A 288,358-nucleotide genomic window follows, 5' to 3' on the forward strand; every position below is an offset into this window, starting at 1 on the left:
AAGAAGCCTGTCTGCCCCTGTGCAGTCTCTAATAAAGATTTCAAAGCTCCTTACACAGCACACATCAGATTGCAGTGAGTTTTAACATCTGTGCTCCATTAGTAGAGCCTGCCAAAGCAGTCAACAGCAGAGGGTCGGCAGCCACAAAAGCCTAGGAAAGGGCTCTAGCTGCCATGGCAACAGGTCAGCTTCCCGCGGTTGCGACACAGAGGGCTGACCTGTACCACTGCGCCACTGAGGGCTGGATTAACGTAAGGGCAGATGTCGCTTCAGCTCCAGGCCCCTACATTAAAATAGGCCTGTGACAGCTACATTTGCAGAAAAAGAGGGCCAGCCCTGCGATGTCCCAGGCCGGCCCTGTTTCCTTACCTAGGCCCTGGGTGGTGACGTGGGCTACGTAACCTCCTGACCTGCGTGCCCCACGTGATGTCAGGGTAGCGTAGGAGGCTCCCCCCCTAAAATATTAACCCACATTGTGGCTGCTGCCTGTCTGAGGTGCCACTGGCGGTCTCTGCCTCTGAAGGTACCAGGCATGAATTGGTGAGCTGAGCTATTATAAGAAGACATGCCATTAAGAAGCATGGAAAAGCTAGGTGAGAAATTGTAACCTAGCTTTTCTGGGCTCCTGAATGGCATATCTGCTTGTCATAGCTCAGCTATTATAGACAGATTTGACTAAAAGTTATAGGCAAATCTATCTATAATAGCTGAGCTATGATAAGCAGATATGCCATTCAGGAGCAGAAAAGCTAGGTGACAATTTCTCACCTAGCGTTTTCATGCTACTGAATGGCATATCTGGTTATAAAAGCTCAGCTATTATAGACATGCACAGGATGTCAACATGTAGCTGACAAGCAAGCCCTACGTGTTAACCAAAGAAGCTGCGGGTGTGATAGGTGTTACAGTCTTGGGGGCATAGCACACCCTCTACCACACCTCTTTGACACTCTGGGCCCCCATAAAAGTGAGATGTTTCTTTTTTTTACCCCTTGGGGACCGAGCCCATTTTGACCATAAGGACCAGAGCGTTTTTTGCAATTCTGACCACTGTCACTTTAAGCATTAATAACTCTGGGATGCTTTTACTTATGAATTTGATTCAGAGATCGCTTTTTTTTTTGTGACATATTCTACTTTATGTTAGTGGTAAATTTTCATCGATACTAGCATCATTTCTTGGAATTTTCTTTGGAATTTCAAATTCCAAAATTTTATGAAAAATTAGAAAATTTAGCATTTTTATAACTTTGAAGCTCTCTGCTTGCAAGGAAAATAAACATTCCAAATAAATTATATATTGATTCACATATACAATATGTCTACTTTATGTTTGCATTATACAGTTGACATTTTTTTTACTTTTTGAAGACATCAGAGGGCTTCAAACTATAGCAGCAATTTTCCAATTTTTCAAAATCTGAAATTTTCAGAGACCAGTTCCGTTTCGAAGTGAATTTGAGGGTCTTTATGTAAGAAATACCCCATAATGGACCCCATTATGAAAACTGCACCCCTCAACGTATAAAAAATGACATTCATAACGTTTGTTAACCCTTTAGGTGTTTCACAGGAATAGCAGCAAAGTGGGGGCGAAAATTCTAAATCTTCATTTTTTACACTAACATGTTCTTGTAGACCCATATTATTTATTTTTACAAGGGGTAAAAGGAGAAAAAGCCCCCCAAAATATGTAACCCAATTTCTCTCGAGTACGGAAATACCTCATATGTGGATGTACAGTGCTCTGTGGGTGCACTAGATGGCTCAGAAGGGAAGGAGCGACAATGGGATTTTGGAGAGTGAATTTTGCTGAAATGGTTTTTGGGGGGCATGTCGCATTTAGGAAGCACCTATGGTGCCAGAACAGCGAAAAAACACCCCACATGGTACACTATTTTGGAAACTACACCCCTCAAGGAACATAACAAGTGGTACAGTGAGCCTTAACACCCCACAGGTGTTTGATGACTTTGCGTTGAAGTTGGACGTAAAAATTTAATTTTTTTTTAACTAAAATGCTGATGTTACCCCAAAGTTTTCATTTTCACAAGGGGTAATAGGGGAAAATGTCCCCCAAAATTTTTAACCCCATTTCTCTCAAGTAAGGAAATACCTCATATGTGTATGTAAAGTAATCTGCGGGTGCACTACACAGCTCAGAAGGGAAGTAGCAACATTGGGCTTTTGGAAAGCAAATTTTGCGGAAATGGTTTTTGGGGGCTTGTCACATTTAGGAAGCCCTCATTGTGCCAGAACAGCGAAAAACACCCCACATGACACACTATTTGGGAAACTACACCCCTCAAGGAACGTAACAAGGGGTGCAGTGAGCATTCACACTTCACTGGCGTTTGAACGATCTTTGTAACAGTGGGCTGTGCAAATGAAAAACTACATTCTTCATTCTCACGGACCACTGTTTAAAAAAATCTGTCAGTCACCTGTGGGGTATAAATGCTCACTGTACCCCTTGTTACGTTCCGTGAGGGGTGTAGTTTCCAAAATGGGGTCACATGTGGGTATTTATTTATTTTGAGTTTGTCAGAACCGCTGTAACCAGCAGCCACCCCTGTGGAAATCACCAGTTTAGGCCTCAAATGTACATGGTGCACTCTCACTCCTGAGCCTTGTTGTGCACCCGCAGAGCATTTTACGCCCACATATGGGGTATTTCCGTTCTTGAGAGAAAGTGTGTTACAAATTTTGGTGGTCTTTATTTACTTTCACCTCTTATGAAAATGAAAAGTATGGGGCAACACCAGCATATTAGTGTAAAGAAAATAAAAAATAAATTGCACTAACAGGCTGGTGTAGACCCCAACTTTACCTTTTCATAAGGGGTAAAAGGAGAAAAAGCCCCACATAATTTGTAGTGCAATTTCTCCCAAGTACAGAGATACCCCATATGTGGCCCTAAACTGCTGCCTTGAAATAAGACAGGGCTATGAAGTGAGAGAGCGCCATGCGCATTTGAGGTCTAAATGAGGGATTTTCATAGGGGTGTACCCGGATGCAAGCGTTTCACTTGCCTCCTCCTCCAAAAATTCTGTACGTCAGTTTTCCCCACAGGGTGCCTCCAGCTGTTTCAAAACTCACCACATGCCTGGACAGTCAATGGCTGTCCGGCAATACTGGGAGATGTTATTTTGCAACAGCTAAAGGCTCCATTTTGGAAAAACTGACGTACAAGACGTTTTAAATTTTTATTGGGGGGGGGGCGACAATGTAAGGGTGTAGTGTATATGTAGTGTTTTACTCTTTATTTAGGGTTATTGTAGTGTAGCGTAGTGTTTTTAGGGTACATTCACACGGACCGGGGTTTACAGTGAGTTTCAGTGGAAAATTTGCCACATCTCAGTCTTGAAGCGGGAAGATTGCCGTAAACCCGCCCGCATGAATGTACCCTGTACATTCACAGGGGGGGTCAAAACTGCAACTCCCAGCATGCACTGACAGACCGTGCATGCTGGGAGTTGTAGTTATACAACAGCTGGAGGCACACTGGTTGGGATTGGGAAACACTGAGTTAGGTAACAGGCTACCGCAGTGTTTCCGCACCACTGTCTGTTTCGAAGTTGTAGTTTTGAAACTCCTAGATACTGCAGTGAATAGCAGATGGCAATCTTCACTGCTGCATCTGGGAAACCGCCGCCGCTGCCTCCACTAACGTGCCGCCTCCTGTCAGCTGCCGGTCCCTGGTCACTGCGTGAGTCCAGGTAACCGGCACCGGAAGTCTCCGCCGCATCTATCGCCCGCACATCTCCGCCATCTTCCCCCGCTCTGTCGCGACATGCAGGGGCGGGCAGAGTGGGGGAAATGAATGTTGATTTCAGCAGGCATCCCGTTCTGATCCCCGTCCAGCTTGCGGCAGGGATTCGAAATTCCCACGGGCGTACAGGTACGCCCTTGGTCCTTAAGTACCAGGATGCAAGGGCGTATCCATACACCCGTGGTCCCCAACAGGTTAAGCTAAAGAACAGATTCTATAAAGATATGCAAAGTTTCCATACATTAACATATATATATTCAGCTATCTTGGTAATTTATTGTGCATAAAACATGTGACAGATGCTCTTTATTTGTGTTAAACAAAAAATTTTCATTTTATATACCTCGATAAAAAGGCCCATAAAAATCTTCAGCACCAGGCCCATGATGCTCCTAATCCGGCCCTTGCACCACTAATGACACATAGAATGGCCATTTAGATGCCGCTGTCAACTTTGAGCAGCGGCCCCTGGCTTTACCAGGTATGGAGCAGGAACACATTAGAATCTTGCTTAATACCCTCTTTATGGCACCATGACAGATCCGTCATGTGTCGGTAAGGGGTTAAAAGGGGTTACCCACATGAACAAATCTAAGCTAGCTTCTTTTAAAACTGCACCACACTTGTCCTCAGGTTGTGTGGGGTACTACAGCAGTTTTTATTAATTCTGAATAACCCATTTACTCCTACTTAGTTCAAACATCCTTTGCCTGCGATACAGTGTTTCTCAGACTCCAGTCCACTGTTGTTCTAAATGTCCTGAGTACAGAACAGCTGCCAACATCAGCTTTGACCCCACTCTTTTGTTTGGCACATACAAGGTGCCTGTCACACAATGATAATTGGTTAAATTAGGTGAGAGTGCCAAATGATTCCTTCAGTCTTCCATTTACTGACATTAAGAGTACAATACTGTACCTGTTTATTTTATTACATACATTAAATGGAATCTGTCAGCAGTTTTTAGCCATCATTATGCTTCAGTGGAATGATTTTATATATTATGTTCCACTGGTCGGATTTTACAATAAATTTTTATCTAGCTACATTTTATTCTCTTTGTATTGCGGTAATCTTTTCCAATAAGAGGATTCTGACATTTTTCAATGTTCTATAAATGTAAAAAATAAATCTGGCTTTGTTTCTTTAAATGGGCAAAATGTCCTAGCATTTAAAGGGGTACTTCTGTGGAAACCTTTTTTTTTTTTTTTTTCTTTTTTTTTTTATCAACTGGTGCCAGAAAGTTGAACAGATTTGTAAATCACTTCTATAAAAAAAATCTTAATCCTTCCAGTACTTTTTAGGGGCTGTATACTAAAGAGAAGTCCAAAAAAGAAATGCATTTCCTCTGATGTCATGACCACAGTGCTCTCTGCTGACCTCTGCTGTCCATTTTAGGAACTGTCCAGAGCAGCATATGTTTGCTATGGGGATTTTCTCCTGCTCTGCACAGTTCCTAAAATGGACAGCAGAGGTCAGGTCGATTTTTTTAATAGAAGTGATTTACAAATCTGTTTAACTTTCTGGCACCAGGTGATTTAAAAAAAAGTTTTCCACGGGAGTACCCCTTTAAAGGAAATGGAACATGAATGTAAAATGAGGTGTGAACGAAGCAAAGTTTAAAGGGGTATTCCAGTAATTTATTTTATTTGACTGTGCTACAGGGACTGTAAAGTTAGTGTAGTTCATAAAATAGTATATGTACCTGTGTGTGATGGTTTTCTAGCAATTCTTTTGTGATTTTCGCCCCAATATTTATTTTTAACAGCATGCAAGGTTTTTCCAGGTTACCGTGTGTCAAGACGTGACATCACTAGTCAGGTGTGCAAAGGGAGTCTGTCCCGCTTCAATGGGTGGAGCAATTTATGGGTGGGAGAGAGATCTTTTTGTAACAGCTGTAGGCACCCTGGATTGAAAACACTGATCTTTTGAATGGATGCAGCTCATTTGTGTTTCAACGGGTGGGGTGGCTGATGTGTGTGAGGGAGGAAAGTGACTCCACATTTACAAAAATGGAATTATGGCATGTGTAGTTTAAAAAACCGAACTTCAACAGGAAATAAGTGTATGGTGGATGGATGGCTCAGATGGAAAGAAATATGCTTTCTATTTCTTTCCATCTAAGCCATCCATCCACCATACACTTTTTTGAGTGTTATAGCTGAGGACTATATTTTCTCCTATATTTTTCCTTTAAAGCGCAACTGTCATGAAATTTTGGTGCAATAACCTGCACACAGCCTTTGTACTGTGTGCAGGTGGTGTGTATAGCAATATTTTTGCCTGAAATTTGCAGGCTTTCATGATGGCAAAAAAGACTTTTATTCAAAGCCACTGACGGTTGGATAGGCGTGGCACAAGGTACATGATGCCCCGCCGACGCCATCCCCACCCCCACGCCTACCCAGTATGTCTGCGCTGGGACCTCTGTGTGATTGACACACAGGTACCAGCACATGCGCCCTTCAGCTAATCTAACTTGCACGCCACTGTGTGTCATCCAGCCGCCGCCGCCGCCGCCTTCCTACTCAGTGCACCTGCGCAGAGCAGCGCACAATCAGGTTAGTTCTCGATACTAGGTGCAGAGAGGAAGCGCGCTCTCTGCCCCTAGCACTGCGCAGGCGCACTGAGGAGGAAGACGGCTCCGGGAGCGAGCGCTTGCTGGATGGCACACAGTGGCGTGCAGGTTAGATTAGCTGAAGGGCGCATGCGCTGGGACCTGTGTGTCAATCACACAGAGGTCCCGCGCGGACATATGGGGTAGGCGTGGGGGTGGGCGTGGCAGTGGCGGGGCATCGCGTACTTGCGCCACACTTATCCAACCGTCAGTGGCTTTGAATAAAAGCCTTTTTTGCAGTCATGAAAGCCGTCAAATTTCAGGTAAAAACATTGCTATAACCACCACCTGCACACAGTACAAAGGCTGTGTACAGGTTATTGCACCAAAATTTCATGACAGTTGCGCTTTAAAGGGGTATTCCAGGAAAAAACAATTTTTTTATATATCAGCTGGCACCAGAAAGTTAAACAGATTTGTAAATTACTTCTATTAAAAAATCTTAATCCTTTCAGTACTTATGAGCTTCTCAAGTTAAGGTTGTTCTTTTCTGTCTAAGTGATCTCTGATGACACGTGTCTCGGGAAATGCCCAGTTTAGAAGATATTTGCTATGGGGATTTGCTTCTAAACTGGGCGTTTCCCGAGACACGTGTCATCAGAGATCACTTAGACAAAAAAGAACAACCTTAACTTCAGAAGCTCATAAGTACTGAAAGGATTAAGATTTTTTTAATAGAAGTAATTTACAAATCTGTTTAACTTTCTGAAGCCAGTTTATATATATATATAAAAAAAAGTTTTTTTCCTGGATAACCCCTTTAACTCTCATTAGGGTGTGAGAGTCTCTCAGTTAACCTTGCATATTATTTCTGTGAGCTGCACAAACTCCATTATCCCTATTTCAACAGGAAATATTCAGTTCACAAATGTCCATTACTGTCTGGCAGGTACGTACTAAAATCTCCTTATGGTGGATAACCCCTTTTATTTAGAGTTTTCCTGTCTATGGTACCCAACTGAAAACAAACAGAAATCCAAACAAAAATACACATTGTTATAATTTATTATGGTCCAGAAATTCAAAAACATGTTAAAAGTTTACTCGACAACCATGTAACATGGTATGTGACACCAAATGATAAAAGGACTGTTTAGTGAGGAAAGTACAAAAATTCCCCCTACAAAAAGTAATGTGCCTGTTGAAGTACAACGCAAAACATGTGCTGTGGTCTTTGCATCACGGTCTGTAAGGTATTTAATTCCTTTTAATAATTTTTCTATTCTCCTGTTTTCTGATTTGTTTGTTGCCCTTTTTTATTTAAAGTACTTGATTTTGTATACTGTTACACTATGCGCTCCGGCCTCACACGCTGGCCGTGAGTGCATGGTCCCCTTACCTTCTGCTGCCGACGGGGCTGGGACTCGCATCGCGGGACGCGCCCGCATGTGAGCCCAGTCCGTCACTCTCCAGGTGTTTCTACTGCCTCTGCCTCCACTTCTCTGCTCCGGCGCGTGTGTCCCCATCCCTTAGGGCGTGCGCGCCCCGGAGCTTTAAGATTGAAAGGGCCAGTACGCTCATTAGTGCAACCACCTTTGGCTTTTTTATAAATTCCTCCACCCTCCTCAGTTCTCTGCCGGATCTTTGTTGCCTTGTGCCCTAGAGAAACCATTCCTTTGTACTGCCTTGCTGTGTACCAGATCTCCTGCTCTTGTGACTTGACCTTGCTCCTCTGCCGCCTGCCTATTGAACTCCTGCTATGTCCTGACTACTCTACTGTGCCGCCTGCCCTGACCTACTGCTATCCAGACTATGAGTTGCCTCCTCCCTCCTGTGCCTCACATCTCCTCAGTCGCCTGTGTGGTCGAGCCGTGCCAGGGGTAGCGACCTGGGTGTCGCCTGCAGCTGCAATCCTATCCTGCTTTGCGGCGGGCTCTGGTGAAGACCAGCTGCACCTTAGACTTCGCTCCTTGGTACGGTCTGAGTCATCTGCCACACAGGTTCAGCGGATCCACATACACCGGAGTCCTGTCTTCAGAAACGTGAGTGTTACAGTAAGATCCGGCCATGGATCCCGCTGAGGTACCCCTGCCTGAAGTTGCGGATCTTTCCTCCAATGTTATACATCAGTCACAGCAGTTGGCCCCACAGGCGCAGCAATTTTCTCAACTTGCAGCCATGATGCAACAGCGTTTGGCCTTGCAACAGCAGCAGGTACCTCAATCTGGCCCACTCCCACCTCCAGCTCCTGCAGTGTCTTCTGGCTCCCAGTGGCACCTGCCTTTGCCTTCCAAGTATGATGGGGATTCCAAGTCGTGCAGAGGCTTTGTTACACAGTGCTCCATGCATTTGGAGCTCATGTCTGAACTGTTTCTGATGGAATATAGTAAGGTGGCCTTTGTCATTAGTCTACTTTCCAGAAAAGCCCTGGCTTAGGCTACACCCCTTTGGGACCGTGGTGATCCAGTATTCTCCAATTTGTCGGCATTCTTGGCAGAATTTCGCAGTGTCTTTGGGAACCCACACGTGCCTCTTCAGCTGAGACAGCGTTGCTGAACCTCTGTCTAGGGAATTCTACTGTTGGTGACTACGCAGTTCAATTCCGCATTCTAGCCTCTGAACTTGCCTGGAATGAAGAGGCCTTATGTGCCACATTCAAAAAAGGACTGTCAAGCAGGATTAAAGATGCCCTTGCCGCACGAGATCCTCCATCTTCTTTGACTGAACTTATCCACTTGGCCACACGCATTGATGTGCGTTTTGCCGAAAGACAGGAGGAATTGCGCTTTGAGAGGGAATCTGCCCACCTGACACCTGTGTTCCAACGTCCACCCCTTCTGTCTCTTGCGCCTCTTGCCGAAGAGGTTATACAAGGAGATCGTTCTCGTCTTACGCAACAGGAGAGGTCACGACAACGCAATGAGAATTTGTATTTGTACTGTGCTAGCCCGGAGCACTTTCTTAAAGACTGTACAGTTTGCCTGCACCTAGGGTACGTGATAAAGGTGTTCCTGGGTGTGAATACTACCTCTCCACGCTTAACTATTCCTGTACAAGTCTTCACTTCAGCCAAGTCTTCCTTCCGCGCTACAGCATTTTTGGATTCTGGATCAGTAGGTGACTTTATTGATGCAGCTTTAGTCCACAAGTATCTTTCATCTAGCATTGTTCAACTCCTCTGTTAATGGACAAAATCTGGACGGTAAGGTTCACTTCCGTACTGAATCTCTCTGTACTGGAGTATCGCATAAAGAAAAGATTGAATTATATGTTCTGCCACACTGTACTTCTGAGATTCTTCTTGGTCTTCCTTGGCTGCAACGCCATTCCCCGCAACTGGATTGGAGAACTGGAGAAATAATTCGCTGGGGACAATGTTTGCCTCCAACCTGTTCTGCGTAAAGTTGTTTCTCGTCTTTCACCTTTACCTGGCCTGCCGCCACCTTACCAAGATTTCTCGGACATCTTCTGCAAGAAACAGACTGAATCTCTGCCTCCACATGATCCTTATGACTGCCCTATTGATCTTCTGCCAGGTACCACTCCTCCTGGTGGGAGGATATACTCTCTTTCAGTTCCTGAGGCCAAAGCCATGGCTGAGTATATCCAGGAGAATCTCCAAAAGGGTTTTATCCATAAGTCCTCTTCTCCTGCTGGAGCAGGTTTCTTCTTTGTAGGGAAGAAGGATGGCTCACTCCGTCCATGCATTGACTACAGTCAAGAACTGTTACCCACTACCTCTTATCTCAGAACTTTTTGACCGCCTACATGGTGCCAAGGTCTTCTCCAAGTTGGACTTACGCGGTGCGTATAACCTCATTCGTATCCGCAAGGGAGATGAATGGAAAATGGCCTTCAATACTCGTGACGGACATTTTGAGTATCTTGCAATGCCTTTTGGTCTCTGCAATGCTCCAGCCGTTTTCCAGGAGTTTGTCAACGATATCTTCCGTGATCTTCTCTACACCTGTGTTTTCGTATGCCTAGATGACATCCCGATCTTCTCTTCCAACTTAGAGGAGCATCGTACTCATGTTTGTCTGGTTCTTCAGCGAATATGGAAGAATCCTCTTTACGCCAAACTGGAGAAATGCCTGTTCGAGAAATCTAGTCTTCCGTTTCTTGGCTACATTGTCTCTCATCACAGCCTGCAGATGGATCCAGATAAGTTGTCTGCAGTATTGGATTGGCCTCGTCCCTCGGGCCTACGTGCGATTCAACGCTTTCTGGGATTCGCTAACTATTATCGTCAGTTTATCCCACATTTTTCATCCTTGGTTGCTCCTATTGTGGCTCTCTCTAAAAAGGCATCTAATCCTAAATCTTGGCCTTGAGAGGCTGAAGAGGCCTTCTCCCGTTTAAAGTCTGCGTTTGCCTCTGCTCCCGTGCTTACAAGACCTGATCCAGAGAGACCCTTTGCTTTGGAGGTTGATGCCTCATCTATCTGAGTGGGTGCCTTTCTCACTCAGAAAAACACCAAGGGCAAGAGTGTAACTTGTGGGTTCTTCTCCAAGACTTTCTCTCCTGCTGAGAGGAATTACTCCATTGGAGATCGTGAACTCCTTGCTATCAAGCTAGCTTTGGAGGAATGGCAACATTTATTGGAAGGTTCTTCTCATCCGGTCAGCCACTACTCCGATCATAAGAATCTTCTATACCTTCAGTCTGCTCAGTGTTTGAACCCCCGCCAGGCAAGATGGTCACTGTTCTTTTCCAGGTTCAACTTCTTCATTCACTTCCGTCCAGCAGACATGAACATCAGGGCTGATGCTCTCTCCAGGTCCTCTGACGTCATTGGTTTGGACTCCACGCCTAGGCATATTATTCCTCCTGACCGTTTGATTCCTGCCACTCCTGCCGAGATTCAGCAAGTTCCTCCGGGAAAATCCTTTGTGCCCATCAGATTGAGACGCAAGGTACTGAAATGGGGTCATTCTTCCTTGACAGCAGGACATCCTGGAATACGCAAGACCCTACTTCTTATTTCCCGGCACTACTGGTGGCCCCATCTTGAACGTGATGCTTCTGATTTTGTTTGGTCCAGTGTAACTTGTGCCCGAGACAAAACTCCTTGGAAAGACCTGCAGGACTCTTACAGCCTTTACCCATTCCAGAGACTCCCTGGTCCCATATTGCCATGGATTTCATCACCGATTTGCCACCTTCTCATATTAATACTGTCATCTGGGTCGTGGTAGATCGGTTTTCCAAGATGGCTCATTTCATTCCTCTACCAGGTCTTCCTTCTGTTGCATGTCTTTCGTTTACATGGTCTTTCACAGCATATAGTTTCAGATCGAGGGGTGCAGTTTGTCTCTAAGTTCTGGCGAGCCCTTTCTAACCGTCTGGACACCAATCTGGACTCCCCCCTCCCGGCCTACCACCCTCAGTCCAACGGTCAGGTGGAGAGGGTTAATCAAATCCTTGAGACTTATCTTCGGCATTTTGTTTCAGCTCGCCAAGATGATTGGGTCGACCTTCTCCCCTGGGCTGAATTCTCATATAATCTTAAATATTCCGAGTCCACGAGTCTCCCTTTTTTGTTGTCTATGGACTCCATCTCCGTCCTCCTCTTCCTCTCCCAGTCTCCTCCAGTGTGTCTGCTGTTGATGAGCTGGTCCGTGACTTCTCCACCATCTGGCAACAGACCCGTTAGTCATTGTTCCAAGCTTCTTCAAGCATGAAGGCACAAGCTGATAAAAGTAGAAGACCTCCTCCGTCTTTCTCTCCTGGTGACATGGTGTGGCTTTCATCCAAATACATCCGCTTCAAGATCCCCTGTTACAAGCTCGGTCCCCACTACCTTGGTCCCTTCCAGATTCTACAAAAGATCAATCCAGTCTCCTACAAACTCCGTCTACCTGCTACGTTACGTATTCCCGAATCCTTCCACGTCTCTCTCCTCAAGCCTCTTGTCGTAAACCGGTTCTCTCAGAAGAATCCCGTCCCAACACCTGTCTCCGGCTCATCTGACGTCTGCAAAGTTAAACAGATTCTTGCTGCAAAAACTGTGAGAGGTAAAAAAATTTTTTGGTCGACTGGGAGGGTTACGGTCCTGAGGAGAGATCTTGGGAACCTGAGGAGAATATCCTGGACCGTGACCTTCTCAGGAGTTTTCTCTCTCGTAAAAGGAGAGGGAGGCCAAAGGGGGGGGGGGGCTACTGTTACACTATGCGCTCCGGCCTCACACGCAGGCCGTGAGCGCATGGTCCCCTTACCTTCTGCTGCCGACGGGGCTGGGACTCGCATCATAGGACGCACCCGCATGCGAGTCCCAGTCCGTCACTCTCCGGGTGTTTCTCCTGCCTCTGCCTCCACCTCTCTGCTCCGGCGCGTGTGTCCCAGTCTCTTAGGGGGTGCGCGCATCGGAGTTTTAAAATTTAAAGGGCCAGTATGCTCATTAGTGTAACCACCTGTGGCTTGTTTATAAATTCCTCCACCCTCCTCAGTTCTCTGCCGGATCTTTGTTGCCTTGTGCCCTAGAGAAAGCGTTCCTTTGTACTGCCTTGCCGTGTACCAGATCTCCTGCTCTTGTGACTTGACCTTGCTCCTCTGCCGCCTGCCTACTGAACTCCTGCTACGTCCTAACTACGCTACTGTGCCACCTGCCCTGACCTACTGCTATCCAGACTATGAGTTGCCTCATCCCTCCTGTGCCTCGCATCTCCTCCTGTGTGGTCGAGCCGTGCCAGGGGTAGCGACCTGGGTGTCGCCTGCAGCTGCAAGCCCATCCTGCTTTGCGGCGGGCTCTGGTGAAGACCAGCGGTACCTTAGACTCCACTCCCTGGTACGGTCCGAGTCATCTGCCACACAGGTCCAGTGGATCCACATACCTAGGTCAGGCACCTGAAGCAATGTTTACCTGACAGGATACACTCTGGTACTGGGACACCACAATATTATTACCATACATATTACCATCATCCTGTTACTGACCAAATCCGGTATACTGACACTAATATTACTAATAATACCAGTATACAAGGAGGATATATCCCCCACACACATAATGACCATATATTGGTAGATATCAGCTCTACACAGGATCTGCAGACCATATAAGTGATTATGTCATGACTGATGGAGTGGACAGGGAGAGTGAGCCCTAAGCTGTCCCTAGAAACACTCTCCCTGCCCCCTTGCCCATCTGCCCTAAACGGATTGAAAACCTGGAGCCGGTCCCTCCCTGCGCTATAGTGCAATGGACATAAAGGTACACAAATAATACTGTACGTAGTCGGGGACAGGTCAAGAATGTAACACGAATAACCAACAACAAGATAAACCAGACAAGAAATAAATATACAAACAGGGCAGGATATAGCATACTAATATACAGTTCAGAAACCGGAATCAAGATTAACATCAGATATGAATAAATGAACAAGACTAGATATGGAATAAGTATACAGTGACCCCTCAACTTATGATGGCCTCGACATATGATCATTTCAACATATGATGGCCTCTCAGAGCCCATCGTATGTTGAAGGCAGCCTCGACATATGATGCTGCTGTGTATCGGGGCCATCATACAAACAGCTATCTGACAGCGCTGACAACTTCAGCAACTGACAGATAGTTGTTTAATGTGCCCCGTGTGCCCTGTTCTGCCTCCTGTTACTCACATGCTGTCCTGCTAACTCATACAGGCTTCCACTGTGAGCTTCGTGTAAGCCCCCCCCCCCCGTGCAGCCATAGCCAATAGCCTGCAGCATCTTGCTGCAGGCATCCAATGAGCTGCTGGCTGCCCTCCCCTTCCTTTCCTATAGAGCTGTAGTCGGCAGGATCGTAATGGAGGACATTCTGTCTCCCCTGAAGGTATTTAAAGAACTGTACAGTACTGTATGCGATGTCACACATCACATACAATACACATACACACTATACACCCCATACATCAATGTTTTCCTATCAGTGTGCCTCCAGCTGTTGCAAAACTATAACTCTCAGCATGCCCAGACAGTCAATGGCTGTACATGCATGCTGGAAGTTGTAGTTGTGCAACAGCTGGAGGCACCCTGGTTTGTTAAACACTCCCCATACACTCCACTTGCAATGGTCATCCCAGAACCAATTAGCAGTTTCCCCATAGAGATATGTATTCAACATACAATGGTTCCGAGGCCCCAGAACCAATTACCATTTTTACATAGACATATGTACTCGACATATGATGGTTTCAACATATGATGGTTCTCCTGGAACCAATTAATATCATATGTTGAGGGACCACTGTACAGCAAAAACCAGGAGGTGCAGGATATGAACAGATAAACTGAATGTACAGCACTAAACAGGTAAGGAAATATTGAAACTGTTCACACTGGACACTGAACAAAGATCAAACTAGACTCCCCACTCCAAACATGGAGGGACATCAATACTAAAGTCAAAAAGACTACTAGCCAGCAGGCAAAACATGGAGGAATACAGGTCAGGATACAAAACAGGAAAATACAAAACCAGACTCCACAACAAGGAGGAATACGGGTCAGGACTCTAAACAGGAGTACTTAATACAGAGCACGGGTACAAGCAAAACTCACAGTGTGAACACAGACCAAGATATAAGAAGGTACTAAAAACCGACAAACGTACATAAAACCAAGCAGACTAAAATTGATATCATAAACAGGAATCAATCATGGTTAAAACTCAGATATGAAAAGACAGACTAAAACAGTCATACTAAAGGTACATTTAATAACATAGTCAGAGTAGATCTAATAACCAGCACAGAGTGTAGCAGAGTCTGGGTTTAAATAGCCCCACCCAGTTCTCATTGGCTAATAACCTTAAAGGAGAACTCCAGAGTCTAAAAATTATCGCCCATACTGCCAGCAATAAAAAAAATAAAGATGTAAATCCCTTCCTCCACTCCCCGGGCCTCCGGTAACCGGCTCCGGTCTCCGCCGTGATCCTCTTCCTGGTTGCCGGTGGCCAGAGAGTCTTACTGCGCTTGGCCAATCACCAGCCGCAGTGAAGTCCCGACTCGGCCGGCGATAGGCTGAGCGGCAGTGTGACGTTTTCGGCCCCGGCTGCAGGTGCCGGTGTAGTGAAGAATTTTGTGTTCTGAAGCGTTCTCACACTGCCGCTCAGCCTATCGCCAGCCGAGTGGGACTTCACTACGGCTGGTGATTGGCTGAGCGCAGTATGATTCTCCGACCACCGACAGGAAGTGGATTGCGGCGGAGACCGGAGCCGGTTACCGGAGGCCCCGGGGGAGCAGAGGAAGGCATGTACATCTTTATTTTTTTTACTGCCGGCAGTATGGGCGACAATTTTTACTCTGGAGTTCTCCGTTAACTATTCCGTAGCACAGAAAACAGCTAATACATAAAAACAAAGTCTGAACAGGGCCTAAAACGGAAAAATGCAATAACACAAACGGACATTACAGTACCCCCTCTCTTTAAAGAGGGGCCACCGGACCCTCTAAAAAACACAAAACAAGCAAAACATAAATCAGAAAAAAATATGTGGAAAAAATACCTGGGCGCCCAGGTGGCTCCACAATTGTCACCTGGACGCAGATGCTTGGCTCCAACCAGCTTCCAACAGGCCGAATAGGTCCACTTTAAAAAAAGGAATCCAAGAACAAAGAAAGTGGCAGCCGAGCAAGTAGGTGGGCTGGTGATTCTGTCATGACCGACAGGGTGGACAGGGAGAGTGATCCCTAAACTGTCCATAGAAACACTCTCCCTGCCTACTTGCCCATCCACCCTAAACGTCAGATCGACAACCTGGAGTCGGTCCCTCCCTGCACTAAACTGCAATGGGCGTAAAGGTACACAAATAATATTGTACATATTCGGGGACAGGTAAAAAACGTAACAGGAATAACCAACAACAAGATAAACCAGGCAAGATATAAATATACAAACAGGGCAGGATATCGTGTACTAACATACAGTTCAGAATCAAGATTAATGGCAGATATGAATAAATATGACTAGATATGGAATAAGTATACAGCAGAAACCAGGGGATGAATAGATGAACTGAATGAAAAACACTAAACAGGTCAGGAAACATAGAACACTAGACCAAAACGAAGAGAAAAAAAATGTGCCAAGCACTGCACCTGGGGCACATACAACACCTAGCGGAGGCTGGATATAGCACAATCACAGTTCATGTGTAACTCCTAGACAAAACGAGGGGGTGCCAGCTTTAAATAAAAGTAGACAGGGCAACAGGGTGATTTGCAATGTAGTGTTGAGCGGCATAGGCCATATTCGAATTCGCGAATATTCGCGAATATATGGACGAATATTCGTCATATATTCGCGAATATTCGCATATTAGTTATCTCGTTTTATTTTCGCATATGCGAACATTCGCGTACGCGAAAATTAACATGTGAAAATTTGCATATACAAAATTAGTATACGCGAAACTTCGCATATGCGAAAATTAGCATGTGCTAATATTCGCATATGCGAATTTTCACACGGCAGTCTCACACAGTAGTATTACAGCCTTCTTTACACCACACAAGCTGGAAGCAGAGAGGGGTGATCACTGTGATGTGTACTGTGAAGAAACAAATAAAAAAAAAAAAAAAAAAATGAATATTCGTAATTACGAATATATAGCGCTATATTCGCGAAATACGCGAATTCGCGAATATGCGATATTCACGAATAATATTCGAATTGCGAATATTCGCGAGCAACACTATTGCAATGAAGAAAATCAAAAGAAATCTGCACTCACGGTTAGGTAGCCAAAAAGTATGAGATTCTTTATTGTGGTAACTTGTAAATAAGGCAATAGTAGCTTGATGTGCGGGGAGCCGGAGACCTGAGTCTCAAGGAGCGGGGGCATACCACTGGATGACAACTAGTTTCACGTCATATCAGACGCTTCTTCCGGTCAGCAGTATGTCAGTCTGTAGTGGTGGAGGTGCTTATATACAGGTAAGGGATTAGCATATACATACATAGAAATGCATTGATGCTTATTACATTAACCCCTTAACGACGCAGGACGTATATTTACGTCCTGTGCCGGCTCCCGCGATATGAAGCGGGATCACGCCACGATCCCGCATCATATCGCGTCGGTCCCGGCGCTCATCAACGGCGATGTGCGGTATTAGCCCTTTAGAAGCGGCGGTCAAAGCTGACCGCCGCTTCTAAAGTGAAAGTGAAAGTGACCCGACTGCTCAGTCGGGCTGTTCGGGACCGCCGCGGTGAAATCGCCGAACAGCCCTTACCTGCTTCCTCGGTGTCCGATCGGCGAATGACTGCTCCGTGCCTGAGATCCAGGCAGGAGCAGTCAAGCGCCGATAACACTGATCACAGGCGTGTTAATACACGCCTGTGATCAGCATAGGAGATCAGTGTGTGCAGTGTTATAGGTCCCTATGGGACCTATAACACTGCAAAAAAAAAGTGTTAATAAAGGTCATTTAACCCCTTCCCTAATAAAAGTTTGAATCACCCCCCTTTTCCCATAAAAAAAATAAAACAGTGTAAAAAAAATAAAAATAAACATATGTGGTATCACCGCGTGCGTAAATGTCCGAACTATAAAAATATATCATTAATTAAACCGCACGGTCAATGGCGTACGTGCAAAAAAAATTCCAAAGTCAAAAAAAGCGCATTTTTGGTAACTTTTTATACCATTAAAAAATGAATAAAAAGTGATCAAAAAGTCCAATCAAAACAAAAATCATACTGATAAAAACTTCAGATCACGGCGCAGAAAATGAGTCCTCATACCGCCCTGTACGTGGAAAAATAAAAAAGTTATAGGGGTCAGAAGATGACATTTTTAAACGTATACATTTTCCTGTATGCAGTTATGATTTTTTCCAGAAGTGCGACAAAATCAAACCTATATAAGTAGGGTATCATTTTAACCGTATGGACCTACAGAATAATGATAAGGTGTAATTTTTACCGAAATATGCACTGCGTAGAAACGGAAGCCCCCAAAAGTTACAAAATGGCGTTTTTCTTCGATTTTGTCGCACAATGATTTTTTTCCCATATCGCCGTGTATTTTTGGGTAAAATGACTAATGTCACTGCAAAGTAGAATTGGCGACGCAAAAAATAAGCCATAATATGGATTTTTAGGTGGAACATTGAAAGGGTTATGATTTTTAAAATGTAAGGAGGAAAAAACGAAAGTGCAAAAACTGAAAAACCCTGAGTCCTTAAGGGGTTAAAAACATATAGATCAACCACACCTAGTTGCTAGAAAAAAACAACTAAAAAACAGACGGACTGTGAAATCAAAGAAAAGCAAAGAGATTGTTTCTCTCATTTAACCCCAACGAGCCCAATGCTTGCAGATACATAATCCAGAATGCCTCTCTTCGAAGCAAGTGGGTATGATGATCTTCTCCCAAAGGGGGCACCTCTATTCGTTCAAGACCGGAAATTTTCAAAACATTTATATTAGCATGGTGCTCTTTCATATGTATTATAAAGCGAGTAGCACCCTTTCCGGTCTGGAGTGAGAAGAGGTGTTTTTGTTTTCCCTACGTAATAAAATTACAGGAGCAGACTACATACTAGTGTTGAGCGGCATAGGCAATACTCGAATTCGCGAATATTCGCAAATATATGGACGAATATTCGTCATATATTCGCGAATAATCGCATATTCATAATATTCTCGTTTTATTTTCGCATATGCAAACATTCGCGTATGCGAAAATTAACGTATGCGAAAATTAACATAGTAAAATTAGTATGCGCGAAAATTCGCATATGCGAAAAATAGTATATGTTAATTTTCGCATATGCGAATTGTCGTCCGACAGTCTCACACAGTAGTATTAGAGCCTTCTTTACACCACACAAGCTGGAAGCAGAGAGGGGTGATCACTGTGATGTGTGCTGTGAAGAAAAAAAAAACAAAAAAAAACCGAATATTCGTAATTACGAATGTTTAGCGCTATATTCGCGGAATTCGCGAATATGCGATATTCGCGAATAATATTCGAATTGCGAATATTCGCGAGCAACACTACTACATACGTGGTTTGGCAAATAAAATGGTTTATAAAAATGTTTCTACCTCCTAGTATAAAATTGTGCCTTGCTATATTTAATTTGCAGTATTTACAATTTTTACAAGGGTAATTCCCTTTTAGGTTAGACGTAATAAGCCAATTTTCTTTTTTCTCCTGAGCTTGACGTTTACCTTTTTTAATTGTGTCACCTATTGTTTTTGTGCGCCAAAATGTGACGACAGGTTTTTACCTGTATATAAGCACCTCCACCACTACAGACTGACGTACTGCTGACCAGAAGAAGCTGAAGTTTTTATCAGTATGATTTTTGTTTTGATTGGACTTTTTGATCACTTTTTATTCATTTTTTAATGGTATAAAAAGTGACCAAAAATGCGCTTTTTTTGACTTTGGAATTTTTTTTTCACGTACGCCATTGACCGTGCGGTTTAATTAATGATATATTTTTATAGTTCGGACATTTACGCACGCGGTGATACCACATATGTTTATTTTTATTTTTTTTACACTGTTTTATTTTTTTTATGGGAAAAGGGGGGTGATTCAAACTTTTATTAGGGAAGGGGTTAAATGACCTTTATTAACACTATTTTTTTGCAGTGTTATAGGTCCCATAGGGACCTATAACACTGCACACACTGATCTCCTATGCTGATCACAGGCGTGTATTAACACGCCTGTGATCAGTGTTATCGGCGCTTGACTGCTCCTGCCTGGATCTCAGGCATGGAGCAGTCATTCGCCGATCGGACACCGAGGAAGCAGGTAAGGGCCCTCCCGGTGTCCTGTAAGCTGTTCGGGACGCCGCGATTTCACCGCGGCGGTCCCGAACAGCCCGACTGAGCAGCCGGGTCACTTTTCACCGCCGCTTCTAAAGGGCTAATACCGCACATCGCCGTTGATGAGCGCCGGGACCGACGCGATATGATGCGGGATCGTGGCGCGATCCCGCTTCATATCGCGGGAGCCGGCACAGGACGTAAATATACGTCCTGCGTCGTTAAGGGGTTAATGTAATAAGCATCAATGCATTTCTATGTATGTATATGCTAATCCCTTACCTGTATATAAGCACCTCCACCACTACAGACTGACATACTGCTGACAGGAAGAAGTGTCTGATATGACGTGAAACTAGTTGTCATCCAGTGGTATGCCCCCGCTCCATGAGACTCAGGTCTCCGGCTCCCCGCACATCAAGCTACTATTGCCTTATTTACAAGTTACCACAATAAAGAATCTCATACTTTTTGGCTACCTAACCGTGAGTGCAGATTTCTTTTGATTTTCTTCATTGCAAATAAACATAGAACATTGTTCACACTGGACACTGAACAAAGAACAAACTAGATTCCCCACTCCAAACATGGAGGGACATCAATACTAAAGCCAAATAGACTACTAGCCAGCGGGCACACTTTGAGATCAGGATACTGGCCTAGAAGGAAACATAAATAAAATACACGAAACACTAAACTGAGAACTAAATGAGTCTGAACAGACTCCACAAAAGCCAAACTCCAAAACATGGAGGAATACAGTTCAGGATAAAAAAACAGGAAAATACAAAACCAAACTCCACAACATGGAGGAATATGGGTCCAGACTCTAAACAGGAATACTAAATATAGAGCACGAGCACAAGCAAGACTCACAGTGTGAACACAGACAAAGATAAAATCAATATCAAAAACAGAAATCAACCATGGTTAAAACTCAGATATTAACATACAGACTGAAACAGTCATAGGAAAGGTAAAACTAATAGCATAGTCAGAGTAGATCTAATAACCAGCACAGAGTGTAGCAGAGCTCGGGTTTAAATAGCCCCACCCCAGTTCTCATTGACTAATACCATTAACTATTCCCTAGCCAGGAAGAATAGCACAGAAAACAGATAATACATAAAAACAAAGTCTGAACAGGGCCTAACACCGAAAAATGCAAAAAATACAAAAACGGACTCTACAGATTACATACAGTTACATCAGGCGATGTCTTCTCTTATCAGAGTCATTCACTTTTTTTTTCCTTAGCCAGTAGCTCCCTTAGGTAGTTATCAGCGGCCGCCTTAGGAAGTAATAGCAGTAGCCCCCTTTGGTAGTAATAGCCAGCAGCCTCCTTAGGTAACAATAGATTAAAAAACAAAACATATTTACCTGGATCCAGCACGGTCCATCGCCTCTTCTCTCCTGTCTTCTCCTCCGGTCTGTGCTCCGGCACATGATTATGACATCATTCATGTGCCGGAGCGCAGAGAAAGGACACCCGGGCCTCTTCACAAGAGTCATTGACAGGGCAAGCAGCAAATGGCTCTTCCCTCTGTCAATCAATCGAGCCCAAGTGCCGCCTTGAATGCCCTGTATAGGTTCATCTGTAAGACACGCTTATAGTTTAATGCGTTGTGGATGGGCTGGCCCGAAAAGCAGGGGACCGCTGTTTAAACAGCGGTCCACTGCTTCTGTGCTGCGGCTGCTGCAGGGGGGGGGGGGGTGCAGTGGCAGCCCAGGCCCCCTGTATGCCTGGGCCACTTACTGGAGTACTGGCTGTACCTCCCTGACAGTGTCCCTGCATATACTATATCTAGTTCTGGTGCAGATTTTGCACAATTAAGGTCCGCTGCCTGAAGACGTAACGTGGTACTACACCATTATTGCCCTATGTAAACCCACCCATCTTTAGCTTTTTAGACAGTAAATCTGGGATAGTTTGATTCTAGTAATAAGTGTCCTGAATCAGATAAATTGAAAATTAGCTTTGAATTAAAAACAACAACAACAAAAGCCCAATAACAATATTTAGGGTCTGTCCTTTTAATTTTGGACAAGGAAAGGTGCATTCTTTTTCCATGCAACATTTCAATGCTGTACCATCTGTTCTTCCCTTGCTTCTCAATATGATGCAGGTAATATTTATCAAGGAGTGCTTTGTTGAAAACTACCTGACATGTTATGTCTCTATAACTTAGCACATTCTCAGAATTGGTTCTCCTAAAAGTAGAAAGTACACATTGCATGCCTCAATTGCAAAGAACAGTACAAAACCCATAGGGTAAAGATACCTTTGAAGCCCTAATTCTACTCGAACTGCTGTGTCTAACTTCAAACATCACCTTGTTCTTTGAAAGTAAAGTATTTATTTCAGAGGTGACTTTAGGGAGAAAAAAAAGAAAATGAATTAAATAGATGGAGTTTGCAGTAGGCCTCAGTAAGTACAATGTTATTGGAGCAAAACGTTTTCAAAATTAAAGCTGTTTTGAAGGCAAAGGATGGTCAAACCAAATATTGATTTGTTTTACATTAGTTACATTTTTAATTATTGCCTGTTATATTACCTATTGAGAAGGCACCATTCAAACCTGAGACAACTGGAGCAGCATCTTATGAGGAGTGGGCCAAGATACCTGTAGACAAGCGCAAAAGTCTCATTGAGAGTTACAGAAATCGCTTAAGAATTAAAAATAGCCACCAACACCTCCTCCTCGGAATGAAGGTACCTGAAGAAGAAGGAGCCGCATTGTGATTTTAAAGTGTACCTGTCATAGTGCAAAAAAAAAGAAAAAAAGCGATATGTTACTCAGGACCCAATCCTGATCATGTGCATATAATTTTTATGTGTCTCGGACCTATATATTCAGAGATATAAGCATTTATCTGCTGGTGAGTTACTTTTTCATTGTGCAGGCTGGAGGGGGCGTGTCAGTCTGTCTCCCTCACAGGAGCAAGCCTGTGCAGTCAGCCAATCAGTACTCTCTACTCTGTAACCCTTTCCTATCTGGTTTTATGCTGTGTCATGTGTCAGAGGAAGATCCTTGGAGCTTGCCTGCAGTAATCAGAAGACATTATGGTGAATTCATAACAGGATAAAATGTATAAATATAAGAATAGATCTTTATAAAATGAGTGCAAGGATTTTTTAGATCAAAGTACAGCATTTTTATGAATACATGCTCTATCTGTTTTATCTTCTCCTAGTAAAGCTGGATGCTAATCAGCATAGCTGTCACTATGTGTGTCATTCATCTTTCACAGACTCCTGAATGTCTGATCAACTTCTTTGTCATTCAGGAGTCCGAGAAAGCTTTGGCTATTTCAGCATGCTGGGAGTTGTAGTTTAGTAACAACTGAAGCTGCTGAATTGTTTGTAAATTACTGTGTTAGAGCAGTGTTGCCTCCAGCTGTTGTAAAACTACAGCTCCCAGCATGTCCACACATCCTTTATCTGTAGTTTTGCATACACAATAGAAATCTCCTATACTGGATACCGGTATGCTTTACGGATGGTATCCAGTATGCTGTAAAATCTAGACTAGTCTGTATGGCTAAAAGACAGGCGACCCCTAGTGGTGGCTATTTTGAGCTTGAATTTCAGGTGAAAATGTAATTTTTTTTTAACAGGTGTATATTGTGAAATGTCATATTATAATGAGTCCTGCAATATATAAAAAGTTTTTAACAATGACAGTGCCTCTTTAAATACATTTATTTTTATTTGAAATTATAGATTCATTTTGAATTGTCCAGGTCAGCACCCGTTTATTCTGAGGAGCAAGTGTTGGTGGCTATTTTCTATTGTCTTTGTGCCAGGAGAGTGTTTAGGGAGGAGCTGTAGCCCTACTATGATTCGATTGGGAACCTTTTGCATGCTATTATACGAGTTGTGCCGCCTTTTGCACAACTCTTTCAGGTGAGTGGTTCTTTGTCATTATGTTCCAATCACTGTCACAAAGGATCCTACAAGAAGCGCTTTGTGTTTGCTGTGTGTTTGCATAGAAATCACTGGATTGCAGTGACTGCCTCAAAAGATTGTGCAACCAAATATTAAGTTCAGGTACCATCATTTTTTTTTCGACGACAGTTTCATTATTTCTTTTCATGATTCTATTGAACCATAATTCCAAAGCAATGTCTGATTTTAATCAGTTAAAGGGGTACTCCGCCCCTAGACATCTTATCCCCTATCCAAAGGATAGGGGATAAGATGTCAGATCGCCGGGGTCCTGCTCACTCTGTGCGTAATGACCGGCGATACAGGGGCAGGAGCATCGTGACATCATGGCTCAGTTCCCTCGTGACGTCACGGCCTGCCCCCTTAGTGCAAGTCTATGTGTGAGTGTGCAAGTGTGATGGCCACCACGCCCCCTCCCATAGACTTGTATTGAGGGGGCGGGCCGTGACATCATGAGGGGGCGGAGCCGTGATGTAACAATGCTCCGTTACATAGTTGATGCAGAGTCTGGTTTTAATCCATAAAGGGCATAAATCACCTATTATTGCTAAATTCTTTGGAATAACATGCTTTAGCCCCCTTTAGGGAGCACATAGAGCCCCCCTTTAGGAATCACATAGTTAGATCCCCCCTTTAGGCAGCACATAGATTCCCCCATATTAGGCAGCACATAGTTAGAGCCCCCCTTTAGGCAGCACATAGGTAGAGCCTCCCTTTAGGCAGCACATAGAGCTCCCTTTAGGCAGCACATAGTTAGATTCCCCCTTTAGGCATCACAGTTAGATCCCCCCCTTTAGGAAGCACATAGATTCCTCCATGTTAGGCAGCACATAGTTAGAGCCTCCCTTTAGACAGCACATAGAGGCCCCCTTTAGGCAGCACATAGATTCCTCCATGTTAGGCAGCACATAGTTAGAGCCCCCTTTAGGCAGCACATAGAGCCCCCCTTTAGGCAGCAAATAGATTCCCCCATATTAGTCACCACATAGTTAGAGCCTCCCTTTAGGCAGCACATAGAGCCCCCTTTAGGCAGCACATATTTAGATCCCCCCTTTAGGCACCACATAGATTCCCCCATATTAGGCAGCACATAGTTAGAGCCCCCCTTTAGGCAGCACTGGTTTTATTTCACAGCCAAAAAAGGATTTTTTTTATTTGAACAACTGTCACACCAAATGTGATTTGCACTAGTGTGACAATGAGCAATGAGCAAAAAAGGTTGCAAGTGGAGTTCCCCTTTTAAGCAGAGGTCCCCAACCAGGGTGCCTCCAGCAGTTGCAAGACACATGGACTGAACTCATAGCCCTTTTAATACTGTAGTTAGTTGCTTGAAGGAAATTAAGTTTTACACTGGAGTACCCCTTTTAACCAGTGGTTCCCTCCCAACCAGGGTGCCTCCAGCTGTTGCAAGACACACGGACTGATATTTGAGCCCTAAAAAGGGCTTTTTTGGGTGCAGATGTTAGACTAGTGCTTTAGGAGTAAAGTGGACCCTGAATACACCACCTAGCAACAACCTAGCTATCGCTTTCCCTATTACAGTAGGAGCAGCTTCTCTGTCCCTCCACTTTCTAAGCCTGCAGCATGCCGAATGAAGGTAAAATGGCGTCCGTGCTGGAGGTAGGAGGGTCTGGAAGGGAGGGACTGCTGCTGATTGGTTGTAATGTGTCTGCTGACTCTGACTCACAGGGTCAAAGTTTACCGCAATGTTAAAGTATAGGGGGGAATCGAACTTCACATATGTTCACCCGGCGATGCGAACACCAACATGCTAAGTTCGCCGGCGAACAATTCGCGACATCTCTAGTCATGTATACGCTCCCATAGTTACGTCATGTATACGCTCCCATAGTTATGTCATGTATATGTTCCCATAGTTATGTCATGTATACGTTCCCATAGTTATGTCATGTATACGTTCCCATAGTTATGTCATGTATACGTTCCCATAGTTATGTCATGCATACACCGCATAATGGTCATTTCATGTATACACCCGCATAGGGGTCATTTCATGTATACACACGCATAGTGGTCATTTCAGGTATACACCCGCATAGTGGTCATTTCAGGTATACCCCCACATAGCGGTCATTTCAGGTATTCACCTGCATAGTGCTAATTTCATGCATACATCCGCATAGTGGTCATTCAGGTATGCGTTCACTTAGTGGTCATTTCAGGTAAACGCTCACATACTGGTCACTCATGTATACACTTGCATAGTGGTCATTTAATGTATACACCTGCATAGTGGTCATTTCATGTATATACCTGCATAGTGGTCATTTCGTGTATACACTAGCATAGTGGTCAGTTCATGTATACACCTGCATAGTGGCATTCATGTATACACCTGCATAGTGGTCATTTCAGGTATACGCTCACATGCTGGTCACTCATGAATACACTCGCTTAGTGGTCATTTCATGTGTACACCTGCATAGTTGTCATTTCTCGAATACACCTGCATAGTGGTCATTCAGGTATACGTTCACTTAGTGGTCATTTCAGGTATACGCTCGCATACTGGTCACTCATATATACACTCGCGTGGTGGTCATTTCAGGTATACGCTCGTATAGTGGTCATGCAGATATATGTTTGCATAGTGCTCGTTTCATGTACACACCTGCAGTGGTCATTTCGGGTACACACCTGCATAGTGGTCATGGCATGCTTACGTTCGCATAGTGGTCGTTCCATGCATACATCCACATAGTGGTCATTTCATGTACACTTCCGCATAGTGGTCTACGCTCCCATGATGGTCATTTCATTTATACGCTCCCGATGCAGACATTTCACGTATACGATCTCATTGTGGTCCTTTCGTGTATACGCTCGCATACTGGTCATTTCATGTATATGCTTGCATAGTGGTCATTTCATGTATATGTTCCCTTAATGGTCAATTCATTTATACGTTCACATAGGGGTCTTTCATATATATGTTCGCTTAGTGGTCATTTTATACGTTGGCATAATGGTCATCTAGGGGTACATTTGCATAATTGTTAATTTATGTAGACGTTCGCATATTGGTTATTTAATGTTTACATTCACATATTGGTCATTTAACACACATGATCACACAGTGGTTATCTCATGTATATATTCACATAGTGGTCATTTCAGGTATATGTTAGCATAGTGCTCATTTCACATATGTTAGCAGGCCCGGACTGGCCTACCGGGATACCGGGAATTATCCCGGTTGGCCGCTGGGCCTGGATTAACGTAGGGCTATTTGTCCAGCGGGCTCAGGGCCGGTTTTGCCTGTAGGCAGAGTAGGTGGCCGCCTATAGCACCCTCTTGAGGTGGGCGTCGCTCTGCCTGTAGCCGCAACCGCCCAGCAAAGCCCATATAATATCCCCGTCCCATGTTTGAGGAGCGCGGCAAGCGAAAAGCCGCACGCCCCAGCTCAAAACATGCCCTGTCCGTCCCGCATGTTAATACAGGAGCGGAGCAGGGCTGAGAAACCGCCCATCCCCCCCCCCGTATCACCCTACCGTTGCGCTCACCATTCTAATTGGCCTGCGGTGGGCCGGCACTGGAGGACGAGTGACGCCCCTGATGCTGCGCATCAGTTAATTAAATCGTACAGGGGTGGGGGTGGAGGGGTTAATTAAATCGTACAGGGGTGGGAAGGAGGGGGTGGGGGGTCAATTAAATCATACAGGGGTGGGGTGGAAGGGTCAATTAAATCGTACAGGGGTGGGGAGGAGGGGGAGTGTGTTAATGAAATTGTACTGTAACAAACCTCCTCCTCATGTAATCTCCTTACTACTGGGGTGACACACTGTAAAAACCTCCTCCTCATGTAATCTCCTTACTACTGGGGTGACACACTGTAACAAACCTCCTCCTCATGTAATCTCCTTACTACTGGGGTGACACACTGTAAAAACCTCCTCCTCATGTAATCTCCTTACTACTGGGGTGACACACTGTAACAAACCTCCTCCTCATGTAATCTCCTTACTACTGGGGTGACACACTGTAACAGACCCCCTCCTCATGTTATTTCCTTACTACTGGGGTGACACACTGTAACAAACCTCCTCCTCATGTAATCTCCTTACTACTGGGGTGACACACTGTAACAAACCCCCTCCTCATCTGATCACCTTACTATTAGGATGACACACTGTAACAAACCCACTCCTCATGTAATCACCTTACTACTGGGGTGACACACTGTAACAAACCCACTCCTCATGTAATCACCTTACTATTGAGGTGACACACTGTAACAAACCCCCTCCTCATCATGTAATCTCCTTACTACTGGGGTGACACACTGTAACAGACCCCCTCCTCATGTAATCTCCTTACTACTGGGGTGACACACTGTAACACACCCCCTCCTCATGTAATTTCCTTACTACTGGGGTTACACACTGTAACAAACCTCCTCCTCATGTAATCACCTTACTACTGGGATGACACACTGTAACAAACCTCCTCATGTAAGGGAGAGGAGGGGGGAGTTAATGAAATCGCACAGGGAGGCAGGAGGGGGGATCGGCAAGAGAGAGCGCTGGAAAAATGCAGGGTCTAACATGTTTGTCCTGCATATGCTGAAGAGATTAAGTTTTGGCTGAAAGAAGATGCCGTGGCCGTCTGAGCCGGATGGAGAAGAAAAGGAAAGAGGACGACGCTGATCAGAAGAGATGTAATTGTGAGTCCCAAAATGTAACTGTAATCACTTATATGGTATGCAGATCTGTATACAGCTGGTATATACCTCTATATGTTCCTGTATATAATCACTTATATGGTATACAGATCTGTATACAGCTGGTATATACCTCTATATGTTCCTGTATATAATCACGTATATGGTATACAGATCTGTATACAGCTGGTATATACCTCTATATGTTCCTGTATATAATCACTTATATGGTATACATATCTGTATACAGCTGGTATATACCTCTATATGTTCCTGTATATAATCACTTATATGGTATACAGATCTGTATACAGCTGGTATATACCTCTATATGTTCCTGTATATAATCACTTATATGGTATACATATCTGTATACAGCTGGTATATACCTCTATATGTTCCTGTATATAATCACTTATATGGTATACAGATCTGTATACAGCTGGTATATACCTCTATATTAGTTTTTGCCAACCAGGGTGCCTCCAGATGTTGCGGCCTTTGGCTGTCCGGGCATGCTGGGAATTGTAGTTTTGCAACAGCTGGAGGCACCCTGGTTGGGAAACACTTATCTAATCGCTCTATGTGTGATATTGTCTGCGGAGCTGTGTATCTAATCCCCCTATAGATACACAGATGCTGGTTGTTGAGTCCCTGTATCTAATGCTATAATGTGTGATACTGTATGCTATACTTGTGTAAGGAGATTACATGAGGAGGAGGTTTGTTACAGTGTGTCACTCCAGTAGTAAGGAGATTACATGAGGAGGGGGTTTGTCACAGTGTGTCACTCCAGTAGTAAGGAGATTACATGAGGAGGAGGTTGTTACAGTGTGTCACCCCAGTTCTAAGGAGATTACACAGAGGAGGAGGTTTGCTACAGTATGTCACCCGAGTAGTAAGGAGATTACATGAGGAGGAGGTTTGTTACAGTGTGTCACTCCAGTAGTAAGGAGATTACATGAGGAGGGGGTTTGTCACAGTGTGTCACTCCAGTAGTAAGGAGATTTCATGAGGAGGAGGTTTGTTGCTGTGTGTCACCCCAGTAGTAAGAAGATTACATGAGGAGTGGGTTTTTTACAGTGTGTGCCAACAGTAGTAAAGAGATTATGCATGATTTTACCTTTTATGAGCAAGAAAATGACGACGTGCTGGTATAATGACGCAACACTATGGGGCTGGTATGTAATTTTTTCCAGGGCTGGTTTTCACACCCAGTCCGGCCCTGTATGTTAGCATAGTAGTCATTCATGTATACGTTGGCATAGTGGACATTTCATGTATACGTTAGCATAGCGGTAATTTCAGGTATACGTTACCATAATGGTCATCTCATGTATACGTTCACATAGTGGTCATTTCAGGTATACGTTTGCATAGTGCTCATCTCATATATATCTTCACATAGGGGTCATTTCATGTAAACGATCGCATACGGGTCAGTCATGGGTGTCTTTATGGCAGTCATTTCATTGTATAGTCATTACATATACGGCTCATAGCAGTCCTCTCACTTGTCTTCATAGTTGTTGTTAAAGTTATCAGGTGGCTTGCTGTTAGATCAGGATTCGGGATTTATTGATACAGGAGGTCACATCGTGTCACTATAGACTGGTGGCATAGGTTGCTGTGGTCAATTTCTCGGTCAATCAAGTGTGGCCGACAGTTGCTGGGAGTAAATATATATTTATTGCATTGTTACCTATGGTAGCTGACACGTTGTCAGGGGCATGGACTATTGGTAGTTGTCAGGTCACTTACCGGACGCAGCTTCAGGTGGAGTTATTGTACCTGAAATGTTTGTCAGGGTAATAATACAGCAAACCAGGTGGTTACATCCCCACAGTACCTGACACGTTTTTCAGGTGGGAGTTATCTCACACACTTATTGTTACTGACACGTCTTCAGAGCAATAACACCTTGTCATGTAGGTGGTTATCCCCACGGTACCTGATTTGCATTCAGGTGGGATTTGATTTATATTTCACTTCACATCGGCACAGCAACGATTGACGTTTAGGTGGTGGTAGTGTCATGGTATCTGATGTCTTTAGGTGGGAGGCACGGTGTGAGGTAAGCGCATACGGGTTACTATAGAATATAAAAAGGCACACTTTTATCATAGCATAGGTTATGCAGTTGGTTATGGCGTGCATTCCACGCATGTGTTTGTGATGGCAGGTACGTTATGCATGCGCATGTGATGGGATGTATGCATATGGTTCACTGTGGCACGATGCAGTCGTTGTTGCAGGGTATTAACGTGGCATTAGGTTATCAGCATATCAGGCTGTCGTCATAGATTAAGGTCTCTTTCACATTTTAGTTTGTCACTTTCTTTAGGCTGCCACATTGGTATTTCCTTGGTTTTCGTACTTAACAATTTTGTTGTTTCATGATAGCTGTGCTCTGTTTCTCACGTTTTCAGTTGTTACGTCTAGGCTGTATGTGAGGAGTTGTTCCTAATGCTGGGTTGAGGGTTTCAGACAGTGGCAGCAGCGTCTCTGTGCGTTTTATATTGTGAGTGTTCAGGACTTTTCTTAATTTCACTATTCTTCACACGTTTCATAGGGATCACAACTCTGCTTTCTTTCAGGTCCTGTGTCTTCAGGCGGACTGTCAGGTTCTCATTTCGTCACTGTTCTTCTCACGGCCGGCATGTTAGGTTGTTAAGGGTTTAATATTGGTTCAGGGGTGTTGGTTGTGTGATGCATGCGGTTTTAGCATTCAGTTGGGAGTCGGTATTAGCATGTGGTTGTTACGCCGAGCGCTCCGGGTCCCTGCTCCTCCCCGGAGCGCTTGCGGCGTTCGTCTCCGTGCAGCACCTCGGTCAGACCCGCTGACCGGGAGCGCTGCACTAGTGTCAAGGGCGGGGATGCGACCCGCGTAGCTGGACGCGCCCGCCCGCGGCTCGCATCCCAATCTCCTCACCTGCCCCGTCCTCCGTCTACTCAGTCTTGGCGCGCGCGGCCCCGCTCCCTAGGGCGCGCACGCCTGGCCCAATCAGTCCTGCACCTGTGCCCTCCTTATAAAAACCCACTTCCCCTTCCTGTCATGGCCGGATCTTGTTGCCTTGTGCCTAGTGAAAGCATTTTGTGTTTGCCCTTACCAGTGTTTCCAGACCTTCTGCCGTTGCCTTCGACTACGAACCTTGCCGCCTGCCCTGACCTTCCGCTACGTCTAACCTCGCCTATGTCTAGTCCTCCTGTACCACGCCAGTCTCAGCAGTCAGTGAGGTTGAGCCGCTACCGGTGGACACGACCTGGTTGCTACTGCCGCAGCAAGACCATCCCGCTTTGCGGCAGGCTCTGGTGAAAACCAGTAGCAACTTAGAACCGGTCCTTCAGTACGGTCCACACCAATCCCTCACTGACACAGAGGATCCACCACCAGTCTGCCGAATCCTGACAGTAGATCCGGCCATGGATCCCACTGAGGTGCCGCTGCCAAGTCTCGCTGACCTAACCACGGTGGTCGCCCAGCAATCCCAACAGATCGCCCAACAAGGACAGCAGCTGTCGCAGTTGACCGCCATGCTACAGCAGCTTCTGCCTCTACAGCAGCAACCATCTCCTCCGCCAGCTCCTGCTTCTCCTCCGCAGCAAGTTTCCACTTCCAGACTCCGCTTGTCCCTACCTGACAAGTTCGATGGGAACTCTAAGTTGTGCCGTGGCTTCTTGTCCCAGTGTTCCTTGCACTTGGAGATGATGTCGGACCTATTCCCCACTGAACAGTCTAAGGTGGCTTTCGTGATCAGTCTCCTGTCTGGAAAGGCCTTGTCATGGGCCACACCGCTCTGGGACTACAACGATCCTGCCACTGCTACTATCCAGTCCTTCTTCGCTGAAGTTTGTAGTGTCTTTGAGGAGCCAGCCTGGGCCTCCTCAGCAGAGACTGCTTTGCTGAACCTCGTCCAAGGGAGTTCTTCCGTAGGCGAATACGCCATCCAGTTTCGTACCCTCCCCTCAGAGCTATCCTGGAACAATGAGGCCCTCTGCGCGACCTTCAAGAAAGGCTTATCCAGCAACATCAAAGATGTACTGGCCGCAAGAGAAATTCCTGCTAACCTGTCTGAACTTATCCATTTGGCCACCCGCATTCTACAATTGGGTAGGCCCTCGTTAGGCAAGCCCACGGTCGCGGTTTTGGGCACACTTCTAACAGCTGTTAGTATATTATTATTACATAGTATGGTCATTGGTTAACCCCTTCACGACAAGCGACGTACATGTACGGCGTCGCGAAGTGTCACTTGGCGCGCGGCGATGTACATGTACGTCGCAGGGTTCCTGGAGCGCCGCGTCACCGGTAGCGGTGATCGGGCCGGGATGACTGCTGTTATCTAACAGCAGGCATCCCGGCACATCGCCGAGGGGGGTCCTGAGACCCCCCATGACCGCGATGGGCACAAATCGCAGGTCAATTCAGACCTGCGATCTGCGAGATTCCGGGTCATACGGGTCACTGGTGACCCGGTGACCCGGATTCCGGGTCATACGGGTCACTGGTGACCCGGTGACCCGGAAAATAAGAGGGATCGGGGGTGTCCGAGACACCCGCGATCCCCCTGAAGGGATAGGAGTTTGGTGGCAGGGGTGCCACCTCTCCTATCCCTGCTATTGCTCGGCCGAGCGACCGACCGATAGCAGACCGGGGAAGGGGGGTTAAAGTTCGGTTCCCCCGCTTTGCCCACCTATCGGTGTCCGGGCAAAACGGGGGAACTGTCCAGGGAAGGTCGGCGCCGAAGGTCCCTTACCTGGATCCCGGAGCGCGATCCCCCATGCAGGGATCCCCCTCGTGCGGCGGCGGCAGCAATACATCCGGGTCCTGTTAGGAGAGTTGTTGCCTAGCAACATCCGGAGGGCCACAGTTTACAGTGGTCTCTAAACCATGGCCCTCCAGATGTTGCAAAACTACAACTCCCAGCATGCCCAGACAGCTGTTTGCTGTGTGGGCATGCTGGGACTTGTAGTTTTGCAATATTTAGAGGGGTTCAGGTTGTAGATCACTAAGTGGTCTCAAACTGTAGCCCTCCAGATGTTGCAAAACTACAACTCTCAGCATGCCCAGACAGCAGTTTGCTGTCTGGGCATGCTGCGAGTTGTAGTTTTGCAACATCTCGAGGGCCACAGTTTTGAGACCACTGGACAGTGATTTACAACCTGAACCCCTCTAAATCTTGCAAAACTACAACTCCCAGCATTCAGAACAGCATAAGGCTGTCTTGGCATGCTGGGAGTTGTACTTGCGTGCCTCCAGCCGTTGGATAACTACATCTCCCAGCATGCCCTTCCGCACTCAGTACATGCTGGGAGTTGTAGTTTTGCAACAGCTGGAGGCAAACTGGTTGGAAAATACTGAGTTAGGTCATAGAACCTAACTCAAGGTTTTCCAACCAGTGTGCCTCCAGCTGTTGCAAAACTACAACTCCCAACATGCATGGTCTGTCAGTGCATGCTGGGAGTTGTAGTTTTGACCCCCCCCCCTCCCATGTGAATGTACAGGCTACATTCACACTGGCGGCAGATTACAGTGAGTTCCCCGCTGCAAATTTGAGCTGCGGCAAATTTTCTGCCGCAGCTCAAACTCCTAGCGGGAGACTCAGTGTAATCTGCCTCCAGTGTGAATGTAACCTAAAAACACTACACTACACTAACATAAAATAAAGAGTAAAACACTACATATACACATGTACACTGCCCCCCTACCACCCCCCTTCCCCAATAAAAGTGAAAAGCGTATTGTACGGCAGTGTTTCTAAGATGGAGCCTCCAGCTGTTGCAAAACAAAAACTCCCAGCATTTCTGGACAGCAATTGACTGTCCAAGCATCCTGGGAGTTTTACAACAACTGGAGGCACCCTGTTTGGGAATCACTGGTGTAGAATACCCCTATGTCCACCCCTATGCAAGTCCCTAATTCAAGCCTTAAATGTGCATGACGCTCTCCCTTTGGAGCCCTGTCGTATTTCAAGGCAACAGTATAGGGTCACATATGGGGTATCGCCGTACTCGGGAGAAATTGCCTAACAAATTTTGGGGGGCTTTTTCTCTTTTTACCCCTTATGAAAAGGAACAGTTGGGGTCTACACCAGCATGTTAGTGTAAAAAAATGAAAAATTTTACACTAACATGCTGGTGTTGCCCTATATTTTTCATTTTCACAAGAGGTAAAAGGGGAAAACGCCCCCCAAAATTTGTAACACAATTTCTACCGAGTACGGAGATACCCCATATGTGGGCGCAAAGTGCTCTGGGGGGGCCCACAACAAGGCCCAGAAGGTAGAGTGCGCCATGTACATTTGAGGTGATTTGCACAGGGGTGGCTGATTGTTACAGCGGTTCTGACAAACTCAAAAAAAAAAACACACCCACATGTGACCCCATTTTGACGGAATGTAATAAGGGGTGCAGTGAGAATTTACACCCCACAGGTGTCTGACGGATCTTTGGAACAGTGGTCCGTGAAAATGAAAAATTTTGCACAACCCACTGTTCCAAAGATCTGTCAGACACCAGTGGGGGGTAAATGCTCACTGTACCCCTCATTACATTCTGTGAGGGGTATAGTTTCCAAAATGGTATGCCATGTGTTTTTTTTTTGCTGTCCTGGCACCATAGGGGCTTCCTAAATGCGACATGCCCCCCGAGCAAAATTTGCTCTCAAAAAGCCAAATATGACGCCTTCTCTTCTGAACATTGTAGTTCGCCCGCAGTGCACTTCAGGTCCACTTATGGGGTACCTCCATACTCAGAAGAGAAGGGGTTACAAATTTTGGGGGGTCTTTTCTGCTGTTAACCCTTGCAATAATGTGAAATTTGGGGGGAAACCCACATTTTAGTGAAAAAATATATATATTTTTTTACATATGCAAAAGTCGTGAAACACCTGTGGGGTATTAAGGCTCACTTTATTCCTTGTTATGTTCCTCAAGGGGTCTAGTTTCCAAAATGATATGCCATGTGTTTTCTTTTTTGCTGTTCTGGCACCATAGGGGCTTCCTAAATGCGACATGCCCCCCAAAAACCATTTCAGAAAAACGTACTCTCCAAAATCCCCTTGTCGCTCCTTCGCTTCTGAGCCATCTACTGCGCCCGCCGAACACTTTACATAGACATATGCGGTATGTCCTTACTCGAGAGAAATTGGGCTACAAATACAAGTATAAATTTTCTCCTTTTACCCCTTGTAAAAATTCAAAAATTGGGTCTACAAGAACATGCGAGTGTAAAAAATTAAGATTTTGAATTTTCTCCTTCACTTTGCTGCTTTTCCTGTGAAACACCTAAAGGGTTAAAACACTTACTGAATGTCATTTTGAATACTTTGGGGGGTGCAGTTTTTATAATGGGGTCATTTATGGGGTATTTCTAATATGAAGACCCTTCAAATCCACTTCAAACCTGAACTGGTCCCTGAAAAATTGTGAGTTTGAAAATTTTGTGATTTTTTTTTTATTTTTTCATCAAATTTTGGGATTTTTCACCAAGAAAGGATGCAAGTTACCACAAAAATTTACCACTATGTTAAAGTAGAATATGTCACGAAAAAACTATCTCAGAATCAGAATGATAAGTAAAAGCATTCCAGAGTTATCAATCTTTTAAGTGACAGTGGTCAGATTTGCAAAAAAGGGCTTCGTTCTACAGGTGAATATGGGCTACGTCCTTAAGGGGTTAACAAGTATTGGTAGTAGGGTTATTTTGTGGGTGTTGGTTAGTGTTATTATTATAAGCATTATGTCAGTAATATTGTAGTTATTACGATTACGGTCAGTATTATTATCATTAGTATTTTATTGTTAGTGCTATTGATATCACTAGTTTATTATTACTAACATCATCATTATCAGCTCGGTCACGTTTGCAGCCCTGACCACAAGTGTAAGCCTGTTAAGGCAGTGTTTGTGGGAGGGGCGAGAGAGTACTTAAACACCCCCCGAATACAGGTAGGGCGTGACGGACGTTCGGCGACACCCGCCCAACCCTCCCAAATTTATATTATCATTCTACAATTGGGTAGGCCCTCTTTAGGCAAGCCCACGGTCGCGGTTTTGGGCACACTTCTAACCGCTGTTAGTATATTATTATTACTTAGTATGGTCATTGGTTAACAAGTATTGGTAGTATAATTATTTTGTGGGTGTTGGTTAGTGTTATTATTATAAGCATTATGTCAGTAATATTGTAGTTATTACTATTATGGTCAGTATTATTATCATTAGTATTTTATTGTTAGTGCTATTGATATCACTAGTTTATTATTACTAACATCTTCCTTATCAGCTCAGTCACATTTGCAGCCCTGACCACAATGAGCAGTTGAGAGAACAATTGCTATCGCTGGAAGATACAGTCACGGACTTAACAGAGTTGCTAGACAGTGAGAGAACGAACTCGGCTGAGCTCAAGAGTGAGCAGCGGAAATATTTAAAGATGGAAAAGAACATGAAGGTCCTAAAAGAGAGCGGACACCAAGCTATTGAGGAATTGGCTAAAGAATGGCTTGTGGGGCAAAAGCTACTGGATATAGGGATGCTTTCTCTAAAAGTAGCGGAGTCTTAACGCCATGAGAAAAAGACATGTGAGAAGTCTTCTGAAGCTGAGATTGAGGTAAAACTATGTGAGAAGTGCTCTGAAGCTAAGACTGAGGTGAAACCATATGGGAAATCCTCTGAAGCTGAGACAGAGGTGAAACCATGTGGGAGGTCCTCTGAAGGTGCAGAGATAAGGACGGTGGTTAGTTAAGTTACTGAGGCCGGAAGATTCTCTGAAGCAGAGGCTAGAACTAACGCAACTGCAGAAGTCCGGCATGCCGAGGACAGAAGAAGACAAAGGTTGGGAGCATCTATCTTCTCTGTACTTTGTCTCAAGAGCCCTGCGCACACCAGGGTGAAGAACCTGGTGTTGGAGAGGTGTGACCGGAGTGGAACCCCTGGCAGGGAATTGGTCAAAGGTGACCGAGAGACCTTTACTTGGTGGCTGATGAGAGTGCGGAAGAAGGAGGTCAAGGACCTCAGAATATGTTGGACAAAAGATGTCCAGGAAAAAGGAAAGGCAGTTGGATTCTGCCTTTCAAATGCAATTGCTCCTTCTCGGTGGTCTGTGGAAAGGGGGGGGGGAGGAAGATATGGGATACTGTGGGTATAGGGTATATTTCCTTGGCTTACCCTGGAGAAATCTCCACCTATGGCCTAATGAATGAGGTAGCAGAGAGGGGAGGTGTTTATAAGGAAGAAATTCAGTGTAATCTTGGCTCTCCCTAGGAAACAGCAGGCTAGCTCTAAGGGGGAGACATGGGCCCTGTTGAGGAAACACACAGCTGGAGCTGTCAGTGGTCCAAGAAGTGGTGTGAACTGTGAATAGAAGGTGGAAGGGGGCATATGTTTAACTGGCTGAGGGTAGCTCACCAGTTAGTAGTCAGGGCATGCTGATATGTGTAGTCAGTGACCAGACGGTCTAGGATTTTATTTTGTTCCTGCGTTGTTTGTTTTTTCCTGCAACCTGTCTAAATGAAGCTGGCAAGGTGCCATACTTTCATGAATAACCATTGTCTGCCGATTTATTGAGAGGAAACATGTCCCATGGCAGTGTCCAGGACGATCCCAGAGCTATCCTCAAGGAGTAATCCTTACATTTGGTGGAGGATGCGGGCATCACATTGCTAAGGGCAACCAACAGACGAGTTGCAGTTGAGCCATTGCTAGGAGCAACCCCCTGTATGTTGCAAGTCGGATGAGCCCAGCTGATGTGTACAAGTACAGGATTAAGCCTGTGGTGGAAAGTTGCTAGGAGCAACGGATCGCATCAAGGAAATGGGTCGACATCAGAAGGCCATTGCTGGGAGCAACCGAAGTGGGCCACAACCGGTGGTCGCCAAGATGGAGGAGAGGACCCGTGAGTTATTGGTGGGTGGAATCCCACTGCTTGTGGACTTGGATTGTTACCAGACTGTTTCTCGATTTATGCCAGATATAATTGCTTTTGTGAAGTCCCGACGAGAGCCAAGTAAGACTATTCAAATTGACTTTGAAACATGTTTTTGGGCAGTGAGCAATATGATGGAGGTATGTGCCAAACTTACAGTTGAAATTGTACTGGGCAGAGACTTTCCGTATTTCTGGCAGTTGTGGGATGCCGAGAGTGCACCAGAGAATCGGCACACAAAGGTTCCGGAGTTAGTGAAGACTGGGTGTCGCTACTGGACTGTGTGAATGGTGCTGTAAATGGGAAACCCATGCAGGCTGATAATGTTTTTGTTGAAAAACGTGTGCTGATGTGTTCGGATGTAAAGAGTACTGTTGCCACCTCTGACAGGACAAAAGAAAACCTGTGCAAGCTGGCAATAGAAGGTAAAAAGATGATGGCTTTGTTAGAACCTAGATGTCTAATAAGTCTTGTAAAGACCAGCTACAGAAAGCCAGTCCCCATCATAGTGTCTATGCAGGCTGGTATTTGGGGTTATAAAACGGTTAATGTCTGTGTTTCTACTCCCTATGGTACTATAGGTCACAAGGTTGCAATAGAGCCTTCCTTGGAGTATGATGTAGTACTGGGGAAGGATTTTCCATTTTGTCAACATTTGTGGGAAGCTTGTCAGGTAACTAGAGCAGGAACACCTGATAGTCTCAAAACACTTGACTTGCACCACACAGCAGTTGAAAGTAACTCAGCAGAGGCTAAGGATGGGGAGTGTCAGCAGACCCTAGGTATATGTCAGATGGGAGTGTGCCAGACCACTAGGGGAGCTGAAGAACAGTCCGCGAGTCAAGTAAAAGAGGTGACTGGAAAAGAAGTCACGGAGATGTCTGTGGAAAAACCAAAACTACAGAAGAGAGTACAGGTGGAGCTGGGTGCTGTGCTTACGGTCACAGACAGAGTCCTAAGTGAAGGCGATGTGGCATCTGGACTAGAGAGGGGTCATAACCAGGAAGGTCGAACCACTGGACAAGATGTTGTTGCAGACCCAGGAGCCCTAGCCGTTTCTGCAGGGCCGTGAAGAGACTGTATCAAGGCAAAAAAAAAGTCTGCCAAGGAGCAGAGAGACAGTTCAGAGAAACTGTTCGGGAACCACCTGGAGACCCAAGGGGCCACGACATCAGAAAAGGGGGAGACTTCACCCATAGATGGAGAAGATTAAGGTCAAGTGACTGACTGAGGACAAGAAAATGTCTCAAGGTTCAACAGGGAAAGCGAAGAGACCGTTGTGAGTAAGAAGTCTCAGAAACAATGAGCTGGCCTTGGGAAGAAACTGGAGCAGATCTAGAGTCTGGAAGAATGGTTTCTGCAAAACTGACGGAAAAAGAAGGTGGTACAGAGCTTGACAGAGGAGAGGGACGAAATGCTTGCAGACTTTAAGAAAGAGCAGGAAGCGAAGCTTCAGCTGGAAGAAGTCATGAAGCACCACAAAAATGAGTTTGTGGCTCTGCAGGATGAACTGTCCTTCTCCCAGGGTCTGGTGACCAGCAAGAAGAAGGAAGTGGAGTGTCTGACCAAGCAGATCTCCTTCCAGGCGGAAGAAATGAGTATTCTGCATGGTGCATATCAGGCTCTAAGAAGTGTCCGCAAGGATAGGCTGGTAGCCATGGAAGAGCTGGAGAGAGAGAAAATGATGATGGCTCATAAGATGCAGAGCCTGGAGGCACAGAATGAAAAGCGCAGTAGGTCCTACGCGGCTGCCTTGGATTTGCTGGGAACGCAACTCTACAAACAAGAGGCTCTGCTAGCAGACAACAAGCAGTTGAGAGAACAATTGCTATCTCTGGAAGATACTAGGGACTTGACAGAGTTGCTAGACAGTGAGAGAATGAACTCAGCTAAGCTCAAGAGTGAGCAGCAGAAATATTTAAAGATGGAAGAGGACATGAAGGTCCTAAAAGAGAGCGGACACCAAGCTATTGTAGAATTGGCTAAAGAATGGCTTGTGGGGCAAAAGCTACTGGATACAGTGATGCTTTCTCTAAAAGTAGTGGAGTCTGAACGCCATGAGCAAAAAACATGTGAGAAGTCCTCTGAACCTGAGACTGAGGTAAAACTGTATGAGAAGTCCTCTGAAGCCAAGACTGAGGTGGAGCCATATGGGAAATCCTCTGAAGCTGAGACAGAGGTGAAACCGTGCGGGAGGTCCTCTGAAGCTGCAGAGATAAGGACGGTGTTTAGTGAAGTCACTGAGGCCGGAAGATTCTTTGCAGCAGAGGCTAGAACTAACGCAACTGCAGAAGTACGGCATGCCGAGGACTGAAGAATGCAAAGGTTGGGAGTATCTGTCTTCTCTGTACTTAGTCTCAAGAGCCCTGCACACACCAGGGTGAAGAGCCTGGTGTTGGAGAGGTGTGACCGAAGTGGAACCCCTGGCAGGGAATCGGTCAAAGGTGACCGAAAGACTTGAACTTGGTCGCTGGTGAGACTGCAGAAGAAGGAGGTCAAGGACCTCAGAACATGTTGGACAAAAGTTGTCCAGGAAAAAGGAAAGGCAATTGGATTCTGCCTTTCAAATGCAAGTGCTCCTTCCCGGTGGTCTGAGCAAAGGGGGGGAGGGGGGGATATGTGCTACTGTGGCAAGGAAAGGGTATATTTCCTTGGCTCACCCTGGAGAAACCTCCACCTGTGGCCTAATGAATGAAGCAGCAGAGAGAGGAGGTGTTTATAAGGAAGAGATTCAGTGTAATCTTGGCTCTCCCTAGGAAACAGCAGGCTATCTCTAAGGGGGGACACAGGCCCTGTTGAGGAAACACACAGCCGGAGCTGTAAGTGATCCAAGAAGTGGTGTGAACTGTGAGTAGCAGATTGCAGGAGGCACATGTTTAACTGGCTGAGAGTAACTCACCAGTTAGTAGTTAGGGCATGCTGATATGTGTAGTCAGTGACCAGACAGTCTAGGATTTTATTTTGTTCCTTCTTTATGTTTGTTTTTTCCTGCAACCTGTCTAAATAAAGCTGGCAAGGTGCCAGACTTGCATGAATGACCATTGTCTGCCGATTTATTTAGAGGAAACGTGTCCCGTGGCAGTGTCCAGGCTGATACCTGGCTATCCCCAAGGAGAAGAAAAGGGGGGGATTCAGCTCACCACTGTGCGGTATTGGATGCAGGAGCTCCGTAGTTGCAGGAGAGCAAGGCAGGCAGGACGCGGGCCGTGTCCCGGAGAACAATGGAAGAAAAAAGCACACGTGCAGGGGTGGGCCTCCAGCTGCTCCAAAAAGTCCAATTAGAAAGTTAAAACTTCACCTTTAATGTAGCATGTTAAAAACAGAGGATATCCATGGTGGAAAATAAAAAGAAGGAAGGGAAACCGACGCGTTTCGAGCCTGTACTGGCTCTTAGTCGTGGCACATAGTATATCGGGCAAGTGCCCCCTTATATAGTGTAACTCCAAATGACCCCAGACGGAAACCCGGAGGCCCGGGTTCCGGAAGGGTGATGACGTAGGTCAATGATAAGAACAAGTATAAGACCTGGACTGGATGGATGGTCATGTGTTGGGTAAGTGCATAATATTTAACACTATGTGTGCGGAGGCCATGTCAAATTCATGAGTACCAACCCTGGCAGCATAGCGTAGCCCGTGTATGGGCATGATTACTCAAACCTAGTTTAGGTTGTCGACCGGTTGTACATATGTGGAGAGGTCTTATATGGGACATCAGCAGAAACCGCATCCATAAAGCGCGTAGTGTGAATACTCTGTAATGTGTGTACACACCGTTTGGTCCAGAATTAAAGTATTTTTGGAACCATGCTCTGTCCTCATAGATCTATAGAGATAATAATGATTAACGTATATTCATATGCACGTGGACCATGTGCATCAAGAGCAAATACCACAAGTATCCAATATAATAGTATATGTAGCAATGTGCGCACATATATATCTACGGGCCATACTGTGCCTTTGAGTCATAAAAAACATGAAAAACATATATTGTAGAGAAACCGCAACGGTAAACGGTTCACATGCTGCCATTATAATTGGGTATAGATGCAACTTTTCCATACTACAATACTATGTATGCTATATGGGACTAGATATGCATACCATTATTACTATTTCTACTAGGCTGGGATTGGTACTGTGCCTTTGTAGGCTTATGACAGGTTTTTCATGTTCTGTCCAAGTAGAAAGAATTATCCCTCTTTTTGGGAACCGTTTACCGTTGCGGTTTCTCTACAATATATGTTTTTCATGTTTTTTATGACTAAAAAGGCACAGTATGGCCCGTAGATATATATGTGCGCACATTGCTACATATACTATTATATTGGATACTTGTGGTATTTGCTCTTGATGCACATGGTCCACGTGCATATGAATATACGTTAATCATTATTATCTCTATAGATCTATGAGGACAGAGCATGGTTCCAAAAATACTTTAATTCTGGACCAAACGGTGTGTACACACATTACAGAGTATTCACACTACGCGCTTTATGGATGCGGTTTCTGCTGATGTCCCATATAAGACCTCTCCACATATGTACAACCGGTTGGCAACCTAAACTAGGTTTGAGTAATCATGCCCATACACGGGCTACGCTATGCTGCCAGGGTTGGTACTCATGAATTTGACATGGCCTCCGCACACATAGTGTTAAATATTATGCACTTACCCAACACATGACCATCCATCCAGTCCAGGTCTTATACTTGTTCTTATCATTGACCTACGTCATCACCCTTCCGGAACCCGGGCCTCCGGGTTTCCGTCTGGGGTCATTTGGAGTTACACTATATAAGGGGGCACTTGCCCGATATACTATGTGCCACGACTAAGAGCCAGTACAGGCTCGAAACGCGTCGGTTTCCCTTCCTTCTTTTTATTTTCCACCATGGATATCCTCTGTTTTTAACATGCTACATTAAAGGTGAAGTTTTAACTTTCTAATTGGACTTTTTGGAGCAGCTGGAGGCCCACCCCTGCACGTGTGCTTTTTTCTTCCATATCCCCAAGGAGAAATCCTTACTATATATATATATATATATATATATATATATATATATATATATATATATATATGTATGTATATATATATATATATATATATATATGTATATATATTTTATATATTTATTTTCGGGGCTTTACACTCGTGTTCGTGATTACAACAATACATACATACCTGTATGGAAGACATTAAACTAAACAAAGCGGTCAGATTGGTGCTCATAACCGCGACGGAGGGCACGCCTTTAGTGGGCATACCCTGTAATGGATGAATTGAAAAAAGGGGAGGGTTGGGAGGGTCCACAAAACATCACGTATGCCCCACTAGTAGGTGCAGGGAAGTTATATACCCCCGCCCCCATCCTAAATGCCCCGCCTAGAAGTTCAGGGGAAGAAAAAACTTACGCCTCTCACACAAATACAGCCTATTAGGCTAACACTTGTGCCCGGGGCTTCACACTCATGCTTGTGATTACAACAATATATACATGGAAGACATTAAACTAAACAAAGCGGTTAGATTTGTGCCCATCACCGCGACTGACGGCACGCCTTTAGTGGGCAAAAAGTCAACCTAGTAGGAAATAACAGAATTTATAAACATGAAACCAATACCACAACCCTAACACAAACCCCAATTTTAGCCTCTAATTTGAGGCAGAAAATAGAGAATCTGCGAAACTAGCTGGCCTAGTAATCGATGTTTGGTACCGGAGAGCTGTGGTAGTCCTTTCCACTATGTAATAAACGAGCAGGCACTGAAATAAGATCAAACTGACATAGAAGTAAATATATGCCTCTTTAACATACTTGCCTATTACATCATGGTAAGAGGGAAACCGATAGCTACCTGTCAGGCATATTATGAAACTATCCAGTCGCTGCTATTAGGTGGCAAAAATAGACTGTTAAGAAAATGACACACAACAAGAGCTACCTGACAGACTTTGGTGATAATAACCTTGTGGCGCCTGTAAATCAAACTACGAATAAGCACCTTGCCTGAAGACTAAACCATACCTAAAACTGACAAGCTACCCACTCAAACTGATCACAGGAGTGACATCCCGCTCTGAGTGACCGATCCTTTCATCGCCAGAATGCCTGTAGACATGACAGGTTTTTGTGTAACAAACATACCTGTAGACGTGACAGTTCTTTACGTGAATCATCATGCCTGTATAATAGGCAGATCTTGCGTACCATCGTGCCTATAGATGTGCCAGGTCTTTGCGTAACCATTGTGGCTATAGACGTGAGAGGCTTTTTTTTTTTTGCATAACCATCGTTCTTTGCAACCACCTGTGTGTCATGAAATTATTGCTCTGAAATGTTTCTGTAAAAATAACGCAGGATACGCAGTGTATTCTACTGCAGATGTGGGAGGTATGAAGGTTATACAACCACCTGTGTGTCATGATGTTGTTGCTCTGAATGCGTGTCAGTAACAACAAGTGCGCAGTGTATCCCCCTGCAGACGTGGCAGGTATAATGGGTATACAACCGCCTATTTGTTGTGATGTTGTTGCTATGAAAACGTATCAGTAACAGCAACTGTGCAGTGCATCCCCCTGCAGACGTGGCAGGTATGAAAGGTATACAACCGCCAATGTGTAGTGACATTGTTGCTATGAAGACGTGTCAGTAACAACAACTGTGCAGTTCATCCCCCTGCAGAAGTGGCAGGTATGAAGGGTATACAACCACCTATGTGTTGTGATGTTGTTGCTCTGAAGACATGTCAGTAACAACAACTGTGAAGTGCACCACCCTGCAGACGTGGCAGGTATGAAGGCTATACAACTGCCTATGAGTCATGATGTTGTTGCTCTGAAGACTTGTCAGTAACAACAATTGTGCAGTCCATTCCCCTGCAGGCGTGGCAGGTATAATGGGTATACAACCACCTGTGTGTCGTGATGTTGTTGCTCTGAAGACGTGTCAGAAGCAACAAATACGCAGAGCATCCCCCTGCAGACATGGCAGGTATAACAGGTATACAACTGCTTAAGTGACATGATGTTGATATTAAGACGAGTCAATAACAGTAAGTACACAGATTGTGCACCTGTAGCCATGACGAGTACAATCATATCCACAACTACTAATGTCGTGTAGATCATTGTAAAAATGGTAAGGTAGATGCTGAGTGTAACATGAGAAGTTGATCCAAATGCTGACAAAAATGTCTATAAAATGTTATGAACCTAACAAGAGTATGCATGTAAATTTAACACCAGTAAATGGTCATGTATGCACGACTGATATAGCTGAAGTGTTACGTATGACTGAACAGTGTAAAAGAACACAAAATTATATCAATGCTCCCAATATGGCAATATAACCCGATAAATGCATTCCCGGAATAAATGCTATGTGATTTATATACTGTAAACACTATGAGCCTATGACCAGCATGGATGCTAGGAGCATATGTACCCTGTAACGCAATGAGCGTATGTACCGATAAAGCGTGAAAGTGACGTGAAAGATATCTAGCAAGTGTACTGTATAAAGGATGTGAGCAAATATCGTATGCAATGATTGTATGTACAGAATACTAGTATAAGTGCATGCACAGTGTAAAACTATAAATGTGTGCTCCGTAAAATGCGTAAATATGTGTACCGTATGCATGATATGAAAGTATGCACAGCACAGATGCCGAACACTATGTGCCGAATACTATGGCGAATTCACTGCACAAATGCCACTGGTGCACATACAACACAAACACTGTGGGTGCATAAAACTCAAATGCCACGAGCGCCTGTGCAGCACGAAAGCCACGAGTGCCCATGCAGCTTTATGCTATGAATGAATGCACCGCGAGAGCGTATGACAAGTGTAAATACCATGAGTGTATAACAGTATGAAGGCTTATGGGCGTTAGAACCGCAATCAATGCCAGAAAAGTATGAGCAATATAATGTCATGAGCACATGGAACAATGTAAGCACCATGAACAGGTTAACAATATGAATGTCAAGAGCGTCAGAACAGTATCAATGCCATGAGGGTAAGAAACTTCATCAATGCCATGAGCGCGTGAAACAGCATCAATGCCATGAGCGTGTGAAACAGCATCAATGCCACGAGCGTGTGAAACAGCATCAATGCCATGAGCGTGTGAAACAGCATCAATGCCATGAGCACATGAAACAGCATCAATGCCATGAGCGTATGAAACAGCATCAATGCTATGCGTGTTTGAAACAGTATAAAAGCTATGAGCGTCTGAACAGTATAAATGTTATGAGCATAATACGAACGCCCTGAGCGTATGGGCAGCATGAATGCCATGAGCATATGAACAGTATAAACTTATGAGCGTATGACAGTATAGAAGCCGTGAGCTTATAAAACAGCATCAATGCCATGAAATGTGTGAACAGTATAAGTTCAATGAGCGTATAGCAGTGTAAATAATCATGAGCGAAAGAACAGTATAAAATACCATGAGCGTATGAAATAGTATCAATGCCTTGAGCGTATGTGGATGCCATAAATGTAACACCATAGTGTGGATGCCATGAACGTAAAACCGTATACAGTGAGCATATGAAAAATGGAAACGCCATGAACATGTGAACAGCATGAATGCCATGAGTGTGTGGACAGTATAAGACACTATGGGGGGGATTCATCAATTTATATAGAGCATTTTTAAGTGTATTTTCTCACGCAAAATCTTGATATTTTCTGCGTTCTTTTTGTGCATTTCTTTTGGTGGAACTTTTTCTAACGATATCACTTTGGGTGTACCGTAGAGCCATTTTTCCCGTAGACATCGATTTACTAACTGCGTTTTTTTTTTCAATGCGTCTTGTTTTTTATAATTGAATTTTCAGGGTTAGTAGTGGAAGCTGTCTTATAGACGGAATCCATTACTAAGCCGGGGCTTAGCGTTAGCCCCAAAATCAGCTAGCACTAACCTCTAATTATTACCCCGGTACCCACAGGGGTGCCAGGAAGAGCCGGTACCAACAGGCCCGGAGCATCAAAAATGGTGCTTCTGGGCCTAGGCGGTAACAAGCTAACGTTATTTAAGCTGGGGAGGGCCAGTAACAATGGTTGCCCACCCTGGTAACATCAGGCTGTTGCTGCTTGGTTGGCATCTGGCTGATACTGAAAATAGGGGGAACCCTATGCGTTTTTTTTTTATATATATATAAAAAAAGTGTGTGGTTCCTTATTTTTTTCAGTATCAGCCAGATGCCAACCAAGCAGCAACAGACTGATGTTACCAGGGTGGGCAAGGACCATTGTTACTGGCCCTTCCCAGCCTAAAAAGCTCCAGCCTGTTATTGCCTAGGCCCAGAAGCACCATTTTTGATGCTCCGGGCCTATTGGTACCAGCTCTTCCCGGAACCCATGTGGCAGTGGGTACCAGGGTAATAATTGGGGGTTAGCGCTAGCTGTTTTGGGGGCTAACGCTAAGCCCCGGCCTAGTAATAGATTATGCCTACAGGACGCCTTCCACTACTAAGCCTGAAAATTCAATTATAAAAGACACAACACATTGAAAAAAAATTTTATTTAAAAAAACACTCCCCCCACAGCCCTCGTTAACCCTTTTATTGACATTTTTTTTAAAACGTTGTTCATCGTCGCAATCCACAAAATCTGACATAGTCCTCCCTATTCATGTATCTAAATTTCAAAGAAAAAATTAAGTTAAGTACATTTTTTTGTTTCCACACACCAGTAAAAATGTAAGAAAAAAAACGCAAGAAAAACTGACAAAATGCAGGAAAAAGCTGGGACAGTTTTTCTGGCATTTTTATGATGGACAAAAAACCTCAATGGAATCCTGGCATCAAAGCAATAGAACAAAATCCCTATGTCCACTTATCCTGTGAGGTAGAAAAGGAGTGTACGGTAGAGCGAGGGGGGGGGGGCGTTTCTATATTTGCACAAGATTCATCAAAAGGAGTGCACAACCTTAGTAAATTCTGAGCAAGAGTGTACAATAGACAAGAAGTGTTAAGGGGTAGAACTGTGTCTACAATAGACACTTAATGATATATCTCCACCTATGAGCGTATAACAGTATAAATACCATGAGGTGAACAGAATAAAAGCAATGAGCTTGCATAGTATAAATGCCATGAGCGTATGGACAGATAAATACTGTGAGCGTATGTACAGTATAAATGCTATAAGCGTATGAACCGTATAGATACTATGGGGGATATTTATCAAAGTTGTCTATGTCCCGCATCAATATAGACCAAACTACAGAGGGTTAGTCTGGTCTATTGTGCACCTAATTTATCAAATGGCGCACAGCTCTTGATAAATTCTGTGCACAGACTGCATGTTCTATGCTTTAGTCTATATTTAAACCTGCTCCAACATGGTCTGACATTTCGGCGTACTTTCAGCCTATGCGACTTGTCGCTGAAAAGTCGCTTTTGATAAATTCAGCACCAATGCATTTTTCAATGCATTTCAGTCTAAAATAGACTTGCATGCATCATGTTCTAAAAATCCTCTAGAGCAAAAGTCGCAGAAAAGTCGCACAGATTTAGACTGCGACTTTCTGTGCGACAAATTTAGACAAGAAAAAACAGTCTAAATCCTTTGATAAATCTCCCCCTATGAGCGTACGAACAGTATGCCATGAGCGTGTGAAAAGTAAAAAAGCCATGAGCGTGTGGACAATATGCAAGTCATGAAGGTACAAACAAGGAAGATGCCCTTCACGTGTAAACAGTATAAAGCTTATGCATGTATGACCAGTATAAATGCCATGAACATATGAATAGTATGGATGCCATGATTGTACAAACAATAAATATTATGAGCATATGAACCGTGTAAACGCCATGAGCGTATGAATAGTATGAAGTGCCATAAGCGTATGAACAGTATGCCTATGAGCGTATGTGCAGTATAAATACTATGAGTGTATGTACAATGTAAATGCTAAGAGCGTATTTGCAGTATGAATGTTAAGAGTGTACGCGCTGTATAATGCTATGAGCGTGCGTGCAGTGTGACTGCTATGAGCGTGCGCGCAGCATAAATGTTATGAGCCTGCGTGCAGTATAAATGCTATGGGTGTGCGTGCAGTATAATAGCTGTTAGCGTGTGTGCAGTATGAAATGCTAAGAGCGTGCGTGCAGTAAAAATGCTATGAGCGTATAAGCAGTGTAAGTGCTGTGAGCGTACGATAAATGCATTGAATGTACGTCCAGTATAAATGCAATGAGAGAAACGTGCAGTGTAAATGCAACAAGTGTATGTGCAGTATAAATACTTAAGAGTGTATGTGTACTACATAGGTTATGAAAACATATGTGCAATGCAAGGTTGAAAGCTAAGACTGTATAAGCAGTACAAAGGCTATGATCATTGTAGAGGCTATGAGTGTATTTACAGAATAAACGCTACGAGCGTATGTACCAAGTGAATTTTTTTTCATTATGCAGCTTACAAAAAAAGGGGAAGAACAGTCCTCCCATCCAAAATTCATCATTATACATAGACTAAAAGCCCCCCCCCCCCCCCCCCGACAATCTCCAGTCCTACATACAAAACTCATTATGAGGGCAGGGAGTCAGGAGGACCGTTGACGGCCAGATAACATTCAATTCCCCCCCCCCATGTAAATCCTATTTGTTTATTCAACCATCTAGTTGTTCCTTTTAATAACTTATCTTCCAATAACTCCTATTGAACTCCCTCGCTCTTATTCCACCTTTCCCCCTAACTCCGTGCCCCCTCACAAACAATGATACGCAAAAAAAAAAAACTCTATCTCTCCTCCTCCCCTACAATATAACCTTCTATCCTTCTCATGTTATTATACCAATCAATTCAATCAAATTCTTAACAATTAATAAACAAGAATAGCATTCTTAAATATTTTTGTTTTACCTATTGTCTGGCTTTTATGCTTTAATCGTCACCCAGAACGGCCAGCAAGGGGGTGTACTCCATATATTTACCAGTTATCTTCTCGATTCTACAATATATTTCTCGCCAATACTTAACGATCTCGGGACGGCTCCATGATATATGTACCAAATGAAAATTGAACGAGTATACAGTATGATACTGTAAAAATACATAATGAAGTAACAAAATGGGTACTATGAAAATGCATGAAAACTATAAAATGTTATGCAAAGCGTAAATGCAACCCATGTAACCACCACATGTAGCTGCAGCTAAGTGAATTATACCTGCGCGCGGTGTCCGCCCACGTTACTCTGGAGACAGCCCGATTCCACCAATCATGCGCTAAGAGGCTCCAGTAACCTGCAAAATGACAAGACAGCCCACATACAGACTGCCAGCGACTTCCCACAAGACATAGAGATTTCATTGTACTGGAGGTAGAACCGACTATGCCACCGCGGATGACATGCAGCCCAGAATCCAACGCTGAGGCAGCTCACGGGGCTGCGCCAGGAGCCAGGGCTGTGTCACCCGCTGTAGGCACAGTAACCGCTGAGTGCGGCAGAAACCCCGCAGGACTCAGGCCACGAAAGAAAAGCCGGTGCGCTCGGCAGGCAGAGGTGTCCTGATAACACTGCAACCCCCGGCTGCATCCCCGAGTACCGGATATACACATGAGCGGCATATCCAGATCAAAACTCAGCCCCTACTTACCAGTCCTCTTCTGTACCTGACTCTAGCTACCGCCGGTTCTATACCCCGGCACCTGGAAATACTTTACCCCCGTGAGTGGTGAGCTGTCATGCATGCCGTGTGAGACAGCTGGTATTATGCAGAGACCACGCCGCCTGTAGTGGGATTCCAAATCAGTGAGTCTCCACTAGACTGAGCGCCGCCGGAGTTCCGCAAAAGTGGCAGGAAATTGAAAACCCCAGAACTTCCACAAAACGTCACGCATGCCCCACAAGTAGGTGCAGGAGAGTTATATACCCCCGTCCCCGTCCTTAAAGGGGTACTCCGGTGCTTACACATCTTATCCCCAATCCAAAGGATCCGTGATCTTGCACGCGGCACCCCGTTTGTAATCAGTCCCCGTAGCGTGTTCGCTCCGGGTCTGATTACGGGCGATCACAGGGCGTGCAGCGTGTGACGTCACGCCTGCGCCCCCGTGTGATGTCACGCTTCGCCCCTCAATGCAAGCCTATGGGAGGGGGCGTGACAGCTATCACGCCCCCTCCAATAGGCTTGCATTGAGGGGCGGAGCGTGAGGTCACACGGGGGCGCAGGCGTGACATCACACGCCCCCCGCCCTGTGATCGCCCGTAATCAGACCCGGAGCGAACACGCTTCGGGGACTGATTACAAATGGGGTGCCGCGTGCAAGATCACAGGGGTCTCCAGTGGCGGGACTCCCGCGGTCAGGCATCTTATCCCCTATCCTTTGGAAAGGGGATAAGATGTCTAAGCACCGGAGTACCCCTTTAACTCCCTGTCTAGAAGTGCAGGGGTGGAAAAAACTTACACCCCTAACACAAATACAGCCTGATAGGCTTACACATATTCTGCGTGTATGTATATATATATATATATATATATATATATATATATATTGTGATGACTCGCTATTGCAAATAGGTGCAGTTGCAGTATAGAGGCAAGGAAGCAGTATTTTCAAAATCAAAGTTCAGTGTTTTATTCACACAGCAAACAGTCTTTAAATGCAGAACAAAGGGAAACTTAACAAAAGTCCACCTGTATTCCTAAGGTGTTTGTTCACACCTCAGTCCATGCCATGCGGCATCAAGCAAGTCTTTTCCAAGCCTCCAGGCAAACTGTTCACCTGCTTCCAACCTTGGAGCAAACACAGGGAAGAACTCCACATTCAGCTCTCTCTGGCAGTGTGAGCTGCAATTAGCAAATCCCCCTCAGCTGGTGAAACAGGCTGCCTTTAAGGCCAACAAAAGGCGGCATGGATTGTTGGGAATGACCCCCACGCTGCACTTGGTAATTTCCAGTAAGAGCCATCCCGGATTGGCCTTCCAGCTATACTATGGCCACAGTGTCAGACTGCATCACAGCACAGACACTGAATAATACCTGCTCCTAATTCACCAAAGCCAGGAGCCTTGGTGACACATATCGCCCATCAACCACCATGCCTTTCACCTCCTATAAAAAAAGAGGCAATAAATTAGATTCTGTGAAAATCTACCCCATAGTGGAAAAAAGGATGGATAAGGGCCAAGATTCAGAGCCCACAAACACTACAATACAGAAAGTGATAGAGGCTGGTGAAGTCTTTGGTAAAGAAGGGTTTAGAAATAATAATAATAAAAATGTAATGAATACCAAGGAAGCAATCCCAGAAATGGACAATATGGGATCGAATGAGGCATGCAAACCTGGAACTCCTCCCGCTAACACAGGAGTGAGTGAGAAAAATAAATCTGGAACCTCTCCTGCCCAAATGAAACAGAGGGACATGCCATGTGTGCCAAAGGAAGGAATTTTCCAAACCCCCGAGAGAGGATCAACAAGTAACAGACAGACAGTACCCCCAAATCGCTTTTTTTGCAAGCCAGTCATAATCTTTCCAAAAAAATATGAAAATGTCAATAAGGAAGTGAAAAAAGTATTGAAAGAAAGAGAGGATCTAGTAGTGAAATCTCCTTCCACTCAGGAATTAACACCGATTAAAAAAATATGGGCATCTCAGATCTAATAGATCTCAACTTATCTGTGCATGAGGCAATCTCACCCACAGGAGCCACATTATTACGATCATCCCCTATGAATGATGATGTAATCGTCATAGATAATACGGAGTAAAAAAAGCTCAATAGCCCTTTATTTGAAGGATAGATGCCATGCACAAGAAGAAAACATTGATACAAGCAATGATAACAGTGGTTTACCCATGGAGTCTTTTTTTTAGAAATAAGCAAGACCAAGCAGTCGAATATTCCAATCATTTTTCAGAAGAGAAAAAACAAAAGGAAAATAGAAGACGTAGAGGAAAACAAGGAGGGAAAAGTGTGGTAGCCCTTGGGGGGTGTATGGTAGTGGTGGTATGGTATAGGTATAGAAGGGGTTAATGTTAACCCTAGAGTTCGTGATGCCAGACTGAGGGCTGGTATGCTGAATCAATGTTCCGGCCTATCGCCGCCCTTCCCAGTAACGATAGGTGCATAAAATAACTGAAGGTCCACAAAGAGATTGAACTTGAACTTGAATAGTTACATAGTTACATAGTTAGTACGGTCAAAAAAAGACATATGTCCATCAAGTTCAATCAGGAAATTGAAGGGTAGGGGTGTGGCGCGATATTGGGAAAGGGATGGGATTTTATATTTCTTCATAAGCATTAATGTTATTTTGTTCCAGGAATGTATCTAATCCTGTTTTAAAGCTGTTAATTTTTCCTGCTGTGACCAGTTCCTGAGGTAGACTGTTACATAAGTTCACAGTTCTCATAGTAAAAAAGGCGTGTCGCCCCTTGAGACTAAACTTTTTCTTCTCCAGAAGTGCCCCCTCGTCCTTTGGGGGGTTTAACCTGGAACAGTTTTTCTCCATATTTTTTGTATGGGCCATTAATATACTTATATACATTTATCATATCCCCCCTTAAACGTCTCTTCTCAAGACTAAACAATTGTAACTCCTTTAATCGCTCCTCATAGCTAAGATGTTCCATGCCCCATATTAGTTTAGTCTCGCGTCTCTGCACCCTTTCCAGCTCCACAGTGTCCCTTTTATGGACTGGTGCCCAAAACTGAACAGCATATTCCAGGTGAGGCTGTACCAATGCTTTATAAAGGGGGAGTATTATGTCTCTGTCCCTTGAGTCCATGCCTCTTTTTATACATGACAATACCCTGCCGGCCTTGGAAGCAGCAGCCTGACATTGCATGCTATTCTGTAGTCTATAGAATAACTTTTTACTGAAGTGCTTGCAAAATCCACGGCACAGTAACAGTCTCCTACAAACAGTCCTTAGATTGCTTAGTGACTGAGAGTTGTAACGGACCTTGAGCTAGATATACAGTCTCTGAATTTAGGGAGAGATTTGCAGATCTGTCCGGATTTAGGGGAATTATTAGGTCGGGTGATGCTGCAGAGTGTCTGGGAATTGATACACTCTATAATTAGATTGTTCAGCCGTCGCCGCAAGGCTCAGGCCTAATTCACTGCGATAATTGCTGCCCAGGTCTCGCTTGCCCAGGAACAAGAGAGAGAAAAGATGTCCGCCGCTCCCTTATATGGGCAGGGGGCGGGGTGAATCTGATTGGTCCGAACATCTGCCATTCACCATTACATGGTGTAATGGGATTGCTTACGTCACAGGGCCTCCAAAGGTCCTTAAGCTTAATATCATAGAGTTCACCTAGTCACATGACGCTATGGAAACAAGTAATTAACCATTTATTTACAGATACATCACTATATTTACATTAACCTTATATAGACCACTGGTCTATTAGTAGAAATAGAGGCAGCAAGGGATTAAATGAGTGACAGGGATCCCTATGTCCTAGGGACTCTGGCTATGGGGACCCAAACATACATAGGTACCGTATATGATGCGGTACCGTGACACCACAAACCCCCTTACTAAAGATAAGTCGGCCTCGATGTCTGTCCCCTGAGACGGAGGGACTAGGACTAGAACATGATGCTATAGAACAGGATGATCTGTACTTTTGCTATACATCCTAAGTAGACTAAATACATTTACATTCTTTTGATATCTTTCTTAGTATCTTGATTAGGCAATTAGAAATCTATCTAGACATATAATGCTATCTAGACATTTAAAGCTATCTAGACATTTAAAGCTATCAAGACATTTAAATAAGCTATCTATACTTTAGTTTCTAGCTTCCTATACAACTCCATTAAACTTATTATACATTTTGAAGCTTACTAGACAATTAGGTCTCACTAGACAATTAAATAGCTACCTAAGACATTAGTACAGCTCTCTATACAGTTAGCTTCAAGCTGACTAGACATTTGTATTATCTCACACATCCTATGCGCCAACAATAAGTTACCTGTTAGTTAGTACACGAAAGGTATACTGGCTAGCCGGAAGCTAGGTCACAGTAAGGGTGGCTGCTAGGGTCTATCAACTACACGCTACTTACCCCTAGAGCACTTTCAAAACAAACTATCCAGGTTATTCTTAGAATTACGTGTTTAATTTTGTATTAGCAAGAGCACCTACTGGCCATGCAGAGCATCTCACACACGCAATGAAAGGAGAAAAGAAGTGTACCTAACAGTGGCAGGAATTGGGTATCAATATGCTACAATTCCTTAAGTGTTTTCTTAAGTGAGATACTTATTTGTTTTTGTGTATGTACTAGAGAAATTTTGAGGTAGTACATTAAGTGAGTAATCTAGAGTATTATGTGCAAGTACTATTTGAAAGGGAATTCTCCCTACAATTTTTGGTTGAGAGAGGTGCTAGCGACAACAATAATACTACCCTCGGAGGAGCCGAGGTGTCCCCTGCTGAGTTACCTACTAAACACCTTTAGTTTATTATACATTTGTATGTACAAGAATTAGTTATGTTTTTAGTGTTGAGTGTACACGTGCAGTACATTGATATTTTCCATGTACAACTCTAACTTACTTTTTACGTACATAGACATTAGACTATCTTTTCTATGTACAAACCGTACTTACTATTTATGTACACAGATACAAGGATATATTTCCGCGTACATAATCTTATACATATTTACTTTACATTTATCAACACTCCAACATGTTTCAGGTGCATTCACCCGATAAGTGCAACCTTTATCATAAGAGTCCTTATGAAGCTGATGGTATATACATGAAGCAGGCATGTAAGGATCAGCAGTCCACCTACACTAGGAGTCCATAGAAAATATACAAATTGGCGTGTAAGGATCAGCAGTCCACCTACACTAAGAGTTCAATTGAAAAGTGAACACGTCCTTAACCACAACTCAGCCGGGTACAGTTCTTGATGAATCTCCTACAGGCTAGGAGTCTCTTGACTTAATAGTCAGGCACAAGCTTGGTGGTTACGTTGCTGAACTTTAAACTGAATCAAACTTAGCTCAGTCCTGCTAGGCACTTTTCTTGAACTTGGTTACTGTAAGACAAAATGGTTAGAAAAAACAATAAGACATTACTTTAGAGTCTCTTTAGAAGATGTTCTTCTTCACTCTTGTAGTGCCTCTCTTGGTTCCTCTATATCTGCCAACGTCAGGGGCAGGATTAGACTTAACATAGCTTTGCCACACCACATTGGTGAGGATGGAGTTGTGGAAAGCAGCTTGTGAAGGGGTTATAGGCTTACTAGCCGGGATCACAGTGGGGCAATAGGGCTTGAGCACCATCTCCAAATTAGGAGCAACCCATGACCCTTTTGTTGGTACCCTGGAAGCAGGCAAACTCTCCATGTCAGAAGAGGGCCTTGGTTCATACGTTGGTACCTGTGCAGGAGGCAAACTCTCATTGCTCCGAGAGGGCCTAGGTACGGTCTTTGGTGCCCGCAATTTGGGCTTGATTTCTTGAACTTGAGCAGGACTTGACTCTCGACGATCTGTAGAAAATGAAGAACTTGACTCTTTACTGTGCATAGAAGATGTTGAACTTGACTGTTGGAGCTCCTCCTTCTTGGGTTCGCTGGTGGAGGCTTTAGGAGCAGACCTTGTCGGCCTCAAGTTGAAGGGATCGGACTCCCAATTCGTTGACGGGAAATATTTGAAAGGAAGCTGTGTTGGGGCTGTTGGTCTGGTGACCGCTGCAGCCCATTCTCCACGAAGGCTCTGGACAGGGGTGTACTCCACAATTTCACCCACCTCCAAGGTATTGAACTTCTTATGGAGATATGGCCTTTGCACTGCTCGCCGGTTTACGAGGATGGTCTGCCCAGTGTGGCAGTCAAGGAGTGTCCCATAACCTCTGACCTTGTCGAACTTGGCCACAGTTGCTCTTCTCCTTTCCAATGGCTTCTCCCCTTCTCGGGGGTGATCCCATTTACGGATGTACAATGCCTCCATTTCTTTGGTATTTTCTTGATACCGCACTCTTTCTTCATAAGGCAAATGTACATGCTTTGGAGCGTAGAGTTCTTTGTATTGGGCCTTTAGCTTTTCCATCAATTCAGCCAGCTCGGCATCTTGACGGGCCCTTTCCCTTTCTGCAGTTGGGATTGATGGGAGTCTCTTCCCAGGTAATGGTTGAAGTACTCGATCAGCTCCGGCTCATCTCCGAACACCCATTGCGGCAATTTTGGAGAGCATGGTCGTGCACTTGGCAAACTTGATCGAGGAATGACCTCAGGGCTGGAGGAGGAAGAATAGGCCACCTCTGTCGGGGTACTCACAGCAGACTCCTCCGACGGGATCTCGGCCCACGAGCCCCAGGTCCTGTGGTGAGGGGACAATCTCACTGGTGACGCACCTCCAGGTGTCCCTGCACTGTTCGCTGGAGGTGTCTCTGGCTTATCGTTGTCATCATCAGGCAGTGGGGGAAGATTGCAGGCCCCCTCTTCGTCCAATGACAACCGCTGCAGATGGTCAGCAAGCTCTTGAAAAAGTTGGGCTGCGACTGACACAACTTTCCGTGTTTCCGGCGCCATTTTGCCAACTTGACCATGTGGAACGCTGCTCTCCGCCATGTCCGTACTCTCCAGCTCTCTCTGCAGACTGGAGAGGTTGCTCTGTGTGGTGTCTTTTATAGTAGGCTTCTCTAAAATGGCACTGGGCAGGAAGGACACTATCGGTGCAGCCCCGACTTCCGGTCCCTTCAGAAACGATTCCTGCATCTCTGAGTTCCCTTTCGGCTGGGATACAGCAACTTGGCGTCCACGCCCAGGGGCGGGGCGTGGCGCAGCGCGGGCTTTCTTCACGCGCTTTTTCGGCAGCAGTTCAGCTCTGCCTGTGCTGATTGGACTAGAGGATCGCAGCATGAACTCATTGCGCAGTTTACACTTTTCAACTGTAGACAAATCTTCGCCTCCCCCCTTACTTTTCTCTTGGCCCCCTTGTATGGTGCACCACAAGCACCATTCTTGTACACAGCAACACATGAATAAAGTTCGCTTTCTGGGGGGGGGGGGGAGTACACTTTCACTAGTGGCACTGGTAGGCACACACCCGAATCCTGTTCGTGATGCCAAAAAGGCTTTGTGGTAGCCCTTGGGGGGTGTATGGTAGTGGTGGTATGGTATAGGTATAGAAGGGGTTAATGTTAACCCTAGAGTTCATGATGCCAGGCTGAGGGCTGGTATGCTGAATCAATGTCCCAGCCTATCGCAGCCCTTCCCAGTAACGATAGGTGCATAAAATAACTGAAGGTCCACAATGAGATTGAACTTGAACTTGAATAACTTTTTACTGAAGTGCTTGCAAAATCCACGGCACAGTAACAGTCTCCTACAAACAGTCCTTAGATTGTTTAGTGACTGACAGTTTTAACGGACCTTGAGTTAGATATACAGTCTCTGAATTTAGGGAGAGATTTGCAGATCTGTCCGGATTTAGGGGAATTATTAGGTCCGGTGATGCTGCAGAGTGTCTGGGAATTGATACACTCTATAATTAGATTGTTCAGCCGTCGCCGCAAGGCTCAGGCCTAACTCACTGTGATAATTGCTGCGCAGGCCTTGCTTGCTTGCTTGCCCAGGAACAAGAGAGAGAAAAGATGGCTGCTGCTCCCTTATATGGGCAGTGGGTGGGGCGAATCTGATTGGTCCGAACATCTGCCATTCACCATTACATGGTGTAATGGGATTGCTTACGTCACAGGGCCTCCAAAGGTCCTTAAGCTTAATACCATAGAGTTCCCCTAGTCACATGACCCGCAGGTCCTGCAACGCTATGGAAACAAGTAATTAACCATTTATTTACAGATATATCACTATATTTACATTAACCTTATATAGACCACTGGTCTATTAGTAGAAATAGAGGCCACAAGGGATTAAATAAGTGACAGGGATCCCTATGTCCTAGGGACTCTGGCTATGGGGACCCAAACATACATAGGTACCGTATATGATGCGGTACCGGGATACCACAAAAGAAAGAGAGAAAAAAGGAAAGAAGAATCCGATGAAGGAACCAGGAGTAAAAGTAGGGGAACAATAAACATCATCTTACCCCATATGAAACGTCTGTACTTGAAAAGGGGCTGTCCTTCTGTCCATCGAATAAAGGGGATGACTTTCAGCTCTTTTTAGACCTGAACAGATTCATTAGGAAATTGACCTTACAAAGGTTTTTTTTTCCATGAAAGAGAATCAGAAAGATTTGACCATCACAGAACCACTAATAAATACAAAGGGTCTGGATGAAGCAGTACATCAAGCAGTAAAACTTCCATCTACCTTTTATCCGACCCATGCCAAAGGTCCAAATATTGAAGTTTTTCATGATCTGGTGTCACAGGAGCTTATGAAAACCGCTAGAATTACTCATCATAATCTTACTAAGGAAGAGAATGCAGCAATTAAAATCTTACAAAAAAAAACAATAATATCGTGATTAGGTGTGCCGACAAAGGGGGAGGAGTAGTGGCTCTGGACTACGAATACTATGAGGAGGAATCATATAGAATATTGTCGGATAAAAATTCTAAGAAGAAATCTCATACAACCCTTTTCCGCAGGTTGAAAAAAACCTGCACCTTCTGATTGAAGAAGGAATAAAGAACAAAGTCTTAAATAAGGAAGAAAGCAAATATCTTAATATCAGTCTGGCTAATAAACCATATTTAAATTTTTTACTGAAAATACACAAATCCCTCAGTAACCCTCCTGGGCGGCCAATTATTTCAAACACCAATTCCCTGAGCAGTAATCTGGCACACTATATTGATCTTTTTTTACAACCATATGTTTTACAGCTACCCAGTTTTTTGAAAGACTCCACCCAACTCATTGAAATACTGTTTGACAGACCGTGGAAATCCGGGTATCGATTTATCACTTGTGATGTCACATCTCTTTATACGAATATATCACACCCTTTGGGCTTGCAATGTATAAAAGTTATCTAGACAGTGATGCTAAAATTCCTGAGGTGCAAAAAAACTTCTTGATGAAAGGTTTGGAATTTATTTTATATAATAATTTTTTCATGTATGATACCAAAATCTTGCAACAATGTATAGGGACCGCGATAGGATCGAAGGTCACACCGGCGTATGCTAATCTATTTATGGGTGCCTTTGAATCTCAGTTTATCTCAGGTAATAGAGACCTTACCCCTTACATTACAATATACAAAAGATATATTGATGATTTATTCTTCATATGTGATGGCCCAGAGGATGTATCTGATACACTTCTAAAAACACTGAATGCCAATGATTGGGGCCTCCAATTTACCATGGAACCCAGTGAAGAAAAAATTCATTTTCTAGATCTATGTATCTCCCATGACAACACTAATTTTATTACATCAACCTTCTTTAAAGCTGTTGATGTCAATAGTTATTTAGAATGTAATAGTGGGCACTATAAGCAGTGGCTCAGAAACGTTCCCGTCAGTCAGTTCCAGAGAATCCGTAAAAATTTTACGGAAGACGATATCTTCAACAAGGAAGCGAGGATTCTCGACACTAGATTTAAAGTAAAAAAGTATCTGAAGGGGATCATCAATCATGCCCGACAACAGGCACAGAGGAAAACGCAGAAGGAATGCCTGCACTCTACAACAACAGAGGATAAGGTTATTGATACGACAAAAATACAGAGACAAAAAACAAATTTCATCACAACCTTCAGTAGCTCTGCATTCAGAATACGGGAAGTCCTTAAGAAAAATTGGCATATTCTGGCCAATGATGTACATCTCAAAGGGAAGATACCGGATTGCCTGCAAATTACATTTAGGAGAGCTCCGACCCCTAAAAACCTGTTAGCCCCAAGCCAGAATCGGCAACATAAGAAGAAAAACAACAGTAAAACACAAGACTTAGCTCCGGGGAGCTACAAATGCGGAGCAAGACGGTGTATGTGCTGTAAAGAAATCAGACATAGAACTAATGTTATTACATCCTACCACACAAAAGAGACATTTCAGATCAAGTACAGACTCACTTGCCAGTCCTCATATGTTGTGTATTTCATTGACTGTGTATGTGGCCTCCAGTATGTAGGGAGAACGATCCAACCCCTACACAATAGGATTAATAAGCACCGTCAGAACATAAAAAAGCACTTTCTTCTGCATGGGCTATCACGCCACTGCACTACATATCATCCTGATGATATTAATCCCATAAAAGTGACCCCTATTGACTTTATTGGTGAGCACAATTCAAATTGCTTCGAGTTACTGAAGAAACGTGAAGTTTATTGGATATTTAAACTTAACACCATCTCTCCTCGGGGTCTTAATGAGATCACAGAAACCATCATTTAATACCCATTTTATCCAATAGTCCTGTTATTCTACCGACCTTCTTGCAATTATTTGCATGTGTATGTGCATATACATTGCATACATATGTATATATTCCCCCTTTTACCTTTGTTCAGGCCAGTATGTATTTTAATTCATGATTTTTCCCCTCTCTCCCCCCCCCTTTTTTTTACCCCCCCCCCTCTTATTTTCAATATTATGTATTTTTAATCCAAAAATCCTGACAATTTTATTTATTTCATTGCATACCTTGGATTTTATGCCTGATTCTTTACATGGCCCGATATATAAAGCATATGGGCACGAACTAATATTTCGCGATTCCGGCTATATGTAATATGGACAATTGAGGAACCTTAGCATTCTTACCATGCAAATGCCCGGAATGAACATTGAGCATTCGGTCTATTCATAGGACCATCAACTCCAGATAAGACATATGATCCCACATCAGGGACCTCCAGCGCTGCAAAAAGACGGGGATTACTGTGGAGATCACTTCATCATACCCCCCTTCAGTCGTCAGGAACCGATATCATCAGAAGCTAAAGCTAGGTACTCTGTGTACCAGCTACATTGCAACAAATTAATCTCTCTCTACACTGTAGCAAGTTACTGCAGTGACAAATCACCTGCACTCCGCTAGGTCCGCTGATTAAAAACCACTTGCATCCCGCTAGCTTAGTGAGGAATCCCAGCGTGTATAATGAGCCAACCCTGCCACTCCTGCTGCAAATCACTCACATCGAGGCAGTTTATATTGCCTATTCTCTTATGCAAGTGTCATTTATTATGTACATTAACCCTCTAGGGTAGTTTTTTTGATGCCCAGACCCAGAGGGGGCTCCATTCTGAGGGTCTCCAGCGCTTCAAAAGGAGGCGGGATGTAAAGCCCGGGTGCCGTAGAACTCAATCTAGTTCAATTTGCGATGCCGACAGCAGTATTACTTACTGTTAGGGGTCTTATGCTGGTCGGCTGAAATTTAGTATGTTAGGTTAGCTAGCGATCTTCCCGCAATACTGAAATTTAGTATATTAAGTTAAACTGCTTTCAGCTCTCCTGTTCAGTAACTACAGTGTTGACAGTAATACATTCAATTTAATCTGATTTTGTTATCTGGTTTGCAAACTGTATATTGTATTAGAACGTTCCTTCTATTCCCCTTCCCCCTGACCCTCTGACCCGGCGGCAGTTTCACTATGGGAACATTTAAAAACTGGCGCTTTTTTCCCTGTAACTCATACTGCCTGACGAAGAATCCGGTCCGGATTCGAAACTTTTAAGTTGCACCATTTTACCAATAAAAATGGCTTTTTTATATGTTTTGGCAATTTTCTTCAATTCCTAAGGAAGGCGCCGTCCATATTGTCCACATTTTTTATCCTAACCTCAATTTTTCAACCGGACTGAAGAGTCACGGGAAAAGGACGCCGAGGCTGCCACCTATCATCGGCTCAGCGAGTCTACATGCCATCAAAGGTGTTGCACTCTCAGTGCAACACCACACGGTAAGGTGTATTATTTTTATCCGCCTTACTGCTATACCCCGCAATATTTCACTAGGAGCGCACCTCTCTTTCTTCATTTCACTTCATGCCTTTCACCTTATCACAGTATATATATATATATATATATATATATATATATATTAACCAATAAAGAGCAGCACATCCAATATAAGAAATCCCAGGGTGCCAGCCAATTGGATCTCGGTGCTCCGATCCTTATTTTACATATAATTGATAGAAGGCAGCACACCAACTTGAGTGAAATCCAATGTTCTTTATTCCATGTAGGAGAGACAACGTTTCAGCGATCTCACACCGCCATTTTCAAGTGTTTAACAAGTGAACCAATGGAGTTTAAATACACCCCTTCATTAGTGACATCATCACAGTTTACATATCACGTGACTTGTACATACGTGTCAAAACAAAGTGTACAAACATCTAATTATACAATCGTATCCAAAAAAGCAAAGTACAGAGTGATCTAAAGTACTATTGGAATATACTCCAGTCGGATCCATTTTAGTGGTGGAAGTGTCTAAATGGGTCACTGATAGATCACCCTGTACTTTCCTTTTTAGGATATCATTGTATAATTAGATGTTTGTACACTTTGTTTTGACACGTATGTACAAGTCACGTGATATGTAAACTGTGATGATGTCACTAATGAAGGGGTGTATTTAAACTCCATTGGTTCACTTAAACACTTAAACACTTGAAAATGGCGGTGTGAGATCGCTGAAACGTTGTCTCTCCTACATGGAATAAAGAACATTGGATTTCACTCAAGTTGGTGTGCTGCCTTCTATCAATTATATGTAAAATAAGTATCGGAGCACCGAGATCCAATTGGCTGGAACCCTGGGATTTCTTATATTGGATGTGCTGCTCTTTATTGGTTTATACTTGTGGTGAACAAGCGTGCACTCCTCACGGACTATGGATATTTCTCATGACAACCAAGTTGGTTTGTCTTCTTCTATTACTCATTCCATGGATACTTTCTCTTATACTGCACTGGACGTGGACAGAATCATTGGTTATTCTACTAATGATGCAACATTTTTGCGCAATCCATCTAGTCTGGACTTAAAAAGGTTCTATGAGGCCGAAACCAAGAAAGCATTGGGGCTCCAACTACATATTACTACAATGTCTGAATATTATCGCACCCGCAGGATACCGAGAGGTATGCGTATACAACCTCGGGCAAACTCCCATATTAATGATCCAGAACACAGAGGTAAATACGAGGCAATCTCGAATAAATATGCATTGGACATGATACTATTAAATTTGGAATTTCTTCAACGTGATTTATTATCCTGTCAAACCAAAATTGCTGAGTTGGAAATTACTCTGAAAGATTCCCTTGAAACAGAGGAATTGAACAAATTGATGGAGAAACAACAAAATTTTCTGATAAAACAACGAGAAGCTATTGAGGAAACTAAGCGAAGGAAGTGGTTCAGAGATGATCAGGACTATATTAATGGCAGAGTGTATGCCTGGGATAATGTGGCCACGTCTGCGAGGAAATTCATGAAAAGGGGCAATATTGGCTCGGACGTTGATGGAGGGACCCAAGAAACAATATGAGAGAACAGTCCAACAAACAACAACCTTTTTTAGAGACGCAGTCATCCCAAGTAGACGGCGGAGGGGCGGTCGGAGGCACTTCCGTGCCCGCAAAAAAGACACAGCGGAACACCCGGAATCAGGGACAAGCCACAGGTGCACAGAAGAAGAAATAGTGAATATGGACATTTCTACTGTGGTAAATATTTCTTCATGTACTTTATCTAATGAACAATTGTCATTACTGTCAAAGGGACTCAATTTCTGTCCGAACAAATTCAATGACTGGTTCCAATTAGAACTAGATTTCATCCAGTTTGTTCGGAGATCAAAATTAAAGTGTGGTTTTTTCAGCATAAAAATGAAATGCATGTACCTTCTGTGAACACAGTAAATACTGATTTTGAGCTTAAAAAATTGGATTTGCATATACCTAGCAATTTTCAACCTATGATAGAATCACATGCAATTACTGCATTTATGGAATGTGTTAAGAGGGAGTTCATGTTGATTAAGCAGCAGCAACTGAGACTCAAACATCCTAATCTTACTCAAAGTGAACTGCTTGCCATACAAGAACTAGTCCATGACCACAACCTCATCATCAAACCAGCTGATAAGGATGGTGGGGTTGTGGTCATGGACCGTAGTACATATTTAAAGGAGGCCTATAGGGTCCTGGCTAGAGATCCCAAAAATGACATGTCTAGAGTATTGAAAAATATTGTTGAGAATGCTTTACAACAAGGATTGATTGATAAGAAATTAAGTCAGTTCCTTATAGTTGGATACCCGGTGACACCCCTTTTGTACCTCCTGCCGAAGATACACAAAAGCCTGCGAGATCCACCTGGCAGGCCTATAGTCTCCGGCAGGGGGTCACTTTCCAATAATGTGTCCATTTTTTTGGATAAAATCCTTAGACAATATGCACTGGAAGCGAGGTCATACCTAAGGGACACAAGAGACTTTTTGTCCAAGATTTCACAAATTACCATCCCCAACAATGCTTTAATTGCAAGCTTTGACATTGTCAGTCTTTATACTTCTATACAGCACAATAGGGGCATTGAAGCAGTAAGAAAAGTGTTGACTACAGCACAATTTGATAAGGAACAAATCGATTTTGTTTTAGAGTTGCTGTTGTTTGTTCTACAGAACAACTACTTCTATTTTGATGAACAGTACTATGTTCAGTTGCGTGGGACTGCCATGGGCAGTAACATGGCGCCCACGTACGCGAACATAGTGATGAGAGATTTTGAAGAGCAATATGTCTATGTAGCCCACCACTCCAGGAAGATCCTGGGGTGGTGGTGCTACATAGATGATATCTTTCTGATTTGGGAAGGGACTGGAGAAGAACTCTTGGAGTTCCAGACCTACCTAAATAGTATTGATGCAGACCTCCAATTCACTTTCACTTTTTCAACAGAAAAAATACAATTTCTGGATACAGAGGTACACATTATCAATAATAAACTATCCACAGATTTATTTTCAAAACCCACAGACAGCAATACATTACTAAGATTTGAGTCATGTCATCCGAGACCTATGGTCGAGGCTCTACTTTATAGCCAATTTTTAAGGGCCAGTAGAATTGTTGACAGCAGTGACAAATTGGATAGGGCAATAGAAAAAATGTCTTTACAATTTAGACAGAGGGGTTATCCCCGCCCTCTTATCAACAGACAAAAACAGCGTCTGTTAGAGGAACATAGGGGGATTAGAACTCCAAGATATAAAAAGGATCAAACATCTAGGATTCCATTTATCACTACTTATAACGAAATTTCGGGTAAAATATCACAGAAGGTTAAGAAACACTGGCATTTAATTAGGGATAATTTTCCAGGGATTCCAGAGTTTAAAGAAATGCCCCTGATGTCATACCGCAGAGGTAAAAACCTAAAAGATATACTCGTTAAAGCTGATGTATCTAGGCAAAGGATCTCTACACAAAAATATCTATCTGTACAAAGTAGGGGCTGTTTCCCCTGTCGGAGATGTGTGAACTGCAAATATGTGCAAAAGGGGAGTAGCTTCACACCCCCCCCGAACGGTAAAAACAGCCCCGATCAAGTATTACCTTACCTGTGATAGTGACCATGTGGTGTACATTTTATGGTGCCCATGCAATCTGATCTACATAGGGGAAACGAAATGTGACTTTAAAACGAGATTGAACCAGCACAGACATTCTATACGGAAAAACAGGACTGACTTACCAGTATCAAAACACTTCTTAGAAGCTGGACATCAAGAGAAGGAGTTAAAATGTATGATAGTTGACCATATCCCCCCACTCAAGAGGGGAGGAGACAGGGTCTCGATGTTGCAAAAGAGAGTTGAGGTGGATATATGACTTCAACTCCCTAAAGCCAAATAGACTTAACGTCGAATTTATTGTGTTACCAAAATTACTAACATAAGACATGTGGCCAATGTGTATGCTCATTTCCTAGTGCAGTATTTGAGTAACAAGTGATTAAATATTATATAATTTATTGATACCTATTTTCTCTCTTTTTTTTCAGTTATTCAAGATGATACATTCCGGTCTTGGAGTCCGCAAGATTTGGAAACAGAATTCCCAACTATAAACCGCAATTGTCATTTTTTTATTGTTTATTGAGTTCATAATGTAAAAAAATATTTTTTTCTTTTTTCTATTTTCTTCTAACCAATACAGTGATAGCGGTCACTTGTTATATCTATTACTTAATGATTTGGTGTCTAGACCCTTGGATGAGTGGTACTTGGATGTTGGGTAACCCATTTAGACACTTCCACCACTAAAATGGATCCGACTGGAGTATTTTCCAATAGTCCGGCAGGTGAATTATCACATCCGGTAATCTGGAGTAGCGCACTAATGGGTCCTATGGATCTAATTAGACGCACCCAGCGGAGTCCATTAAGGAGGAATGCTGTGTCTGGGTTCCCGTGTTTGTACTCCTAGTGTGCATGCAGGGTGACACAACAATATTCAAGGCACATATATAATATAATGTTTGCCTTCTGCTTTGTATTCATGACATACGAACTATATGCCAGTAACCTGCTATTACTTACTTTATGTTTTCCCACACTCAAAATGGCGCTGCCCTACACCCGAGAGGGCATTGGACATGCGCACGCGTATCCAGCGCTCTGAGTATGAGATCACGCAATTCTCCATGACTACCGTGACGCTCTCACTGTTATTGGTTAGAGGTCTGGAGCTACTGGAAACCAGTCCCGGCGTCCCACGTGGATGTTACGGGCGTGCGGTTGAATGGCGGTTTTATGCCTTGGGACCATTATCCAATCAGGACACCAGATCGGTAATGTTTTTAAACGTCACTATTAACACTTTAGCACTTGATTATTGTTTATTGTATATTCGCCTAACAATTATGTAAAGGCGATCTGATGTATACACTATATATAAGAGTGGTCACTGATAGATCACCCTGTACTTTGCTTTTTTGGATACGATTGTATAATTAGATGTTTGTACACTTTGTTTTGACACGTATGTACAAGTCACGTAATATGTAAACTGTGATGATGTCACTAATGAAGGGGTGTATTTAAACTCCATTGGTTGGTTCACTTGTTAAACACTTGAAAATGGCGGTGTGAGATCGCTGAAACGTTGTCTCTCCTACATGGAATAAAGAACATTGGATTTCACTCAAGTTGGTGTGCTGCCTTCTATCAATTATATATATATATATATATATATATATATATATACATATATATAATCAAAATAATCAATAACATACATTACATTAGCAATCTAAGACTTCTTGTTCCTTATAGTAAGTTGTCCATCAGGGCTCGGACCTAGGGTCCGTCATCCCTCTGGTATGCAGCCTGCAGATGATGGGCCATAGACGGAGCCCCAAATGGGGATAGATGAATTCAGACAGAACCAAAGATTCCATTCCTTCATTTAAACCTGTGGGAACCAAGCTTTCAAAATCAAATATTTTTCATGATTCTGCCCTGGACATAGCAGCAATATAATCATCCCCCCCCCCTCTATTTTTTTCTGACTGTTTCAAGGGCTGCAAAAGTAATCTTGGATCGGTCCATGTTGTGATATTTTCTGAAATGAACTAATAGTGGGTGTTTATCATTACCTTTCCTGGTGTTTTAAAAGTGTTCATCCAGGCGTTTTTTGAATTCCTGTTTGGTTCGACCAATGTATTGTTTATGGCATGGGCATTCTAAAATATAAATAACACCTTTGGAATGACATGTTAATAACTCCTTAATTTTCCATTCAAAGTCATTGGTTCTTGAGGATACTTTTGGTTGTTGTTTTGGGGGATTCTGCATTCTTGCAGTTTGAACAGGTCCCGCACCTAAAGAAACCATTTGCAGACAACCATGAGTTCTTTTGTATAAGCTGTGTTTTTTGTTTTACCGTAGGGACTACCTTTAAACCTAAATTAGCCGCTTTTTTAAAGATGATTGGAGTTTTTTGGGGGCCAGTTTTATCACTGCAAACCAGATGGCAGTTTATTTGGATAATTTTTTATATGGTTTTATGGTCTATGTTGAATGGTATTACAGTATAGACAAAACCTCTAAAATTATAATATCATTCAACAAAGACCATAAAACCATATAAAAAATTATCCAAAAAAAAAAAAAACTGCCATCTGGTTTGCAGTGATAAAACTCTGGCCCCATTACTCCTAAAAAAAAAAACTCCAATCATCTTTAAAAAAAAACACCTAATTTAGGTTTAAAGGTAGCTCCTATAGTAAAAGAAAAAACACAGCATATACAAAAGAACTCATGGTTGTCTGCAAATGGTTTCTTTAGGTGCGGGAGCTGTTCAAACAGCAAGAATACAGAATTCCCCAAAAAAACGACCGAAGTATCCTCAAGAACCAATGACTTTGAATGGGAAATTAAGGAGTTATTAACATGTCATTCCAAAGGTGTTGTTTATATTTTAGAATGCCCATGCCATAAACAGTACATTGGCCGAACCAAACGGGAATTCAAAACACGCCTGGTTGAGCACATATAAAAACAACAGGAAAGGTAATAATAAACACCCGCTATCAGTTCATTTCAGAAAATATCACAAAATGGACCCATCCAAGATTACTTGGATAAACTCAGAAAAAAACTGGAGGGGGGGGGGGGGGGGGGTGATTATATTGCTGCTATGTCCAGGGCAGAATCACGAAAAATCTTTGATTTTGAAAGCTTGGTTCCCACAGGTTTGAATGAAGAAATGGAATCTTTGGTTTTGTCTGAATCCATCTATCCCCATTTGGGCTCCCGTCTATGGCCTGTCATTTGCAGGCTGCATACCATGACGGACCCTTGATGGACAACTTACTATTAGGAACAAGAAGTCTTAGATTGCTAATGTAACGTATGTTTATTACGATTCGATTATTTATATATATATATATATATATATATATATATGTGTGTGTATGTATAATGTCTAACTCTGCCTTTGTGTATCTTCTATCGTTCCTCCTATTTCACTCTTATTTTTATTTGTATCTTTTTTATATATTTTTTTCCTTATCTTTATTATTTTTATAATTTTTAAAAAATTTTATTTACCGTATATACTCAAGTATTAGCCGTTCCGAATATAAGCCGAGGCCCCTAATTTCACCCCCAAAACCCAGGAAAACCTATTGACTCGAGTATAAGCCTAGGGTGGCAAATAAATCATCCCCCATCAACATTCACCCACACACCCCCCCCCCCTGTCTTCATCCTGTCATCCACTGTCATCATCCCGACTCCCACAGTCATCATCCAGATCCCCTCATCCCTCCTGTCATCATCCAGACCCCCCCTCATGCCCCCATCATACAGATCCCCCTTGCCCCCCATATCATTATCCAGATCCCCCTCATACCCCCCTGTCATCATCTAGACCCCCCTCTCTTGTTCTCTACTCACCTCCTCAGTTGCAGCTCTGTCAATCCTTCCCTAGCAGCCATCCAACGTTGGCTGCAGGGACCGTCCGACTTCTAGTGGGGAGGGTGAGCCGGTTCGGGCCATCCATCTTGATCGAGAGGCCCTCTTCTCCGCAACGGGCTGGCCCCGGACTAGTGACGCTGCATTGACGCCACCGCATAGGGACGTCCCTGCACGGCGGCATCAATGCAGCATCACTAGTCCAGGGCCAGCCCGGAGCGGAGAAGAGGGCCTCCTGGTCAAAATGGACAGCCTGGACTGGTTCACCCTCCCCACTGGAAGTCAGATGGTCCCTGCAGCATAGATGGGCGATGATGCCCGGGCCCATCCCCTGGCTACCCCTACTGGTTTGCCTGCGATTTTTATTTTTAGTTTTTTTCCCATCACTCGAGTATAAGCCGAGGGGGACGTTTTCGGCACTAAAAATGGTGCTGAAAAATTCGGCTGATACTCGAGTATATACGTTTTTTTTTTTTTTTATTTCCATTTATTTTCTTTATTTTTATTATTCATTCATTTTTTATCATTTATTATTCATCTATTTTTATTTATATTTTTTAACACGATATTCATCTCGATTGTTACATGTTAATTTTCACATTTATTTATCTATAGCCTTCCTTGGAATAAAAAGGAAATAATACTCTATTGGCCTCCTCATTTGCCACCTCATGAATAATCCATTATATTCTCTTTTACACTATCTCCCTTTTTTATACAGTGATCCCCCGACCTACGATGGCGCCGACATACGATCTTTTTAACATACGATGGCCTCTCAGAGGCCATCCTATGTTGAAGGCAGCATCAACATATGATGCTTTTGTATTTTGGGCTATCGCATAAACGGCTATCCGGCAGCGCAGACTGCTTCAGCTGCCACCGGATAGTCGTTTAATGTGCCCCATGTGCTCCGGTGAGTGCCACTCACTTGTCCCCACCGCTGCGGACCGTCCTCTTCATGCTCCGCTGCATAGCCTTCGCTCTCATCGTCCTTGACGGTGATGGAGAGTGATGATCCAGAGCAGCGGTAACAGTCCGGAGCGTGGGGACACGTGAGTATAACTTTTTATATTATTATTGCAGTGATCCCTCAATATTAGATAAATTCAAGTAACGATGGTTCATTTTGAATGAATTACCATTGTATGTTGAGGGATCACTGTACTGTCCTTTGCCACTTTTTATGGTCCATTCATCATAATTTTTATCTTCTCCATATTGTTTGACCAATTATAACATCCTATCTTATTTTAGAATGATTTTATATATTGAAAGTCATCAACTAAAAAATCCAGTACGGAGTTTACATACCACTGGTACCAAAATGCAACCACCTATCATATCCACCCTCTAATTATAAAAGGTGTAGAACCATGGTATTGTCATTATCACTTTTAAATCCATTTAAGGCTGCTGAGGAAAGGATTCTTATCCTGAAACGCATACAGCTAAGGGTTAATATCCCACTGATGTACTAAAGGGTACAAAAATGTTGCCCACGTCTGTGTATACTCTTTGACAACAAACAAGACTGGCCAAAACACACAACTCAGAAATGTTGTAGTAACTTACCAAAGTCTGTATTTGTATAACCACACCTTTTATTTTAATTCATTTTAGTTACCACACCCACTAGAATACAACTGGCTAATTGGTCAAAATCTGCTGCTAGCACTGCCTATGCAGACATAAATGCACATCCATAAAAAGGTTTCACTGCTTTGATCCAAAATGTTACTGATTTACTGATCTGCACTTGTCTTGGGGCTAAATGAGAGATTACCATAATTCTGTGGCTAGCTTTTTGTGAACTTGTATTTCCTGTTTGACTTTTCTTTTTTTTAACTACAAATCCCACAATTCCATTTACCTCCCTCCCACACATCAGCCACCCCACCCATTGAAACATAAATGAGCTGCATCCATTCAAGAGACCTGTGGTTTTCAATCAGGGTGCCTACAGCTGTGGCATTAGTTGCAGATTGATCTCTCCCCCACCAAGCGATCCCTCCACCCATTGAAGCAGACAGGCTCCCTGTCCTCAGCTGACTAGTGAGTCAGGACTCGGCTGCATTGCAACCTGGGAAAAATCTGATACAACAATAATTTTGTAGGCTGTTAAAAATAAATATTGGAGTTAAAATCACATAAGAATTGTGAGAAAAGCGTCACACACAGGTGCAGACACTATATTATGAACTACACTAACTTTACAGCCCCTGTAGCATAGTCAAATAAAAAAAAATCCTGGAATACCCCTTTAATATCTTTTCAGATTCACTGTACAGATTATATATTTAAATCAGACAAAGTTTAAAATGGCATAATCCTCCAACCATTAGGGTATATGCACACACAGAATCTGCAGCATTATTAAAGGGGTACTCCACTGGAAAAATTTTTTTTTTTTTTAAATCAACTGGTGCCAGAAAGTTAAACAGATTTGTAAATTACTTCTATTTAAAAATCTTAATCCTTCCAGTATTTATCAGGTGCTGTATACTACAGAGGACGTTCTTTTCTTTTTGAATTTCCTTTCTGTCTGACCACAGCACTTTCTGCTGACACCTCTGTCCATGTCAGGAACTGTCAAGAGCAGGAACAAATCCCCATAGCAAACCTCTCCTGCTCTGGACAGTTCCTGACATGGACAGAGGTGTCAGCAGAGAGCACTGTGGTCAGACAGAAAATACATTCAAAAAGAAAAGAATCTTCTATGGAGCATATAGCAGCTGATAAGTACTGGAAGAATTAAGATTTTTAAACAGAAGAAATTTACAAATCTATATAACTTTCTGGCAGCAGTTAATTAAAAAAAAAAAAATGTTTCCAGTGGAGTACCCCTTTAACCCCTTAACGACGCAGGACGTATATTTACGTCCTGCGCCGGCTCCCGCGATATGAAGCGGGATCGCGCCGCGATCCCGCATCATATCGCGTGGGTCCCGGCGCTAATCAACGGCCGGGACCCGCGGCTAATACCACACATCGCCGATCGCGGCGATGTGCGGTATTAACCCTTTAGAAGCGGCGGTCAAAGCTGACCGCCGCTTCTAAAGTGAAAGTGAAAGTGACCCGGCTGCTCAGTCGGGCTGTTCGGGACCGCCGCGGTGAAATCGCGGCGTCCCGAACAGCTGATCGGACACCGGGAGGGCTCTTACCTGCCTCCCCGGTGTCCGATCGACGAATGACTGCTCCGTGCCTGAGATCCAGGCAGGAGCAGTCAAGCGCCGATAATGCTGATCACAGGCGTGTTAATGCACGCCAGTGATCAGCATTAGAGATCAGTGTGTGCAGTGTTATAGGTCCCTATGGGACCTATAACACTGCAAAAAAAATGTAAAAAAAAGTGTTAATAAAGGTCATTTAACCCCTTCCCTAATAAAAGTTTGAATCACCCCCCTTTTCCCATAAAAAAAATAAAACAGTGTAAAAAAAATAAAAAATAAACATATGTGGTATCGCCGCGTGCGTAAATGTCCGAACTATAAAAATATATAATTAATTAAGCCGTACGGTCAATGGCGTACGCGCAAAAAAATTCCAAAGTCCAAAAAAGCGTATTTTGGTCACTTTTTATATCATTAAAAAATGAATAAAAAGTGATCAAAAAGTCCGATCAAAACAAAAATCATACCGATAAAAACTTCAGATCACGGCGCAAAAAATTAGTCCTCATACCACCCCATACATGGAAAAATAAAAAAGTTATAGGGGTCAGAAGATGACATTTTTAAACGTATAAATTTTCCTGCATGTAGTTATGATTTTTTCCAGAAGTGCGACAAAATCAAACCTATATAAGTAGGGTATCATTTTAACCGTATGGACCTACAGAATAATAATAAGGTGTAATTTTTACCGAAATATGCACTGCGTAGAAACGAAAGCCCCCAAAAGTTACAAAATGGCGTTTTTTTTTCGATTTTGTCGCACAATGATTTTTTTTTCCGTTTCGCCGTGCATTTTTGGGTAAAATGACTAATGTCACTGCAAAGTAGAATTGGCGATGCAAAAAATAAGCCATAATATGGATTTTTAGGTGGAAAATTGAAAGGGTTATGATTTTTAAAAGGTAAGGAGGAAAAAACGAAAGTGCAAAAACGGAAAAACCCTGAGTCCTTAAGGGGTTAAAGGAAAACTATCAGCTTGCTCTCCCCGCACTAACCAGCAGTACTGGCTGCGGGGGACGCTGATCAGTTTGATGTGTACTTTGTCCGTATCCGCCCGACCGTTCTGCCGTTATTCCGCCCTCCCTCCGCTTCTCCCTCTTCTTCCCGCTCTGTAATGAAGAGGGAGAGGCGGAAGGATGGGAGGAGTATTGATGAGCTGGACGGCGCTGAGGCGAGCGTGGGTGATGTCAGAGTGCCAGTTAACGCCACCTGTGTCAGTTAGTACTTCATTAGCATATAGGGAAAAAGGAAGATATCAGCAGAAGGCCGGGCAGTTCCGGACACAGTAATCAAACTGATCAGCGTCCCCCATCAGCCAGTACTGCTGGTTAGTGTGGGGGAGCAAGCTGACAGTTTTCCTTTAATGCTGTGTTCAATCATTAAGTATACAAAAAAAAAGGTCAAAAATTGGAGGCTCTTAGCGCACTTTTTGATCAAAACGTGTCCCCCATCCACCATGTGGAGGTAGCCTAATGCGCTCATTCCACTTACCTCTGCTGCGCATATAGCGCGGAGGGTACGAGCGCTGGAGCCCCCTGTGATCTCCTATATGGAGCCCCAGCTCTCCTCCACAGCGGTACGTCACGACTCCCCGAAATGGGGGCCCTCTATATAGCTCTATGGGAGAGCAGAAGATTGCCAAACGGCCATCCCATAGAACTATATGGAAGGGTCATGGCGGCCCCAGCTTCGGGCGGGGGTCGTGACGTGCCGCTGTGGAAGAGAGCCGGGGCTCCGTACAGGAGATCGCGGGGGCTTCAGTGCTCAGACCCCCCGCTATCTAAAACATATCCCCTATTCTTTTTTTTTTTTTTTTTCAAATGTGTTTTTATTAATTTTCATAAAACAAACATAGTAACAGTAGGCAAGAGACAATGGTATTACAGCATTCCGTCAAAACTACAAGTAAGGACGAGCATTATTTGCATAAAATTTCATAGCCATAGGGGGAGCGAGGAAGGGAGGGGGGGGGACGGACGTACTCATCCCCTATTCTGCAGATAGGGGATACGTTTTTGTACATGATACTTCACCTTTAATTTTACATTAAACTCTGCAGCATCAAATATGCAGCAGTTTCTGTACTTGTGAATACACCCTTAGGGTCACTGCATACTACAGAATCTCCATCCATATCAACTCCAGGCAGAGATTCTGAGGGTGACCAGCGGCAAATAAATAAGTCGGTGCTGGGACCGCACTGACATTGCCGGTCCCCATAGTCGGCAATGCATTCTGCTTGGTATTCCAAAGAATGAATGAGCATGTTAATTCTCTCGGGAGATTAATTTTTGCACCTTTCCCTCCTGAATTTCCATAGTGTGCACAGTGCAACAGAATTCCATTAACAGCAATGGGACTATGCTGCAATGGAATTTCTGGGCGGAATTTCTCAGAAATACAGGATGTAAAGGATGTGAAACAGATTTGAAGTTGCTTACACTGAAATCTGTAGCATAAAATCTGAAGCATCAAATATGCAGCAGATCCTGTACGTGTGAATGGATCCTTAGGGTGTATTCACATGTACAGTAATCTAGGGGTGGTCACAGGCAGACATAATTTTATTGTTTGAAATTTAAAAATGTATATTTTTCTTTGCAAAATTTAGCGCAGAATGAAATTCATAATATAGTGTATATATTTGCAAGGTTCTATGGTTCTATTTCTCTTTTACTAAGCTTAAGATCTAATATGTCTATCTATTACTACTGTCATATAGCCATACAACTGAACTTAATTCTGAAATTCCTTCCTGTAGCCACTAGATGAAGATATCTGTATACAGACATTTGTATAACTGTATACAAACAGCCCCAAGCTCCCCCTAGTGCCATCTGCAGGAAGCCAGAACTTTATCATTTCATTCCAAGACTATGTGATAGGTTAGCTGTAAATGTTATGTCTAGATTTATATGTGGTTACCCAGTACAGAATCATGTGTTCTCCTGCCCATCCTGTGTGGCAGATGCTTTTTCAATGTCCGTCTTGGGCCCACATTCCTCAGGACTCTGTTTAATTTCATAGTTTATTGCAACAGTTAATGTATTAGTATTTTCTATGTACTTGTTACTTTAAACCTTAAACCTGTTGTCAAGGACCTTGTTGTTAGGGGAGTATGCAGAGGTGAACCAGGTGACTTATCTGCCCAATGGGAATGCTCTAATTGCTCTCACATATAGTGTAATCAGAGTTCAGTTCTGCAGTTGTTGCTGAGGTACAGTTGAGAGAAGTGTGGAGTCTGTCTGTGAGGTGATTCTGAAGGAGGCCTGAGGCCTAGTCCAGCAACCACATGTCTTCTACTACCAGTTAACCCCTGTGCCTGGGTGAAAGTCAAAGCCTGGTGGTAAGCACTAAAGTCTGGGGATCAATTCGTCAAGTTAGTAAAGTCCAAGTAACCACAGTCTAGCATGGGTTGCATACAAGTCAAGTTATATACAGCACAATCAACTATAAGTTCCAACAAGCCGATAAGCTTCTCAAAGTTCACCATGCATCTCCTTCATGCTAATCTGAGCTGTAACGGATTGTACCATTTTTCCAAACTCAATAAAGCCAGTTAACTGGAACCTTGCGTCGGAATAATTATTTGCCCTGTGCCTGGAACAGGAGACGCTGGTCTACCTTGGGTGGTGCATAGGTCAACCACGCCCTGGCATCACGAAAAGGTTTATTACACACATTACCCTCACCCGACACCCCATATATATTCTGTGCATATTTTATGTACAGGATTTAAAGCTGCAGATTATAAACTACAGAGTTAAATGGAAACTAAATGACTGAACACCGCTTCAAAGCTACATATTCAAATTCTACACATCAAATATGCCCAGGATACTGTACATGTGAACAGACCATATTTGATGGTGCAGATTTGAAGCTGCAGATTTTAATGTAAACTAAATGACTGCACACAGCATCAAATCTAAAGCTTCAAATCCTGCGCATCAAAAATTCATAAGATACTGCACGTGTGAATACACCCTTAGGGTCTATTCACATGTAAAATATCCTGTGCATATTTAATGCTGCATATTTTAAGCTATGTTCAGTCATTTAGTTTACATTAAACTCTGCAGTATAAAACCCGCAGCTTCAAATCCTGCGCATCTAATATTCGCAGGATACTGCATGTGTAAACATATACCCTTGGGGTAGGGTCACACCTAACAGATCTACAGCGTATTTCACACTGCGGATCCGCCAGTGATCCCGTCCCGGCCGCTTTGCGATGTCTGTAAGTACACTGCGAGTGCGCGTGGCCACTCTCATGTCCATGTGGCTGCCTGTAGAAGCACACAAGGGGGGGGGCAGCTGGAGGCATACTATAGGGTCAGGTCAACGGCGAATACGTAGCATAAAATACGCTGTGGATCTGTTTCGTGTGACCCTACCCTTAAAGAGAATCTGACAGCTGGTTCACCCACACTAAACCCAAAACACAGAGCTATAGTGTGGGGAAACCTCAGTAAAACATTGTATCACTTACACCGATGTGTGGTCCTGTTGCAGAGCCCTGCTTGTCCACCCACACTTCCTGTATTTGGTCTCCTCACAGTTAAGCCCAGACAATAGCTGTAGGGACAAAAATATAAAAAAAAATGTAACCAATGTATATTACAAATAGGCATATAATGGTATTATCTACATTATATAAAGCTTTTTTGTTAATGAAAGGTACACCAAGGTTACAAAGTATAAACTCTGTGCAGTCTGATCCTGTAATAGTCATGTGGTGTTCTGCTTCTTTATGTCCCTTTCTCTTGCTAACAAACAGACAGTGTTTATGCGGGGTTGGGGGGGGGGGGTGTAGTTGTAGTGGAGGGAGGTGGCCATCTTTAGTTTCAAAGTTTCATTCAACATATTTCACTAGAATGCATCTTCCTCAGGGACATGTGAAATATACTGACTTCAACCAGTTACTTCTAACTATTATGTATTCCAACAACAATAATATGTAAATTAAAGTGAAATGGCTTTAATGTATTTTACTATTAGGGTTATGAATTTGAAAATAATAGATCTATTGCTATTCTTCTCTCAGAGTAAAATCCCATTTATCCACACAATTTACGTGAATTATATTGATTATGCTGAGCATAAATACTCTCACTGCAATACTTTATAGCTGTAAATTAGGATAAAATCTTATTAGACTGGCTTACATATCTCAATAGCAGTCAAACCAGAAGTGAATTATGGATTTTTATAGTATCTTCAGCTCTCCCTTGGTATGCTTAGTAAAGGAAGCAGAGAACATGAGGAATCACCTGAGGATACGCTCAAGTTCAGGTTTAACAAGCTTTATATTTACTATAATTAAAAAGAATAAATGGCAAACAGATTATTAAAATGAAAATAAATAGACACAATAAACGTATATTTTATAAGATTCCTTTATGGTGATATAAACAGAATAAAAAGTTAAATAATTATTAATTCTACTATACAGTGGGGCAAAAAAGTATTTAGTCAGCCACCAATTGTGCAAGTTCTCCCAATTAGAGAGGCCTGTAATTTTCATCATAGATATACCTCAACTATGAGAGACAGAATGAGAAAAAAAAATCCATAAAATTACATTGAATTTATTTGCAAATTATGGTGGAAAATAAGTATTTGGTCCCCTACAAACAAGAAAAATTTCTGGCTCTCACAGACCAGTAATTTCTTTTTCAACTCCTTAAGGACCAAGCCAAGTTTCACTGTAGGACCAGAGCGATTTTTTTGCACATCTGACCACAGTCACTTTAAGCATTAATAACTCTGGGATGCTTTTACTTATCATTCTGATTCCGAGATTATTTCTTCATGACATATTCTACTTTATGTTAGTGGTACATTTTTGTCGATTCTTGCATCATTTCTTGGTAAAAAAAATTCCAAAATTTGATGAAAAAATAGAAAATTTAGCATTTTTCTAACTTTGAAGCCCTCTCCTTGTAAGGAAAATAGACATTCCAAATAAATTATATATTGATTCACATATACAATATGTCTACTTTATGTTTGCATCATAAAGATGACATGTTTTTACTTTTTGAAGACATCAGAGGGCTTCAAAGTTCAGCAGCAATTTTCCAATTTTTCACAAAATTTTCAAAATCTGAATTTTTCAGGAACCAGTTCAGTTTTTAAGTGGATTTGAGGAGCCTTCATATTAGAAATACCCCACAAATAACCCCATTATAGAAACTGCAACCCTCAAAGTATTCAAAATGATGTTCAGTAAGTGTGTTAACCCTTAAGGTGTTTCGCTGGAATAGCAGCAAAGTGAAGGAGAAAATTCAAAATCTTCATTTTTTACACTTGCATGTTCTTGTAGACCCAGTTTTTGAATTTTTACAAGGGGTAACAGGAGAAAAAGACCCCCAAAATGTGTAACCCAATTTCTCTCGAGTAAGGAAATACCTCATATGTGTATGTCAAGTGTTCAGCGGGGGCAGTAGAGGGATCAGAAGGGTAGGAGCAACAATTGGATTTTGGAGAGTGAATTTTGCTGAAATGGTTTTTGGGGGCATGTCGCATTTAGGAAGTCCCTATGGTGCCAGAACAGCAGAAAAAAAACCCACATGGCATACCCTTTTGGAAACTACACCGCTCAAGGCATGTAACAAGGGGTCCAGTGAGCCTTAACACTAGTGTTGAGCGGCATAGGCCATATTCGAATTCGCGAATATTCGTGAATATATGGACGAATATTCGTCATATATTCGCGAATATTCGCATATTCGTAATATTCCTCGTTTTATTTTCGCATATGCGAAAATTTGCGTATGCGAAAATTAGCATATACGGAAATTAGCATATACAAAGATTAGCATAAGCGAAAATTCGCAAATACGAAAATTTGCATATGCAAATTTTCGCATATGCGAAAATTCGCACACCAGTATCACACAGTAGTATTAGAGCCTTCTTTACACCACACAAGCTGGAAGCAGAGAGGGATGATCACTGTGATGTGTACTGTGAGAAAAAAAAAAAAAAAAAGAATATTCGTAATTACGAATATATAGTGCTACATTCGCGAATATTCGCGAATTCGCGAATATGCGATATTCGCGAATAAAATTCGAATTGGGAATATTCGTGAGCAACACTACTTAACACCCCACAGGAGTTTGACGACTTTTTGTTATAGTCGGATGTGTAAATGAGAAAAAAATATTACTCACTAAAGTGCAGTTTTTTCCCCCAAATTTGCCATTTTTACAAAGGGTAATGGGAGAAAATGCCCCCCAAAATTTGTAACCCCATCTCTTCTGAGTATGGAAATACCCCATGTTAGGACGTAAAATGCTCTGCGGGCGAACTACAATGCTCAGAAGAGAAGGAGTCACATTTGGCTTTTGGAAAGCAAATTTTGCTGAAATGGTTTTTGGGGGGCATGTCGCATTTAGGAAGCCCCTATGGTGCCATAACAGCAAAAAAAAAAAAAAAAACACTTGGCATACTATCTTGGAAACTACACCCCTCAAGGAATGTAACAAGGGGTACAGGGAGCCTTAACACCTCACAGGTGTTTGACGACTTTTTGTTAAAACTGGATGTGTAAATAAAATGCTATTTTTCCCCAAATTTTACATTTTTACAAGGGGTAATAGGAGAAAATGACCCCCAGAATTTGTAACCCCATTTCTTCTGAGTATGGAAATACCCCATGGGGGACATGTATCATTTCCAGTGTATAATAGAAGTTTTTTTTACCCCTCTGCCTGTTGTCTAAATTTGGCGCAGCTGCGTTAAATTTATCATTCTTGTGCAGCTACTTTCTTGAATTGCGTTTACATTTAGAATTCTCCTCAGAGCATAAATTTACACTGCAGCTCTATTTAGTAGGAGCTTTGTCTGCAACGTTTCTGCACCTAAACAGTAAGTTTTGTCCTCGTTATTAGTTTTAGAATTTTTTTCTTCATTATGTAGAGTTTTAATCTCACAATAATATCACATCTCCCAATTATAACATCAATTCTACCAATGTCCTTATTCTTCATTTAACAACTGTGACACCCTTGTGTAAATCACCTCAAATGTACATGGTGCACTCTACCTTCTGGGCCTTGTTGTGCGCCCGCAGAGCACTTTGCGCCCACATATGTGGTATCTCCGTACTCTGGCTAAATTGTGTCCCAAAAAACGGGGATCTTTTTTTCCCATTTACCTCTTGTGAAAATGTAAAGTATGCGGCAACACCTGCATGTCAGTGTAAATAATTTTATTTTTATACACTAACATACTGGTGTAGACTCCAACTGTTCCTTTTCATAATGGGTAAAAGGAGAAAAAGCCCCCCAAAATCTGTAAGGCAATTTCTCCCGAGTACGACAATACCCCATATGTGACCCTAAAATGTTGCCTTGAAATACGACAGGGCTCCAAAGTGAGAGCGCCATGCGCATTTGAGGCCTAAATTAGGGTTTTGCATAGGGGTGGACATAGGGGTATTCTATGCCAGTGTTTCCCAAACAGGGTGCCTCCAGCTGTTGCAAAACTCCCAACATGCCTGGACAGTCAATGGCTGTCCGGCAATACTGGGAGTTGTTGGTTTGCAACAGCTGGAGGCTCCATTTTGGAAACAGTGCCGTACCAGACGTTGTTCATATTTATTGGGGAGGGGAGGGGGGCTGTGTAGCGGTATGTGTATATATAGTGTTTTTTTACTTATTTTATTTAAGTGTAGTGTAGTGTAGTGTTTTTAGGGTACGGTCACACGGGCGGGGGTTGACAGCGAGTTTGCTGCATCTCAATCTTGCAGCACTCCCTGTAAACCTCTGCCCATGTGAGTGTACCCTGTCCATTCACATTGGGGGGAGGGGGGGGGGGGGAACATCCAGCTGTTGCAAAACTACAACTCCGAGCATGCCCTTTGGCTGTCAGTGCATGCTGGGAGTTGTAGTTTTGCAACAGCTTGAGGCACACTGGTTGCGAAACACGGAAACAGACTCAGTGTTTCGCAACCAGTGTGCCTTCAGCTGTTGCAAAAACCTCAAATCTCAGCATGCAGTGACAGCAGAAGGACATGCTGGAACTTGTAGTTATGCAACAGCTGGAGGCATACTGCTACAACTCCCAGCATGCCCTTTGGCAGTTCGTGCGGTAGTTATGCAACAGCTGAAGGCACACTGGTTGCAAAACACTTGAAAGTTTTTTACTTAACTTAGTGTTTCCAAACCAGTGTGCCTTCAGCTGTTGCACAACTTCAATTCCCAGCATGCATGGTCTGTCAGTGCATGCTGGGCGTTATAGTTTTGAGACACAGCTGGAGGCACACGGGTTGGGAAAAAGAGTTAGGAAACGAACAATGTTTCCCAACTAGTGTGCCTCCAGCTGTTGCAAAACTATAATTCCCAGCATGGCCAAACATGCTGGAAGTTGTATTTCGGCAATATCTGAAGGGTCAGATGTTGACGAACTACAACTCCCAGCATGCTTGGGCAGTCTGGGCATGCTGGGAGTTGTAGTTTTGCAACAGCTGGAGGTCCACAGTTTGTAGACCACTGTATAATGGTCTCCAATCTGTGGTCTTCCAGTTGTTACAGAACTACAACTCCCAGCATGCCTCGACAGAGTGGGCATGCTGAGATTTGTAATTTTGGAACATCTGGAAGAGCACAGATTGGAGACCATTATACAGTGGTCTCCAAACTGTGGCCCTCCAGATGTTGCAAAACTACAACTCCCAGCATGCCCAGAAAGCCAAAGGCTGTCTGGGCATGCTGGGAGTTGCAGTTTTGAAACTCCCAGAGGAAGCAGTGATATCGCTTTACGGCGATCTCACTGCTGCCAATGAAGATGCCGCACTGCTGCTGCAAACTCACCGCGGGGACGCACCACCCCCGGGCCCGCCTAGAGGACGCCGCTCGCACTGGGACTGCTCAGGACACCGCATGGCCGGGTAAGTGACGCTGGGGGACGGGTCAGGGACACTTAGCAGAGCTGAAACGCTGCTATCAGCTAGTCAGATTTGACTAGCTGATAGCAGCAATCGCTTGGGGGGGGGCTGGATGAAACCCCCCGTGGTCACATGGTAAGATGGCTGGCTATCAGTGATAGCCACCATCTTACCGGGCGCTGGGGAAAAGTATAACGGAAAGCAGTCAATTGTAAAAATAAAAGGAGAATGATCTACAGTGTTAAGTGGATTACAAAGCTATTTTAATGTGACGGAGCTTGTTCAATGATAAGATATCAAACATTTCCTATGTAAATGTATTAAATTGTTGGATCATAAAATAACAAAACCAATATACAAGTGATCTAATGAATAACTGAACTGGAAACAAATATTCTATATGCAAATTATTTTAAAAGTGCTTTGGAATAACCAAGGAGTAAAAAGCAATATGTAGCAAACCAAATGAGGAATTGAGATAGGAAAGTAAAAACATTCTGGTGGTTCCTTAGTAGAACTTTCCTTCAGAAATAGAAAGGATTGCTACGTGCAGTTAAAGTTGGCTTATATTTACGGGGAAAAAGACGCACGTGCGTCAAAATTTTTGGTGCAAAGGAAAAGTACGCAGGTAATAAATCCATGTGTACTATAGATGTCACTCCAAGGTACCCTGATTCAGCCACATCTGGAGGACATGCTCTACCAAAACGTGTGCAAAAAAATGCGCAAAAAAAAGGGCTTGCGCAAAATTTTGCGCAAGAAAATACACACAAAACAGGGGTAAAATCTTTGATACATGTCCCCCCATGTGTGGATGTCAAGTGCTCTGCTGGCGCACTAGAATGCTCAGAAGAGGAAGAGCGCCATTGAGCTTTGGGAAAGAGAATTTGTTTGGAATGGAAGTCAGGGGCCATGTGCGTTTACAAAGCCCCCATGGTGCCAGAAGAGTGGACCCCCCCCCCACATGTGACCCCATTTTGGAAACTACACCCCTCACAGAATTTAATAAGGGGTGCAGTGAGTATTTACACCTCACTGGCATTTGACAGATCTTTGGAACAGTGGGCTGTGCAAATGAAAAATTAAAATAAAAAATTTAGGGTAACACCAGCATTTTCTGTTCTGTTACCTAACTCAGTATTTTCCAACCAGTGTGCCTCCAGCTGTTGCAAAACTACAACTCCCAGCATGTACTGATTGCTGAAGTGCATGCTGGGAGATGTAGTTATGCAACAGCTGGAGGTACGCAATTACAACTCCCAGCATACCCAGGCAGCTGTTTGCTGTTTGGGCATGCTAGGATTTGCAGTTTTGCAACATCTGGGGGCCTACAGGTTAGAGACCACTGCACAGTGATCTTCAAACTGTGGCCCTCCAGATGTTGCAAAACTACAAATTCCAGCATGCCCAGACAGCAAACTGCTGTGTGGGCATGCTAGGAGTTGTAGTTTTGCAAGATCTAGAGGGCTACAGTTTAGAGACCACTGTACAGTGATCTCCAAACTGTAGCCCTCCAGCTGTTGCAAAACTGCAAATCCCAGCATGCCCAAACAGCAAACAGCTGTCTGGGCATGCTGGGAGTTGTAGTTTTGCGCCATCTGGAGGGCTACAATTTAGAAACCACTGTATAGTGGTCTCAAACTGTAGCCCTCCAGATGTTGCTAGGCAACTCATCGGCTTCAGTAGGATTCAGGGAGCCACATCGCCATGGTCTTCTGCTGCCGCCGATCGCCACCCGCTGCCGCCGCCGATGGGTAAGTGGACTTCGTCGCTGGTCCTCGTCGGTTTCCCCGTTCTGCCCTGCCTACTGTGGGTGGGCAGAACAGGGGAACCGAACGTTACCCACCCACCCCAACCCCTGATATGCCATTGGACGTTGGTTGTGAACGGACAATAGCAGGGATAGGAGGGGTGGTACCCCTGCCACCTCCCTCCTATCCCTTCAGGGGGATCGTGGGTGTCTTGGACAACCACTTATTTTCTGGGTCACCGGATCACTGGTGATTTGCGTCGATCATCGACATGGGGAGGTCTTAGGACCCCCCTGGGCATTTGCATGGGGTGCCTGCTGATAGATATCAGCAGTCACCCCGGTCCCCACCCGGCTTGCGGTGGGGACCAAAATTCCCTGGGACATACGCGTACGTCCTTGGTCCTTAAGTACCAGAAAGCCAGGACGAATGCATATGTACATGGTCCTTAAGGGGTTAAGAGTCTCCTCTGTCCTACACTCGTTACCTGTATTAATGGCACCAGTTTGAACTTGTTATCAGTATGAAAGACACCTATCCACAACTTCAAACAGTCACACTCCAAAATCCACTATTGCTAGGGGTAGCTTGAAACCACAAAAAAATCACAAAAAAATTTCCTGCCCCCCCCCCCCTCGACGACCCCCAACCTCGAACAACCGCCTATCCCAACCACAAAAAAATAAATTGTGACTACAGCACTGATGGGACACAGCCAGAGGAATATACAATGATATAAGTGATTCACAGACAGTGCCGGACTGGGACCAATTTGAGCAGACCATTTTTTTTTGGTGGGAGTCCAACTTCTGGGAACCTCAGTGATCACCATGGTTCAGGTGGCTCTCCAGCTGTTGGAAAGCTACAACTCCCATCATGTCTGGAGAGCCTCAGGCATTATGGGAGTTGTAGTTTTGTAACAGCTGTAGAGCCTCAGATTGGGGTAAAGTTTTACCCATAATCCCTGCAGAATGTACAAGTGACTTCAGCAGCAATGGGACAGTCAGAAGAACACACAATGATATCCGTGACTTGAGTGTGGTCTTCGCTGTTGTCTTTCCCGCTCTTCTTCATCTGGTCCAGACGCCAGGACTACTTCTGCTACATCTTCTGGCACCCGGACATCATTGATTCCCCACTTTGTCAGCAGATCCTCATCCTTTATATGAAGACAATAATCATTACAACCTTGCCACACACTCCACCTGAAAATAACCCTGCCACACACTGCAATGCACCCTCTGAATATAATACTGCCACACACTGAACCCTCTGAATATAATACTGCCACACACTGTACCCTCTGAATATACTACCACACACTGTACCCTCTGAATATAATACTACCACACACTGTAACCTCTGAATATAATATTACAACACACTCTATCCTCTCACCCCAAACCACCCCCAAGACCCCTAAATCCTCCTCTATTCTCCTCTGCCCCCCTCCGTGGACCACTAAGTCCTCCTCCATGCTCCTCCGCCCCATCCATGGACCCCCTAAGTCCTCCTCTATGCTCCTGGCCCTCTTCCGTGGACCCCTAAGTCCTCCTCCATACTCCTCTGCCCCCCTACTCAGACCCCTAAGTCCTGCTCCAGAAAGCTGTCAGAAAATGGTTGGAGTTGTAGTTATGCAACAGCTGAAGAGCAATAGATTGGATAACACCAATCTAAACCAATATTCCCAAACCCATCAGTGGTATATTCCTGTTTTGTACTGCCCTAGGCCGACCCGTACCCCATCGCCCTCTAGCCTCCCATCCCTCCGCATTGATGTACAGTATATGTATGATAAATGTGTGTGTATGTATGATAGGCATGTATGTATGTAAGATAGGTGTGTATATGTATGACAGGTGTATATATGCTTGATTGATGTGTGTGTATGTATGTATGATAGATGTGTGTACATGTATGATAGATGTATGTATGATAGACGTGTGTATGTGTATGATAGACGTGTGTATGTATGATGGTTGTGTGTGCATATATATATATATATATATATATATATATGATAGATTTGTGCATGTATGATAGATGTATATATGTATGATAGATGTATGTATGATAGATTTGTGTATGTATGATAGCCACACATGATACATACACACATCCATCATATATACTCACACATCCATCATACATACACACAAATCAATCATACATACACATCCATCATACATACACACATCCATCCACAAAGCCATCAATCATTCATACACACACAAATCCATCATTCATACACACATAACCATCATATGTACACAAATCCATCATACACACATCCATCATACATATACACATGCTGCTACCACCCCATACACACATCCATCATACACATCAGCTGTGATGAACCCATCCAAACCTGCATCTCCATCCTCACTATAGATGCTATGATCAGCATTAATCATGGCATCTATAGAGTAAATGGGGACATCATGATCGCTGATTTCCGTCATCATGAGACGTCCTCCCTTGAGTTAACTAGAGGCCTGGTCGCAATAGCAACTGTTGTGACCTCTATAGCTACGACGTCACTGGGCTTTACACTTGACGCATTATCACTTCATGACTTCTCCAAACTGTGAACCTCCAGCTGTTGCAAAACTGCATCTCCCAGCATGCCCAGACAGGCTAGACAGCCAAAAGCTGTCCGGGAATGCTGATAGTTGTAGTTTTGCAATAGCTGAAGGGCCACAGTTTGGAGACCACTGCTTTATGGGAATAATACTTTAATCCATACAAGATGTTTTATCATAAATCATTTAATTGTGAGTTTAATTATCATTTAATTGTGAGTTTCCATAACTTTAAATTTTTTTCTATAAATTAATCTGTGGTACATATACAATAATGCAGTGTTTCCAAACAAGGGTGCCTCCGCAGGCTGGTCAGGGAAGAGGTCGCCTGGATGAAGTGTCGGCAGTATAGGACAGGTGGGAGGCTTTAATGCACTGCACACCACAATAAGGCTAAGTTTCCATTTGGGTTTTTTTCTGGCAGTTTTTGGAAGACTGCCACTGCAGTTTTTGAGCCAAAGCCAGAAATGTATTCAAAAGAAATAGGACATATAATGGAAGGACTTACACTTCTCCTGCCTTTTGGATCCACTTCTGACATTGGCTCAAAAACTCCAGTGGCAGTTTTCTAAAAACTGCCCAAAAAAAAAAAACCAAGTGGAAACTTAGCCTAAAGGAAGAAGAAGGGCAGTGCTTCCTGGATGGGACTCGTGCGTGCCCCGCCCCTCCTCCTCTCCACTCGCAAAGCGGCAAGGTAAGGGTGGGACAGTAGGGGCCAGGGCGTAATGATGCCTCTGCGCTGCCCCATCTATCCCGAGATATGTCAGGAGCCCAGAGCCCAGGCCCGGGCCCTCATCTGGACTCCACTGCTGAAGTATGGGCCCCCCTGGCGAAGTGGCCTGGTCGCTATAGCGACTGTTGCGACCTCTATAGCTATGCCACTGACTATGGCCAAGACCAAAGAGCTGTCGAAGGACACCAGAAACAAAATTGTAGATCTGCACTAGTCTGGGAAGACTGAATCTGCAAGCAGCTTGGTGTGAAGAAATCAACTGTGGGAGCAGTTATTAGAAAATGGAAGACAGAAAAGACCACTCATAATCTCCCTTGATCTGGGGCTCCACGCAAGATTTCACCCTGTGGTGTCAAAATTATCACAAGAATGGTGAGCAAAAATCTCAGAACCACACAGGGGGACCTAGTGAATGACCTGCAAAAAGCTGGGACCAAAGTAACAAAAGCTACCATCAGTAACACACTATGCTGCCAGGGACTCAATTCAAGCAGTGCCAAACATGTCCCCCTGCTTAAGCCAGTACATGTACGGGCTGTCTGAAGTTTGCTAGAGAGCATTTGGATGATCCAGAAGAGTATGGGGAGAATGTCACATGGTCAGATGAAACCAAAGTAGAACTTTTTGGTAAAAACTCAACTCATGTTTGGAGGAGAAAGAATGCTGAGAACACCATACCTACTGTGAAGCATGGGGGTGGAAACATCATGCTTTGGGGCAGTTTTTCTGCTAAGGGTCTTTCAGCATGACATTGATCCCAAACACACCGCCTGGGCAGCAATGTTAGAAGCATATCTATCTAGGTCCTGGAGTGGCCTAGCCAGTCTCCAGATCTCAACCCCATAGAAAACCTTTGTAGGGAGTTGAAAGTCCGTGTTGCCCAGCGACAGCCCCAAAACATCACTGCTCTAGAGGAGATCTGCATAGAAGAATGGGCCAAAATATCAGCAACAGTGTGTGAAAACTTTGTGAAGACTTACAGGAAATGTTTGACCTCTGTCATTGCCAACAAAGGGTATATAACAAAGTATTGAAATTTACTTTTGTTATTGATTAAATACTTATTTTCCACCATAATTTGCAAATATGTATGTATATATATATATATATATATATATATATATATATATAAAACTCTGGGGGAGATATATCAAAACCTGTGGAGAGGCAAAGTTGCCCAGTTGCCCATAGCAACCAATCAGATTGCTCCTTTCATTTTGCATAGGCTTTGTTAAGAATGAAAGAAGAGATCTGATTGGTTGCTATCTGCAACTGGGCAACTTTGCCTCTCCACAGGTGTGGATGTGTGTATGTGTGTATGTATGTGTGTATGTTCCAGCATTACGTCCAAACGGCTAAAGATATTAACATGAAACTTGGCACACATGTTACTTATATGTCAACAACAAACATAGGATAGGTAATTTAACCCTTTCTCACCCCCATTTGCCAGGGTTGGGGTTTTTGTTTAAAGTCCCATACAAGTCTATGGGAAATATATGTTACTGCATAACTTCCAAACAGCTGGAGATATTTCAATAATACTTGGTCACATGTTACTTATATGTCCACTAAAAATATAGGATAGTTAATTTAACCCTTAACTACCCCCATTTGTGAGGGTCTGCGTTTTTGTTTAAAGTCCCATGCAAATCAATGGGAAATGTATGTTCCCACATAACTTCCGTATGGCTGGAAATATTTTTATATTTTCTGGTACACATATTACTTATTTGTCAAATAAAAATATATAATAGTTAAATTAACCCTTACCTATACCCTTATATAAAAAATGGGTTTTTGTTTTAAGTTCCATGCAAGTATATGGGACTTTCAGTACCTTACTCCACAAGCTCCACTCTGCATCTCCTGAATGTGAATGTGTCACAAAGACCGGATGGGAAATGGGGTCGGGATATGGGGATGGGATATGTGTTCAGCTGTGAGGTTGGGCTATGAGGTCGGGCAATGAGGTCAGGATATGAGGTCGGGATATGAGGTCGGGATATGAGGCTGGGATTTGAGGTCAAGATAGGAGGACAGGATAGGAGGTAAGGATATGAGGATGGGATATGAGGTCGAGATAGGAGGTCGGGATATGAGGACGGGATATGAGGATGGGATATGAGGATTGGATATGAGGTCGAGATATGAGGATGGAATATGAGGACGGGATAGGAGGTCAGGATAGGAGGTTGGGACATGAGGTTGGGATATGAGGTCGGGATAGGAGGTCGAGATATGCGGATGGGATATAAGGTCGAGATAGGAGGATGGGATAGGAGGTTGGGATATGAGAACAGGATATGAGAACAGGATATGAGGTCGAGATATGAGGATGGGATATGAGGTCAGGATATGAGATCAGGATAGGTGGTCGAGATAGGAGTACGTGATAGGAGGTCGGGATATGAGGACAGGATATGAGGTCGAGATATGATGACGGGATATGAGGTCAGGCTATGAGATGGGATATGAGGTTGAGATATGAGGATGGGATATGGGGACGGGATATGAAAACAATATATGAGGATGGTATAGGAATTCAAAAGCTTCCTCCCCAAATGGGATTAGGAAGGAAAAACCGGGCAACGCCGTGTACTCAGCTAGTAAATTCTTTAAAAATCAGACAATGGGATTTTATGGATTCTTTTTTTCTCATTATGTCTCTCATAGTGGAGGTATACCTATAATGAAAATTACAGCCCTCTCTCATCTTTAAGTGGGAGAACTTGCACAATTGGTGGCTTACTAAATACTTTTTTTTTTTTTGCTCCACTATACATAAAATTTGAGCTTCATACATACTTTTACCTGGAAAAAAAATGCATTAAAGAAAAACCATCCTCCTGTTCACCTACACTAAACCCAATTTACTAGTTGGATGAACAGGAGACCAATGCAGGGTCTCTGACTAAGATACGTACCTGCATCCCAGAATGTTGTCCCTCTGAAGGTCTGCTCCTTTCTTTGGGGAATTGCGCATAGGAGGCGGGCCCGCGGGGGGAATTTGAATATTCATGGGCGCTGGTCATGTGAGCGCCCAGTAGGCACAAGCGCACACACTTGACCAGCGCCTGTGTTTGACCTTGTCTGCCTGATTCTGACTATGCATACATGCTGCCAGTACCCAAACACATGCTGGTAGTCTCAGTGCCTCCCACTGATGTCTCATGTCCTGATCGGCCAGTTGCCACCTCTACTGGGCCCACTCCCAGAGGAAGCAACCTGGTAGCCACCTGCAGCATAGACAAAATCCTAATAGGGCAGGGTTGAAGGATAAAAATTAGGGGGATACTTAGACAATGCAACTGGGGGTGGGTCAAAGTCAAAAGGTTTTTAGGTGACAAAGTAGGTCCACACATATCAAATATATCTAAACCATCCAATTATAATTAGGCAAGAAAGAGCCACATTAGTCTTCTATGCTACATCTAGTGGTGGTCACAGGCTGACATAATTTTATTGTTTAAAATGTATAAACTTTAATCTTTCTTGGCAAAATTTAGCGCTGAATAAAATTCATAATATAGCGTATATATTTGCAAGGTTCTATAGTTCTTTTTCTCTTTTACTAAGCTCAAGATCTACTACTTCTGTCTATTATTGTCATATAGCCATAGGACTAAACTTAATTCTGAAATTCCTTCCTCCAGCCAATAGATGAAGATAACTGTATAGAGATTTAAACAGCCCTAGGCTCCCCCTAGTGCCATCTGCAGGCAGCCAGAACTTTATCATTTCATTCCAAGACTATGTGATAGGTAAGCTGTAGATTTATATCTCTGTTTTAGAGCCTCATAAAAAGTTTTTGAGCCTTAAAAGAAACTGATGTTTAAAATTGAAGTCACTCCATTAATATGTTTTTGTAACTTAGGATTTGGAACTCTGTATTAGAAAATTGGAGCTTCAAAAACCATCATGATAAGATACCATAATGTAATGATCACTGGGGCCAGATTAAATTAATGTTTATATGTAGCTTTATTATTCTCCCTCTCCCCATTTAACTATGGGCTTTCCTCCATTTAAAGACAAAGATAATAGAATTACTTCTTACACATTTTAAAGAATTAGGCAAAGTTCCCACTTGTTTTTTTTCTGGCAGTTTTTGGAATACTGCCACTGCAGTTTTTGAGCCAAAGCCAGAAGTGTATTCAAAAGGAATGTGAAATATAAGAGAAGGACTTACACTTATCCTCCCTTATGGATCCACTTCTGACTTTGGCTCAAAAACTGCAGTGGCAGTATTCCAAAAACCAAGTGGAAACAATCTCAGAAAAACAGAGCTGATTTCTTCCAAAACAGCTCTACGTCTGTCTCCAGCTTATTTGTGTGGTACTACAACTTGGCTCCATTCACTTCAATGGGACTGAGCTGCAATACAACACATAACCTGAGGACAGACGTGGTGCTGTGTTGGAGGAAATCAGCTCTGTTTTTCTAATCCTGGATAACCCCTATCCTGGAATTAAAAAAGCAGACCTCATTTCATTCAAAGATCATTCCCTGTGTTTCTCCAAGTTGGGTGTGGTTCTGCAGCTCAGTTTTATTTAAGTGAATGAAGCCAAGTTGTAATACCACACACAACCTGGAGACAGACAGGGAGCGGTCTTTGAAATAAATTAGGTCTGTTTTTCGATTCCTGGATAACCCCCTTAAGCTACATGATTGGCAATACATAGATTGAAAACACCTGTACTTTACACAATAGAAACACCAATACCAAGATGTGGCGCTTTTGCAAGTGTTGCAGTTTCTTCAGTGTTTACATTTGCTGCAAGGCAGTTCATACTTGGAAACACTCAACTATTTGCCATGGAGGTGTTGTCCTATTCAAGAGAATATTATAATGTGGGTATAGATACTTCCTGAGCCTGCGCCATCCAAACATCTTAATTGTTTAGTAGGTCAAGTTGCAGCAGATGTCTTACATTGCTGTGCAAGAAGGGGTTAATGAATCTGTTATTAATCTAAAACACCAGGTAAAACCTGACATTCTTGTTCAACACTTCACATTAAAAAAGTGTCAAAAAATCTGGATGCAACTTTGAAGCCTTCCCACTTTACTGACACATACATATAATTAACAAGGTTTCATAAATATGGCCATTCATTTAATTGTAATTACACCAGAAATTATAATTCATCACTAAATCTTTGTTGGTATAAAACAAACTCGACAGACATCATCTAGATAGAAAATGTCTTTTAAAGGTAATAAGCAAAAAGCAACAAAATGCTAGCGAGTTGCTAAAGTCAAGTCTTGTAATGAAATAGACAGCCTTGATTTACTTCCTCTGTTTCCCAATAGCATCTAATTAAATATCACCCTTCACAAATTTCCCAATACAAGTCTTTTACATTAAAGGTCACGTCACTACTCATCCGAGCAAAGTTCTTCTTCATGAGCAGTATCTTCTTTCCACATTTTAGAGAAGCAAAATCTGTAGAAAGATTTAGCATGATGTGATTTTCTTTTTCTTAAAATGCCTTTTTCTATGTTTATAAACTAGAATTTTAACATACTGTACGGTACCGTGGTTTTCCAGGAGATGTACTTTTTTTTTAGGTTATTCTTCTCATTATAGGATGATCCTTGTATTGTACCTTTAAAGAGATTTCCTTTTCTACTACTGCCCTTTCTCCCTTTTAATATAACAATTTAGGAGAACTAAATGGGTAACAAACCTTTTAGATATAATTTACCTTAGGTTATGTTCACATTAGAAAACTGAGCTATATTATAAGCATCGGAATATTAGCAAAGAGTTTAAAAAACATTCAGTGCTGTTGAAAGGGCCCTACCACTAAGCAGTCAGATAGTAAAGCAGAGAGAGGCAGCTATGGGAATAATTCAGTGATCAGTCATATTGCTCTAAGGTGCAGGCTCTTTGCCCACAATAACCAAGGAATAGTAAAATACAATACCTTTTACTTAAAGGTTAACTGAGTTTTCAAAGTTTAAAAGCCAGCTCTGGGCTTCATTGTCTAAAGATTAGGTTTTTGCATTATTTGTATTTGCTGTACTTTCTCTTTCTGCTGCTCAGATCTTACGTTTTCTCTGCATAGCATGGAGGTGTCCCTTATTTGAAGATGGACAGTACTATAGACAAACAGGCTCATTCTTAATGCTCCCTAATTTATGTTAACATGCCTATTGTGGCACCAGAGGAGACCGGTATTCATCAAACTTGTAGCACATAACCTAGGGGTTAGTAAAAATGTTGCTTTTTGTTGAGAAGCCACAAAAATCTATGCTTTACCCCAGTGTCCTCTCCTAAATGTTCTAGCTATATCTACTGTATGTGTTCTAGGTGTTACAGCCACATGTGCCTTAGAGATGGTTTTATAGGGATTATAACAAAACAAATTCACAGTGCTGCCTAATAGGAAGTGTAGAGAAGCCTGAAAGATAAATTCAGTATACAGAAACAGGCAGATAGTAATTTAACTGATCACCTAGGCAAATGCTGGCTAGCAGAGGTAGAACAGCAGCAACCTGTGGCTGGTAGCAGAGGCAGGAGAGCAGCAATCCTATGGCTGGTAGCAGAGGTAGAAGAGCAGCAATCCTATGGCAAATGACAGATGCAGCTCTCTGTGTGCTCTGGACTTGGCCTGTGATATTAGTTCTGATCTCACTTCCTTTGTTCCATCTTTAATTTGAGTATTCAAGACATCTGCATTACATTTACTGTAACAAGCAACACACTGGAAATGATGTAGAAAGTTTCCTTGGAGATGGAAATTAAAATGTCTTTAAAATCTATGGACAAAAATGACTTTTGCAGATATCTAGTGACTTAAATATGTAAACCCCTTAGTTGCTTTATTTGAAGAATCAGTGTGGCTACTAGCTGAAGGCCCATTCAACTCCTCATAAAATGAGTTCAAATGAACAGGGAGCAAGAGAAGAAAAAAAAAAGTAAATGGGAAAAATAGTGGGGAAAGGATTTTATAGGGTCAGCCATTACTCTTGGTAATAATGTGCTCATTATAGTAGTAAAAACTATTAGCTGCATCACACCAAGGGCCATAAACTGGGAAATAGTCTTTAAAGATGAAGGAGCAACAATAAAACCCATTTTGTTAATTGCTCTATGCTGGATTTAAAGCAAAAACAGGAAAGAAAAGTGTTTTCAGACGATCTCAGAATTAATTACATCAGAAGTGAAGAAAGCCGCGCCGAGAAAACTTAGACAGCTCCCTCTTCATTCTGTAAAGCCTGACGCTAGTCTTTTCACTGCAAACATTGGCTATTGTTGTCCTGGTTATTTTAACAGCCTTCTTCAGTAATGCAGTCTATTAAATCTCGGTTTATTTTTCTTTGATTACATTCTGTAGGCTACGGAGAAGGAGAATTAGAATTAGTTTTTTTTTTAGGTGGCACTTTATTTAATTATAGTCAACTGTTGCATTTTGTGCTTCCAGAATGGGAAAAAAAGAGCCCTTCAAAGATGTAGAATATTATAACATGTCATGGAATTATAGGTACAGTAAACTTTTTGAGACCACCCAAAACTGCATTGAAGAGTGGTCTTTTATGAGGATGGACTTCTCAAAGATAATGGCTACTTAATCTTCTGGAAGAGGTGGTAAAAAACTAAAATACAAAAAAAAACTTATGCAGAAAAAGCTGCACATGTTGTATGTGAAATGTCTTAAATGTAAAAGTTCTGCCTTTGGTGTATTACATACCTTTAGGTAGTCTGTGTGCCATGGCATGATGCTTCTGTACAGCACCATATTCATACTAATAGCATAACAAGAAACAAATGCACACCTGCACTCACCGCAAGGGTACCGCAACTCCGGCCTCACTCGTCCTGTGCCTCCAAACTAACGACCGGGCATATCAGATGTGGAGTGTTCAGAAAAGGCGACTGCCGTCGATTTCACGCAATCACTATGTGCTTCATCCGGCCTTGCAACCCGGCCTTTTCTGAGCGCTCCACATCTGATATGCCCGGTCGTTAGTCCTCTAATGGATTTAACTGTGAATGAGACAGAGCTACCAGCACTCTACATGCAGTCTGCAGGATAAAATGGTGCAACATTTCTTATAAAGGCTTATGGGAAAGTGTTTTTTTAAATCCATTTCATACAATGCAATGTAAACAAGAAAATTACATTCAAAAGGTGCAAAACACATTGGGCCTTACTGGACCTCTGCACACTTATAATTTCATTAAGACCCTTACAGGAGAATATATCCCATATACAGTGATAACATACAGCCTATGATACTGATGTATGTTCCAATACAGTAATATGGAGCCAAGAGGATAGGAACTATTAGATAATTTCAATCATATGTTTGACCCATGACATATATTCTTTCAGAATATGTCTTGTAAACTTGTGAATAGTTATGTTTTTGTATTCTATCTGGAAATTCTAACAGTACAGAGTAGCTGAGATCCAACCAACAAAGAAAAAATATTTTCCACTCACACTACTCCAATAATCAATTGCAGTCCACTTTATTAAAGACGATGCAAGTGTCACGGTTCGGCTGGCTGGAGGTGGATCCTCTGTGCCAGAGAGGGATTGGCGTGGACCGTGTTGGTGGACCGGTTCTAAGTTGCTACTGGTATTCACCAGAGCCCGCCGCAAAGCGGGATGGTCTTGCAGCGGCGGTAGCAACCAGGTCGTATCCACCAGCAACGGCTCAACCTCTCTGACTGCTGAAGATAAGCGCGGTACAAGGGAGTAGACAAGAGCAAGGTCGGGCGTAGCAGAAGGTCAGGGCAGGCAGCAAGGATCGTAGTCTGGGGCAATGGCAGGAGGTCTGGAACACAGGCTAGGAACACACAAGGGAACGCTTTCACTGGCACAATGGCAACAAGATCCGGCGAGGGAGTGCAGGGGAAGTGAGGTATAAGTAGGGAGTGCACAGGTGAGAATACTGATTAGGCCTGCTGCGCCAATCAGTGGCGCAGCGGCCCTTTAAATCGCAGAGACCCGGCGCGCGCGCGCCCTAAGGAGCGGGGCCGCGCGCGCCGGGACAACACAGACGGGGAACGGGTCAGGTACGGGAGCCGAGATGCGCATCGCGAGCGGGCGCGTCCCGCATCGCGAATCGCATCCCGGCTGGGAGTAATATCGCAGCGCACCCGGTCAGCAGGTCTGACCGGGGCGCTGCGAATGAGAGAATGCTGCGAGCGCTCCGGGGAGGAGCGGGGACCCGGAGCGCTCGGCGTAACAGCAAGGAGGAGATACCATGTCAGTTGTGGATAAAAGGCTTCATTGTATTCTTGTATTACAGTAAATCCAACCCTTTTCATCTTTCAACATGACAGTCTTTAGACCCTTTCCCTTTTTTTCACATTTTGTTTTGTTGTTTGTGCTAAAATTTAAAAAAATAAAGTTTTCCCCAATAATTCTGACCTTAAGACTCATAATGCTAATTAATTGAAAAGGAAAACTAAAACTTTGCATTGACATAAGTATTCAGACCCTGTACTCGGTACTTACCAAGGCTTTCCTAATCCGATTGCTTAGTTTGGTGGGGTGGGGCAGCTCTGGCTGTTCCAAGCTTCTTTCATTAAAGAATTATGAAGGTCACTGTCCTCTTTGGACCATTCAGTGCAGTAGATTTTTTTGTGCCTTTCTCTAGATCTCTGGCTCCTCACAATTCGGTCCCTGAGCTGTACAAGCCGTTTTTCCCCCTCATGGCTTGGCTTGCATTGCCAGAAGTGTTAATTTAATCAATTCATCATTTTCGTAATAGTGTTTTTCACCACAAGTTTTTCAATGACTAATCCTATACTAAAACCAAATAAAAACTAAGTTATAACGACTATTACTAAAATCTATTGACATTTAAGTCAACTGACTAAAACTAGATGAAAATGCTGGGTATAGAAAATTTGGGAAGACATCCCATCAAAACTAATTTTTATTGTCTTTATTCAATTTTCCTAATTTTTACGTAATAAAAGGTTAGTAGGGATTTACTTCAGGAAAATATAATCCTTTTGCTCTATTTAAGCATTTCTCTAGAATTTGCATTTTACTTAACTAAACACATTAGATTTTATTTGACTATGTCTAATGTAGATTTAGCGGCCTCAAATCTTATGACAGTTGACTAAAACTAAAACATTTCAGATGACTAAAATCTGACTAAAACTAAATGTTAGTTTTTCTTTTTAATACATGTGCAAAAATATCTAATTCTATTTTAACATTATGGATTATTGAATTCAGAATGATGGGGGGAACTAGATGTTTGTGTTATTTTAGCACAAGGCAGCAACATAACAAAATACCATAAGAAAGTCAAAGGCTCTGAAAACTAGTCAAATGCTTTGTATGTTTCATATGTTTTAATGTCTATCATTCAATTACAATAGAGAAACAGCAAGTACATGTTATATCGAGGGCTGTATACATTGCTGGCCTTGGATGAAGAGCAATAGGTTTGATGATACTGGATGTATTGCTGCAGATTTGTATCATAGGAGAGAATTGGGCAGTAATTGGAACCTTAGTTTTATGCAAAGGTTTTGTAAAGTACAAACAGAAGTAAGGTACATTATACAGAAGACACCTTGCAAATGCCAAAGCAAATGCAATTACTTAACATTTGTCAAAAGATGTGAAGCATTAGCGTATTACCATTTGGTTTGAATACACTATTCTAATAACATCCAGCAGTGGATGTGACTACTCAGTTTCAACCAACAGAAGCTTATCTCAAGAATACATATGTTGAAGCTGCATGAAGTGTTTTATAAAGCTGAAGCAAGGTGTGAGAAAAAAAGATAAAGAGAAACAGAGAAAGAGAAAAAGAAAAAAAACATGTGGCAAGAATGTAAAGCAGAGAAAAAAACAATTATAAACATAATGGGGTAGATTTATTATTGCAAATGTGCCAGAATTTTGTAACTTTTTGGGTGAGGATTCATCATTAGTTAATATATTTGGGCAATGTGTAACCTGCTGTGTAATTGTTTGGGTTGACTTGTTTGTTTTTGTTTGGTGATTATGATTATGTACATAATATATAATGTTCTGCATTCCACTATATAAATTTGCACAAATTACAGGATGTTCCTGGATGGTGCAAAAAAAGAGTGCCCTACAATTGATAAATGAACCTCTTTATGCCAAAAATCTAGTGTACATGCCTTGAACCACATGTGTTATGAATTTTAGACACTTTTCACAGACCCTTGCACCGCACAACATTTTGGTTCACATTTTAGGTGTAAAGTAAGTCAACTTATAGTTGGTCTAAGCTTAGACTAGAAAGTCTAAATATGTGTCAGATTTATCAAACAGCATTAGTCACATTGATAAATTTGGCACATTTATAAACTTTAAAATAGAACAAATGCATAGAGAGAAGAAAAGAAAAGCACATGTTTGCATTGTATAAATGAGTGAATTAAGGAATCTGACCGGTATGTTTTGTGCTAATATAGGCACAACAGTGTTGCAGCATCATGTCAAAACAGGGTAGCCATCTGTGGTAATGGAGCAAAGGAAAACCGACAATCACCTTCAGTGTACATAGCACACTTGAGTCACAGTATAGAAACAGTTATTTCCAACATCTCCAAAAACATATTTCAGGGCTTAATCAACTCTTTTTACAGGAATATGTGTCAGCAGCTACAAACAAAATTGCACAGAACTAACACACAAAAGAAAAAAAATTATTTACAAATACAAGTAAATTAAGAAATACATTTACAAATAAATAATGTATTAAATACAAAGTACTCGTGCATTTACACCACATTTTTGCAAGATAACAGCTGGATCAGGCAGGAGAATTTAAAAACTGTCCGGTGCCATATCCATATGGCACCGTACCTGCGCCGCAACCCATTCATTTGAATGAGCCGGACTGAGTCAGATAGTGACTTTGGCTGGCTCATTTTTTAACCGTATCAGTTTTATTGCCGGACAAAAACCATGGCAGACCAACTTTATGCTTATTGAAGGTGAACAGTTACATGTATACATTTAGATGGGTGGAGAGGTCTCTCAATTTGAATTATCACCTTTAACTCAGGCTTTTGAGTTGTTAGCAGAAACATGGCAGGGAAACAACAGCACATTCTGTAACTTGGAAGCCAAGCTGCATGGAGAGATTTTCTTCAGCAGGTAAAAAATTGCTCTAACAGTGGCATTGGTTGGCAATACATGATAGCCTCCTTTACCACCAAGGGCAGCTCCCTTCTAAGATAGAACTCACCTTGGGAATAAAACTGACAAAAAAAAAATCAAAGGAAGAAGTAGCCTGAAGCTTAGTCTTGATAAAATCATAGATTCAGTGATTGAATGCCCAAGACTTAGGAAAATGGGTTGCATTTTCTGAACACCCAGCCCCTCTCTTGCGCTAAGGCAAAAGAGCAATAATCTCCAACATGAACTATTTAAACCACCTATACCCTATGGATGGTGTTGCCATATCACCCACAAGAGAGTGGTTCCTTCAAATGCTTAAATCACATGCAAAAGCAATTATTGCACATTCTGAATGCACACAAGGAAGAGAAATGGTTGAACTATGTGATGGTATGAGTAAGAGTGATGTGTAAAATATAAAGTAACATATCACACCAGGCATAGACCACCTTCGTCACTGCTGATACATCGCATTACATTTGCAATGATGGGAGCATTTTGGCAGCATTTTGGTCCAAAACTTCTGCAGTGCTGCACCTGGCCAGGCTTCCCATGCTACATTCTGGCCAGTCAGGAGCTGCAGGCACCAGGGCAATCAGTAGGGGTGGACGGTGTATTTAAACCTTGCAGTGTGCCCCAGCAGTTTCTCCTCACTCACTAGCATTTCTTTCTGCTGGCTTGTTTTGTGTATCTGACTTTTGCTAGCTTTAGCCTGCCATTCTGTGTCTTGTATTTCTCTCCTGGTTTTGATCTTGACTTGTCTGACCCAGCTTCTCTGTTTATGTTCTGTTTATGTCTTACTAGTTTTATTCCCTGTGTTTTGCTTCTAGTTCTATGCCTGTTAATCCATTGTGTCCTTACCTTTTTCCCTGACTTCTGCACAGAGTTTTTTTTATGTAATTTGCTATCCTCCTGATTCTGACTCTTTGGCTTGTCTCTGGTTTACCCCTTGTATGCTGTATTTTTACTGTTTTTCCCGTATGATACTTAATCAGACTGTCTGACACTTTTTACACCCCTGCACAGGGACATTCACCCAGTTGGAGGCCCCTGTTTAGGGCGGATCATCCAAGTAGGTAGGGACAAAGGGTGGGGCAAGTTCTAGGTCTGCTCTGATCCCTACCCCAGATGTTACATTACCTCTGGAGGGTCTGCTGTGATGATGGGAACCAATTAAGATATTTATGTTCTACTGTAAAGGTTAACTGACAATCAGTCCCCAAAGCCTGCAGTGTTGGAGGCCCAACTGGTGTCCCAAATATTTCTACTACACCGGGTGTATCATACTCCCGCCTTCCTGCATAGGATTGGGGTGCGGCCAGATTCCTGCTGTCCCCGTTGTTCCTTGCCCGATGCTCACTTGCTTCATGTAATGTGGGACTGTACTTATATTAACAGCTCTGCTGCACCCTTGAAACAGCTCTGCGGCACATACACAGAGCTCTGCTACATATACACAGCTCTGCTACACACACAAAACAACAAGTCCCTGCTGGAACTGCTCTGTTTAGTCAAACTCTGGCCACAGCAATGTACCTTCTTAGTCATTGATTGGCTGAGCAGGTATTTCAGGAACAGGAAGTAGCAGTGACTAGTCGGGACTGGAAGCATTGATGAGGCTGTTGCTGGGGCTCAGGGTAGGTGACTATTATTTTTATTATAATTTATAAAATGTATTATTATCTTTATTATTTTTACAGCACCCCAGGCATATATAATTTTTTCCCCCAGACAACCCTTTGCACTATAAGACACAGAAAAGCACAGTTAAATATACTTGCATGTAAATCTCTGTTTTCTTGAAACAATAATACAATTTGTTTTGCATGTAATCTGTAAACATTGAAGGTATTTAATATGAATTAAATTTTTTAAATGCTTGTTGTACTTGCACTATTGTTAACTCCTTGTCACACAATTCAGAAACAATCTAAATTATATTTTATACGTGTTGCTAACATTATTACACACACATATTCCTGCCAATGCATGCTGGACTTCCAGACTGTGTGCGGCACCCTCGCCTGCCAACGCTCATGTGTTAAGACCTGTTGGCAGACTTAACCATTGATCAGTGAACTTGTATTTTGTGAGATTATTTGGTAGATAAAGTTATCATTACATCTTTACTCTGGTACACTATATGGGAAACATCCATGAACAGTTTTAAAATATTCTTTTCATCTTTCTTTTGCTTTCATCACCCACTAATCCTTAACATCCCCAATTTTCCCCAAAACAACTGCTGCCCCCTGTATTGCCCACTTTAAGGCTAGTGAAATCTCCGGGCAGAAATCTTTGGCCAGTGCCCACTGAATCAATCAGCACTAGGACCGCGTGGACACTGCAGTCTCCAATAGACTGTAATGTTTTCCGCGAGTATTTCCGCCTGAAGAATGAGCAACACCATTCTTGAGGCGGAAATTTTAAAACAGATTTTCCATTCACAAATTTCACTTCACAAATTCTGAAGTGTGAATTTGTGAAGGGAAACCGTACTGAAGGACAGTACCTCTTTAATGTGCAGGGAGCAATCTGTCAATCATCAATGGGTGGGTGGGGCTAGGGATTTTCCCTGTGCTTTATTATGGGAACTTGAAATGAATAGGTCTCCTCAACTGCTTTACATTACAGTCTAAGTGACATACCACTGACATCATTAAGAACGTCACTATATTATGCTGCTCTCGTTGACAAATAGGCAGGTTAATGATCACGTAATGGTATTAGTGTGTTTTTCTGTTTTTGCATTGAGTGCTCCAGTTCAGAACTTCTCAATGTGGGACCATATGGGATACTTTCTAGTTTCAGTCCTCCATGGTGTATTTATGTTTTTTAAATGTATTTTATATATGCAATAAATAGTTGGAGATAGAATTGCTGCCCAATTGCTTTTTTAATTTGTGTTTGGATTATGTGCCTAAAACGAAAACTAAGATTGAAAGTAGCAAAAATAAAGTACTATTTAAAGATCAGTTCCTAAATAAAACAGAAATAATACAGGTTTTGACCCAGCATCAATTAGAATTGGAACATCTTTTATACCACCCTATTTATGTGGTTTTGTACCATATAAATACTATTTTTTAAGATATACATTTTCTTTATTAGCATAATTTGAAATGTCTTCATTATGTCCCCATTATAGAACTAGAGATTTAAATCCCCAGAGTAAATGCTAGATAGATATACAGTATGTAAGACATTGGAAGCCAGTCATCAATCAATTGGAGTCCATATAACAGTATGTGGCACTACTTGGTATTAGATGCTCTAGAACATAATGTCCAAGAGGTTATTAAACCCATTTAATGCCTTACTCATCCAGGAACTGCCTACATACTCTGGCCACATGAGGCTGGGCATTTTCCTGCACCAGGAGTAACCTAGGGCTCATTAGGTCTGACAAATGGATTTCCTCCCAGTAACAGCAGTCAGGGTACCCTTGGCTATCAAGTAGAAGTCATCCAAGGATATGCCTTTCAAGGCTATCACTGATCCACTATTAAACTGGTCATACTGGATGATGTTGCAGATAGCATAAGGTTTTCCATGTCTGTCACATGTGCTCATTGTAAACCAGGTACTCTTGTTATTCCTAGCACAGAGGAGAAAATACTAGTCATAATGCTGGACTGATGCCCGTATTGATTCCTGTTCAGCTTGTCTGGTGTAATGGCCCATGTCCTGGTATCAGTTATGTGTTATTGAGACTGTGCTTGGTAAAGAAGAAGCAAATGCTCCAAAACCAGGTTACAGTTTGCAAATACACATAGGGATCATTGGAATTAAAGGCAACCGGTATGTAAAACATAACTGCAGTGTTGTTGATGTTTAAAGCGTACCTATCATATCACAGAAAAAAAAAGTTATATGTTCTTCAGTACCTCATCCTGATCACGGACATATAACTTTTATGTGTCTAGCTTCTGTATTTCTTTTAAAATCAGCTTATATCAGATCACACTGAATTTCCATCCTCTCTCAGGCAGGGGGCGTGTCCCTCTCTTGCCCTCACTGTACATGACTAAACGTCCTCCCTCACTGTGTGTCACTGAGCTGTCAGCCAATCACTGCACTCTGTTCTGTAATCCTTTCCTCTCTGGTTTTAAGCTGCACATGTTACACAGAGAGGAAGAAGGATTACTGGAGTTTGGCTGCTGTTCTCCTTATACACTATGTAGTAGAGCCCCGCACGGCTTTTCAATCCTGCTCCAGCCCGATCCCGAATTTTTTTTGTCCAATCCTGTCCACTAACATAGGAATGTACAGATTCTAGGGTGCAATGCTCTGCACATACTCCCAATGTATAGTAGTATGTGTAGTACACACACTGCTATCTATACATGTGGGATATGTGCAGAGCATTGCACTCTAATGTATGTACAGATGTGAATAGCAGTGACTGCAGACTCAGAGGCCCTAGGTCACTGACTGATGCAATGCTCTGCACATACCCCACCTGTATAGGAATGTACATACACACACTGCTATACACATGACTGCAGAGCATTGCACCCCAGGGACTGTAGAAGATACTAGGGTGCAATGCTCTGCAGTGCACTTACCCCTATGTGAATAGCAGTGCAGACAGAGGCCCAGGGCCGCAGCACAGCTCGCTGTGTGTGTGAATTGTGAGTAACATTGGTGGCAACTCTGACCTACGAGGCTGGCAGGAAACGAAGGAGCAGTTTTCTAATCAATTTGGTGATAGTGGCCATTTAAAGGGATACTGTGGGAAAAAAAAATTTTAATCAACTGGTGCCAGAAAGTTAAACAGATTTGTAAATTACATTTGTAAATTACTTCTATTTAAAAATTCTTCCACTTATCAGCTGCTGTATGCTCCACAGGAATTGTGTAGTTTATTTTCAGTCTGACCACAGTGCACTCTATGTAAACTTATGACTTCAATTTTTTTTTAAGCAAAACAGTTTAAAATTATTCTTGAAATTTCAATACGTCAAAACTTGCCAAAAGCATAAATAGAGTTAAAAACCTATTACACTCCTTCCATGTTTTTAAGCATTGAATATCTGACCCCGACTGTTAAATTACATAAGGAACAGCATGCAAAGTTACAATTACTGTAATATGGCTTTTTTCTACTATATAAATGAATGGTATGTCTATAGAATTTGTTCTAATTTACATCTTAGTAATATTCTAACAAAAAAAGATTGTAAAATTGTTTCATTGTGTGGTCAAAATCTTATTACAGTTATAACAGCTACTGTAGACCTAATGATCAGATAGGTCAGTTATTGGTACTTTAAAGGGGTACTCCAGTGGGGAAAAAATGTTCAAATCAACTGGTTCCAGAAAGTTAAACAGATTTGTAAATTACTTCTGTATAAAAAATCTTAATCATTCCAGTACTTATCAGCTGCCGTATGCTCCAGAGGAAGTTAAGTTGTTCTTTTCAGTCTGACCACAGTACTCTCTGCTGACAATTCTGTTCCTGTCAAAAACTGTCCAGAGCAGGAGCAAATCCCCATAGCAAACCTCTCCTGCTCTGGACAGTTCTAGACATGTTCAGAGGTGTCAGCAGAGAGCACTGTGGTCAGACTGAAAAGAACAACTCAACTTCCCGTGGAGCATACAGCAGCTGATAAGTACTGGAAGGATTAAGATTGTTTAATAGAAGTAATTTACAAATCTGTTTAACTTTCTGGCACCAGTTGATTTGAATTTTTTTCCCTTCCATTGAAGTACCCCTTTAAGGGTGCATATATTTTCTCTCCATATCTACTGTGTGCAGACTCTTCCTGGTGTGAACATGCTTCTATGCGCAACACTCTGAGCCAATCAGAAGTGTCCCCACACTGCTTCCCTTTCCCTCTGCCCCTTATGTTGTCTCATTTAAACACTAAGAGACAGAAAAACTGCAGCTGTAATTTCCTCTTATTTCTGTCTAGTATTTATTGCATTACAACTAGGGGGACTTCAAGGGGTTTTATCATTAAATTAAATAGGTCTAAACGGATGCATTATGTGAAATAGAACTTTCAAAAGTAATTTTCAGAAATCAACCTTTTTTGAAAGGGTACCCTGCAAATATATGCTAGATGTTCACTTGTTTTATGGTTGTTTCCATGGGATATGTCCTGTTTGCAGTTTTCCTTTATGGTCAGGCATGCTCAGTTGCTTATTTCTCGTCACACATAGTGAATATATAGCCAAATAGACCATAGTACATACAGCTGTTACACTGACCTCTCAGAACCTTTTAGAAATACATCATGCACTGCAAATATGTATGAAGAGTCTAGCTGAATATTCACTGGCCATTATGTGGTAAATATGCATTATGTACTACTATAGCTGTCTATATTACAGGCTGTAACACTAAATTCACTTGGCAGGAATGGGAGGGGGGGAGGGGTGGAAGGCTATAATTCACTATAGTTAGGGTATGTACACACTACAGAATTAAACAAGGAAAATATCCTCCCTCAATTCCTCTAGTGACTCACACCTTTCTGCTCCATGATAAATGAATCAGAAATGATGCAGAATAGGCACTCATTTCCACAGCAATGTATAGCTGTTGACATAGTGATGAGTTGAGTAAGATGAACTAGCTGTATTGCGGCGGAGACTCATCTAAGAGAGCTTTGAACACATAGGTTGTGCTGTAGGCTGGAGGAACCCAAGCTGGGAGAGAGAGTAATATCACCTTATTACAGGTGTGGTAAAGATAGTTTCCAGTTGGAGACGTGTTTGGAGGTGGTCATGCTGCCCGCTCCTTCCATCCTGCTGCTACAAAACTCCAAGTGTCTGTGACATAGCCTGTAGAGCTGAGTATGGAGGACATATGGCTGTGTACTTAGGCATTCTGTAGAGTATAGTCATGCATTAATTACAGTGGAATACAGCACAGTTAAATCCACATGCATATGTGATGTTGTGTCTGACTGCAGTTGTTCATTTTTCTTTTTCTTTCCATCCAAGCCAAATTGCCATGATGACTTTTGGCCGCAACCTTTATGATGCCCCTTAGTTCCCCAACATAGTAAGGATGCCCCCTTAGTGCTCCACATGCAGAAAGGATGCCACCTTAGTGCTTTTACAATAATTATGACACCTTAGTTCCTTCACACAGGAAGGACCTCCCTTTTTACCTCACACATGGTATGGATGCCCCCTTAGTGCCCTCAGTAGTGATGTCTCTTAATACTTCCTCACACAGAAACAGTAAAACTCTTAAATTCATAAAATCAATAGTTACCAAGACTCATTCCCAATAAAGTTTTGCAACCTGCGCTTTTGTGCAGGGTGAAGTAATATTGTCACTACATTTTGCCGACATCATCTTGTCAGTTACAGGCTAGTTTAGGCAAGCGGCTTATAAGACTTCTTAATGGGACTCCAGTAGAGGACTGCAATGCAGTAATGTTACCACAGATGTGTGCACCAAGCCACCAATAGCAGGGATGACAGAAGAAATGGTGAAGTAGACTGTACATTTTTTATTTATTTGAAATTGTATACTGAGGATGCAGACTGGATCCAGGACATTACGGTTGTATGAGGACAATATTCCGAAGAAAAAAAAAATCTGCTTACCATAACAGTTATTGTAAGTCATGAAATGCAAAAGTGGTTTCTCAGTCTATCTGTAAGGAGTCCTGATTTTATTTCAAGTGCGTTATGTACATTCTTAATTAGTCACTACCAGCCATTAAGTGCAGTCCTTGGCAGATTGTGTGAATTAAGCTAAAATACTGGTTAAAAGAGCTAAATCTCAAGTTTTAGACAGAACTTTTCTGTTGCCTATCATGAAATTCAGTGTCAAATAATGGTAATTTAGAGCCTGGGGCGAAGTGAAAAAAGCAGAGTTATTTTTATGGGAAGCTTGTAGAGCTGTCCGCTGACTGACAGATAGTGCCATAAATACATTGCCTCCCTCATTCCCATTGTCCCTGGGGATGCTGTGTGCAGCTTATTGCTGTAATGCTCTAAGCTGCTTTTCCCAGTCTTTTCATCAAAATAAATGGTGGATTCCCGGGACCAGAATAACTTTTTTTTTTTTTTTACCGAAGCAAAGGTTTGCATTCATCGCCTATACATCTACTGTATGTATGTATAATATATTTATATATATATATATATATATATATATATATATATATATATATACACATATATACTTTTGTCATTTTGCCCAACCACAGGGATGGATTGGCTACAGCTTCAGGTTGATTTCTCAGCATTGTACAGAAATGTAAAGTTGAAAATATGGTTTGCCTCTAACATTATGGGTAGAGATGAGCGAATCGAATCTGACGCAACCGAATTCGTTTCAAATTTCAGGAAAAATTCCATTCACAACGAATGCGAATATCGCCACAATTCTATAGCGTGAATCGCTTTATTAAACTCCATTTAGTGCGGTCCAGGCTCCAGGGCATCTAAAATGGCTGATCCACATGTGAGGACATGGGGCAAGGAATCCTGGGAACAAGGGTAAGCAGGATTACCTGAATCACATGCAGCATGCAGCCTATCAGCAACCAGTCACCCCTGTGATGTCACAGCCCTATATAATCGGCAGCCATATTGTGGCCAGTCACTTCAGCCTTTCACTGCAGAGAGATGAATAGGGACAGACAGCGCTGTGTGTTGCACAGAAAAGCTTTTTTCCAGCAGCAATTCACCTCCTAGTCAAGTCAGCATTCTGTTGCACAGAGAGAGGGACAGAGAGCAGTGTGTGTTTCACCGAAAAGCATTCTTACTGCAGCAATTCACCTCCCAGTCACTGTCTACAGTGTTCTATTACAGAGAGGAAAAGAGAGCAGTGTGTTGCACAGAACAGCAGCGATTCACCTCAAGCACAAATCCTGCCTAGAAGCACTGATAGGGAAGGGAGTTAGATTGAGAGAGAAAGTGCAATTTTGGGTGTAGAACACAGCGACTGTGTGCTGCAGAACTGGTGTGTACTGCTGGTGTTGTGCACAAATACTTTTTCAAGCGTACTTTTAGCATATTTTTCTCCCCTCAAATGTGCATACCACATACGAACATCTAAGTGGTGTACTGTTTTGTTCCTGTTTAAGTCTCAAGGACCTAGATACTGTGAATGGCCAGGCAAAAGTACATACTGGCTGGTGTTTTACCCAAATGCCTTTTTAAGTGTACTGTAGCGCATTTTTCTCCCCTCATAAGTGCATACCACATACGTACATCTAAGTGGTGTACTATTTTGTTCCTGTTTAAGTCTTAAGGGCCTAGATACTGTGAAAGGTCAGGCAAAAGTACTCACTGGCTGGTGTCGTACACAAAAACTTTTTTACGCGTACCGCAGCGCCTTTTTCTCCCCTCATAAGTGCATACCACATACGTACATCTAAGTGGTGTACTGTTTTGTTCCTGTTAAAGTCTCAAGGGCCTAGATACTGTAAAAGGCCAGGCAAAAGTACTCACTGGCTGGTGTTGTACACAAATACTTTTTTTAAGGGTACTGTAGCACATTTTTCTCCCCTCATAAGTGCATACCACCTACATACATCTAAGTAGTGTACTATTTTGTTCCTGTTAAAGTCTCAAGGGCCTAGATACCGTGAAATGCCAGGCAAAAGTACACACTGGCTGGTATTCTACACAAATACTGTTTTAAGTGTAGTGGAGCCTATTGTACTCCCCTCATATATGCACTAAGTATGTCAGGCAGATAAGTACCAGGATGTGCACAAAGGAGTGGCAGAGGCCTAAATTCATCGGGCAGAGGTCGCAGCAGACTAGGGGCGAGTGGCAGCAGGAGTTTCAGCGAGAGGCTTGAGCTCCCGGTATCAGCTACCGGTCATGTCTCAACCAGCAGCCCATCTGCCATCATTAATGGTTAACTCAGTCATCCATTTCATTCCAAGGGACATCTGACACCCCCAGTCAACAGTCAATGGGTTGTATACCAATTATTTGTTTAAATTATATTAAATATTATTTAAAAAATGTACAAGTCACATGCAGATTACAGGCGTCGCTATTAGAATCACTGCTGCAGAGCATCTGGATGTGTAAGCAGGGCCAGGAGACCATATGGCGTCACAATTAAAGAGATTTTTTAAATAAAATTTTTATATAATTTTAATTTATTAAAAAAAAAATTTTTAATCCTTTTTTTTGAGGACCCATTGAAGGGCAAGTCTGGTGCCAGCAGCCGCGGTTATCCCAGCTCTATGTAGTGGAAGTGTTAAGATTTTTAAGTAAAAGAAAATGACAATTCTGGATAAAATTGTTTTGAAACCAACTGGTGGCAAAACATTAATCTCAGAGTTCCCCACATTCAGGTTTATGGAATGGACTGTTGCCAACATTTCTACAACTTAACCTCTTAAGGATGGAGGGCGTATCCATACACCCCCGTTTTAAAGTCCTTAAGGACTGAGGGCGTATGGATACATACATGGATGCATCTGGAGGGTCACAGTTTGGAGACCACTATAGAGTGGTGCCCAAACGGTAGCCCTCCAGATGTTGCAGAACTACAACTCTCAGCATGCCTAGACTGCCCAGGCATGCTGGGAGTTGTAGTTCTGTAACATCTGTCCATTCAGATTTTGAAATTTTCATGAACATTTTGAAAATTGCTGCTATATTTGAAGCCCTCTAATGTCTTCAAAAAGTAAAAATAGATTAATTTTATGATTCCAACATAAAGTAGACATATTGTATTTGGGAATCAATATAACATTTATTTGGAATATCAATTTTCCTTACAAGCAGAGAGTTTCAAAGTTAGAAAAATGCTCTATTTTCAAAATTTTCATGACATTTTTTGATTTTTCACCAAGAAAGGATGCAAGAAACGACAAAAGTTTAAAGCTATGTTAAAGTAGAATATGTCACGAAAAAACAATCTCGGAATCAGAATAATCGGTAAAAGTATCTTAGAGTTATTAATGCATAAAGTGACAGTGGTCAGAATTGCAAAAAAGGGCTCAGTCCTTAAGGTGAAAAAGGCCTCAATCCTTAAAGGGTTAAACTGCCCCCATTTTAAATCCACCCTTGATGACCTTGTCACATATAATACTACCTCTTTTTTGATAGCACTTTTATCACAGATTTTAGTGTTTTTTGAAGTTTGCATTTTTGCACTTGTATATTCTGTAATCAGGGCTGTTACTTCGGTGAGGCGAGTGAGGTGATTGCCTCAGGTGCGCTATTGCAAGGGGGCGCAAGGGGGGTCCAGCACACATTACACTGAGGCATTGATTCCCAACCAGGGTGTCAGGACACTCTGGTGGGAAATATGGTGCTAACATTTTTAGATTTTTCTGCCCAGGCCTGCGCACCTGTGAGTCACAGGCGTGCAGGCCAGGCGGGAGGGAAGTCTGTGTGCAGTGTTGGGACGGGTGATGCTGCAGCTCCAATCCTCGTGTATCCTCCCTCTCCTGCTGAGCAGCTCTGGACTCTTGATGCTCCCTGGTCCCTCAGCAGAATGATGTGGATGGAGGGAAGGAGCAGGAGCTGCACTGACAGAGGCCTACTCAGCTTCAGGTAGTGCACCTTCATCCTTCTTTCAATCCTCTACACCTCTCTGTAACCCCTAGTAAACCTCTCTGTAACCCCTGGACACCCCTCTGTTATCCCATACACCCCGCTGTCACCACTCTACACCTTTCTGTGACCCCTCTAAACCCCTCTGCCACCCCTGTACACCCCACGGTTACCCTCTACACCCCTCTGTCACCCCTCTACACCCCTCTGTCACCCCTGTATGCCCCTCCATCACCCATGTACACCCCTCTGTCACTGTGTGGGGTAATGCAGGAGGCATTGTGTGTGCTTGTGGGGGGGAGGGGGGCTGGAGGCATTTGAGTGAGGCTGAAAACATTGGGGGAGATTTATCAAAACCTGTGCAAAGGAAAAGTTGCCCATAGCAACCAATCAGATCAAATTTCAGGGCAACTTTTCCTCTGCACAGGTTTTGATAAATCTCCCCCTTGTGCGTTGTGGGAAGGCTGGTGGCATTATGTTTGGAGGAGTCATTTGTACAGAAAAGGGGAGGATAATGCTGGAGAAGTGCAGAGCCTAATACTAATATGTTTGTGTTGCAGGTCCCATGATGTCCTGTGCCAGATGGGGAAACAAAAAAAAAAATAGATTGACTCTGATTATTCAGTAAGGGTGTCCTGCTAATTTTTTCCCCCCAAATGGAGCCCCAAGCCAAAATGGGGGGTTTCTGTCCTCAGGAGCAAAAATAGCTAGCTACAGCTCTGTCTATAATGCGCATCACATCATGTAACAATGTTTAGCACTTATCTGATCTCTCTTATAATCCTAATTTATTAGGCTAAGTGGGAAGGCTGGTGGCATTATGTTTGGAGGAGGCTGGAGTCATTTGTAGGGAAAAGGGGAGGATAATGCTGGAGAAGTGCAGAACCTAATACCAATTAGACTTGTGCAATTTGTTTCGGCACGAATGTCTAATTTACCGAATGTTACCGTTTTCGGGCATTTGGACCGATCCGAATGCACGGAAACATATTTTGAACATTCCCGAATAGCGAATAGCCACGATGATACGAACAGCAAAATAACGAATGCATTCGTTATTTACCGAATGCCTTCGTTATCCGTAAACGAAAGTAAAGAATTCATTCAAATTTTTTTATTGGTCCTTGCGCTAACACTGTTGCACTACACACTTTTTCTGTTACTGTTACCAGGGTGCCTCCAGTTGTTGCAAAACTACAACACCCCCCCTAGCATGCCCTGGGCATGCTGGGAGTTGCAGTTTTGCAACAGCTGGAGGCACACTTGGTATGTTGGCACACATGGGCTAAGCTTTTTCTTTCATTTTTAACTTACGCTAGCTTTTTTCAGAAATGGGTTATAGTAGGTCAATGACATGCATAGTAATTGCCGTGGGAACATTTTTCATTCATAAAACCGTAGACTTAATTGGATAATTGCCATTTAGAACGTTTGGGGTCCCAACGTTCTAAACGGCAATTATCCAATTAAGGCTGTGGTTTTATGAATGAAAAATGTTCCCACGGCAATTACTATGCATGTCATTGACCTACTAATCCATTTCTGAAAAAAGTGAGAGGAATTTGAAAATGAATTAAAAGCTTTGCGCATGTTTGCCAAAGAGTGCCTCCAGCTGTTGCAAAACTGCAACTCCCAGCATGCCCAGACAGCCTTTGTCAGGGCATGCTGGGTGGGTGTTGCATGCTGGGTGGGTGTTGTAGTTTTGCAACAGCTGGAGGCACCCTGGTAACAGTAACAGTGTGTTAGAGCAAGTGACATGACATGTTATACATAAATCCCCCATGACAATCAAACACATCGATCAAACACATCAATCATTCATACAGCATTCATTTATTCATTTACTCATTCATTCAACATTACATTATGTATCAATACTAAATCACATAAAATTATATTATCTTACCTGTCTTCCAATGTTCCGATCTATGCGGCTGCCCTCTTTTCCTGCACACACACGCTCCCAATAATGGTCCCCTGCTTAAAAAAGATTTACCCGAATGTACCCGAATACCAAATATATCCGAAAGAAAATAAAAACCCGAATACCGAATGTATCCGAAAAATCAAAACCGAAAATATTACCGAACCGAAAATTTTATCCAAAACGAAAAAACGAAACAAAACAAAAATGTGCACAAGCCTAATACCAATATATTTGTGTTGCAGGTTCTGCCCAAGAGTTTTGACTGGAACAGATTATCATGATGTCCTTTGCCAGATGGGGAAGAAGAAAAAAAGAGAATGACTCTGATCAGTCAACATGTCATTTGTGAGTCTCTGCATAAAACTGTACTGTGATCTACTAAAGGAACATATTAAAAAAATTATTTGGTAAGGGTGTCCCGCTAATTTTTTTTTCCAACGGGTACCCCAATTCAAAGTACGGATGGGGGGGGGGCACAATTTTCTGTTTTCGCCTCAGGAGCAAAAAGAGCTAGCTACAGCTGTGTCTGTAATGCACATCACATCATGTAACAATGTTTAGCACTTATCTGGTCGCTCCTATAATCCTAATTTATTGGGTGTTGTGGGAAGGCTGGTGGCATTATGTTTGGAGGAGGCTGGAGTCATTTGTAGGGAAAAGGGGAGGATAATGCTGGCGAAGTGCAGAGCCTAATACTAATATCTTTGTGTTGCAGGTTCTGTCCAAGAGTTTTGGCTGGAACAGATTATCATGATGTCCTGTGCCAGATGGGGAAGAAGAAAAGAAGAGAATGATCAGTGAATATGTCATTTGTGAGTCGCTGCATTAAACCGTACTGTAATCTACATTAAGAAACATATTAAAAAAATTATTCAGTAAGGGTGTCCCGCAAATTATTTTTTTCCAAGGGGTGCCCCAAGCCAAAATGGGGTGCCCCAAGCCAAGTTTTCTGTTCTCGCCTCAGGAGCAAAAAGAGCTAGCTACAGCTCTATCTGTAATGCACATCATGTAACAATGTTTAGCACTTATCTGATTGCCTTGTAGTTTGCAGACTTTGTTTAAAGACTTTTTATAATTTATGAAAAGTGACTTGTAAATTTTTATATAAAATGTAATAGAATTCAAATAATAATTTTGATCCATAAAAGCCAGGTAAGAAGTCGAGAATGGAAGGTAACCTTTTGTCACTACATTGTCATGGCATGAAGGACATTTCCAAAAGAATCTGCGTGTCATACTGAATAACAGTATTATTTCACTAACCCAGCACACACGCTATGCGTGTTACAACAAGGCAAAGTGTTCTACACCCCTATTGAGGCTCTCTGTGTGGAAAAAATTGCTGTTTTTAATAGCGATTCGCCGTGAATAAATTCGCAACAAAACTAATTTTTGGGGAATTTTTTGTTTTTAATTCAAAAATTCGCTCATCTCTAATTATGGATACACAACCAAGACTGACCAGTGAGTTATCACTCAAAAACTGGGGTTTGTTTAATAATAGGGACTTTCTTCCTAGAATTATATCATAGGCTGTTGACACATTCTCTGACCTGGTAAATAGAGATATTGGGGAATTAAAGAATAAACAAAGAGGTATCCTTAGATGGGGTCGCCCCAATATGTCCAAAAGGGAGAGTGATGCATTAGAAACATTGATAAGGGGGGAGCAATCATCATTATGGATCGTTCCATGTACCTAGAGGAGCTATATAGTCAATTGAATGAATCATCTGTATACAGATGCATTGCAACTGACCCTAAAATGATGATTGAAAAACGTCTTAAAACCCTTGTTGACCATGCACTAGCAGTGGATCTAATTTATAGTGAGTTGCACAAGTTTTTGTTACCATCTCATCCTATTACTCCTATCATATACATCTTATCTAAAATACTTAAGTGTTTGGAACGACCCCCAGGACGACCCATTGTGTCGGGCTGGGACTCGATCCTCAGCCCCTCAGCTATTTTGGTGGGATGTTTTGCAACTAGAGCGAAATCGTACATCCAAGTCACATTGGATTTTCTGAACAAAATTGCTGCTGTCTCTGTACCAGGTAATGTGACACTGGTCTCTTTTGATGTTACTAGTCTGTACACTAGTATAAAACATGAGAGGGGTTTGTAATAATGTTGTTAAGGCCTAAATGGAAACAGAGTATTCTGATGAATGCAGGTAGTTCCTCATGGGACTAATGGAAATCATACTGATATGCAACTATTTTTTGTTTGAAAACAAGGACTATGTGCAGTTAAATGGTACGGCCATGGGGTCAAATATGGCCCCCACCTATGCCAATATGGTAATGGCCGACCTGGAAGACTCTGTCGTCTATGTGTCTCCCCACTTCAGCCATGTGCTGAAGTGGTGGAGATACATTGATGATATTTTTGTGATATGCTGTGGTGATGATATGCAGCTACAGGAATTTCTAGATTTTTTGAATCAGATGGATATGGATATTGAATTCAACATTAGACTTGTGCACAAGAAAAATTTTCGTTTTGTTTTTTCGTTTTGGATAAAATTTTCGGTTCGGTGATATTTTCGGTTTTATTTTTCGGATACATTCGGTATTTGGGCGTTCGGTTAGATTTTTCGGATACATTCGGTATTCGGGTTTTTATTTTCTTTTGGATACATTTGATTTTCGAGTACATTCGGGTAAATCTTTTTATTCCTGTTTGGACTTGGACTAGCGATCCTAAAAATTATGGAGATACTTTTTTATTAAAATTTTGTAGGGTACCATAAAAAAAAAAAAATAATAAAAAAGATACAGTAGTGATGGAAAAAATTGTATCTAATGAAATGTATCTTTTTTATTATGAAATGTTTATGAATTTTTAAACAAGGATCAATTTATGTGAGCGGGTAAAGCACTAAAAATGTAGCTGACAATAATAAAAATGTAGTGTGTGCGTGTTTTTCCCTTTTTTTTTAAACATTTTTTAGGTATTACTACTACTCCCAGCATGGAACACACTGTTTCATGATGGGCGTAGTAGTACCTGTACTAACTGACAAATCGCCCGGGTCCCTTGCGATCCTCTTGTATAATTTATAGATGCGGCGGCCGCTCTTCTATGGTCCCCTGCACTGACGTATATATACACATTCATATTTCCCGCAGAGCTGTGATTGGCCAGATGATTCCAGCCAATCACAGCTCTCTGTGAGAAATAGGAATATGTGTATATATACGGCAGTGCAGGGGAACATAGGAGAGCGGCCGCCGCATCCATACATTATACAGGAGGATCACAGCGGGTGTCAGGAGTGATACCCGCGGTGATCTTTCCTTAACTACAAGTACTACTACTCCCAACATGGAGTACACTCTGCTCCATGCTGGGAGCTGTAGTACCTGCATTAATAGACACATCGCAGCGGGTGTCAGAAGTTACACTCGCTGCGATATGTCTATTAATGCAGGTACTACAGCTCCCAGCATGGAGCAGAGTGTACTCCATGTTGGGAGTAGTAGTACCTGCAGTAAGGGACAGATCACAGCGGATGTCACTCCTCCTGACACCCGCTGCGATCCTCCTGATGTGAATGTCGGGATCAGCTGTTCTCAAGCCTACAGAGCCGGGAGAACAGCTGCCGTAGGTATACATCGTAAATCTACTGCCCAGCAAGAACTTACAGTGAGCCTGCAATGTGTATACAGTATACACATTGCTGGCTCACTTAACCCCTTGCTGAGCTGTGCGCTATGCGCAAGCCCAGCAAGGAAAGAGTTAACTTACACTGCTGGACAGTGTAGGTTAACCCTTTGGGCGGTATACACTATATACAGGAATTGTATATGAAAAGAGAAAAAAATTGAGAAAGCGATGCGCATCTAAGCGTAGTAGCAGTTGTAACAAGAGTATACAGCCAATATGTGTGTATAGTAGAAAGGTTTGCTCACCTTTCTGTGTTGTACCATGGGCCCAACACCATTTAGCGCTTGCTTCCCACACTGGAGCCTGTTCCCATTCCAGCAGAGGTGAACGGTCAAAATCGTAGAAACAGCAGTGGATCCAGGTGATCCCATCAATGGATGTGCTTTGATCGGCGATCTCCTCCGTGGATCAGCAGAATAAAATTCAAATAACCGCTAGGAGTGCTTGTAAAAGAATCAGGAAGATTTATTCTTCCAGCATGCAAAATGTACAGAACGACGCGTTTCGAGGGGCGGGGACCCCCTCTTCGTCAGGCTATCTATAGATAGCTGTATATAGTGTATACAGAAGACGAAGTCCGCTTACTTCCCTTGAGTCCCGGGCAGCGCCTAAAATGTCATAACCAATTTTTTGTGTTTTTTTCTTCTTGTTTCAGATCCGTGTATGCAGAGGATTACTGCGGATTCGATGGATTAAGGCGGTTAAATTTTTTTTCTTTTAATAAAATGGTTAACGAGGGCTGTGGGGGAGTGATTTTTAAAATAAAATAATTTTTCCAATGTGTTGTGTTTTTTTTTATTATTGAATTTTCAGGCTTAGTAGTGGAAGCCGGTCTTATTGAAGGAATCCATTACTAAGCGAGGGCCTAGCGTTTGCGCCAAAAACAGCTAGCGCTAACCACCAATTATTACCCCGGTACCCACCGCCACAGGGGTGCCGGGAAGAGCCGGTACCAACAGGCCCGGAGCATCAAAAATGGTGCTCCTGGGCCTAGGCGGTAACAGGCTGGCGTTATTTAGGCTGGGGAGGGCCAGTAATAATGGTCCTCGCCCACCCTGGTAACATTAGGCTGTTGCTGTTTGGTTGGTATTGTGCTGAGAATGAAAATACGGGGAACCCTATATGTTTTTTTATTTTTTTTTATTTAAATAAATAAAATAAAAAAACGCATAGGGTTCCCAGTATTTTCATTCTCAGCACAATACCAACCAAACAGCAACAGCCTGACGTTACCAGGGTGGGTAAGGACCATTGTTACTGGCCCTCCCCAGCCTAAATAACGCCAGCCTGTTACCCAGGAGCACCCCTGTGGCGGTGGGTACCGGGGTAATAATTGGGGGTTAGCGCTAGCTGTTTTTGGGGCTAATGGATTCCGTCAATAAGACCGGCTTCCACTACTAAGCCGGAAAATTCAATTAAAAAAAAACACAACACATTGGAAAAATGATTTTATTTTAAAAAACACTCCCCCACAGCCCTCGTTAACTATTTTATTAAAAGAAAAAAAAATCCACCGTAATCCATCGAATCCGCCGTAATCCTCTGCATGCACGGATGTGAAACGAGAAGAAAAAAAAACACAAAAAATTGGTTATGACATTTTTGGCGCTGTCCGCTGGGGAGAGCAGCCATGATGCAATGTCTTCCCAAACAGGGAGCCACCAATTGTTGCAAAACTACAACTCCCAGCATGCCCAGACAGCCTTTGGCTGTCTGGGCATGCTGGGAGTTGTAGTTTAGCAACAGCTGGAGTCTCCCTGTCTGGGTAGACACTGGCAGAAGGGTCTGTTCCCATTATCCAAAATGGACAATGTGATCAGAGTTTCAGACTAGCCTGAATCCCGTCTGTAGCTCCGCCCACTGATGACATCATCACTAGGGGGTGGAGCTACACTGACCTGCCCCGGACTCGAGGGAAGTAAGCGGACTTCGTCTTCTGTATACACTATATACAGCTATCTATAGATAACTGTATATAGTGTATACCGCCCAAAGGGTTAATCTACACTGTCCAGCAGTGTAAGTTAACTCTTTCCTTGCTAGGCTTGCGCATAGCGCACAGCTCAGCAAGGGGTTAAGTGAGCCAGCAATGTGTATACTGTATACACATTGCAGGCTCACTGTAAGTTCTTGCTGGGCAGTAGATTTACAATGTATACCTACTGCTCAGCGTCACCTGTTCTCCCGGCTCTGTAGCCTTGAGAACAGCTGATCCCGACATTCACATCAGGAGGATCGCAGCGGGTGTCAGAAGTGGTGTCTCCAGCATTCATATTTAGGGGGGGCACATGGGGGGCCAGTGACAAAAGTGGGGGGGGGGCAATTTTAAAATGTGTGTGTATGTGTGTATATATATATATATATATATATATATATATATATCATAGATAAATGCACACACACACTGTGCAGAACATGTTTAATTTAAAAAAATGTAAAAAAAAATGTAATTTAAAATCTTCATACATTCTTGTAGCACAATGATTTTTTTTTCCGTTTTTGCCGTAGATTTTCGGGTAAAATGACTGATGTCATTACAAAGTACAATTGGTGGCACACAAAATAAGCCATCATATGGATTTTTAGGTGCAAAATTTAAAGGGTTATGATTTTTAAAAGGTGAGGAGGAAAAAACAAAAGTGCATAAACAGAAAAACGCTATGTCCTTAAGGCGTTACAACTTTTGGACAGTACCATCAACTTTGATAGCGGCATCTAAAGTATTAATGTCAAACATCAGCCTGATTGGTGATGTTATACAACACAGTGGGAGCAGGCACTGTGTGTACACATACGCCTTGTGTCCTTAGGTCTCATTTACACGGATGAATCCCCAGCATATTTTACACTGTGGATCCCCCAACAATGGACCCTACAGTGCTGCCTCCATCTGTGCCTCCACCTGTGCCCGCTACAAGCAGATACGCTTTGATGTGTATACTCGCACACATCGCGGCTGCTTTCGGCCTAGCTCAGAGAGCAGGAGGAGCGGTCATGATGTGTCTGCTCGTAGCGGTGGATTGCCGTTATGAGCAGCACAGATGGAGGCAGCACTGTAGGGTCCATTGCCGGGGATCCGCATTGTAAAATATGCTGGGGATCCACGCCTGAATGAGCCCTTTGGGTACGTTCACACGTAGAGGATCTGCTGTATATTTTCAGCAGATGATTTTGCTACCTATTGAAGCTAATAGGTTGCAAAATCAGCTGCACAAAATATGCAGCAAAAATATGCAGCAGATCCTGTATATGTGAATGTACCCTTAAGGGGTTAATGATAAACTAGTAGTGTGTTCACATGTTGTCCTTCCAGAGGGGTCACTTTCCCTCCTCCAGTGTCCACAGGTCTCCAAAAGGTCACATTATCAGAACAATTTATGGAAAAATCGCGGCAAAAATTGCAAGATTTTACAGCGATTTACAAAAAATCGCGGTAAACCTGCGCAATTTTGCCGCGATTTCCCCCAAAAAATTGTTCTGATAATGTGACCTGTTGGTGACCTGTGGACACTGGAGGAGGGAAAGTTACCCCACTGGACTGCTACTATACATATGACCCAGCCCCAGGATAGACTGCTGATCAGGGGGGAGAGAGGCAGGACAAGGGGACATCACTCACCTCACATGAAGCTGCTCTGTGTTCCGGAGGCCTGTCAGCTCTCGGCCTGTCCCCTCCAGTGCTGGGGGTGGAGCCATCATCAGGTACCTTCATCCCTGCTCTGCCTGTCTCTGCTAATGATACGCAGACCAGGAGGAGCAGCACAGGGATATCCCTATTTATTTTAAATTGGGGGGGCACAAGGGGGGGGGCACGGCCCAATCTAGGGGGGGGCCATGGCCCCCTCCTAGCAACGCCATTGGGTGTCAGGAGGAGTGACATCTGCTGTGATCTGTCCCTTACTGCAGGTACTACTACTCAAAACATAGAGTACACTGTACTCCTTGCTGGGAGCTGTAGTACCTGCATTAATAGACATATCGCAGCGAGTGTAACTTCTGACACATGATGCGATCTGTCTATTAATACAGGTACTACAGCTCCCAGCATGGAGCAGAGTGTACTCCATGTTGGGAGTAGTAGTACTCGTAGTTAAGGAAAGATCACTTCGGGTATCACTCTTGACACCCCCTGTGATGCTCCTGTATAATGCATAGATGCGGCGACCGCTCTTCTATGGTCCCCTGCACGGCCGTATATATACAAATATTTCTATTTCTCACAGAGAGCTGTGATTGGCTGGAACCATCTGGCCAATCACAGCTCTGCGGGAAATATGAATATGTGTATATATACGTCAGTGCAGGGGACCATAGAAGAGTGGCCGCCGCATCTATACATTATACAAGAGGATCGCAAGGAACCCCGGCGATCTGTCAATCAGTACAGGTAACTACTACTCTCATCATGGAACAGTGTGTTCCATGCTGGGAGTAGTAGTACTTCTTAAAAAATGTAAAAAATAAAAAAAAGTGAAAAACACGCACACACTACATTTTTATTATTGTCGGCTACATTTTCAGTGCTTTACCCGCTCGCATAAATTGATCCCTGTTTAAAAACATTTCATAATAAAAAGATACATTTCGTTAGATACAATTTTTTCCATCACTACTGTATCTTTTTTATTATTTTATTTTTATTAGAATGAAATATTTACATTTGTTTATGGATAACGAATGCATTCGTTATTTACCGCATGCATTCAGTAAATAACGAATGCATTCGTTATTTTGCTATTCGTATTATCGTGGCTATTCGGGAATGTTCAAAATATGTTTTCGTATATTCGGATCGGTCCGAATGCCCGAAAACGGTAAAATTCGGTAAATTCGTGCCGAAACGAATTGCACATGTCTATTCACTATGGTCAAATCGAAGGAAGGCATCCAGTTCTTGGATACCTGGATGTATATTGACGGATATGGTTTAAAAACAGTTCTATTTATTAAGAGTACAGGTCGAAATAGCCTCTTACATTTTGACAGTTTACACCCAAAGAGAATAATACGCTCCCTACCATACAGCCAATTTCTTCGAGTAAGAAGTATAGTAGATGATCCAGAAAATCTCAAGAAGGGATTAGATGATACGAATCATAAATTTGTTTCTAGGAGTTACTCAAGAAGGCTGATTAGGGAACAATAGAAAAAAGCAGTGGAGAAGGAGAGGTCACAATTATTGAATCCCACACCTAAGATGGTAGAACAGGATACCTTTCATTTCAACTTACAATACATATAGTGCTGACAACGCTAAGATCATACACACACATTGGTCAGTGGTTTCCCACACTTATAGAGACCTCACCGAATTGTGTACTCCACCTCTACTCTCATATCAACGGGTGACTAATCTAAGAGACAGATTTGTGAAATCTGACATTACTCCCATAGTACCTGACTTGACATCACAACTCAGACCAGGTTATTATCCTCGTCTGGGTTGTGATAGCTGTAATTTGATGGTGAAAGGGGAAATTTTTGGTACATCCAACAACACAACAGAGATTCAGGATTAAACAGCACATGACATGTCAGACAGATTTTGTGATTTATGTGATCTGTTGCCCCTGCAATATGATATATGTTGGCGAAATGACCAATGAGTGCAGGATCAGATTAAATAACCATAAATCATCAATCAGGACAAAAAGGTGGAATTACCGATCCCTTGACACTTTATAGAACAGCGACATTACATTAACCAATTGAGGTTTACCATTTTGGAACATATCCCTGTCCCAGATGAGGGGGATAGAATAAGGCCAATAAAATAGAGAGAGGGGAAGTGGATCCATAGGCTTGGGTCTCTACAACTGAATGGTTTGAAAGGGGATTTTCCTCTTAGAGTTTTTGCATAGGTGCGCCTTCCCCTCCTTTAGTGATTTTTTTAAATTCTTTTTGATCTTTTTCATGTTATCTCAGAGTGATTTGCTTATTCAAAGATTTACCACTAGGACTACAATGGCAGCTAGAGAACAATTATAAAAAGAAAAGAGGTGCGCTCCTGGTGTAATACTGCGGGATGAACAAGAAAGGTGTATGGATAAATTGCACCTTACCGTGTGGTGTAGTACTAAGAGTACAACACCTGAGATGGCATGTAAACTCGCTCAAGTCGATGACAGGTGTCAGCCTCGGTGTCCGATTCGCGTGACTACTCAGTCCGGTGTTGAAAGTATTGAAAGAACAAAAGGTGAGAGACTATCCGATGGCGCCATCCTGAATGACTCAAAATTGCCGTGAGTTTAAACAAGGCAATTTTATTGGAAATAGTGCAACATAAAAGTTTCGAATCCGGACCGGATTCTTCGTCAGGCAGAATGATGTCATTCTGCCTGACGAAGAATCCGGTCCGGATTCGAAACTTTTATGTTGCACTATTTCCAATAAAATTGCCTTGTTTAAACTCACTCATTGAGTCATTCAGGAAGGCGCCATCGGATAGTCTCTCACCTTTTGTTCTTTCATTACAATGTCAGCTAATCTGTTGTAGTGGTCTGTATTTATTTCTATATAGAAATCATTTTAATGTACACTGATTTACATATATATCTCTTCACTTATAGATACTCACCAGAAGGTCCGGATGAAGATGGGTTAGCTACTCTCCTGATTGAAGATTGCCAACCGTTCACCAAATCTCTACACATACGGTTTATTATGTATAGGTATGCTACGGTTTTTATATGACAGGAGGTGACATGGTTTGTTATTGGGGCAGAGTGATTATTTATGTATTTCGGCACATTGTGTGATCGTGGCATTTGACTGAGTATTGAATTCAGAGATGGTCCAAGTGGTAAATTTGTGGGAGATGAGTGTCAAGTGGATTATCCTACCCAAGAGTCCTGGAGTGGGACCATGAGGCAGTTGTCCTGACATAGACTCACACTACCTGGGTACCTCTGACCCTAAGGGTTGATCGTATCCCAAGGTAGACCCCCTTATTTTAGGACTTGCATGAATGACTGTAATACAGTGGGGCAAAAAAGTATTTAGTCAGCCACCAATTGTGCAATTTCTCCCACTTAAAAATATGATAGAGGCCTGTATTTTTAACCATAGGTATACCTATGGATGCAACTTAGCATTCTTTCTCCTCCAAACACGACGAGTTGAGTTTTACCAAAAAGTTTTACTTTGGTTTCATCTGACCACATGACATTCTCCCAATACTCTTCTGGATCATCCAAATGCTCTCTAGTAAACTCTAGATGGGCCCAAACATGTACTGGCTTAAGCAGGGAAACACATCTGGCACTGCATGATTTGAGTCCCTGGTGGCGTAGTGTGTTACTGATGGTGGCCTTTGTTACATTAGTCCCAGCTCTCTGTAGGTCATTCACTAGGTCCCCAATGTGATTTTGGGATTTTTACTCACCGTTCTTGTGATCATTTTGACACCGCGGGGTGAGATCTTGTGTGGAGCCCCAGATCGAGGGAGATTATCAGTGGTCTTGTATGTCTTCCATTTTCTAATAATTGATCCCACAGTTGATTTCTTCACACCAAGCTGCTTTCCTATTGCAGATTCAGTCTTTCCAGCCTAGTGCAGGTCTACAATTTTGTTTCTGGTGTCCTTCGACAGCTCTTTGGTCTTGGCCATAGTGGAGTTTGGAGTGTGACTGTGTGAGGTTGTGGACAGGTGTCTTTTATACTGATAACAAGTTCAAACAGGCGCCAATAATACAGGTAACGAGTGGAGGACAGAGGAGACTCTTAAAGAAGAAGTTACAGGTCTGTGAGAGCCAGAAATCTTGCTTGTTTGTAGGTGACCAAATACTTATTTTCCACCATAATTTGCAAATAAATTCATTAAAAATCAGACAATGTGATTTTATGGATTTTTTCTCTCATTATGCATCTCATAGTTAAGCAGGGCAGTCATTAAATTTTTTTGGCCCCACACACACAATCACACAGTCAGTCTCAATACCTCATCCCCACCTCTTCCGACAAAAAACATATAATATATATATAAAAAAAGGGGGGATGGGGGTTTGGGGTGCTGATACTACAAATAAAATGGCACAGGGGGATTGGGGGGGGGGTGCATGCTGCTACTACAAATAAAACAGCACAGGGGGATTAGGGGGGTACTGCAGGCTGCTGAACTACCCCCCCCCCCAATCCCCCTGTGCTGTTTTATTTGTAGTAGCAGCATGTGCCCCCCAATGCTGTTTTATTTGTAGTACCAGCACCCCAAACGCCCCCCAATCCCCGTGTGCTGTTTTATTTGTAGTAGCAGCACCCCAAATCCCCCCCAATCCCCCTGTGCCGTTTTATTTGTAATATCAGCACCCCAAACCCCCCTCCCCTAATCGCCTGTGCAGTTTTATTTGTAGTAGCAGCACTCCAAACCTCCCTCCACTAATCCCCCTGTGCAGTTTTATTTGTAGCAGTACCCCAACCCGCCTCCCTGTGCAGTTTTATTTGTAGTAGCAACACCCCAAAACCCCCCTTCCCCCTGTGCCATTTGATTTATTGCAGCATCCATGTCCCCCCTCAATCCCCCTCACACACACACACACACACTCACTCACCTGGCCAGTGAGTCCAGCAGGCTCAGGTGGTGCACTGTGTCTGCAGTGCTGGGGCCAAGCAGTGAGGCAGCCAGGTAAGGTGCATGACTTCTCTCTCCTTCGGCGGCCGCAACTGGTGCCAGAAAGTTAAAGGACAACTGCAGTGGTAAACATTTATATATGCCCATGCCCAGGCCTCAAAAATAAACTCATACATACCTTCCTACGAGCCCCTGTTGGTCCAGCACAGGCCTCATGGTCCGGCAGTGCTGACGTCATTCCACTTCCTGGGGATGCCGCAGAGCCGTCGGCGTATCACCGGTCGTAGCGATGTCCCGCCCCGGCCTGTGATAGGCTGAGCCCACTGCCATGTAAGAAGCCAGCCAGAGCTCCTTACATGACAGTGGGCTCAGCCTATCACAGGCTAGGGCGGGACATCGCCATGGCCGTTGATACGCCGACAGCTCTGCGGCATCCCTGTCCACAGGAAGTGGAATGACGTCAGCACTGCCGGACCATGAGGCTTGTGCCGGACCAACGGGGGCTCGTAGTATGTATGAGTTTATTTTGTTTATTTTTAAGGCCCTGGCATATATAAATGTTTACCACTGCAGTTGTCCTTTAAACAGATTTGTAAATTACTTCTATTAAAAATTCTTAATCCTTCCAGTACTTGTTAGCAGCTGTATACTACAGAGGAAATTCTTTTCTTTTTGGATTTATTTTCTGCCATTTTAGTAACTGTCCAGAGCAGCATATGTTTTCTATGGGGATTTTCTCCTGCTCTGAACAGTTCCTGACATGGACAGAGGTGTCAGTAGAGAGCAATGTGGTTGTGAAGAAAAGAAATCCAAAAAGAAAATAATTTTCTCTGTAGTTTACAGCTGCTGAAAAGTACTGGAAGGATTAAGATTTTTTAATAGAAGTAATTTACAAATCTTATCCAAGTAGAAGAAAAGATGCACTCACCCCGTGTTTGTAGAAAAAGACTTCTTTTATTTTGCAGTACGGAACAAAGCAAGACCCCGGCAGCTAGTGTAGGGATAAGGTGCAGGACGCTGCAGATGTCTAAGGTGTGACAGCCGTTTCACCCGCGCATATGGGCTTCATCAGACCACACCTGTCTGTGATGCCGGCATCGGTAAATACCCTGTCACACCTTAGACATCTGCAGCATCCTGCACCATATTCCCACACTAGCTGCCGGGGTCTTGCTTTGTTCCGCACTGCAAAATAAAAGAAGTATTTTTCTACAAAGACGGAGGGAGTGCATCTTTTCTTCTACTTGGATATGATGTTGTACCGCACTATATGCACTTCAGGATAGCACCCCCCATATGCACGTGTATGCCGTGATTGAGGTCCATTCCCACTGGCTACCGTTACTGACTGATCTACATGCCGCTGGTGCTCAGCATTGCTGTTTCTACTTGTGATTTAATTTACAAATCTGTTTAACTTTCTGGCACCAGTTGATTAAAAAAAAAAGTTTTCCACTTGAGTACCCTTTTAAGCAGTTCAGTCTACACTGCGGCCGCTCTATAACAGTGAGCCGCATCAGCTAGGGCCGGCCCTGCTTGTACCATGATGGCTAGCTGCTTTAGCATGAAGGGCTAGCTGCTTGGGCCCCCAGGAATGACAAGGTCCAAGGCAGCTGCCCCTTTTGCCCCATGTTAAAGAAGGCCCTGTAGTTGAGGTATACCTATGATGAAAATGACAGGCCTCTCATCTTTTTAAGTGGAAGAACTTGCACAATTGGTGATTGGCTAAATACTTTTTTGCCCCACTGTATGTGTATACCCTTACACTTCACTATATGGACACTCATTTTACAATGTGCCGCTGATTTATTGTAACAGTAAATTGTAAGACTTTGTGATTTTATTTAAGGATAATTTCTACAGCTTATTCCATATTTTTGGGTCACCTAGTGTTTATATAATTATTGTTATGTTGGCTGGCCAGGATTATTATACATCAGAGTTGGCCAGAACTATTATACATCATTTGCCACAAAAAGTGCCCATATTTAAGATGGCCACCTGTAGCGTTTATACCTTTGCGCGCATGCGCCGACACTTGTTTACGTAGTGATGGCAGGACGCAGAATGCCGACACTGATTTCAGTCTGTTGGGTCCATGGAGCAAGTGACTACTTTCCTGGACCTGCACATTCAGAGTGTTTACAAACGCATCAGTATGAGAAGATACGATAGATGACTGGTTGGCAACATGTCTGACATCAGGTGAGCCGCCCACCAAACCTGACCAAGATTTAATATAATGTAATCTTTGATGATGCACTGAAATGTATGTCACGATCTAACAATGTATATATGTACTATTGTCACCACTACATCATTTGAATGAGTAATTGGGGGCCTATAAGTTTGTAGTGAATTGCACAACGTGTTATGCTTGAAAAAAGCTCTATTGATGAGTCGAAACATTGCATGTATTGTAGATGTGTGAATAAACACCAACCTTTGGTTTAACCTACTAGTGGAGGGCTGCTTCTACTTCCACAGTGTACTGTTTTTGGGACTTGAGTCTGGTCCTGGAGCTGAGCACCTAGACGGATCCAGAATCCAGGCAGTGAGCCGCTCATGGTGCTCCTTAATTTGAACATTTTCTGTATATACTGTATATATATAATATATATATATATATATATATATATATATATATATATATATACACCCTACTAAATTACAGTGGGGATCAAAAGTTTGGGCACCCCAGGTAAAAAATTGTATTAATGTGCATAAAGAAGCCAAGGAAAGATGGAATAAATCTCCAAAAGGCATCAAATTACAGATTAGACATTCTTATAATATGTCAACAAAAGTTAGATTTTATTTCCATCATTCACACTTTCAAAATAACAGAAAACAAAAAAATGGCATCTGCAAAAGTTTGGGCACCCTGCTTAGTTAATATCTTGTATTGCCCTTTTTGGCAAGTATCACAGCTTGTAAACGCTTTTTGTAGCCAGCCAAGAGTCTTTCAATTCTTGTTTGAGGTATCTTTGCCCATTCTTCCTTACAAAAGTCTTCCAGTTCTTTTAGATTTCTGGGCTGTCTGTCACGTGCTGCTCTTTTAAGGTCTATCCATAGATTTTCAATTATGTTGAGGTCAGGAGATTGTGAAGGCCATGGCAAAACCTTCAGTTTACACCTCTTGATGTAATCCCCCGTGGATTTCGAGGTGTGTTTAGGATCATTATCCATTTGTAGAAGCCATCCTCTCTTTAACTTCAGCTTTTTCACAGATGGCATCAAGTTAGCATCGAAAAATTTGCTGACATTTTATTGAATCCATTTTTCCTTCTACTCGTGAGATGTTCCCTGTGCCACTGGGTGCAATACAACCCCAAAGCATTATTGATCCACCACCATGCTTAACAGTTGGACAGAGGTTCTTTTCATTAAATTCTGTTCCCCTTCTTCTCCAAACGTACCTTTCAATTTTAACCTCATCGGTCCACAGAACTTGTTTCAAAAATGCATCAGGCTTGTCTATATGTTCATTTGCAAATTCAAACGCTGATTTTTGTGGTGAGGATGTAGAAGAGGTTTTCTTCTGATGACTCTTCCACGAAGACTATATTTGTACAAGTATCTCTTTATAGTGGAATAGTGTACCACAACTCCAGTGTCTGCCAGATCTTTCTGGAGGGATTGTGCAGTTAAACATGGGTTTTGAATTGTTTTTCTCACAATCCTGCGAGCTGTTCTGTCTGATATTTTTCTTGGTCTTCCAGATCTTGCTTTAACTTCCACTGTTCCTGATGACTACCATTTCTTAATTACATTCCAAACAGAGGATATTGACATCTGAAAACGTTTTGCTATCTTCTTATAGCCTTCTCCAGTTTTGTGAGTATCAACAATTTTCAGTTTCAGATTTCTAGACAACTGCTTAGAAGAACCCATGGTGCTGATTGTTGGGGCAAGGTCAGATGAGTCTGTGCATTTAAAACCTTTGAGATTGACATCACCTGGTCTAACCAGATGATGATTGAGAACAATCCATGACACTGGCAGGTCTCAGCTTTGCAAAGGGGGCAGTGCATGCTATAAATTCTGCAGGATGCCCAAACTTTTGCAGACGCAAATTTTTTTGTTTTCTGTTATTTTGAAAGTGTAAATGATGGAAATAAAATCTAACTTTTGTTGACATATTATAAGAATGTCTAATCTGTAATTTGATGCCTTTTGGAGATTTTTCCATCTTTCCTTGGCTTCTTTATGCACATTAATACACATTTTTACCTGGGATGCCCAAACTTTCCCCACTGTAAATGAAGTATGAAAAAATTGAGAGCTATTTAAAAACCATGTGCATAACCGAAACCTGATTAATTAACTAGATTGCTTACTGCAAAGTCCTTGTGACATCAGTTAACAAAAATAAAATGCTATTTTCAAGATAATATAGTGTCTTTCATAAAAATGTTCCTGAATTTTGGAATTACGTTGGACTATTTATTTTCTTTAAAACAACTCAAACAACAGTAAACATACAGTAACAATGAACAAAAAGTCATACAGTGACTGCACCACCAGTGATGTAACTTCATACTTGTATTCGCTTCATGGATCAAACCCACTGAGCAAAAAAAGCAAAAAGGAAAAAGCTGGAGCTGCAGAGGATGAGGAATGCCACTCATGTATTGTCTCGGGATAGAGGGAGGAGTCAGGGAGTCTGAAATTGAAAACACTGAAAATAAAAGGACTACACAACTTCTTGACAGGGAACTTGAAGCTGGCTCAGTCTTGACATCCTTGGCATTGCAAATATGTTATGCCCATGTCCTAGTCCAAGAATCACTTAGATATTGAGCTTTAATTATTTTAGTTTTAGGACAATTTTTTATATCCCTTTTAGAGCACATCTAATAAATGTTAAGTTTTAAATTTCTGAATGCAGATTTATACCCAGAAAATTGGTGACAGATTATTCTATATTTTAAATCATCATTTACATAAAAAAAGTTGTGAAGTTACACACTGTTTTGAAATAGGCTATATATGACCTTGTTGACCTGATCAATCGGAAGTCTGAACAGGTGCTCATACTTAGCCTGGATGCCGAAAAGGCCATCGATAAACTGGGGTGGCCGTTCCTCTTTGTTACCCTTCAGAAGTTTGGTATTATGGGTAATTTTTCCCCCTGTACTCCTCTCCTACTGCCTCTCTCAAACTCCCTCATGCTCCTTCTCCAACCTTTCCTCTGTTCAACCTTTCCTCTGTTCAGGGATGTCCGTTGTCCCCCTTGGTTTTTGCACTATGTATCGAGCATCTGGCTGCTATGATCCGGGGTGACCCGGACATTACTGGCATTCCTTTGCACGACAGGGATTTCAAGATCTGCCTTTTGCTGATGTCCTTCTTACTCTCACTTGTCCTTTGCTTTCTCTCCCTAGTCTTTACAGAGCTCTTCATGCCTATGGTGAGGTTTCTGGCTATAAGGTCAACCTCTCTAAGTCGGAGGCGCTTCCTCTGAATCTTCCCTTGTCTCTCTCCACTCTCCTTCGCTCCAACTACTCTTTTAAATGGTCTCCGTCTGTCATCAAGTACCTGGGGGTCTGTATCACTTCTCACTACTCCTCGCTTTACTCTACCAACTATCTCCCCCTGTTTTGGGAACTTCGTGCTCTTTTAGAGAAGTGGCAGTATATTTCCTTTTTGGGCGTATCGCGGCGGTAAAAATGACTATACTTCCAAAACAGCTGTACTTCTTTGAAACGTTGCCGGTCCGAGTGCCGCTGTCTGTGCTTCGCTCATTTCAAATGGACATTTTTAAATTCATCTTGGATGGGAAGAGGCATCTACTCCCAATGTCTGTAATGATGGCTGGTAGTGCGTTTGGGGGTCTTGCAGTCCCGGATGTGGTTAAGCACTATTGGGCTGCCCTTCTGCGCCATCTCACGGCGTGGTCTTCTTATCATGCCTACAGCCACTGGATGGAGCTGGAAAAGCTTTGGTTAGCCCCTTTCCACCCCAATAGGCTTCTTTGGTCCCCTCCTGCATCTACTGTCTCTCTATTCCCTCTACTGGGCCCTATGGCATTTTTTCTAAATATGTCTGAGGATACTGTTCTGTGAAATTTAAGCTATTCTCCCCCTCCTCCCCTCTCCAATCTTTTCTTTATCATCCTGACTTCCCTTCTGGCCTCTATGCAGTCATGGTGTGGGAATGGGGATCTAGGGGCCTTTTCTGCTGGGCGGATGTTGTGGACCCTCTCTCTCGCTCACTTCTTCCCTTTACTCAATTACAGACCCTTTGGGATCTCCCCTCATCGCAGCGCTTTCATTATCTGCAGCTGCAACTTTTTCTGTCCTCTACCACTGGCTCCTCTGTAGTATCTATGCCTACTGGGTTTGAAAGATTATGCCGTGGTGGGCCTCAGACGAGGGGCCTTCTCTACGACATCTACTCTCTGTTTCTCCAGCCTCCTGTGGGTGTCCCGGTATCAGACCGTTATATGGGTTGTTGGGAGGAGGCTCTCAACACTACCATTACTCTTCCTCAGTGGAGGATTATCTGGGAGAGAGTCTCTAAGGCATCTATCTGTACGGCCTATAAGGAAACCCAATATAAACTGCTTATGGGATGATATCATACTCCTGAGCTGTTAAACAGGTTGAACCCTGACATCCCCCCTCAATGCTGGCGTTGTGGGGTGGGTTTGGGTACGGTGTTTCATATATTTTGGTCCTGTCCTCTTATAGTGGAATATTGGCGCAAAGTGCAGAGATTACTATCTGATGTACTGGGAGTGTTGGTCCCTCTTGACCCTCTTATTTATCTTCTCCAGCTTTCTCACCCTGCGCTGTCTAAGAAGCTATTCAAGCTCTTCATGGACATAGTTTTAGCTGCTAAAACCCTTATCGCTAAATGCTGGGAGAGGACCCTCCCTCCTTCTGAATCTCACCTCTTATCTCACATACGTGAGATTCGTTCTCTGTTATCTTTAATGGCTTCCCTGAATAACTCTGTCCCTTCTTTTCTCTCAGTCTGGGAACCCTGGGATTGTTTTTCTGATTTTCTCTTTTGTCCCTTTCTTTTGTTTTTCCTATCTGCCTCCTTATGTGTGGTAATATCAAATTCTGTTGGTCTTTGTGCTTCCCCCTCTCTGTGCTCCCTTCCCCTCCCTCCCTTATATGTGGCCCTCTGGCATTTTTCCTATAAGTGCTGTCATTTGGACATTTCCTGGTTTGTTTTTTACTATATATTCCGACTGCTGTTTTAGTTATGGATTTACATGTTGGTACCGGGAGCTGGTGGAGCGTTTTAGTTGCTGGACTAGCTTGCCCTGGCCCTATCACTTGCAAGTTCTTTTATTTGTTTAACAGGTTTTGGCCCATACTCTGTTTATGCAGTGTTTTTTCTGTTTTGATTTGTAAGAATCGGTTTTGATTCTTTAATAAAAATTATCGTTAAAAATAAATAAATAAATAAAATAAAAGAAATAGGCTACATATAAAATACATGCCAGTGTCTTAGTTACATCTTTATAAACTTGACACATTGGCAACATTTCTACTGAAAAAGCAGAAGCATATATAACTCCTGGATATAATCTCCTTTATACATAACAATGGTATACATAACAAACATAAGATGCAAAAAACACCTTGTCAAGTAGATAAAGAGAGTCATTAAACCACTACTTTCCTAGAACAGTTTAAGGATGTCTTGTCATTAAAGGCTTATAAGGAGCCCAATCATGAAGTGTTTAATGTTGATTTTCTGCATAGACTACAAGGGAAAAATGCTGTTAAAGTAAACTAAAGCAAAAAAAGAGAAGGAAAAATATTTTATATTTGGTATCAATAATGTCCCTGGAGTTACACGTTTTCTTTTATGGAGCTGATAACTGTCAGTTGTCAGTAAAGGCAGGCCCCAATTGCATATGAGGAAAAGCTCATACAAGCAATTTATAAAACTGTCACTCCCATCAGTCCCATCAGATATTGCACACATTTTTAAACATTGGCAAACTGTAGGCTATTACAGAAAGCGTACCTCCATTTATTGTTCCTTAGGAAATACCTCTGCAATGTTAAATTAAAATTGAGGTGTTTTGGGCAGTAGGGGCTTGCTGGGACTTGTAGTAGGGCTGGACAACTGAATGCAGACCACGATGACTTGACAGATGACAGTGACTGACTTGACTTGACTCATAAAGCTGTGACTTTAGCTCACTTGACTTGATGGTGGCTGCAGGACTTAACTTGGAGGTCTCCAACACTCTGGACACACACACAAGGCATGACTGCACTGGACCTCAGCTTAGCAGAAGAGCAGAGCTCAAAGAGAGAGAAGCTAGCTCCACCCAGGACTTATATGGGGGCAACTAGCAGGGAGCCCATAGGTCACTCTTGGGATCACCTGGTCACTGGTACCTCCTGGGTAACAATCACATGACATATCACATGGTAGAGCTTTTAACCCCTTAACGACGCAGGACGTATATTTACGATCTGCGCCGGCTTCCGCGATATGAAGCTGGATCGCGCCGCGATCCAGCATCATATCGCGTCGGTCCCGGCGCTAATCAACGGCCGGGACCCGCGGCTAATGCCACACATCGCCGATCGCGGCGATGTGCGGTATTAACCCTTTAGAAGCGGCGGTCAAAGCTGACCACCGCTTCTAAAGTGAAACTGAAAGTATCCCGGCTGCTCAGTCGGGCTGTTCGGGACCGCCGCGGTGAAATCGCGGCGTCCCGAACAGCTGATCGGACACCGGGAGGGCTCTTACCTGCCTCCTCGGTGTCCGATCGACGAATGACTGCTCCGTGCCCGAGATCCAGGCAGGAGCAGTCAAGCGCCGATAATGCTGATCACAGGCGTGTTAATACACGCCTGTGATCAGGATGAGAGATCAGTGTGTGCAGTGTTATAGGTCCCTATGGGACCTATAACACTGCAAAAAAAAAGTAAAAAAAAAGTGTTAATAAAGGTCATTTAACCCCTTCCCTAATAAAAGTTTGAATCACCCCCCTTTTCCCATAAAAAAAAATAAAACAGTGTAAAAAAATAAATAAATAAACATATGTGGTATCGCCGCGTGCGTAAATGTCCGAACTATAAAAATATATAATTAATTAAGCCGTACGGTCAATGGCGTACGCGCAAAAAAATTCCAAATTCCAAAAAAGCGTATTTTGGTAACTTTTTATAACATTAAAAAATGAATAAAAAGTTATCAAAAAGTCAGATCAAAACAAAAATCATACCAATAAAAACTTCAGATCACGGCGCAAAAAATGAGTCCTCACACCGCCCCGTACGTGGAAAAATAAAAAAGTTATAGGGGTCAGAAGATGACATTTTTAAACGTATAAATTTTCCTGCATGTAGTTATGATTTTTTCCAGAAGTGCGACAAAATCAAACCTATATAAGTAGGGTATCATTTTAACCGTATGGACCTACAGAATAATTATAAGGTGTAATTTTTACAGAAATATGCACTGCGTAGAAACGGAAGCCCCCAAAAGTTACAAAATGGCGTTTTTTTTTCCGATTTTGTCGCACAATGATTTTTTTTTCCGTTTCGCCGTGCATTTTTGGGTAAAATGACTAATGTCACTGCAAAGTACAATTGGGGACGCAAAAAATAAGCCATAATATGGATTTTTAGGTGGAAAATTGAAAGGGTTATGATTTTTAAAAGGTAAGGAGGAAAAACGAAAGTGCAAAAACGGAAAAACCCTGAGTCCTTAAGGGGTTAAAGCAACATTACATTTTATAACACTTTACATAGTAAAACATATTTACAATGGGGAAACAAATGCAGGGGGCCTTGGGGACACTGAAGGAGGCTGCCTGACAGGACAGCAGGAGAACGAGGTAACACCTCCCGTACTGGGCCACTACAAACTCCCCCTCTTAATTAAAGTCGTCCTCGACGCCCAGTCCTGGAGGGTGGAGGACTGAAGTGGCCACTGAGGCCTAGTGACAGTTCCTGGGGAATTTATGCACAATGTCCCTCTCAGATCTGGATTACTAAACAAGATAAGGATGAGTCGATGTGGCATGGTCAATGTCCATACATGCTCTTTAAACATATGGGGTTAATGTGACTTTGTAACTGCTTTCTGAAGACACTCAAGACAACAATATACATATCAATATACATAGATTCACGCATTGGGCGTCCAGAGGGTATCTACCCAATGCCATGGCTGCCGGGGCCCCTCGGTTCTCAACTCTTCTCCCCATAAAACAATATACATTGTTACACTATACAACAGTGTTACCTTTACATTTTGCAGTTCTGTCGTTCTACGTGCATTATCTAGATATCAGGTGAATACTCTGGCCAGTAGAGTACCCTGTACACGTGGACAGGAGAGAAAACATTAGACACATAACTGTATATATTTAGAACTTGTGGACTAGGATGGCAAATAATGTTCCAGTTCAATCTTAACTATTTGCATATGTTTGGCCTACTTTTACCATATGTGAACTGACTATGTGTGAGTTAATCTTTGTACCTGGCGGGAATTTGTCATGGCGGTGAAGTAGTGGCTACGCTTCTTCTGACTTGGTCAGGATACCTCCCATATAGATCGCCATGAATAAATGACACTATACCCTTAGACATCCCTATACAAACATATTATACACGTTTTATTACAGCACACCATAACCATTATAGTACACCAATATAAGTATTTACTTGTGGAAAGGTAATGAGCAAAAATATATTACTCTAACGGTATACACATATTTTCATTGTACCGCTCCACAGTCCTGGTACATTTTAGAGTTCTTAGTAAAGAATCACGGCTAGAAGCCGGGCACGTACACTTACGCAATTATTACAAATACACTTCTTGACAAGTTCGTTGGGCACTTTTCTTAAATGTTGCATAACCTATGGAGAACAAAAGTACTTCACAAAGAAAGTTAATTATATATATCAGAATTATCATGGGTAGACTTCTCTAACTTGGGAACTAACCGGTCGGACTGCTTCCGAGGCTGGGACATGTAGCAGGGTCCGCGGGACTGTGTCCCCTCCATGAGGCTCACGTGGATGTTCCAGTTCACCCATCACAAGGTGAGGGTGAGGTGAGGCTGATGATAACCCCCATTTGAACCGCAGCAGCTTGCGCCACTGGGGGAACAACATTTGGTGCCTGTCGGGCCGCCCAAACCTCCTCTGCGGGAGTAGGCCGAGGCACATCAGTTGGTGCCCGCTGGTTAGGCCAAACTTCCTCGACAGGAGTAGGCCTGGGAACATTCACAGACTACTGTGGTAGATACTTTGGTGCCATGACAGGCACTTAGGGAAATATTTCTCTTGTTCTGGGTAAATGCCTTTGACTTCAGGGGACAGCAAGCGTAGCAGATACTGTCGCAAATATTGGATAACTTGCGGCCCATCGCCAAACAACCACTTAGGTAATGGTGGTGAACGGGAACATACAGCAGACTTCTGGACCTGGGTGGTTTGCTCAGGGCTAGGGGTAAAAGGAGGGGTAGAGAAAGCGGCCTCAGCTGGGGTACTCACTTCTGACTTCTTGGTGTGGATTTCTGCCCAGGACCCAAGTCCGGTGGTGTCGGGACAGCCTCGCCTGCTATGATGCACAAGAAGATGCCGGCGTTCCCTCCTCCAGGGTTGGTGACCAGGCTCCATCGTTCTCGGAAAGCGGAACTTGGCAGCAGGCCTCTTCGGCCCTGAGGGAGATATGCAGCAAACGATCTGCCAGCTCCTGAAACATTTGCGTCACTTCCGCAGCAACTTTCCGGGCCTCTGGCGCCATTTTGGGACTCTGCACGTGTGCTTGCCTGTTCCGATGCTGCTTCTCTTACTGACTTCCGGCAAACTGAGAGGTTCTGGCGGCACTGCTCCATTTAGTCAGGGCTTCGGGAAAATGATCGCCAGCCAGAAGTGCATCAGCAGTGCAGCGCTGACTTTCGCTCTCCCGGGAACAAGGAGCGGATCTTCACAGTTCCACTTCGGCATTGATACAACAACATGGTTTCCATGTCCAGGGGAGGGACGCTTCTTCAGAACATCCTTGCAGGTACAGGTATAAATTGGCAACTTAACATAGTTTCTGATCTGATCTTGCACATGGTTTTTACAACTTCCATACTGTTCCAAATAGCAGGCAACAAACTTTTCTTCACCTCCTTCTCTATTTCACAAGCGCCTCGGGTAAAACACATTTCATAGACAAAGTCCCGAACACTTTTTGGCCCAGACTTAAATCGCATCGGCATGCGGTTTTGCAGACAATTTTGGACACAGTTCAGACTAGGGGAAGACTTGTGGCATAAGGCGCACACCCGGATCCTGTTCGTGACACCGAAAGGTAGCGGGGTGTGGGCAGATGTTGTTACCCTAGGGGCAGATGGCATTAATCCCTTGTATTTGTGACGCCAGGGCATGGTTTAGCCTATAACCAAAGATAAACGGTAAGGAAAACGCACTCACCCGATATCTTGCTGAGACGAATAAGTTTTCTTTATTCAAACGCTGTAAAGGTAACAGAGACAGGTGCCCGCCCCCTGCCTGTTACCATCCACAGCTCCCTGTGCACCTGTCTCTGTTACCTGTACAGCGTTTGAATAAAGAAAGCTTATTTGTCTCAGCAAGATATCGGGTGAGTGCATTTTCCTTACCGTTTATGTTCGATTGATGCTTCTGTTGTTATTCATGGAATTACCGCACCACCTTGAGAGACAATACACTCAACGCTACACAGAGATATACAGGAGTTGCCTTACATCCAATTCATTGTCCTTTGCCTTTAGGACTAGCGGTGCCGGACATCACTTTTTCTCATTGTTCATTGAGGACTTTTTGCTTTAGCCTATAACCACCGAGGGTATACACTGCTGGATCCTGGGCTAGGCACGGGGGCAATAAAAACTCTGAAGCCAAGTTATGGACAACGGTAGCTTTACTGAGGGTAGACAGTTGGTAAAGTCTATACAGTTCAGCCAAGGCCCAAGGAGGTGTCCAGTGACGTAGAGACCTTTAGGGCTTGCTGGGACTTGTAGCTGGACTGGACAATTGAATGCAGGCCACGCTGACTTGACAGATGACAGGGACTGACTTGACTCATAAAGCTGTGACTTTAGCTTACTTGACTTGATGGTGGCTGCAGGCCTTGACTTTTAGGTCTCCAACTCTCTGGACACACACACGAGGCACGACTGCACTGGACTTCAGCTTAGCAGAAGAGCAAAGCTCAAAGAGCAAAAGAGAGAGAAGCTAACTCCACTCAGGGCTTATATGGGGGAGACTAGCAGGGAGCCCATAGGTCACTCTTGAGATCCCCTGGTCACTGGTACCTCCTGGGTAACAATCACATGACATATCAGATGGTATAACTCTTAAAGCAACATTACATTTTATAACACTTTACATGATAAAACATATTTACAATGGGGAAACAAGTGCAGGGGGCCTTGGGGACACTGAAGGAGGCTGCCTGACTGGACAGCAGGAGCACGGGGTAACATCTCCCGTACTTGGCTACCACAACTTTATTTCCCCTGTGCCAAATCATCCCCCCCCCCTTTATTACCCCCTATGGCCCATCATTTCTCCTTGATCCCCCCCCTGTGCTATTTAATTCCACCTTTATTTATCTCTGTGCAAATTCATCACTCCCTCTTTACCACCTCCTGTGCCATTTTATTCCCCCTTTATTCCCCTGTGCCACTTCATAAAGAGGGGGATGATGAATTTACACAGAGGGTAATGAAGGGGGGATGAAATGGCATGTGGAGGGGGGGGGGTCAAGGGTAAATGATGGGTGGGGGGATAATATGGCACAGGACAAAGGGGTAATAAGGTGGCACAGGGTATAAAGGGGGGTGAAAAGGGGTGATTTAACGTCACTGGGAGATTCTACTGTAATATTGCTTTTTATTGTGTTCTATAGGCACAGTCATAGCCGTAAATGTTGGCACCCCTGAACTTTTTCAAGAAAATGAAGTATTTCTCACAGAAAGGGATTTCAATAACACATGTTTTGCTATACACACGTTTATTCCCTTTGTGTGTATTGGAACTAAACCAAAAAAGGGAGAAAAAAAAGCAAATTGGACATAATGTCACACCAAACTCCAAAAAATGGGCTGGACAAAATATTTGGCACTCTTAATATTTGGTTGCACACCCTTTGGAAAAAAATAACTGAAATCAGTCACTTCCTATAACCATCAATAAGCTTCTTACACCTCTCAGCTGGAATGGTGGACCACTCTTCCTGTCACTGCTTTATTCATTGTATATGAAACCTAGGGAAATATCCTGGGAAAGGTTAATTTGAATCATTATATCACTTTAATAATGTAAAAAAAATCTTCTGAAAAATCCAGTTCAACAAGTACAGCTCCAAAATTTGGGGCAGTAAAAGCAATAATGTATAGTACAGTGATCCCTCAACATACGATGGTAATTCGTTCCAAATGAACCATCGTTAGTTGAAACCATAGTATGTTGAGGAATCCATGCAATGATAAGTATAGGAAGTTATACGCCGCTCCGGACAATCACCGCTACCCTGGATGTCGCCCTCCATCGCTGTCGTTGTGTCCCCGGGGTGTCCCCGCCGCTCCGGAACATCACTGCTGCCCGGGATCGTCGCTCTCCATCGCCATCATAACATTGCTGCGCACGCCGCTCCTATTGGATGACGGGACGGCGTGCGCAGCAACGTGATGACGACAAAGGAGAGCGTTGACCATGCAGGGGATCCTAAAGAGGATGGTCCAGAGCACCTTAAACGGCTATCCAGCTGAAGCAGTCTGCGCTGCCTGCCGTTTATGCGATGGCCCCTACATACAAAAGCATTGTATGTTGATGCTGCCTTCAACATGCGATGGCCTCTGAGAGGCCATCGTATGTTGAAATCATCGTATGTCTGGGCCATCGTAGGTCGGGGGGTCACTGTATATATAATTATATAATAGTGTTCTTTTGTAGAAATGACAAGTGGTGTCTACATTGTAAAAATTATGTACTGGTTCTCAAGGACTCTAAAGAGCAATGGAGTTCAGAGTGAGTAATGTTATGGATAAATGGAGTGGTGGGGGGGGGGGTACGGTGAAGGGAAAGTGTAAGGAAATGGGGGAATGTAGCCTTAAAACATCCAAAAATGTACAAATATTCAGCACCTATAGACTTGCTACTTTGGCTAACCACAAACTCTAGATCTTCTACATTTAGTCCTCTTATGTGATGGCAAACCTTTTTGAGCCTGAGTGCCCAAACCGTAATGCACGCCAACTTTTTTTTCCCCTCAAAGTGCCCTCAAATAGAAATTGTCCCCAGTCTGTGATGTCCCTCCCCCCCCCTTATCCCAAGCCCGTGCAGTATGTCCCCCTTCATACATAGAAATCATCCTCAGTCTGTGCAGTATGTCCCCCTTCACACATAGAAATCATCCCCAGTCTGTGATGTCCCCCCATTTCCCCAGTCCGTGCAGTATGTCCATTCACACATAGAAATCATCCCCAGTCTGTGATGTCCCCCCCCCCCCCCTTATCCCCAGCCCATGCAGTATGTCCCCCTTCATACATGGAAATCATCCCCAGTCAGCAAAAAGGCATGAAACCAAGAGAATAAGAGCTAATTTAATTTGGGGAGGAGAGGGAAGTTAAACCAGGTCTAAAGCCAGGCTTGTCTGACATATGTGCAAAATGCGAATAAGGCAAAGTAAGGTTATTGGAATAGTTTATTAATCACGCTGCTGCAGTCTAGGCCAATTTCTGCTGCTTAGTGTATAATGTACTGTTTTGGCCAGTAAAGAATAAGTATGTTTTTTGTATAGTGTGACAGGAGAATGGGTGTTGTAGTGCAGGCTAGCTAGGAGTAGTAATCCTTTGGGTGCAACAGTTGCCAATGTCATGTGGTAGGGTGGTCTGGCTAACCTTATGAAACCCTGTGAGCCCAAGCAACACTTTTGTCAATTGGGGTTCTACTAGATGTAAAGTTTCTGACCGTGGGGTACACTTGGTGTAGCGTAAGAATAAGGAATCTGGACACGCTTGTAACTTGCAAATAATGTGAAACTTTACCAAAAGTCTCTGTGCAAAATCCAGATATAAAAGTTTCTTTGGCACAGGGTTGGAAGAAGAGATGAGTGGAGGGTTGGTCACTGGTACTTTAAGAATGCTGTAATGGCAGGTACACTGGATGAAAGTCTCTATAGTGTATCTGACACTGTAGTGGTGATACTAGTGGGATCATTGTACATATGCAGTTGCAGATACATACGCAGTCCAATTAGTTTAGACTCTACTGTGGAGGGCCTACACAGGCAGGGCCGGCTCTGCCTATAGGCAAAATAGGAACCCGCCTAAAGCGGCCTCTTGAAGGGGGCGCCGCTCTGCCGCTGCAACAAACACGACCAGCTAGCTTTTCTGTGCCCCAGCCAGCCAGCGCAGCCCTGATCCTTCATCCACAGGTAGTAACTAGGGGCAACATCAGAGCAGGCAGTATTAGGGGGGCTCAGGCTGTCTACTTGCTAATTGTAGCCAATGGTGCGACCTCTGTCCTTTTAAGAAGAACAAGCATGACGGGCGCAGGCATTTTTGTTTAGAAGCTCCTGAGGTCAGTGGAGCTCCTGACATACTGATGCCGATCTAGCCACCCCTGCAGTGTGGTGCTGTCCAGGTAGATCCCAGAAAGTTAAACAGATTTGTAAATTACTTCTATTAAAAAATCTTAATCCATCCAATACATTTTATGGGCTGTATACTACAGAGGAAATGCTTTTCTTTTTGGATTTTATTAGAAGCAAATTTCAAATCTGTTTAACTTTTTGGCACCAGTTGATTTAAAAAAAAAAAAAAGTTTTCCACAGGAGTACCCCTTTAACCTCTTAAGGACCCATGACGTACTGGTACATCATGAGTCCGCTCCCATTCTATAACGCAGGGCCACGGCGGTCTAACAACGGCCAGGACCTGTTGCTAATTGTGCGCAGCACTGATCGCGGTGCCGCGATCATGCTATTAACGTTTTAGACGTGGAGTTCAAAGTTGAACGCCGCGTCTAAAGTGAAAGCAAAACCATGCCGGTTAGCTCAGGGAGCTGCTTGGGATCGCCACGGCGAAATCGCGGCATCCCGAACAGGAGGGTCCCTACCTGCCTCCTCGCTGTCCGATCGCTGAATGACTGCTCAGTGCCTGAGATCCAGGCATGAGCAGTCAATCGGCAGAATCATCGATCAGTGGTTTCTTATGAGAAACCACTGATCAATGTAAAAGATCAGTGTGTGCAGTGTTATAGGTCCCTATGGGAGCTATAACATTGCAAAAAAAAAAAGTGGGAAAAAAAGTGAATAAAGATCATTTCACACCTTCCCTAATAAAAGTTTGAATCACCCGCCTTTTCCCATAAAAAAAAAAACTGTGTAAATAAAAATAAACATATGTGGTATCGCCGCATGCTGAAATGTCCGAATTATAAAAATTTATCGTTAATTAAACCGCACAGTCAATGGTGTACGTGCAAAAAAATTCCAAAGTCCAAAATAGTGCATTTTTGGTCACTTTTTATATCAATATAAGATCAATAAGATCAATAAGTCCTATCAATGCAAAAATGGTACCACGAAAAGTTTCAGATCACGGCGCAAAACATGAGCCCTCATACCGCTCCATACGCGGAAAAATAAAAAAGTTATAATGGTCAGAAGATGACAATTTTAAACATATAAATTTTCCTGCATGTAGTTATGATTTTTTCCAGAAGTACGACTAAATCAAACCTATATAAATAGGATATCATTTTAATCGTACGAACCTACAGAATAAAGATAAAATGTTATTTTTACCAAAAACTTTACTGCGTAGAAACGGAAGCCCACAAAAGTTACAAAAATACTTTTTGTTTTCAATTTTGTCTCATAATGATTTTGTTTTCTGTTTCGCCGTAGATTTTTGGGTAAAATGACTGATGTCATTACAAAGTAGAATTGGTGGCGCAAAAAATAAGCCATCAAATGGATTTATAGGTGCAAAATTGAAAGAGTTATGATTTTTTTTTTATTCAAAAGTGTTTTTATTAAAGAAATAAAGTGAGAACAATGCAAACAATGAGTAGTCATCAATGTGGGTAAGTCACAGAAATAACGTCCGGTGGTCAGGGTAGGCCCAAAGGACAACAACAGTCTAAACATACAAAGTCTACACTACCTCTGTCTGCATGCCGACAAGAGGTGACAAAAACAATACTGGTAGGCTCTCATATACTATATGATACATATTTGTATGAGAGCACCAGTTAGGATCCCAGACACGAGGAACGGGAAGCTCTAAGCAGGGCAATAAAGGGCAGTAACAAAGAGACAGGCAGCAACAACAAAATGCTCCAGTAAACCACATGACATAGAGACAGCATACGAATGTTATGAGATACGGACAGAACAAGACATAAAAAATTAAAAAGAGGGGGGGGGGGGGGAAGAGAGGAAAAGAAAGCAGATAAGGGGGATAGAAAACAGTAGGAATGAGGTACGAAGGGGAAAGCCAGCAGGAGAAGAAGAGGAATCAGGAGCCAGCGGGGTCCACAACCCCACGTGGGGTCGTCACAGGAGAAAATGTCCAGTCTGAGCATCAGAGGGAGGCTACAGGGACCGACAACCCTGAGAGGAGCAAAACTGCACCCACGGGAGCCAAGTGGTCTCAACACGCACCGCGTCCCCAGGAAGGACCTCCATTAACTCCTCCATTTGGCGGGAGTTAGCGACCTCCGCCAGCCATTCCTCTACAGTAGGGGGGTCAGTAGACTGCCACCTCCGGGGAATAACCGCCTTCGCTACCTGAAGGAGGTGTTGTGCCAAAGACTTCTTGTATTTCACTTGCGCCATGGGGAACATAAAGAGCAGGGCAGCGGCAGGAGAGTTGGGAACACTGATCCCAGTAACCTCCCGAACAACCCGGAGGACTGATTGCCAAAATGGGGCTGGAACAGGGCAACTCCACCAGACATGCGTCATCGTACCCTCCGTGACGCCACATCGCCAGCATACATTTGGGACCGAAGGGTACCAGCGAGTAAGAATTTTGTAACACATTTCTTGTGCTTTGGTGGCCACTACCGCTTTATGAGTCACAAAGAAGCACTTCGCCCAGGCCTCAGGGGTGAAAGTCACTCCTAATTCCGACTCCCAGGCAGTGCAGTAAGCAGGGAGGGAGGGTGATCGGAGGGACAATAAGAGATCATAAAGAATGGAGATGGAGTGGCGAGGGTACGCTGAGGCAAGACACAGGCGCTCAAAGGGTTGTAGGTCACGGTCCAGGGTAAAATGTGCAGGAATGGAGGAGTAAAAATGACGTAACTGCAGATAGGCGAATGGGGCCCTGGCGGAGGAAGGGCGATCCTCCAATAGGACTTCCAAGGGTTTCAACTGGCGCGCGTGCAGGACATGCCAAAAACGAAGAAGGGCAGACCGGGTGGCGCCAAAAAAGGAGCCGTCAATGGAAGCCCCAGGAGCAAAATTCGGAAGGTCAGTAATGGGCAGGAGGGGGCTCCAACGGTTAATTAAACTACTGTTTAAACCCATGGAGTGCAAAGATGCAAAAGTGTGACGTGTAGAGTAGGAGGTAGAAAAGGCAGTTAAATGGGCAGGGGACCAGGTCCAGGGGAGGGTGGGGAGAGCCTTAGAACACAGATCTTGGGCCAGGCGGACCCAAAGCTTCGATTCGGAATTGTGCAACCAGTCCAGGACCCGGGCATGCACACAGGCCAAGAAATATAAGCGGCAATCCGGGAGGCCCGCTCCACCAGACAATTTAGGCCTGGAAAGAAGGAGACGATTCAGGAGGGGCCTTGTCGAGGACCAGACGAACAATCCGAAGCAGTGTTGGATGGCGCGCCAGAAGGAGGAGGGGAGGTGAATGGGTACAGTTTGTAGGAGATATAGCAGCCTGGGCAGAAGGTTCATTTTTAAAATGCTAATTCGGCCAAACCAGGAGAATTCCCGTCTGTCCCAGACGGCCAGGTCCAATTTAAATTGAGCAAGCAGAGGGGAGAAATTAAGAGAAAATAAATGTGATAAGTCAGGGGATAATTTCGTCCCTAAATATGTAATTCCTCGGGAGGGCAGGCAAAGGGAAAGGCAAAGCGGAGGAAGTCTGCTGTATGCTCAGGCAAGGACACATTGAGGGCCTCAGATTTGGAGAGATTAATTTTAAAATTAGACCAAGTGCCAAACTCTCGGACACGAGTCATGAGGTTAGGCAGTGAAGTGACGGGGTGCGAGAGATAAACCAAGAGGTCATCGACAAAAGCCGAGCATTTATATTCCCGGTCTCTAACACCGGCAAGAAGATGTTCCATCACCAGAACATACAGCTGGGGGGTAAGAGGGCAACCTTGGCGCGTACCATTACGTATGGAAAATGGGTCAGATAAAGAGCCGTTGATTTTCAGTTGGGCAGCAGGGGAGCTATAGAGGGCCATGATTTTAGAGATGAAGGAGGGACCAAGGCCAACATGACCAAGGGTTTGTGCCAGGGAGGACCAGGATATTCGATCAAAAGCGTTTTCGGCATCGAGGGAGAGTCTCATCAAGGGTAGTTTGGAGGACTGAGCATAATGGATCAAGTCGATAGTTTTAATCGTGTTGTCCCTGGCTTCCCTCCCCGGCACAAAGCCAACCTGATCGGGGTGGACCAGGGATGGGAGAATTGAGTTCAGGTGATTCGCCAGCAATTTTCCATATATTTTCAAATCCACATTTAGCAATGAAATAGGGCGATAGCTCCCACAGGACTGAGGGTCTTTCCCGGGTTTGGTTATGACCACTACATGGGCCAACAGGGATGAGGGAGGGATGGGATGAGAAGGGGAGACGGAATTAAAGGCCCGGAGCATGAGTGGAGAAAGGGTATCAAGGAGGGATTTAAAAAACCTAGCCGTGAAACCGTCGGGGCCCAGACTTTTCCCACCGGGAAAGTACCGCACTACCATGGCGAGCTCCTCTGGGATAAAGGGGGCCTCAAGGGACTCCACCTCCTCCGGTGCCAATGCCGGAAAGGGTGAAGACGGAGAGGGGGGGAGGACTAGATTGCTGGGGAAGGTTATAAAGGTTCAAAAAGAACTCAAGGAAAGAGGAGGCAATCTCAGGGGTGGCGTGTACAACATTACCAGCATGGGAGCGAATGGTTGGGATGTGGGCCTGTGCCATTTTGGAATGCAGCGCTCTAGCTAACATGCGACCACTTTTGTTGCCAAATTCGTAGAACTTACTGCGGCCTACCTGAAGCCAGCGCCCCCAAGACGCCTCCAAGAGGCGCTTGACCTCCAACCTAGCGAGTTGCAGTTCCCTAAGAACCACTTGTGAGAGCGAGTGTTTATGAGATAATTCGAGTGAGGAGACCAGGAGGAGGGCTTTGCGCAGAGCATGGGCTCTACCCTGTTTGATGAGGATACCACACAAAACGCACTTTAAGGCTTCCCATTGATAAAAGGGAGCCGTGGTATCAGTACTATGGTCAGACAGGAATGTGGAAACAAAAACAAAGATTAACCACACCTCAAGAATACTACCCTAGGGTACACAGTGAATAATTGTTTGAGACATAAAAAGTTTGTTTTAGTTTTTACCCATTTGGATTGGTGGGGATCAATCCTTTAACCACAATAACCTCGAATACCTGGTTGTGAGCTGCACACATTTTTCTAATGTGGAAACAGTTGTGGTCAGATCAGACATGCAAAGGGGATCTAACAGCAAAGACTCATTCAATTTCCATGACCAGGTAGGCCGAGTCATAGAGGGTAGGTGGAGAGAGCAAAACACTGGAGCGTGATCCGACCACAAAATGCTACCTATTGAGGAGGAACTCGCCCAGGGCAAAGCACTATGTGGCACCAGGATATGGTCAATTCAACTGTAGGTCCCATGCGGGGAAGAGAAGAAACTGTAGTCCCTGTCTGTAGGGTGCTGCAGACGTCAGACATCGTGCAATTGCAAGAGACTGAGAGCACGTTTTACACGCTTGATGGCAGCATAAGAAAGGCTACAACGTCCCAGGGAGTTGTCCAGAGTGGGATCCAGAATCAAGTTCAAGTCCCTGCACAGGACCACAGTCCCAGAGACCACAGGCAGAAGCATGTCAACAAGTTCCACTAAAAAATGTACCTGGCCCTGATTGGGGGCATATACGTTAACCACAGTGAGCAGAGTACCACCCACCGAAAGGGACAGGATGATATACCTAGCTAGGGGGTCTAGAACCACACTAATGACTTGGTGTGCAAGGGACCTATGTATGGCAATAGCAACCCCCTTAGTGCGCACTTCCGGATTGTTGTCGCAAAACCAGAGTGGGAAATGTCTATTTTTAAGGGTGGGGGCATGGCCAGTTTTAAAGTGGGTTTCCTGGAAGCAAGCGACATGTACCTTGTGTTTATGAAGGTGGTGCAGAATCTGCGTCCGCTTCGTCGGCGCGTTGAGACCCTTCGCGTTAAAGGAGGCCAAGTTGAGATCTGCCATAAGAGGCCACAGGTGAGGGGTGCGCACGACCACCGGCTCCCTCTTCACGAGGATTCAAAGGAGAAGAGAAGGGAGAAAGGTCACTAAAACAAAGGGGGAAGGAGAAAGGGAAGAGAAGAAAGGAGAAGTACAATCAAGAGGTGACCAAGAAACAACAAAAGTAGCAGCAGAAAATTATCCGCTGTGGCACAAACTGCAAAAAGAGAAGGTCCAAGACCAAAGAAACTGAAGCCATGGAGAAGGCCCACGACAGTTTCAGCCTACGGTGGAAACGTGGGGAGCAAACAGGCATGAGGGAGGCCGGAGGCCGGAGCCGGAACCCCCCCCCCCCCCCCCCCCTAAGAGGCACATGAAACAAGCAGTAGAATAAAGAGAGACCTCCGACAAAGAGCATAGCCATTGACCAATAGCAGGTGGAGAACGGGGAAATGGCATGAAGGTAGAATAAAACAGAAAAGATTGCTGACACTAGGAAGGACAATGCAGGGGAAGAACATAGGACAGCCCAGCCCTGTGAAAGCAAAAACAATGGGTTAACAACACAGTATGAACCATACAAAATAAAAGCATATGCAGTATAAGAACAAGGGCTGAAGGCATCACAGAGCAATAAGCAAGTAATAACATAAGGCAACGGTTCCCTCAGGTGGTGGGGGGTGGACCCGCCCGGGATGAGGAGGGGACAGAGTCCCATCTAGTGACTGTGCGTTGGCGCCTAGGGTCTTGGGTTGGGAGGCCAGGTCGGGCCTGCTTAGAGGTTTTCTGAGGGGACCTCTGGATAGGGCGTTTGGGAGCTTGAGAGGCTAGGGTGGGCCAGTCAGGTAGGGGGGGAGGGGGAATGTCCAGGTCCCTGAAAAAGTTCGGGAGGTCATCGGGGGAGCGCAGGGTGTAAGTTCTGCCATCTTTTCGAATGGTGAGAGCGAAGGGGAAGCCCCAACGGTACTGCAGGCCCCGTCCCCTGAGTTCCTCCAGTAAGGGGCGAAGGGCGGCACGTTGCGGCAAAGTATGGTGGAATAGGTCCGGAAACAATAGAATTTCCACGTCCTTGTAGCAGATTCGGCGACGGGAGCGGGACATCCGTAAAATGTCCTCTTTGATGGCGTAGAAATGCACCCTACAGATGACATCTCTAGGACGTCGGTGGTCAGGTGATGGGGGCCTCAGGGCCCTATGGGCTTTGTCCAGCTCAATATGGGTGTCAGCAGGTCGGTCCAGTAGGTCATTGAAGATTGCGAGCAGAGCAGAATGCAGTTCATCAGGGCCAACCGCCTCGGGCAAGCCACGTATGCGAATGTTATTCCGCCTGTTGCGGTTTTCAACATCGTCCAGGTGTTGCTGCAAGTGAAACAGTTGATCATTGTGCATTCGCACCTTATCCTGAAGAGATTGAATAGCAGCTGAGGAGGAGTCCTGAGCAGAGGCAATAGTGTCTACTTTGGATGATAAAGTCAAAACTTCAGAACGAATTTGGACAAACTCTTTCTTACATTGCGCCACCATTTGTTTAAGCAGTGAAGAGAAATCTTCTTTAGTAGCCAAGGGAGCAATCAAAGAACGTAGGTCCGCCAAGATTAACGGACGGTCAGGCCCCACAGCAGGGGGAGAGGGTACAATGGAAGTAAGCGGCTCCATGGCGAGGGACAAGGCTGAGGGTCCCGGTGAAGGGGTCCGGAATATGGGCGGTGTGCCCCGTAGACTTAGAGGCGGATCCGCATGGGCCAGAGAAGCTGGTGTGGTGTGACCCCCAGGGGGGGGGGGTTCCCTGTGAGAGGCAGCTGGTCACCCTCACACAGGGCAGCTGGAGAGTGACATGCTGGGGGTCCCCAGGGGGAGCCCGAAGACCACTGTGGAGATGGTGGGGTGGGCACCAGCTGAGGGGGGTGGCCTGGTTGGGCCACAGCATAGAAAGCCACCAGGGGGGAGGAGCAAGGGCCTGGTAAAGGAGGCCAGTCCAGTTGCAGTTGGGGGGGCCCCAGCATCAGACCCCCCCACTGGGGATGCAGGTGGTCCCACCACCAAGGGACTGGAGGCCTGCTGTGGCAAGGAGAGTGCCGCAGATGAAAGGGGAGCTAGGTGGAGTGGCGAGGAGGCTGCAGGAGGGGGAGGGCAGACCTCACCTCCCTGATGAGAAGGCACTTTGGGGCTTCTGGACAGGAAGCCACTAATAGATGTGGGTAGGGGAGATCCCCGGCTCACCTGTCCGTGTCCGCAGGGCGTTGGAAGGGCCTCGCTCCCACCGCAGGAGATCTCCGTGCAGGCGCATTGGCGTCGGGGCCTGCCGCGCGCACGCAGCAGGCATGCCATGGACAGCCCCAGGGTCCTTCAGGTGTGGCCTAGGCAAAGTTGAGGCCCCGGCCTGTAGTAGCAGAGCCGCGGCTGAGTTCGGCACCCGGGAGGCAGCAGTCGGGGGATCCCCTGTAGGTGCAGGTACTGGAGGGGTGAGAGCCGGGTCCAATGTAGGAAGAGGAGCCTGCGATCCACCCCCAGGGCCATGATCTGGAGCCGCCATCTTGCCGGGCTGCACTGGAGGAGGTAGGGATGCGCTCCTCTGAGCGCGAGAGCAGGTGAAATAGCCCCGTAAATCCCTTTGAGGTGAGGACGACCGGGACCGGGTTTGTCTCTTCAGCCTTTTTCTGTTGTTCCCCATGAGATAGGACGGAGGTCTCAGGGCAATAAGGGGTGCAGGACCGGAGCTCCAAAAGAACACGTCCTCACACCAGCATGGCAAACCACGCCCTCCGAGTTATGATTTTTTAAAGGTAAGGAGGAAAAAACCAAAATGCAAAAACTGAAAAACCCCGGGTCCTTAAGGAGTTAATGCTCCCCTTCACCTAAAGGAACCACCTCACCACATGCCTCTCCTCATGTGCCTCCTGACCTTTCTTCTATGAGCAACAGCCCCATACCCTGTGGGAATACACTTCATTCCCTGTACTTTTCCCCTACCACCACATTTGACCCTCTTGTACTCAGACCCCACCCCTTCTGATGTGAACCTACTTAACCTGCCCCCTCTGTGGTACTAGGACCTCCTGAGCCTCCAGAACAGTGTTTCCCAAACTGTGCCTCCAGCTGCCAGCATGCCCGGACACTCAAAGGCTGGCTGGGCATGCTGGAAGTTGTAGTTTTTCAACAGCTGGAGGTAAACTGTTGTGAAAACAGTGCTCTCTAGACCTTGAGAAGATGCAGTGGAACTGTTGCTTACAGCAACCAGTCAGAATGCCCCTGTAATATTTAACCTCTAAAGGGATTTTTTATTTTGAGCTTTTTTTCACCTCACCTTCTAAAAATCATAACGCTTTTCATTTTGCACCTACAGACCTATATGAGGGCTTGATTTTTGTACCACCATTTGGAATTTATGAGGACATAAATAATTTCACCACAAAATATACAGCGAAAATTAGAGAAGAAAAAATGTTGGGACAAAATTTTTTTAAAAAACTGTCATTTTGTAAGTTTTGGGGCTTCCATTTTTACACAGTGCACTTTTCTATAAAAATGTCACATTATTTTTATTCTGTAGGCAGGGCCGGCTCTGCTTGCCACAACTGGCTTTTCAATGACCCGATCAGCCAGCTGCGTCTACTATTATATATTTATAAATACATTTATATACACATATATGAGGTGTCCCGGTACCGTATCCTATACGTTACCTGCATAGAGGTCCCCATAGTCAGAGTCCCTAAGACATCGGGGTCCCTCTTGTCTATTTTTTCCCTTGTCACCTCTCGCTTAGTCAGTACGTATAGTGCAGTTCTATTCAATATTTATATAGTTATAAGTATAAAAATGTATATGTTTAGTTATTTACCTGTTCGGAGCGTAGCAGGACCTGCGGGTCACGTGATCAGGTATACTCTGTGGTTTTGCTTTAGGACCTTTGGACGTGTTCACCCACCATGCATTGTAACGGTGAGTGACAGCTGACACGGACCAATCCAAAACGGCCCTGCCCCTGCCCATATAAGGGAGCGACGGCCATTACTTCGGTCTCTTTCCTCATGGGCTGCTGATGAGGACGGATCTGCGCTGCTGTCATCAGCAGTAACCAGACCCAAGCCTTGCGGCAACAGCCATCCTTACAAAACTGTGAGTTATCTAAATCCCTATTAACTCAGCAAGATCACCGGACCTAAATAGACCCCTAAATCCGAACGGATCTCTGCACCAGTCCTAATTCTAATAACTTTTTGGATAAGTCAATGGTCCTCAGCATCTGTCAATCACTGCCGTGCTGTATAGAGACTGTATTGCTAAGACTGTTGCTGTTAATTGGATGTACCGCAAGTACCTCAGTAAAGTTTATGCAAGTTCAAGTCATTCATTTAAGCACGCACCTATTGTTCCTGGGAAGGGTGGCGATAGGCCGAAGATATATTAACAGCATACTAACCCTCACCCTGGCGTCACGAGTGACAGGGGTTAAATTAACCCCTCATATACCGAAGCAACACCCCAACTACACTACACCCCCCAAGGCAGTTACCACATATATATATTTCACTCCAGTAGTAAGGAGATTACATGAGGAGGGGGTTTGTTACAGTGTGTAACCCCAGTAGTAAGGTGATTACATGAGGAGGGGGTTTGTTACAGTGTGTCACCCCAGTAGTAAGGAGATTACATGAGGAGGAGGTTTGTTACAGTGCCGAGCTCTACGTAGCGCTGGGTGACCTGATCTGTCCGGACCTGTTGAAGGTGTACGAGGAGATGGTGGTGGGGGGCAGAATGCCTCCGTCGTTGAGGGAAGGGATGATCACGATCTTGTATAAGCGGAAGGGGGAGAGATGTGACCTGAAAAACTGGCGTCCCATCTCTCTCCTGAACGTGGACTACAAGATCCTCGCCAAGGTGCTGGCCAACAGGCTGAAATCTGTCATCGGGCAGATCGTCCATCCGGACCAGACCTGCGGCATTCCTGGTCGCAGGATTGCTGACAGCCTTGCCCTTGTGAGAGACACGGTCCATTACATCCAGGCGGCCGCGCCGCCCTGGTCAGCCTAGATCAGGAGAAGGCGTTTGACCATGTCTCCCACGCATTCATGGGCAGGGCTTTGCGCAGGCTAGGTCTGGTGAAGATGCTTTGCTCTTTTGTTAATGTCATGTATTTTGATATTTACAGCACGGTGTTGGTGAACGGCTGGAAGACTAACCCCTTTTCCATCCTTTCAGGGGTTAGACAAGGCTGCCCTGTTTCACCTTTTCTTTTTGTTTGTGTTATAGAGCTCTTCGCTGAGACTATCCGGCAGAATGGAGAGATCAGAGGGATCACCGCACCAGGACCAGATCGCTACGAGGTCAAGTGCTCGCTCTACATGGACGACGTGACCGTCTTCTGCGCTGACCAGCGTTCAGTGACTGCACTCGTCCAGACCTGCGAAGACTTTGGCAGAGCTTTGGGGGCAAAAGTCAACTGCAGGAAGTCAGAAGCCATGCTCTTCGGGGAATGGCACCTGGCTTCTTCAGCTCACTTCCCCTTTACTGTTAAGCCGGACTTCATTCAAATTCTTGGAGTCTGGTTCGGGAAGGAAGGAGCGGCCCTTAAGTCTTGGCAAGACCGACTAGGAAAGATAAACTCTAAGATCGGACTGTGGAGCTCCAGAAAGCTCTCGATTGAAGGCAAGGCACTTGTCCTGCGGAGTGAAGTTTTGCCTGTGCTCCAGTATACCGCACAGGCCTGGCCTGCCCATACCACCGTTTGCAAGGCCATCACCCAGACAGTGTTTTGCTTCATCTGGGGCAAAATGGGCAGACTCAAGAGGACTGTGATATACAAGGAGCCCCGCAAGGGTGGGAAGGGAATACCTGATATCCCCACTCTGCTGAGGGCCTCCTTTGCATGTGTCAGCGTGCAGCGGACTCTTGTTGAAAAGACTGGCTCAGCGGGCAGGTCCATGTCTCACTTGTTTCTCATGCCCCTCTGGAGACAGCTGGGCTGGGACAAGTGGGACAGCTCCATCCCTTACAATGGGAACGCTCCATGGTTCTATGGGGATGTTGTCCGGTTTGTGAGGGAGCACCAGCTGGAAGGACTGAAACCCGACCTATGGAAGCCGAAGACAATCTACAAGCTCATCCGAGCTAAGGACTTGACTGAGCTGGTTCCGGGACTCCCCGCAGCCACTGCAGAGACAGTTTGGACTAATGTGGCCTCAAAGCGGCTTACCAATGGACACAAGGACTTGTCGTGGATGGCCATCAAGGGAGGACTCTATCTCAGGTCGTTCATGCATGCCCGCAACCTGTGCACAACCCGGTACTGCCCCCGGTGCCCCTATGTGGAGGAAACATCTTTGCACGTGTTTTGGCAGTGCCCCTTTGCACAGGGTCTGTTGGATGCCCTGGAACATGAACTAAGAGACTCTGTACCCAGGAGCTGCCTATCGTACCATTCGGTGCTTTACGGTCTGTTCCCTGGGACCCACGACATGGAGGCCATCCAGGAGGCCTGGCGCCTTGTGAACTGTTTTAAGGACGCAGTGTGGCTTGCCAGGAACCGCCTCGTGATCAACAGGGAGAACATGTCCGTCCGGGACTCCCGCAGGTTCATCAAGAGCCTGCTTAGAGACTATTCCATCTTGGACAGCCTGGCCGTTGATGAGGAAGAAGAGGAGTGAAGACCCCTCTCCTTCTCCCATGTCCCCTTGAAGATACAGCCCAGCAGTTTGGCCCTGTGATCCGCCCCCTCCCCACACCCACATAGTCGCCCATACCGCCCCCGCCCCACAGCCCACGCCCCTACCCCGATCACAGATTGTATTGTTTTGTTGTTCGATCTCTTGTGCTTTTCTATTACAGGATTGAGCGGAGTGTTAGAGTAGCATGATGTGCGATGTATAACTTAGGGAACCTTTGCTGTGTATTGTACTGTCATGCTTTGTGTGATTGTAATTTATTGTATGACTTGTAATGATTGAACGGACAATAAAGCTCTTTCAATAACCCTGAAACAGCTGTCTGTGGATGGGTACTCTTTCCTTCTGGAGAGAGAGTTCTGGCTATGCATTAATCCCGATTAGCTTTTTATATTCCGTAACTGGAGCTAAGCTGATACCAGGGAACATCGCCTGAATAGGTGATGTAATGAGTTGATTTGCATATTCCCCTATATATATATGTATATATATATATATATATATATATATATATATATATATATATATGTGTGTGTGTGTGTGTGTGTGTGTGTGATTCTGTCTCCTAAACTAGTGTTTGGTACAGTGTGTCATCCCAGTAGTAAGGAAATTACAGGAGGAGGAGGTTTGTTACAGTGTGTCACTCCAGTAGTAAGGAGATTACATGAGGAGGGGGTTTGTTACAGTGTGTCACCCCAGTAGTAAGGTGATTACATGAGGAGGGGGTTTGTTACAGTGTGTAACCCCAGTAGTAAGGAGATTACATGAGGAGGAGGTTTGTTACAGTGTGTCACCCCAGCAGTAATGTAGGGTGTGTCAAAGGGTGGAGCCAATGGGCGTGGTCAGGGTGGGGGCAAAATTAGCTTTCACCTAGGGTGGTAAAAATCCTTGCACCAGTCCTGTACACAGGTTGGATTACTGTGGTGCAAATTCTTGAAAATTTACTCACAGTTTTGTGGCACATTACCCTATATACAGGGCTAGAGATGAGCGAGCGAAGTTACATTTATTCGATTTGTCATGAACTTCTCGGCTCGGCCTTGCTGACTTTAGCCTGCAAAAGAAAGAGTCTCCAAGGACTGTATCCACCTTTTCCAGCACCTGAAAGCTGAACTAATTTATGCAGTACACTGTCCATTTTAGGACATCATCAGTCGTCAGACATAATGCGGTCCTTCGTCAGGTAAAACGGCATCCCGCCTCCTCCCTCGGACGAATCGCCGCCAGTAGTCAGCCGCAACTCTATCCTCCGTCATGTGAAACGGCGTCCCACCTCCTCCCTCACACCGATCACCATCCTCCTTCAGCCACAACTCCATCCTCCCTCACCCGAAACGCTGTCATGCAAAATGCTGTCATGCCTAAGACGATTCTCCCTCAGACGCAACTTCCTGCCGCATAGCAGAGCCAACGTTGCTCAGTATTGTATAGCAGAGTCAATACTGTGAAACTTGCACGTGTACTACAGACACTACATGTGCTACAGTGTCTGTATAGCAGAGCCAACATAGAATAGCATGTACAGTAGAACCCGTATATCAGAGAGCCGACACTAGCTCGGCTCTGCTACAGGGCAGGAACGTTTTTCGTCTGAGGGATGACGGATTTTCAGATGAGAGACTTTAGGATGACAAAGGAGGGAGGAGGGAGTTCCGTCTGATGCCTGACGGAGATTCGTCCGAGGGAGGAGGCTAGACGGCGTTTCACCTGACGGAGGACGGAGTTACGTATGACGACTGACGATGTCCTAAAATGCCCACCGTAATGCAGGCTAAAGTCAGCAACTGCCTAGCTGAGAAGTTCGTGACGAATCGAATCACTGTAACTTCGCTTATCTCTATACAGGGTGTATGCTAAAGAAGCTTTTCGTGACATGTTTAGCCACATAACACTAACTCTAACTAGAAGTACATAAGAAGATTCCCCAATTCTTACTAGTAGATTCTCCTTTGAAACACCAGCAGTTGACATCCGCTGGTGTGTAGTGTGTCCCTGAACTCACTGCTGCCAGACTGTTATCACTACTACATTGTCATGCTGGCTGGTCCAGCCTTCCTCCTCTGGCCTCCCTCTTGCTTCCTCCTCCACGGCTGAAGTTCTTAGTCTGCCCCATAGGGACCTTGCCCGTGCACTGGCTGTGGTCGAAAGAAATCCGGCATGGAGTTGAGCTCACTCCATGCATGTGGATCACCGGGGGCCGGGCAGGAGATCGTGGGGGTTCCCAGCAGCCAGACCCCTGCGATCAGACACTTATGCCCTATCCACAGGTTAAGATGTCTAGTGCTGGAGTTCCCTATTAAAGCTGTTCTGCCAACTCAATATGCCTGAGCATTCTTGTGTATTCCTTATCTGCTATTTTGTATCTGACCTATGCTTGTTTACCTGATGTTTCCTCTGCCTGACCTTTGGGTATTTCGCTGACTCTCCTTTGCATGACCTGGACTGTTTACTATGAACCTGTGCCTGTATCCAGCCAGTCATTTATCCTGCTGCTACTAAAACATCTTTGGCCCTACATCTTCTGGCTGCTTAACCCTCACTTGGCTAAATCTCCTGCTGCTGAACAACACCATTTACTGGAGCTGATTTCTGCTACTGACTATGCTGTATCTCTTGCTGTTACCACCAGACTGCTGAGCAGTTGCACCAGCCTTACCTCTGCCCATGTCCACAGTGTTTGGCATCAGCATTGTCTGGCCTGCTTTATCAACCATTACCTTTACCGAGACCACAAGTTTGGCATTGGTAAGGTAACACACTGGGTCCACAACCATCAGGGTGTTACATCCTTCTTAGTGTTTGGAACAGGGTACTTAAAGGGGGTATTCCCATCTGGCAGATTACATTGTAAGTTGTAGGTTATGTAAAGTTAAACACTTTTGCAAATACATGTCATTTTCTAACTTGTCTTATTTCCCTGTTCTAAACATTTCTCTCTTTCATTTGTTTACAGGTGGTCACAGACCACTGCTCTCTATAGCAGGAGAGAGGGTGGCTGGCTGGCAGGAGCTCACAGGCTTGCCTTCTGGGCTACGTGCATCCTAAGTGATGGCTCCAGGCACAGTACAAGCTGCCTGTGAGTGCACAGAGCTCTGACATGATACTGTGTACTGTGGGGATAGGAAGTTACAGGGGAAAAGCAGTAACAAGTATGTGTGGGACAATAATAGGGCAAAGTAGTTAAGACCAACAGCTATGTCTTTAGATAGATGCTGGGCCTAAAGGGGTACTCCATAGTCCCAGCATTTGGAACATTTTGTAGCGAACGCTGGGTGCGGGCTGTGGGGGTCATGACATCACGACCCCCGCAGCCCGCAACCAGTGTTCGGAACAAAATGTTCCGAACGCTGGGGCAGTGGAGTACCCATTTAAATGCCTCCTCCCCCCCAAACCAGGAGGTTAGCAGGACAGAGCAGTGCAATGAACTCAGACAGCCAGGTGGACTGTAGACAACCCTTTGGGTGAAATCCTTAAAAACTCTGCCACTTTGCACACGACCCAGATCTGTCTCAGGTTAGGGGTTTCTTGCAATAATTGAGACTTGATTAATGCAGACATCAGCTGAGCTAGGAGAGATGTTCATTCTTTCTGGCCTGGGCCAGGCTAAATTAGATTTTCACTTCAGCCTTCTGAAGAGAAGGCATTGGCCTAGAGAACTCTTCCCTCAGCCTTTTTAGAAGCTTCTGCATAGAAACTAGCTGGGGATTCTGTGAGTCGTGACTCGTGACCAATGACCAGTTTCGTAAAAAACACTTAAACAATTATTTTAACAATAGTTAATTTTTTTTTCATCTAATGGTTATATTAGATTAGATGAGATTACATTAGAAATGCACATTTAGGATCAAGTAGTCTAGGACCTAAAAAAATATTATTGATAATTTCTCAATTTGTGATCAAACATTTTCTACCTTATCTTTAGCCCAAGGTACAAAAGCCATAAACTCTTGCAAATATCTTAGTCCAGATTTTGGAGGTGTTTTTTCAGTGACAGAAAATTGTGTTTTACAGAGATAGGTAATGAACAGTGTGCATGTAAAATAGGAAATTCAGGTGCTTGAAGCAGCAGGCACTTTATTTTAGAGTGACATATGAAGCTAATGAAATATTTTATGCCTTTTTTCAGACTGTTGTAATAAGAAATTAGATTCATTTTATGAATATCAGTGAAAGTTCTGCACAATTTATGGGTTTCTTTTAAATCCATGAAGAATACTTAAAGTCATATAAAAGTCACAAATGCTGTCACAGAATAGGTACCTAATCAGGGTGACAAATTGCTGTGTCTGGGAGCACCCGGCAGGCCGATGTGTTTCAATAAGATTATTCTGATTGATTTTATTTGTCCACTTCAACCTTGAACAAAGTTGATCTGTAGATTGTGATATAAACAAGACTTTTTCAGAATGACATATGAGAGTATAAAATCACTCTGTAAAGTTGTCTGACAATCAAAGATGGTTATCAGTATAAGGCTAAATAAGATGCAGGACGCATTGATTTGTTTAGAATTAGGGACACAATAAACATGTTACGTATAATATGTGCAAAACAAAATAACTGTCGGATATGAAGGTTATTCAGTCAAATGTCAACAAAATAGCTAATGTAAAAAAAAAAACAGTCACTTGTACCCAAGAGATGACAGTCTGTTATTGTGATGGGGAAATTAGGTAGAACTCCTAAAGTTTCCTGCAATGTCATTTTTGCCTTAGTCTTTTTCCTATTACATTTGGAAGATCTGTTATCTAGTACTGGATTTCTCAAAAGTATTACTGAATCGTGACAAAAAAATTAAAAAGGACATCAACTAAGGTAATAGTAGGGACTATTTCCCCTTTACTCTGTGTCAAGATCTGATATCTCTATAAACAAGAAAGACATACAGTAGAACATATCACCTAAGCATGATGGGAAAAGGGAATTGTTTGGTAATGTTTGTGTCATATGTACATACACAATACAAAACCTACCATAAAACTAATCCTGCATTCTAGTAAAAGTTGTGTCAGAAATCATACAAGATTCTCATATATTCTTGTCCTCAAAACAGAGGGTAGACCTAGAATCCTTTCACAGGTAAAGATAAAGAAGGAGATTTATCAAGCTTTGTAGTAGATTTTTTTTTGCATAAAAAAGTCACACGTACGTGCGCACAAGCGACTTTTCTATACGACTGTTTGATTTTTGCTAATTCCAAAGCACATTTCTGAAATCTGCTCATGTAGTAATTTTTTTTTACTTTGCAGTGGTCATGTGTTTATCAAATGCGATAGTCACTTTTTATGAAGAAAAAAAAGTTGCATCTCCATTTAAAAGTCGCATATGTATTCCAGGTCCAAAGTGGCTTACAGAAAATGCATACGTCTGCAGAAAAGGACATTAACACCCACTTTAACAACTCATCTTGTTCTGCATCATGAAATAAAGTTGCTACATTAATATTAATGTTAATTATAGAAAAAATAATTATATAACTAATAACTATTAATTTTAAGGTTGAAAATACACACTGCTCACCTCATTCTCATTCTTGGTTAACGTATGATGCTGGCATTTTTTGACGGACATGACTAAAATTAGGCTCAAGGCAATTCTTCTCGTATTTAAATAGATTCTGGCAAGAGTATTCATAAAAAGGCTGAAATGTAAACCCTTCTTGAGGACTCAATGACTTGAGATGATGAATCCAACGTGATTCTTCACTTAAAAGTAAGGTATTTAGATTGCCCCGTCAGGGTCCAAGCCAGAAGGGACCAACAAACGTTATCAGATCTACAAGAACTATACCAGGAGAGTCTGACTGGAGTACAAAACCTAAATCCTCCTTTTTCAAGTCTCAGGCCTAAGTCTATTTTCACTCAATATTCAATGATAGACACATTTATCAAAATGGTAACCATTGATCTAAATTAAAAACACGTTCATCATCATATCCTACTAACTCTACAAAAGAGGAATGGAAAGCTCTTAAAGATATTCAAAACAACAAAGAAATTGTGTGTAAGCCATCTAATAAAGGCAGCAATAATGTGCTGATGGACAAACATGAATACAAAGACATGGCCTTGAGACTTTTAAAAGATATCTTCACGTACAAAAAACTTGAATCAAATCCTCAAACAGAGTTCCTCAACCAGTTGTATAAATTATTGAGAGATGCCGTCAGCGAAAATCTGATTATGGAAGAAGAACTAAGGGCAGTCAGTACACACATCACAATCACTTTCTTCTCACACTACTAGAATTTTTACTTACAATTTTTTCTTATTTGATCACCGCTTTTATTTTCAATTGAAAGGCACTGCTATGGACACACCCTGTGCACCAAATTATGCTAACCTCTTTCTTGAGTGGTGGGAAGATACGATTGTATTCTCTGAATCACTTATTGAGTTCATGTTGCACATTCTTTTTTGGGGTCGTTATATAGATGATGTTTTGATTTTTTGGGATAGCACCAAAGAGCACTTTAACACCTTTGTTCGGACACTTAACACAAACACAATTGGAATGCACTTTACTTCAGAAATTCACAAATCTCATCTACACTTGATCTCACGATATCCATCAGTCACCAAGGTCATGTCTCCACTGATATATACTGCAAACCAACCAATTATTTTAATTAGCAAAGCCATCATCCAACCCCCCTAAAGCGGGGAATCCCAGTCAGTCAATATTTGAGAGCAAAAAGAAATTGCAGTAACAAAATTGATTTTCAGAGAGAGTGTGATCAATTATAGAGACGTTCCACAGCCAGAGGATACCCCAAAAAAGTATTACATCGTGCCTATGCATGGGCAAGAGCAATACCACGTGAAGAGTTACTTTCTGACAAACCAATTCAGGCAGGAAAACAAATTATAAGATGTATAGGCACATTTGAGCAACATAATTAAAAAATAATATCAATTCTTCAACGATACTGGCCTCTGCTGATTTGCCAGAGGTCATTACTGCATATCCCTCAATCACTTATCGTAGGGGGAAAAATCTCCAAGAACATCTGGTTCACAGTTTTTACCAAGAGGAGGCCTCCCCCGCATGGTTGAGATCTCCAGTGACAGGATCCCACCTATGTGGAAGATGCACCTTTTGTTTATACTTACCTCGGACCAAGTAATTAATTAATCCAGTAGATCGTTGCACATATGAGAAACGACAATTCATAAATTGTCAATTTGTAGGAATGATATATGCGGCACATGGTAATTGTCCAAAATTATATATTGGTAAGACGATACAACAGTTGCGGAGAAGAATCTCCAAGCATATCAGTACAATAAACACAAGGACAGATACTCCCCTTTCACGTCATGAGAGCGATATATGCAGATAATCCCTTGGCCATCCAATTTTGGGGTATCACCCAAGTAAAACCTGGACCCCGACAGGGCAACCTAAATACCTTACTTTTACATAAGAATCACGTTGGATTTATCGTCTCAAGTCATTGAGTACTCAAGGACTCAATGAAGGGTTTACATTTTCAGGCTTTTATGAATACTCTCGCCAGAATCTATTTAAGTACCATAAGAATTGCCTTGAGCCTAATTTTAGTCATATCCGTCAAAAAATGCCAGCATCATAAATTAACCAAGAATGAGCAATTGTAAGTCTCAACGATAAATATTAATCCAAAATATAAAATAATAAGAATACCAATCCATTAGTCCCAGAATGATATACAAATTGCATGATGATAGACAGTTCACATAGTAAAACATTAGGAGAAAAAAATCATAATGATGAATCCAATATGGAGTAAATTGTGCCATCCAATGTGAATACTTACATTTTAAGCTGAAATTATGTTGTTGAGATATGTCTAGAGGTGATAAATTAATTATATAGGCGTTACAGTAAGTTTAACATACCAATTTTTTTTTTAGGTAAAATCCAATATGGAATACTATAATCAGGCAATATGCATATACAGAGACATTGTGAGACAGTATGTCTCAATGTAAAATATCATCTAGTAGTAATAATTCTAATATAGAATACCTTAATCAGCCATATGAACCTATCTATATCTATATATAGCTCTTCTAGTAAAAACAAGCCAATCAGGAAAATCTAATTATACAAATTGCTCTTTATTGTATAAGAAGAACAAACAAGAAGATAAATATAGATAATGTTAACACAAAGATGCACTGTAGAAAACTAACAGCCGGCGCATGGAAGTACTGCGCAGACAGGCGCACTTGTATCCATAGTTCAACCATAATCTGTCAGCTTGCGCAGTTTCTAATGCGCAGACATGCATGGGTATTCTACACACTGCGCTGACAGCTAATAGCTTTCGCATGTCAGAACGCACAGACATGCGCATGAATGATCACGCATCTACGTCAGGGACACAGGAACCAATTAGAGCACAGTTGGCACGTTCCCTGTCACAATAGGAAAGATGAACTGCATCAAAATGCAATGGAGCAAAGCATCCTGGTACAAAGTAATTGGTTGGCAATATGGAAACCATTGGCTAACAGCCTTGCCAATCTTTTCTAGACAAATCCATGGGGACTTAATGGGGGTTGTGACCTCACAGACGGATTGTGACCTCACTGATAGGAGGTTATAAGAAACCTGTCGAGCTCGTTTGCACGCCATTGGCCCTGAGTCCTTGACAAAGCCACTGCCTGTGGCAAAACGTCGGACGGGTTATGCGTCTGATATTTTAAAGTTCTGCCACAGTTCTCTGGATAGAAGTTAGTTATAGACTGCAGCTATACCACTTCACTAGTGTTGAGCGGCATAGGCCATATTCGAATTCGCGAATATTCGCGAATATATGGACGAATATTCGTCATATATTCGCGAATATTCGCATATTCGTTATATTTCCGTTTTATTTTCGCATATGCGAACATTCGCGTATGCGAAAATTATCATGTGAAAATTGGCATATACAAAATTTACATTTGCGAAAATTCGTATATGCGAAAATTAGCATATGCTAATTTTCGCATATGCGAATATTTGCATGGCAGTCTCACACAGTAGTATTACAGCCTTCTTTACACCACACAAGCTGGAAGCAGAGAGGGGTGATCACTGTGATGTGTACTGTGAAGAAAAAAAAAAAAAAAAAAAAAACGAATATTCGTAATTACGAATATATAGCGCTATATTCGCGAAATTCGCGAATTCGCGAATATGCGATATTCGCGAATAATATTCGAATTGCGAATATTCGCGAGCAACACTACACTTCACTACTAATAGCACATATGCGGCAAAGCTGCTATTCTCTAGGTACAAAAACATAAAGAAAACTGTGTGTTAGATATCTTTTAAATTAGTTTGGCAATAAAAGTTATGTTTTACAATTAAAGTGAATGGGAAAAATGGATACTTGTGGTCACCCTAGTGATCAATTAAAATAGAATAAGGCACAAAATTATTATGTAAGAATTTTTACTGACTACGTAAATAACCCATATGTGGCACTAAAATGTTTCCTTGAAAAAAAGAAACATCCATAGTAATACAACTTCATGTACATTTTGGGGTGGGTAATGTACCGATTGTTTATGTGCCTGTTGGTGCTGTCCTGTCTTCCTTACTGATGTAGACTCCGGCCTCAGTACAGCGACACAAGACTCCGCCCACCAACGTCACAAAATGAGGGCAAAAAAGCCTCCAGAGTACAGATATTCATGGTACGGCATAGCATGTTTTAAATATTTTTTAATTTCTGAGGAGGGTGGATGAGTTGTTGCGAGATAGTTGAAGTGCAGCTATTTAGAGCCAGGCAGACCAGTCAGGGTGTCACCCAATGCGGTACGCCCCCCTCCCCGTCACTCTCTAGCAACACTACTAGTAATAAAGGGTAGATAAAGAAATTCGGCTATTAACATAAGGGAATACTTTTCTGCTTTAAAAAATGCTTTTGTAAGCGGGTTTCCCGGGTTTTGCTTACATAAGATTTATTTATCAAGGTCGTGCAACTATTTGATAAATAGGTTGCATTTAAGCAAATTGTAAGAAAACTGCTGATCAATGGAAGGCATGCATTTACTGTTTATGTAAGAACAATCATGTTCTATCTAGCCCTTGTTGGGAAATCCAAAATATTATATAGATCACACACGGGGTTGAAAAGGTAAGAAGGTGAAACTTCTGTTTTGTCACTTTCAACAAGTTTCCATAAATTTGGGGTTGAAAATAATGGAAAATGGGTCAGGGAAAATAGGTTTGAGTTGCAGTTCTAAAAGATATAACATGTTTTTATTGGAGGTGTATCAGTTGAGCTACAGAGGTGAAACCTTTAGCTTGCCATTGATAAAAGACCAATGGTGGAATGTGGGGTTGTACGTTAATGACAGAGTAATCTAGAAGCCAGGAGTTAGTTGTTTCACTGTTTAGATTCTTTGGCAAACCCTCAAGGCTGGGAGTGGTTTAGTCATTGTATCTGCAGTGAGCATTGAATAGGTTAGATGTTATAAATTTGCAATATGTATGACATATCGAGTGAGCAATCTAAAAAGAAGGACAACATTTGTGCCTAATGTGTAATTGTGCAGGCCAGGGCAGCTAGGATTTGGAGACGAATTTTCTGGAAATTAAGACCATTGTTCTGCCTTGCCTGTTGTATGTGGTGGAGGTTACTTGTCCTTCTTAAATGAAGGATCTGTAAAGAGCATTGAGAAGTTTCTCTTCTCTTGGTTCCAGATATATAGTAAGAGACTCGAAGAAATACATACCTAAGCTTGGGAAATTTTACAACCTTTATAAAATGTTCTTGTTCTATAAAGGAGGTTGGGAAATGTCTCCATATTTGAAGAGACTATTCTAAATATTGTATATGTTCCATTATTGTAATAATCTTACCATGCAAGGTTCCTACCCAGCCCTTTTCACACCAGGTGCCGTTGGCAGCATCTCTTATAGTCTTGATAACCAGCTGTGAAAGACTTTTGTCCCTGTATGACATGGCACAGCCTATTAGGGAGTGGGAGCACCAGGCCAATCAGCTGTGGCACACCTTCCAGTGGTGAGACATTTAAACAGGCATCTCCATAACTGAGATGCTTGTGATTGTGGTTCATCCTGATGTGACCTGATCTGACTGTTCTCTGACTTTATTCTTGATGACTGATTTTGTACTACACTGACCTCCTGGTTTAATCCTTTGCACAGACTGTGATTCTGGTTCTATTTTGTGTAATGCATTGTTCTCTTGGTTTGAACTTTTTGGTTTGTCCTGGTAACCCCTAATCTGCTGATTTGATACTTATTCTGCCCATGTGTTGCTGATCTGTCCTGTATGAGCTCTCTTGATGCCCCATGCACTAAGCTAAGTGGAGGGAGTGGGACCATCACCTAGTTGGACGCTGGGACCATCACCTAGTTGGAGGCTGCTGTTTAGAGCAGATCATCTAAGCAAGTAGAGAAAGTGGTTTCAGTGAGTTCAGGTCTGCAGTGCTCCCTAACAGATGTGACAATTATGTTATATCTATATCAGGGAGATGATTTAAATGTATATCGACACTTAGGTATGTCAGCATTCTAGAACATTGTTTAAAAGGGAAGGCCGAAGCCATAATTGCTTGAAGTGACCTTTTAGTAAAAGAGCTTCTGATTTGTCAAGGTAGAATTTATAGGTGGAAACAAGAAAACAGTGAGCAGAAACACCCTTTAACTGGACCACCTACTAGACCACCCTGAGTCTCCATTTTCATTTATTGTGTACTTGTGTTCAGTAAAGTTTACTTCAGTTTATTTGCAGTGTGAATGTCTTTTTGTAATAGAAATCTTGATCCATCATTTGTGGAAGATAAATGGCCTAATAAATGAAGGAGGGAATATTGGTCTAAGAAGTCTCTCCAGCAAAGAGAAAACTTGTCTTTCATGGGACTTATATTTGAGATAAAAGAAAACCATTTTTTAAACTATGTAAGGATGTCTGAGGTATTATTTGAAAAATTAATGCTTGCTGTTAAGGCATTTATTGAGAAAAAGAACACAGCTATGCAGACATCAATACCTGCAGAGTAATGCTTAGCAGCCACTCTGTTTCCTGGCAACTGGAAGGTCTTTTCAAGATCTCAAGTTCACTATATTCATTTCTTCTCCTGCTTTAACCCCCTCCCGCTCAGAAACGTAGTGTTACGTAGTAGTGGGAAGATAACTTACATAAAAACAACACGTGTCATAGCTGCTGTAATAGACATCTCTCTTTAGTTGAACAGATGTACAGTTATCTTGGTGACAATTCATGTCACATACATTGTTACAGATCATACTAGATCATTCCTTTGACCTCCTCTATACCCTTCCTTACTCTCACTCCACTTCCTTGTGTTACCCTACAGTTTTGATCTGTGTACCCCATATGGTCGATCCATAACCAGCCCTCCCTTTTTCTCTCTCTGTGACATAGAACTATATATATATATATATATATATATATATATATATATTAAAAAAAAGGGGAATTAGGTTAAGCACCACAGGTGTAACTGGCACCACTAGGAGCATATAAGCGCACTGAAGCCATCGACATTTAGCACCAAGTGGGTGCTACCAGGACAAAGTGTACGTGAAATGCAATGCATATGTGCATGACCTGTTACTACTCTGCAACCGGGCCAGCAAATTTGTATAATGGGCTGAAGGTAAGCTATCTGCACTCAACGAGTGTACGTGAGCCACAAGACACCAGGGGAATGCAATCTAGACAAAGTGTACATAAGCAGCAATGCATACATGCATCTCCAGTCACTGCTGTGGAGTTACTGGGCCGAGGCATATAGTACTGTTTGCTTCATTGCTTACTGTACACACATCATTTTTAGTGCATTTTAATATTTACATATATCTAGAATTTTTCAACTTTTAATGTTTAAAAAAATATATATAAATACAACTTTTCAATGGCACATGCATTTCTTGCTTCTGACACAAGAATGACAAGGATGATGCTACAGTGAAGAGGAGTTACCCCTAAGAAGGCTCACCAGAAAAACTATTAAAGGAGTACTCTGGTGGAAAACGAATGTTTCCAAATCAACTAGTGCCAGAAAGTCAAACATATTTGTAAATCACTTCCATATAAATATCTTAAAACAACTTTCCCTGTAGTATACAGTAGCTGATAAGTAATGGAAGGATTAAGATTTTTTTTAAATGAGTAATTTACAAATCTGTTATTATACTTTCTGGTACCAGATGATTTGAAAAATTTTTTTTCCACCGGAGTACCCCTTTAAACTATTGTCAGCCCTTATTCCTCCCAATTCAAATATAAGAATATAATAAGCCTTGGATCCCTAAGTTTACAGGTAGTTCAAGGATCAAGTTTGACATTGCAGGAATCAGTGATCATTTTATAGAGCTAATGCTAAACCTTACCTAAATTTTTTTTATAGAGCTAATGCTAAACCTAGCCTAAATGCCAGTGATCGGCTGAAGCGCCATGTGATGTTCCAGGCTAAGGGAAGTAGGAAGTAGACAGCCCAGCCGACCGATCAGCTGTAGCGGAGCTCCGGGGGAACGTAGGAAGATAAGTGATAGTTTATTTTTACTTTTTTTGCAGCCCAGGCAGGTTAGAATAAGAATAGTCCGTACTGGACTACTCCTTTTAACGAAGTGCTGCAAGTGATTTTTCCTGTATTATCCTGCTGAGGCTATGACCTGTGTTCTCCACCTGCTGGCACCCTAGCATTTGTTTATGAGATGTGCTGCTTCTTTCTGCAAATAGACTGTTTGTGTAAAAGCCAGGGCCTATGGTCTACAGAATCCTCCTCTGGCAGAAGAAGATTGGTGGAAGCACCAGTGCAGTGGTCATTTACAGCTTGGAGCATATAAAACTCAATGGCCCTCATTTACTAAGAGTGTTGGGTTTACCTCTGAGTGTTTCTTCATTTACTCCGTGTATTTTTATCCCTGATTTACTAATGTGTCGCATGGGAAAAAAAAATCTGTGTCCCACGGGTTGGAATTTGTGTCGCACGGTAAATTGTATATATGTCCCCCGCACAGCGCTATCATATACCCACCGCAGCGCATGTTATATATGTCCCCCGCACAGCGCTATCATATGCCCCCAGCAGCGCATTTTATATATGCCCCCCCGCACAGTGCATGTTATGTATGCCCCCCGCACAGCGCAATCATAAGCTCCCGGTAGCGCTATCAAGAAGCAAAGTGGGGACCAGATATATAGTGTTATCTGGTCCCCACTTCGCTTCTATACACAGTCCTCCTGAGTACAAACACCACAGCTGCCCCATCGCCTCCCCATCCCCGGTGTTATAATTACCTGTTGCTGGGGCCCGGGTTCCACGATCCTTCTGGCTCCGGTGCTGTGGCTGTGCGCTGTCACTGTGCACACTGATGTTGACGTTGGGTTGGGGACGTCACTCGTCATTGCGCAGCGACAGCCGCAGTGCCGTAGGCAGAAAGATTCCGGACCCCGGGCCCCGGCAACAGGTAATTATAACACCGGGGATGGGGGAGGCGATGGGGCAGCTGTGGTGTTTGTACTCAGGAGGACTGTGTATAGAAGCGAAATGGGGACCAGATAACGCTATATATCTGGTCCCCACTTAGCTTCTTGATAGCGCTACTGGGGGCTTACATGCGCTGTGCGGGGGACATATATAACAAGCGCTGTGCGGGGGACATATATAACATGCGCTGTGCGGGGGGCATATATATAAGATGCGCTGTGCGGGGGACATATATAACATGCGCTGTGCGGGGGGCAAATATATCATGCGCTGTGCGGGGGACATATATAACATGCGCTGCTGGGGACAAGATATATAGAAGCTGTGGGGACATATACAAAACCCCCCAGCGATTCTTTATATCTTTCCCCACCGCAGCTCTTCTATTTAAGAACCCCGCAGTGATCCCTGAATGGCTCTTTAGTATCGGCCATTCAGGAATGCTGGGGGGGAATTTGAAAATGAAAGTAAAATACATCGTACATCGCTGGGGAGCGGACCATGTCGCCCGCTCCCCTGCTTAATAACTTTTGATCGGATCGGGTCTCAGAAGTGAGACCTAATGCGATCAACCCCTTTGCCCCTGTACTACTACCCCCAACATGGAAAAGACCCTGTTCCATGATGGGGGTAGGATTTAGTCAGTTTTGAGTCATTTCCCGACAGCTCAGAGCTGTCGGTTTTGGTGAAGAAAAATTCACATGTTTTCCTGTGAGTTTTTCATCAGACTCCGAGTGTTTTTTCTTTTTTGTCGGGAACACGCCCCTTTTTGTGATAACCACACCCATTTTGACGGATTTCAAAAACACTTGGCGTGATGATATATTTTGTCGTGTTGTGCGAACAAATTTGTGTCGCATGGGCTATGCGACACAAATTTGGTCGCACAACCCCACAAAAAAAGTCGGGTTGACATTAGTAAACGAGGGCTAATGTGTGTGTATGTGTGTATGTTCCAGCATCATGTCAAAACGGCTAAAGATATTAACATGAAACTTGGCACACATGTTACTTATATGTCAACAACAAACATGAGATAGGTGATTTAACCCTTACTCACCCCATTTGCCAGGGTCGGGGTTTTTGTTTAAAGTCCCATGCAAGTCTATGGGAAATATATGTTACTGCGTAACTTAAAAACGGCTGGAGATATTTCGATAATACTATGTCACATGTTACTTATATGTCCACTTAAAATATAGGATAGTTAATTTAACCCTTAACTACCCCCATTTGTGAGGGTCAGGATTTTTGTTTAAAGTCCCATGCAAATCAATGGGAAATGTATGTTTCCACATAACTTCCGTACGGCTGGAGATATTTCAATACCTGGTACACATATTACTTATATGTCAAATAAAAATATATATAATAGTTAAATTAACCCTTACCTACACCCTTATATAAAAGATGGGTTTTTGTTTCAAGTCCCATGCAAGTATATGGAACTTCCAGTACCTTACTCCACAAGCTCCGCTCTGCATCTCCTGGTGAATGTGTCAGTCTGGCTTGCAAGCCACACCCATCTCACAGAGACACTCTGTTTAGGCCCCACCCCTTTTATTATCTACCCTTTTTGTGTAGCAGTCTGGCTTGCAAATCACGCCCAGTCCCACAAAGCCACCTCCCCTTCTATTTTCAGCTTACAATATCTTCATCACAACCCAGCCCCACCTGAGGACAGGATATGAGGATGGGACATAAGGACGGGATATGAGGACAGCATATGAGGATGGGATACGAGGTCGGGATATGAGGACGAGATATGAGGTCAGGATATGAGGTCAGGATATGAGGACAGGATACGAGGTCGGAATGTGAGGACGGGATATGAGGACGGGATATGAGATCAAGATAGGAGGGCGGCATAGGAGGATGGGATATGAGGTTGAGATATGAGGACGGGATATGGGGTCAGGATATGGGGACAGGATATGGAGACAGGATATGGGGTCGGGCTATGAGGACGGGATAGGAGGTCAGGATATGAGGTTGGGATATGAGGACAGGATATGAGGACAGGATATGAGGACGGGATATGAGGTCGAGATAGGAGGACGGGATAGGAGGTCAGGATATGAGGACGGCATATGAGACAGGATATGAGGTCATAGTTACATAGTTAGTACGGTCGAAAAAAGACATATGTCCATCAAGTTCAACCAGGGAATTAAGGGGTAGGGGTGTGGCGCGATATTGGGGAAGGGATGGGATTTTATATTTCTTCATAAGCATTAATGAGGTCGAGATAGGAGGTTGGGATATGAAGACGGGATAGGGGGTCGGGGTAGGAGGTCGGGATATGAGGTCGAGATATGAGGACGTGATATGAGGACTAGATAGGAGGTCGGGATAGGAGGTTGGGATATGAGATTGAAATATGAGGTTGGAATATGGGGACGGGATATGAGGACAGGATATGAGCATGAGATTTGAGGTTGAGATATGAGGACAGAATATGAGGACAGAATATTAGGTCGGGATAGGAGGTCGGGATAGGAGGTCGGGATAGGAGGTCGGGATAGGAGGTCGAGATATGAGGTCGGGATATGAGGTCGGGATATGAGGTTGGGATATGAGGACAAGATAGGAGGACAAGAAAGGAGGTCGGAATATGAGAACGGGACAGAAGGTCATGATAGGAGGTCGAGATATGAGGTCGGGATTTGAGGACGGGATATGAGGACAGGATATGAGGTCGAGATAGGAGGTCGGGATATAAGGACGGGATATGAGGTTGAGATAGGTTGGGATATGAGGACAGGATAGGAGGTCAGGTTATGAGGTAGAGATATGAGGATGGGATATGAGGTCGGGATATGAGGACGGGATATGAGGTTCAGATATGAGGTTCAGATATGAGGACGGGATATGGGGTTGGGATATGACAACAATATATGAGGACGGGATATGAAGTCAAAAGCTTCCTCCTTTGTTGATTTTCAAGGGTTAGGATTAGGAAGGAAAAACCAGGCAACGCCGGGTACTCAGCTAGTAAATATATATATATATATATATATATATATATATATATATATATATATATATATATAACTCAACGTGTGTATGTATGTATGTATGTGTGCATGTTCCAGCATCACTTCCAAACGGCTGAAGATATTAACATGAAACTTGACACACATGTTACTTATATGTCAACAACAAACATAGGATTGGTCATTTAACCCTTACCCACCCCCATTTGCGATGGTTGGTTTTTTTGTTTAAAGTCCCACACAAGTCTATGAGAACTATTTGTTACTGCATAACTTCCAAACAGCTGGAGATATTTTGACAATACTTGGTCACTTGTTACTTATATGTCCACTAAAAAAATAGGATAGTTAACATAACCCTAACCTACTCTCATTTACGAGGGTCGGGTTATTGCTTAAAGTCCAAAGCAAATCTATGATAAATGTATGTTCCAGCATAACTTCCGCACGGCTGGAGAAATTTCGATAATACTTGGTCACATGTTGCTAATATGGCAAATAAAAATATATAATAGTTAAATTAACCCCCACCCTACCCCCATATGTGAAGAATGGGGTTTTTGTTTCAAGTCCCATGCAAGAATATAGGACTTCTGGTCCCTTACACTATAAGCTCCGCTCTGCATCTCCTGATAAATGTGTCAGTCCGGCTGGCAAGCTGCACCCATTCCATGCCCCATCTTGCAAATACACGCTCACCCTTTTAGCCACACCCCTTTTATTTTCAGCTTACAATATCTTCATCACAACTCCGCCTAACCTGAAGATGGGATATGAGGATGAGATATGAATTGGGGATATGAGGTGGGGATATGAGGTCGAGATAGGAGGTCGGGATGTGAGATAGGGATATGATTAGGGATATGGGGAAGGGATATGAGGTCTGGATATGAGGTTGGATATGGGGACAGGATATGAGGATGGGATTTGAGGTCGGGATGTGGGAACGAGATATGGGGATGGGATATGAGGACAGGATATAGGGACGGGATATGAGGTCGAGATATTGTAAGGCTGGAGATTTCAATACCTGATGCACATATTACGGGTCGGGATATGAGGACTGGATAGGAGGATGGGATAGGAGGTCTGGATAGGAGGTCGGGATCGGAGGTCGCGATAGGAGGACGGGATAGGAAGTCGGGATAGGAGGTCGAGAGAGGAGGACGGGATAGGAGGTGGAGACATGAGGTGGAGATAGGAGGACGGGATAGGAGGACGGGATAGGAGGATGGGATAGGAGGTCGGGATATGAGAACGGGAGAGGAAGTCGAGATTGGAGGTCTGGTAGGAGGACAGGATAGGAGGTCGGGATAGGAGGTCGAGATAGGAGGATGGGATAGGAGGTTGGGATAGGAGGTCGAGTTAGGAGGTCAAGTTAGTAGGTCAGGATAGGAGGTGGAGATAGGAGGATGGGATAGGAGGACGGGATAGGAGGTCGGGATAGGAGGTCGGGATAGGAGGACGGGATAGGAGGTCGAGATAGGAGGACGGGATAGGAGGTCGGGATAGGAGGTCGGGATAGGAGTTCGGGATAGGAGGTGGAGATAGGAGGAGGGGATAGGAGGTCGGGAGAGGAGGACGGGATAGGAGGTCGGGATAGCAGGTCGGGATATGAGGACGAGATGGGATATGAGCTTCCTCCTCTGTTGATTTTCCTCCTCAACAAGGATGAGGAAGGAAAAACCGGGCAACGCCGAGTACTCAGCTAGTATATATATAAAACTCAATGTGTGTATGTGTGTATGTATGTATGATCCAGCATCACTTCCAAAGGCTAAAGATATTAACATGAAACTTGGTACACATGTACATAGAAACATAGGATAGCGTAATTTAACCCTTACCCACCCCTATTTGTGAGGGTCAGGCTTTTTGCTTAACCTGTTGGGGACGAACGGCGTATGCATATGCCCTTGCATCCTGGTACTTAAGGACGAAGGGTGTATCCATACGCCCATGGGAATTTCGGTCCCCGCCACGTGCCTGGCGGGGATCGGACCGGGGTGACTGCTGATATCGATCAGCAGGCACCCCGTGCAAATGCCCAGGGGGGTCATTAGACCCCCACATGTCGGCGATCGGTGCAAATCGCAAGTGAATTCCGGGTTCGATTCAGGGTCATACGGGTCTATGGTGACCTGGTGACCTGGAATATAAGGGGGATCACGGTTGTCTAAGACACCTACGTTCCCCCTGAAGGGATAGGAGTGAGGTGGCAGGGGTGCCACCCCTCCTATCCCTGCTATTGGTCGTCAGAAGTGACGACCAATAGCAGATCGGGGGCGGGGGGAAGGGTTAACTTTTGTTTTCCCGGTCCTGCCGACCCACAATAGGTGGGGCAAAACGGGGAACCGAAGGGGACCGGGCACCAAAGATCCACTTACCCATCTGGAGGCTGCGGGCGACGGAGATCGGCAGGCAGCGATGTCGTGCGGAAGAAGAGGACGGCTCCCTGGATCCTATAGAAGCTGGTAAGTTGCCTAGCAACATCTGGAGGGCTACAGTCTGAGACTGTAGCCCTCCAGATGTTGCAAAACTACAGCTCCCAGCATGCCCAGACAGCATGCTGGAATATGTAGTTTTGCAACAGCCGGAGGGCGGCAGTTTGAGACCACTATACAGTGGTCTCTAAACTGTATCCAGTGGCATTGCGACCCGGGTGCGGGGGGTGCGACCGGGTGACACCAACCTAATGGGGTGACACCAAGACGCTCCGTAGCCCCACCCCCCCAGCTACACAGACACCCCCCCCCATCTGTGCCCGACCGGCCTCCCATCCGTCAGCACATCCCCCCCCCCCGCGCTGTGTGTGCGGTGCGCCCGTCCGTCAGCAACCCCCCTCTTTCTCCTGCACTGTGCGCCCGTCCATCATCACACCACCCCTCACCTTCACCAGCATTGTGCCCGGCCTCCGCTCCCACGTCTGCGCCGGCCTGATGTCACACGCCTGGCCGCGCAGGAGGACGTCAGTTACGTCACTCGTACGGCGCCCGGTGAGAAGGAGCGCTGCGCTGGATGGGTGAGTGTGTGTGTCTGTCTCTATCTATGTTTGTGTATGTGACTGTGTGTGTGTATGAGACTCTGTGTGTGTGTGACTGTGTGACTCTGTGTGTGTGTGTGACTGTGTGTGTGACTGTGTGTGTGTCTGTGAGTGTGTGTCTCTCTGACTGTGTGTGTGTGTTTGTGTGTGTGTCTCTCTGTGTTGTATGTGTTTTTTTTTGTGTGTGTGTGTGGGGGGGGGGGTGGTATAAGAAGCAATCTATTGTGGGGAGACTTTGACCCATTGTGGGGAACCTGCAAGGGAACCTGCGGCCTAATGTGGGGAAACTACTACCAAGTGTGGGGAGTCTATGCTACCTTATGTGGGGAGTCTATGCTACCTTATGTGGGGAGTCTATGCTACCTTATGTGGGGAATCTGTGCTACCTAATGTGGGGAAATTGCTGCCTAATGTGGGGAATCTGTGCTACCTAATGTGGGGAAATTGCTACCTAATGTGGGGTAACTGGTACCTACCTAATGTGGGGGAACTGGTACCAAATGTGGGGAATCTATGCTGCCTAATGTGGGGAATAGATGCTACCTAATGTGGGGAAACTGCGACCTACCTAATGTGGGGGAACTGCTGCCTACCTAATGCTCCCCCCCTGGCAGTAGCACCCTCATCATCCACCAGCAACACCCCCCCCCCCAGCAGCACCTCCATCAGCAGATCCTGATGGTGGATGATGGCGGTGCTCCTGCCAGGAGGATGATCCTGCCGATGGATGATGGGGATGATACTGCCAGGGGGGATGGCTAGTAGCACCCTCATCATCCTCCAGCAACACCCCCCGAGTAGTAGCACCCCCATCATCCACTAGCAACACCACCAATACCCCCCTCCCGTCGTAATAGCATCAGCTAACGGATGTTGAGGGGTGTTACTGCGGTTGTGGTATTATATTCAGAGGGTGCACTGTATGGCAACGTTATATTCAGAGGGCGCAGTTTGTGGTAGTATTATATTCAGAGGGCGCAGTTTGTGGTAGTATTATATTCAGAGGGCGCAGTTTGTGGTAGTATTATATTCAGAGGGCGCAGTTTGTGATAGTATTATTAGAGATGAGCGAACTTACAGTAAATTTGATTCGTCACAAACTTCTCGGCTCGGCAGTTGATGACTTATCCTGCGTAAATTAGTTCAGCCTTCAGGTGCTCCGGTGGGCTGGAAAAGGTGGATACATTCCTAGGTAAGAGTCTCCTAGGACTGTATCCACCTTTTCCAGCCCACGGGAGCACCTGAAAGCTGAACTAATTTATGCAGGAAAAGTGATCAACTGCCGAGCAGAGAAGTTTGTGACGAGTTGAATTTACTGTAGTTTGCTCATCTCTAAGTATTATATTCAGAGGGCGCAGTGGGTGGTAGTATTATATTCAGAGGGTACAGTATGTGGCGGTATTATATTCAGGGGTACAGTATGTGGCAGATTTATATTCAGGGGTACAGTATGTGGAAGATTTATATTCAGGGGTACAGTATGTGGCAGATTTATATTCAGGGGTACAGTATGTGGCAGATTTATATTCAGAGGGTATAGTATGTGGCAGATTTATATTCAGAGGGTACAGTATGTGGCAGATTTATATTCAGAGGGCGCAGTTTGTGGTAGTATTATATTCAGAGGGTACAGTATGTGGTAGTATTATATTCAGTGGGTACAGTGTGTGGTGGTATTATATTCAGGGGTACAGTATGTGGCAGATTTATATTCAGAGGGTACAGTATGTGTTGGTATTATATTCAGAATGTACAGTGTGTGGTAGTATTATATTCTGTGGGTATGGTGTATGGAAGGTTTATAATCAAAGAGTATAGTGTATAGTAGTATTCTATTTAGAGGATACAGTGTCTGGCAGGTTTATAATAATAATTGTTTTCATATAGAGGATGAGAATGCGCTGACATAGTGAGGAGACGTCTGGGCGTCACATTCTGCAGAGAGAAGTTTTAGCTGGATCAAGTCCTGGCGGTATGTACCATCTGAATTAGATAAGGGAAGACTATAGAGAAGACGTCACCTGTAGTCACTGATATCATTGTGTATTCTCCTCACTATAGAGAAGACGTCACCTGTAATCACTGATATCATTGTGTATTCTCCTCACTATAGAAAATACGTCACCTGTAGTCACTGATATCATTGTGTATTCTCCTCACTATAGAGAAGACGTCACCTGTAGTCACTGATATCATTGTGTATTCTCCTCACTATAGATAAGACGTCACCTGTAATCACTGATATCATTGTACATTCTCCTCACTATAGAGAAGACGTCACCTGTAGTCACTGATATCATTGTGTATTCTCCTCACTATAGAGAAGACGTCACCTGTAGTCACTGATATCATTGTGTATTCTCCTCACTATAGATAAGACGTCACCTGTAATCACTGATATCATTGTACATTCTCCTCACTATAGAGAAGACGTCACCTGTAGTCACTGATATCATTGTGTATTCTTCTCACTATAGAGAAGACGTCACCTGTAGTCACTGATGTCATTGTGTATTCTCCTCACTATAGAGAAGACGTCACCTGTAGTCAGATATCATTGTGTTTTCTCCTCACTATAGAGAAGATGTCACCTGTAGTCACTGATACCATTGTACATTCTCCTCTCTACATCAGAGCTGTAGTCACTTGTCAGTTCTACAGTTATGGTCAGTGAAACTACAACTCCCAACATAACCTCACCACTGCTCAAAGGGGTACTTTACTGGAAAACATTTTTTTTAATCAGCTGGTGCTACAAAGTTAAACAGATTTGTAAATTACTTCTATTTAAAAATCTTAATCCTTCCAGTACTTATTAGCTGCTGTATAAGCGATTCACAGGAAGTTATTTTCCTTTTTAATTTATTTTCTGTCTGACCACAGTGCTCTGTGCTGACACCTCTGTCCATGTCAAGAACTGTCCATAGTAGGATCAAATCCCCATAGCAAACCTATCCTGCTCTGGACAGTTCCTGACATGGACAGAGGTGTCAGCAAATAGCACTGTGGTCAGACTGGAAAGAACTACACAACTTCCTGTGGAGCATACACCAGCTTATAAGTACTGTAAGTATTAAGATTTTAAATAGAAGTAATTTAAAAATCTGTTTAACTTTCTGGCACCAGTTAATATAAAAGTAAATGTTTTCCAGTGGAGTACCCCTTTAAGTAATTCTGGGAGCTGTATATTTCAATGGTGAAAACTTCTTTAACACTTTCCCATTCTGTGGCAACTGGTATATCTGATTATTATACTGGAATTTCTCACAATGCGCTACAACAGTGGCGTCCGTCACAACAGGCTAAAAACTTACTGAGGGGGGGGGGGGGGTAGGTATGGGGGTGACACCATTTTCTACCGCACCGGGTGACACCAACCCTAGCAACGCCACTGACTGTATCCCTTCAGATCTTGCAAAACTACAACTCCTAGCATGCCCAAACAGCTCTTTGCTGCCTAGGCATGCTGGGATTTGTAGTTTTGCAACATCTGGAGGGTCACAGTTTGGAGATCACTGTGCAGTGGTCTATAATCTGTAGCCCTCCAGATGTTGCAAAACTGCAAATCCCAGCATGCTCAAACACCAAACAGCTGTCTCGGCATGCTGGGAGTTGTAGTTGTGTAACCTCCAGCTGTTGCATAACTACATCTCCCAGCATGTCCTTCGGCGATCAGTACATGCTGGGAGTTGTAGTTTTGAAACAGCTGGAGGCACACTGGTTGGAAAATACTAAGTTAGGTAACAGAACCTAACTGAAGGTTTTCCAACCAGTGTGCCTCCAGCTGTTGCAAAAGTACAACTCCCAGCATGTACGGTCTGTCAGTACATGCTGGGAGTTGTAATTTTGCAACAGCTGGAGGCACACTGGTTGGAAAATACTGAGTTAGGTAACAGAACCTAACTGAAGGTTTTCCAACCAGTGTGCCTCCAGCTGTTGAAAAATTACAACTCCCAGCATGCATGGTCTGTCAGTACATGCTGGGAGTTGTGGTTTTGAAACAGCTGGAGGTTTGCCCGCCTCCCCATGTGAACGTACAGGGAACATTTACACAGGCAGGTTTACAGTAAGTTTCCTGCTTCAAGTTTGGGCTGTGGCAAATTTTTCGCCACAGCGCAAACTCCTAGCGGGAAACTCAACGTAACACACCAGTGCGAATGTACCCTAAAAACACTACACTACATTAACACAAAATAAAGGGTAAAACACTACATCTATACCCCTTACACTGTCCCCCAAATAAAAATGAAAAACGTATTGTACGGCAGTGTTTCCAAAACGGAGCCTCCAGCTGTTGCAAAACAACAACTCTCAGCATTTCTGGACAGCCACTGACTGTCCAGGCATGCTCGGAGTTTAGCAATAGCTGGAGGCACCCCTATGACTACCCCTATGTCCACCCCTATGCAATCCCTAATTTAGTCCTCAAATGCTCATGGCGCTCTCTCATTTCGGAGCCCTGTCGTATTTCAAGGAAACAGTTTTGTGCCACATATGGGGTATTTTCGTAATCGGGAGAAATTGCACTACAAATTATGGGGGGCTTTTTCTCCTTTTACCCTTTATGAAAAGGAAAAGTTGGGGGCTACACCAGCCTGTTAGTGTAAACATTTTTTAATGTTTACACTAACATGCTGGTGTTGCCCCATAATTTTTATTTTCACAAGCAGTAAAAGGAAAAAAAGACCCCCAAAATTTGTAATGCAATTTCTCCTGAGTATGGAAAAACCCCATATGTGGGCGTAAAATGCTCTGAGGGCGCACAACAAGGCTCAGGAGTGAGAGTGCACCAATTTGAGGCCTAAATTGGTGATTTGCACAGGGGTGGCTGATTTTACAGCGGTTCTGACATAAACGCAAAAACATGTGACCCCATTTTGGAAACTACACCCCCAACGGAACGTAACAAGGGGTATAGTGAGCCTTAACACCCCACAGGTGTTTGACGAATTTTCATTAAATTTGGATGGGAAAATGAAAAAAAAATTTCACTAAAATGCTGGTGTTACCCTAAATTTTTTTTTTTCACAATGGAAAATAGGAAAAAAAGCCCCCAAAATTTGTAACCCCATGTAAGAACATACCCCATATGTGGATGTAAAGTGCTCTGCTGGCGCACTACAATGCTCAGAAGAGAAGGAGCACCATTGGGATTTTGAAGGGAAAATGTGTCCAGAATTGAAGGCCATGTGTGTTTACAAAGCCCCCATAGTGCCAGAACAATGGACCCCCCCCCACATGTGACCCCATTTTGGAAACTACACCCTCATATAATGTATTAAGGGGTGCAGTGAGCATTTACGCCCCACAGGTGTCTGACAGATTTTTGGAACAGTGGTCCGTGAAAATAAAAAAAATTATTTTTCATTTGCACAGTCCACTGTTCCAAAGATCTGTCAAACGCCAGTGGGGTGTAAATACTCACTGGACCCCTTATTAAATTCTGTGAGGGGTGTTGTTTCCAAAATGGGTTCACATGTGGGGAGGGTCCACTGTTCTGGCACCACAGGGGGCTTTGTAAACACACATCGCCCCTGACTATCATTCCAAACGAATTCTCTTTCCAAAAGCTCAATGGCGCTCCTTCTCTTCTGAGCATTGTAGTTCGCCCGCAGAGCATTTTATGTCCTAATATGGGGTATTTCCATACTCAGAAGAGATGGGGTTACAAATTTTGGGGGGCATTTTCTCCCATTACCCTTTGTAAAAATAGTAAATTTAGGGGGAAAACTGCACTTTAGTGAAAAATTTTTTTCATTTACACATCCGATTTTAACGAAAAGTTGTCAAACGCCTGCGGGGTATTCGGACCCCTTGCTACGTGCCTTGAGGGGTGTAGTTTCCAAAATGGTATGCCATGTTGGGTTTTCTGCTGTTCTGGCACCATAGGGGCTTTCAGCAAAAACCATTTCAGCAAAATTCACTCTCCAAAATCCCATTGTTGCTCCTTCCCTTCTGAGCCCTCTACTGCACCCGACGAACACTTTACATACACATATGAGGTATTTCCTTACTCGAGAGAAATTGGGTTACAAATTTTGGGGGGCTTTGCTGCTATTCCTGTGAAACACCTAAAGGGTTAACAAACTTAATGAATGTCATTTTGGATACCTTGAGTGGTGCAGTTTTTATAATTGGGTCATTTGTGGGTTATTTCTCATTTGAAGGCCCTTCAAATCCACTTCAAAACTGAACTGGTCCCTGAAAAATTCCGATTTAGAAAATTTTGGGAAAAATTGGAAAATTGCTGCTGAACTTCCAAAAGTAAAAACATGTCAACTTTATGATGCAGATATAAAGTAGACATATTGTATATGTGAATCAATATATAATTTATTTGGAATGTCTATTTTCCTTACAAGCAGAGAGCTTCAAAGTTAGAAAAATGCAACATTTTCTAATTTTTCATAAAAATTTTTAATTTTTCACCAAGAAATGATGCAAGTATAGACGAAAATTTACCACTACCAAAAAGTAGTATATGTCACGAAAAAAACAATCTTGGAATCAAATTTATAAGTAAAAGCATCCCAGAGTTATTAATGCTTAAACTGACAGTGGCCAGATTGAAAAAAATGCTCCCGTCCTTAGGGTCATAATGGGCTCCGTCCCCAAGGGGTTAAAGTCCCATACAAGTCTATGGGAAATATGTGTTACGGCATAACTTCCAAATAGCTGGAGATATTTCGATAATACTTGGTCACATGTTACTTATATGTCAAATAAAAATATATAATAGTTAAATTAACCCTAACCTACTCACTTATGTGAAGGATGGGGTTTTTGTTTCCAGTCCTATACAAGTATATGAAACTTTCGGTACCTTACCTCACAAGCTCCGCTCTGTATCTCCTGGTGAATGCACCAGTCAGCTGGCAAGTCACACCCTCCACGCATTCCATGCCCCATCTTGCAAAGACATGCCCACCCTTTGAGCCACACCCCTTTTATTTTCATGTGGGAACGAGATATATTGTGATGGGATATGAGGACAGGATGTGGGGATGGGATATGAGGATGGGATATGAGGTCGAGATATGAGGATTGGATATGAGGTCGGGATATGAGGAGGGGATTTAGGGTTGGGATATAAGGAGGGGATATGGGGTCAGGATTGGAGGACGGGATATGAGGACAAAAGCTTCTTCCTTTGTTGCTTTCCCTCCCCCCCAAAGATTACATAGGAAAAAAACGGGCAGCGCCGGGTACTCAGCTAGTCTATATATATAAAACTCAATGGCCCTCATTTACTAAGACCTGAGTGTTTTTTTGGAGTGTTTTAGCGTTTCCTCCATTTTTTTCTCACATTATTTACTATTGTGTCGCATGTGTCGCTTTTTTTTTGTCGCACGGTTCATGTTTGTGTCGCACAAAATAGGCGGGTAAAACCTGAGTGAAAAAAAAAGCAACAGTAGGGATGTAAATAAATGTATTTTAGTAACTTAATTTTTCTACAAAGAATAGAAAGTCATTTATCATAAAGTGTGTGTGTTTCACTTGTTAAGAATCGTTTTTTTGAAAAACTAATGCTACTCTCAACATGGAGCAGAATGTTCCATGATGTGAGTAGTAGTACCTGGACCTATTAAAAGATCTCCCAATATATCACTCCGGACACATGATGCGATAGTCCTATCTACTACAGAGATGCGGAGCAGCTCTATACAGTGCTATGTCTGCTCTGTACTCAGGCCAGACAGTGATGTGAATTGACATTCATATTTTCAGGCCAGAGTGATGATTGGCCATTTTGTATTTTGAGGAGGTTTTTTAAAAGCAGCCTATGAGACCCAAAGAAAAGAAAAATGGCCAAAGGATTAAAAAATATATATATATACATTTTCCAGTTAACTATTGACTTGCAGCTAACATCTGGATATGGCGTTTTTACAAAGAAAAAACGCTGTGCGGACAAACGTGCGTTTTTATAGGCGTTTGGGCCATAAAATTCAAAGTGTAATTCCAGCTTAAAGGGTAAAGATTACACAAGTTTAGAAAAACCCAGCTCAAAAAAATGTAAACCAACATTAAAAACAAAAAAATATGGGTAGGCATAAATTAAATAGATAAATAGGAAATCAGGTGGGTGGGTGGCAGTGCATATTAAATAACATTTACAACATTTATAAAGACTTGGATAACCTATTGAGAAGAGAGGACGTTTGGAGAAAAGGAAAATGTGGAAAGCAAGAAAAAATAAATCCATCAGCATGAAAAATGTATTTTAAAGTTTAGCAAAATAGTACATGTAAAGAAAGGCTGACTAAAGCCCACTAAATCATCCACCAGTTTGTTAACCTACCATGAGAAAAGCAAATAACGTCTCTAATGGCTGTTGCTGTGAACATCCTTAAAAACCCTCCGACTTTCCGACTGCTGCCGGCTGTCGGGGTTTCATTTTCACAGTCTCACACTTTTTACGTGTATTTCACATTACACTCCGAGAGTTTTTGGTTATTTACTCGGGAACACGCCTCATTTAGTTGAAAACACGCCCATTTGGTGTGTTTTACTAAACACTCGGAGACTTTTCGAAAAGGAGTGTTTTTTTTTGGTCGCAAACATTGTCGCATAGGTAATGCGACTAAAAATCTGGCGCAAAACCCGACAAAAAGACTCGGGATCACGTTAGTAAATGAGGCCCAATGTGTGTATGTAGGTATGTATGTTCCAGCATCACTTCCCAATGGCTAAAGATATTAACATGAAACTTTGTACACATGTTACTTATATGTCAACTACAAACATAGGATAGGTGATTTAACCCACCCCTATTTTTGAGGATCAGGGTTTTGGTTTAAAGTCAAATATAAGTCTATGGGAAATATGTGTTATGGCAGAACTTCCAAACAGCTGGAGATATTTCGATAATACTTGGTCACATGTTACTTATATGTCCACTAAAAATATAGGATAGTTAACCCCTTAAGGACCAAGGGCGTACAGGTACGCCTTTGCGCCCTGGTACTTAAGGACCAAGGGCGTACCTGTACGCCCGTGGGAATTTCGGTCCCCGCCGCGCGCCGGGCGGGGATCGCGCCGGGGTGACTGCTGATATCTATCAGCAGGCACCCCGCGCAAATACCCAGGGGGGTCGGCGACCCCATGTCGGCGATCGGCGCAAATCGCAAGTGAATTCACACTTGCGATTTGCGCCGATTCCGGGTCATACGGGTCTATGGTGACCCGTTGACCCGGAATAGAAGGGGGATCGCGGGTGTCCTAGACACCCACGATCCCCCTGTAGCGATAGGAGTGAGGTGGCAGGGTTGCCACCCCTCCTATCTCTGCTATTGGTGGTCTAGACGCGACCACCAATAGCAGATCGGGGGCGGAGGGGTTTACTTTCGGTTTCCCCGTCCTGCCCACCCACAATAGGCGGGGCAGGACGGGGAAACCGACAGGGACCGGCGCCGAAGATCCACTTACCCATCGGCGACGGCAGCGGCGACGATCAGCGGCGGCCACGGGCGACGATCGGCGGAAGAAGAGGACATCCCTGGATCCAACGGAAGCCGGTGAGTTACTTAGCAACATCTGGAGGGCTACAGTCTGAGACCACTATAGTGGTCTCTAAACTGTAACCCTCCAGATGTTGCAAAACTACAACTCCCAGCATGCCCAGAGAGCTGTTTAGGCTTGCTGGGAGTTGCAGTTTTGCAACAGCTGGAGGTCTACAGTTTGAGACCACTGCAAAGTGATCTCTATACTGTGCACCTCCAGATCTTGCAAAACTACAGCTCCCAGCATGCCCAGACAGCAGTTTGCTGTCTGGGCATGCTGGGAGTTGTAGTTTTGCAACATCTGGAGGTCCACAGTTTGGAGACCACTATGCAGTGGTATCTAAACTATAGCTCTACAGATGTTGCAAAACTGCAACTCCCAGCAAGCCTAAACAGCAAACAGCTGTCTCTGCATGCTGGGAGTTGTAGTTTCGATCCCTCCAGCTGTTGCACAACTACATCTCCCAGCATGTCTTTCGGCGATCAGTACATGCTGGGAGTTGAAGTTTTGCAACAGCTGGAGGCACACTGGTTGGAAAATACTGAGTTAGGTAACAGAACCTAACTGAAGGTTTTCCAACCAGTGTGCCTCCAGCTGTTGCAAAAGTACAACTCCCAGCATGCACGGTCTGTCAGTACATGCTGGGAGTTGTAGTTTTGAAACAGCTGGAGGTTTGCCCGCCCCCATGTGAACGTACAGGGTACATTCACACTGGCGGGTTTACAGTAAGTTTTCTGCTTCAAGTTTGGGCTGTGGCAAATTTTTCACCGCAGCGCAAACTCCTAGCGGTAAACTCACTGTAAACCCGCCAGTGTGAATGTACCCTAAAAACACTACACTACACATAATAAAGAGTAAAACACAACATATAAACCCCCTTACACTGTCCTCCTAATAAAAAATAAAAAACGTATTGTACGGCAGTGTTTCCAAAACAGAGCCTCCAGCTGTTGCAAAACAACAACTCCCAGCATTTCCGGACAGCCACTGACTGTCCAGGCATGCTGGGAGTTTAGCAACAGCTGGAGGCACCCTGTTTGGGAATCACTGGCGTAGAATACCCCTATGCTCACCCCTGTGCAATCCCTAATTTAGTCCTCAAATGCGCATGGCGCTCTCTCACTTCGGAGCCCTGTCGTATTTCAAGGAAACAGTTTAGTGCCACATATGGGGTATCTCCGTACTCGGGAGAAATTGCGTTACTAATTTTGGGGGCTTTTTTTCCTTTTACCCCTTATGAAAAAGAAAAGTTGGGGTCTACACCAGTTAGTGTAAAAAAAAAATTTTTTTTACACTAACATGCTGGTGTTGTCCTTTACTTTTTATTTTCACGGGAGGTAAAAGGAAAAAAAGACCCCCAAAATTTGTAACCCAATTTCTCCTGAGTACGGAGATACCCCTTATGTGGGCGTAAAATGCTCTGCGGACGCACAACAAGGCTCAGGAGTGAGAGCGCACCATGTACATTTGAGGCCTAAATTAGTGATTTGCACAGGGGTGGCTGATTTTACAGCGGTTCTGACATAAACACAAAACAATAAATACAGACATGTGACCCCATTTTGGAAACAACACCCCTCACGGAACGTAACAAGGGGTATAGTGAGCGTGAACACCCCACAGGTGTTTGACAAATTTTCATTAAAGTTGGATGGGAAAATGAAAAAAAAAAAGAAAAATTTCACTAAAATGCTGGTGTCACCCTAAATTTTTCATTTTCACAAGGGAAAATAAAAAAAAGCCCCCCAAAATTTGTAACCCAATTTCTTCTGAGTAAGCGCATACCCCATATGTGGATGTAAAGTGCTCTATGGGTGCACTACAATGCTCAGAAGAGAAGGAGCGCCATTGGGATTTTGAAGAGAAAATTTGTCAGGAATTGAAGGCCACTTGTGTTTACAAAGCCCCCATGGTACCAGAACAATGGACCCCCCCCCATATGGGACCCCATTTTGGAAACTACACCCCTCATGTAATGTAATAAGGGGTACAGTGAGCATTTACGCCCCACAGGTGTCTGACAGATTTTTGGAACAGTGATCCGTGAAAATGAAAAATGTAATTTTCCATTTGCACAGCCCACTGTCCCAAAGATCTGTCAAACGCCAGTGGGGTGTAAATGCTCACTGCACCACTTATTAAATTCTGTGAGGGGTGTAGTTTCCAAAATGAGGTCACATGTGGGGGGGGGTCCACTGTTCTGGCACCACGGGGGGCTTTGTAAATGCACATGGCCCCTGACTACCATTCCAAACGAATTCTCTTTCCAAAAGCTCAATGGTGCTCCTCCTCTTCTGAGCATTGTAGCTCGCCCGTAGTGCACTTCAGGTCCACTTATGGGGTACCTCCATACTCAGAAGAGATGGGGTTACAAATTTTGGGGGGTATTTTCTGCTATTAACCCTTGCAAAAATGTGAAATTTGGGGGGAAACACACATTTTAGTGGAAAAAAAATATATATTTTTTACATATGCAAAAGCCGTGAAACTCGTGTGGGGTATTAAGGCTCACTTTATTCCTTGTTACGTTCCTCAAGGGGTCTAGTTTCCAAAATGGTATGCCATGTGTTTTTTTTTTTTTTTGCTGTTCTGGCACCATAGGGGCTTCCTAAATGCGACATGCCCCCCGAGCAAAATTTGCTCTCAAAAAGTCAAATATCACTCCTTCTCTTCGGAGCATTGTAGTTCGCCCGTAATGCACTTCATGCCAACTTATGGGGTGCCTCCATACTCAGAAGAGATGGGGTTACAAATTTTGGGGGGTATTTTCTGCTATTAACCCTTGCAAAAATGTGAAATTTGGGGGGAAACACACATTTTAGTGAAAAAAAAATTATTTTTTTACATATGCAAAAGTCGTGAAACACCTGTGGGGTATTAAGGCTCACTTTATTCCTTGTTACGTTCCCCAAGGGTCTAGTTTCCAAAATGGTATGCCATGTGGGTTATTTTTGCTGTTCTGGCACCATAGGGGCTTCCTAAATGCAACATGTCCCCCAAAAACCATTTCTGAAAAACGTACTCTCCAAAATCCCCTTGTCGCTCCTTCGCTTCTGAGCCCTCTACTGTGCCCGCCGAACACTTTACATAGACATATGAGGTATGTGCTTACTCGAGAGAAATTGGGCTACAAATATAAGTATACATTTTCTCCTTTTACCCCTTGTAAAAATTCAAAAATTGGGTTTACAAGAACATGCGAGTGTAAAAAAATTAAGATTGGGAATTTTCTCCTTCACTTTGCTGCTATTCCTGTGAAACACCTAAAGGGTTAAAACACTTACTGATTGTCATTTTGAATACGTTGGGGGTGTAGTTTTTATAATGGGGTCATTTGTGGGGTATTTCTAATGGGAAGACCCTTCAAATCCACTTCAAACCTGAACTGGTCTCTGAAAAAAAGCGAGGTTCAAAATTTTGTGAAAAATTGGAAAATTGCTGCTGAACTTTGAAGCCCTCTGGTGTCTTCCAAAAGTAAAAACACATACATTTTATGATGCAAACATAAAGTGGACATATTGGAAATGTGAATAAAATAAAATAAATATTTTGAATATCCATTTTCCTTACAAGCAGAGAGCTTCAAAGTTAGAAAAATGCAAAATTTTCAAATTTTTCATCAAATTTTGGGATTTTTCACCAAGAAAGGATGCAAGTTACCACAAAATTTTACCACTATGTTAGAGTAGAATATGTCACGAAAAAACAATCTCGGAATCAGATTGATAACTAAAAGCATTCCAGAGTTATTAATGTTTAAAGTGACAGTGGTCAGATGTGCAAAAAACGCTCTGGTCCTAAGGTGTAAAATGGCCTGGTCCTTAAGGGGTTAATTTAACCCTAACCTACCCCCATTTGCGAGGGTCGGGGTTTTTGTTTAAAGTCCAATGCAAATCTTAGGGAATGTATGTTCCAGCATAACTTCTGTACGGCTGGAGATGTTTACTTGGTCACATGTCAAATAAAAATGTACAATAGTTAAAGGGGTACTCCGGTGAAAACCTTTTTTCTTTTAAATCAACTGGTGGCAGAAAGTTAAACATATTTGTAAATTACTTCTATTAAAAAATCTTAATTCTTCCATTACTTATTAGCTGCTGAATGCTACAGAGGAAATTCCTTTCTTTTTGGAACACTGATGACATCACAAGCACAGTGCTCTCTGCTGACATCTCTGTCCATTTTAGCAACCATGCATAGCAGATGTATGGCAGATGTATGGCAGATATATGGCAGATGTATGCTAAGGGCAGCATGGTGGCTCAGTGGTTAGCACTGCTGCCTTGCAGTGCTAGGGGCTTGGGTTCAAATCCCACTAAGGACAACAATAATGAAAGTGTTATTATTATTATTATTATAATAACATCAGCAGAGAGAACTGTACTTGTGATGTCATCTGAGAGCATTCAGTATTCAGCAGCTAATAACTACAGGAAGGACTAAGATTTTTTAATAGAAGTAATTTACAAATATGTTTAACTTTGTGCCACCAGTTGATTTAAAAGAAAAAAGGTTTTCACCGGAGTACCCCTTTAAATTAACCCTAACCTACTCACTTATGTGAAGGATGGGGTTTTTGTTTCAAGTCCAATGCAAGTATATGAAACTTTCGGTACCTTACGCCACAAGCTCCGCTCTGCATCTCCTGATGAATGCACCAGTTGTTTGGCAAACCACACCATCCACGCATTCCATGCCCTATCTTGCAAAGATATGCCCACCCTTTGAGCCACACCCCTGTTATTTTCAGTTTACAATAGCTTCATCACAACTCAGCCCCACTTGAGGACGGGATTTGAGGATTAGAAATGGGAAATATAGTTACATAGTTACATAGTTAGTATGGTTGAAAAAAGACATACGTCCATCAAGTCCAACCAGGGAATTGAAGGGAAGGGTGTAAGGGGATAAGGGAAAGGGATGTAGTTTTATAATTCTGCATAAGCATTAATGTTAATTTGTTTCAGGAATGTATCTAACCCTGTTTTAAAGCTGTTAATTGTTCCTGCTGTGACCAGTTACTGAGGTAGACCGTTCCATAAATTCACAGTCCTCACGGTAAAGAAGGCGTGTCGCCCCTTTAGACTAAACCTTTTCTTCTCCAGACGGAGGGAGTGCCCCCTCGTCCTTTGGGGGGGTTTAACCTGGAACAGTTTTTCTCCATATATTTTGTATGGGCCATTTATATACTTATATACGTTTATCATATCCCCCCTTAAACGTCTCTTCTCAAGACTAAATAATTGTAACTCCTTTAATCGCTCCTCATAGCTAAGATGTTCCATGCCCCATATTAGTTTAGTCGCGCGTCTCTGCACCCTTTCCAACTCCGTAGTGTCCCTTTTATGAACAGGCGACCAAAACTGAACAGCATATTCCAGGTGAGGCCGTACCAATGCTTTATAAAGGGGGAGTATTATGTCCCTGTCCCTTGAGTCCATGCCTCTTTTGATACATGACAATATCCTGCTGGCTTTGGAAGCAGCAGCCTGACATTGCATGCTATTCTAAAGTCTATTCTGGGTCTACAAGTACACCCAGATCCTTCTCTACCAGTGACTCTGCCAGTTTAATCCCCCCTAAGACATATGATGCATGCAGGTTATTAGTACCCAGATGCATAACTTTACATTTATCCACATTGAACCTCATTTGCCAAGTGGATGCCCAGACACTTAGTCTATCCAAGTCATCTTGTAACTTATGCACATCCTCTATAGACTGTACCGTGCTACAAAGCTTGGTGTCATCTGCAAAGATAGAAACAGAGCTGTTAATACCATCCTCTATATCATTGATAAATAAATTAAACAACAGCGGGCCCAGTACTGAACCTTGGGGTACACCAATAATTACCGGGGACCAATCAGAGTCCGAATCATTGACCACCACTCTCTGGGTACGATCCCCAACTTATGAGGATTAGATACGAGGATGGGATATGAGGTCGGGACATGGGGACGGGCTGTGGGGACGGGATATGAGGTTGTGATATAGAGTTGGGATATGAGGTCAGGATATGGGGACGGGATATGAAGATAGGGTATGAGGACGGGATATGAGTACAGGATAGGAGGTCGGAATATGAGGAGGGTATTTGGGGTCGGGATATGAGGAGGGGGATATGAGGTCAGGATTTGAGGACAGCATATGAGGACAAAAGCTTCCTCCATTGTTGCTTTTCCTTCCCCATAAGGATTAGATATTAAAAACAGCAGTGCTGGGTACTCAGCTAGTAGAATATAAAACAATTATAATAATTGTTATGTTTTTGTATATGGAGGGTAGTATTATAGTAGCATTATTGTTGTCTATAGGGGGCACTACAATAATGGTTATATACAAGTATCAAAAATAGTACTTCTGTAAAACTGTCAAGAATGACACGGCACTCACACTAACTTTGCACTTAAACCACTTTTATTATTTTTCTTCCAAGTGTCTACAAATTGAGGTATGGGAATAATAGCATAAAGATTCAGCCTACTGCCATTTTACATCTAACAGAGATATTTCATTGTGGGACAACCCTTTTCAATACCTCTTTTTGTAGCACAAGTACCTGCAGAGGCAGCTTCAGATGAGAATAAAGTGAGCCTGGACTAGTGTTGAGTGCAAATATTCAAAAATGCTAATTTTTACAGCGAATATCGTCACTTTGCAATTTCGAGAATATTTAGAATATAGCGATAAATATTCGTAATGACGAATATTCATAAAAAAAATTTGCTTCACAGTACACATCACAACAATGATGTGTACTGTGTAAAAAAAAAAGTAATCATTCCTCCCTGCTTCCAGCTTGTGGTCCAAAGAAGGCTCCAATATTATTTACTGTGTGAGTTGGTGTGGAGCACGAATATTTTGTATATTTGAATATTTGCTAAATATTGCGAATTCGAATATGGCCCCTGCCGCTCATCACTAGTCTGGACCAGCAGCTCATATGTAATTACTTATGTTACTTAATTGGTCATAAATCCAAAGTCTAGCACTACAAAAAAGCTGTATTATTGTTTTTACAGTTATTGAACCTGATGACAATGGTGATGATGAGAACAGAAAAATTTATAAAATTTAAAGTTCAATGAACAGGAATTATCATTCTTTTATGGTAGATAATTAAAATGGTTGTTTTTCCTGACATGTCATAATTTTCTTTTAGTGATTAGAGTTTGACTGACTCTACCTCTGAGAAGCAGATACGTGAAATTTTGCAGCGTTTTTGCTGCTTAGAAAAACGTTTGCTTTACAAAATGTATTTGTGCCATTAGTTCTACTAGTGGAAGGGAAAAACATGGAAAAAGCACTTTTTATGGCAATATTCTCTGGATTAGTACTCTACTATAGACTAACTATAAATTCATAGTAATCTTACCTGGAGAAGATTTCATTAATAGGTAGATTTGATGGCTCTATTTGTGTGATGTTTTGACATGTTACTTTTCATACATATAGCTCTGAAAAAAGATTAAGAAACCACTCTTATTTTTTCTTAAAGGGGTTCTCCCCGGAACTAAACCCATGGTCCATCCTTTGCCTATCATCAACCTATTTAATTGTCTAAATATTATTCATTAGCTATATAGAGCAGTTTCCCCTCTTTGGTTGTAACTTACGTGCAGGAAATGACATCATCAAGCCATCCACTCTGTCTCTGTCCAAATCCCTCTGTAAAAGCAGCCTCATCCTCCTGAGAGACACACACCAAGTGGTTTCTGTCCTGCACTAATAAGTCATGCTCTCCTTAGTGCTGAAAACTAGGAGGTGTGTGCAGCTCAGTCAATCAAAGCCCCTTTCTGCTGTTCAGAGCAGGAGGGTGGGGGCTGCTCTCAAAAAGTGAACTTTCTGACAGAGCAGAGCTGCAATGATTGCTGGGAGATGTAGGCAAGGGGAGGGAAGGATGGTAAAGAATATGAAGAAACCAGAGAAGAAGACAACAGGACCTCAGGAGCCATGCACATCAGTTATTGTGGTGGCTTTGGAGCTTGTATATATACATATATATATATCTATATATATATCTATATATATATATATATAGATATAGATATATATATACACATATGTGTGTGTGTGTGTGTGTGTATTTCCCTTGAGTACCCCTTTAAATCAGCAACTCTTACATGTATGGTAGCCTTTTAATTCCAGTGTCCCACAATGGGGGGTGGTCCTGGGTGGCGGATGAATGCTTTTGTCTTTATATCAGATAAGCATGTCTTTCATATATATGTATATATATATATATATATATATATATATATATATATATATATATATATATACATACACAGTGGGGCAAAAAAGTATTTAGTCATACACCAATTCTGCAAGTTCTCCCATTAAAAATGAGAGAGGCCTGTAATTTTCATTATAGGTATACCTCAACTATGAGAGACATAATGAGAAAAAAAATTCCATAAAATCACATTGCCTGATTTTTAAAGAATTTTTTTTGTGGAAAATAAGTATTTGGTCAATAACAAAAGTTAATCTCAATACTTTGTTATATACCCTTTGTTGGCAATGACAGAGGTAAAACGTTTTTTGTAAGTCTTCACAAGGTTTTCAGACACTGTTGCTGGCATTTCGGCCCATTCCTCCATGCAGATCTCCTCTAGAGCAGTGATGTTTTGGGGCTGTCTCTGGGCAACACAGACTTTCAACTCCCTCCAAAGGTTTTCTATGGGGTTGAGATCTGGAGACTGGCTAGGTCACTCCAGGACCTTGAAATGCTTCTTACAAAGCCACTCCTTCGTTGCCCGGGCGGTGGGTTTGGGATCATTATCATGCTGAAAGACCCAGCCATGTTTCATCTTCAATGCCCTTGCTGATGGAAGGAGGTTTTCACTAAAAATCTCACGATAAATGGCCCCATTCATTCTTTCCTTTACACAGATTAGTTGTCCTGGTCTGTGGTCAGAAAAATAGCCCCAAAGCAGGATGTTTCCACCCCCCATACTTCACAGTAGTTATGGTGTTCTTTGGATGCAACTCAGCATTCTTTCTCTTCCAAACATGACGAGTTGAGTTTTTACCAAAAAGTTCTACTTTGGTTTCATCTGACTATATGATATTCTCCCAATACTCTTCTGGAACATCCAAATGCTCTCTAGCAAGCTTCAGATGGGCCCGGACATGTACTGCCTTAAGCAGAAGGACACGTCTGGGCACTGCATGACTTGAGTCCCTGGCGGCGTAGTGTGTTGCTGATGGTAGCCTTTGTTATCCAGCTCTCTGCAGGTCATTCACTAGGTCCCCCCAAGTGGTTCTGGTATTTTTTGCTCGCGGATGTCCGCCATTAACCCCTCAGATGTAGTGATCAATTCAGATCACGGCATTTGCAGCACTGCGGTCACTAAAATGGATGATTGGATCGCCCGCAGCACTGCCACGGAGATTCGATCATCCAAAACGGCAGATGGAGGTCCCCTCACCTGCCTCCGCTGCCTTCTATGGATCTTCTGCTCTGGTCTGAGATTGAGCAGACCTGAGCAGAAGATGACCGATAATACTGATCAGTGCTATGCCCTATGTATAGCACTGAACAGTACTAGTAATTGAATGATTGCTATAAATAGACTATTAAAGTGTAAAAATAAAAGTAAAAAAAGCAACAAAAATAAATGAAAACAAATGTGAAAAATCCCCTCCCCCAATAAAAATTAAAATTGTCCCATTTTCCCCATTTCACCCCCAAAAAGTGTAAAAAATAAATGTAATAAACATATTTGGTATCACCATGTGTGTAAATATCTGAACTGTCAAAATATAATGTTAATGATACTGTACGTGGAACGGCGTGAATGTAAAAAAAAGTCCCAAATTGCTGCAACTTTATTGCAAATTTTTTTAAATAAAAAATGTATTAAAAGTTTTATATATGCAAATATGGTATCAATAAAAAGTACAGATAACTGCGCAAAAAATTAGCCCTCATACCACTGCTTATATGGAAAAATAAAAAGTTATAGGTCTTCAAAATTGAGGGATTTTAAACAGATTTTTTTTAAGCGCAACAGTAGTTGAAAAGTATGTAATCATTGGGTATCATTTTAATCGTATTGACCCAAAGAATAAAGAACACGTCATTTTTACCGTAAATTGTACGGCGTGAAAACGAAACCTTCAAATATTTGCAAAATTGCGGTTTTCTTTTTAATTTTCCCACACAAATAGTATTTTTTTGGTTGTGCCATATATTTTATGATAAAGTGAGTGATGGCATTACAACGGGCAACTGGTTGCACAAAAAACAAGCCCCACGCTAGTCTGTGGATGAAAATATAAAAGAGCTATGATTTTTTGAAGGTGAGGAGGAAAAAATGAAGAAACGTAAAAATAAATTGTCTGAGTCCTTAAGGGGTTAATGAAGATTAAATAAAGCTCGTGTTTTTATATACATTGATGTGTCTGGAAGTGCTGAGGGATTCCTGCTCCAAGTGAGCAAACCTTTTTTCCACTACGCACCTTGTCTACGGCAGCAACGCCCCGGCAGCACCTGGAACAATCAGGAATCATGGCAGCTACAATCTACATGGAGAGGTGAGCGGATTTTTTCTTGTTTTTTTGCTAAGAATTATCTATGTGCCGTTTATTCAGCTCTCTCACTGAATTGTATACTCTGGAGTTTTAAATTTAGAGCTATTTTGAGTACATATACTGCAAGATTCTAAAAATATTATAGCACGCAGCTCATATAAACATGGATACAACTTCTGATTTGTCCTGTTTTCAACCTCTACTCACCTCGGAAAGAACAAACAATGCTTTAAATCTGTTCATTTATGTTGAAACCTCTAAAGATAATGTACAAGGAGAGGACTTAAAAGATCTTATCTCTGAACTAGAGTCCCTAATGTCGGAGCAACTAAGAGTCTGGTGGGATTCCACAACAATGCAGAACTATCTAGACAGATTAATGATCCCTAGGGGACTGCGGATACGCAAAATGCCATCATTGATCTATGATGAAGAATGCCTGCAGGAGTGGACAGAAATTCTGTCTGAATGCTCCTCTAAGATCATTAAGCTCATTATCAAACGTGAAAATAAAATCATTTCCGAAATACAGATAAAAATAGAGGGTATACAAGAATCCCTTCGCCAATATCATATTACAGAGGAATTCAGCATTATGAATAGTAAAATGAAAAAAAACCTCACGAAGCTGGAGGAGCATATAACTCACATGAAACAAGGAAAATGTGTTTGAGATCATGAGGACTATGTTAATAACAAAGTTTATACATGGAAAACTTATGACAACATCCTAAGTCTATACTTAAAAAGCCACGACACAACCACAGTGATTTACATGTGTCGTTTTCATCCTCTGAGGGAAAATCTTGTGAGTAATCCCAAGATTTTTCAGATATCGACTTGGGTTCCAATTTTTCCACCATTACCAAGGGTGCTCTGCCAAAAACCGGGGGCGGCCGTGGACAGGTGGAACATCAAACTCTAAAGAAAAAGATCTGTGGAGAAGACAAAGATAAAAACTCCAGCACAAAGAAGAAGAGAACCAGACGAGCAGGCAGGAGGTTCCAAAGAAGGAAACGGGAATTACAACGGATATCACACTCGGAACAGAAAACACAAATAGGTATCCATTTCACCATCCTGAATATGTCAGCAAAAATAATTTCCAGTGATCAAATAATAGTACTTGGCAAAGGTCTAAATTTTGTACTTAGCACAATCTTTGATGTCTACCAGACCCTGTGGGATGTTAATCGCTTTTTCAATTCAGAGACAGTCATAAACATCCAGTCTCATAACCCATCCGATCTCAACCATCTGGGTAGTGTGGAGGTACCATTACATTTTCCACTCAAGGATCAAGTAGCAGTTTTGGAAATGCATGATTTACAATACCTAGATAACACCCCAGGGGATATTACTTCAGCTAAAGATAGAATCAAAGTCACTAATGAATTTTTCTATCCAATCAATTCTAGGGCACCGTGTATGGATGCTTTCCAACACAGGGTTGAAAGCGAATTGTTACAACTAGAGCAAATTCACTTCTTGCTCCAACATCACTACTCAAGACCACAAAGCCATCCAAGAATTGGAACTATTTGATGATATCATAATGTGTATGTCTTATAAGGGCGGCTCAGTATTGAACTTGGATAAGGAGTTACGTAGATTGGAAGTCTGGAAAATGCTTAATGATTTGAGCATGTACAGAGTTCTAGATCATAATCCTACATCTCTGGTACAAGAGAAATTATCTAATATCTTAAAGAAAGGTGAGAGTTTGGGCATCTTAGATGAGAAACTGTGGGATTTTTTGTTTGTGGCGAAGCCAGTATATCTGATTTTTCACTGTCTACCCAAAATGCACAAGGGAGGTTTTCCCCCTCCCCTATGCCCAATAGTTTGGGGCATGGGGTTTGTGAGTGAACGTCTAGCTATGTTAGACTGCCGTTTTCAGCCCCTGATGACCAGGACTCCAGGCTATGTCAGGGATACCAAAAGATTTGCTAACAGCTCTCGACCAATTAGAGTGGGAACCTGACATGGCCTGGGTGTCCTGTGACGTCACCTCGCTTTACAGTGTGATAGCCCATGATAGAGTGATTTTTGCTTTGGAACATCATCTCAGGAGATATAGTAACTACTCATCTGTTTTACAGCAGTTCATATTAGATGTCACTGGTTTTCTTTTCATGGATCTTTCCTCCTACAGACATGTGGTTGTCCAATGGGGGCCAAATTCTTGCCCTCCTTGGCCAACCTGTACATGTCATGGTGGGAGGAAAGATCCATCCACACATCCAATAATCCCTTCCTCCGCCACATCACCTGGTATGGTCGTCATATAAATTGCATACTTGTGGTGTGGTGGGGGTCTGTGGAACCTCAGGTCATGTCTCTTTTCCAACAGTACCTTAATAACAATAATGATAACCTCCGGTTTACTTTGAATTATAGCAGTACAGAGATGGTTTTTCTGGATATACATTTTTTCACCAATAATATGCAGAAGGATGTATCTACCAAAATATACAGAAAGTCCATCTCTGGTAACTCTCTGCATGCCACTAGTAGCCATATACCAAATACCATCAAAAATCTTGCTGTTGGAGAATACATCAGAGCACGGAGAGCTTGCTCTACTGGGGAGCTCTATCAAGAGTACAAAGTCATCAGAGAGAGGCTTGAGAATAGGGGATACAAACACAACATTATTTCCAGAGCAGAAAATATTGCTGGGACCAAACCCAGGTCAGAGTACTTGTACCTGGGGAGCAGTAGAAACAAAACACATAGAAGAAGTGATTCAATCAGAAATAATCCAGTTGTCTTTTCCACAGTTTTTTCGAATCAATTTGATGCTGTCAAAAACTTGTTTGGAATGTAAGAAGCAGTACATAGGTTCAACAGTACATAAATTGAAACAGAGAATTTCTGAACATATTACAGGTGCACGTGTGGAGGGCACTGTTCACACATGTGCATTGTCAGGAGCATTGCAGCATTTTCGGGATATGCATGAAGGTAAAATTACTCATATGAAAGTAATACCAATAGAGCGTGTTACCAAACCGCTGCGAGGTGGGGATAGAACACGCAAATTGCGTACCAGAGAAATATATTGGATCATGAAGATGGCCACACGGGCACCATAAGGTCTCAACCAGAGGTCTGATGTCATGCTATTTTATTAATTATGATCTGCGAAGTGGCCTTGTTATATCTCAAGTACATTTATATTATATTGCACGTATGAGAGGTTGTTGTTTTTTTTTTGCCCCTTCTCCGCTTGTGATATTGACCAGGTGTGAATTAGGAGCTACACTGCCTTTTATTTATTTATTTTATTTTTTTTGTCCCTTATCCGTTTGTGATATTGACTAGGTGTGAATTAGGAGCTATGCTGCTCGTTACTTTGACCATGTTTGAATGTAGGAGTGTTGGCCCAGGAACAATAGAGGAAGTGATGTGCACAAGAGGGAGGAGTTCTATATCCATTTGTATATTTATTCAGCATAAGATATTTGTACTAAGCAGACCTTGAAAAAGTCTACACAGCCAAAACGCGACGGTCCATGTTTTTAACTTGATTTGTTACCATGATGCTTTTAATGAAGATGAAATAAAGTTTGTGTTTTTATATACATTGATGTGTCTGGAAGTGCTGAGGGATTCCTGCTCCATGTAGGCAGTAGAGTTCCCCCACAGTAGGTGTAGGCAGCAGAGTTTCCCCACAGTAGGTGTAGGCAGCAGAGTTCCCCCATGAGGTGTGGGTAGCAGAGTTCCCCCATTCGGTGTAGGCAGCAAAGTTCCTCCATAGTAGGTGTAGGCCGCAGAGTTTCCCCACAGTAGGTGTAGGCTGTAGAGTTCCCCCACAGTAGGTGTAGACAGTAGAGTTCCCCCACAGTAGGTGTAGGCAGAAGCGTTCCCCCACAGTAGGTGAAGGCAGCAGGACCCCCCCCCCCCACAGTAGGTGTAGGCAGCAGAGTTTTTCCCCCTCCCTAGGTTGAGAAAAAAAATTATGCTCACCTGATGTCCTATGCAGTGATCTTCTCCTCCGGAGCACAGCAGGGGCCTTCCTTCCTCTACAGTGCAGGTGCTTATGAGTTATGTCAAAGGCACCTGCACTGCATGCAGCGAGGGGGCGGAGATCACATCTCCTCTCTGTGTAGGCAGCAGATGTGGTCACACAGATTGGACGCCTTCTGCTGTATGTGCGTGTACCACACATACAGTAAAAGGCAGTTCTGTCTACCTGGGAGTCCGGGACAAGTGTCCTGGAACCTCAGTAGCGACGGGCCCTTTGCCCAGCCGGGGCCTTGGACCACGTCCGATCGGACTGGCCGGTCAGTCCGCCCCTGACGCCATCTTAAATATTAGACATAGGGCTTTGGTATTCAAAAACGTATAATTAATTTTTTGCACCCTGATCTGTAGTTTTTATCGGGACCATTTTTGTTTTGATGGGACTTTGTGATCTCTTTTAATACATTTTTTAAGGTTCACAAACTGACCAAAAATGTGCAATTGGTCACTTTGTTATTTGACCGTGCAGTTTAATTATCATTATATTTTTATAGTTCGGACATTTACGGGCACGGTGATACCACACATGTTTATGTTTATTTCTTACCTTTTTTTTTTTTTACACAATTTTATAGTCCCCACAAAGGACTATTACATGGAATCCTTAGCTTGCATATCCTGAAGAATGCTATGCCATAGCACAGCATTCATCAGTGTTATCGGTGCTCCATTGCAACAGCCTGCCATGGCTGACTGGAGCACCGATCGGACAATGATAAGGCAGGTAAGGGCCCTCCCACCATCCTCTCAGCTGATCCCTGATTGTTTTTTATTTTTGATGGCGTCTAAATGGTTAATGCAGGGCATCACCATGATCATGATGTCCAGCATTAGCCACAGGTCCCAGCGGCTACTAGCCTATTCTTGCTGCACTAGCCTATTCTATCAGCTGCACTCAGTTCCTGAGCGTACATCATAGAAGGGGAGCAGGTCTCGGGTAACCCCACATGGTTTTTGCATAAATAATGAAATAGTAGTGTGTGGTTGGTATCTGGATGAGAATAAAAATAGTGGGAACCAAACAGCAACAGCCTGATGTTACCAGGGTGGGCAAGGACCATTGTTACTGGCCCTCCACAGCCTAAATAATGCTAGCCTGTAACCACCTAGGCTCAGGAGCTCCATTTTTTATGCTAATGGCCTATTGGTACCGGCTCTTCCCCCCTGTGGTGGTGGGTACTGGGGTTATAATTGGGGGTTTGTGCTAGCTGTAATTGGGGCTAATACTAAGCCTTTAAAGTAAATTAAAAAAAAACTTTTATGCCAAAAAACACTCCCTCACAAGCCCTTGTTAACCATTTTATTTATATTAAACAAAAAGAAACAAAATGCTGTTCATCAACTAAATCCAAAATAGTCCTCTGCATACATGGATCTGAAGTTATAAGAAGAAAAGCAGGATTTTTAAACAGGGAGCCTTCAGCTGTTGCTAAACTACAACCCCAATTAGTTGTAATTTAGCAACAGGGAGCCTCCAGTTTAGCAACAGCTGGAGTCTCGCTGTTCCTAAACTACAACTCCCATGATGGAAGCTGTAGTTTAGCAACAGCTGGAGGTACACATATCCTAAATATAACTCCCGTCATGGAAGTTGGGGTTTGGAAACAGCTGGAGGCACTCTATTCCTAAACTACAACCCCCATGATGGGAGTTGTAGTTTAGCAACAGCTGGAGGCACCCAGATCCTAAACTACAACACCCATGATGGGAGTTGTAGTTTAGCAACAGATGGAGGCACCCAGATCCTAAACTACAACTCCCATTCAATTCTGTCTTTACTGGCAGAGGGATATAGTGAGCATCAGGCTGATTTTATCCTGAACATTTTAAAGATGGTGTATCATAAAAACAAGATCAAGCAACAGAAATTGGGGACAACAAAACTACAGACTAGAAAATGACTGTCCCCTGAGATCACCAGAAAATCATTTGAATGTCACTTATGAACCTTAAGATGACATCAAATGATCTAAAAAGAATTGCAAACAGCAGCAGGGGTGAATTGCATGGAGAAGACATTTCAAAACAGGCTCCTAGAGGCAGGGCTTAGGCCAAAGCTAAAAAAGCAGAGAACAGACATGCTGAAGTTTGCAAAAGGCCATAAGGAATGCACCGCAGATATATGGAATAAGGTCACCTTCCCTGACAAGTCAAATTTTCAGCTCTGCCCAACACCTAGTGGTCTAATGGTTAGACAGAGACCTGGGGAGGCCTATAAGCCACAGTGTCTTGCACTCGCTGTGAAATTTGGTGAAGGATTCATGATGATCTGCAGATGCTTATCAAGGGTGGAGTTGGGGCCATTTGTCTTTGTAAAGAATGCATGAATCAAACAAAAAAAAGTATATTCTGGAAGAACTCCTGTTTCCATTTGCTCTGATAATGTACCCCAAGTCTGAGAATTGTGTTTTTTTTTTCAGCAGGACAAAGCTCCATGCCCCAGGTGTGGATGGAGGACCACCAGATCAAGACCCTGTCATGGCCGACCTAATCTCCAGAACTGAACTTTCTTGAAAACCTCTGGAATTTGATCAAGAGAAAGCTGGATGGTCACTAGCAATTCAACAAAGCCAAGCTACTTGAATTTTTGTGCTTGGAGTGGCATAAAGTCATGTGAAAGACTGGTGGAGAGGATACCAAGACACATGAAAGTTTTGATTGAAAGTCATGGTTATTCCACCAAACATTGGTGTTTGAACTTTAGTATTTTGTTTTTGAAAAATGAATATTTGTTAATATTGGTTTTCTTTGCATTATTTGAGGTTTGAAATGTAGCTTTTTTTTTGCTATTTTGACTGGTACTTATTTTCTACAAATAAATACTTTAAATAACAATGTAATTCTTTTTTGCAGTAAAGTCAATAGTTTATAGAATAAAACAGAACTGTTCACTTTACTCAAACAGATACCTTACAATAGTAAAACCAGAGAAACTGATCATTTTGCAGTGTTATCAGTGTTAAAGAGGTTCTTATTGATGTCGCCAATTGTATGATGCTCAACCAAAGTGACATATATAATATAATCTTTCATGTAGAACTAATGTATAGCATTAATATAGCAAGAAAATGTTCTCTTATATACCCTTGTTAGCAGAGATGAAACCATGACAACTTAAGTACACAATGCAAGTATTACTGTAAAAAAAACCTGTGTAGTTTAAAGGGGTATTTAACTTCTTATGCCCTATCCACAGGATAGGAGATAAATGTTTGATCGCGGGGAACCATCTGCTGGGACCCCCTGCAAATTCCTGCCCGGCGCCCCAGCTCTCCTGATGCATGGAGCAACCAGCACTCTGTGCACTTAGCAGTGTCGACCCCCGCACAGAGTGGTGGTCGACATGCCCCCTCCATGCATCTCTATGGGAGAGCTTGAGATACAGCACTTCCCGATCTCTGGCTCTTCATATCATAATTTATGATAGCTGTCATGTCCTTTTCTTTGTTTTTCTCCAGCCTCGATTCTTTTGTCCATCCCTCCGTGTGCCCCACCTAGAGAGAGACCTGGCATCATCTCTGTTGGTATTAAGAATCTTGCTTGAGCACCAATGTTCTCCTCTTAAGCGTTACCATCGAACTCGTCAAGAAATGTTTTCTTTATTACAGATTTTCTTCTATTACGTTGAACATTGTTGGATCTTTTCATGGGCCACTTAAAAATCTGAGCATTATCAAGATCTTTCTTGTCTCAAACAAACTTGTGTCTTAATTCCTATTGGCAATTATAAAGGTTTTCTCTCCAGGTTTATCGGGAATGTAGAACAAATATCCTTTGTCACTGGTCTTAATTAAATATTTGCGTGGCAGAGTTCTGTAGTTATGTTTTTATAGTTCTAGCTAAAGCATATGTTATGCCAGGTGGCGTAGACATTCAAGTCAAACAATTTATCACATGTGGTAGCAACCCATATTGTATACAGATTAGTACATCCACGTGGACAATATTGCATTGGTATGACCAACAGTAATTTAGTTAAGTGAATTTGTGAACACATTAATTCACTAAAGACAGGCACAGGAGTAGCTCGATTTATCTTCCATATGAATGAATTTTACAATAATAGCCTTAAAGGGTTAAATACTACAGATCTTAAAATGAATATAGTGAAGAAGGTCTCAGTCGTTACACTCATATGCTCCAACAGGTGTTTAGCTAGATTAGTAAGCTAAATGCTTTAGGACCTATGTGGATGAATAAGCACAGCAACGTGAGCTCCTTCTTGTGAGGCACATACCTTGTTCTAATCAAACTGTGCCTTTTTTAACCGTAAAACTTGCTTTGTGTACTTCAGTTGTCATAGAGTCCCCTCTGAAAACAGGTATATAACAGCACATAGAACGCAGTGACATCAGAAATCGGAAGAAGTGTTATATTGACATGAAACGGACCATCACCTCACTCATGACTAATGAGTTTGTTGTATTGCTGTATCGCTAATATACCCAGTGGTGATTAAGTATTTGTGACTTATCTAGCGTTGCGCACCCCCTTGACAAACTGACTGACCTATTACATGTGTGGCTTGTATAGTTTGTTGGCTAATTAACTCCTGTAGTGCCTAGATTTACATCTCTCACTGTTTATTATCTAATCTATAGCATGATTATAATAATCATAATAATCATATTGGAGAGAATAGATAAAAACTGGGAAAAGCAAGGTGGCCATAGCAACAAATCACATGTCAATTTTAATTTCCATAGAGCTCATTAAGAAATGAATCCTATGGTTCCTATGGGCAAAACCAGACAGTTTTTATTTATTTTTCCCACTGTATTTATATAGGGCCAGTATACAACATATTTACAGTTAGCCCATTGTATGCTTTCAGTAATATATAAAATTATTACAATTGTGATATTGCATTACCATTGTACTTAGTGACATTGATTTGTCATGCAATTGATAGCATTATAATACTATCTTAGTATTAATTGTCTAGTAAGATTATAATGGTAAGGCTATGTTTATATATTGTAAAATTAATAGCAGAATAGGTCTGTAAAAAAGGGAAAAATGTACGTCCATATTTTAATCTAATAATGTGCATAATGAAAGTCTATGGAAAACTGCCTTACTATTTAAAAAATATTCTGCAATTTTTACTTTTATTAAGCAGTGTGTGGACTGACAGTTACTTTTCGATTGACTTTCATAGTGCACATTTTTAGATTAAAATATGTAAAAAAAAGTATGTGCGTGATGCAAAAAAATTGATGCAAAAAACATCACGAGCACAGTGCTCTCTGCTGACATATGGGGATATTCTCCTACTATGGGCAGTTCAGAGAGCACTGTGCTCGTGATGTCAGCAGAGAGCTCTGTGTTCCAAAAAGAAAATAATTTCCTCTGTAGTATTCAGCAGCTAATAAGTACTGAAAAGATTAAGATTTTTTTTATAGAAGTAATTTACAAATCTGTTTAACTTTCTGGCACCAGTTGATTAAAAAAAAAAAAAAAAAAAAGGTTTTCCACCGAAGTACCCCTTTAACTGGGAAGATTTATCAAAACCTGTGCAGAGGAAAAGTTGACCAGTTTGACATAGCAACCAATCAGATTATTTTTCAGTTAAATAAGTGACCATCTTTTCCTCTGCACAGGTTTTGATAAATGTCCCTATATGTGCCTAAAAAAATATACATATTTGTAGCAGAACCCGATTTAGGTGTATGGAAGGAATATTTCTGGTGCAGAAATTTTTTACAACTAATTTGTAAATACACCCTTATTCTTTCAAAATAAAGTATTCATTTATTGCCCATTGCACATGTGACTAAAATGAGATTTATAACTCTATTCATTTTATATAGTGTTCATTTATATTAGTTTAGTAATTTCTAGTTTTCAGAGTTTTTTGGTTTATATAGATTATTTTTTAGAGCCTGTGCTTTTGCAAAGCTTGTGTTCTAGAGTTACCATCAACCATGGCCATCAAAACATGCCCTGTCCCAGTACTGTCTTCAGCTTTAGTAATTGGCTTATTAAAGGAATGATTGATGAACTGAAGGCCAGCAGAATCTACAGATTTTACTTCAGATGTTCACTGAGGGAAAAAAGTCAGAAGCTAAAGGAAGAAAAAAAAAGCAACTTGAACAGTATGAGCCATCTGCACAGAAACGTATTTATTGGTGATTTAGATTGGTGTCACTTGCATAGATATTGGGGTGAAATGTGGTATATAACTCCCGAATAAATTACATGTGTGTTCCAAATTAGAATTTAGTGCATTGCAAAGCGGCCAAATATTTAGGAATTTATCTCTGTATATTTTACATAGTCAATAGAATGCAGTCTCCAGGGTATATCCGGAATTTGCAGTATATCTGCTTTGTATTGTGAATATGTCAATGAAATATTGTATTGAAAGCTAAAAAAAAAAAAAAAAAAAGGCATATCTGAAATCCATAGCAATTAGAAATGAGCAGCTCAGATTCAGAATTATGATCAGAGTTAGGACTTGGATATAACTGGGTTATAATTTATAATAAGGATGACACATGACAGTGTGGGACGGCCTGGAAATTTAATGCTCCAGCAGTACATGAGCAATAATGCTGCCAAAATAAGAAAAAGTGATGCAGTAGGGACAAGAAGTACTGTAGGGGTTATCTAGTTTGGGAAAACTTGTTATAAAATATACAATTAGAGAATTATAATTTAACAGGGGAAAAAGGGCAATGACAATCAGCTAAAGGAAAGGAACAGTCTGCATTTATACCCTAACAGCTATTCAGTGTGTCTGTTGCTCCTAGAAGCAACTAGAGCTGTCAGGTTCCCTTTAATTATCCACATGATGATGCTACAGGGAAATTGAATTGATAATCATGCTACAAATTACAGCTGGTCCCTGCGAGTTCCACCTGGGGAGACTTTATGGTCAGCATTTTTGTCAAGTGGCCCTTTTAGCGAACAGAGATTATAAATAAGAGAATAGACTACTTTAAAGTGGTATTTCCATCTGCAAGTTTCTCTTTGAAGATGTGGGGAACAGAAAGTTTAACCTTTCTGCAAATACATATAATTTCCTAATTTGCTCTTTTTATGATATTGCTGCTTCTCTCTATCTCCCTCTAATGTTTGCTCTTTGCCTTGGTTACCGACCACCTCTTCTTTTTAGAGTGTCTTGATGATGCTATTTAGGGATAAGTGAATCGAATCTGACGTATCCGAATTCGTTACAAATTTCAGGAAAAATTTGATTTGCAACGAATGCGAATATTGCCGCGATTCTATCGTGCAAATCGCTTCATTAAACTCCATTTAGTGTGGTCCAGGGCATTTAAAATGGCGAATCCACATGTGAGGACATGGGGCAAGAAATCCTGGGAAGGCAGGAACAAGGGTAGGCAGGATGACCCTGAATCACACGCAGGATGCAGCCTATCAGCAGCCTGTGATGCCACAGCCCTATATAATTGGCAGCCATATTGCGGCCAGTTACTTGAGCCTTTCACTGCAGAGACATAGATAGGGACAGACAGCGCTGTCTGTTGCACAGAAAAGCTTTTTCCAGCAGCGATTCACGTCCTAGTCAAGTCAGCAATATGTTGCACAGAGAGAGGGACAGAGAGCAGTGTGTGTTTCACAGAAAAGCATTCTTACTGCAGCGATTTGTCTCCCAGTCACGGTCTACAGCGTTCTATTACAGAGAGCAGTGTGTTGCACAGAAGAGCAGAAGCGATTCAGCTCAAGCACAAATTCTGCCTAGAAGCACTGATAGGGAAGGGAGTGAGATTGAGAGAGAAAGTTCAATTTTGGGGGTAGTACACAGCGACTGTGTACTACAGAACTGGTGTGTACTGCTGGTGTTGTGCACAAATACTTTTTTAAGCATACTGTAGCGCATTTTTTTGCATAGCACATACGTACATCTAAGTGGTGTACTATTTTGTTCCTGTTAAAGACTCAAGGGCCTAGAATGATACTGTGAAAGGCCAGGCAAAAGTACTCATTGGCTGGTGTTGTACACAAATATTTTTAAGCATACTGTACTGCATTTTTCTGCCCTCATAAGTGCATAGCACATACGTACAACTAAGTGGTGTACTATTTTGTTCCTGTTAAAGTCTCAAGGGCCTAGATACTGTGAAAGATGGGGCACAAGTAATTACCAGCTGGTGTTGTACACAAATACTTTTTTAAGAGTACTGTAGCACATTTTTCTCCCCTCATAAGTGCATACCACATACGTACATCTAAGTGGTGTACTATTTTGTTCCTGTTAAAGTCTCAAGGGCCTAGATACTGTGAAAGGACAGCCAAAAGTACACACCTGCTGCTGTTCTAGACAAATAATGTTAAGCATAGTGGAGCGCATTCTACTGCCCTCATAAGTGCATACCACATACGTACATCTAAGTGTTGTACCATTTTAGTACACACCTGCTGCTTTTCTAGACAAATACTGTTCTAAGTGTAGTGAAGTGTATTGTACTCCCCTCATAAATGCACTAAGTATGTCAGGCAGAGAAGTGCCAGAACTTACACAGAGGAGTGGCAGAGGCATAAATTCATCAGGCGCGAGAGGCCTAATCTCCCAGTATCAGCTAGTGGTCGTGTCTCGACCAGCAACCCATCTGCTGTCATTGATTGGTTAAAATGGTCATCCACTTCCTCACAAGTGACATCTGACACCCCCAGTCAACAGTCGGTGGGCTCCTCACACACAACCCTCAGTTGGCATGGCCTGGCAGTCCCTGTCCTCCCATTGCCTCTGTCATATGCTGTTTCCTCCCCTTCAGAAGTGTCTTATGCTGTGGGTTCAGCTCCACTATTCAGTGAGGACGATCTAATAGAGGACAGTCAGCAGCTACTGCGCAGCCAAGAAGTGGAGGAGACATCCGCCGCTTCCTCCGGTAGGTGGGCAAGTAGTGATGAGGAGAGTGGTGTGGGAGGTGGGGTTGCCAGCGTTCAGGGTCCTGAAGCAGACAATGTTGAGGAACCTGAGGAGGACATCAGTGACATGCAGACACATGTTGATGGGGGAGACCACCTACTTTGCGGCAGCCTACCTTCCGGGAGGTAGTGGAACAGGGGTTCCTGCTCCTCCTACTTTGAGTCAGTCATTCCGCCAGCAATCCATTGGCAAAGCCATATCCAAGAGACAACAGTATTCACCCACTCATCCAACGGCACAGAAGCTGAATGTGCTCTTGTCCAAGTTGCTGGTGCTGCAGTCCCTCCCTTTTCAAATGGTGCACCTGTCAGAGAACTTATGGCTTGTGCCGAGCCGAGGTGGAGAGTCCCAAGCCGTCATTTCTTTGCGAAAAAGGCAGTACCAGCCCTGTACAATTTTGTGGAAGAGAAGGTGGGCCAGTTCTTGAGCCTGTCGGTGCGAACCAAAGTGTACCTGTACCTGAAGCTGTAACTATGGTCAGGGACAATACATGTCCTTGATGGCCCACTGGGTGAATGTGGTCCCTGCACAACCACAACAGCAACTTGGAAAGGTCACACCCTTCCTCCTCCACGCTCTTGGGCCATTGGTCCTGTGACAGTGTGCGACTCTGCCTCCTCATCATCCACCGTGTCCTCAGCCTCCACTGCTTGGACAAGTCTCAGTGCCCCTTCAGCATACCATGTGTGCAGGGCACGGCGGTGTCCTGCTGTTCTTCACATGGTTTGTCTTGGCGAATGGAGTCACACAGGGGAGGAACTGCTAAAAGTAATTTATAAAGAAATTGGAGCATGGCTTACTCCACGAAAACTGGAAATGGGAACCATGGTGACTGACAACGGGAAGAACATCTTGTCTGCCCTGTGACAAGGAAGGCTGAGCCATGCACCCTGCATGGCACACGTGTTCAATCTGGTTGTCAAGCGGTTCCTGAAGTGTTCCCCCCATTTGCAAGGCATCCTAACAATGGGAAGGATACTTTGCATTCACTTCAGCCACTTGTACACCGCAAAGCACACTGTCCTTGAGCTGCAGTGTCAGAATGGTATCCCCCAACATAGTGTGATTTACGATATTGCCACAGGTTTGAATTCCACCCTCCATATGTTGGACTGACTATATGAACAGAGAAAAGCCATCACTGATTTCTTGATGATCCAAGCGGATAGAGGGACTCCCCTGTGTAACTTCAATGTCAAGCAGTGGCAACTCATACGTGACACCTGCCATTTGCTTAGGCCTTTTAAGGAAGCAACATTATTAGTCAGTCGCCAGTATTATGGCATTAATGATGTCATTCAACTGCTTCATTTCCTATAACACGTGTTGGAAGTGATGGCTAGTAAGGGCAATTGAGATCTGCGAAATGGGCGCTTTTTCTAGTCATCTGACAGGAGAGGAGCAGGAGCAGACAGAGGAGCTAGATGGCTATGAGGAAGGTGAGACAGAGGACCCAGACACACCGTGGCAGTATGCAGTGGAGATGGAGGCAGGGAGTCCCTCCGAGTCACTTGCACAAATGGCACGATGCATGCTCAGTTGCTTGCGTAGTGACCACCGAATTGTCACCATTTGGCAGCGGGATGACTTTAGACTCTCCACCTTATTGGACCCTCGCTACCGACACAAAATGGGGGCCTTTTTTGCACCCACTGAGAGGGAGGACAAACTGCCCTACTACAGAGAGATCCTACGTAGTCAGTTGGCCGATGTCAATCGGCGCCATCGTCCGTCCACTAGCAGGTCTTTCTCGGGGGGCCCTCTGCACTCACCTTCCCCTGCCATGGCTGCTGGGGAGGGGTAAGGTGGGAGGAGAAGTACCAGCTCCATAAGCAGCAGCCTGAGTCTACAGTCACTGATAAGTACCTTTCTTCACCCGCATAGTGAAACAACTCATCAGCAGCAGGTAGACCTGGAGCTGGACCTAAACCAGCAGGTGGTGGCATACCTTCACATACCCATGCCAACACACTTTGTAGATCCGCTGAACTTCTGAACTTTGTGGCCACAACTAGCAGAGTTTGTCCTGGAAAAGCTGTCCTGCCCGGCCAGTAGTGTGCCATCAGAGCGGGTGTTTAGTGCGGCGAATGCCATAGTCACCCCAAGGAGAACTCGTCTGTCCAGGAAAAATGTGGAGATGAATCAGGCATGGAGCAGCCAGGATTTCCACCCACTAATGCCTGATGCATCAGAGTAAATTGACCATGGTGCCACACCAACACTTCACAAATATGGGTAGAGCAAAACAGATTTAAGGTGCTGCTCCCCAGTTACAAAAATTCCCCCTCATTAAACCTTTTTTCACTCACCTTCGTCACCGGGTACTGGTACTGCCACCCACCACACTTCTCTGTCACAGGGTCACTTTCAGGACTCCTGATGCTGCTGCCACCTCCAGGCTGTCTCATTCTGCCACCATATGTTTTCCTCATGCTGCTGCCACCTCCAGGCTGTGTCATTCAACCACCATATGTTCTCCTCATGTTGCTGCGAACTACAGGCTGTGTCATTCAGAGCCACTATTGTAAAGATCTTCCTGTAAGGGCTGAGAAGTTGTAGTGGATCCGCTGTCCTAGGTGGACTATGACTGAACCGTACCAGGGAGCGAAGTCTAAGGTGCTTCTGGTTTTCACCAGAACCTGCCGTAAAGTGGGATGGACTTGCTGCGGCAGGAAGCACCCAGTTCGCTACCTCTAGCACGATCCGTCCACACAGGTTGCCCAGGTGATGTTTGGCACAGAAGAAGGTGGAGTCAGACGAAGCATGGGTCAAGAGGCAGGCAGCAAGGTAGCGTAGTCAAGTCACAGACAATAAGTCAGGAGGCAGGCGGCAATGAAGTGTAGTCAGGTCACAGGCACAAGGTCAGGAGGCAGGCGGCAAAGGAGCAAGGTCAGGTCACAAGCGAGAGGTCAGGAACACTATATGGAACACACAAAATTAACAATTTCACTTAGGCACAAAGATCCGGCACCACACTAGGGAGGTGCGGTACTAATATAGGGTCTGCCCAGCAGGGCACCAATTAAGGGTGTACTGGCCCTTTAAATTTAGCAAAGCCAGCGCGTGCTTGCCCTAAAGACAGGGGATGCGCGTGTTGGCGAGGCAAGACAGAAGAGAGGCCGGGGACGGAGGAAGTTAAGGAGATGCCCGGGGCTCACATGCGGGAACGCTCTGCATAGCAAGTCCTGGGGCCAACAATACAAGCAGTAGGGGTGCGCTCACAGCCACATAACATGGCCGGAGCATTGCCCCTAGTACGGTGCATCCCGTATCGTGAGTCACGGAGCCAGGGAAGTTAGGGAGGGGGGGGGGCGCTCACAGCCAGAATGAATGGCTGGAGTGCTGCCCTTGACAACAATATGGTCTCCTCATGCTGCCGCAAACTCCAGACTGTGTCATTCAGCCACCAAATGGTCTCCTAATACTGCCACAAACTCCAGGCTGTGTCATTCAGCTACTATATGGTCTCCTCATGCTGCCGCAAACTCCAAGCTGTGTCATTCAGCCACTATATGGTCATCTCATAATGTTTGTACATTACTTTAAAAATGTTAAGGTAGCACCAGCTACCATACAACTTCAATTTAAAATTTAAAATTCATCTTTTAATGTTTGGGATTGCTAAGCCCTAGTGTCTACTCATGCTGTCGCCAACTCCAGGACGTGTCATTCAGCCACTATATGGTCTTCTCATGCTGCCACCAGCTCCAGGCTGTGTCATTCAGCCACTATATGGTCTCCTCATGCTGCTGGGGCATTACCTAAACATTTTTATGGTAGCAATAGCTACCATAAATCTTCCATTTAAATTTGAAAATTTAGCTTTTTATCTTAGGGATTGTGAGGCCCTATAGTCTCCTCCTGCTGCCGCCAACTCCAGGCTGTGTCATTCAGCCACTATATGGTCTCCTGTCGCTGCCGCCAATTTCAGGCTGTGTCATTCTGCCACATTATGGTCTCCTCATGCTGCTGCCACCTGTAGGCTCTGTCATTGTGCCGCCATGTGACATGTGACTCCTTGTTGGATTTGGTCTTTTGTAACCACACATTTTATTATTAAATCTTAAATTTATATTTAAAAAAATTAATAGAGTGATAACAATGAACCATAACTGATTAAATGAAACATTCACACTTTCACAGTCAGGGGGGCGTTGAGAGGCAGGGGCTGTAACAGGTGGTATCTCGCCTGGTGGAGGACTGCCAGCTCGATGCTTACCAGAATGGGTACTCAAAAAATAAATTAAATTAAAATTAAATTGTTGTCGGGGCTCCACACGTGACCTGCTTGATTTACCTACCCCAGTAGATAATACTTCTTCAGTGGTTCCTGTAAAGACACTAATAACACATATGCATAATACTGTATAGTAAAGCGGTTGAAGTGTGCCCAAAAACTGCGACCGAGGGTTAGCCTTTAGAGGGCATACCCTATTAATTGATAAAGAAAAGAAGGGAGAGAGGGTGGGTTTCGCCACACGCCACACCCGTAGCTGTGAGACAGGAAGCGTGCATTTAAATATGCCATGCCCCTCCCATAAATATGCACGCACCTGATGTGACAGGGGCGTGCGTTGAGTACTCCACGCCCCTCTCACAAACACAGCCAAATAGGCTTATCACTTGTGTTCGGGGCTTCACACAATGACCGGCAAGACTTACCTAACCCAGTAGATAATACTTCTTCAGTGGTTCCTGTAAAGACACTAATAAAACATATGCATAACACTGTATAGTAAAGCGGTTGAAGTGTGCCCAAAAACCGCGACCGAGGGTTAGCCTTTAGAGGGCAAAAGCACAAAACCGTGCAAGAGTAGAATGATTTTTGAATTTACAACACCCAGTATCTGAAGACATCCGCCATCACGTTGTGGGGACTTGGGACATAATTATCATGGTAGCCTGACTTCCATCTCCCTAACTTCTGAATAACGTGCGGAGGAAACTAGTGTCGTGATGCTGCCTATGCTGCCTCATTGCAAAACAGACCTAAGAATTCCTGATAATTACCTCCCAGATTGGTGGTCGATGACCTATTCTGAGTATCGAAAATTGTGACGAGGTCAGAGCAACTTCCTTTGTGACGACGTCACAATGTTCCACATACCTACCTGGCAGGTTAACCTGAACAACAGCAGCTGAAGCTGTGCCCGTACAGCGTCCGAGGGTAGGCCTTAAGGGGGCAAAAACCCTGACCCGGTTGCTTAAGCAGTAAAAAAGCTGAACTTCCTACTGTATAACTTACCTGAATACTGCCTGAACTATACCGACCTACCATGAACTACCCACTGTACTGCAAAGTATTGACCTGCTGCGGTGCCTTGCACCGCTATCGTGCCTGTAGACAGACCCGGACAATATGTAGACACTGTGCCTATTCCCCTGGGAAGTCATACATGCCATCGATTACTTTCACGTAACACATCCTGAACACTGATCTGCCTCAAAACTGGAACTTCGAGGTGACATTCTGCCATAATTGACAGATAGCTTTTATTCTTCGTACCTGTAACCGTGGCATAGCCTTGCGTGACCCTCGAACCTGTATTTGTATGCGTGAACCACTATACCTGAACTTTTACCAAGTGTTATCGTATTATCGTTCCTGTAGCCGTGACAGGACCTTTCGTAATTATTGTATCTGTGGTGTGACAGTTCTTTGCGTAAGCCTTTTTTTTTGTGTCATGAAATTATACTCCGAAAGCATATTGGTGACAATAACTATGCAGTGTATCACTTCAGGTTTGGCAGGTATGAAGGGACTACCAACCTTATGTGTATACCATATAAGTGTACCGTCTATGAGTTTTGACATTGTCGCTCTGTAACATGGCAGTAGCAACGACTATGCAGTGTATGCCATGCAGACATGGCCGGTAAAATGGCAAGACCCCCGCCTACCTGTCGTGATGACATCGTTCTGCAACGAATCATAATACTCAGTGAAACCCCCTGTAGCCGAGATATTCGTGAATAATTGCCTATGTGCAGTGATGTTTGCTATGAACGTGACCGTAACAACCTCTATGCAACGGATCCTCCTGTCGATGTGGCAAGTATGCTGAGTATACTCCTGCGTATGTGTCGTGATATTGTCCCTCTGATGACGTGTCAGTAACCACAAATGAGCAATGCGTCCCCCTGCAGAATTGACAGCTACGAAGGATAAGCCACCCCTATGTTGTGCCAGTATCAACCACTATGCAATGTATCTCCCTGCAGACGTAGCAGGTACAAAGAATAGACCCGCACCCGAGTATCGAGATGTTGTTGTTCTGAAGACGTTTCAGTAATTACCATTGCGCAGTGCATCCCCCTCCAGACGTGGCAGGTACCATGGGACTACAACCGCCTATGTGACTTGCTGTTGTTGCTCTGTGAAATGTGTCAGTAATAACAACTATGCAGTGCCTCCCCCTGCAGACGTGGCAGATAGAACGGGTATACAACAGCCTGTGAAGTGTGATGTTGTTGCTCTAAAGACGTGTCAGTAACAACAATTGCCCAGTGTATCCCCCTGCAGATGTGGCAGGTATAAGGGTATACAACCGCCTATTTGTCGTGATGTTGTTGCTCTGAAGACATGTCAGTAACAACAATTTCGCAGTGCATCCCCCTGCAGACGTGGCGTGTATAAGGGTATACAACCGCCTATTTGTTGTGATATTGTTGCTCTGAAGATGTGTCAGTAACAACAAGTGCGCAGTGCATCCTCCTGCAGGCGTGGCAGGCATAACGGGTATACAACCCCCTGTGTGACGTGATGTTGTTGCTCTGAAGACGTGTCAGTAACAACCATTTCTCAGTGCATCCCCTGCAGACGTGGCAGGTATAAGGGTATACAAGCGCCTATGTGTCGTGATGTTGTTGCTCTGAAAGACGTGTCAGTAACAACCACTATGCAATGTGTCTCTGTAGTCATGGCAGACATGAGGGGCATACACTACTTAGTGTCGTGATGCTGTTGCTCTCCACTTGAGCCAGAAATAGTGTTGAGCGGCATAGGCCATATTCGAATTCGCGAATATTCGCGAATATATGGACGAATATTCGTCATATATTCGCGAATATTCGCATATTCGTTATATTCTCGTTTTATTTCGCACATGCGAATATTCGCGTATGCGAAAATTAACATATGTGAATATTAGTAAATACAAAATTCGCATATGCAAAAATTCGTATATGCGAAAATTAGTATATGCTAATTTTCACATATGCGAATTTTCGCACGCCAGTCTCACACAGCAGTATTACAGCCTTCTTTACACCACACAAGCTGGAAGCAGAGAGGGGTGATCACTGTGATGTGTACTGTGAAGAGAAAAAAAAAAAAAAAAACGAATATTCGTAATTACGAATATATAGCGCTATATTCGCGAAATTCGCGAATTTGCGAATATGCGATATTCGCGAATAATATTCGAATTGCGAATATTCGCGAGCAACACTAGCCAGAAAACACCAACCACGTCGTACGAAGCCCCTGTGGAAATGGCAGGTATGATAGGAACGACTGCCGCAAGACCATGTGACCACCATGAATGTACATGGCACCAATGCCCCGAGCATTTAACCTGTAACTGGTGAGACTGTACGGGCAGAATAAATGCTATGAGCATGAACCCAGTGTAGTATGAAAGAATGAGTGTTGTGAGCGTGTGACCTGTATCATTGCCAATAGCATGAGGGCATTATAAATGCCTAGAGCGAGTGGACGGTGAAACACCATAAATGTGTGAAGATTATACATGAAAAAACACCTATGCTTAGGATATGATCGTGTAAAACTAAAAATGCATGAACTAGATGACTGCCATGAGCATAAGAACAGTATCAATACCACGTGCATGTAACAACAACTACCCTGATCCGGTGAACGATGTACATACTCGGGCTAATAACCAGTATACAAGCCCTGACGTATGAACACCACAAGTGTAGAAAATATAAGCAATGAACCTAGAATGGTATAACCACCACAACATAACCAGTATGCGGCCCCGAGCAGATGAATAGTGTGACTGTCATGAGCATAAGAAAAATACATACCATAAGCATAATGGACAGTATAATGAAGCGTACGGATGACTGATGTGAGTATGACCGGGAAAACCTACCCTGAGCGTATGAACATTGTGAAAACTGACAAGTGAACAGTACAAACGCCCAGCTCGTATGAACGGTATGACTCTATAAACGTATGAATGAAAAAAGTCCTGCGTGTATGTACCATGAAACCCTTAGCGTACCAGTGAAGATACCATGAGGGAACAAATCTTAAAAACCATAGATGTCCACGCACAATATGCCATAGGTTTATGCATGCCATGTGAGCGTATTGAGCAGCATAGCCGCCCCAAACTCGTATGTCGAAAATAGGATGCGGAAAGGCGTGCCATATCCACAGAAAAACACTGGCAAGACTACACGCTACCAAACTAAGCAAATGCACCTGCAAAAAACGTATGTTTCTACCGTGAAGAAACCGTGTGTGCCCCTCAATGCTACACAACGTATAAGCTCCACCATACCATAAACCTACCAAAGTAATGTGCTGACAACACCATAACATGTGAAAACCACCTGAATGAATCTAGCGCACAGAAAAGCTAGCATGAAAAAACACCTTTATGACTGCTATAACTATTCTGCCATATGTAGATAAACCCTATAAATAACCAACATACACTGCACATGTTAACTACGACACCACCATAGCCACCTGCCATAAAATGCTTGTATGTATTGCTAGAAACTTGTTTACTGCAATATACCTATGACCTTGCCCTCTGCATAAACTGCGTGCCTGTGCTGTATACCCCCCTATACCAGGAAATACCATGATAGTATGAACTGTATACCATGCTACAACTGTACCTGCTACACAATACATTGTGAGTATATATATACACCGTAGACAAGCCATGACTGTACCCACTACACATGACATAGAGATGCAAGCACAGTACCGCCACCCTGACTATACGCACTGCATATGATATTACCTGTGTATGACCGAAACCCCCCCCCCCCCTTTTTTTTTTCAAACCAAGTGAGCAGCCATACATGTGCGCCCGCAATGCCACCTAGTGACAGCGATCGAACATATTTCACCATTAAGGATATCATATATATACCTAACAAAATATGCACATGTATACCTACACACCTATGCACCTGCCAACACGTATTTCGTTTACCTTGACCATAACAGAAATATTTAATTCATATATTTTATTTATTTATTTTCATTAACCAAACTATAACAAGTAGATTCATGCCAATCACATACCTAAAATGACTTTGCTGCCATAAATTAATTAAAGCTAATTATCTACACATGAAAAAAAAAAAATTCACACTTTATTTGTAACCGGGCTGACTTCCAGTACACATGCGCATGCAGCGCCCCCTGGCGGCGGCGGCACTGCACTGCAGTAAGCCAGGCCTGCACATGCCCAGACACCGGGACCTGCCATCACGCACCACCGAGACCCGTGACAGCGCTGCCACAGGTAAGTAAGCCTTGGCGAATTTGTAAGCCAAACACGGGATCGATGTAAAGTAGGGACCCCGGAAGCACCGCGGCCCCTCGGTGAACCCCACGGCAGCCCCCCTGATTTTTACCCACTACACTAGCATAAGTAACACAGGAATCTCATGACCGGAAAACCGGCTCTTACCCGACACGTAGACTAGAATTTGCACAAAAATTACCAACGGAAGACCAATGAACTCCACAGACTCGACACCGGGGGGGTGGGGGGGAGGTGGGCAGAGGGGGGGCGGCGTACGAGCTAGCAGCAGCTAGCATCAGCAGTTTTGCCAAACGCCACGCCCGTAGCTGTGAGACAGGAAGCGTGCGTTTAAATATGCCAGGCCCCTCCCATAAATATGCACGCACCTGATGTGACGGGGGACGTGCGTTGAGTATTACACGCCCCACTCACAAACACAGCCAAATAGGCTTATCACTTAAATTAAAAATACAAAAACATTTTTTTTTATTCTCTTCAATTTTGACACCATATGGTCTCCCTGCTGCCACATCCAGACGCTCTGCGGTAGTGATTTTAATAGCGATGCCTGTAATCTGCATGTCATACTGAATAACAGTATTATTTCACTAGCATAGCACACTTCCTATGCATGTTAGGACAAGGCAAAGTGCTCTACACCCCTATTGAGGCTCTATCGTCATCTCATGCTTCCGCCACCTCCACGCTGTGTCATTCAGCCACTATATGTTCTCATGCTGCCGTCACCTCCATGCTGTGTCATTCAGCCACTATATGGTCTCCTCATACTGATGCCATCTGCAGGCTCTGTCATTGTTCCATTCTGCGACAGTGATTCTAATAGCGACGCCTCTGATCTGCATGTCATACTGAATAATAGTATTATTTCACTAACCCAGCACACACCCTATGTGTGTTACAGCAAGGCAAATAGAATTTTTCAAAAATTCGCTCATCTCTAATACTATTAATGGTGCTCATAGCAGCATTAGGGGTTCATATGTTCAGTTCACTAGCGGTGACATCACCACGGCTCTGCTGACATAAAGCATCAATCCAGCAGGAAGAGCCCACACAGCAAAATCCAGGAGGTGGCAGTGGGCTCAGCATTGCATGGAGGTAAAAAGGGGAGATGAGAATAACCCTTTAAGGCCAGGGCCATACTGTGACTTTTTGTAACAATACAAATGGATTTTAATTACCGAGCTACAGCTGCAACCTTAGCAATGTATTGAGTATGCAATCTTGTGGACTGCATATGTCATTCAATCTGTGACGCAGGTTTTATATGCAGGTTGTTTTTGTTTTGTTACTAGGGGAAATACAGAAATCCATGGATGTCAGCCTTTGATACAACTACTGTCTTCTTTTTAGTAGGAGAGCATCAATTATAAATGATTACAAAATATACACAAGCAACAGTGAAAAACTAGATGATACAGTCAATAAGTTTAGTTACATGATATGCAGCATTAACAAGACCCCACATGCTGCATATAAAGATACATTGGGGACCCTTTATTAGCATTATTTTATTTCATTCTTCTGTACATGGCCTTAATGTAGTAGATGATGAATACAATACGTTGTAGAGGATGAATACAGGATGAATTGTTTGTACCATGCACTCCATCATTTTGTCATCAAAGCTTTTAGCAATGAAAATTGAGTACTATCATACTGAGTATTTTGCATTCTTTGTTCTCTATGTGAAAAGAAAAGTATTTTCCCTATGTGTTATTTTCATAATTGTTTTTATCATCACATTTTAGCAATGCCCAGGGTGGTCCTTAGACCCTCCCATATAGGCGATCGCTGCAAATCACCAGTCAATTCAGACTGTCAATTTGCGGCGATTCTGGACCAATCGGGTCACTGGTGTGTCACCTCCTCCTATCCACTGCCATTGGTCGATCAGAACTGACCGACCAATGGCAGTTAATTTCCCCCAGCATGGCCAGCTTACCGGGCGGTATCAGGGACATCGGACAGCGGCAGGAGGAGGAAGCCCGGAAAGTGCGGCGGTGGAGGAGGCTGCAATGAAGATCGCTGGTAAGCGATCTTCACTGTGGCCTTCTAAAAGTTGCAAAACTACAACTCCCAGCATGCCCAGACAGGCAAAAGCTGTCTGGGCATGCTGAGAGTTGTAGTTTTGCAACGTCTGGAGGGCCGTAGTTTGGAGACCAGTGGCGTTGCTAGGGTTGGTGTCACCCGGTGCGGTAGAAAATGGTGTCACCCCATGCCTCCCCCCCCCTCAGTAAGTTTTTAGCCTGTTGTGACAGACAACACTGTTGTAGCGCACTGTGAGAAATTCCAGTATAATAATCAGATATACCAGTTGCCACAGAATGGGAAAGTGTTAAAGAAGTTTTCACCATTTAAATATACAGCTCCCAGAATTACTTAAAGGGGTACTCCACTGGAAAACATTTACTTTTATATCAACTGGTGCCAGAAAGTTAAACAGATTTTTAAATTACTTCTATTTAAAATTTTAATCCTTACGGTACTTATAAGCTGTTGTATTCTCCACAGGAAGTTGTGTAGTTCTTTCCAGTCTGCCCACAGTGCTCTGTCTGTCCATGTTAGGAACTGTCCAGAGAAGGATAGGTTTGCAATGGGGATTTGCTCCTACTATGGACAGTTCTTGACATGGACAGAGGTGTCAGCACAGAGCACTGTGGTCAGACAGAAAATAAATTAAAAAAGAAAAGAACTTCCTGTGAATCACTTATACAGCAGCTAATAAGTACTGGAAGGATTAAGATTTTTAAGTAGAAGTAATTTATAAATCTGTTTAACTTTGTAGCACCAGTTGATTACATTTTTTTTCCCAGTAGAGTACCCCTTTATGCAGTGGTGAGGTTATGCTGGGAGTTGAGATTCACTCACCATAACTGTAGAACTGACAAGTGACTACAGCTCTGATAGGACGTAGAGAGGAGAATACACAATGATATCAGTGATTACAGGTGACGTCTTCTCTATAGTGAGGAGAATACACAATGATATCACTGATTACAGGCGACGTCTTCTCTATAGTCTTCCCTTATCTAATTCAGATGGTACATACCGCCTGGTCCAGCTAAAACTTCTCTCTGTAGAATGTGACGTCCAGACGTCTCCTCACTATGTCAGCGCATTCTCATCCTCTATATGAAAACAAGTATTAATATAAACCTGCCAGACACTGTATCCTCTAAATATAATACTACTATACACTATACTCTTTGATTATAAACCTTCCATACACCGTACCCACTGAATATAATACTACCACACACTGTACATTCTGAATATACCAACACATACTGTACATTCTGAATATAAATCTGCCACATACTGTACCCTCTGAATATAAATCTGCCACATACTGTACCCTCTGAATATAAATCTGCCACATACTGTACCCTCTGAATATAAATCTGGTGGTGTTGCTAGTGGATGATGGGGGTGCTAGTACTGGGGGGGGTGTTGCTGGAGGATGATGAGGGTGCTACTGGCCATCCCCCCTGGCAGTATCACCCCCATCATCCATCGGCAGGATCATCCTCCTGGCAGGAGCACCCCCATCATCCACCATCAGGATCTGCTGATGGAGGTGCTGCTGCTGGGGGGGTTTGCTGGTGGATGATGAGGGTGCTACTGCCAGGGGGGAGCATTAGGTAGGCAGCAGTTCCCCCACTTAAGGTAGGTAGCAGTTCCCCCACATTAGGTAGGTAGCAGTTACCCCACATTAGGTAGCATAGATTCCCCACATTTGGTACCAGTTACCCCACATTAGGTAGTAATTTCCCCACATTAGGTAGCACAGATTCCCCACATTAGGTAGCACAGATTCCACACATTAGGTAGCACAGATTCCACACATTAGGTAGCACAGATTCCACACATTAGGTAGCACAGATTCCACACATTAGGTAGCACAGATTCCACACATTAGGTAGCACAGATTCCCCACATTAGGTAGCAGTTTTCCCACATTATGTAGCAGCTTTCACACATTAGGTAGCAGTTTTCCAACATTAGGTAGCAGTTTCCTCACATTAGGTAGCATAGATTCCCCACATTTGGTAGTAGTTTCCCCCCATTAGGCAGCAGGTTCCCTTGCATGTTCCCCACAATAGGTCAAAGTCTCCCCACATTAGATCACTGGTTCAAACAAACCCCCCCTCCCCCCACACAAAAAAACACACACACAACACAGAGACACACACAGATAGATAGAGAGAGAGACACACACACACAGTCAGAGATACACACACACACACACAGTCAGAGACACACACAGACTGAGTCACACACAGTGTCACACACAGACAGAGAGTCACACAGAGCGAGAGAGCCACACACAGACAGAGATAGCGACAGACAGACACACAAACACACACACATACACACAGAGACACACACTCACAGACAGAGAGACACACACACAAAGACAGAGAGTCACACACGCACACACAGTCACACACACAGTCACACAAACAGACAGAGTCACACACACAGACAGAGAGTCACACAAACACACAGTCACACACACAGAGAGTCACACACACACAGTAACACAGACACACACACACAGACAGAGACACACAAACAAAGATAGAGTGAGGCGGACACACAATCACTTACCCATCCAGCGCAGCGCTCCTTCTCTCCGGCGCTCTGCGAGTGACGTCATATCCTCCTGCGCGGCCCTGCGGAGTGATGTCGGGCCGGCGCAACAGAAGACGTGGGGGCGGAGGCCGGTTCACTGTGCAGGTGACGGGGGGGGGGGGGGGTGTTTCTACTACTACAGAGACAAGTGAGACAGCGCAAAAGTGAGGACGGGGGGAGGGTGAGGGGTGCTATTACAGAGGCAGCGCAAGTGAGAAGCGGGGGCGTACCTGGTGTCACCCCATCAGGATGGTGTCACCCGGTGCGGGCCGCAACCCCCGCACCCCGGTCGCAACGCCACTGTTGGAGACCACTGTGTAGTGGTCTCCATACTGTGGTCCTCCAGATGTTGCAAAACTACAACTTTCAGCATGTACTGACTGTCTGGGCATGCTGGGAGTTTTACTTTTGCAACATCTGAAGTGGCACAGTTTGGAGACCACTATACAGTGGTCTTCAAACTCTAGCCCTCCAGATGTTGCAAAACTACAATTCCCAGCATGCCCAGACAGTCCGGGAGGCTGGGCGTGTAGTTCTGCAATATCTGGCAATTCAGATGTTTTAGAACTACAACTCCCAGCATGCCTGCACAGTCTGGGCATACTTGGAGTTGTAGTTTTGCAACATCTGGAGGGCTACAGTTTGGAGACCACTACTTAGTGGTCTCCAAACTGTTCTTCCCCAGTTGTTGCATAACTACAACTCCTAGCATACCCAGACTGAAGGGCCAGATATTGCAGAACTACACCGCCCAGCATCCCTGACTGTCTGGGCATGTTGGGAATTGTAGTTTTGCAACAGCTGTAGGCACACTGGTTGGGAAACACTGAGCTAGAGTCTGTTTCCTAACTCAGCGATTCCAACCCATGTGCCTCCAACTGTTGCAAAACTACAATTCCCAGAATGCACTGACAGACCGTACATGCTGGGAGTTTTGCAACAGCTGGAGGCACACGGGTTGGAATCACTGAGCTAGAGTCTGTTTCCAAACTCAGTGGTTCCCCACCAGGGTGCCTACAGCTGTTGCAAAACTACAACTCCCAGCATGTACTGTATGTCAGTGCATTCTGTGAGTTGTAGTTTTGCAACAGCTGAAGGTTTGGGGCGCCCCCTCCTCCCATGAGAATGTACAGGGTACATTCACACGGGAGGGGATTTACAGTGGGTTTCCTTCTACAAGTTTGAGCTGAGGCAATTTTTCTGCCGCAGTTCAAACTCCCAGCGGAAAACTCACTGTGAACCCCCGCCTGTGCAAATGTACCTTAAAAACACTACACTACACTAACACAAAATAAAAAGTAAAACATTACATATACAACCTTACACGTCCCCCCCACCCTCCCCAATAAAAATGAAAAACTCCTGAAATTTTGGAATTTTTCACCAAGAAATGATGCAAATATCGACGAAACTTTACCACTAACATAAAGTAGAATATGTCAGGAAAAAACTAACTTGGAATCAAATTTATAAGTAAAAGCATCCCAGAGTTATTAATGCATAAAGTGATAGAGGTCGATTTGAAGGAAAAAAAAAGCTCCCGTCCTTAGGGTCATAATGGGCTCTGTCCCAAAGGTTAAACAACACAATGTAACTCCAAGTCAATCACACTTCTGTGAAATCACACTGTCCACTCAGGAAGCAACACTGATTGACAATCAATTTCACATGCTGTTGCGCAAATGGAACAGACAACAGGAGGAAATTATAGGCAATTAACAAGACACCCCCAATAAAGGAGTGGTTCTGCGGGTGTTGACCACAGACCACTTCTCAGTTTCTATGCTTCCTGGCTGATGTTTTGGTCACTTTCAAATGCTGGCGGTGCTTTCACTCTAGTGGTAGTATGAGACGGAGTCTACAACCCACACATGTGGCTCAGGTAGTGCAGCTCATCCAGGATGGCACACCAATGCGAGCTGTGGCAAGAAGTTTTGTTATGTCTGTCAGCGTACTGTCTAGAGCATGGAGGCGCGACCAGGAGATAGGTCAGTACATCAGGAGACCTGGAGGAGGCCATGGAAGGCAACAACCCAGCAGCAGGACTGCTACCTCTGCCTTTGTGCCAGGAGGAGCACTGCCAGAGCCTTGCAAAATGACCTCCAGCAGTCCACAAATATGCATGTGTCCACTCAAACGGTTAGAAACAGACTCCATGAGGATGGTATGAGGGCCCAACATCCACAGGTGTGGTTGTGCTTACAGCCCAACACCGTGCAGGATGTTTGGCATTTACCAGAGAACATCAAGATTGGCAAATTCGCCACTGGTGTCCTGTGCTCTTCATAGATGAAAGCAGGTTCACACTGAGCACATATGACAGACGTCACAGAGTCTGGAGACGCCGTGGAGAACATTCTGCTGCCTGCAACATCCTCCAGCATGACCGGTTTGGCAGTGGGTCAGTAATGGTGTGGGGTGGCATTTCTTTGGGGGCCGCACAGCCCTCCATGTGCTTGCCAGAGGTAGCCTGACTGCCATTAAGTACCAAGATGAGATCTGGGTTCCTCCTAATATAAGACAATGCTAGACCTCATGTGGCTGGAGTGTGTCAGCAGTTCCTGTAAGATGAAGGCATTGATGCTATGGACTGGCCCTCCCGCTCCCCAGACCTGAATCCAATTGAGCACATCTGGGACATCATGTCTCGCTCCATCCACCAACGACAAGTTGCACCACAGACTGTCCAGGAGTTCACCTCATCAGGAGCATGCCCAGGCATTGTAGGGAGGTCATACGGGCACGTGGAGGCCACACACACTACTGACTTTTGACTTGTTTTAAGGACATTACATCAAAGTTGAATCAGCCTGTAGTGTGGTTTTCCAGTTTGATTTTGAATGTGACTCCATATCCAAACCTCCAAGGGTTGATAAATTTGATTTCCATTGATAATTTTTGTGTGATTTTGTTGACAGCACATTCAACTATGTAAAGACGAAAGTATTTCATACCATTAGTTAAAGTGGTATTCCAGGAATTTTTTTTATTTGACTATGCTACAGGGGCTGTAAAGTTAGTGTAGTTCATAATATAGTGTCTGTACCTGTGTGTGACGGTTTCCTCACAATTCTTCTGTGATTTTCACCCCACTATTTATTTTTACCAGCATACAAAATGACTGTTGTCTCAGATTTTTCCCAGCTTGCAATGCGGCCGAGACCTGACTCACTAGTCAGCTGATGACAGGGAGCCTGTCTGTTTCAATGGGTGGAGGGATCAATCTGCAACTAATGCAACAGCTGTTGGCACCCTGATTGAAAACCACAGGTCTTTTGTTTCAATGGGTGTGGTGGCTGATGTGTGAGAGGGAGTAAAATGGCATTGTGGGATTTGTAGTAAAAAAAAAAGTCAAACAGGAAATACAAGTTCACAAAAAGCTAGCCACAGTGTTATGATAATCTCACAACATAGCCATTTAGCCCCAAGCGCAGATCCTTCCTAAGCATGTCCATTACTGTCTGCCAGGTAGATACTAAAATCACCTTATGGTGGATAACCCCTTTAATTCATTCAGATCTATCTGTTATCTTAGTGTTCCCTTTATTTTTTTGAGCAGTGCATATATATATATATATATATATATATATGTATTATTTCATTTAAAAAAATCGCTCTCACTCTCTTACTTCTCTCCACATTTCTACATTTCTTTTTTTCTCTGTGCCCTTCTATGGTTACTTACTGGCTTTGAAACTATATCCAGTATTTTATTGTTTACTGTAGTGTCTTTCACCTCCTTATTACTAAGCACGAGGACAGGTACATGCACTTTTTTTTGTTGTGCACCTTCGATCCTCATTCTCTTGGTTTGGTGCAAAGGGATAGCATAGCCTTAAGGGATCCTACACTGGTCAAGAATTTTTCTTATCAAGCTTAGATTTAGAACATTGTTTCATCAATAGATATTCACTGTTTTGTTTTTGGTACACATGTTATGACCTGGCTTGTGACCTTGCCCACCTGTCTCCTGAGTTCCCTGACCTTTACTAGTCTACCATATACAACTGATCTCTGCCTTCCTTAACTTATGAACTGTTTGACTATAATTCCTGCCTATCCAAAGCCATTTTCATAAATTAAAGGGGAGGATTTACAATCCCTTTGTCTCTACTCGTAAAGGGGTTCTAAAACAATGCTGGAGAAACATATAGTATTGCTTACCTTTCGGCACCAGGTCTGAAACCACCTTAATCCATGTGTTTTGGGGGTCCTAGTCCTGTACCTCCTGGTTGAGCAGTTGCTCTATTATGCTATTTCCAGAATGCATAGCTTTCCCTCAGCTCTTTATCACATTCCTACCACCCTGCCTACTCCCACCCCACAACAATCCTGCTAGTTCCCCACACAGAGCGATTGCAAAACATCTTATTTCCCATTTTCATACATCAGTGAGCTTGCAGTACCTGCTGTTCCCTGTCTGCTCCTCTGCCTGTGGTATTTTTCAACAAAAGGCAGCATTCTGTAACCAAAACTCATTCTTCTTTTCAAATAATTTTATTAAGATTTTTTAAGTACAAAGTCATAGTTAAATTAAAAGCAAAAGAAAACTAAACAATTAGGAACTTAACCAAGCAATACAGCCATAAAAGGCATTGCTCATGACATACAGGTGAACATGACATATAGTGGTCAAGAGTTTACCACTATCGCTAGCACAAGAATTAAAATGGAATATTAACTGACCTTTCATAATTGGACAGTTTGTAACAGTAACCAGATGAACTAGTAAATTGGATAGAGACCAATGGTTAAACTACTGAGATTCCAAGGAGATGAGTCAGACAGAGACAGAAACATGAGGAAGGACAAACAAGACATACAAAAATAATAGGAAAGAATTATATAAGTTAGAAAAGGAGAGTAAAGGAAATTGCCCAGGTATGTTGTTCACGGCTGCCAAGAAGTATCAAATGTTTTTTAGAGAATCTGTAAGAATGATAGTCAACTTATCTTTGGTCATTATCCACTTTAACTTGTATCTGAGTAAATATAAAGGGAAAGATTGAGTTTTCCTATTCATGGCTATAGTGATTTTTGGCAGCCAGGGTAAGATTAGATAAGATAAATAAGTTTCCGATTCTCCTAGTCAACTCCAGTATTGGGTCATTCAACAGTGCTTGTTCCAGTAGTTTTTGAAGATTAGCTCCTGTGACTAAATAGATTAAGTGATAAATACAGATCCAGAAGTGTGGCACATGGGGGCAGTCTCACCATATGTGAAGCATGGTGCCTCTATTCTGGCAGCTACAAGAGCATAGGGGAGAGGCCAATGGAAACAACCTTGCCACTCTTGCTGGGACTAGATACCATCTAAGTAATCCAATGTTTTCAATGAAGAGGAATTGAACGTGGCGACTCGGGTATGTAGTTTCCAAAAGGTTAAATTGTTATTCCATTAGTCAATTGTAAAAAATACCACAAGACATGGTGGGGGAGGGGGACAATACAGAAGAGGCTAAGGAGCAACTGGTTCTGACAAAGGAGGTGGTCGACAAAGTGCATTATGGGCACAAAACGGCTGTCAGAACCATTTTCTCCTTAGTCTCTTCTGTGTTGTCTCTCCCCCACCATACCTTGTGATATTTTTTACATTTTAACTAATGGAATAAAGATTTAACCGTTTGGATACTACATACCCGAGTGGCTGCATTCAATTCCTCTTCATTGAAAGCATTGGACTACGCCTTGTTCGCTTCTAGACACTGTGCACCTGCACATGATATCTATTCAAGCCGTGATTACACTGCCCTCTGAGTGACTGCTCAGCAGAGTTACGTGAGTACAGGGCAGTGTTCAGTATTTCTTTCACTGTTTTCTTTGGATGTATTGTACATAGACCATCACAGTAATACTTTTCAGCCTGCTTCCTGCAAGTTAACATTACTTGAGCGTGTGAAGGTAGTAAGAGCCATCTGAGCTCATTAGTTTTGTTTACAGCTCATTTTTTCATAAAACCTAATTAAGATATACTTATATATGTATATGACAGCGATATGGTAATGTAAGCTGTAGGGGAAGACTCAGGGGTGGTGATGTCACTCAGGGGAAGGGGCTGAAGGTCAAAGACAAAATCAAGACATGCCTCCTAAAACAACAGAGGATGTTGCTTTGTCTTGAGGGAGAAGAAGGAGATGGGGAGCGGCTGAGACAAAACAATACTGAAAATTAAGGACTACACAACTTCCTGTAAGTGATGATTCATGCAAAAACATTCTAAAACCAGTACAATTTGTGGTGACACTATATTAGTAAGTTATGTGTCTTGGGTGATAGTTTTATTTAAATACAATTTTCTGAAACAGGATTACTCCTTTAACCCTTCACTAATTGAGTTAATAAAGCATTATTTGTAATGTTACAATATGTCAATTGTAACTTTCATAACTTTCACTTGTCATAAATTACCTGGTAAATGTAATTATTTTACTTTACATGATTGGATTTCTACTGTAGTTAATGGATGCTTGTTAATGAAGTGCTCTCAGCTGCCATATCTTTGTCTAATTGTATTATAACACTCCTGTTTATCTTCTTCTACCCTTAATCTGTGTTTTGCCTTTGTATGGCACTATCTTTAAAGTATATAGATTGTTGTCCCCCCCTAGTTTACATTTTTGCAGTCTTGGCATCTAGTTTCCTAGACAACCAACCAGCCACATTGTCATTCACTGTTTCTCTTATTACTTTGTATAGTCTGTAGAGCAGCACATCTGCACTGAACAACTATTTTCTGTTTTTTTCTTTTCCACCTTTAACTTACTTTTTGATCACCCTGGGCCACTGCTGTCTGTATCAGTACTCTAACCTGCTAATTCAATTTATAGCAACATTAATTACTATTACAACTGTGTTTCCTTTTTTAAAACTGTGCACCAGTAGTTAGGGCATTAAGAGATAGGAAAGACCATAACTTTGTTTAGTATGGCCGCAGGTTGTAAAGTTATATCGTGGCTGCTTTCTTGCCCTGTACGCCAATCGTGCTGGTCAGGAGGCGTGCTTCTGCGACACAGCCAGCCTCTTTGATCATTCGACTGGATTAAAAAAACAGCAACAATATAACTTTACAAACTGAGGCCATGGTATTTAAAGGAATGGTTTTCCCCATCTCTTAATGCTCTAACTACTGTTGTCTACTGAGGTGACAGATGCACTTTAACTTGACAGGTTCACATTGAACTTTACTGTTAGTCTATCAATGCACCAATTTTTTTTTAGTTAAAGTCTCTCATTGTATTTTAAACAGTGGCACTGAGCTCCTAATACTTATATTGATTTTTATATTTTTTTAATCTAAAAGATTTATTTCAGATAGTTGTGTAACAAATTTTCTATAGAGTCCACCCACAGAAAAAACATAATCTAAAGAAAATTTTCTGGTGTCCAGATGATTGAAGATCCCTGCATATGTCATCTAATCGACTGCTCTGTTAGAAAAAAAATGCTGCATGATTTATTTATTTTTTTAAAGCTGTTAGACATGTGTAGTATGAATGTAATTGGGCACCCTACGGTGATCAAATTGCATTTTAGCTTCACTTCTTATAAGCAGGAAAACATGACATGAAATTAGAAACTGCAAAACACAAGTGAAACATTCACAAATTCATTCAGTTTTAATAAAAAAAAGGCAAATCTCTCACAGTAGGTAGGTAGCATAATATACGAATAGACATAATTTTTTCAGTGGTCTGTCCCTAATGCCAGGAAGTTCTCATAAGCAGGCAACTTAAGGTCAGAAAAGAGTCTCTGCTGCTGCCCCCGGCCACCTGCCAATGACAGTATTAGGCCATGTTTACATGACCGAAAATGTGCTGAATGTCTGCCCAGAAAGCAGAGATGGACATTCCAAACATTTAAATGTTCCGTCAGGCGCTAGGACCGCTCAGAAATGCACTGTATCATAGACGGCAATGCATCTCCAAGCAGAATCCACAGAAAGAATAGAGGTCTCATGGTCGGGCCCCTCGCAATCAGACACTTATTCCCTCTCCTGTGTAAATATGTTTGTTTGTTTTTTATTGTTTTATTTTATGTTTTAATTGTTATTATTTTTCGGAAAATGGAAAAGGGGGGAAGCTATATTAATGGGGTATTCCAGCTTTATACATCTTATTCCCTATCCAAAGTGTAGGGGATAAGATGTATGATTGCAAGGGTCCCGCTGCTGGGCACCCCTGTGATCTCGGTGCAGCTCCCGGCATTCTGTGTCGGGCGCTGCCTCTGAGACGGGGATGTGATGTCACGGCCATGCTCCCTAGTGCCGTCACACCACGCCCCCTCCATTCATGTCTATGGGAGGGGGCGTGATGGCCATCATGCCCCCTCCCACAGACATGAAGGGAGGGGGCATGGCGTGACATCACAGAGGGCTTGGCTGTGATGTCACACCCTCGTCTCGGAGGTAGCACTTGGCACAGAATCCCGGGAGCTGCACCAAGATCGCAGGGCTCCCCAGCAGTGGGACCCCTGCGATCATACAACTTATCTCCTATCCTTTGCATAGGGGATAAGATGTATAAAGCCAGAATACCGCTTTAACTGTATATTATGTTGCAAGTGTCCCAGGGGGAAATATATAGTCTGGGTTTTTCCATAATTCCCTATAGAATCCAGTACACATGCACCATAATATGCTGTACTGTTAATATAGTTTCCACCAGAGAACACAGCAGAGTTCTGTCCCTATTTACAGGCACTGTACATTCCTCCATAGAGCAAACAAGTATGGGGACACAAACACAAAGTCACAGTAGATACCAACTGATTCAGTATTTGCAGGGAAGCATGTTTTATCCCCAGCAGGAATCAGGGGCAGGGATAGGTGACAGGTAACTAATGTGATCCCATTACTGACAGCTGTGCCTCCTCATCCCATCACCCTAAGTGGGCACTCTCAACCAGGTACACGTACCCCTAGGGGTACACCAAGGGTTATGAGGGGGTACAGCAATTCGCTGACAAATTCTGGCCATGCATTGGCTAGTATTTGTCAGCACAGAGCGGGGATTGGATGCCGCAGCTCACTATATTGTACCGTGGCCAGAGCTGCAGTCGCAGCCACTTTATGTGAGCTGCAGTGGCCGCCGGGCCTGACGTGCGACATCCGCAGAAGGACATCATCCATCAGTGCAGCCCTCTGACTCCCACCGAAGGGGATAGACACAGGCCGGGTAAGCATGTTAAACTAAGTGTAAAACCGCAGTATGGGAGGGTATTAATGTATGTATCTCATATATTGGCCCAGGGGGATCGGAGGGGGGGGGAATAATGGCAAAAGGGGATTAAGATGTAGGGGGGTGGGATAATGGCAAAAGGGGATAAAGATGGAGGGGGTGTTGGGATAATGGCAAAAGGGGATGAGAGGGAGGGGAGAATAATGGCACAAGGGGAGTAATATGGAGGGGGGATAACAGCAAAAGGGGATTAAGATGGAGGGGGATAATGGCAAAAGTGGATCAAAGGGAGGGGGGCTTAATGGCACAAGGGAATTAATATGGAGAGGGGGTAACCATTATCCCCCCCCCTTCCTCCATCTTAATCCCCTTGTGCCATTATTCTCCCTTCCCTCTGCTTCCCTTTTGCCATTATCCGATTATGGCAAAAGGGGATCAGAGGGGGGGGGGGGGGGGAATAATGGCACAAGGGGATTAAAGGGGTTATCCAGGAAAAAAACTTTTCTTTATATATCAACTGGCTCCAGAATGATTTGTAAATTACTTTTATTAAAAAAAATCTTAATCCTTTCAGTACTTATGAGCTGCTGAAGTTGAGTTGTTCTTTTCTGTCTAAGTGCTCTCTGATGACACCTATCTCGGGAACTGTCCAGAGTAGAAACAAATCCCCATAGCAAACCTCTTCTACTCTTTGCAGTTCCCGAGACAAACAGAGATGTCAGCAGAGAGCACTGTTGCCAGACAGAAAAGAACAACTCAACTTCAGCAGCTGATAATTATTGGAAGGATTAAGATTTTTTATAGAAGTAATTCACAAATCTGTTTAACTTTCTGGGCCTGACGTGCGACATCCGCAGAAGGACATCATCCATCAGTGCAGCCCTCTGACTCCCACCGAAGGGGATAGACACTAGCCGGGTAAGCATGTTAAACTAAGTGTAAAACCGCAGTATGGGAGGGTATTAATGTATGTATCTCATATATTGGCCCAGGGGGATCGGAGGGGGGAATAATGGCAAAAAGGGATTAAGATGTAGGGGGGTGGGATAATGGCAAAAGGGGATAAAGATGGAGGGGGGATAACAGCAAAAGGGGATTAAGATGGAGGGGGATTATGGCAAAAGAGGATCAAAGGGAGGGGGGAATAATGGCACAAGGGAATTAATATGGAGAGGGGGTAACCATTCTTCTCCCCCCCCCCCTTCCTTCATCTTAATCCCCTTGTACCATTATTCTCCCTTCCCTCTGATTCCCTTTTGCCATTATCCAATTATGGCAAAAGGGGCTCAGAGGGAGGGGGGAATAATGGCACAAGGGGATTAAAGGGGTTATCCAGGAAAAAACTTTTCTTTATATGTCAACTGGCTCCAGAATGATTTGTAAATTACTTTTATAAAAAAAATCTTAGTCCTTTCAGTACTTATGAGCTGCTGAAGTTGAGTTGTTCTTTTCTATCTAAGTGCTCTCTGATGACACCTGTCTCGGGAACTATCCAGAGTAGAAGCAAATGCCCATAGCAAACCTCTTCTGCTCTGTGCAGTTCCCGAGACAAACAGAGATGTCAGCAGAGAGCATTGTTGCCAGACAGAAAAGAAAAACTCAACTTCAGCAGCTGATAATTATTGGAAAGATTAAGATTTTTTAACAGAAGTAATTCACAAATCTGTTTAACTTTCTGGAGTCAGTTGATATATATAAAAAAAAAGTTTTTCCCTGGAATACCCCTTTAAGTATTGCATTAGTATCACATTAGAAAGGTAAGCACATACCATTATGAAATTAAGTACTTTTATGACTTATTTTGTCCGCGGATACCCTTCATGCATAAGTTCCACGCAAACTTACGCGTGAGGGGTACCCGCTGACATAATTTCACTCTTTTGGGGTACAGTTGCAAAAAAGGTTGAGAACCACTGCTCTAGAGGACACAGAGGAAGAGGAAGAACCATGCACCTTATGTGAGCTGCAGTGGCTGCCGGGCCTGACGTGCGACATCCGCAGAAGGACATCATCCATCAGTGCAGCCCTCTGACTCCCACCGAAGGGGATAGACACTGTCCGGGTAAGCATGTTAAAATAAGTGTAAAACCGCAGTATGGGAGGGTATTAATGTATGTATCTCATATATTGGCCCAGGGGGATTGGAGGGGGGAATAATGGCAAAAAGGGATTAAGATGTAGGGGGTGGGATAATGGCAAAAGGGGATAAAGATGGAGGGGGTGGGGGGATAATGGCAAAAGGGGATTAATATGGAGGGGGGATAACAGCAAAAGGGGATTAAGATGGAGGGGGATAATGGCAAAAGTGGATCAAAGGGAGGGGGGAATAATGACACAAGGGAATTAATATGGAGAGGGGGTAACCATTCTCCCCCCCCCCTCCTCCATCTTAATCCCCTTGTACCATTATTCTCCCTTCCCTCTGATTCCCTTTTGCCATTATCCAATTATGGCAAAAGGGGCTCAGAGGGAGGGGGGAATAATGGCACCAGGGGATTAAACAGGTTATCCATGAAAAAACTTTTCTTTATATGTCAACTGGCTCCAGAATGATTTGTAAATTACTTTTATTTAAAAATTTTTTTAGTCCTTTCAGTACTTATGAGCTGCTGAAGTTGAGTTGTTCTTTTCTATTTAAGGGCTCTCTGATGACACCTATCTCGGGAACTGTCCAGAGTAGAAGCAAATGCCCATAGCAAACCTCTTCTACTCTGTGCAGTTCCCGAGACAAACAGAGATGTCAGCAGAGAGCATTGTTGCCAGACAGAAAAGAACAACTCAACTTCAGCAGCTGATAATTATTGGAAGGACTAAGATTTTTTAATAGAAGTAATTCACAAATCTGTTTAACTTTCTGGAGTCAGTTGATATAAATAAAAAAAAAAGTTTTTTCCTGGAATACCCCTTTAAGTATTGCATTAGTATCACATTAGAAAGGTAAGCACACACCATTATGAAATGAAGTACTTTTATGACTTATTTTGTCCGCGGATACCCTTCGTGCATAAGTTCCGCACAAACCTACGCGTGAGGGGTACCCGCTGACATAATTTCACCCTTCGGGGGTAAAGTTGAAAAAAAGGTTGCGAACTACTGCTCTAGAGGACACAGAGGAAGAACCATGCACCACCCATCAGCAGGCAGTGGGTGGTGCCAACGATGTGCTGCTTGTGACCTGGCTGGCGAGCCTAATTACAGCAATTAAACCAGCAAATCCTAGGTTTTCTTAATCTTGCCAAATGCCACCCCCATTCTAAGAGCAGGTGGCACTACCTGAGGCACCTTTTATAAATGGCCTCATGGCAGAAGTGCACCTGCTGGTATGGCACATAAAAAGGGGTGGTCTTATTCAGATCCCAATATCACTTAATTTAAAATAAAACTCACCACCAAGTAAGTCCCTATCACTGTATTTTAGGAATAGCTGTATGTAATACACACACTAGTTCTCCTTGTGCACGGCCCTATAATAGCAGAAAAACTAAAGAATTTTGAACATACCTGTTTCACACTATTAAATCATATGTTCCTTTATCTTTGTGAAAATTCTGATTGTACACATATACTCACACATCCGCTATAAGGCTGTAAAGCTGTTATTAATCATTATATTAATGTCATGACAGCCGCACACAATTCTAAAGAATGGTGGGAGTAAAAGCGAAGGGAGTGACAAATCCTTATTAAGATCCATTTATCAAAGTCTCCCTTCCATAAAAATAGAGGTAACTTCAAAGTAAGTTGCAGTAAAATGTACTTTTAATTTTGTTATCTTGGCACACACAGTGCTATAACATTTGTATCACTCATCATACTGATTCCAGCAATGCCTGTAATTTGTAATAAAAAAAATTAATGATTATTTAATGTATTCTCTTTCATGAAGAACAGAGAAGTAAGCACAGAGGGATTATAGTCCAAAAACAAGGCTTGGTTGTGCTTACACTATTTAGCAGGATAGAAATAAGGCAAAACTGATATAAATCCTGATCTCTACCTGCAGCATACAGAAAATGGGCCTACCTTTACCAATGTGTTTCAAAAGTTTTTTCTTTTTCTTATTTTGTTTTGTTGAGGCTTTGTGCTAAACCAAATAAAATAAAATCAAGTCTTCCCCCACCATTCTGCACTTAATGTCCCATAAACACAAAGTGAAAACCGAATATTAAAAAAGAAGCTTACCTACCAATATCAGTATTTAGAACCTTTGCTTTCACAGTTGAAATTTCGCTCTGTGGTTTCCCATTTTTCTTGATCTAGTCGGAGATGTTTCTACACCTTGATTGGAGTCACCTGTGGTAAATTCAGCTGATTGGCCAAGATTTGGAAAGACACACCCCTGTCTATATAAGGTCTCACAACTGACAATGCATATCAGAGCCAAAACTAAGCCATAAGAAGGAAAGAACTGCCTGTACAGCTCAGAAATAGGATTGTGTGAAGGCACAGATCTGGAGAAGTGTACCAAAAATTTCTACTGCACTAAAAGTTCCCAAGAAAACAGTAGCCTCCATAATTCTTATATTGAAGAGCTTCAAAGACCCAGTGTGCAAAATGTCTTGTCTGATGAAATTTTTTTTTTAATGTTCTAGCTTCAATTGTAAAGTGCTGTGTCTGGACAAAACTACACATCACCTGCCAATTCCCTCCCTAAAGTGAAGGAGGGTAGTGGTAGCATCATGCTATGGGGGCGTTTTTAAGCTAAATGGTGCAAAGTACAGAGATATTCTTGATATAAACCTGATTCAGAGTGCTCTGTACCTCAGACAGTGCTGAAGGTTCACCTTCTAACAAGACAATAACACTAATCACACAGCCAAAACATTACAGGAGTGACTTAGGGACATCTCTGTCAATGTCTCATAAGTCTTCAGACAAGGCAGCAGGGGAGAGTTGAGGGTACTAAGGGCCGTGGCCTGTTCAGAAAGTGTGGGCTCCCTTCCCATACACAAAATGGCACTAATGTGCTTCAAGCAGGAAACTGCATTTAGCGCATTAGCGCCATTTTGTGGACAAAATCTATGGCCTGTATGCCTCTTTTTTAGTGCAATTACTAGAGATGAGCAAATTGAAGCAAACGAACATGAATTCTTTACGAATTTCAGGAAATATTCGATTCGCAACTAATGCGAATATCGCCGCGATTCTATCACGCGAATCACTTCATTAAACTCCAATTTTACAGCGTTCCAGGCTCCAGTGCATCTAAAATGGCGGATCCATATGTCAGTACATGGGGCAAGGGGCTGTGGGAAGGCAAGGTGGGAAGGGAAGTAGGCGGTATGACCCTGAATCACATGCAGGATGCAGCCTATCAGCAGCCAGTCACCCCTGTGATGTCACAGCCCTATATAATCGCAGCCATATTGCGGCCAGCCACTTCATTCATTACACTGGAAGGACAGCCTATGTGTGTGTGTGTGTGTTACAGCAGAGAAAAGTGCATTCCATCAGCGTTTAACATCCTCCTAGTCACATCAGCGTTCTCGTGGACGGAGAGCATTGTTTTTTTCACTGAAAAGGATTTTTACCGCAGCTGCAGGCATTAACCTCCCAGTCACTTTCTTCGGCATTGTATTACAGAGAGGGGCAGATAGCTGTGAGTTGCCTCTTATATTTCAACAAGCTGCATCAACTTCATAAACCTTAGCAGAGGAGGCAGCAATAATTTTTCAGGGCAATTCAGTGTCTTTGTTCCACAAAAAAATCATCTACTGGTTATACTAGTCTGTAGATGGTATGATACCCAGCAGTCCATTCCTAATAGTCTGTGACAGAGTGAAATTTTGTGTTTAGTACACAGCTTTTTTTGACTGCAGCACTGTTGTGTACTGCTGGTGTTTTACAAAAATATATATTTTTTAAGGGTACTGTAGCACATTTTTCTGCCCTCACCAGTGCATACCGCATACTGCATCTAAGTGGTGTACTATTTTGTACCTGTTAATTTGTCAAGAACCTACATACTGTGAAAGTCCAGGCAAAAGTAGTCATCAGCTGGTGTTGTACTCAGATACTTTTTTAAGTGTACTGTAGAGCATTTTTCTGCCCTCATCAGTGGATACTACATACCTACATTTAAGTAGTGTACTATTTTTTTCCTGTTAATCTGTCAAGGGCCTAGATACTGTGAAAGGACAGCCAAAAGTGCACATCTGCTGTTGTTCTAAACAAATACTGTTTTAAGCATAGTGAATAGTGTTGAGCGGCATAGGCCATATTCGAATTCGCGAATATTCGCGAATATATGGACGAATATTCGTCATATATTCGCGAATATTCGCATAGTCATTATATTCACGTTTTATTTTCGCATATGCGAAAATACGCGTATGCGAAAATTAACATATGTGAATATTAGCATATACAAAATTAACATGCGCGTAAATTCGCATATGCGAAAAGTAGCATATGCTAATTTTCGCATATGCTAATTTTCGCACTCCAGTCTCACACAGTAGTATTAGAGCCTTCTTTACACCACACAAGCTGGAAGCAGAGAGGGGTGATCACTGTGATGTGTACTGTGAAAAAAAAACAAAAAAAAAAATACGAATATTCGTAATTACGAATATATAGCGCTATATTCGCGAAATTCGCGAATTCGCGAATATGCGATATTCGCGAATAATATTCGAATTGCGAATATTCGTGAGCAACACTAATAGTGAAGTGTACTCCCCTCATATACAAACTAAGTATATCAGGCAGAGAAGTGCCAGGATGTGCACAGAGGAGTGGCAGGGGCCTAAATCCTTCAGAAGTGCCAGGACGTGCACAGAGGAGTGGCAGGGGCCTAAATCCTTCAGGCAGAGGTTGCAGCAGACTAGGGGCGAGTCAAAGCAGGAATCGCAGTGAGAGGCCTGAGCTCCCGTTATCAGCTAGCGGTCGTGTCTCGATAGGAAACCCATCTGCCGTCGTCGATTGGTTAACACGGTCATCCACTTCATCACAAGTGACATCTGACACCCCCAGTCAACAGTCAATGGGTTCCTCAGACACAACCCTCAGTTGGCATGTCCTCCCATTTCCTCTGTCCTATGCTCTTCCCTCTCCCACAGAATTTTCTTTTGCTGTGGGTTCAGCTCCACTATTCACTGAGGACAATCTAATAGAGGACAGTCAGCAGCTACTGCCCAGCCAAGAAGTGGAGGAGACATCCGCCGCTTCCTATGCTAGGCGGGCAAGTAGTGATGAAGAGAGTGACGTGGGAGGCGGTGTTGCCAGGGTTCAGGGTCCTTAATCAGACACTGTCGATGAACCTGAGGAGGACATCAGTGATGTGCAGACACTTTTTGATGATGATGAAGCCGATCACAATTGGGAGCCGGGTGCAGAAGGGGCTTCATCATCATCAGGAGAAGAGAGTTGCAGGTTTCCCGTGAGGTAGCAGCTGAGCCAACAAGGCGTGCCGAGCAGAGGTGCAGAGTGCCAAGCAGTCATTTCTTTGCGAAGAAGGCAGTACCAGCCCTGCACAATTTTGTGGAAGAGAAGGTGGTCCAGTTCTTGAGCCTGTCGGTGTGTACCAAAGTGCATGGCAGCGCCGATGTCTGGAGCTGTAACTACGGTCAGGGGCAATCCATGTCCTTTAAGGCTCACTGGGTGAATGTGGTTCCTGCGCAGCCACAACTCCAACTTGGTCAGGTCATGCCGCTTCCTCCTCCACCCTGTCAGCCCATTGGTCCTGTGACAGTGTGCGACTCTGCCTCCTCATCCTCCACCGTGTCCTCAGCCTCCACTGCCCAGACAAGTCTCAGTGGCCCTTCAGCATACCATGTGTGCAGGGCACTGCGGTGTCACGCTGTTCTTCACATGGTTTGCTTTGGCGAAAAGAGTCACACAGGGGAGGAACTGCTTAAAGTCATTCGTAAAGAAATCGTAGCATGGCTTACTGCACAAAAACTGGAAATGGGAACCATGGTGACCGACAACAGGAAGAACTTCTTGGCAGCATTGCGACAAGGAAGGGTGAGCCATGCGCCCCGCTTGGCACACATGTTAAATCTGGTTGTTAAGCAGTTCCTGAAGTGTTCCCCCCATTTGCAAGACATCCTTACAATGGGCAAGAAACTTTGCATGCACTTAATCCACTCATACACCGCGAAGCACACCCTCCTTGAGCTGCAGCGTCAGAACGGTATCCCACAACATAGTCTGATTTGTGACGTTGCCACACGTTGGAATTCCACCCTCCATATGTTGGACCGACTGTATGAACAGAGAAAAGCCATCACCGATTTCTTGATGATCCAAGCGGATAGGGGTACTTCCCTGTGTAACTTCAATGTGAACCAGTGGCAGCTCATACGTGACACCTGCCGTTTGCTCAGGCCCTTTGAGGAAGCCACATTATTAGTAAGTCGCTAGGATTATGGGATGAACAATGTCATTCCACTGCTTCATTTCTTACAACACATGTTGGAAACGATGGCTGGTCAGGGCACTGGAGATGTGGCGCCTACATCTCATGGCCACATGAGCATTGTGGAGGCTGAACTGGAGGAGGAGGAGGGGGGCACAGTGGACACAATTTAGGTTTCACCAAATGGGCGGGTTTTCTAGTAATCTGACAGGAGAGGAGGAGCAGGAGCAGCCAGAGGAGCTAGAGGGTTATGAGGAAGGCGAGACAGAGGACCCAGACACACCGTGGCAGTATGCAGTGGAGATGGAGGCAGGGAGTCCCTCCGAGTCACTTGCACAAATGGCACGATGCATGCTCACTTACTTGCGTAGTGACCTTCGAATTGTCAACATTCAGCAGCGGGATGACTTCTGGCTCTCCACCTTATTGGACCCTCGCTACCGACACAAAATGGGGGCCTTTTTTGCACCCACTGAGAGGGAGGACAAACTGCCCTACTACAGAGAGATCCTACGTAGTCAGTAGGCCGATGCCAATCGGCGCCATTGTCCATCCACTAGCAGGTATTTCTCGGGGGCCCTCTGCGCTCACCTTTCACTGCTATGGCTGCTGGGGAGGGGTGGGGTGTCAGGAGCAGTACCAGCTCCATCAGCAGCAGCCTGAGTCTACACTCACTGATGAGTACCTTTCTTCCCCTGCATAATGAAGCAACTCAGCAGCAGCAGGTAGACCTGGAGCAGGACCTGAACAAGCAGGTGGTGCCATACCTTGACATGGCCATGCCAACAAACCTTGAAGATCCGCTGGACTTCTGGGCAGCCAAACTTGATTTATGGCAGCAACTAGCAGAGTTTGCCCTGGAAAAGGTGTCCTGCCCGGCCAGTAGTGTGCCATCAGAGTGGGTGTTTAGTGCGGCGGGGGCCATAGTCACCCCAAGGAGAACTCATCTGTCCACGAAAAATGTGGAGAGACTGACCTTCGTGAAGATGAATCAGGCATGGATCAGCCAGGATTTCAACCCACCAATGCCAGATGCATCAGAGTAGATTGACCATGGTGCTACACCAACGCTTCACAAATATGGATAATGCCAAACAAATTTAAGGCACTGCTCTCCATTTACAAACATTCCAGCCACCTTCATCACCGGGTACTGGTATTGCCACCCACCGCACAATTCTGTCACTGGGTCACTTTTAGGACTCCTGATGCTACCCCCTCCTGGCTGTTTCATTCAGCCACTATTTTGTCTCCTTATGCTTCTGCCAACTACAAGCTGTGCCATTCAGCCACTATGTGGTCTCCTCATGCTTCGGCCATCTCCAGGCTGTACCATTCAGACACTGTATGGGCTCCTTATGCTTTCCCCACCTCCAGGCTGTGTCATTCAGCCAATATATTGTTTTCTGATGCTGCTGGGACTGTCTTGGATATTACCTACAATTTTTTTTATGTTAGCACTAGCAAACATACATGTTCAATAGAGATTTCAACATTGATCTTTTAATGTTAGGGGTTGTGAAGCCCTCTTATGTACGCATCCTGCTGCCTGATCCAGGCTGTGTGGTTCAGGAACTACTTGGCTTACTGATGCTGCTGGGCCTGTGTCAATTTTTTTTTATGTTAGCACTAGCTAACATACATCTTCTATACAGATTTCAATATTCATCTTTTCATGTTCATGTTAGGGGTTATTAGGCCCCTAGTGTACTTCTGCTGCTGCCTGATCCAGGCTGTGTGTTTCAGCAACTATATGGTTTAGTGATACTGCTGGGCCTGTGCGTAAACATTTTTTATGTTAGCACTAGCTAACATACTGTCACGATTCGGCTGGCTGGAGGTGGGTCCTCTGTGCCAGAGAGGGATTGGCGTGGACCGTGTTGGTGGACCGGTTCTAAGTTGCTACTGGTATTCACCAGAGCCCGCCGCAAAGCGGGATGGTCTTGCAGCGGCGGTAGCAACCAGGTCGTATCCACCAGCAACGGCTCAACCTCTCTGACTGCTGAAGATAGGCGTGGTACAAGGGAGTAGACAAGAGCAAGGTCGGACGTAGCAGAAGGTCAGGGCAGGCAGCAAGGATCGTAGTCAGTAGTGTTGAGCGGCATAGGCCATATTCGAATTCGCGAATATTCGTCATATATTCGCGAATATTCGCATATTCGTTATATTCTCGTTTTATTTTCGTATATGCGAATATTCGCGTATTCGAAAATTTGCATAAGTGAACATTGGCATATACAAAATTAACACACGCGCGAATTCGCATATGCGAAAATTAGTATATGCTAATTTTCGCATATGCGAATTTTCGCACGACAGTCTCACACAGTAGTATTACAGCCTTCTTTACACCACACAAGCTGCAAGCAGAGAGGGATGATCACTGTGATGTGTACTGTGAAGAAAAAAAACAACAAAAAAAACAAAACGAATATTCGTAATTACGAATATATAGCGCTATATTCGCGAAATTCGTGAATTCGCGAACATGCGATATTCGCGAAAAATATTCGAATTGCGAATATTCGCGAGCAACACTAGTAGTCAGGGGCAACGGCAGGAGGTCTGGAACACAGGCTAGGAACACACAAGGAAACGCTTTCACTGGCACAATGGCAACAAGATCCGGCAAGGGAGTGCAGGGGAAGTGATGTATAAATAGGGAGTGCACAGGTGAACACACTAATTAAGCCTGCTGCGCCAATCAGTGGCGCAGTGGCCCTTTAAATTGCAGAGACCCGGCGCGCGCGCGCCCTAAGGAGCGGGGCCGCGCGCGCCGGGACAAGACCGACGGGGAGCGAGTCAGGTACGGGAGCCGGGATGCGCATCGCGAGCGGGCGCCTCCCGCATCGCGAATCGCATCCCGGCTGAGAGAGACATTGCAGCGCACCCGGTCAGCAGGTCTGACCGGGGCGCTGCAAATGCGAGGAAGTTGCGAGCGCTCCGGGGAGGAGCGGGGACCCGGAGCGCTCGGCGTAACAGTACCCCCCCCCCCTTGGGTCTCCCCCTCTTCTTGGAGCCGGAGAACCTGAGAATAAGACTTTTGTCTAGGATGTTGTCCTCAGGTTCCCAGGATCTCTCTTCTGGACCACAGCCTTCCCAATCCACCCAAAAAAATTTTTTTCCTCTGACCGTCTTGGAGGCCAGAATCTCCTTCACGGAGAAGACGTCAGAAGAACCGGATACAGGAGTGGGAGAAACAAGTTTGGGAGAGAAGCGGTTAATGATGAGTGGTTTAAGGAGAGAGACATCGAAGGCGTTGGGAATACGAAGAGAAGGAGGAAGAAGGAGTTTGTAAGAGACAGGGTTGATCTGGCACAAGACTTTGAAAGGACCAAGATAGCGTGGTCCCAGTTTGTAACTGGGGACACGAAAGCGGACATATTTAGCAGAGAGCCATACCTTGTCTCCGGGAGCAAAAATGGGGGGAGTTCTTCTTTTCTTATCGGCAAATCTTTTCATCCGGGATGAAGCCTGTAAAAGAGAATTTTGGGTCTCTTTCCATATGGTGGAAAGATCACGAGTCACTTCATCCACAGCGGGCAAACCAGAGGGCAAGGGAGTAGGGAGGGGGGGAAGAGGGTGACGGCCGTACACCACGAAAAATGGGGACTTAGCAGAAGATTCGGAGACTCTGAAGTTGTATGAGAATTCGGCCCATGGTAGAAGATCTGCCCAGTCATCCTGGCGGGAGGAAACAAAATGCTGTAAATAGTCACCCAGGACCTGATTAATTCTTTCTACTTGCCCATTGGATTGGGGATGATAAGAAGAAGAGAAGTTTAATTTAATCTTGAGCTGTTTACAGAGGGCCCTCCAGAATTTAGACACGAATTGGACGCCTCTATCCGAGACGATATGCGTGAGCAATCCATGAAGGCGAAAAATGTGTACAAAAAATTGCTTTGCCAACTGAGGCGCTGAAGGAAGACCAGGAAGAGGAATAAAATGTGCCATCTTGGAAAATCGATCAACGACCACCCAAACAACTGTGTTGCCACGGGATGAGGGCAAGTCTGTAATAAAGTCCATACCAATCTGTGACCAAGGCTGTTCGGGAACGGGCAGAGGATGAAGGAGACCAGCAGGCTTCTGGCGAGGAGTCTTATCCCGGGCACAGACAGTACAGGCCCGCACAAAATCAACAACATCCGTCTCCAGAGTCGGCCACCAATAAAAACGAGAGATGAGTTGCAAGGATTTTTTGATGCCCACATGGCCTGCGAGATGGGAGGAGTGTCCCCATTTGAAAATCCCGAGACGCTGGCGTGGAGAAACGAAGGTCTTCCCTGGAGGAGTTTGCCTGATGGAGGCTGGAGAAGTGGAGATCAGACAGTCCGGAGGAATGATGTGTTGCGGAGAGACTTCTACTTCAGAGGCATCAGAAGAACGAGAGAGGGCATCGGCCCTAATGTTCTTGTCAGCAGGGCAAAAATGAATTTCAAAGTTAAAACGGGCAAAGAACAACGACCACCTGGCCTGGCGAGGGTTCAGTCGTTGGGCAGACTGGAGATAGGAGAGATTCTTGTGATCAGTGTATATGATAACTGGAAATTTTGATCCCTCCAGCAGATGCCTCCATTCCTCAAGCGCCAATTTAATGGCCAGTAGTTCTCGATCCCCGATGGAGTAATTCCTCTCCGCTGGAGAGAAGGTCCTAGAAAAAAAACCACAAGTAACAGCATGCCCGGAAGAATTTTTTTGTAGAAGGACAGCTCCAGCTCCCACTGAGGAGGCATCTACCTCCAATAGGAAGGGTTTAGATGGGTCAGGTCTGGAGAGCACGGGAGCAGAAGAAAAGGCAGACTTGAGATGTTTAAATGCGTCTTCCGTTTGTGGAGACCAGGACTTGGGATTGGCATTTTTCTTGGTTAAAGCCACGATAGGAGCCACAATAGTGGAAAAGTGTGGAATAAATTGTCTGTAATAATTGGCAAACCCCAAAAAACGTTGGATAGCACGGAGTCCGGAGGGGCGTGGCCAATCTAAGACGGCAGAGAGTTTATCTGGGTCCATTTGTAGTCCCTGGCCAGAGACCAAGTATCCTAGGAAAGGAAGAGATTGACATTCAAAGAGACATTTCTCCATTTTGGCATAAAGTTGATTGTCCCGAAGTCTCTGAAGAACCATGCGGACATGCTGGCGGTGTTCTTCTAAGTTGGCAGAAAAATCAGAATATCGTCCAGATAAACCACAACACAGAAATATAAGAGATCACGAAAAATTTCATTAACAAAGTCTTGGAAGACGGCAGGGGCATTGCACAGGCCAAAGGGCATGACCAGATACTCAAAGTGTCCATCTCTAGTGTTAAATGCAGTCTTCCATTCGTCCCCCTCCCTGATGCGGATGAGATTATAAGCCCCCCTTAAGTCCAGTTTGGTAAAGATGTGGGCACCTTGTAGGCGATCAAAGAGTTCCGAGATAAGAGGTAAGGGGTAGCGGTTTTTTACCGTGATTTTATTAAGTCCGCGGTAGTCAATGCAAGGGCGTAGGGAGCCATCTTTTTTGGACACAAAAAAAAATCCAGCTCCGGCAGGAGAGGAGGACTTGCGGATAAAGCCCTTTTTTAAATTTTCCTGGATGTACTCTGACATGGCAAGAGTCTCTGGAGCAGACAGAGGATAGATTCTGCCCCGGGGTGGAGTAGTACCCGGGAGGAGGTCAATAGGACAGTCATAAGGCCTGTGAGGGGGTAAAGTCTCAGCTTGCTTCTTGCAAAAGACGTCAGCATAGTCCATATAAGCCTTAGGAAGACCGGATACAGGGGGAACCACAGGGTCACGGCAGGGAGTACTGGGAACCGGTTTAAGACAGTCCTTGAGACAAGAAGTACCCCAGTTCTTGATTTCTCCTGTGGACCAATCAAGGGTTGGGGAATGGCGTTGAAGCCATGGTAATCCAAGAAGAATTTCAGAAGTGCAGTTGGAGAGGACCAAAAATTCAATTTTTTCGTGATGAGGTCCGATGCACATTAGGAGAGGTTCCGTGCGGTAACGCACGGTACAGTCCAATCTTTCATTGTGAACAGAATTGATGTAGAGGGGTCTGGCGAGACTGGTCACCGGGATGTTGAACCTGTTGATGAGAGAGGCCAAAATAAAATTTCCTGCAGATCCGGAATCCAGGAAGGCCACAGCAGAGAAGGAGAAGGTAGAGGAAGATATCCGCACAGGCACAGTAAGGCGTGGAGAAGCAGAGTTGACATCAAAAACTGTCTCACCTTTGTGCGGAATCAGCGGACGTCTTTCCAGGCGGGGAGGACGGATAGGACAATCCTTCAAGAAGTGTTCGGTACTGGCACAGTACAGGCACAGATTCTCCATGCGGCGTCGTGTCCTCTCTTGAGGTGTCAAGCGAGACCGGTCAACTTGCATAGCCTCCACGGCGGGAGACACAGGAACGGATTGCAGAGGACCAGAGGAGAGAGGAGCCGGGGAGAGAAACCGCCTCGTGCGAACAAAGTCCATATCCTGGCGGAGCTCCTGACGCCTTTCGGAAAAACGCATGTCAATGCGGGTGGCCAGATGAATAAGTTCATGCAGGTTAGCAGGAATTTCTCGTGCGGCCAGCACATCTTTAATGTTGCTGGATAGGCCTTTTTTAAAGGTCGCGCAGAGGGCCTCATTATTCCAGGATAATTCGGAGGCAAGAGTACGGAATTGGATGGCGTACTCGCCAACAGAAGAATTACCCTGGACCAGGTTCAGCAGGGCAGTCTCAGCAGAAGAGGCTCGGGCAGGTTCCTCAAAGACACTTCGAATCTCCGTGAAGAAGGAGTGTACAGAGGCAGTGACAGGATCATTGCGGTCCCAGAGCGGTGTGGCCCATGAAAGAGCTTTCCCAGACAGAAGGCTGACTACGAAAGCCACCTTAGACCTTTCAGTAGGAAACTGGTCCGACATCATCTCCAAGTGCAGGGAACATTGTGAAAGAAAGCCACGGCAAAACTTAGAGTCCCCATCAAATTTATCCGGCAAGGATAATCGTAGGCCGGAAGCGGCCACTCGCTGCGGAGGAGGTGCAGGAGCTGGCGAAGGAGATTGTTGCTGGAGTTGTGGTAATAGCTGCTGTAGCATCACGGTCAGTTGAGACAGCTGGTGGCCTTGTTGCGCTATCTGTTGCGACTGCTGGGCGACCACCGTGGTAAGGTCGGCGACAACTGGCAGTGGGACTTCAGCGGGATCCATGGCCGGATCTACTGTCACGATTCGGCTGGCTGGAGGTGGGTCCTCTGTGCAAGAGAGGGATTGGCGTGGACCGTGTTGGTGGACCGGTTCTAAGTTGCTACTGGTATTCACCAGAGCCCTGCGCAAAGCGGGATGGTCTTGCAGCGGCGGTAGCAACCAGGTCGTATCCACCAGCAACGGCTCAACCTCTCTGACTGCTGAAGATAGGCGCGGTACAAGGGAGTAGACAAGAGCAAGGTCGGACGTAGCAGAAGGTCAGGGCAGGCAGCAAGGATCGTAGTCAGGGGCAATGGCAGGAGGTCTGGAACACAGGCTAGGAACACACAAGGAAACGCTTTCACTGGCACAATGGCAACAAGATCCGGCAAGGGAGTGCAGGGGAAGTGATGTAGAAATAGGGAGTGCACAGGTGAACACACTAATTAAGCCTGCTGCGCCAATCAGTGGCGCAGTGGCCCTTTAAATTGCAGAGACCCGGTGCGCGCGCGCGCCCTAAGGAGCGGGGCCGCGCGCGCCGGGACAAGACCGACGGGGAGCGAGTCAGGTACGGGAGCCGGGATGCGCATCGCAAGCGGGCGCCTCCCGCATCGCGAATCGCATCCCGGCTGAGAGAGACATTGCAGCGCACCCGGTCAGCAGGTCTGACCGGGGCGCTGCAAATGCGAGGAAGTAACACATACATCTTCTATACAGATTTCAACATTAACATTTTAATGTTAGGGGTTGTGAAGCCCTCTTGTAAACTTATTCTGATGCCTGCTCCAGGCTGTGTGTCTCAGGAACTACTGTGCTTAGTGATGCTGCTGGGCTTGGGCCTTAAATTCTTTGATGATAGCATGAGGTAACATACCTCTTCAATAGAGATTTCAGCATTGATCTTTCAATCTTAGGGGTTATGAAACCCTCTTGTGTACTGCTGATGCCTGCTCCTGACTGTGTATTTCAGGAACTTGGCTTACTGATGCTGCTGGGCTTGGGTCTTTAATTTTTGGATGTTAGCACTAGCTTAAATACATGCTTAATTGAGATGAAACCCTCCTGTGTAGTGCTGATGCCTACTCCTGACTGTGTATTTCAGGAACTTCTTGGCTTACTGATGCTGCTAGGCTTGGGCCATTCATTTTTGGATGTTAGCACTAGCTTACATACATGCTTAATTGAGATTTCAACATTGTTCTTTCACTGTGTGTTTCAGGAACTACTGTGCTTAGGGATGCTGCTGGGCTTGGGCCTTAAATTCTTTGATTATAGCAAGAGGTAACATACCTCTTCAATAGAGATTTCAACATTGATCTTTCAATTTTAGGGGTTATGAAACCCTCTTGTGTACTGCTGATGCCTGCTCCTTACTGTGTGTTTCAGGAATGTCTTGGCTTACTGATGCTGCTGAGCTTGGGCCTTAAATTTTTGGATGTTAGCACTAGCTTACATACATGCTTCATTGAGATTTCAATTTTTATCTTTCAATCTTAGGGGTTATGAAACCCTCTTGTGTACTCCTGCTGCTGACTGCTCCTGTATGTGTCATTCAGCAACTACATGGTTTAGTAATGCTGCTGGGCTTGGTCTAACATTTTTGGATGGTAGCACTAGCTAACATGCATTTTCAACAGAGATTTTAACATTCCCCTTTTAATGTTAGGGGTTGTGAACCCCTCTTGTGTACTCATGCTGCTGCCTGCTCCTGTATGTGTCATATAGCAACTACGTGGTTTAGTGATGCTGCTGGGCCTAGGACATTACCTATATATGTTTATGGTAGCACTAGTTACCATACATCTTCATTTTATTCTTTTGAATGTCAGGTGGTATTCTGACAATTTCTGATTATAAAGGAATTTTGTAATCTGGTAAAAATAAGTATTTTTAAGTGTACTGTAGCACATTATTCTGCCCTCATTAGTGCATACCACTTACCTACACCTAAGTAGTGTACTATTTTGTACCTGTTAATCTGTCAAGGGTCTATATACTGTGAAAGGACAGCCAATAGTACACACCTGCTGCCGTTCTAGACAAATACTGTTTTAAGCAAAGTTAAGCGTATTGTACTCCCCTCATATACGCAATAAGTATGTCAGGCAGAGTAGTGAAATTTCAATTTCAAAATCCTTAATTTCAATTTGAAAAGCTTAAATTTAATAATCATAAATTTCAGTGGTCTCCTGATACTGCTGCCAACTCTAGGCTGTGCCATTCAGACACTATATGGTCTCCTCATGCTTCAGCCAACTCCAGTCTGTGCCATTCAGGCAAGGTATGGTTTACTGATGCTGCTGGGACTGGGTATTGGAATAAAAATTGTGTTATGGTAGCACTAGCTACCCAAAATCTTTGGTTAAAATTTCAGAATTCATTTTATAATCTTAGGGATTGTGAAAGCCTAGTGTCTACTCATGCTGCTGTTGTCACGATGCCGGCTGGCAGGTAGTGGATCCTCTGTGCCAGAGAGGGATTGGCGTGGACCGTGCTAGTGGATCGGTTCTAAGCCACTACTGGTTTTCACCAGAGCCCGCCGCAAAGCGGGATGGTCTTGCTGCGGCGGTAGTGACCAGGTCGTATCCACTAGCAACGGCTCACCTCTCTGGCTGCTGAAGATAGGCGCGGTACAAGGGAGTAGGCAGAAGCAAGGTCGGACGTAGCAGAAGGTCGGGGCAGGCAGCAAGGATCGTAGTCAGGGGCAACGACAGAAGGTCTGGAACACAGGCTAGGAACACACAAGGAACGCTTTCACTGGCACAATGGCAACAAGATCCGGCAAGGGAGTGCAGGGGAAGTGAGGTGATATAGGGAAGTGCACAGGTGAACACACTAATTGGAACCACTGCGCCAATCAGCGGCGCAGTGGCCCTTTAAATCGCAGAGACCCGGCGCGCGCGCCCTAGGGAGCGGGGCCGCGCGCGCCGGGACAGAACAGACGGAGAGCGAGTCAGGTAGGGGAGCCGGGGTGCGCATCGCGAGCGGGCGCTACCCGCATCGCGAATCGCATCCCGGCTGGCAGCGGAATCGCAGCGCCCCGGGTCAGAGGACGTGACCGGAGCGCTGCAGCGGGGGGAGTGAAGCGAGCGCTCCGGGGAGGAGCGGGGACCCGGAGCGCTCGGCGTAACAGTACCCCCCCCCCCTTGGGTCTCCCCCTCTTCTTAGAGCCTGAGAACCTGAGGAGCAGACTTTTGTCTAGGATGTTGTCCTCAGGTTCCCAGGATCTCTCTTCAGGACCACAACCCTCCCAGTCCACTAAAAAAAAATTTTTCCCTCTGACCTTTTTGGCAGCTAAGATTTCTTTGACCGCGAAGATGTCCGAGGAGCCGGAAACAGGAGTGGGAGGAACAGATTTGGGAGAAAAACGGTTGAGGATGAGTGGTTTGAGAAGAGAGACGTGAAAGGCATTAGGGATACGAAGAGAAGGAGGAAGAAGAAGTTTATAAGAGACAGGATTAATTTGACACAAAATTTTGAAAGGGCCAAGATAGCGTGGTCCCAACTTGTAGCTAGGGACACGGAAGCGGACATATTTAGCGGAGAGCCATACCTTGTCTCCAGGGGAAAAAACGGGAGGGGCTCTTCTTTTCTTATCCGCGAACTTCTTCATGCGTGATGAAGCCTGTAAGAGAGAATTTTGGGTCTCTCTCCATATGATGGAAAGGTCACGAGAAATTTCATCCACAGCGGGCAGACCAGAGGGCAAGGGAGTAGGGAGGGGGGGAAGAGGGTGACGGCCGTACACCACGAAAAATGGGGATTTGGAGGAAGACTCAGAGACCCTGAAGTTATACGAGAATTCGGCCCATGGGAGGAGATCTGCCCAGTCATCCTGGCGGGAGGAAACAAAATGTCGCAAATAATCACCCAAGATCTGGTTAATTCTTTCTACTTGTCCATTGGACTGGGGATGATATGCAGAAGAAAAATTTAATTTAATCTTGAGTTGTTTACAGAGAGCCCTCCAGAATTTAGACACGAATTGGACGCCTCTATCCGAGACAATCTGCGTAGGCAACCCGTGAAGACGAAAAATGTGTACAAAAAATAGTTTAGCCAACTGAGGCGCAGAAGGAAGACCAGGAAGAGGGATGAAATGTGCCATTTTGGAGAATCGATCAACGACCACCCAAATAACAGTGTTGCCACGGGAAGGGGGTAAATCAGTAATAAAATCCATACCAATCAGAGACCAAGGCTGTTCGGGGACAGGCAGAGGATGAAGAAAACCAGCGGGCTTCTGGCGAGGAGTCTTATCCCGGGCACAGATAGTGCAGGCTCGCACAAAGTCCACAACATCCGTCTCCAGAGTCGGCCACCAATAGAAGCGGGAGATGAGTTGCACAGATTTCTTGATACCCGCATGACCTGCGAGATGGGAGGAGTGACCCCATTTGAGGATTCCGAGGCGTTGGCGAGGAGAAACAAAGGTCTTTCCTGGAGGAGTCTGCCTGATGGAGGCAGGAGAAGTGGAGATCAGGCAGTCAGGTGGAATGATGTGTTGCGGAGAGAGTTCAACTTCTGAGGCATCCGAGGAACGAGAGAGAGCATCGGCCCTAATGTTCTTATCGGCAGGACGAAAGTGAATCTCAAAATTAAATCGGGCAAAGAACAGAGACCACCGGGCCTGGCGAGGATTCAGCCGTTGGGCAGACTGGAGGTAGGAGAGGTTCTTGTGGTCGGTGTAGATAATAACAGGAGAACTTGATCCCTCCAACAGATGCCTCCATTCCTCAAGTGCTAATTTAATGGCTAGAAGCTCTCGATCCCCGATGGAGTAGTTCCTCTCCGCTGGAGAGAAGGTCCTAGAGAAAAAACCACAAGTGACAGCATGCCCGGAAGAATTTTTCTGTAGAAGAACAGCTCCAGCTCCCACTGAGGAGGCATCAACCTCCAATAGGAAGGGTTTGGAAGGGTCAGGTCTGGAGAGGACGGGAGCCGAAGAAAAGGCAGACTTGAGTCGTTTAAAGGCGTCTTCTGCTTGAGGAGGCCAGGACTTGGGATCAGCATTTTTTTTGGTTAAAGCCACGATAGGAGCTACAATGGTAGAAAAATGTGGAATAAATTGCCTGTAATAATTGGCGAACCCCAAAAAGCGTTGGATAGCACGGAGTCCGGAGGGGCGTGGCCAATCTAAGACGGCAGAAAGTTTGTCTGGATCCATCTGTAGTCCCTGGCCAGAGACCAAATATCCTAGAAAAGGAAGAGATTGGCATTCAAACAGACATTTCTCAATTTTGGCATAGAGTTGGTTGTCGCGAAGTCTCTGAAGAACCATACGGACATGCTGGCGGTGTTCCTCTAGATTGGCAGAAAAAATTAGGATATCGTCCAGATATACAACAACACAAGAGTATAACAGATCACGAAAAATTTCATTGACAAAGTCTTGGAAGACGGCAGGGGCGTTGCACAGGCCAAAGGGCATGACCAGATACTCAAAGTGTCCATCTCTGGTGTTAAATGCCGTTTTCCACTCGTCCCCCTCTCTGATGCGGATGAGGTTATAGGCGCCTCTTAAGTCCAATTTAGTAAAGATGTGGGCACCTTGGAGGCGATCAAAGAGTTCAGAGATGAGGGGTAAGGGGTAGCGGTTCTTAACCGTGATTTTATTAAGACCGCGGTAGTCAATGCAAGGACGTAGGGAGCCATCTTTTTTGGACACAAAGAAAAATCCGGCTCCGGCAGGAGAGGAGGATTTACGGATAAGGCCCTTTTTAAGATTCTCCTGGACGTATTCGGACATGGCAAGAGTCTCTGGGGCAGAGAGAGGATAAATTCTGCCCCGGGGTGGAGTAGTGCCCGGGAGGAGGTCGATAGGGCAATCATAAGGCCTGTGAGGAGGTAGAGTCTCAGCTTGTTTTTTGCAGAAAACATCCGCGAAGTCCATATAGGCCTTAGGGAGACCGGTTACTGGAGGAACCACAGAGTTACGGCAAGGGTTACTGGGAACCGGTTTTAGACAGTTCTTGGAACAAGAGGACCCCCAACTCTTGATCTCCCCAGTGGACCAATCCAGGGTTGGGGAATGAAGTTGAAGCCAGGGAAGTCCAAGGAGAATTTCCGAGGTGCAATTGGGGAGGACCAAAAGTTCAATCCTCTCATGATGAGATCCGATGCTCATAAGAAGGGGCTCCGTGCGGAAACGTATGGTACAGTCCAATCTTTCATTATTTACACAATTGATGTAGAGGGGTCTGGCGAGACTGGTCACGGGGATGTTGAACCTGTTGACGAGAGAGGCCAAAATAAAATTTCCTGCAGATCCAGAGTCCAAGAAGGCCACTGTAGAGAAGGAGAAGGCAGAGGCAGACATCCGCACAGGCACAGTAAGACGTGGAGAAGCAGAGTAGACATCAAGGACTGTCTCACCTTTGTGCGGAGTCAGCGTACGTCTTTCCAGGCGGGGAGGACGGATAGGACAATCCCTCAGGAAGTGTTCGGTACTAGCACAGTACAGGCAGAGGTTCTCCATACGGCGTCGTGTCCTCTCTTGAGGTGTCAGGCGAGACCGGTCGACCTGCATAGCCTCCACGGCGGGAGACACAGGAACAGATTGCAGGGGACCAGAGGAGAGAGGAGCCGAAGAGAAGAAACGCCTCGTGCGAACAGAGTCCATATCTTGGCGGAGTTCCTGACGCCTTTCGGAAAAACGCATGTCAATGCGAGTGGCTAGGTGAATAAGTTCATGTAGATTAGCAGGAATTTCTCGTGCGGCCAGAACATCTTTAATGTTGCTGGATAGGCCTTTTTTGAAGGTCGCGCAGAGGGCCTCATTATTCCAGGACAATTCTGAAGCAAGAGTACGGAATTGTACGGCATACTCGCCAACGGAAGAATTACCCTGGACCAGGTTCAACAGGGCAGTCTCAGCAGAAGAGGCTCGGGCAGGTTCCTCAAAGACACTTCGGATTTCCGAGAAGAAGGAGTGTACAGAGGCAGTGACGGGGTCATTGCGGTCCCAGAGCGGTGTGGCCCATGACAGGGCTTTTCCGGACAGAAGGCTGACTACGAAAGCCACCTTAGACCTTTCAGTGGGAAACAGGTCCGACATCATCTCCAGATGCAGGGAACATTGGGAAAGAAAGCCACGGCAAAACTTAGAGTCCCCATCAAATTTATCCGGCAAGGATAAGCGTATCCCAGGAGCGGCCACTCGCTGCGGAGGAGGTGCAGGAGCTGGCGGAGGAGATGACTGCTGAAGCTGTGGTAGTAACTGTTGTAGCATAACGGTCAGTTGAGACAGCTGTTGGCCTTGTTGCGCTATCTGTTGTGACTGCTGGGCGACCACCGTGGTGAGGTCAGCGACAACTGGCAGAGGAACTTCAGCGGGATCCATGGCCGGATCTACTGTCACGATGCCGGCTGGCAGGTAGTGGATCCTCTGTGCCAGAGAGGGATTGGCGTGGACCGTGCTAGTGGATCGGTTCTAAGCCACTACTGGTTTTCACCAGAGCCCGCCGCAAAGCGGGATGGTCTTGCTGCGGCGGTAGTGACCAGGTCGTATCCACTAGCAACGGCTCACCTCTCTGGCTGCTGAAGATAGGCGCGGTACAAGGGAGTAGGCAGAAGCAAGGTCGGACGTAGCAGAAGGTCGGGGCAGGCAGCAAGGATCGTAGTCAGGGGCAACGGCAGAAGGTCTGGAACACAGGCTAGGAACACACAAGGAACGCTTTCACTGGCACAATGGCAACAAGATCCGGCAAGGGAGTGCAGGGGAAGTGAGGTGATATAGGGAAGTGCACAGGTGAACACACTAATTGGAACCACTGCGCCAATCAGCGGCGCAGTGGCCCTTTAAATCGCAGAGACCCGGCGCGCGCGCGCCCTAGGGAGCGGGGCCGCGCGCGCCGGGACAGAACAGACGGAGAGCGAGTCAGGTAGGGGAGCCGGGGTGCGCATCGCGAGCGGGCGCTACCCGCATCGCGAATCGCATCCCGGCTGGCAGCGGAATCGCAGCGCCCCGGGTCAGAGGACGTGACCGGAGCGCTGCAGCGGGGGGAGTGAAGCGAGCGCTCCGGGGAGGAGCGGGGACCCGGAGCGCTCGGCGTAACAGCTGTCAACTCCTGGCTGTGCCATTCAGCCACTATATGGTCTCCTTATGCTGCCAACACCTCCACACTGTGTCATTCAGCCACTATATGGTCTCCTCATGCTGCCAACACCTCCACACTGTGTCATTCAGCCACTATATGGTCTCCTCATGCTTCAGCCTCATCCAAGCTTTGTCATTCAGCCACTATATGGTCTCCTCATGCTGCCAACACTTCCACGCTGTGTCATTCAGCCACTATATGGTGTCCTCATGCTGCCAACACCTCCACACTGTGTCATTCAGCAACTGTATGGTCTCCTCATGCTGCCAAAACCTCCACGCTGTGTCATTCAGCCACTATATTGTCTCCTCATGCTTAAGCCTCATCCAAGCTGTGTCCTTCAGCCACTATATGGTCTCCTCATGCTTCAGCCTCATCCAAGTTGTGTCATTCAGCCACTATATGTCTCCTCATGCTGCCAACACCTCCACTCTGTGTCATTCAGCCACTATATGGTCTCCTCATGCTGCCAACACCTCCACGCTGTGTCATTCAGCCACTATATTGTCTCCTCATGCTTAAGCCTCATCCAAGCTGTGTCATTCAGCCACTAAATGGTCTCCTCATGCTTCAGCCTCATCCAAACTGTGTCATTCAGCCACTATATGGTCTCCTCCTGCTGCCAAGACCTCCAATCTGTGTCATTCAGCCACTATATGGTCTCCTCATGCTTTCAACACCTCCACGCTGTGTCATGCAGCCACTATATTGTCTCCTCATGCTGCCAACACCTCCACGCTGTGTCATTCAGCCACTATAATGTCTCCTCATGCTGCCAACACCTCCACGCTGTGTCATTCAGCCACTATATTGTCTCCTCATACTGATGCCACCGCCAGGCTCTGTCATTGTGCCACTCTGCGGCAGTGATACTAAAAGCGATGCCAGTAATCAGCATGTTATTCTGAAGAACAGTATTATTTCACTACCCCAGCACATTCCATATGCGTGTTAGAATATAGCAACGTGTTCTACACCCCTATTGAGACTATCTGTAGGCCAGAAATAGCTGTTTTTAATATCGATTCGCCGCGAATAAATCCAGATCGAAACAAATTTTTTCAAAAAATTCGGCAAATCGGCCAAATCAAATTTTTCAAAAGTTTGCTTATCTCTAGTAATTACATATAAAACTTATTGGAATGTTACCAGGATTGTACCTAGGAAATTTAGTGTTGGCTACAGAATCATGGTTTATAATTTATTAACCATGCTTATGTCGCCTTAGGGTTTAATAAATCACAAAGAAAAAATGTAATGCTGCATTTCATCAGTATCAGGGCCCCAGGCTGTAATAAATGCAGCATTGGGTTATTCTAAAAAAGAAAAACACATACATATGTAATATATACTATGGGGGTCATTTATTAATATATGTGACTTTTGAGGGTTTTCCAACTAGTGTGCGCCAGTCACAGCTAGTCGACATTTATCATGATGCCTGTGCCTTTCAATTACTTCCGACTAATGTTTGCAAAGCTAATGTGCAGTACACTTGTCAGTCAGGCCAGCTCGGTGCTTTTGTAAAAGTCGCACATCTTAAATCTGTGTTTACACTGTGTACCTAGAAAACCATGCCCCTAAAACATCCACTGGAAATGGGTGTTTGGATCTGTTGGTGAAAGTTGCATCATAAATGCAAAGTACAATGTAGGCTTGTTACATCACCCCATGTATATATCTTCAAGACAATTTAGGTATATGACAATAGTATACATATGATAATACTATATAACTCTAACTCTAACTCAACCGTTACCAAATAATACGACTAAACAAGGAGCAAATATTATCACCATACATATTACCTACGTATTGTTACTAACTAAATCCTGTATACGTAGACCACATGCCAGTATACAAGGGAAAATAATACCGATGTACCAGGAACACACATTACTGTCACATAGTGACTGACTAATGCACAATACTGTTCTGTAAATAAAACCAATGTACACAGGCCAGTATTACCTCCTTGCACTGGCCCATATAGTGGTAGATATGAACTCTATACTGTGTCTGTATTGCATATTACTTATTACAGCTACATCCAGTGACTCACAGTTGACTTCTGATTGGAGTCCTCCTTCTCTTCTTCTCCATCCTGCCTAGACTTGGTGTCCCACACTGTAAAAGTGGGTAGGTTAGATAGTCCCCCATTAAATAGGTATATCCCCTACAGTATGCATGTAGTTACTCCATTAGGTTATGTCCCCCAGTAGGCATGTATTTCTCCCATTATGCAGGGCCCCAGAAGGTACGTATGTCCTCTAGAGATGAGCAAACTTTTCTGAAAAATTTTCCGAAAAATTCTGAAAACATTTGGTTCGATCCAAATTTATTTGCGGCAAATATATATTAACCCCTTAAGGACCGGGGTTTTTTCCGTTTTTGCATTTTCGTTTTTTGCTCCTTGCCTTTAAAAAATCATAACTCTTTCAATTTTGCACCTAAAAATCCATATGATGGCTTATTTTTTGCACACCAATTCTACTTTGTAATGACGTCAGTCATTTTGCCCAAAAATCTACGGTGAAACGGGAAAAAAAATCATTGTGCGACAAAATTGAAAAAAAAAACGCAGTTTTGTAACTTTTGGGGGCTTCCGTTTCTACCTAGTACATTTTTCGGTAAAAATGACACCTTATCTTTATTCTGTAGGTCCATATGATTAAAATGATACCCTATTTATATAGGTTTGATTTTGTCGGACTTCTGGAAAAAATCATAACTACATGCAGGATAATTAATACGTTTAAAATTGGCATTTTCTGACCCCTATAACTTTTTTTTTTTTCCGTGTATGGGGCGGTATGAGGGCTCATTTTTTGTGCCGTGATCTGAAGTTTTTTGCATTGATAGGACTTATTGGTCGCTTTTTATTCATTTTTAAATGATATAAAAAGTGACCAAAAATGCACTATTTTGGACTTTGGAATTTTTTTGCGCGCACGCCATTGACCGAGCGGTTTAATTAATGATATATTTTTATAATTCAGACATTTCTGCACGCGGTGATAACATATATGTTTATTTTTATTTACACTGTGTTTTTTTTATGGGAAAAGGGCGGTGATTCAAACTTTTAATAGGGGAGGAGTTAAATGATCTTTATTCACTTTTTTTTGCAGTGTTATAGGTCCCAATGATCGACGATTCTGCCGCATGACTGCTCATGCCTGGATCTCAGGCACTGAGCAGTCATTCGGCGATCGGACAGCGAGGAGGCAGGTAGGGGCCCTCCCGCTGTCCTGTAAGCTGTTCGGAATGCCGCAATTTCACCGCGGCTATCCCGAACAGCCCACTGAGTTAACCGGCAACTTTCGCTTTCGGTTTTAGCCGCGCGGCTCAGCTCTGAGTGCGCAGCTAAAGGGTTAATAGCGCGCGGCGCCACGATCGGCGCTTCGCGCTATTAGAGGCGGGTCCCGGCTTCACTATGACGCTGGGCCCGCCGTGATATGATGCGGGGTTACCGTGTAACCCCGCGTTATATCAGGAGAGCAGGACCAAGGACGGTTAAAAGCGGCTATTTCTGGACTACAGAGAGCCTCAATAGGGGGTGTAGAACACTTTGCTTTGTTCTAACACGCAGATGGAGTGTTGGCAGCATGAGGAGACTATATAGTGGCTAAATGACACAGCGTGGAGGTGTTGGCAGCATGTTGAGACTATATAGTGGCTGAATGGCACAGCTTGGTTGTGGCTGAAGCAAGAGGAGACCATATAGTGGCTGAATGATACAGCTTGGAGGTGTTGGTAGCATGAGGAGACCATGTAGTGGCTGAATGATACAGCTTGGAGGTGTTGGTAGCATGAGGAGACCATATAGTGGCTGAATTATACAACGTGGAGGTGTTGGCAGCATGAGGAGAGCATATAGTGGCTAAATGACACAGCGTGGAGGTTTTGACAGCATGAAGAGACCATATAGTGGCTGAATGACACAGCTTGGTTGTGGCTGAAGCAAGAGGAGACCATATAGTGGCTGAATGATACAGCTTGGAGGTGTTGGTAGCATGAGGAGACCATGTAGTGGCTGAATGATACAGCTTGGAGGTGTTGGTAGCATGAGGAGACCTTATAGTGGCTGAATGATACAATGTGGAGGTGTTGGCAGCATGAGGAGACCATATAGTGGCTAAATGACACAGTGTGGAGGTGTTGGCCGCACGAGGAGACCATATAGTGGCTGAATGACACAACTTGGATATGGCTGAAGTAAGAGGAGACCATATAGTGGCTGAATGATACAGCTTGGAGGTGTTGGTAGCATGAGGAGACCATATAGTGGCTGAATGATACAACGTGGAGGTGTTGGCAGCATGAGGAGACCATATAGTGGCTGAATGACACAGCGTGAAGGTGTTGGCAGCGTGAGGAGACCATATAGTTGCTGAATGACACAGCCTGGAGCTGGCAGCAGCATGAGTAGACACTAGAATTTTACAATCCCTAACATTAAAAGATGAATTTTGACATTTAAGTTGAAGATTTATGGTAGCTAGTGCTACCATAAACATTTTTAGGCCCGGGCCCAGCAGCATCAGTAAACCATATAATGGCTGAATGACACAGCCTGGAGGTGTCTGAAGCATGAGGAGACCATGTAGTGGCTGAATGTCACAGCCTGGAGTTGACTGAAGCATGAGGAGACCATATAGTGTCTGAATGGCACAGCCTGGAGTTGGCGGAAGCATGAGGAGACCAATCTTAGAAATTTAAGATTTTAAAATTGAAATTTAGGATTCTGAAATTGAAATTTTAGCTCCCAAGTTTTAGTGTCTAGGGCGCCGGCGTGTGGGTGCAAAGGACCAAATCTTACAGGGAGTCACATGTCACATGGCAGCACAATGACAGAGCCTGGAGGTGGCCTCAGTATGAGGAGACCATACAGTGGCTGAATGACTGCCTGGAGTTTGTGGCAGCATGGGGAGACCACATAGTGTCTGAATGGCACAGCCTGGAGTTGGCTGAAGCATGAGGAGACCATAGAGTGGCTGAATGACTGCCTGGAGTTTGTGGCAGCATGAGGAGATCATATAGTGTCTGAATGGCAAAGCCTGGATTTGGCTGAAGCATGAGGAGACCATATAGTGTCTGAATGGCACAGCCTGGAGGTGGCTGAAGCATGAGGAGACCATATAGTGGCTGAATGGCACAGCCTGGAGTTTGTATTTCTCACAGTAAAGGATTGCAGTAACACATGTTTTGCTATACACATGTTTATTCCCTTTGTGTGTATTGGAACTAAACCAAAAAAGGGAGAAAAAAAGCAAATTGGACATACTGTCACACCAAACTCCAAAAATGGTCTGTACAAAATTACTGTCACCCTTTCAAAATTGTGGAAAAATAAGATTGTTTCAAGCATGTGATGCTCCTTTAAACTCTACAGGGGCAAGTAACAGGTGTGGGCAATATAAAAATCACACATGAAAACACACAAAAAAGAGAGAAATTCACTTAGTCTTTGCATTGTGTGTCTGTGTGTGCCACACTAAGCATAGACAACAGAAAAAGGAGAAGAAACTGTCTAGGGACTTGAGAACAAAAATTGTGGAAAAATATCAACAATCTCAAGGTTACAAGTCCATCTCCAAGTCCACAGTGCGCAACATTATCAAGAAGTTTGCAACCCATGGAACTGTAGCTAATTTCCCTGGGCGTGGATGGAAGAGAAAAATTGATGAAAGGTGTCAACGCAGGATAGTCCGGATGGTGGATAAGCAGCCCCAAACAAGTTCCAAAGATATTCAAGCTGTCCTGCAGGCTCTGTCGACATTTAAATGAAATGAAACGCTATGGCAGGAGACCTAGAAGGACCCCACTGCTGACACCGAGACATAAAAAAGCAAGACTACATTTTGCCAAAATAAACTTGAGTAAGCCAAAATCCTTCTGGGAAAAGTCTTGTGGACAGGTGAGACCAAGACAGAGCTTTTTGGCAAAGCATATCATTCTACTGTTTACCGAAGACAGAATGAGGCCTACAAAGAAAACAACACAGTGCCTACAGTGAAATATGGTGGAGGTTCAATGATGTTTTGGGGTTGTTTTGCTGCCTCTGGCAGTGGGTGCCTTAAATGTGTACAAGGCATCATGAAATCTGAGGATTACCAACTGATTTTGGGTCGCACTGTACAGCCCAGTGTCAGAAACCTGGGTTTGCGTCCGAGATCTTGGGTCTTCCAGCAGGACAATGAACCCAGAAATGGATTGCAACAAAGTGCTGGAGAGTTCTGAAGTGGCCAGCAATGAGTCCAGATCTAAATCCCATTGAACATCTGTGGAGAGATCTTAAAATTGCTCTTGGGAAAAGGTGCCCTTCAAATAAGAGAGACCTGTAGCAATTTGCAAACATTCCGGCTGAGAGGTGTAAGAAGCTTATTGATTATGGTTATAGGGAGCGACTGATTTCAGTTATTTTTTCCAAAGGGTGTGAAAACAAGTATTAAGTTAAGGGTGCCAATAATATTGTCTAGCCCATTTTTGGAGTTTAGTGTTATATTATGTGCAATTTGCTTTTTTCCCTCCTTTTTTTGGCTTAGTTCCAACACACACAAAGGGAATAAACATGTGTATAGCAAAACATGTTACTGCAATCCTTTTCTGTGAGAAATACTTCATTTTCTTGAAAAATTTCAGGGGTGCCAACATTTACGACCATGACTGTAGTGGCTGAATGGCACAGCCTGGATTTGGCTGAAGCATGAGGAGACCATAAAGTGTCTGAATGGCACAGCCTAGAGGTAGCTGAAGCATGAGGAGACCATATGGTGTCTGAATGGCAAAGCCTGGAGGTGGCTGAAGCATGAGCTGACCATATGGTAGTTCAATGGCACAGCCTGGATTTGGCTGAAGCATGAGGAGACCATATAGTGTCTGAATGGCACAGCCTGGAGGTAACTGAAGCATGAGGAGACCATATAATGGCTGAATGGCACAGCATGGAGGTGGCTGAAGCATGAGGAGGCCATATAGTGGCTGAATGGCACAGCCTGGAGTTTGTGGAAGCATGAGGACACCATATAGTGTCTGAATGGCACAGCCTGGAGTTGGGGCAGCTGAGGAGACAATAGGGCCTCACAATCTCTAAGAATAATAGATGAATTTTTAAATTTCCATTGAAGATGTATGGTACCTAGTGCTACCATAAACATATATAGGTAATGTCCTAGTCCCAACAGCATCACTAAACCATGTAATTGCTGAATGACACAGACTGAAGCTCGCTGAAGCATCAGTAAACCATATATCCCTAAGACTAAAAGATGAATTTTGAAATTTAAATTGAAGATTTATGGTAGCTAGCCTGGAGGTGGCTGAAGCATGAGGAGACCATATAGTGGCTAAATGACACAGCCTGGAGTTGGCTGAAGCACGAGAAGAGACGATTCCGTGTCTGAATGAGACAGCCTGGAGGTGGCAGCAGCAGCAGCATCAGGAGTCCTGAAAGTGACCCGGTAACAGAGTGGTGCAGTGGGTGGCAATACTAGTACTTGGTGACGAAGGTGGGTGAAAAAAGGTCTGATGCGGAGGAATGTTTGTAACTGGGGAGCAACGCCTTAAATCTGTTTGGCACTATCCATATTTGTGAGGTCTTGGTGTGGCACCATGGTCAATCTACTCTGATGCATCAGGCATTGATGGCTGGAAATCCTGGCTGATCTATGCCTGATTCATCTTCACAAAGGTCCGTCTCTCCACATTTTTGTGGACGACGAGTTCTCCTTGGGGTGACTATGGCCCCTGCCGCACTAAACACCTGCTCTGATGGAACACTACTGGCCGGGCAGGACAGCTTTTCCAGGCCAGACTCTGCTAGTTGCGGCCACAATTCAAGTTTGGCTGCCCAGAAGTCCAACAGATCTTCAAAGGCATGGGCATGTCAAGGTATGCCACCACCTGCTGGTTCAGGTCCTGCTCCAGGTGTACCTGCTGCTGATGAGGTGAATAAAGCTACTCATCGGCGACTGTAGACTCAGGTTACTGCTGATTGAGCTGGTACTGCTCCTGCCACCCCACCCCTCCCCAGCAGCCATGGCAGTGGAAGGTGAGCACAGGGGGCCCTGGGAGGGACTGCAGCACCAGCAACTTGGACAGAAGCACATTCAGCTTCTGCGCCATTGGATGAGTGGGTGCATACGGTTGTCTCTTGGATATGGCGTCGCCAATGGATTGTTGGCCAAATGGCTGAAATGGCGAAAGTAGGAGGAGCAGGAGCATCTGGAGTGACAGAAGGAGGGTATGACACACAGCTCCCTTCGGCTGAGGTGGTGGAGGCTTGGCTGTCTGAAGGAGGGAGCAGCATGCTACTGGGTGATGCAGCAGGCTGGACCACTACATCGGAGCCACGGTTCTCCCAGACTGCTTTATGGTGGCAAAGCATATGTTGATGCTGGGCCGTGGTGCCAACATTGGGACCCTGGCCACGCTTCACCTTCTGCCAACATATCTTGCATGTGGCTATGTGAACCTCCTCCGGATGTTTAATGAAAAACTGCCACACTGCTGAGTAGCTGATTTTATCAGCAACAGTCCGCAATAATTGACTGCTACTGCCACCGTCTCCAGAAACCCCTGTTCTAGTACCTCCCGGGAAGGTAGGCTGCTTTGAAGCAGGTGGTCTCCCCCGGGCACGTTTGGCTCCAGAATTTCCACTTCTGCCACCATGATGGCTGCCAACCATGCTACCACCTTGCTGGCTCAGCTGCTGCCTCACAGGCAACCTGCAACTCTCTTCTCCTGATGATAATGAAGACCCTTCTGCACCCGGCTCCCAATTGCGATCGGCATCATCATCATCAACAAGTGTTTGCACGTCACTGATGTCCTCCTCAGGTTCCTCAACAGTGTCTGCTTCAGGACCTGAACCCTGGCAACACTGCCTCCCACGTCACTCTCCTCATCACTACTTGCTCGCCTAGCAGGGGAAGCTGCGGATGTCTCCTCCACTTCTTGGCTGGGCAGTAGCTGCTGACTGACCTCTATTCGATCGTCCTCACTGAATAGTGGAGCTGATGCCACAGCATAAGATACTTATTTAGGGGAGGGAACAGCATAGGACAGAGGCAATGGGAGGACAGGGACTGCTCCTGGGCCATGCCAACTCAGGAATGTGTCTGAGGAACCCACCGACTGTTGACTGGGGGTAACAGATGTCACTTGTGATGAGGTGGATGACCGTGTTAACCAATCGATGACGGCAGATGGGTTGCTGGTCGATACACGACCGCTAGCTTGTATCGGGAGCTCAGGCCTCTCGCTGTGACTCCTGCTGCCACTCGCCCCTAGCCTGCTGCGACTTCTGCCTGATGAATTTAGGCCTCTGCCACTCCTCTGTGCACATCCTGGCACTTCTCTGCCTGACATACTTAGTGCGTATATGAGGGGAGTACAATACGCTTCACTATGCTTAAAACAGTATTGGTCTAGAACAGCAACAGGTGTGTACTTTTCACAGAATCTATGCCCTTGACAGATTAACAGGTACAAAATAGTACACTACTTAGATGTACGTATGCGTAATGCACTTGCGAGGGCAGAAAAATGTGGTACAGTACGCTTAACCCCTTCAGGACGGAGCCCATTTTGGCCTTAAGGACCGAAGCGTTTTTTGCACATCTGACCACTGTCACTTTAAACATTAATAACTCTGGAATGCTTTTAGTTATCATTCTGATTCCAAGATTATTTTTTCGTGACATATTCTACTTTAACATAGTGGTAAATTTTTGTCGATACTTGCATCCTTTCTTGGTGAAAAATCCGTAAATTTGATGAAAAATGTGAAAATTTAGCATTTTTCTAACTTTGAAGCTTTCTGCTTGTAAGGAAAATGGATATTACGAATACATTTTTTTTGGGTTCACATATACAATATGTCTACTTTATGTTTGCATCATAAAATTGACAAGTTTTTACTTTTGGAAGACACCAGAGGGCTTCAAAGGTCAGCAGCAATTTTCAGATTTTTTACAAAATTTTCAAACTCAGTATTTTTCAGGGACCAGTTCAGGTTTGAAGTGGATTTGAAGGGTCTTCATATTAGAAATACCCCACAAATGACCCCATTTTAAAAACTACACCCCCCAAAGTATTCAAAATGACATTCAGTCAGCATTTTAACCCTTTAGGTGTTTCACACGAATAGCAGCAAAGTGAAGGAGAAAATTCACAATCTTCATTTTTTACACTCACATGTTCCTGTAGACCCAATTTTTGAATTTTTACAAGGGGTAAAAGGACAACATTTTTACTTGTATTTGTAGCCCAATTTCTGTCGAGTAAGGACATACCTCATATGTCTATGTAAAGTCTTCGGCGGGCGCAGTAGAGGGCTCAGAATGGAAGGAGCGACAAGAGGATTTTGGAGAGTACGTTTTTCTGAAATGGTTTTTGGTGGGCATGTTGCATTTAGGAAGCCCTTATGGTGCCAGAACAGCAAAAAAAAAAAACACATGGCATACCATTTTGGAAACTAGACCCCTCGGGGAATGCAACATGGGATAAAGTGAGCCTTTATACCCCACAGGTGTTTCACGACTTTTGTAAATGTAAAAAAAATAATAATAATTTTTACCTAAAATGCTCGTTTTCCCAAAAATTTTACATTTTTAAAAAGGGTAATAGCAGAAAATACCCCAAAAAATTGGAAGCCCAATTTCTACCGATTCAGAAAACACCCCATATGGGGGTGAAAAGTGCTCTGCTGGCGCACTACAGGTCTCGGAAGAGAAGGAGTCACATTTGGCTTTTTGAAAGCAAATTTTGCTCTGGGGGCATGCCGCATTTAGGAAGCCCCTATGGTGCCAGGACAGCAAAAAAAAACACATGGCATACCATTTTGGAAACTAGACCCCTCGAAGAACGTAACAAGGGGTTAAGTGAACCTTTATACCCCACAGGTGTTTCACGACTTTTGGATATGTAAAAAAAAAATATTTTTTTTTACCTAAAATGCTTGTTTTCACAAAAATGTAACATTTTAAAAAAGGGTTAAAGCAGAAAATACCCCCCAAAGTTTGTAACACAATTTCTCCCGATACCCCATATGTGACCCTAAACTGTTGCCTTGAAATACGACAGGGCTCCAAAGTGAGAGCGCCCTGCGCATTTGAGGCCTAAATTAGGGACTTGCATAGGGGTGGACATAGGGGAATTCTACGCCAGTGATTCCCAAACAGGGTGCCTCCAGCTGTTGCAAAACTCCCAGCATGCCTGGACAGTCAACGGCTGTCCGACAATACTGGGAGTTGTTGTGTTGCAACAGCTGGAGGCTCCGTTTTGGAAACAGTGGCGTACCAGACGCTTTCATTTTTATTGGGGAGGGGAGGGGGGCTGTGTAGGGGTATGTGTATATGTAGTGTTTTTTACTTTTTATTTTATTTTTTGTTAGTGTAGTGTAGTGTTTTTTGGATACAGTCGCACGGGCGGGGGTTCACAGTAGTTTCTCGCTGGCAGTTTGAGCTGCGGCAGAAAATTTGCGGCAGCTCAAACTTGCAGCCAGATACTTACTGTAATCCTCCGCTCATGTGAGTGTACCCTGTACATTTACATTGGGGGGGGGGGGGGGGACATCCAGCTGTTGCAAAACTACAACTCCCAGCATGTGCTGACAGACTGTACATGCTGAGAGTTTTAGTTTTGCAACAGCTGTAGGCACACTGGTTATGTATCACGGAGTTTGTGACCTTACTCAGTGTTTTACAACCAGTGTGCCTCCAGCTGTTGCAAAACTAAAACTCCCAGCATGTACGGTGCATGGTGTACATTGACTGCTGAGAGTTGGAGTTTGCAACAGCTGGAGGCACACCGGTCGTGAAACACTGAGTTAGGTAGAGTTAGGTTAAAAAAAACTCTAAGTTTCACAACCAGTGTGCCTTCAGCTGTTGCAAAACTACAATTCTCAGCAGTCACCGTCAGCCAACGGGCATGCTGGGAGTTGTAGTTATGCAACCAGCAAATGCACCACTACAACTCTCAGCATGCACTTTAGCTGTTTGTGCAAGCTGGGAGTTGTAGTTATGCAACAGCTGAAGGTACACTTTTCCATAGAAAAAATGTGCCTCCAGCTGTTGCAAAACCATAAGTCCCAGCATGCCCATAAGGGAATGCTGGGAGTTGTGGTGGTCTGCGTCCTGCTGTTGCATAACTACAGCTCCCAGCATGCCCTTTTTGCATGCTGGGAGCTGTTGCTAAGCAACAGCAGGAGGCTGTCACTCACCTCCAACGATCCACGCCGCATGAGGTCAGTCCCTCGTCGCCGCCGCTGCTACTGGGGCCCCGATCCCAACATTGACGCCGGGGATCGAGGTCCGGAAGAGGGGCGGAGCGGGTGCGGGAGTGACACCCGCAGCAGGCACCCTGATTGGTCGGCCGGTAATCCGGCGAACGAATCAGGGCGATCGTGAGGTGGCACCAGTGCCACCTCACCCCTGCAGGCTCTGGCTGTTCGGGGCTGTCAGAGACGGCCCCGAACAGCCAGTAATTCCGGGTCACCGGAGACCCGATTGACCCGGAATCGCCGCAGATCGCTGGACTGAATTGTCCAGCGATCTGCGGCGATCGCTGACATGGGGGGGCATAATGACCCCCCTGGGCGATATGCCGGGATGCCTGCTGAACGATTTCAGCAGGCATCCGGCTACGGTCCCCAACCGGCTAGCGGTGGATACGCCCTCGGTCCTTAAGGACTCAGAATGCAGGGCGTATCCATACGCCCTATGTCCTGAAGAGGTTAAAAAAAACATATTTTAGTTAAACACCAGCCGGTGATTACTTTTGCCTGGACTTTCACAGTATCTAGGCCCTTGACAGATTAACAGGTACAAATAGTTCACTACTTAGATGTATGTATGTGGCATGGACTTATGAGGGCAGAAAAATGTGGTACAGTACGCATGCAAAAACTTATTTTAGTAAAACAACAGCCAGTGATTAGTTTTGCCTGGACTTTCACAGTATCTATGCCCTTGACAGATTAACAGGTACAAAATAGTACACTACTTAGATGTAGGTATGTGGTATGCACTTATGAGGGTAAAAAAAATGCACTACAGTACACTTTAAAAAGTATCTGAGTACAACACCAGCTGGTGAGTACTTTTGCCTGGACTTTTACAGTATCTAGGCCCTTGACAGATTAACAGGTTTAAAATAGTACACTACTTATATGTAGGTATGTGGTATGCACTTATGAGGGCAGAAAAATGCGCTACAGTACGCTTCACAAACGTATTGGAGTAAAACACCAGCCGGTGATTACTTTTGGCTGTCCTTTCACAGTATGTAGGCCCTTGACAGATTAACAGGCACAAAATAGTATACTACTTAGATGTAGGTATGTGGTATGCACTTATGAGGGCAAAAAAATGCGGTACAGTACGCTTACAAAAATGTATTTTAGTAAAATACCAGCCAGTGATTACTTTTGTCTAGACTTTCACAGTAGACCCTTGATAGATTAACAGGTTTAAAATAGTACACTACTTATATGTAGGTATGTGGTGATGCACTTACGAGGGCAGAAAAATGCGGTACAGTTCGCTTAAAAAAAAAATATTTTTGCACAACACCAGCAGTACAAAACAGTGCTGCAGCACAAAAAAGCTGTGTACTTAACACAAAATTTCACCCTGTCAAAGACTATTAGGAATGGACTGCTGATTATTATACTGTCTACATATTAGTATAACCAGCAGATGATTTGTTGTGGTATAAAGACACAGAATTGCGCTGAAAAATTATTCCTGCCTCCTCTGCTAAGGTTTATGAAGTTGAGGCAGCTTGTTGAAATGTATGAGTGTAACACACAGCTATCTGCCCCTCTCTGTATGGAATGCTGAAGAAAGTGACTGGGAGCTTAATGGCTTCAGTAAAAGTACTTTTCAGTGAAAAAAACACTGCTCTCTGTCCACCAGAATGCTGATGTGACTAGGATGTAAAACATTGCTGAAATGAGCTTTTCTGTGTAACACACACAGCGATGTCCGTGCAATCTCTATGCAGTGTAATGAATGATATGATGAGCCGCAAAATGGCTGCAGAACATATATTGCTGTGACATCACACAGGTGTCTGGCTGCTGATAGGCTGCATCCTGCATGTGACTTCCCTTCCCGCCTTGCCTTTCCAGCGTTCCTTGCCTGTACTGACATGTGGATCCGCCATTTTACTGACATGTGGATCCGCCATTTTAGATGCCCTGGAGCCTGGACCACAGTAAATGGAGTTTAATGAAGCGATTTGCGCAATAGAATTGCAGCGATATTCACATTCAGTGCAAATCGAATATTTCATGAAATTCATAACAAATTGGGGTTTGTCAGCTTCGATTCGCTCATCTCTAATGTCCTCCACACACATAGGCAGGTAGTTTAAAAAAAAAAAAAAATCCTTTGTACTACTTATACATAAAGATACTGTCTAGGCATTAAAGTGATATACACAACATTCTGGAAACAACAGGGAGAGTCCTTGCAGGGGAGACCCCAGGTCACTGAGGGTCTCAACCTGACAGGGTCTAAGGGTAGTACAGGACCATGCCCTGTACTGGGACATTGCAGTAGCATTTCTCAGAAGAAGCAACAAGATTTGACCATTGGTTGTCTAAAAAATGCTGAAACAAGGGCTGCAGGGGACAAAGGTAGGTAAGTATCACTTATATATTTTTTTTAAATGCGTCCTTACCATAATATTTAAAAAAATATATACTGAAATACCCCTTTAAGAATAGGTTAGCACAGGCTGATACTCCCAACATTTTGACGGTTTTGTACACCATTGTATTTGAATAGACATCTGGCTGTCAGAACATATACAAGAACATTTGGGGAGATTTATCAAAACCTGTCCAGAGGAAAAGTTGCTGAGTTGCTCAGAGCAACCAATCATTTCTGAGAATGCCTCTGAAAAAATGAAAGAAGCAATCTGATTGGTTGCTATCGGCAACTCAGCAACTTTCCGCAACTTTTCCTCTGGACAGGTTTTGATAAATCTAAACCATTGAGCTTATATCTGGGCCCATAATAGTAACCGTTTCTTATCTTATCTGGCCCTCACTTCCTGAGACCTTTTAACAAAGAACTACCATTATCCTGACATGAACCTATACAAATTGACTGTGTTGCAAAGCCTTGAAAGTTCTCATTGAAGGGAATAATGGCTTGAGAAATATCTTTGCTTCTATTGTGGAAAATATGATCACTTTCTCATCAATCTTCCTAGTCAACTATGCATGACAGTGGTGGTAGAAGCAGATCCTAGCCTAGAATCAATTTTTCCTGAAAAGTGTCAGTGGTAAATGCAGTAATTTGTTCCTCTCTTTTGTAACAGCAAATATCTAAAAAAAGAAAACAAAGACTTTGTGTTTCAAATAGATTCTTAGCTGACAACCCACCTGTGTCATGGTGTCCTCAGAAGCAAATATGAACTTTATAGACATTCATTTCCTAATAAACATGTGGTGAAATTTCAAAAGAGACTGTGACCTATTCTTACAGACACTATGAATGGATTCTCACAGAGCACAAGCCCAGTTAAAGGTATTCCCATCTCAAAGATGCAATTTAACCTTGCAGTGCAAGTCAAAACACATATTTTTGCAAATAGTTAAATTACCTTTTTTGCGTCCTTTTAAAGATATGGAGGCTTTTGTCACCTTCCCTTGTTGTCTGCTCATTCTATAGATAACAGACCACCTCTGTGCTGTAGAAGCAGTGGTTGGGCTTCTGACATAATTCACTCTCTCTCTCTGCTTATAGCAGGAAAGGGCCATCAGGCTGGGATTGCAGGTGCCCTGACAGGCCACCTTATCTATCTGTTTACAAGTAAAAAATCAAAAACACATAACTAACAAACTGATAAGATTCCATTTCCTTTGGAGGTTTACTAGTTCAGGTGTATTGATGGATGATTTCCAAAAGTCCCACCATTACCAAGATATAGGGGTTTTGCAATTTGCATGACTATGTGGTGAGTGGAGGGAGGTGCAATCTGTTGTGGCATTTAGTCTGCTTATACTAGAGAGGGCTAGTTAAAGGGGTGCTTAAAGGAGTGCTTCGGTGAAGTTAAGGAAAAAAAAATGCCCCAAAGCAACCACAATTCCTGTTCTGTGTCCCCTGTTATCCATGTGGTTTTGGTAGCTCATGTGGCCCCTGTTGTCTCCTTAATATTCCTTGTTCTTGCTTGCAGCCCAGAATACAAGTCCCAGAAGTCAGTGCAGCTCTGTGTCTTTTCTTTTAAATTATCCTTCCCCCCAGTAATAAATCATGCTATCCTCTGAATGGCAGCAGTCAGTGATAAGATCTACAGCAGGAAAAGAGCAGTTTTATGTGCTGAGTTGTGACTGAGAATCTTCACTGAGCTTCTCTCACCAGCAAGCTCCTCACACATGGAGGGGAGGTAGAGGGGAGATGTGGCTGTGAAGATAGAAATCATGTGGTATTTGTCTTTGTGTAAATCCCTCACTGAGACCAAGCCCCCACCCTCCTGCAAGACAAGCAGGATCTGAATATGATGTCTTTCTCTCACTCCCTACATGTAGGTGATGGCTGAAAGAAGGAAACTGCTGTGTATAGCTAATGAATGATAATTAGACAAATAAATAGGTTGGTGAGAGGGAAAGGATGGGCTATGGGTTTAGTTCCCTGGAGTACCCCTTTAAGTCACAGATTGCTATGACTGGATACCCAGCCCTAAATATACTTCTTGTGCTTCCACACAGTCTTTCAATGAAGGGTGGCAGTACATAATGTGGGGCATACCCTGGTACTGAGGCTGGAAGATGGTGTGGATGCAGGAATACCAGACACAGGTAGTCGAGGAGGAGGTGCAATGGGTCTTTTACTTGTAGAATGGCAAATCTTCCAATGTAATTCAATATCAGTCTCCTATATCAATACTGGCGTGTCACGTCACGTATGACAGGGAAGAGTACGCCCTAATCTCATCCCATACCTCTTTCCCTGCCTACTTGCGTAATTGCCCTTGGCAATGATTCCACAACTTGGAGCCAGCCCCTTCACTGAACTAAGATGCAAGGGCGACAAGGGTCAGAACACTACAAACATTATACAAGTCAGGGGAGGAGGTTGGGAAACAAAAAGTAAAAAAAAAACACACAGAAAGAGAATGGTAAACTAGCCGGGTCAAAAACCAAAAGGACTGCAAAGCAAAAAATTAGGAGATAAAGGGTATCTGTGTTCACTTCCAAGCAGATAGGGCAAGGGAGACATGGCTTTTTGAATAACTTTAAAAGCAAACATAATTTTTTTTAATTCTGGCTGCTTAGTCGATGAAATTGCAGGGTCTCGATCAGCTGAGAAGATGGTGGAGTGTCCCAGCACTAATAGCTGTCCTGTTGCTTTAGACTGTCTCGGGCTGCTTGGCAGCACAGGGTGTTGGGCCCAACAGAGTTCTACTGTTAAATTATGTGTATTGCAATGTCAGAAAATATATTTTCTTAAATTTATTCTGTTATATGTATGTATGTTTTACATGTAAACTGTACCTTTAATTGTGAGCAGTGAACCCCATGTGACCCTGCCTGCCAATGAGTACCCCAAAAGTCTCCCCTACATAGTGTAGTGCAGGGGAGGAGTTAGTTAGTCTAGTTCCAACAAGGCTCCTGAGCAACAGCTTAGCTCAGGTGTGCTGTGTATCGTGTGCTCTGAGGAGAGGCCTACTTCAAATCTAATCTTTCAACTGATTATCCTACAAGGATTACTCGCAAGGAGGAAATTCATGCCTCTGCGGACAAGTTTTCAGTACCTTGACAGGACACTAGCAGCCAGGACTCAATCTTCCGTCTCACAAGTCAATATAAATCTATTTGGTGTAAGCACCACAAGTCTTGGCAAGGCAACAGGGCTCCCAAGGGGTTACGCTGCATTCTTACATCAAAAGCCAGCTGTATGTGTAATACCATCTGCACCAGAGTAAAGACAGTTATCGTAAACCTGACATTGGTGTATTCATTTACTCCCCATGTTTGGCCCAGGGGAAGCTGTCTCCAACCTCGGACCGTGTATAGGATAACAGTGCCCTGGCATCAGGAAGTGATCAGGTATTCTTACCAACACCCTGTGGACACCACAATGGCGGTATACATAAAAAAAAAATCTAAGTCCAGAATTGCATATTTTTGGTTAAAAAAAATTATCAAAAGCGATCAGTAGTAGAAGTCCCATCAAAATTAAAATGGTACTGAAAAAAACTACAAATCACATCCCAAAAGAGCTATAGGGGTCAGAAAAGGACAATTTTAAGCATATTAATTTTCATACAAAAAATTTTACGTTTTTTTTTAAGTAGTAAAATAAAATAAATGTATATAAACTGAGTATTGTTGTAATCGTATGGACCTACATAATAAAGATAATCGGGGAGATTTATCAAAACCTGTGCAACAGAAACGCTGACCAGTTGCCCATAGCAATCAATCAGATCACTTCTTTCAGTTTTCACAGGCTTTTATAAGAATGAATGAAGTGATCTGATTGGTTGCTATAGGCAAATGGTTAACTTTTCCTCTGCAAAGGTTTGGATAAATCTCTCCTAGTGTGTCATTTTTACCAAAAAGTTTACGAAAGACCCTAAAATTTAAAATTTTTTATTTCACCCCACAAGTAATTTTTATAGTTTTTTTGCCGTAGATTAGTGACGCTAATTTTAGGTCTGTAGATTGAAAAATTAAAACGTTATGATTATTAGGTTATCAGATTATAAAGTGAGGAACAAAAGTACAAAAATGAAAAATTCCTCCGTGTCCTCAAGGGGTTAATTAAAATTCAAATCAACCCTCTTTCCAATTTGGAAAATAAAAACATGTAGGTCAGGCCAGTTGAAGCAATGCAGTTGAAACTACACTGTTGCCTGAGGAATTATCCCTGTGTGTTGTATGTCTGTCCCATCCATTCACTGCACTTTATAGTATTTGCTTCTGTTTTTTCATGAATAAAGAATGCTGAATTCATGCACATAAAGCCTGGTGAGTGCCCTTATCATTCCTATCTTTATGGATTTTATTTAATCATTTTAGAAGCTAGGCAACCCTTTTAAGGGTACAATCAGTTTCCAGTAAAAATGGCAAAGGAAAAATATATATTTTGCTACAGCCATATTTTTGAGAGTCCAAAGGGAAATATGAAATGCCATACCTACATGGTGTTTGTTTTTTGTGGCATTTCTTTTTGGTTTCGTGGTATTTTTTGAAAACTTCAGACAATTCTTTTCCCAATTTTGTCGCATTTATTCTTCCATATAGGTTTAAAAAGATGCTTTCCCCCCTACATTCTTTAATACTTATCACATGATAAAAGAATCACATGACTCGTTAAGAGAAAAACACAAGGGTAAAAACACCAAGGGGTGGTACATCACAAAGACTGCATCATGTAGGACAAAAAAGAAGGGACAATTTTTTGTGTTGTTTTCTCCAGCCCAAAAAAACACTGAACAGAATTTGTGTCTAAAGGAAGCCTTCAACCACATACTAAAACAAAATGCATTTTTTACCCAATATTCTGACTTAAAGGAAACATAACACTATACTGTATATGACTGTCATAGTAGAAAACATAGCAGCAAATATTTTACTACAGTTTTGAGGGACATATTGATGAACTGAAACATCAAAAAATTATGTTCCATTAACACCACATTAAGTCACATAAACTTAACAAGGCGTGGTTATGACGGTATAGACATTCATTTTTTAATCTGACAAAAAACAAACGAGGTAGAACCTGCATATGATCAGAGACAGCCTGGAGCAGGTTTGTAGTACTTAACTTCAGAGCAGTAGAGCTTATATACAGTACAGTAAAGAGCACATATTAATAATTACTAGAGATGAATCATTGTGGCTCAATAAGCAAAAGATTAGCAGATATTGACAGTAACATCAGGCATTCGCAGAAAATCCATGCTTCATTTATACATTCAATTTTGCTTATAATTCTCAAAAGAATTCATTTAAAATGATACTCTGTATAAATAAAAATCAAGCAAAAAGATCAAATGAGCATCAGATAATGTAATAAATTACTAGTGGTATAGACTGTTATGTAAATAACATTTCTATATACTGAATTATAGATATTGCCCACAGGAGCAGCTCCGAAATATCTACATAAATAAATCAATAGTTACATGGTTAGTGTGGTATAATAAAAAGACACATGGCCATCACTAGAGGGGGAGGAGATGGATGAGGGGAAGGGATATGGGTGGATGAAGGGGAGGGGATGTGATTCTATATTTCTGAATATGCATTAATGTTGTTTGGTTCTGAGAATGTATCTAAGCCTGTTTTGAAGCGCTCAACTGTTTTTGCTGTGACCAGTTCCTGAGGTAGACTTTTCCATAAATTCACAGTGCTTATGGTAAGTAAGGATTTTAGCAATGTTTTATGAAGTGGTAAAATTATGTCCCTGTGCCGTGAGTCCATGTTTCTTTCAATACAAGGCAAAATTCTGCTAGTCTTAGAAGCAGCTGCTTCACTTTACACACTATCCTGTAGTCTATGACCTACAAGTAAACCTAGATCCTTCTCTATAGTTCCCCCACATTAGGTTGGCAGTATGTTAGGTTGTAGTATAGTATGGTTTCCCCACATTAGATTCCAGTTCCCCCACATTAGGTTGTAGTTCCCCCATATAAGGTAGTCAGTATAGTTCCCCCCACATTAGACCATATACAGTGTCTGGCTGGAGGCTGGATGTCTGTGTACTGCCTCAAAGTGCTCTGTTCCCCGCTCCTCCGGTAAGGGGTCACAACCTAATGCTATGACCGATAGGCCATAGCAGTACGTCCCGGGACCGGAGGAACGGTGGTCGGAGCACTGAAGCTGAAGTGTAGCTGGTAACTTACCATGCTGGCAAGCGCGCCCTCCTCCTCCTCGATGCTCTGCTCCTCCATTTCTATGGGCACACGCACAGGACGTCAGTGAGATCCCTGCGTGCACTACCTCCTGGCGGCTCCTGCATTTTTAAAGTTAATGCGGGGCCACAGAAAGGTAACCGGGACATCCTTGTGTCCCCAAATGATCTTTCTGGACACAGGGATGTCCTGGTTTGCCCTGCCTGACGAACCCTGACGAACTATGGCTGCATGCCCACAGAGGGGGCTCAGCGTGCCACCTGTGCCACGCGTGCCATAGGTTCGCCATCACTGCCCTAGGGGATATGATGCATGCAGATTATTAGTGCCCAGATGAATAATTTTACATTTATACACAATTGGCGGAGATTTATCAAAAGCTGTCCAGAGAAAAGTTGCTGAGCTGCCCCATAGCAACCAATCAAATTGGTTCTTTGATTTTTTAATAGGCCTCTGTAAAATGAAAGAAGTGATCTGATTGGTTCCTACTTCACGTGCGTCGCACATGTGCATTGCTTCAGGTTTTCTGTCAATAAAGAGTGTCGGGGACGCGCTGCTAATGGCAGACATCAGTGATCATTCTGATGTCCATTTTTTACCCTTTAGATGCTGTGATCAATACTGATCACATCTAAACAATTAAGGTGATCTTTACAGACTCATCACACCACCCGCAGCTTGATTTGCAAGGTCCGATAGGTCAAGGCAGATGCCGGAGCTCTGCCTACCTTCTCCGTGATGCTCTTCCTGGATCCATTTGTATGGTCTGCCTTCAGGATCAAAGTGGCTCACAGCTGGATTACATATATAACTAATAAATGTTATGCCAATGCAAAGCACTAAACTTCAGAGAGACGGAGATACCCGAATGCTATATCTCCAGCTCTCTCATAGAGATACACGGAGGGGATGTGTCAGCTGCCCCTTGTGCGGGGATTAACATGTCCTCTTACTCGCACCCCCTCCTAAAACAACATCCCCTCCCCCCGCAATCAGACACTTAGCCCCAATCCTTTGGATAGGTGATAAGTGTCCCTGCACCAGAGTACTGCTTTAATATTTTTAAAAATGTAAATAAATAAGCAAACATATTTGGTTTTGCCAAAGTGCGGAAATGTCCGAACTATTAAAATATAATGTTAACTCCTTGAGGACTTTGCAATGACATCATTAATTTGACCACCAAATCTATGGTTAAACAAAAGAAAAAATATTTGTGGGGCAAAATTTGCAGGTCCATACGATTAAAAAGATACCAAATGTATACTCTATTATTTTTCTGTATACAAGGATATATAAGGACTGATTTTTTTTCACCACGATCTTTAAAGCGTACCTTCAATGTGGGCGTGTGCTTCTCTTTCCCGCACTGTGATGACTCCTCCCCCTCCCTCACTCTGCTGATTCACTGCTCTCGGGACCCTGGCAGCCTGCTCTGTAACCCTTTCATCTCTGGTAATATGCTGTGTGTACACACACACACACAGATACACAATGATTATTGGAGATTGCTTGTACTCTACCACCAAAGACAATATCATGCATGTGTGTCAACCTTAGGCAGTTCTGTAATGCTGGGACTTGTAGTTTTTGTAAGTCGGGAAGAGGTTAGCTGGTCGGCACTGCTATATTCCATACTCCCTTTTCACTGCTGGATGTAGTCTACCTCAGGTGGGATTAGTGGTGCTCAATTTCATAGAAAGACAGTTCCCATCATAATGTAAATATGAAGAAATGGGAAATGTCACTCACCCTTTATTGTAGCAAAAAGTGCAGGTTTAAAATCAGCATATTCACCTGGTGAGGTGCAGATGCCAGTGTGTGCGTTTACAGGTGACAATTGTTTCGCTCAGATTGAGCTTCAACAGACCCTCCCCTTCCTGTGCTTTCGTATCCCTTAAATCTCTTAGTACCCGGATGACGAAAGCAACTGGATGGGGATAACATGCGTGGGTTAAAACAAGTGAAAATACATATACACAAAGTTAAAACCATAATAAACAGTGTTCATAAGAAAATACCCAAGTCAATATGATTGTTTAGACCAGCGAGCTCTTGGGCTCCTGTCTTTAATATCCAGCGGGCCTCTATTTCTCTTAGAGCTTTTACATTATCCTTTCCTGCGCAGCATGTTAACCGTTTAATGCTGATGAATTACAGAGTGTTGGTATCTCCATTGTGTTCATTATTAATGTGCTCTATTACTCTAGGTGAGCCTTTACCGGATCTCACCGACCTAACATGTTCACAGAACCGAGTATTTAACCCATGGGTAATGCTTCATATATAAAACCTTCCACAGGTGCAAGTTAATGCATATAGGTTGTTCTGCAACAAATTAATTCCATTACATTTTTTGTGTGTCCTCCTATGGAGACATATTTTCTTGATGTGAACTGGGAGCACCAATTACAACAACCACATTTGTAGTTCCCTGTCTAGTGTTCCTTTTTCTAACCAAGTTCTATCTGGTTCTGCTTCTTTAAATTTACTGAGCAGGATCCTGCGCAGATTTGATGCGCAGGATTTGTAACTGCTGATTAGAAGCTGTGCACGTGTGAACGTACCCTAAAAGTAATTATGGGCTTTTTTTAATCTAACGCTTCCTATTGTTGTGTCTCTTTCAATTAAATGCCAGTTTGAAAAAATAGAGTGTTGCATGAGCTCAGCAATGGGACTATATTTGAAAGAGAAGGAGAATATTTTGTTTTCTGTTTTCTTTTTACAGTTTTTTTCTTTTTGTTTTTTCTATAGTAACTTTTTTTAATCCATTTTTCTAGCTCTGTTTAACTACCTATTTCCTGTGGGTACCCCCTGTTTAACAACCGTAATGATAGGGAATGAGCTTGCTGTTCAAATACTTTGTCTGCACTATTGTTACGTTATGCGCATGGTTCCGTTACCTGCTCCTGCCGGCAGGGCTGGGATTTGCATCGTGAGACGCGCCCGCATGCGAATCTCAGTCCGTCACTCACCAGGTGCTTCTCCTGCCCCCACATCTGCCTCTCTGCTCCGGTGCGTCTGCTAGGGCATGCGTGCCAGAGCTTTAAGATTTAAAGGGCCAGTGCGCCGAGTAGTGTAGTACATTTGTGGCTCATTGATAAATTCCTCCTCTTTCCACACTTCACTGCCAGATCTTTGTTGCCTTGTGCCTGAGAAAAAGCATTCCTGAGAGTTGCCTTGCTGTGTATCTTATCCTTTGCTCTGTGACCTGACCTTGCTCCTCTGCCACCTGCCTACTGACCTCCTGCTATGTCCTGACTACGCTACTGTGCTGCCTGCCCTGACCTTCTGCTATCCTGACTATGAGCTGCCTTATCCCTCCTGTGCCTCATATCTCCTCAGCCACCTGGGTGCCGCCTGGCGCAGCAAGTCCATCCCGCTTTGCAGCAGGCTCTGGTGAAAACCAGCGGCACCTTAGACTCCGCTCCCTGGTAAGGTCTGAGTCATCTGCAACACAGGTCCAGCGGATCCACATCCACCAGTGTTCTTGTCTTCTGAAACGTGAGTGTTACAACTATTTATTAATTTTAGTCGGAGATATTGATCGTACTGGATTGCATTTTTGGTATGTGCAGGATGGTAGCTTGAGAAATGCAAATATGAGTTGGAAGCCATACTTTTTCTGTAGCCTTTTGTCACCAACCCCTTACTCTCTACTACCACCTGCACATCAAAGAATTCTAGTTCAGTTTTACTGTGTTTACTTGTGAAATGCATATTCATATCATTCTCATTTAGCATAGACACAAATGCATTGAAATCTTCTACTGACCCGCTCCAAAGCATGAACACATCGTCTACGAATCTAAAGTAACAAAGTACAAATCTTAAATAGAGATTTTACAAAGAGAAGACGTGTTTTTCTTCACAGCAGGCCAGGAAGAGGTTTGCCAGCATGCAAGAGACCGGGGTACTAAACCACAGGTCGCGAATTTAAAAACATTGTTTTCTAGAATGAAGGTAAGGGCTTTACTCACAAACTCCACATAGTCCTTACTTTTATCAGCTTTTACCAAGATTTCCTCACTTGTAATTTTGAAATAGTTGTAGCCTTCAGCTGTATGCCTACAGCTTTTGCAAAACTACAACATCCAGCATGCCCAGACATCCTTTGGCTGTCCTTGGAGGTATGGGGACCCCTAGTGGGGGGATTTTCAAAGCAGTTTTCTTAAATAAAATGTGAACATTTTTTAAAGAAGTATATTAGTAAAGGAATTGTTTTGTTAAGGTGTACAACATATTAATAAATATATCTGACAGTGCCCATTTAATTTTTATTTTTGGACCATTTTTGTTTTGATGGGACATTTTGATAATTTTTTATTTTTTTTCTAACATGTGCAGTGATGATGTCCTGCATCAGCCATGGGTCCTGATAACAATTGGGACTCACCAGATAAAAACTGGGACCCACCGGTAATGGAGAATTTTCATATGGCAGGAGCGGGCGTAGAACTTACATGTATGTACTTTGTCTTTAACCCCTTTATGACACAGGACGAAAAAGTCAATACAGATCACGACATCTGCGGCAATGCACAGCATCTGCAGCTGAAGGTCCCTCAACCTGGTCCGGCCGTAATCCCGGGGTCTTCTCCGATAATACTGATCAGTGCTATGCCTATGCGTTCCACTGTTCAGTATCTGCAATCTATTGATTGCTATAAATAGTCCCCAATGGGGACTATAAAAGAGTTCAAAAATATTGTAGAAAAAGTTTTTTTTTTTTAAATGTGAAAAAGCTCCTCCTCCAATAAAAATTTTAATTTTTACCATTTTATCCCCAAAACTGTAAAAAAATAAATAAATCATAAACATATTTGGTATCGCAGCATGCGTAAATGTCTGAACTATCAAACTACAATGTTATTGATCCCATATGGTGAACGGCATAAACATAACAAAAATACCAAAATTGCTGCTTTTTTTTATCACGTCCCATTAAAAAAAAATATTAAAAAGTTACATATACACAAAAGTGGTACAGTTAAAAACAACAGATCATGGTGTAAAACATGAGATCTAATACAGCCTGTATATGGAAAAATTATTAAGTTATAGGTCACCAAAATAGAGGGATTTTAAACATACTAATTTTCTTTAAAAAGTTTTTTTTTTTTTTTTAAAGCGGCACGAAAATAGAAAAGTATGTAATCATGGGTATCATTTTAGTCATATTGACCTGCAGAACCTTCTAAAATGTGCAAAATTTTGGTTTTCTTTTTTAATTTTCCCACACAAATAATATTTAGTTATAGTTTTATGGTAAAATGAATTATGTCATTACAAAGGGCAATTGGGCATGCAAAAAACAAGCCATCATATCAGTCTGTGGATGAAAATATAAAAGGCAAGGAGGAAATAACAAAAATAAAATTGTCTGTGTCCTTAAAGGGGTACTCCGCCCCTAGACATCTCATCCCCTATCCAAAGGATAGGGGATAAGATGTCAGATCGCCGTGGTCCCGCTGCTGGGGATCCCCGGGATCCCCGCTGCGGCACCGTGCTATCATTACAGCACAGAGCGAGTTCGCTCTGTGCGTAATGACGGGCGATACAGGGGACGGAGCTCCTCGTGACATCACGGCCCGTCCCCTTAATGCAAGTCTATGGCATGGGGCGTGACGACCGCCACGCCCCCTCCCATAGACTTGTATTGAAAGGGGCAGGCCGTGATGTCACGAGGGGCGGAGCCGTGACGTAACGATGCTCCGGACCCTGTATTGCCCGTCATTACGTGCAGAGCGAACTCGCTCTGTGCTGTAATAATAGAGCAGTGCCGCAGCGGGGATCCTGCGGCTCCCCAGCAGCGGGACCGCGGCGATCTAATATCTTATCCCCTATCCTTTGGATAGCTGATAAGATGTCTAGGGGCGGAGTACCCCTTTAAGGCAAAAATGGGGGTTAAAAAGGGGTTAAAAAGTAAAAAAATTCTGCATGGTAAACTGCATTAACATAGTTTTTTTTCCAAAATTGCTGATTTTTGGTTAAACATCTTCCAGAAAAAAAAATGTATAAAAAGTTACCAAAAAGTCACATACACACAAAAGTAATACCAATAAAAACTACAGATCACAGTGAAAAAATAAGCCCTCATACAGCCCAGTATATAGAATAAGAAGAAAGTTATAAGGGTCAGAATAGGAACATTTTTAATATATCTATTTTATAAAAAATAAAAATTAAAAAAAAGTTTGACCTTTTTTAAAGCAGAACAATAATAGAAATAGAATATCATTTTAATTGTATTGAACCACAGAATAAAGATAATGGTCCAGATTTATTAAACTGTGAGAGAAAAAAGTGGAGTGATTTTCCCATAGTAACCAATCACAGTTCAGCTTTCACTTTACCAGAGCTTGCTAGCTGAGCCGTGATTGGTTGCTGTGGAAAAATCACTCCACTTTTTCTTTCACACAATTTGATAAATCTGGTTCAATGTGTCAATTTTACCATATAGTACACTGCGTAAATTCTAGCTTGCAAAATTGTAAGTTTCTTTTCCCATCATACTGTATATTATTTGTTTTGGTTTTGCCAAACATTGACCACCACTCTATGGTATGATCCTAGAGCCAGTTTTCATACAGTTACATCTAAACCTTTAACAGATCTCCATTTACGCATCAGTGTCAAATGATTTTGCAAAGTCAAAAAATACTATATAGACAGCTGTTCCTCTATCCAGGCTTTTTTTTTTAACCTCTTCATGAAAAAAAATCAGGTTGGTTTAACAACTAATGTCCTTAGTAAAACCATGACGGCTATCACTTGTAATACTATCACCTCCTGTATATTCCTGTTTGTAGTCCCTTTTGAGCCCCTCAAATAGTTTTCCCACAATGGATGTCAAAGGGGTAGTCCAGGCAAAAACATTTTATCTCCTATCCAAAGGATGGGGGGGATAAGCTGTCTGATCGGGGGGGCCCGCCACTGGGACCCCCGCAATCTCCCTGCAGCACCCGCATTCTATGCGGGAGCTGCGTCTCCAATTTCAGAAACCTCCAGGTTTCTGGGACTGGGGACGTCACACCACGCCCCCTCCATTCATGTCTATGGGAGGGGGCATGATGGCCGTCACGCCCCCCTCCCATAGACATGAATGGAGGGGGCATGGCATGACGTCACGTCCCCAGTCCCGGAAACCCGGAGGTTCCCAAAACTGGAGATCCGGCTCCCGCATAGAATGCGGGTGCTGCAGGGAGATTGCAGGGGGTCTCAGTGGTGGGCCCCCCTTGATCAGACATCTTATCCCCTATCCTTTTGATAAGGGATAAAAATTTTTTTTGCTCGGAATCCCCCTTTAAGCTTACCAGTCTTACCAGTCTAGTTACCTGGGGAAGACCTAGATCAGCACCACATTTGCCTTGCGCCAGTCCCTCAGCACAATACCGGACACCAGCGAATCTCTGAATATTATGAACAAGGGTACAGTAATGACTGAACTGAGTTCTCTAAGAACTCTTGGGTGTAATCCATCTGGTCCTGGTGATGTGCTTACATTCACTTTATTTATCTTTCGCCATATCTACATTAAGCTAGTTCAGTATATTACGAAATGTGTTACCAGCACTGGCCCAGCTTGGGTCCACTCCTCCATCTTCTTTTGTATTTGAATAGTTAAAGGACCCACTCAGTAACTCTGCCCTATCTTGATCCTTAGGAGTCCTACATGTTCTGACCTTTTGTTTTTTTTTGTTTTTTTTTCATTTACAGATTCAAAGATTGGTGGGGGGTTTTGCTTTCTTTAGTTACTTTACTTTCCTTATTGTCTATTTTTGCAGCCTTTATTACCTCTTTACAGATTTTATTAAGCTTAGTAAATTTTAAAGGCCAAGGCTGACTGCTGCGAGTTGTCATTTTAAAAGCCCTTTTTTGTTATTAACTGCCCTTTTAACGGTAGTTGTAAGCCATGTGGGATTTAGTTACCCTGTGTATATTTGAAGATCTCAAACTTTTGCTCTGTATCAGTATTTAAAAATACTTCTTCCTATTCTATTTCCTGAAGTGCAGCCCCTAAAGGGAATCTGACAGCTGGCTCACCTGCATAAAAACTAATACACAGGCTTATAGTGAGTGTGAACCGGGTTAAAATCCTGTATTACTCACATGGATCGGCGCTGCTGTTCAGGAGATATAGTCTTGTATTAGCCTTCATTTTTAATATGTTATTCACCTGCTTTGCGCAATGGAGGTGGGAGCTGGCATACCCACCATGCCTGCCTCCTTACCTTCTGCTTTTTTATGCCTGCCCAACTTTCTCTCCTGTGGGCTCATGAATATTTATGAGGTGGGTGGGCATATAGGAGCAGAAGGAAAGGAGGCAAGGATGCTGGGTATGCCGGGTCCCGTCTCCATTGCGTAAAGCATATTAGCAATGTTGGCTAATACATTGTATATATCTGGAAACGGCAGAAGAAATCCAGGTGAGTAATACATGATTTTAATCCGATTCACCCACACTATGGCCCAACTGTGTGAAAAAGTAGAAAAAAATAGAGTGATTTTCCAACAGCAACCAATCACAGCTCAGCTAATGAGCTCTGGTAAAGTGAAAACTGAGCTGTGATTGGTTGCTATGAGAAAATCGCTCCACTTTTACTCCTACATAGTTTGATAAGTCTGTGCCTATAACCCTATGTGTTGTATTTAATGCGGGTGAACCAGCTGTTAGTTTCCCTTTCACCCAGGGAAATTGCCCTTTCTAAAACTAAGGTTGGGTTCACACATAGTATTTTGGTCAATATTTTAAGCCAAAAATTTGAGTTGGTCCACAGCACAGAAAAAAGGTGCACATCTTTCTAATATAGTTTTTCTATGTATTGGTTTCACTCCTGGTTTTGGCTAAAAATGCTAAATGATCACCAATATACTATGTGTGAACATAGCCTAAATGTTTTTGCCATCCAACAGGTTTTTGTTTTGTACACTTTAAGCTGAAAGTAACTATATTGTGGTCATTATTGCTAAGATTTTCACACACAGTTAAATTCCCAACCAGCTCTGCATTGTTAGAAATTACCAGATCCAATAGAGCATCTGTAATGTCTGCTTTGATCAATTTGTGCATGCTGCACTCTGGCCAGCTTAGTGTTAATGATGCTAGCCGCTCAAAACCTACGAGGGGTTATATCTAGCCTTCTCAGGCCTTCAGCCTGGCTGATGATTTTTGGTCTACCTTGTCTGTGTGTGTACACATTGTATTTTGTGTTTGCCACGGCTTTCTGTCCAGTGTAGCTTTTAGCTCTATTTTGATATTCTTGTTGTTATGTGGTCAGGTTCAATGTGGATACATTTGTTTTCATCGCAGGTTTGTAACACATGGGTTTCTTTATCCACTGCTCTTACCCTCCCCCCAAAATCCACTTTTCACATATACATAAATAAAATCATGATGAATTATGCCCTATAATTTGTTCATCATGCCAATAGATATCTTTATTGTGATTTATTTGATGCAGCAACCTTTATTTCATTGTGTATCTACATGCATGGCCAAACAGGGCATCAGTTCATTTTCTTAGAAGAAGGACCTTGATTTAAGTAAATTTTACACAAAAGTGTAGCACTTAGGAAGAGCTGTGGGCTGGTTTTTACTTAAACAATACAATATAATCATCATGAATATACATTAGTTTACATTAGTGATAAAGTGGCCATCCGCCTTTAAAGAAGCTACTACTAATTTGCTAGATACCAGAGAGTGCCTTTAGCAGTCTTGTGAAGTTCATACTTCAATGGGTGAGAGCAATTTTGGGGGGCATGATGGGAACCTAGAGAAGATTAGGTTTAGATTTTATGGTTGATCTATGTATTAAGGCTACATCCTTACATCTAAAACTGCTTTGTAGTATAGGTAAACAAACAAGAAGGACAGTATGCCAACATATACACATGTGTACCAGCTCTGGTGAACTTTAGTGAATGAATGTCGTGACCAGTGATGTTGTTCAGTCCATTTCTGATCTTATACACTGGAGGTGACTGAGGAGCAATCTGCAAGTCGGGCCTATGGCTGCCGTAATTTGGTTCCTGGTTTTATTTATCTGGCCAGGTAGGTTAGTTGATAGGACCCGCACCATTTGAGAAACCTTGGCGTGGTGTGCGGGCTCAAGTGTGTCCTTCATATAAGGATATACTGGCTAATGTCTCAATTTTACATCAGTTTTGAGGGTTAGCCAATGTCATTGTTTACATTCACCATAGTTGTGAAACCACATTGTGATCCATAGGTGCAGGTCCTCCACTCCGACGTAGGTGCACAACTGCACTTGGAGTTGAGCACCTTGTATCACCTTAGATCACATCAATGTAAGTGTTTTCTTATACAGTGGTCCCTCAACATACGATGGTAATTAGTTTCAAACGACCCATCGTTTGTCGAATCCATCGTATGTTGAGGGATCCGTGCAATGTAAAAAGTGCATTAAATACTCACCTGTCCCCGCTGCTCCGGACCGCGTCCTCACTGCTCCCGATGGTCTCCCAGGGGCTCCCGATGCTGTCCCGCTGCTCCGGCGTCTTCTTCTGGGTCCTCCGGCATCTTCCGCATCTTCACCGGAGTCCGGGCCTCGCTTTCTGGTGACGTTATTACCTTAGTGCGCCGGGACGGCGTGCGCAGCTACGTAATAACGATGCCGGAAAGCGAGGCCAGGACCCCGGAGAGGGCCCGGAGCAGCAGGGATAGGTAAGTGAACCTGCTGGGGCACATTTCACTGCTATCCGACAGCAGCTTAAGCATTTTGCGCTGCCGGATAGCAGTTAACGCACACAATGTAACTCCAAGTCAATCACACGTCTGTGAAATCACACTGTACACTCAGGAAGCAACACCGATTGACAATCAATTTCACATGCTGTTGTGCAAATGGAACAGACAACAGGTGGAAATTATAGGCAATTAG

General features: G+C 43.6%; 1 protein-coding gene across 2 annotated transcripts; it reads left to right on the forward strand.

The window, feature by feature from the left end:
* The first annotated feature begins 28,616 nt into the window (after positions 1-28,616).
* Positions 28,617-203,397, forward strand: LOC130357822 (uncharacterized). 2 transcript variants are annotated; one of them, XR_008889286.1, is made up of 5 exons: positions 28,617-28,740; positions 115,010-115,112; positions 115,483-115,579; positions 125,012-125,113; positions 203,107-203,397. XR_008889286.1 is itself a non-coding variant. In XM_056560553.1 (5 exons), the coding sequence occupies exon 5, from the start codon at positions 154,785-154,787 to the stop codon at positions 156,084-156,086; it is 1,302 nt and encodes a 433-aa protein (XP_056416528.1). In that variant the 5' UTR covers positions 28,617-28,740; positions 115,010-115,112; positions 115,483-115,579; positions 125,012-125,113; positions 154,693-154,784; the 3' UTR covers positions 156,087-156,379. The 2 variants fall into 2 exon arrangements, 1 of the variants encoding a protein (XP_056416528.1); XM_056560553.1 differs by lacking the exon at positions 203,107-203,397 and adding an exon at positions 154,693-156,379.
* Positions 203,398-288,358: the final 84,961 nt, after the last annotated feature.

This window comes from Hyla sarda, chromosome 2 (genome assembly GCF_029499605.1).
Source record: "Hyla sarda isolate aHylSar1 chromosome 2, aHylSar1.hap1, whole genome shotgun sequence".
Lineage (NCBI taxonomy): Eukaryota > Metazoa > Chordata > Amphibia > Anura > Hylidae > Hyla > Hyla sarda.

Excerpts from the sequence above, each read along its gene's own strand:
- LOC130357822 (XM_056560553.1), top strand. The coding sequence starts at position 154,785 with ATGGACGACGTGACCGTCTTCTGCGCTGACCAGCGTTCAGTGACTGCA.